General features: G+C 42.9%; 18 protein-coding genes and 1 long non-coding RNA gene across 44 annotated transcripts; 10 read left to right on the forward strand and 9 right to left on the reverse strand.

Annotated features, from left to right (window-relative positions):
- Positions 1-5,484: 5,484 nt before the first annotated feature.
- Positions 5,485-10,853, reverse strand: LOC119034289. Of its 5 annotated transcripts, none has more exons than XR_005079523.1 (4): positions 10,538-10,853; positions 9,283-10,308; positions 7,433-8,865; positions 5,485-6,846 (listed from the first exon to the last, which is right to left on the reverse strand). It is a non-coding gene; the product is annotated as an uncharacterized LOC119034289 (long non-coding RNA). The 5 variants fall into 5 exon arrangements; XR_005079521.1 differs by having other exon boundaries at positions 7,433-8,263; positions 8,680-8,865; positions 9,283-10,853; XR_005079520.1 differs by having other exon boundaries at positions 7,433-7,553; positions 8,128-8,865; positions 9,283-10,853.
- Positions 10,854-16,722: 5,869 nt separating this feature from the next.
- On the forward strand, positions 16,723-21,482 carry LOC119004948. The gene is made up of 3 exons (XM_037072284.1): positions 16,723-18,876; positions 19,066-19,133; positions 19,551-21,482. The coding sequence occupies exons 1-3, from the start codon at positions 18,394-18,396 to the stop codon at positions 19,651-19,653; spliced, it is 654 nt and encodes a 217-aa protein (XP_036928179.1). The 5' UTR covers positions 16,723-18,393; the 3' UTR covers positions 19,654-21,482.
- Positions 21,483-21,900: 418 nt separating this feature from the next.
- LOC119004947 (kelch domain-containing protein 1) lies at positions 21,901-27,172 on the reverse strand. The gene is made up of 14 exons (XM_037072283.1): positions 27,029-27,172; positions 26,565-26,681; positions 25,599-25,669; positions 25,315-25,432; positions 24,818-24,930; positions 24,575-24,662; positions 24,268-24,351; positions 24,039-24,119; positions 23,845-23,903; positions 23,626-23,735; positions 23,459-23,531; positions 23,271-23,355; positions 22,798-22,850; positions 21,901-22,282 (listed from the first exon to the last, which is right to left on the reverse strand). Exons 2-14 carry the CDS (start codon positions 26,670-26,672, stop codon positions 22,141-22,143), a joined length of 1,185 nt encoding a protein of 394 aa, XP_036928178.1. The 5' UTR covers positions 26,673-26,681; positions 27,029-27,172; the 3' UTR covers positions 21,901-22,140.
- Positions 27,173-27,893: 721 nt separating this feature from the next.
- Positions 27,894-31,979, reverse strand: LOC119005203 (kelch domain-containing protein 1-like). Of its 3 annotated transcripts, XM_037072763.1 has the most exons (14): positions 31,825-31,979; positions 31,600-31,716; positions 30,970-31,040; positions 30,636-30,753; positions 30,002-30,114; positions 29,825-29,912; positions 29,663-29,746; positions 29,424-29,504; positions 29,235-29,293; positions 28,935-29,044; positions 28,781-28,853; positions 28,600-28,684; positions 28,465-28,514; positions 27,894-28,377 (listed from the first exon to the last, which is right to left on the reverse strand). In XM_037072763.1, exons 2-14 carry the CDS (start codon positions 31,705-31,707, stop codon positions 28,239-28,241), a joined length of 1,179 nt encoding a protein of 392 aa, XP_036928658.1. In that variant the 5' UTR covers positions 31,708-31,716; positions 31,825-31,979; the 3' UTR covers positions 27,894-28,238. The 3 variants fall into 3 exon arrangements, with proteins under 3 accessions (XP_036928658.1, XP_036928659.1, XP_036928660.1); XM_037072764.1 differs by lacking the exon at positions 31,825-31,979 and having other exon boundaries at positions 31,600-31,734; XM_037072765.1 differs by lacking the exon at positions 28,465-28,514 and having other exon boundaries at positions 28,234-28,377.
- Positions 31,980-32,102: 123 nt separating this feature from the next.
- On the forward strand, positions 32,103-36,899 carry pole2 (polymerase (DNA directed), epsilon 2). The gene is made up of 19 exons (XM_037072762.1): positions 32,103-32,252; positions 33,093-33,193; positions 33,318-33,393; positions 33,771-33,848; positions 33,957-34,050; positions 34,154-34,228; positions 34,382-34,465; positions 34,554-34,610; positions 34,699-34,747; positions 34,837-34,909; positions 35,010-35,182; positions 35,280-35,369; positions 35,458-35,512; positions 35,617-35,676; positions 35,758-35,835; positions 36,013-36,121; positions 36,226-36,402; positions 36,535-36,602; positions 36,704-36,899. The coding sequence occupies exons 1-19, from the start codon at positions 32,182-32,184 to the stop codon at positions 36,720-36,722; spliced, it is 1,587 nt and encodes a 528-aa protein (XP_036928657.1). The 5' UTR covers positions 32,103-32,181; the 3' UTR covers positions 36,723-36,899.
- A 307-nt stretch (positions 36,900-37,206) lies between these two features.
- klhdc2 (kelch domain containing 2) lies at positions 37,207-42,038 on the forward strand. 4 transcript variants are annotated; one of them, XM_037125222.1, is made up of 14 exons: positions 37,207-37,368; positions 38,065-38,356; positions 38,458-38,537; positions 38,643-38,760; positions 38,882-38,994; positions 39,109-39,193; positions 39,301-39,384; positions 39,564-39,644; positions 39,797-39,855; positions 40,077-40,186; positions 40,271-40,343; positions 40,461-40,548; positions 40,632-40,684; positions 40,802-42,038. In XM_037125222.1, exons 1-14 carry the CDS (start codon positions 37,322-37,324, stop codon positions 40,923-40,925), a joined length of 1,407 nt encoding a protein of 468 aa, XP_036981117.1. In that variant the 5' UTR covers positions 37,207-37,321; the 3' UTR covers positions 40,926-42,038. The 4 variants fall into 4 exon arrangements, with proteins under 4 accessions (XP_036981117.1, XP_036981118.1, XP_036981121.1 ...); XM_037125223.1 differs by having other exon boundaries at positions 38,068-38,356; XM_037125226.1 differs by lacking the exon at positions 37,207-37,368 and adding an exon at positions 37,398-37,817 and having other exon boundaries at positions 38,068-38,356.
- Positions 42,032-50,164, reverse strand: LOC119034333 (nuclear export mediator factor NEMF-like). The gene is made up of 33 exons (XM_037125220.1): positions 49,955-50,164; positions 49,315-49,396; positions 49,113-49,181; positions 48,508-48,610; positions 48,050-48,175; positions 47,783-47,931; positions 47,600-47,667; positions 47,405-47,494; positions 47,229-47,302; positions 47,051-47,121; positions 46,875-46,950; positions 46,643-46,783; positions 46,313-46,521; positions 46,063-46,236; positions 45,908-45,971; positions 45,726-45,814; positions 45,527-45,630; positions 45,385-45,447; positions 45,168-45,280; positions 44,982-45,039; positions 44,845-44,903; positions 44,647-44,767; positions 44,305-44,560; positions 44,170-44,212; positions 44,031-44,080; positions 43,780-43,921; positions 43,340-43,417; positions 43,017-43,235; positions 42,874-42,909; positions 42,637-42,743; positions 42,514-42,557; positions 42,339-42,418; positions 42,032-42,205 (listed from the first exon to the last, which is right to left on the reverse strand). Exons 2-33 carry the CDS (start codon positions 49,371-49,373, stop codon positions 42,128-42,130), a joined length of 3,213 nt encoding a protein of 1,070 aa, XP_036981115.1. The 5' UTR covers positions 49,374-49,396; positions 49,955-50,164; the 3' UTR covers positions 42,032-42,127.
- Positions 49,542-54,622, forward strand: LOC119034336 (MAPK/MAK/MRK overlapping kinase-like). Its single transcript, XM_037125227.1, has 11 exons — positions 49,542-49,850; positions 51,043-51,157; positions 51,534-51,623; positions 51,717-51,787; positions 51,906-51,984; positions 52,086-52,134; positions 52,215-52,393; positions 52,621-52,722; positions 52,813-52,986; positions 53,358-53,451; positions 53,694-54,622. The coding sequence occupies exons 1-11, from the start codon at positions 49,568-49,570 to the stop codon at positions 53,769-53,771; spliced, it is 1,314 nt and encodes a 437-aa protein (XP_036981122.1). The 5' UTR covers positions 49,542-49,567; the 3' UTR covers positions 53,772-54,622.
- Positions 54,623-55,717: 1,095 nt separating this feature from the next.
- wdr20a (WD repeat domain 20a) lies at positions 55,718-62,772 on the reverse strand. Its single transcript, XM_037125221.1, has 4 exons — positions 62,409-62,772; positions 60,129-60,311; positions 58,344-59,687; positions 55,718-56,862 (listed from the first exon to the last, which is right to left on the reverse strand). The coding sequence occupies exons 1-4, from the start codon at positions 62,670-62,672 to the stop codon at positions 56,809-56,811; spliced, it is 1,845 nt and encodes a 614-aa protein (XP_036981116.1). The 5' UTR covers positions 62,673-62,772; the 3' UTR covers positions 55,718-56,808.
- A 1,120-nt stretch (positions 62,773-63,892) lies between these two features.
- On the forward strand, positions 63,893-66,405 carry LOC119004664. 7 transcript variants are annotated; one of them, XM_037071788.1, is made up of 5 exons: positions 63,893-64,122; positions 64,289-64,344; positions 64,465-64,583; positions 65,257-65,349; positions 65,451-66,405. In XM_037071788.1, exons 3-5 carry the CDS (start codon positions 64,542-64,544, stop codon positions 66,102-66,104), a joined length of 789 nt encoding a protein of 262 aa, XP_036927683.1. In that variant the 5' UTR covers positions 63,893-64,122; positions 64,289-64,344; positions 64,465-64,541; the 3' UTR covers positions 66,105-66,405. The 7 variants fall into 7 exon arrangements, with proteins under 7 accessions (XP_036927683.1, XP_036927684.1, XP_036927685.1 ...); XM_037071789.1 differs by having other exon boundaries at positions 64,468-64,583; XM_037071784.1 differs by having other exon boundaries at positions 63,894-64,122; positions 64,465-64,539.
- A 1,101-nt stretch (positions 66,406-67,506) lies between these two features.
- On the reverse strand, positions 67,507-94,095 carry dync1h1 (dynein, cytoplasmic 1, heavy chain 1). Of its 2 annotated transcripts, none has more exons than XM_037071776.1 (78): positions 93,846-94,095; positions 92,648-92,735; positions 92,312-92,485; positions 91,936-92,191; positions 91,607-91,793; positions 91,237-91,508; positions 90,881-91,108; positions 90,105-90,758; positions 89,560-89,982; positions 89,227-89,406; positions 88,918-89,067; positions 88,657-88,803; positions 88,328-88,468; positions 88,024-88,200; positions 87,760-87,870; positions 87,555-87,674; positions 87,189-87,428; positions 86,858-87,013; positions 86,605-86,718; positions 86,402-86,512; positions 86,094-86,303; positions 85,830-85,976; positions 85,570-85,736; positions 85,279-85,452; positions 84,815-85,169; positions 84,521-84,715; positions 84,149-84,431; positions 83,964-84,064; positions 83,708-83,867; positions 83,228-83,468; positions 82,955-83,138; positions 82,651-82,863; positions 82,302-82,540; positions 82,026-82,182; positions 81,708-81,932; positions 81,346-81,576; positions 81,089-81,229; positions 80,726-80,959; positions 80,423-80,629; positions 80,187-80,308; positions 79,934-80,099; positions 79,665-79,828; positions 79,328-79,457; positions 79,061-79,194; positions 78,834-78,948; positions 78,586-78,747; positions 78,253-78,467; positions 77,930-78,134; positions 77,668-77,841; positions 77,391-77,510; positions 77,100-77,220; positions 76,632-76,827; positions 75,807-75,924; positions 75,504-75,719; positions 75,195-75,407; positions 74,823-74,950; positions 74,537-74,690; positions 74,270-74,416; positions 73,976-74,126; positions 73,576-73,829; positions 73,302-73,436; positions 73,116-73,210; positions 72,857-73,031; positions 72,610-72,685; positions 72,330-72,490; positions 72,119-72,230; positions 71,959-72,019; positions 71,748-71,871; positions 71,490-71,603; positions 71,202-71,372; positions 70,868-71,085; positions 70,670-70,773; positions 69,449-69,657; positions 69,044-69,197; positions 68,737-68,879; positions 68,463-68,631; positions 68,117-68,241; positions 67,507-67,970 (listed from the first exon to the last, which is right to left on the reverse strand). In XM_037071776.1, exons 1-78 carry the CDS (start codon positions 94,093-94,095, stop codon positions 67,842-67,844), a joined length of 13,923 nt encoding a protein of 4,640 aa, XP_036927671.1. In that variant the 3' UTR covers positions 67,507-67,841. The 2 variants fall into 2 exon arrangements, with proteins under 2 accessions (XP_036927671.1, XP_036927672.1); XM_037071777.1 differs by lacking the exon at positions 76,632-76,827 and adding an exon at positions 76,284-76,479 and having other exon boundaries at positions 67,842-67,970.
- A 620-nt stretch (positions 94,096-94,715) lies between these two features.
- tmem30b (transmembrane protein 30B) lies at positions 94,716-99,149 on the reverse strand. Its single transcript, XM_037071783.1, has 8 exons — positions 98,999-99,149; positions 98,328-98,526; positions 97,929-98,036; positions 97,688-97,795; positions 97,376-97,466; positions 97,152-97,289; positions 96,749-96,955; positions 94,716-95,753 (listed from the first exon to the last, which is right to left on the reverse strand). The coding sequence occupies exons 2-8, from the start codon at positions 98,514-98,516 to the stop codon at positions 95,575-95,577; spliced, it is 1,020 nt and encodes a 339-aa protein (XP_036927678.1). The 5' UTR covers positions 98,517-98,526; positions 98,999-99,149; the 3' UTR covers positions 94,716-95,574.
- Positions 99,150-99,432: 283 nt separating this feature from the next.
- On the forward strand, positions 99,433-112,371 carry kdm1a (lysine (K)-specific demethylase 1a). Of its 4 annotated transcripts, none has more exons than XM_037071781.1 (22): positions 99,512-99,580; positions 100,337-100,373; positions 100,953-101,246; positions 101,564-101,732; positions 102,031-102,158; positions 102,257-102,335; positions 102,449-102,541; positions 102,643-102,749; positions 102,837-102,918; positions 103,184-103,278; positions 104,252-104,269; positions 104,663-104,805; positions 104,917-105,007; positions 105,664-105,798; positions 107,164-107,237; positions 108,125-108,236; positions 108,380-108,512; positions 108,618-108,805; positions 109,645-109,759; positions 110,005-110,132; positions 110,869-111,015; positions 111,313-112,371. In XM_037071781.1, exons 2-22 carry the CDS (start codon positions 100,344-100,346, stop codon positions 111,511-111,513), a joined length of 2,562 nt encoding a protein of 853 aa, XP_036927676.1. In that variant the 5' UTR covers positions 99,512-99,580; positions 100,337-100,343; the 3' UTR covers positions 111,514-112,371. The 4 variants fall into 4 exon arrangements, with proteins under 4 accessions (XP_036927677.1, XP_036927676.1, XP_036927674.1 ...); XM_037071779.1 differs by having other exon boundaries at positions 101,567-101,732; positions 102,025-102,158; positions 111,313-111,513; XM_037071778.1 differs by having other exon boundaries at positions 99,513-99,580; positions 102,025-102,158.
- Positions 112,372-114,885: 2,514 nt separating this feature from the next.
- Positions 114,886-163,993, reverse strand: luzp1 (leucine zipper protein 1). Of its 3 annotated transcripts, XM_037125169.1 has the most exons (9): positions 163,853-163,993; positions 146,508-146,570; positions 141,886-141,938; positions 132,962-133,309; positions 130,536-132,831; positions 129,079-129,671; positions 128,802-128,975; positions 122,343-122,615; positions 114,886-121,304 (listed from the first exon to the last, which is right to left on the reverse strand). In XM_037125169.1, the coding sequence occupies exons 4-8, from the start codon at positions 133,091-133,093 to the stop codon at positions 122,373-122,375; spliced, it is 3,438 nt and encodes a 1,145-aa protein (XP_036981064.1). In that variant the 5' UTR covers positions 133,094-133,309; positions 141,886-141,938; positions 146,508-146,570; positions 163,853-163,993; the 3' UTR covers positions 114,886-121,304; positions 122,343-122,372. The 3 variants fall into 3 exon arrangements, with proteins under 3 accessions (XP_036981064.1, XP_036981063.1, XP_036981065.1); XM_037125168.1 differs by lacking the exon at positions 141,886-141,938; XM_037125170.1 differs by lacking the exons at positions 141,886-141,938; positions 146,508-146,570 and having other exon boundaries at positions 163,853-163,941.
- Positions 163,994-164,064: 71 nt separating this feature from the next.
- On the forward strand, positions 164,065-173,841 carry LOC119034312 (platelet-activating factor receptor-like). 5 transcript variants are annotated; one of them, XM_037125174.1, is made up of 4 exons: positions 165,970-166,227; positions 167,760-167,997; positions 169,436-171,297; positions 172,166-173,841. In XM_037125174.1, exon 4 carries the CDS (start codon positions 172,172-172,174, stop codon positions 173,321-173,323), a length of 1,152 nt encoding a protein of 383 aa, XP_036981069.1. In that variant the 5' UTR covers positions 165,970-166,227; positions 167,760-167,997; positions 169,436-171,297; positions 172,166-172,171; the 3' UTR covers positions 173,324-173,841. The 5 variants fall into 5 exon arrangements, with proteins under 5 accessions (XP_036981072.1, XP_036981073.1, XP_036981069.1 ...); XM_037125177.1 differs by lacking the exon at positions 167,760-167,997 and adding an exon at positions 164,065-164,195 and having other exon boundaries at positions 166,143-166,227; positions 171,080-173,841; XM_037125178.1 differs by lacking the exons at positions 167,760-167,997; positions 169,436-171,297 and adding an exon at positions 164,071-164,195 and having other exon boundaries at positions 166,143-166,227.
- A 3,384-nt stretch (positions 173,842-177,225) lies between these two features.
- Positions 177,226-180,887, forward strand: LOC119034311 (platelet-activating factor receptor-like). Its single transcript, XM_037125173.1, has 2 exons — positions 177,226-178,457; positions 179,209-180,887. The coding sequence occupies exon 2, from the start codon at positions 179,215-179,217 to the stop codon at positions 180,367-180,369; it is 1,155 nt and encodes a 384-aa protein (XP_036981068.1). The 5' UTR covers positions 177,226-178,457; positions 179,209-179,214; the 3' UTR covers positions 180,370-180,887.
- Positions 180,888-184,271: 3,384 nt separating this feature from the next.
- LOC119034310 (platelet-activating factor receptor-like) lies at positions 184,272-188,014 on the forward strand. Its single transcript, XM_037125172.1, has 2 exons — positions 184,272-185,505; positions 186,374-188,014. The coding sequence occupies exon 2, from the start codon at positions 186,380-186,382 to the stop codon at positions 187,532-187,534; it is 1,155 nt and encodes a 384-aa protein (XP_036981067.1). The 5' UTR covers positions 184,272-185,505; positions 186,374-186,379; the 3' UTR covers positions 187,535-188,014.
- A 3,546-nt stretch (positions 188,015-191,560) lies between these two features.
- On the forward strand, positions 191,561-194,387 carry LOC119034309 (platelet-activating factor receptor-like). The gene is made up of 2 exons (XM_037125171.1): positions 191,561-191,632; positions 192,484-194,387. Exon 2 carries the CDS (start codon positions 192,490-192,492, stop codon positions 193,642-193,644), a length of 1,155 nt encoding a protein of 384 aa, XP_036981066.1. The 5' UTR covers positions 191,561-191,632; positions 192,484-192,489; the 3' UTR covers positions 193,645-194,387.
- A 42-nt stretch (positions 194,388-194,429) lies between these two features.
- On the reverse strand, positions 194,430-198,255 carry LOC119034314. Its single transcript, XM_037125179.1, has 6 exons — positions 197,384-198,255; positions 197,213-197,311; positions 196,407-196,694; positions 195,086-195,217; positions 194,961-194,988; positions 194,430-194,865 (listed from the first exon to the last, which is right to left on the reverse strand). Exons 1-6 carry the CDS (start codon positions 197,430-197,432, stop codon positions 194,739-194,741), a joined length of 723 nt encoding a protein of 240 aa, XP_036981074.1. The 5' UTR covers positions 197,433-198,255; the 3' UTR covers positions 194,430-194,738.
- Between the last annotated feature and the right edge of the window lie 63,955 nt (positions 198,256-262,210).

The raw sequence follows: 262,210 nt of genomic DNA on the forward strand, positions 1-262,210 counted from the left end.
TATGCCAGCAGCAACTTTGAGGCTGATTTATGTCGGCTCTATGCAGCGGGCAATCCGCTTGCTAACCGCCAACTGCACCTCCCCTGGTAAACACACCAGCTCCTTGAGCTCAAAGTTGCATCTCTGGGCTTGGTGGAGTGGAGTGTCTGCAGGGAGGGCATCCAGCCCGTCCACTGTCTCTACCCCGAGAGATCCATCCATCCATCCATCATCTGTACACATTATATGTACGCCGCTTAATCCTCTGCAGGGTCGCGGGGGGGCTGGAGCCTATCCCAGCTGACTTAGGGCGAAGGCAGGGGACACCCTGGACAGGTCGCCAGTCTATCGCAGGGCTACACATAGAGACGAACAACCACACTCTCATTCACACCTACGGACAATTTAGAATAAACAATTAACCTCAGTATGTTTTTGGACTGTGGGAGGAAGCCGGAGTACCCGGTGAAAACCCACGCTTGCACAGGGAGAACATACAAACTCCACACAGAAAGAGCCCAGGCGTTCCAACCGGGACGCGAACCGGCGATCTTCTAGCTGTGAGGCAGCAGTGCTAGCCACTGGGCCACTGTGCAGCCCCACCCCGAGAGATGAATGACAAAAAAAAATAAATAAATGTAACGTGTTTTACAATATAAACATGTTTGTATATGAAAGTGAACAAAAACCATCAGTATTCATGAAGTCAAATATCCTCAAAGTCTGGCAAGAGAGTTTTTTCAGTTACACTGAGCCACCTGATTGCTAATTTCTCACTTCTAATCAGTATTCCAAGAAAACATCCTGCAAGTATTTCAGGAAAGAGTTTTTTTGGCAAATGGGGAGATAATTCTTTCCTTTTTGCCCAGAATGGATTAACGGAAACTTGGCAGGAAAGGCCACTCCACTTCTGAGGTGTGATTTGAATATTGACCTGAAGCAGTGATATCCATGTCAGACTGTGATAGCTGTTGCTAATGGGAGGTCAGCCAGGGGTCACAGGAGAGTGCCGCGAACATGAGAGGTGAGAGTAATGAGATTTCCTAAATATCTGTGGAAAGTGAGCTCAGTTTGAGTCCTGAAACTTTTTTTTTTTTTTTATGAAATTAAAGAGCTCTTTCAATGGGACAATTATTAATAATCTACCCAGCTGTCATGTTTTCATGGCAACATTTTTTGTATTAGTGTATTTACCCCTGACAAGTGTCTGCTCGGACTTCTAAAATTGAGACAGACTTGATTTCTCTTTCCTTCATTGTTCCCTACATGTTGAAAAATCTGAGCTGTCTTCTCCACAGCGGTATGAGGACATTAATGAGAAGCACGGTATTGATTTTCAATGAAAACACTGCACAGCTTTGTTGCATTTCCTTAACCTTGGCTTCCCTGAAACCCGAAGCTGCCCAATTCAATTTTTCTTCGCTGGATTTTTCATCTCTCTCTCTCAAGGGGAAATTTCATTAACTCTTTACTCCAGTGCTTGGCATCTGTTGTTCCACCCATAGTTTAGCTGAAAAAAAAAACAACAAGAAAAGGAAAAACAGGGTGAAGTCGACCTATTTTTATCCAAACTGAAGCAAACGGCTCAGTCAGCGCTTTGAGAGCTGGAGATGTAAAACGTGCACTTACAATTCCAAAAAACGTCACGTTCCAAAACATGATTTTGTGTGACGGCTCTGTGCTGTCACCTCTCAACAACTCTTGAATCTGCAGCTTGTGGCGAGCAGACTCCCACTCGCAGATGACTGTCGACAGCCTGTGTTTCATGCTGCGTTTTAAGCTCATTTGGGCTCAGCAGTCTTGGCAGGTCAAAGGAGAGCTATGAGCACCATCAGGCTTGTCACTGAGCGGAGCTTTCGGAGGTTGGTGGTCTGTTTAACAGGCGTAACATTCCTCCTCGTCAGCCTGGCAGGCGGTTGAACCAACGCTGTGCCTCTGGGTGGTGCTTAAAGTTAAGTCCTGCAACCTGTATGGCTACCGGACCCGAGATCAAGTCTGATATCAGAGGACAATATACTGAATAATTTTTATTTAGGGAGCTACAGTGTGACAAATGTAAGACATAGACAAACAAATTTCAATGCTTCCCAGTTGGTCTGCAAATGATAAGATGATGGACAGGGAAAATGTAGAGGTACGTCGGGCCATATTTCAAGGTATGTGATAACAATTAACGTCTGTAAACCAACAGCTAATGTTGGCATTCAACCATTTTTATATATATATATATATATATATATATATATATATATATATATATATATATATATATATATATATAGTATATACTATATACTATATACTATACTATATATATAGTCTGGAAGTGAAATACACTGGATTTAGTGGTTTATGAAGTGGTTGATTGCTAACGTTAGCTAATGGGCTATCAAAACTGTTGTTTTACCTTGAAATATGGCCCGATCACCCTCCAGATTCCACTATCTATCATCTTTTCAGACACTGACCAATCAGGAAGTGGTACAGCAACCTGTAACACAGTGGTGTGATATTTTAGCTCTCCATCCTAAGCGTGATGTCAGAGGAAAATGGCCGCTGTTTGAATATGGTCTCGTTCACTCTAATTTTATTCTCTAAGGCTGTCAAAGGCTGATCTTGTGTGCAGCGCTTGATTTATTTTTTTTCCTGGCCAGGATTGATAGCCAGAGCTACAGGGCTGTAAGTCTCCAGCCCCCTTTGCCCGACCTGTAAACTCCTGATGTAAACTAGGTCGGTGCAAAGAGAGAGGTGCTGCTGGGAGCATTGAATTATTCAGCCCAGTCCGCTGAGCTCTGATAACACAAGCAGAACAACAGCGGCGCCGAGCTCTGTGCAAGACAGCCAGAGAGCCAAAATCAGTTCATATGGGCAATACATCGCGCCCTGTTTGGAGTGAGTTAGCTTCTCTCTCTCTCTCTTTTTTTTTTTTCTTTTTTGCATCGGAGAAATGTGGAGAGAAGAAATGTCACGAACAGCTGAGCATTTTCAGGGGTTCAGGGGCTCAAGAGGGGACTAACGTGCTTCAAAAAAGGGGTATTTTTGTGGGGCAGTTACATAAAAAACCTTATCTTACAACGGATGTCATCGTATTTCATAACACATACAGTTTAATTGGTGTGACATTACAAGCTTTCCTCCAGAGTTTCAGATAGGAAAATGTCATCAAGTGAAGAAATGCTGAAATCTCAATCCCCTCCTGCTTGCCCCTCATCTAAACCCCAGCGTAAACCTTTTGATCAGCATAACCTGCCGTATGTCAGAGTATGTTTACTGCGTTCCTATTATATGCAGAGGTTGTTAACTTTTACAACCTCTTTTGAATGACGGGGGAAGTGCATACGTCTTCACAAAAAACTGTTGAGGAAATCTCCTTTTTTTCCCCACCCATCATCATGGGCTTTCTGCCGTGTCTGCCAGATCCAAGCGAATTAGATGCGAACGCAGACGTGCTCATAAATCTTACAAACACTGAGGTAACGTGTTTCAGACTTGCTTACCAGGTGTAATTTGTCAAGTATGGGTGACTCTATTCCGCACAAAGCGCAGCCTTCTGCTTCGATAGTTCACCACAGCCGTTGGGGTTTGTTGTTCACTGTGGTGTCGCTACATCAGGCCACGCCAGAGTTGTTATCAAGACGGAGACAAGACAAAGCAGGATGTCTAAGTCAGAACCAATATCACACTTACAGTGATGCTTAGGATATTCCCAGTCTTCCAGTTCTAAGCTGTGACCAGAAAACAGTGGTTCCCAACCAGTTCACCCAGTAAACAAAACTTCAGTCATTACCCACTCACCCCATGCCAATGCAAAGCTGGATGAAGTTTCCTGGTCAACGAAACATCTCTGGAGCTTCACAGCAAAGCAGCTTTACTGCACCCTCCAAAACAACTGAAGTGGATGAGGATGTAAAAAAATGCAAAGAGCAGGTGGGGAAAAATAATGGCTCCATACAGTGTGTAAAGGCAGAGGAGTTTCATCCATTTAAGCTACATGATAGAGAAAAAAGCTAACTATTTTAATAAACAGTGGAGTGCGAAGGATGAATTAAGGACTCTCGCAACCCGAGGAAAGAAGCTGCTCCGTAGTCTGGTGGTTTGGCAATGGATAATTCTGTATCTCTTTGCCAGATGGCAGAGGGGTGAGCAGACTGCAGCGGGGATGGGTGTTGTCTGGCATGATTCAAGCACTAATATCATACATTGATTTGAAAAGAAGTTATTTACAGTGTCATTCCGGAGGTAAACCAAAAGCTCATTAGCTCATACAACTCTGTCTTATCATAGTCTACACGCAAAGAACGTGACGCACTAGATAACCGTATAAAACTGTGTCCAATATGAGTGTATAAGAACGCCGGCTTCTCGGTGATGTTGGAAATGCAAAAGAAAATGGAGGCTTATGGAGGCTGCAAATGACAATGAAGTCTTCCCGTTGACTTAAACTGCATGTTAATTAGGGGAAACATTTAGCCAATAATGCTGCTCTAATCACTCTCGAGTAGATTCCCTCCCCAGAGTCTGATCTGTAAGCATGAGACGCCGCAGAGCGAACAGAGGATAACGTCACTCGAGACGAGGAATTACTTCAACGTACCCGCATGCTGCCTCCTGATAGTAAAGGTTTATGTGCGATGTTAACAACGTCACGAAACGGCGTCGAGATCACTTTGTCTTTGTTCCAGAAGGGTGATCAAGACGCAAGATGGTGTTCTGTCACTGAGGTGCTTGTAAATACCTGGATCAACAAGAAAAGGAAAATTTCTCAACTGTTCGAGTTCATGTTGATACCATTAAATATATATAAGTTCATGTTTTATCAACCGACTGCTCGCCAGGCCTGTAGGCTTGTTTCTCAGCCCATCAAAATATCCATTCTGGCACAGTGTAATACAAACAGGCTGCTCATTTCTAGCTGTCAGGCGGAGATTTTGTCAACTTAAATGAAATCTCTCAGGCGGATCATATCATTTGTGGCTAAATATGTGTGTGATGGCCACGTACATGATACAATGCTAAAAAGTATGTATGTGATGTTATTTGGCTTAAAGGAGGACAAACTGGCTTTTAATGGTTGCAGGCTATGATTTGTTTTTTTGTTCCCATGAAGGGGTTTAGGGAACGGTCAGTGAAGAATTTAGCGCTCCAAAACTCGGCTAATCTGCTTCACGAAGACGTGTGTGTGGGTGGCCTATTCAGATGTGATCGACAGTGGACTGGAAACACGAACAAACAAACCCAAAACTGTCAGGTTCTGATTCAAATGTTGCTAATTTCTGACTGTAGAAAGTATGGGACATCACTCTTCATCATCCCGCAAAATGCAAAGGGAAAAGGACAAAGGAACCCAGTTCAAAAATGCATTAATAAATAAGCTTAAAAACAAATAAATGAAAAAAAAACAACAGAAAATTGGAAAATAAATAAATAGGAGTCAGTACAAAGGTAAATAAACGCAATTTAATTAGAAATATTACATTTTCAAAATATGTTTGTGCCTACATTTACTTTAAATATTATTTAATTGCCTATTGATTTATTCATTAATCCATTAAGTTAAATGAACTTCATAAAAAAACAGATGGGTGAGAACGTGTAGCTCTCTACAGAGATATATTTTTTTCTGGACCTCTGAAGACAAAATATTAATGGAAGTGGATGCTGATTTACCATTCTCCTCTGACTAATATTCAGGCCTCTTCTTTTCATTTACTAAACTTTATTTGGAAGCGGAAATTAAATTTAATTCCACTTTCACTTCACTTGAGTGTGCCGTTATAGTTTGCAATATACTTTATTGGGACAACACCTTTAAGGGTTATAAAATTAAAGTGCAGGAGGCTGTTTATGTTGCAGAGAGTTGCATTAGCGGAAGATGAAAAAAATATATATATGCTGCAGATGAGTGAAAGTTTCTTTGCAGAAATATCTAAAATGTGCATGATAATGGAGCTGAGGTGCCTCCACCTCCTCCACACTTCTCTCCGTCTCTCTCTTTCTCTCTTTCAACACTCCCCCCTACTCACTCCTGCTCGCTTTTTCTCTTTTTTACTCGACGCTGGATCTTTCCTCCTCGCCCGCCCTCTCTGTCACATTGGCTCTGGACTGTCATAGAAACAGCTTGTGATCCAAACCCCTCTCCTGTCCTCTGTCGTTACATAAATGCCACATACAGTTGGACTCCTGAATCGTATTTTTAGACTTGCATAGACAGGGCCGATAATGATGTGAGCCATCAACAGTCCCATTATATAACATGGACAGGGGGGTGTGCACATGCATGGCACTTTTTTCAACAGCATACTATACTTTTTTCCCCCCTATATTTGGCAGGCTTGCTTGAAGCCAGGTACAAGCATTCACATACACAGTAAACAGTGAGCTGTGTTCCTCTATGTCATGCAGTGCATCCATACTTGTTTTTTAGAGGAAAAAATACACTGTGACTACTGATCTTTCTACAACCCACCACATGCTCTGCCACGTCTTGCACCTCTGCAACAAAGCCAAATGCGGATGTTACTTTGTTGTTCAGTGACCTGTGAAGGTTTTCTTATTTCACATCAGCTCAAAAGGAAGATTTGCTGCACAGAATCATTGCGAAGTTGCTGCAGAGGGGTTCTCATTTTCTCTGTTACATAATGATACGGTAATCTATTTTAGCAGGTCTTCAGGCACAAAATCCTTGACACATCTGTTGACCCCCTGGTATGTTATCAATTAAACAGCGAGGTTTTTAGTGCAGCTGTCCGTTCAGTGCCATCTGCGGCCAGTCAGCACCGCGGACAGCATCAAGCCGGTGTTGCTTCCCGTTGTGGACCTTCTGTACTTCCTCCTCTGCCGTCTGAAGTGTTTTTGGAACAAAAGCACCTTGGGAAGGAATCAGATCAAGTTTCACATTCTCTGTGTTGTTCAGACAGAGAGTAAAAGAGAAAGAAAAGGAAGTCACTGACAACAACAGTTTGAGGTGCTGTTCAGCAGCTTTCTTGTGATGGTGGACACAGTGTCTATACGGTTCTTACTCGGCCATATACTTTTGGCAAACCATTGCGTGTAAATTGCTTGAACATAAGAAAAAAAAGAACATATAACAGGATCATGTATTGTTTTTAAAAGCTTGCCTTTGATTGCTACTTACCATGTTACCCACTGGGAAAAATCTACTGAAGCCACGAAGGAGGGAATGAAACGGATGAATAAATACTCTATTATTCCAGTGTTACAGAGAGAGTTTGCTAAAAGATGAGTTGCTTTGAGCACCAGCAGATACAGACATCAGCCCAATCACAATTAAAACACTATGAGTCTGCTATACTATCGCTGATCTGTGATGCCACTGCTAAACAATCCTTAGACCAACATTTAAACGCAAGAAGAAGAAGAAGAAGAAGAAGATGAAGAAGAAGAAGAAGAAGAAGAAGAAGGATCTTTAAATATCAAATACAGTCATACATACCACAACGTAGTGAATGTGGCTCTCTGCATGTTAACGTATGGTGCTCCGGGGTCCAACTCCAGATCTAAGCCAGTGCTTTTGGTCAAGGGCACTGACCGGAGAATTAACCTAATGTACGTGTCTAGATGTAGAGGGAAACCCAGAGGAAACCGATGCAAGCACATAAAGAACATGCAAACTCGAAACAGCTTGAATTTGAACCCAGGACCTTCCCTTTCCTGCTAAGGCTAACAGTGCTAACCTCTGCACTGCCATGCTTTTAACAGGTTGATGTTTAACTTAATTTCTGTTGCATGCTAGCCATGCTAGCATTTGCTATGTAGCCTTAAACACAAGGTACTGCTGAGGCTGAGCTCACTGAAATCAGTTTTGCAGCCCTGCCAGCCTGTGTGGTGTGAAGGCAGAAGCGTGTTAGCACTAGCCTGGGAGCAAAGAGGAAGAGTAAAACAGGCATCCAGAATATACATTCAGGTCAGAAGTTTAGAGTGGATTCAATTAGAGGAAGAAAAAGTACCAATACGTGCAAGAAAATATGTATGGATTAAAGGCATATAGGTATAGGAGAAGTTAATCAAACAGAGCTGAGCTGAACGGACCTGACACTTCCAATCTGACACATTAGGATGCTGACGAACAAGCCAAGTATAATGCAAGAATTGATTGCTGTGAGTTCCTTTCCAAATGAAGCTTCTTACCTCGTAGGTAATTAGAAGTGAGCAGATGCTGGTATTGAGTGCTTTGAGCGCCTGAGAGAGGCAGTAATTGTTTCCTGTTGATTACATGGCCTTTTGACAGAAAAATGGGTCACTGCAGTAGTGACCACAGACCTTCCTGCATTAAGTGTTACAACAAACACAGAAGCGGAGGAAAGTAAGGCCGAAGTGAGTGGATATCAGTTTATAATCTATATACTCAGAACCTACGGAGAATTATCACCAAAATCTGCAGCTCCCCTGTAGTAAGGACTTTGTCATGATTTTTCTTTCGTTTATTGTTTAGCTGGTCATCTGAAACTTTACTATCTCACTCTCGCATAGCATCTTTTTTGGCAAAATGGCAGACATAAATGGTTAGCAATGAGCTGGTGAATATTATGGACCATTTACCACTTACAGAAGCAGATATTTCCCTCAGGAGATGGTGGAGACCAAAAACAGAGCAAAAAGAGTGAATATTGGACTTATATTTATCAGGTGACCAAAACACAAGAACATTTTTTTTTTTTTAAAAGTCCAACGTCGACTTACATCATCTCTTTATCGGCTCCAGCTCCCATCGGCTGTGATGGAAACACAACACCCGGGTGGACATGCTAATTTTCTCCCCTTTTCAGGCGCGATGCTATGACGCACGTTGAAGTTAAGGATGCTGGCTTGTTAATACCTTTAAATCCATCTCTGTTGAAGCAGGGCTCAAACACAATCCAGTCTGTGCTGAGTTTGAAGGAGAGACTTAAGTTAAGTCAAAGACATTTTACTTTTTAAATATCCAGAATGCAAGATTTCTTACTTCGTTAGCTACTTATATCATCCACCTCAGAACGAATGAAGGATGTTATTTATTAACATTTTTAACATATTTGAGACATTATTTCCATATTCCCCCCCGTCTTCTCGATAGCCAGTCTTCAATATTTGTTTAGCCACTTTAATATGAATAACAAATTATTCAACATATTGTATAATGTTTGTCAAACATCGCTATTCCAAATACTGACAAGAAAACAACATCCATGCAGTATTATTTTCTTGGGGGTGGGGGTCAAAATATCCCTCGTATGAGGAGCGCTTTGTTTACTTTGATCTCAACAGAACCTTCCACAGAAAATTAAACCAGGAAATCAAAGTTACCAGATGTCCTCCCAATGTCGTGAGTGAGGACCCTTAAGTCTCCTAACTGGCAGGAATCTATGGGGGGATCCACTGTGTAGGTTGCTTTTTCTTGAATGCTGGCTCCATCTGCTGGTTTCACTCTTCACACTCCTCTCACCTTGTGCTGCTATGGCAACGTGAACCAAATCATGAGATCAGAACGAAGGTCGGTGCCTCATCTCTTACTGAAGACCCTCAGTGAGGAATAAACCTGGTGTGTCGTTATTCACGTGTTGACTGGGAGTAGAGGGCTCTGTGGGAAAGTAAAGGTTTCCCACAAACCTCCTCCAGAGGTCAGGAGTTCATCTCTGTGACGTACTTTGAACATCAACACAACGGCAGAAGCCTTAATTTACATTTAGTAATCGAGCGGATTAAGAGGGATAGCTCAAAGATAAACAGGGCTGCCCCTGCTTCTTTGACTACAGTTGAACTCCTCTCGGCTGCGTTGACTGTTCCCCTGACAACCTTATGTCACCGTGTCAGGGTTACAATATCCCTCTGTCTCAGCGCTGCTCATCTGTTCACTTGATTACATCTGAGCAGCGTCACGATGGATCTTCTGTCAGACCGCAAAGGGAGAGGCTTTGGTTTCCTTTGTAGAAAAATGGGGCCTCTATTACGTACGTTGAAAATACTTTTCAGTAGCTGACACCAAGTCCGTAAAGAGAGAGGGAAATTGTATGCTGCCCACACACTTTCACATGCATGTTAAACTCTACCGACCCCCTAGCTGAGAAATCACTGAAATGTCTCAACAATAATCGGGTGGATTGCCATGAAACTTGATCCAGACATTCCTGGCACCCAGAGGATGAATCCTAATGACTTTGACTTTCGTTATCCCCCCACCCGACTTTTCCTTTCAGCGCCACCAGGAAGTTGACATTTGCGGGTTGTGAGTGAAATGTCTCAACAAAGTACTGGATGGCTTGCCATGAAATTTGGCTCGGACATTCATATTCCCCTTAAGACGGTTCCTGGATAGTAACTTCAGCGATCCCCCTGTTTTTCCATTTTGCACCATCATCGGGTCAAAAAAAGTTGGGACACTTTTTTATATGTTCTCAACTTAAAACAGAACAAAGACATGTGTTTTACCTCATAAACCTGTATATATATCATATACATATTTACCAAAAATATTAGTCAAACAGGAGACCCTCCAGATATAGAGTGTGTATTATGTCGGTGTGTATTCCTCCTTGACCCCGTCATGTTCATGTTTGTGTACCTGGCGGGGGGAAGAGGCACGAACCAGACCTGACTTTGAGGACCTCGAGGAACCCGAACCTGTCTTTGAAGACCTGGAGGAATCCGAACCTTTCTTTGAGGACGGGGAGGAATCCGAACCTGTCTTCAAGGACCTGGAGGAATCCGAACCTGTCTTCGAGGACCTGGAGGAATCCGAACCTGTCTTCGAGGACCTTCGAGAACTCTGTGTTTTGGCAAAATTGGGATCAGACTGGATAGTTTGCTTATTACAAGGAGAAATAAAATCTGTGTGTGTGTGTGTGTGTGGGTGTGTGTCATGAATACAAAATGTAAATATTTACACTTTGACATAACAGAGAAAAACCACCATCAGATTATTTCAAACCACAACAAACAGTGTCATAGTTGCTATAGCAACAGAATGAAGAACACCCAAGCATGAGATCAAAGAAGAAATGTCAAAGCCCCGGTGATGTCATGAATTCTAGAATGTTCAAACATTTGAGGTGGTCTGACTTACACATACAAACCATTTCTAATCAGACTGTCACCATGAGAGGAAGGAAGAGCAAGCAGGCTGAAGACTACAACAATAATACCGGAGAGTCACTGGACGAGATGGAGGAATCCACACCTCTCCTCTGGGACTGGGACGAACCAGAACCTGACTTTGAGGACCTCGAGGAACCCGAACCTGTCTTTGAAGACCTGGAGGAATCCGAACCTTTCTTTGAGGACGGGGAGGAATCCGAACCTGTCTTCGAGGACCTGGAGGAATCCGAACCTGTCTTCGAGGACCTGGAGGAACCCGAACCTGTCTTTGAAGACCTGGAGGAATCCGAACCTTTCTTTGAGGACGGGGAGGAATCCGAACCTGTCTTCGAGGACCTGGAGGAACCCGAACCTGTCTTTGAAGACCTGGAGGAATCCGAACCTTTCTTTGAGGACGGGGAGGAATCCGAACCTGTCTTCGAGGACCTGGAGGAACCCGAACCTGTCTTTGAAGACCTGGAGGAATCCAAACCTTTCTTGGAGGACGGGGAGGAATCCGAACCTGTCTTTGAAGACCTGGAGGAACCCGAACCTCTGTTTGAAGAAACCGGGATGATCACATCTGCGCTGAAAAAGTCAGAGGATCTTTTGGAAACTGGGCGCCTCTGCTGGCAGATGGAGAAAATCTCTCTGCTTAAAGCGCACAGACAGGAAACCGAGAAGATCACATCTGCCCTTAAAAAGGCAGAACATCTCCTGCAGACTGAGCGTCTCTGCTGGCAGAGGGAGAAATTCTCACTGCTGGAGGAGATGGAGAAGTCTACAGCGCTCTGTCAGGCTCAGCTGGATGAGCAGAAATGCGAGAATAAAACTCTCGCAGCTGCTCTGAGGAATGTTGAACAGAAGCTGGAGAGTCACCAGGCGGAATGGCAGGAGGAAAAGACATCCCTCATTCAACCCACAGAAGGCTTCAAGTGGACTGTGCATGACATGCTACGGGAAGCAAAGGAGGCTGTGGAAAGATCTCAGGCTTCCCATCAAGCTCAGCTTGAGGAGCACAGAGAGGAAACCAGAAAGATCACATCTGCCTTGAGAAAGGCAGAAGATCTTCTGAAGACTGAGCGTCTCTGCTGGCTGCAGGAGAAACTCTCTCTGCTGGAGGAGACGGAGAAGTCTACAGCTCTCTGTCAGGCTCAGCTGGATGAGCAGAAATGCGAAAATAAAACCCTGGCGGCTGCTCTGAGGAATGTCGAACAGAAGCTGGAGAGTCACCAGGCGGAATGGCAGGAGGAAAAGACATCCCTCATTCAGGCCACAGAGGACTTCAAGCGGACTGTGCATGATATGCAAGAGGAAGCAAAGGAGGCTGTGGAAAGATCTCAGGCTTCCCATCAAGCTCAGCTTGAGGAGCACAGAGAGGAAACCAGAAAGATCACATCTGCCTTGAGAAAGGCAGAAGATCTTCTGGAGACTGAGCGTCTCTGCTGGCTGCAGGAGAAACTCTCTCTGCTGGAGGAGACGGAGAAGTCTACAGCTCTCTGTCAGGCTCAGCTGGATGAGCAGAAATGCGAGAATAAAACCCTGGCGGCTGCTCTGAGGAATATTGAACAGAGGCTGGAGAGTCACCAGGCGGAATGGCAGGAGGAAAAGACATCCCTCATTCGGGCCACAGAGGATCTCCAGAAGACGCTGCAGGATAAGCAGCAGGAGTGGGAAGAGAAAGAAAGCTCCATGAAGTCCCAGCTGGAAGATCTCCTGAGCAAGAAGAGGAGAAAGAGGAATTGGTTCAGGAGGTTATTCTGTTTGCGTTGATTCACTCTCAGGAACTGAACTGGTCTGCAAGGCCCTCCATAACAAAAAGAATTGGGCATAACAAAAACAATAGCATGAAAATTAAATACAATTAGATAACCAGCTCAGACCAGTTCTCCCTGAGCAGCAACTGGTTTTCCCCGGGTGCTCCGGTTCGCCAATTTTAATTTAAGAAGAAGTTCTTGAATTAAAAAAAAAAAAAAAATGTTGCTCAGGTGTGGAAAACAAACATCCCAGAACAAATGCATATAGACACCCATGATCTGGGTCTGGAAGGCCTTCCATAATCACGTTTGGGCATATCAAAAATAATAGCATGACAAATTACAATTAAATAACCAGCTCAGGAACTCAGGTCAGTAACATGCATTTGATCTCCCTGAGCAACAACTGGTTTTCCCCGGGTGCTCCGGTTCGCCAATTTTAATTTAAGAAGAAGTTCTTAAATTAGGAAAAAAAAAAAATGTTGCTCAGGTGTGTAAAACAAACAGATCAAATGCACACAGACACCCAGCCGTCCGTGGAGAGGGGATCTCTCTCTGAACTGCCTTTCTCGAGGTTTCTTCCCATGTCCTTTAAAGGCTTTTTGAGGTTCATGGGGAGTTTTTCCTCGTCTTCTTAGAGAGCTTGGGCTGGGTACCGGTTCCTGATCTGGGTCTGGACGGCCTTCCATAATCACATTTGGGCATATCAAAAAGAATAGCATGAAAAATTAAATACATTTAACCAAACAGCCTTGAAAACTTACATAAATAAATGAATAAAAATAATAATAATGTCATGTTTGTTAGTTGTTCTTGGGAATTTAAAGTATGTTGTAAGACTTGAGCTACTCAGAGGTCATTTGACTGCAGAACCTGTGCTTTTACTTTGGAAACTTCAAGTACCTCCAGCAGATTAATGCTTAAGGTAATTAAAGTTTTGAATGCAGGACTTGTGATAAATGTAGTTGTAAGTATTTGCACATCAATAAAGGATTTGAGTACTTCCTCCATGACTCATATGATACTATTGAAAAGTGACATTTCAGTAGTCAGTATCAAGTAATCAATAGACAAGTAATCACATGGTCAACTGATAGGCTACTTACATGCTCAGTCACTAAGTCACTTCACTGTCAGCGAGGAGCTGTTGGATGTAGCTGCCACGTGTGGGACGACGACAGGCAGTAACATTTTTGATGCGGTGGAGAGGTCTGTGAGGAAAATGAAACTACCCGGGAAAATTTTTACACAGTACAGTTTTATAAATGAGAGTATTTACAGTTAAAAGATACATATGTAGGTTTTTAAATTCATTAATTGTATAAAATATCTGTGATCCGGGAGAAAAGGGAGATGAAGCAGCAGTGTTAAATCGAACATGTTACCTGTCTTATGTCAGTCATTTTACTCCCCACGACTAACTAACTCACATGCCAATCAGAGTAAATTCAGGTTGTGAGGGGCAATAAAAATAAATATACAGTCATATTTTACACTTTTTAGATTCATATTGTCGGCTGCAGGCTGCCCTGTTTTGAGTATGAAGTTGTTGTGTTTTGTTGACACAGGCTTTACTTCTCTTTTTTTCGGTTCTCTCAGTTGGATGAGAAAAATTGCAGTTTATAATTGTGGCATTTCTGTCTTTTCTTTGGAATTCATCATGATCAAATACTTCGAAAAGGGACTATATATATATATATATATATATATATATATATATATATATATATATATATATATATATATATATATATATATATATATATATACATATTACAAATGATCAGCCTGTCAGATCTTCATATAGTGCACCTGTGCCTGAACTTGGGAAAGTGGGTAATATGTGAAAACTGACTTGTGAATATCTTCCTTCATGCTGATGATACTAGATGACTTTACAAACAATGTAAAGATGATCTAATGTAAAAGAAGAAGATGAGAGGAGTCTCCCTGCTGCTCAGGAGACATCGTGAACACAACGGAGACAATTTTCAACTTTTTATCTCCTGTTACCTTTTTTATTCAGCATATTTTCTTGAATGCACCTTTGACTGATTTCTCTGTTACACTTCTATAATCTGTAACTTAAAACCAGTTTGCCTTAATGAAACCACATAATTTAACTTGTCTGTGTTTGATTGTTTCTATGTGAAGGATCGTACAATCAGCTGATCAATAACCAGATGGAAGGAAGAGATCTTTAATGACACAGGAGGAATTATTACTGTAAGAAAGACCTGCTGTAATGTTGTATTTGCACCTGATTGCCTGTTTGAACGCTGATGCATTACTGCACAGGTGGAGGCTGGTGTGCAGGCTGCGCCACCTTGTGGTGGATGTTACCAGCTGCTCTTTAAAGAAACTCTGACACTGTGTTTTAAGTTGAAGTTTTTTCTGCAGGCAGTGATGTGAAGTAAAACCATGTAAACCTGTAAACCTGTAAACCTTTTACTCTGTTGAATTTTTTAAATTGTGGAGGAAGTACACAGATCTTTTACTTCAGTAAAATAGTGAAACAACAGTGTAAAAATATGAGTACAAGTAAAAGTCCTGCATTCAGAATATTACTTCAGTGAAAGCACTTACATCAAAATATATATTTATATTTATATTAACACTTTTACTGGAATGCCTATCAGCAGGCAGCTGGCTTGTTAAATACTCTCTGGACATTTTGTTTCACCAGGCATATGGCAGAAATGTTTCTCTCAAAAACGACAACAACACTTTTTTTTTTAATTTGTTGCCCTTCAAATGGAGCAGTTGAGTCATAATGATTAAAATTTCCCACAAATGCTTTCCTGCTGTTGAGAGGGAAACAAAGTGCATTTGTATTCATGACAGTGCAAAAAGCAGCTCGCAAACAGTCTCATAACAGTCCCGACATCATATCAGTTCACGTGGCCTCGGAAGATACACAAAGCCAGCTTTTTCTTTCAACCTCTTCTCAGTGTTTTGAGTGCCCGTCCATGGGAAGTGGAATATTCTTCAATCTGGGCAAAAGTCAGAAAAACCACAGTTATGCAGCGAGCTGGGCTGTGGCCTCCGTCTTCTGGCAGATCCTCCCCCTCGTCTGGAAGCTGTTGAGTTCTTCTCCAGATGTGGCCGCCTGATCTTTTTAATGATACACTGGTGCAGACAGAGAGTAACAGAATGAGGGTGGAACAAGACAAACAAGACTCCGCGAGAAAGCAGCTCGTTTTGTGTTCTTCTACTTTGGGGCAGAGTCTAAAATTAGGACTTTCAACTTTCACTTGAGTAGATTTTAATGGTGTCTTGGACTTTTGGAGAGGCAGGCACCAAAGTATACAGTTGTAAAACTCTTGCACAATCAGGAGGATGTTCCAGTTTTGCTCGGAAGGCTCTTTTCCCTCTAAGGCAAACCCAGAGATGTTTTTCATAAAGAAAAAATGACTACATCTTTGGGCAGCAGCAGTGAAACAGAGAGGGACTGTTTAGTGAGAGGTACATCATGTAAAATGGTTATAATCGGGATTGTACAGCAGCGCAATGGCTGCCATGTTAGCAGAGACAGATCAGAGTGTGAAGGTTTGTTTTTCTAACAGGATGTTTTTCATGTTATGACAACATGAAGGTCACTCTATTGGATATAACAATGTAGTACAGGGCAAAACTGTTAAGACTGGATTAGACAACTTGCTATATTATAAACTTCCATGGTACCGATTCACTCGATTAGGCACAAGGAGTTTTCAGCCTAAGGATCCAGTTTCAGTAATGTTTAAGTGAAGGAACAACTGTGTCTGTATCTTTCGTCAACATCTTCCACATGTTCTCTAAAATATTAAAAAAGAAAAAGGAACGCAAGAATTTCTTCGACGAGACATCTGGGACTTGCAGGCTGTTTTTTTTTTGTTTTTCTCTCTCTCTCTCTCTCTCTCTCTCTCTCTCTCTCTCTCTCTCTCACATTCACAGCTTGGAGAATGCCAGTTGCTTCAACAGCAGGTGTCTTTGACTTGGTCATCCTCCAGAGAGAACAGGTTGCACAGCTGTCTGGCACACACACACACACACACACACATGTGTGCACACAGACCAGCGAGCAAAGAGAGAGAACGAGGCACTTAATAAAAGATAGCAAACAACACCTTCAGCCGGGTGAACGCTGGGTTTTTCTGGCCGGAGAAGCTCTGGCTGGGGAGATGCTGTCTTTTGTGTGCGCGAGTGGACCGAACAAAAGCTCAGTGAGAAATCTCTGGGAAGCCCGAGCTGTTGGAAAGGAATGCCCCCCTCCTTCTCTCTCTCTCTCTCCCCCTCTCTCTCTCTCTCTCATGGCTCAGTGCTGGAGTCTTAATCAGTCACTGGAGGGGCCGGCTGTGCTGGGGGCCTCCTGGCCCTGACAGGCTGACAGGAACTCACTCACTCCTGACCTCACGCGCCTCAATAAAATCTATTAGCTGAACACAAACAGGTGAAAGTTGGATAAATCAAACTAATTGGACCCTGTTAGGCTTTTCATGGTCTCACTGTCTAAGTCCTTGTGTAACCTCTTGTGTGGGGGGTTGCTGTTTTTTCAGCGCTTTACAAGTGCAAAATTGTCTAGACACCCTCCCCATACATGTATTAAGACATTCAAATTCTCCCATGTGTGTCTCACATGGTTTGTGTGGAAAAAAGAAAACAAAATTTTGAAATTAATATTTCTGTTTGTATTATCACCTCATTAATATTGAGAATTCAACATTCTGAGCAAAATTGCATAGTGCCCCTTTAATTTCCTTTTAAATGCCTCCTTTTTCTTCATTCTCATTTGAAAAATGTAGCACATATGATAATCCCAAAACTGTGTATGTCTCAATTTTAATTCCTACTTTAGGGTACCTGCACTGGATGCTGAATATTGGACCAGGATCGACTTACAAACTACCTGCAATATCACATAACATGCACTCAAAATCAGATTTCAAGTGCGCACAGGGGAACTTGACGCTTTCAGCAATTCATGTGTGTGTGTGTGAGGGGGCTCCTGGTGTCCAGCTGTGCACCATGCTACACGGTGAAGCTAAAACATTTAGGAACAAGAAGAGAAAAAAACACACTTCTGACTGGAGGAGGGGACTGAATTCTGCAGCCAGATACTCTGAAGTAAAACTAGAAGTTATTTTAGTCCAGTAGAAATAATGGAAACATAAAGGGTGTGTGTGTGTGTGTGTGTGTGTGTGTGTGTGTGTGTGTGTGTTCCCCTCAATAAGAAGGCGGAGTTTTCTCCCTGGGGTCCTGAGCCAAACTGGTGTTATGTAACGGATCCTTCTCATCCTGATGTGGAGTCACCCGAAAGTTTACAGGCGGCGACTCAAGCCCGGCCGTGAGCATGGAACATGCGATCATTTCAGCGGCGCGTCTGCAGATCACATCAAGCGGATCGTTTTGGGAGAAAAATGGCCTTCGGAGCTGATTTCCAGCCAAGACACTGCCCCATGACCGTAAAACTAATTGAAAACTGACCTTAAACGCTGCCAAGGATCAAGTCTTTGTTGGTTAATGTTCAACTCTGGCCGCTCTCGGTGCGCCCGGAGAGGAATCTGGAAATGTGAGTTTAGAGTTTGAATAGCAGCCAGACGGAGACATGGGCAGCGGAACAAGCCGAGGGAAGAAGGTTGCACCTGCGTGTGTCAGCGAGGTGAACGCGACCAAAACAGCTGCTGCGGGCACTTCGGCCAAACAGGACGGCAGCAGTCCCTTCAAGCCTCTCAAAATCCACGCGATTTTACGCAACGCGCGCAACCGTGCGCAGCCGGACTGCCACAGCGAGGGGCACGACTCTGACTTCTCCAGGGAGGACGACGACATCGACGGGGAGCTGGACACGGTGCTCGCGGATGAGGAGGAGGAGCGAGGGGGAGCCGAGGTGAAGAAGAGCCCCCCGAAGAAGACTGTCGTCCGATCAAGGACATACGGACTGTGTCACTTCAGGCAGGAGGACGAGGAGGACCTGAGCTCGGAGGAGCCACGTGGCTCACACGGCGGGGGCAGAGTTGTAAACAAGAGGAGCAACGATGCTTTCACACACTTTAAAAAACGCACCCCCGCGTCCCCCAGTCAGCACAGTGTAAGGACTTTTCCCCTACTATTTAAGAATGACTTTTGGGGGGAATACGTGTTTTTAGATGATCTTCTAAAATCAGGATGGCTTTTAAAGTTTCAATAAACCTGGAGAATTGTTCATTTCTGAAATTTGAAAAAAAAAAAAAAAAAAAAGTAAAAGACATGACATCCCTTCTCTCCTCTCTTGTCTCAGTCCTCCTCCCGGGGCTTTCTGACAAGAGGAGCTCTGTTGGAAGCTGTTCCCACACCAGAAAAACAATCGTAAGTAGACAACTGTGATAAATAATTGATTTCAGAGCTCAGCGGTGTAGTAAAAAGCCGAGGGAAGGGGGGCCCAGGTCAAATTCACTTTGAAGAGATCGAAATACCGAGCCATTATTCTCAGGGCAGATCAGATTAGTCAGACGTCTGCAAGCAAGCAGGACAGACAAACAAGTGTCTGTTGTTGCTGCGTCATTGTTGGAGGCGAGTGTGAAAACCAGAAGAACAACTAAGAAAAAAAACATTTCAGTAACTTTGTTCCTTATAAGTCGTGGAAATGAATCATTTGATTGGGGTTTCAGGGGTTGATGTATTTCAAACTGGTGCATCTGGTGTGAAAATAACATCACTTGGAGCCTCACTCATATTTTTCTGTTTTACTGCCATGCTGTTGACGTGCCTCTCTTCCCTCCCTAGGACTTTTGGCAGCTGCCAGGGCTCCTCTCTCACAATGCCAGTAATCCTGTATGATGGATCAGAAGAAGAGCTGATGGACACTATTGAGAGGGAGTTTAGCTGACCCCCGCAGGCTGAGCAGGCCGCTGTCCTTTTCAGCTGGCTTCATGTGAGACAGCAGTTTGCAGAAAAAAAAAATGTAGGTGACGCGTTCATTTTGCAGGTCTGGAAAGTAGGTGGCAATAACAGAGCAACATTGCCTCAAAATTAGCTGAAAATCATCCAATATTCTGCAATTTTCTTTTCCAAGAAGCAGGTAATACATAGCTAACATTTTCTTTTTCAGGCCACTGAATTTAAATGAGTTGTTGCAGCTTAATTCCCAACTAGTTTCTGTCTAACTTTCATTTGGCAGGCAACTAAATTGAAGTAAGATGCTGCAGCTTAATTTCTAAGTAGTTTTTGTCTAACTCCCCCTCAGCAAGCAACCAAACTGAAGTGTGTTGTTGCAGCTTAAGTCCCAACTAGTTTCTGTCTAACTTCCCTTTGACATTTGGCAGGCCACTGAATTGAAGTAAAATGTCACAGCTTAGCTTCAAATGAGTTTCTGTCCAACATCCTCTCAGCAGACCACTAAATTAAAGTGAGTTGTTGCAGCTTAACATCCACCTAATTTCTGCCTGACTTATTCAAGTCAGTAAATTTAGGTACATCTTTTTAACCATGCTTCTTTCCTAGTGGCAAAATCAAGCACTCACAGCTCACTGCTGAGGTTAAGTTAGACAGACCAGTTGGAATTTAAAATGGCATCATCAGCGGGATTTCAGCTGAAACCAGTTGGAATCTGTGAAATGTATTAAGGGAATAAACCAGCAATTTATTACTTGCCTCTTGATAAATAGCAGCGTACTATTATTAAATCATGTTTGGGTTATTTTCAGAAGATTCTGAGGTCATCTTTTGTGGTAATTTCTTTAATTACCACCTACATACCATCCTGACATGTAAAATGAAGTGTTACCAAAAGCTTAAAAAAAGACAAATGGAACCAGGGTGTCTTTTGACAATTTCCTGCTACTAAGGAAGGCTACAGTCACTGTATTTAAGCAAGGGGGTTCCTGGATTCAATCTGCCTGCATTTACCCTAGTCTTATTTAACAACATGCAGCGGTGTAATCTCAGAGTTATAACACCGACTTGAAGAGGTGCCAGGAGGTTTTCCTCGGTCAGGTCTGTGTTATCTGCAGCGGTAAGGTGTCACTGTCACCCCCTCAATGCTGCCAGCCTCCCACTGAGCACACACATACTCACTTGTTACCTATTACTTACTTTACTTTAACTTGTCTGTTAATAGGTACGGGACAGAACAGATATTTCTCTGCTTGCTGAAACATACACACAAAAAAAAGTAGCAGTAAAGGCACATTCTTGCATTTAAGATGCAAACATAACATTTTTTCACTGGCAGTTTTGTACGCACAGCACAGTTCTAGTTTTTCTAATGTGGCAACCCTGCAAAGGTATGAGCTGGGGATGTTTATTTGAGGTTTCCCCTTCCTGACCACAGTTCCTGCACTTCTCCACCCTTATGAAGAAGGAATGTGTGGCAACAGAGACTTTCACTTGGTGAAGGTTTGACTGAAACATTCGGCCGCAGTCAAACATAAAGTCGTGCTGCCACTCAGTGGTGGAACACAGGAGTTGTTGGTAGAGCTGCAACGATTGGGCTTTGGTAAGTTATGATAAGCATAAACAATTAAACTATTTTGCAGATTAATCGATAATGAAAATCATTACCAAGTCCTGCTTGTGTGCTTGAACAGTTGTGAATACTGTCTCGAAAAACTGCACTCGAAACTGTTTTAAGGAAAGGTAAAGTTCAACCTAAAATGTAGAGGAGGGGTTTTGTAATTTTGTTTTATATTTCAAATAAAAAAAAAGCTGAATTCCTGATGCTGTCTGAAGTTGGTGTTGTTGGCTTTTACAGCATAGCTTAGCTGACTAATACTTAAAGGGCTCTGTGGAATTCCTGTGTTGTGCTGAAAGCCTGTCATTAGTTTATGGTTAGCGGAGCACAGAGAGGCAGTGAGACAAGCCGCTCGAGAACGTGCAGGAAGTCACGTGGACTGTCGCAGAAAATCCAACGCAAGTCGTTCTCAAAGAAAATCCACAGTCCTATCCATTAAACAACCCTAACAAATCATGCACAGTCTTGTATAGGAAACAGAGAGAGAGACGGGGAAGGTCTCGTTTTCATGTCACGTTACAACCCGCTCACATACTGCCAATAAAAAAGGGATTAATACAAGTAAACTGCTAGTTTTTACAGAGAGCCCCTTTTAAACTTATCTATTAATCCACAACAGGCAAAAACTGTTTGATGTCCCATTTAATCCTCACAGTCATCACATGAACAGGTTTGTTTCATATTTCAGCAGGCAGACTGTACATAATGAAATGTGCATTTATACACAAATAAAACATGACACCATAAAATATTTTGCACAATATAGTTAAAAAATAAATATGCTACCCAACTGCGTGACTGAGATTTTCACACTGAAGGGAGTACAGTACGTATTGTTTTTTGGCAATAAAGACTTTCCTTTAACTAATAATTCTGTTTCTTTGATGGTCTGTAGAAAGACATCCTCCTCTGAACGGCTGTCAGTAGTTTGGGAGGCAGGAGATGAAGCTGACTTCTGAGCACTTCATAGTTCTTCACATTCTTTGCAATGTAATCCTCACAAATCCTGTCGGGGGGGAGAAAAGCGTCAAGTCTATTTTGGGAATAAGATTACACAAGTAAATACAGTGACCTACAAAGAAATAGACCTTTCTAACAGCAGAGAATTTTACTTGCCATAACAGCTGATATTAATATCCTTAATGATAGCTCTGATCAGTAAGTCGAAGCTCACATTAACAGAGCTCTGGAGCTGACACACATCAACGTCACATAGCAATTAGTACTTAACCATATTTATTTCAGCCATGTTTGACAAGTCTGTTGTGTCTATTTCTGCTGAAAATTATTATTATTATTTTTTTTATTACTTTTTATACACTGATCAAGATCAAGATTTATCTGACGCGTCATAAAACCCAGGTGCCACTAAACTTTCTCTCTGAAGTAAGATAAAAGACGTGTAACTGGGAACACAATGTAGAATCAACATAAACTGAAAAAAGCTAAAAAAAAAAAAACTAAAAAAAAACCAGAAAACAATAAATACGGATTAAAGTATAGAGGAGTCTGTGTTTTTACCGGAACAGAGGATGAGGCTGCATCTGGAAGACAAGTGCATCGTTGCAGTGACCCTGAAAAGAAATAATTGAAGGTCATAAAGCTACATTTGGATTTCTTTAAATGTCACTGCAAATGTCACTATAAATTCAGCACAAAAAATGGCATCCTAAACTTATTTTTGCTCAGTGTTTTGGGGTCAAGTTGGGAACATTGGTACACACAACAAATTTTATATCAGATAAGACTTAATCAAATTAAAGGGGACTGTTGGGCCTTGGCAGAGGTATGCACTTTACCGAATCCCATCCTAGTCTGCCTTGACACTGTGTCATTTTATTCGTATTTTTTGTGTTGAACTGTTAACAAGGACCCAAGCAAGCCTGGCAACCACCCTATGGAAGCTAATGGGGCTCCATTAAAGATTAAAAAACAATTCTTTTCAAGTCTGTAAAATTCGGTCCAGCATTCTATAGAGTCTCTGTAATACTTACAGTGTCGACAAGGAGGATGTAGTCACAACTTCCACCGAACACAATCACATCAGAGTCTTTGCCTGGACAAGCTGTGTGCCACAACCTTAAAAAGAAGGAAGAGATGCCATTTAAAATCTGCTAACAATGTCCAGTAACTCCTGTATGAACTATTAAATGTAGAACCTGTAACTTGTGGTTGTTGCTACCTTGGTTTATTCTTAAAAGGATGCTCAATTTCTCTCCATTTCTTTGTTTCAACATCAAGCAACCACCCATCACCTGATTGAGAAAATGGAAAGGAAATCAATAAAAGTACATGAAATGATCAAAACCACAGGGAAAATAACAGTATAAAGTGGACAAATATTCTTACTCATTGGTTTGCAGTCTACACTGAGGCCTCCAAACAGGAACAAGGACCCGTCCGATACTGCTGTGAGTGTATGCCACGATCTGCCCACAGGAGAGGACGACACCGGGATTCTGGAAAACAGATTTTGCACAGTGCTGTCAAAGACAAACTGGGTTAAAGATTAGGCCAGCTGAAATATCAGTGCTGGTGTTGAAATAGAAGTTATTTCAGCACACGTACATTTCTGACCATGTCCATGAGTTGAGGTCCAGGCAGTGGATGTCACTCGTCCTGGTTTCCTACATTCAAAAGAAAAAAAGAGCAAGACTTACAACAGACAGACTCTGATTTGTGTTGCTTAGCATTTGACTTCTTGTTGTCCACTTTTGAATTCCAATTTACAAGAGGAAGCGAGAAGCACGTGGAGCTCTCACCATGACTCTGCCTCCACAAATGTATCCTCTACATCCAACTGTGGCACTGGCGTGGGCGGCTCTGGGGGCGGGAGGACGACCCTGCACACAAAAGCTGTCAATCATCTGAGGATGTTTGCAAATGTCTTAAACAGATTTCCAATGCTGCTTAAACTTCCCTTTGTTTCCGAAATCACTTATCAGATATATTCACTGTATCAAAGCATGGATCAGTCTCAAGCTGACTCACATGGGTCTTTGGTTCTCTCCAACCTTCATGCACAGGGTCAAAGACATGAACCTCATTGTTCCATCCCCAGAAGACGTCTTCTACCTGAGCACAGATAAAAAGAGGCTAAGAAACATATTTATACTGAGGAATTTAAGAGTATTCCTGGTCAGAACTACTGATTTAGTTGTCACCAGATACTGGAATTCTTATACATTTATTGAACCAACTCTCACTTAAAAATGTCATGAAAATATAACACATAACTGGCTGATAAGCGTTTGCATACAGAGAACTATGACATATTTATAGTGAATAAAAACATTACCCATGATGCTTCATCTACAATGAAGCTTCTGTTCCTGGTGTCAACATCAGTCAGTAGTTTGTGACCATATCCTCCAAAGTAAACGAGCCTGTAGAACAAGACACAACAAACCTGATCACAACTGCTACCATGCAGGTGCAGATTATAGATTATAGAAGTTTTTGTCATTTATTAGATTTTACTTGCAGTCAATTATGCTGGAGACAGTGGTCACTTCAATTTTAACATTTTCATGGGGCTTACCTTCCATTGTAAACCCAACAGGTCAGTTTGTCTCGAGGCGAGGGAGCAGAACCGCTTTCGTGTAAGATCTTCCTCCACATGTATTTGCCGTCTGTCAGGTTGACACAATAGATCTGTTGACACAATAGATCTGTTCTGTATCAGTTCATTCACACATGTTAAGTGTCACCCAATGAGGAATGTCCTTTTTTAAGTACATGGGTGCTGATGCCTAGATCAGAGCAATGTTGAGCTTCTTGTGAAAAAAGTTTCATTACATCAGCATCTGCTTGGCCGGTAGATCTGAGGAGGTATTTCTGTTGCAAGCCATACTCCTACATAACTAAAAACAATCTAAGACAACGACTGAAACTTATGATCAGTGTGCCCACAGCCTTACAGGAGATTTTACACATACTTTGACAAAACAATTATCTAACCACATAGAAATAAATCAATAAACCATGTAGTAGTAAACCATAGTTACAGTGTCACTGGCTGTCAGTTATGAGGCTCACCTGACTGGTCTGTCCGTTGTCATCACAACCTCCAAATATGTACATGTGTCCGTTCAGGGAGCTGCCGCAGGTCCCAGACATAGAAGGAGGGACCTCCCCAGTCATGTGAAACACTTTCCTTCAAACAAACCAAACAAATAAAAAAACAAAGTTAAAACATGCAACACTACTCGACTGTGTCAAAATACCCAGAAAGCTGGAGAGAAATCTAGGTTTTTATCAAACATTATGAGAAAAACATGCATTCTAACTCTTTGTAATTGTAATTTATTTAATATTCTTACCATACACCTCGTTCCAAGTCATATACCCAGATTTCATCATTGGGTAGGAAAACTTCATCGTCAGCAATTGACTGCAGAGAGTACAACATGTCTATTACAATTCTTTCTATTCTCTCCAAGTCACTTTCTACTTCTATTCAAACACATCTCACGATGTTATACTTTACAGTTGCACTCAGTTGTACTTCACAGTGGTTACAAAGAGCTCATAAAATAAATGTATTAATTTTCAAGGAATTGAACGACACAACAGTTTTAAGTAGAGTAAGTGACTACCTCTGCACCACTGGTTGTTTGTCAGTGTAAGACATAGAAACTGGCCTTAAATGGAAAACTGGTTTGGTAACGTGTTCTGTTTTTTTTTGTTTTTTTTCTCACCATGAAACCTCCCACTGTGAAACTTCGAGGTTAGAAGTAAATTTAACTCTTAAAACATATGAGTTATTCAAATAAAGTGCAGAAGTATTACAGTGTTGCAAAATGTTACTCCATATCACACTGGTCCTAGTTTCAAGGCAATAGAGTATCAAACATTAGTGAAATAAACATGTAAGTAATTCAGGAATTAAATGCAGAGACCACTGTTTTTTGAATGTCACTCCTAATACACTTTATATTTTGGATATTGGACATTTGACAGGAAAGCCACTGGTTGTTACTGTTTTTTTTTTTACAATTCCTTTGGGATTAATAAAGTTTTATCTTATATAAAATTAATATATACAGCTATATTCTATAACTAAACTATTTATGATGTACGGTATCTTTAGTAATGCACTAATATGTGAGCAGAATTTTATTACTGTAGCTGGTGGAGGTGTAGTTAATTTTAACCAGTGTACAATATTTACTTGTAGGTAGTTTTTATCTAATATTTCACATGATGATCATATGTTTTCTGCTTGTGTGATGTTTTGTTGGTGATCATGCTGGGTTTTTTTTGTTTTGTTTTGTTTTTTTCCTCACCATGTAACCTCCCCACACATACAGGAGGTTGTCCTCCACCACAGCCGTGTGTCCGCTCCTCTCCCGGGCTACCAGCTCCGAGCAGTGCCTCTCGAAGGCTGGATCCATGTCTGGCTGCTATTAATAGAAAAACACAGGGAGGACGTACGAGCCTGAAATTGTCAGATTTGTCTGAGAAATGTCACCGTCAGTGCACCTCTCAGCTGTAGCTGCACTTAAAATGTTGAGGCGAGTGACACACACACATGCCTGCAGAGCTAACACAAAAAGACACTCGTGTTGTTGCTCTCGCTTTAAGGTAAAAATTAGGAAATTATAAGGTATTTTTACAACATAAGGAGGCTACGTAATGTCACGGTCCGAGTGCTAACGTGAGTAAAGGCAGCTGACACAGAAAGAAACGGGGTGAGAAATACAGAAATATTCAAAACTAATGTCTCACAAACACTTTTGAACATACTCACATGTGGGCCCTTTTTTATGATGTCGTGTGTTTTCTTCTCATGTTGTGAAGCTCAGAGGACAACAACGTCTCGGTCCAAGCTCCATAAACAATCAAGCCATAAAGTGGCATGTAACTTCCGGTGCTGCTCTCTTGTCAAAATAAAACATCCGGTCAACACCATGTGTGATTTTATCATTTACTAACTGTAGAGAATACAACCACATCATCTACTACTATGACATGAATACATGTAATAGCAATACAATCATTGCTGTGGAAATTTGTAATTAATAGGAAACAAAACAACGCAAAAGCACGTTAATACAATTCTGTTTCCAAAGGCCACAGTAACTTTTCCCTTATTTTATGTTTGACTGATTTTGTTTTTTACATCATGCAAATCTATAGAATAGTAGCAAATGACCTAGACCTAGTTTTCACAGCTTCCTTTATTTAATTAAAAATAGACATAACATAATCATATTTTATAGTTTATGTTTTATATATGTGTATGTATGGCTACTGCGTAAATGCTGGTGGAAGAATTAGACAAAAGTAGAGATACCACACTGTAAAAAAAAAAGAAAAAAAAAGTGACAATTAATGTAAAATGTAACATTTTAAACATCAGAAATATTCAAGTGAAGTGCAGTAGTATGCACAATGGCTCATTTCAAAGTGATATGTCACACTGGTCCAACGTACAGTATTTCAGCCCCATAAATGAATTAAAGTACACATCCCGGTCTTTTTGTCTTGTCAAAATTAAACTCCCCCTGATCACTATATTGAGTGCAAAGTGTGTTTTATTTCATGAAATCAATCAATACCCCATCACGAAATAATAACATAAACACAACAAATAAATATATACAGCACAACCATGACATTTGAACTTTTATTTAAACAATGTGTTACAAAGTGGACTCAACAAACAAAACAGTCTGTGGTGAAGGCATTCAGTAAAGAAATCTTTTATTTAACAATGTTATACATTGAACCATTATTCATCAATAGGATAATTTATTTAATTATGTCTTATTTGTGCATTACCTCTGCATCAGAGTATGCTTTTGGCAGATACAACACTTTTAAGTGCCTTCTAGGATGTCCTTCATCAGTATGCAAAAGTGTGCGTAAAAAACAGGACATATAAAACCATAAACCCTTTGGAACATATCACTCCTGTACATATGTAAGAATGTTTATGATGATGCGTCACTGGTGAACTAACGCAGTTTTGTCGAAGGCCCATCAAAACACATCTTCCTCTGCACTGCTGTCAGCAGCTGCTGGGGTAGGAGAGAAACCGCAGTCCTGAGTGCTGTGTTGCTCACCACGTTTTTTACGATGTAATCCTCACAAATCCTGTCAGGGGAGAAAGTTTGTTATTTTTTTAAATTGCTATATTGGGTAAAAATATTGAACAAAGTGTTGTTTTTTTTAAAGATTTACATGTATAAAGGATACGGCTGCATCTGGAAAATGAGCGTATCATTGCGGTGCTAAAGAGAAACAAGCAAGAAAATATGTGTGAAGCTTCTTTGATATGACTGTAAACTTATTTTACTTTATTTTCCTGATACCTACTTTGTGGACATCGAGGAAGTATTCACAACTTCCACCAAACACAATCACATCAGAGTTTGTGCCTATGCATGCTGTGTGCCATAACCTTGAAGAGGACAAAAGATGGACGGTTTAGTGCAAATCATAAAAAAAAATAAAAAATAAAAAAAATCTATGCACAGTCATATTCAGGTTTTGATACCTTGGTTTATCCTTAAACGGATGCTCGACTTCTCTCCATTCCTTCGTTTCAACATCAAACAACCACCCGTCACCTGATGGAAGAAGAAAATGTGTTTTATTAAAAGACACATTTGAAGAGGTACACAAATACATCAGTGAGTATGTTTTCTTACTCATTGGTTTGCAGTCTATACTGAGACCTCCAAACAGGAACAAGGAGCTGTCTGATACTGTGGTGAGTGTGTGCCACGATCTGCTCACTGGAAAGGAGGACACCGGGATTCTGGAAGACATTTTTTGCACCGATGACTCAAAATCTTAGGCCACAGATCTCTGCCAGGCTTACATTCTAGAAGATAACAATCTTGTCGTACCATAACTAACTTGATCTTCAAAGATCAGGGAATGTTTTTAATCAGTTTTTGAGCCCTGACAACGGCCAAAATGTGTCCAGCATGTAATCACATACGTACATTTTTGACCAGGTCCATGATTCAAGGTCGAGGCAGTGAACGTCACTTGTGCTGGTTTCCTGCATTCAAAAGAAGGAGGAGGTCAACTTACACCTGGCAGTTTAACTTTCCATGTTTTTTATCCTGGGTGTCTACTAATGCCTTTATGCAGATATGAGAGAAGAGCTGAAAAGCACATTGAGCTCTCACCATGACTTTGCCACCAACAACGTATCCTCTGTGACCAAGTGTGGCGCTGGCATGGGCAGCCCGGGCGCTCGGAGCCTGCCCCTGCAGACAGAAACTGTCACTACAAAAAATCTTTAAGAGACGTTACAAATATTCTTGACATGTTACATTCTTCCTTCAAAATGTTCAACAACTTATGAAATATAAATATCACTAGCTTGTATCTATGTACAGTATCCAGTGTATAAGGGCTGACTCACATGAGTCTTTGGTTCACTCCAGCTGGAATGCGTGGGGTCAAATATGTGCACCTCGTTATTCCAGCCCCAGATCAAATCCACTAACTACAAAGAAAAGAGAAATGATTTTTTGTATCTCTGGTGTGGACCTGAGGCAAATTAGTGTTATGAAAAAATTATTACCCATGATTCTTCTTCAACAATAAAATAGTCCTTCCTTCTGCGGACATCATCTGTTGTTTTTTCACCATATCCTCCAAAATAGATGATCCTGGGGAATAAAAACATTTTCCATCATGCAAGTGACGTTTATTTTAAAAACAGCCATAAACACATTCATCTGTCAAAGACACAACTCACCTTCCATTGTAAACCCAGCAGGACAGTTTGTCTCGAGGTGAAGGAACAATGCCGCTCTGATGTATGATTTTTCTCGACATGTATTTAGTGTCTGTCAGGTTGACACAATACATCTGTGTGAAGTCAAACAGGTTGTGATCCTTTGCTGTGATCCACAGTGTCATGGGACAGATGTTAATTATTTTCTATTTTTCATTTTGGCAACTGAACACAGTCCCTTCAGGGGTAACTCCACCTTCATTCCACTCACTTGTCCTCCTTTTTCAAAGGCTGCACCTTCATAACCCACAATGCAACACAGCCACCGAGTGACATCACTTAAGGCAATTTATCAGAGTACATGCAGCTTCCTCTGGAGCCACTAAAGGCTTTATACTATTTTTTCACATATACAGTAGCACCTGTAAGACCTGTAAACATACTTTAATGTGTAAAATTGGTGGACTAACCCTTTAAGACAGCAAAATGTTGGTCGATTTATGGCCATCCATGCTTCTCAATACAAATGTTAAAAGCAAAAAGATATAGATCAAATTCCTTGCCATGTGCAAACAAGGTTTAATCATCACCTCAAGTGTATGTAAATGTCATGATCCTCACTGTGCTCATCAGTGCCCTCAGTTATCACCCTCACCTCATTGGTCTGTCCACTGAAATCATAACCTCCAAATATGTACATGTCTCCATTCAGGGAACAGCCACAGGCTCCTGACATTGTGGGTGGAACTCGCCCTGTCATGTTGAACATTTTCCTTTGGGTAAAAAAAAAAAAAAATATGTGGTTTTACTAGTTTAGTAATGACTAGTGACACCACTGATGAAAAAGCCTGCAGCAACACATGTACAGAAAGCACTTCAGAGCCTTCCTCAGTGCTTATAATTACAAAGCACAATACTGTCAGAAAATAGTGGAACAGAGAGAGAGGAGAGAAACAAATGTTTGACTTAAACATATTGAATACTCCCACCATGCACCCCGCTCAAGGTCCAGTACCCAGATTTCATCACTGGGTATACGGGTGGATGGAGTAGCAGACATCTGTAGAGAACACAACCTGTTTGTTACTTTGAACAGAAACATAGAGCTGTTATACAGTGGAGGAAAAAAAAATGCTTTTAATGGTAGGGTTTTTTTTAACAGTGACAGACAGAATATCAAAAAGAAGCCAGACAATCACATTAAAAAAAAGATAAAAATTGATTTTGCATTCACAAAATCAGTGTAGGATCAATTAATTATACCATAACTGGCAGTCTCATTACATGACTACTACTACTACAGTTCAACCAACACCTCTGTAAAAGAGTTTCAACCAGAATTGAACATTACAAAGCTTCTCAAAGGCAGCATTCACTTCAGGGCTGTTGTGTTAAATGTTGTGCCATGTGTACTTAATGAACCTGCAACTTAATATGCCAAAATGACAAGTTTGTCAAGTGCTTCACAACACATAAAAACATCCCAGAGCCATGCCTGATGTTCATTGTGTCATAACTGTTTTACTTTTTTGATAAGGAAAATCCTTATTATTGTATTTGCATTGCAGTTTGTGTTGCAGAAGCAAGCAATAACACATGCAAAAGTTGAATTTCCTTACCCCACATCCTCCCCACACATACAGCAGGTTTTCCTCCACCACAGCCGTGTGTCCGCTCCTCTCCCGGGGTACCAGCGCCGAGGAGCGCTTCTCCAATTCCGAATTCATGATTGGCTCCTGTAATGCAATGGAAACGGTGTGTCTTGATGCCATATGTGATGGACAGACAAACAAATAATAGGTTTTAAATACATGTATTCTTCTCACGAGCAACTGTATTCTTACTTTCTGTCGGTCATGTCGCCTAACCACACTGGCGTGTCAACACAAGTACAACCCCTCACCTGTCACCCCACCCGAGTCATAACAAACACAAAAACTGCAACTTCCGGTCTTCAAAAGTAAACTGACAGCCGCCTCCAGTGGATACGGGTCTGACTATATTAGACTACTACTGCCATTCTCCCCTCTAAAATCAAATCATAAAAATAAAAATAATAGTGATGTAAATGTTAAATAACCAAATTAAAAACAACAACAACAACTTTATTTTGCGCGCTACAGGAGTGCGTCAGCGGATGTGACGACATTCACGCGGAAGTTGACATTTAGCGCCAAGTCTTGAGTTGGACAGTAACGAACATGGATGTCGCTCGCAAAATAAAGACAAAAGTGTCCGCTGGCTTCAAGATGCGGGGACTTATGCTTCGACCGTATGTATTTTGTTGACTGGTACAAGTTGTTATAAATGATTTTGGTTGTTCCGTTATTGCTGTGCGTGCAGAGACAGAGCCAACACAATGTATCTGTCACCTCACAGGACACACAGTGGTCGAAACGTTGTTAGCTGTAATAGTTTGAGGCAGGCTGTGGTTTTGTGTAGGTTTTTATGTTTTCGTAAGTTTTGTTGTAACTTGTAATACCTTTCATCTCTCAGTGTTATATTAAAATGGCTATTAAACAGCTCTCAGCATCAGCTGGTTTTAATGTCGCACAGTTATCTTAAATACTTTTTGCAGTGATTCCACTTAAGCTAAGCTATTTTCAGCACTTGAAAACATTAATGGGATTCAACTGACAATTTGCTCCCCACATTAAAGTCTATTCACAGGTCTTGGGGATTACTAATGCATATGGCTTACAACGCTTCAGCTTCAATCTCTCTCTTTCTAATGTCTCCAAAAAATACATTTGAAAACTTTTTCAGTCCACAAGTTGATAAATAAAGATTTCAAGAGAGTTTCAGATGTCTCCAGTGACAGTGTGACACTGCGTGACAAGTAGCGTTGCACTTCCTTGAGATGTGATCTGAGATGTGTCTGTAATGCTGCAGAGATGTCCTGGCCGACAGATCTTGTCCTCCAGATGTTAGTGTTTTTGACTGGGACACACCACAAGAGATGTCACATTTGGATCTCATAGTTTTGTCAGGGAAAATGTAAACTGGGATGATCACAGTGTGATTATTACACTATTTGACACATTTTACCAGCAGCAGAAAGAAAAAGAAAGAAACGACAGTAACATATGCCTGTTCTTTCATTGTGCTCCAGTGAAGCCAGCAGGTACCTCGTTGAAGTACTTGAGTCCGTCAATCCCTCTGAACTGGAGGATGTCGTTGAAAGGGTCCTGGATGCAGTGGAAAAGCAGCCGTGTAAGTACTGAGGCATTACCAGTCTCTCCAGATCAGTGTGATTCAGTCATAATCTGTGTGTTTCTTTGTTTTCCTGAGGTGTGTTTGACAGATTTTGACCACAGTTTGTTTTCCTTCCAAACAGTGTCCTCTAGTATGATAGAGCTGTCTGTGGTGGAAATTGCTGTGCAGGACTGCACTCAGTCTTGTGATGAAAGCATGTAAGTGTTTTGATCAACTGATCCCTCCATTAGTTTATATCATGTTTAAAATGAGGACGGGTGCACCTCGCGAGCTATCAGAGCTACCAGCACTTTGTTATCATAAACTCAGCAAACGTTTGTAATAGCTTTAATAAATGACTAAATTTATTAATAAACGAATTTCTTTTCAAATCACAACCACATTACTATATTATAAGGTTAATCTTTGGAGTATATATTTTTGTAATAGATGTTTCTGAATTACTTTATCACAATGCAGGAAATATGCAACACTAATATCCATGAGGCCTTTTTTAAAACAAACAAGCTTGCGTTATCAGCTGTATGTTCCTGTGGAAAATCTTACAAATAAGAATTGTTTAATTCAATTCCAGAGATAATGTTTTCAACATTATTGGCGCCTTCGATGTGCCCAGATACATCTACAGTGTGGAGCGGAAGAAATTTGTACCGTGAGTAAAAAAGCCAGTTTTCCTTTTCGTGTCAAAGTGAACCTAAAATGATATCTGTCGCTTGCGGTCGAAGTTTTAAAAGCTTTAACTTTGGCTTTTTTTATTCAGAATTAGTATGACGACCCATCCGGCCCCCAGCCTGTGTGGTTTGGCCAGAGACAAAGCTGAACTCTTCAGGGAGCGCTACACCATCTTACAGCAGGTCAGTAAGCTCTGTTCATCACCCAATTCGACCCGCTCTCTTTGCTGCTACGACTAGTATATGTCGTGTGCACGTTGTGTTTATACGGACATGTTTTTTGTAGCGGATACATCGGCATGAGCTCTTCACCCCACCTGCAATAGGAGCTGCAGTTGAAGAGGGTCAAAACAAATTTCAGGTAACAAATCTTAAACCACAGTATAAAAACTTTTTTTTTTACTTGACACCTTGCACTCATGAATACTGACTTGTTGGTCTTTAAAAGTTGGAGATTGACATTAAACCACATTTGACTGTTTTTGTTTGTTTTTGTATGATTTTGTCTTTTTAGCTCAAGACAATCGAAGCACTGCTCGGTAGCACAGCCAAACTGGGAGAGGTGATTGTGCTCGGGATGGTCACACAGCTGAAAGAGGTGAGTCAGTGAAGAAAGGGTCTTTGTTTCAGTACAATACTGGTTATTTCCATCTAGTTTCTGAAACGTTTGTTAATTTTTTTTTAAGGGTAAATTTTTCCTCGAGGACCCGAGTGGAACAGTACAGCTGGACATGTCCAAAGCAATATCCTTTCATTTGTTTGTTTGAGTGTGTCATCAAAATCCAATTTATGTTATACAATATTTTGTTACTTCCTTAAGTAGGATCTCACCAGTTTCATAATGGCCTGTACACAGAATCCTGCTTTGTACTGGCAGAGGGTAAGCTACAAAAAAACAAAATGCAATATGATTAAAACTTCTAAGTATTGTTGCACAATAACAAGTAAAGTTTGCCCCTTGTCCCGTAGGTTGGTACGAGGACTCGGTTTTCCATGTCAATGGCTTCGGGTTTCCACCAACAGAGCCGTCATCAAGCACAAGGTCAGTGGGTTGAGTTGAAAAGTGTTCAGACAATTACTTTGAATGCTTTAAAATGCCCTGTTTCTTCTTACGCACTATGTGATCCTTACTTTATTGCCAGGGCATACTACGGCAATATGAACTTCTTCGGTGGTCCATCCACCACTTCGGTGAAGGCCTCAGCCAAGCTGAAGCAGCTGGAGGAGGAGAACGAGGACGCCATGTTTGTAATCGTGTCTGATGTGTGGCTGGACAGCGTTGAAGTGATGGAAAAGCTCAACCTCATGTTCTCAGGTGTGTTACAGCATCCTGGGCTCAGGCTTTACATGTCGAGTGTCTGCATGTTATGAGACACTAATAAATTTTAACTTTGCTTTGCTGTTTCCCACAGGTTACGCTTCCATGCCTCCCACCTGTTTCATTTTGTGCGGGAACTTCTCTTCAGCGCCGTACGGAAACACACAGATCAAAGCGCTCAAAGGTGAGAGACTGTTCGGTCCCAATCACTCAAAACATGCTGGAGATATGTAGACAGCATCTCAGAATCTCATTAATGTTTCCGTTTTTAGAATCACTGAAGACTCTTGCTGACGCTATATGTGCACACCCCAACATTCACAGCAGGTAGGATCTTATGAAATTATCTTTTTGTTGTATGCTCTGTTCTGTCGTTCACTGTTTTGAATTTGAATGTGTCTGATGTGAACATGTCCATCCTACACCTGCAGTAGTCGCTTTGTGTTTGTTCCGGGCCCTGAAGACCCTGGTCCTGGCACCATCCTGCCAAGGTAGGCCCTCAGACACATCTGCTTTTTAACAACGTTGTGTTCAGTGGTTTGGACAAAATTGGATACATGTGTTTCCCTCAGGCCTCCCTTGGCAGATCACATCACGGAGGAGTTTAGACAGAGGGTGCCATTTTCTGTGTTCACTACTAACCCGTGCAGGTAAAACAAATGAGGCTTTTTATTTAATGTAAATTTATGTAAATTGTGCTCAGTTGAGTTTAGATATACACAAGGTTGATTTGCACGCCTTTGAAAGATGTGGAACCAGGCTCATGACATTTGGTAGTCTCTCTGTTTTTAGGAACTTTAAATGGCCTGCTATGTTTTCCTCATCAGGATCCAGTACTGCAGCCAGGAGATCATCATTATGAGGGAAGACCTGGTAAACAAGATGTGCAGGAACTGTGTCCGTTTGCCCAATAACAATCTTGACATTCCAAACCATGTGAGTTTTAGCTGCTCTGAGCAAACCTTCAAACACATTTTTTTGCATATACAGAAGTCATCTTGTCTTCATCCTCCTCCTCCTCCTCCTCCTCCTCTCCCCAGTTTGTTAAGACCATCTTATCCCAGGGTCACTTGACTCCCCTGCCGCTGTATGTCAGCCCTGTATTCTGGGCGTATGACTACTCCATGCGTGTCTACCCGATCCCTGATGTTATCGTCTTCGCCGACAAATACGACCCCTTCAGCATCACTAACACAGACTGCCTCTGTGTCAACCCGGTAAGAAACAGAAGAAACCCAAGTGAGGGCTCTAAAAATGACCGTTGATGACAGAAAATAACAGAAAATGACAGGAAATGATAAATGTGGTGTTTGGTACTAATACAATTTGTCAATAATTTATTTCTGCAGGGCTCATTCCCAAAAAGTGGCTTCACATTTAAGGTGTACTACCCATCCAACAGAACTGTCGAGGACAGGTGGGTTTCACTTTTCTCTCCATGCAATTTAATACAGATAACTGCAGTTTCAACCGTCACTGATGTTCATACTAATCAGTTGTCTTCTTATGTGTCCACAGCAAACTTCAAGGACTCTAAAGAAGATTGTGGATTTAGAGCTGGATGTATTTCAGTTGTTTTGTATATTGCCTCTGTATAATAGTTCTGCTTAATATGGATTTGCAATGAAGCGACTGTAGTGTTTTATTTTCTTTTGTATCTGTCTGTATGTTTTGTCATGAATAATAAAGGTTTTATTCTTTGTACTGAACATTCTGACATCTAATTTGTTAATTAATTATGGAAAGTTGGTGGAAAGTTATATTTATGGGGGGAAAATGACTTTTTCACATATAGTTAAAACCTTTTAAATCTTATTATGTATATAGTTTTATCTAAGTTTTGACATCATGATTGCGAATTTTTAATCACATAATAACGATTTTTCTCACAATTTCCTGTTTGTATACATAATTTTGACTATAGATAAAATTAATTTGACTTTATGTGTCATAATTTAGATATCATGGATCATAAAATCCTATATTTTTTAAATGCCATAATGACGACTGACCGTGGGGATGATACACATGTACGCAGGTGTCTAGTGTTTCCTGCCGACCTCACCAAGATGACGGATTTAGGGGGTCGACAATTTCCGGTCGTGCCCCCAGAACGCTTGTGATGACCTCACTTAAATGTCGGACAGCTTTTTGAATTTTGCAGACAACAATCATCTGACAAGGTACGTTAGCGACAGGTGTGGATACATAAAATTCAGATTAGCAATCGCAGGAGGGTTAGCTTCGACGCCAGCGCGGCTGCTAGCATGTTAGCGCCTCTCTTTGTTTGCGTCTTCAAGTTACCAAAACGTGCTGTGGCTGCTGGTTCCGATCTCGGAACTTCCTGCCGCGGTAGCCCAAACATTGCAGCCCTAAAGTCTCCATTAAGTGACGAACAGCTGTTGGGTGCTCGCTAGCTGGGTGACCAGCCAAATAATGTCTGGCATTTTTAACGAGGAGGAAAGCGAACAGCTAATGTTAATTTAACCTAGTAACCTGAAGGGTTCAGTTAGTAAAAGTAGGTCACCAGGAATCGTGCTGCAGAGCTAGCATGATCTGATAAATAGTTCCGCTGGTTAAGCTAGCAAGCTGAATTTTCGCCAACAAATTGACGTGGACTATTAAGTTGAAGGTATGTGTTACATTTACCAGGAAAGCTGCACGTTTGGAGAGGATATACCAGTGTTGTTGTGTCCTATTCTTTTTCCCCAGCTATGTGGAAAATCTATTATCGTTCCCTGACAGCCAGTGTTTTGAATGTGGGTCGTTAGCCCATTTCAGATCATTGAACAAGCATTCCAAAACTAATCAGGTAATCGAGTAACCCAATCAGCCAGTGTTACCCAGGGATTTCTCTTTTCTCGCTCTTTCCCTGACAGCAGACACGGAGAGCCTGACATGGCAGAGAGAATGGCAGAGATGGAGGAAGACATGGGAGATGTGCCCGCCGGAGAGGATGACAATGACTCAGACAGGGATGAAGACGACAGACTGTTTGCATGGATGGTGAATGACGATATGGACGAGGACGAGGAGGATGAGGAGGCAGAGGACGAACAGCCCTTGGACACTGAGGCGTCAGAGTCGTTTGAGTTGGACTCCCCAGCTGAGCGCAGTGGTCATATAGCAGTGATTGACAGAAACATCATGTATGTGTGGGGTGGATACAAGGTGAGGAGTTCATTTAGATGTATTTCCTGAAAACTCTTTTCTTTGTATTTGACTCCCCACAGTTTATTTAAACAACATTTTGTTCTCCCTCTCTGCACAAGAATTCTCAAAACCACGGATTCTTTGACTTGTACCTGCCGAGAAATGAGATCTGGACATACAACATGGAGTCAGGAGTGTGGTAACAGCCTTCGCGTTTAAGTTGCATCTCGATAACATCATCCTTAACTTAAATAAACTGGCATTTGCTCACTAAGAAAACAAATCCCACTTGACTGTTTTACAGGACGAAGCACGTAGCTGGCGGTAACCTGCACACGTCCATGTCGGGCAGCTGTGGGGTGTGTGTCGATGGAGTCCTCTACCTTTTTGGAGGTCATCACGCCAGGGGAAACACAAACAGGGTAGGGTTTGCTCGTTGCATTAAGCACCAGATGATTGCATCATGTGTAAGCCCTTGAGGCGTGTCGGCCTGCTGTTTGCTCACATCTTTCGGAATTCCCGTATTCTGTGTATTGTGTCCAGATCTACCGCCTGCCCCTGAGAGCTCCCAGCCTCGTCTGGGAGGAAATGAGAGATCTTAAAGGACTCCCTCCATCCTGTAAGGACAAGCTAGGGTGCTGGGTTCAGAAGAACAGGTGAGTGATGACTTGGGTGTTAAGCGGACACGTTAAATCCCCAGGGTTTCTCCTAGTGTGCTTGGGAAGTGATGATATTTTTAAAGAATGTTTTGTCTGATGTTCTTTCCACAGACTTATATACTTTGGGGGCTATGGCTACGCTGCACAAGGACCTCATCAAGGGACTTTTGAATATGATGAATCGTCTTCACTCGTGGTCTGTAAACCAAAACAAATCTCCCCATGCAGCACTGACAGTGTGGAAATATTAAGTTAATTTAGAAAGAAGAAAATCGGTCGAAAGTCTTTTTGTTTTGTTTACAGTGGGACAGCCTTGGGAGAGGCTGGAACAACCACATCCACATCCTGGACCTGGAGACATATACGTGGAGCCAGCCCATCACTACAGTAAATACTTGCACAGACGTCACTAAATCCACCTCATACAACCTAATAACTCACACAGGCTTGCATGCACACACATGTTGAGCTAAATACCTGCTCATGTTCAAACAGTATCCTCTCCCCTTTAGGAGATAATACTGTAAAAATCTAAATCTTTTACGTTGTCCGTCTTCTGTCTGTAGGGGAACACTCCGTCCCCCAGAGCAGCTCACGCCTGTGCCACGATCGGTAACAGAGGCTATGTGTTCGGGGGACGATACAAGGTGAAGAAAATTAAACTAACAATTCCGGATGCATTTCTTTAGCCCCTTAATGATGAGCATGGTTGATATTTTCTGCCTTTTCAAATGTGCAGAGACATTTTTGCATCTCTTCTGTTGTCTAATTCCACCTCCCATCCTCTGCTTGCACACAGAACTACAGACTAAATGACCTGTACTACATCAACCTGGACACATGGGAGTGGCATGAAATGTAAGCGCTGTTCTTTTAATCTACAAGAATCTTGGAAGACGTTAGTTAACAGGATACCTTTTGTTAAGGACGGGAGGGGGACTGTGCCCAATATTGACCATTTTATCTCCTAACAAGCACCAACAGCAATCCATCCTCTGTGGTTCCACCCTTGAGCATTCTCCTATTTGTGTTTTATATCGTGCTCACATTTTCCTGTGACCCTCCCTGCCTTGTTGTAGGAGCGTTCCCCAGCACGGTCCTGTGGGCCGGTCTTGGCACTCCTTCACTCCCGTGTCACCAGACCACATCTTCTTGTTTGGAGGATTCACAACAGAGAGGGAGACACTGAGTGAGTCTGATGCTCTTGTTCTGGAGTAGCAAATAACCCTCAAAAACAACCACTGGTCTCAAGAAGGTGTCTTCTGCGTTTCAGGTGATGCTTGGCTGTACTCTGTGAGCAAAAATGAATGGAAGCCTTTCAAACACAGTCACACAGAGCGACCGAGGTAAGTCTTGTAGATCAGGTTTCAGCCTAATGACCGCACACAGATCTCAGTGTGCGTTTGTGAAAGCGGACTCTTACTGTCCGCAGACATTTGTTGACATTTCGCTGTGTGTTTCAGGCTGTGGCACACAGCATGCTCCGGTCCCGATGGGGAGGTGTTTGTGTTCGGAGGGTGTGCCAACAACCTGTTGTCTCACCACAGAGCTGTAAGCAGCAAGTCGTATCTTAATCAACCATATTTTTGTACATACGTTAAAAGAGAATTGAACTTTTTTTTTTTTCCTGACAGGCGCACAGCAACGAGTTACTGGTTTTCAACGTTCAGCCCAAATCTCTAGTCCGGTGAGTGTGTGCAGAAGCAAAGACGACGCCCTACAATGTACACCTGACACTGAAATGATCTGGTTTTTGGTTTTTTTCCCCTTATTTTGTGTTCACTTTTCACACCACCCTCTCCAGTTTCTGCATGGAGACCGTTTTGCAGCACAAGGAGCGTTTGTCCAGTTACTGGGACTGCTTGCCTAAACACCTCCTGCACAGCCTGAAACAGAGAATGTCACGCGTCAACACACTGGGCTCCTAGGCCAAGAGGAAGCCATCAATCCAGACCGGAGCATTACAGGGAAATATGTTTATATGTACAGTATATACGAGATGAGCAGGTAGTCCTTTTAGAGCATTAGTTTAATGTGTGTGGACACTTGCGGGAAAAAAAACCCCCTAAGCAATAGTGGAACAGCTGTGGCACTGTTGGAAATGGTCCTGGCTGTTTATCTTACAGGTTGAGCTCTTGCAAAGCCAGTGGAACCTTTTGTTAGTTGAGTAGCAGTGCTGACAGCAGGGAGCCCAGAACTACCTTCCAGTTGTTTTTGTTCCTGGCTCAATATATTTTTCAAATGGACTTTTACTTTATAACTCATTCAGAAAAAAAGCTAAAATTGAGGAAGAACACCGAAAGAAACCCTGTGCAACAATGTATTGTGTTATTGAGGCTAAAGGGGAAAGAAATATGGTTTGGAGTTGGCAGGACTTAAGCTTTGTGAACTTCCCTCCCTCCACAGGATTATAGTTCCTCTTGTGCCCAAGGGTCGGGGGTAGAGTTCTGGTCCAAACATGCCATTCATTGTGTTTTCATTGTTCTTGCTAAAAAAAAATCAAACCAACTTAAAATGTGTCTAATGTCTTACAACTAAATTCAGCGTTCTGAGGCTGAAACAGGTTCGCTTTAACCGTGCAGATTTTTTAAAAAAATGATTCCTGTAACTAATGTTTGAGATCTTGAATGCAGACATTTCCTAGACCTTGGGTAGTTTAAGTTGTCACAGACCTAAAACTAGTGCTTCTTTACGCAAGACTATCTACTCTGAAGCCACAGAAATGTTCATTTTTATTTATATATATGAATATAAAGTAATTTATATATTTGTGAGGAAATGTGTGGGTTCTGTGTTCTCAAAGTGGCTTTTAAAGCCTTGCGATCGTCATGAGTGGCTCCTGTAGCATTTTAATTTCATCAGTGACTTAAAATACTGCAAGTGTATTGGCTGTTGAGCCACGTTGCACTGAAACGCCTCATGTCAGCAGGGCTCTGTTTGTATTTGCCTGGTTTGCACAATGTTCTGTTGGTGTTTTTTATTGTAGAATATGATGCATATTGTTTCTTTGTACACAGAGAATAAACCCATATCGCAAGATGTATCATGTTTAGCTTTGTTAATTTACATGTGTTCATTTTAGACAAATTGTTCAACAAATACAATACTGAGGGGTCTGGGGTCGCTCGTCTCATTTCTTCTTGGCAGCCAGCAGGTTTGGTGCGGACACTTTAACTTTTCCTGGCATGTTTCTGGATAGATCAGCATCCTGCAGTGTCAGAGGGGACACGGTTTGAATTGCATTATCAAGTAAAACAAACTTCAATGTAATTAGTTTGATCCCTGCCCCAAATCAACTCTGACAACCATTTTTAACATGACTAAATGATAAATTAATTCACCTTGACACTGCGGAACAGGTCTTTCTCTCTGGTCGACGACTCTTTGGCTTTCATAAAGCTGAGAACTGCAGTACGTGCAGCTGGTGGTAAGAAAATAGCATCACTGTTGATTCTGAAAGCAACAAAGCATCACGCAAAGGCTTTTAAAAAATATTAAATGAATCGCTATTCTTACCTTTCCCTTTCTTCTGAGAACCTGGTGTCAGTTTAACCTTGTGTCTGTTGAGGATAAATGGCTCATTTATTCTGTACGCTCCTCACATTTACTCTCTTACATGTAAACATTAATGTCACCTACTTGTAGCTGGTCAGGGAGGTGTATGGAGCACAGACTGGCACAGCGAACAGCAGCACGTCTTCGGCATGAGGCTGGCCCGTCAGAGAGGTAAGCAGGTTCTCTGCTTCCTGAGGCAGCGCAAAGGAAAACTGTAGTTAGGCTAACGTGATTAAAACATAACAAAGAGCAAATACTCATTTATTTTCCTTACAGAACTATTAAGCAGTTAACAGCTAAACGTTAACATTAAAAACTCACCTCTGCTCCGGGGTTGTCTGGGTCCGCCTCATCTTCCTGAGAGAGATTACAGTGTTGATAAAGGCTCAACATACTATACAAGCACATGTAGGTAGATATTAAGAAATCCAGTTCTTAGCGAAAATCTGAATTGTGTCAAGCACCTTTTCCTCCTGGTCAGCAGGAGCTGCCTCCTCTCCAGGCGCTCTCTCCTCAGTATCCTCCGCTCCTTCTGTCTGCTCTGGCTTCTTCGCTGCCGTCTCCACGTTACGAGGTTTCTGAGGTGGTTTCTGTGGGGCCGATTTCCTGACGGGTTCATCTTTCCCCTTCCCCTTCTTTCCTTTCTTCCCCTTATCTTTATCTTCCTTGGTGGTTCCAGCTGACTAAAGAAGCACAGCATTCATAGCGTTAACATTCCTATCAGACTCAGGTGCGACTGAAAACTTTCCAGATGGCTTGATGCAATACACAGTGAGAGCCTCCTCACCCCGAGCAGCTGCATCCTCAGCTCCCTGTCCTCTTCATCCTGGTCCTTGTACTTCTCTTTAATCTTCTTTAACTTGTTCTGGAGTGACAACAGGAAAGAAACACACACAAGAAACAACACGGACAGAGGAAGCTTTGCTCAAGTTCAAGATCAATCCACAATCATTATGACATGTAACTCTTAGTAACAATCTTTCAGTACTATTTCTTCCCATTTTATTCTATTTTCTATTGACTACTTTTATTTGTATTTATTTATAGACTTAACCTTGAATATTCTCGATGTTTAAGCCTTGTTTTTACAACCTGAATTTCCTTTAAAATGTGTGATTTTAAAAAGATTTGTAAACTTAAAAGCACTGTATTGTTAAAGGTGGTATGACTTTGTTTTAGATATGGTCCCCAACAACAGGACACCTTATCTCGACACTCCTCTCTTACCCTTTGGCCTCTCTTCAGCGGCTGCTGGGAGGAGCCTCCTCCACCTTTGGATCCCTGATCGACCGCTGACCTGCCAGCTGAACCCTCAGTCTTCTCCTCTGTGTCGCACTCTTCCTGTTTCTGCTTCTTCTTCTTCTCTTCTCTGGTGGCAAAAACAACACAGGATTCAATCGGTGACTGGTCCGTCAGAAATGTTAATAAATGTTACAATAAATGTTGTAAAGTGCATGGTTTGCTGTGACTTATTGTACCTTCTCTGCTTTGCAGTCATGTGTTTCCTCCCCTGCGAGTCTACCTCCACCTTTGGAAAGATTAACATTATTACAAGTGTTGTGTGATTTATGATTTTACTTCATGTAATATATGTGACCTAGGATTGTAACTTATTACCTGAGTGGTCTCTTCCTTTTTGAAACCAGGGTTCTGAGCGCTCCTAGAAATAAGGGGAGACAATTTCATGAAGCGCAGTTCATCGCCGCACGCAATGACAGTGTTTGTTTGAAGGAGCAGCAGTGGTAGCATTACCTGCTGGGCTGTAAATGAGGGAGGGAGATGGTTGTGTCTGGAAAGCTGAACTCTTCACTTTCTTCATCCTTCATCTCCTCTTCCTCTCCATTTTCTTCGTCTTTCCCCTCCTCCTCCTCCGCCTCCATGTTGTCCTCCTCAGGAACAGCGTCCAGTTCTCGACTCGCACCATCATCCCCCTCAGCTTCATTTTTAATCTTCTTTTCCGTCTCTCCATCTCCTCCCTCACCCTGATCTTCATTACCGCTGTCATCACCTGCAGCAGGCGACAGAGTCGGTTATGACACCTGACTGTTGTTACACACACCCAGTAAATACAGTGTGGCATTTCGTGTCTGCTACCTATCAGCTCCTCTCCCTCCTCCAACAGCTCAGCAGTTTTGGACGCTACATCCTCCATATCTTCCTCTACGGTCTTCACCTTTCTCTCTCCTCGGTGCCGAAACACACTCTGCTCATCGACCTGCGCAGACACAAGAGTAAAACTTAACTGTTTGAAGATGAGAAAGAGTTTAAAACGTGCTCACGATGGTATTTTACCTTGAAGAGGAATCCAAAGCCCATGATCAAGTAAGAAGGTGGCAGAAAGTTTTTCTTTCCTGGAGAGAAATAATTTAAATGTCAAACATCTACTCATATTTTTCTTCAGTGAAATTTTCATGTTCAGCATCCCATACCTCTGACCATGAAACTGCCGGTGGTTAGGTACTCTCCCGTGGGGGCAGTTTTAGACACCTTAATTTAAAAAAAAAAAAAGGAAAACATAAAATCAGTATACAGTGTCTCAGAAATATGAAATACAGACATTTTTCTAAACACGTCCAGCTGGGAAATTTGCTGTCTGCTCAATATCGATGACACACCTGATGATGATGAACCCACCAAGCGCTGGTGATGATCTTGGCATCCCAAGCAGCACTGTAGCACACAGCCATAGTGCCAGCCTCTGTCAGGGTACGTGGAGGGATGGGGTCACCTGGAGCAGGAAGGTAGAGGGAAAAAATGATGGGAAAATTAACGTCACAAACTGATGAAATTGAATCAAACAGCAAAGAGAGACTGAGGGGCCACGTGGTTTACCCGAGGGGTTTTTGATCACACAGCTGGTTGCTCCATGGAGGTCAGCATGAACGTAGACATCACCTGACAAAGTAAAGGAACACGTGAAGAGACTCACTTTTTGAAGGCACTTACTTCTGTAGAGCGTGTACTAATTTGTTACCTGCCCGGAGGTAGCGTTTGACAATCATCTCATTCTGCTGCTGATCTCTTCCTGCGATGACCAGATAATTCTCGGAGCTGATGAACCACAAGAACTTCTCAAACCTGCCAAAAAGGGGAGAAACGGTTGAGAGACTGCAAAAGACTCAACAAAAAGAAGCTGGATCAAAGTCTAAATAGTGTAGATACAAGTGTCTTACCAGTAGACCTTTCTGGCCTTTTGAATGGTGGTCACAGTCTGAACCTCTTTTAGCGTTTTATGTGTTTTTTTCTCTGCAGATTTCATGGCCTTGCAGGACAAAAACAGAAGAGCATGTTTGTTGTTTGCTTACATTTTTTCATGCCTTAAACCAAAGGTGTCAAATGAAAACAGCTTTCTTACCTTATCTGCTGCTTCGATGGTTTTTTGTTCCTTCTTCTCAGCGCTGCGTTTGAAGTCATAGTATCTACCAAAAAGAAGCACAATGACACTGCTGTAAAAACAATTCTCCTGCATAATTCTCAATTCTGTGTCTAAAGGATTACATGCAAACCTACTTTTTGGCATTGGCGTAAGCCGACAGGCCAAGATCCACATCCACTAACATGGGCTTGTTCCTTTGCAACTTCTTGCTCTGTCCTCTGTCTTTATTCTTGTTTTTCTTCCCTTTCTCCTCTACCACATCTTTTTTCTCCTCCTCTTCCTGGTCTTCCTCAGAAATATATGGATTCCTAGGGGAGAAAAGTCAAATGGTGTAAAAAAATAAATAAAAATGAGCTGAGACGTCTTTATCAGTGATGGTCTTACTTTAAAAGCATGGTGATATGGTTGGTCTGCAGCTTCAGATCCTTGATGGCGCAGGCCACAGGGTCACCGGCAGCTTGTGCCTCTTTGACTATAATGCCGATCTCTGTCCAGTCCACCTGATTGGCCAGTGCACTGCGCACCACCTGCAGCGCCCTCTCTACCACAGGAAGGTTAATCTCCACCAGTTCACCCTTTATCCGGTCGATCTCCTGCAACACGAGATGGGATTTCTTTCATATGCAAGGTCGAGATCACTTTTCTAAGTATGGGAATGCAGGTGCCATTAAGGGTTTACGGCACACAAATCCAAAGGTTGCCTATGACGCTGACCTGTGCTTGGTGCAAGGCCTCCAATCTCTGCCCGTGGTCCCTCTTAACATTTTCCAGCTTCTTCAAGGCCTGTTTCTCCTGATGCAAGGCCTTCATGTCAATCTTCTGACTCTCCATCTTAGAAAAAAACTCATCCACTGCCTGAGTGAGAGAATCACACTGGATTCATATCACATTCTTGCACAGAAGGGTGAATTTACTTGAAAAATTAAACAAATAAGCTCATATTTACCTTGTCAAAACTATCAAACTCCAAATAGGGGTTCTTTGCATGCTGGGCAAAAAGAAATGGGTGGAATTCATCATATCTGTAAGTAGACATCATAAATGTATTAATACAGAACCAGCTAAAAAAAACTAGGTTTGGTATTTCCATATGAAACATGCATTACACAAAACAGGACTTACGTGAGGAGTTCTTCACTGGGCTTGCCAGGAGTTAAGCTTGGTTTCTTCTCACTCTTTTGAATGATGTAACCCTTTAATTAAACAAAACAGACTTTGTGGCTTTAATAAATCCAGTAGAGAAAGTACAAAGTACTTTTCTTAAAATTAAAATAAAAAACACTGACAAAACAGATCTTACTTTGCCACTGAAGTTCTCAGTCTTTTCCATATATGTTTCAGCAATCTGCAGAGCTTCCAGGATTTTAGGAGCAACTGCAAGAGAGAATGGATTTACAGAAGAGCAACATTGCAAATAAAAAAAAAACAAACATACAATTTAAAACTGGAACCATACTCCCAACAGCTCTACTGTACCTTGGGCAGCATCAGCTTGGTTGTCAATTTTAACAGAGCCCGACAATCCCGCCTCAATCAAACTGTGCTCAATCAGAGTGGCTCCATAGGCTGGAGAGGTGTGTGGAAATATATTATTAAAACATGTTAAGACATTTAAACTACAGGGAAATGTGTTTCTGTTTTAGATTAATAATCAGTGTCCTTGCTACTTACGGAGGTGAGGGTTTAGGACCCTTTTCACTTGATCCCCATTCTGTGCACCACTGAGGATTTCAGTGAGTCTACATTTAAAAAAAGCATCAAGAGAAAACTACTTTACACTGATATGAGGATAATATATAAATGGAGGTCCATTTGGGCCACAAACTCAACAAGTACACATAAAGATGCGGTTACCTCTCTAAACTGAGGAGAGGTTCGGGGGGTCGGGCGCTCTCCACAGGGTACCGCTCTCTCACAGCAATCTTAACATCCTCTGCCTCTGCTGTGCGAAACCGCAGCAGATTCAGGATGGTGTACTCGTGGTCTGCAAGAATGATGTTGCCCTGATGATGGATACGGACAGACCGACACATACAAATTAGTGTATATCATTGCAGTGGTTTGCTATGATCTGTACAAGACACACAGTTCGAATCATACATCCTCACAACATTTTCTCACCCTGTCGTACAGTTCAATGATCAGGTGATAGGCAGCCTCATCTGAGCCAAACTGGATGTCAATAATCCTGTCAATCCCGAGTTGCTTAACCTGCGTCAACCGACGCGACTTCAGGTGCTTTCGACACTGTGGAGAAAGTTGTTTTCAAACATTCAGTTTCATCATAACTGATCCATAAATAGACAATAACAGAGCTGATAAGGAAATTGTGGAAAAACGAAAATATACTGATATAAATATCAAATTTAGGGATAGACAAAATAGGTATCCTGTCAAACTGTCTGGTTGAAGTTCACCACACCAGACTTGAAAGAAACAGGAGTTTATATGAAAAGTCTCAGTGAAAGCAGAATCACAACGCAAAATATTATCAAAAAAAAATTAGAATACAGTTAAAATCTACTTGTAAAAAATGGCAATGTGTCTGTCTTATTAAATAGGCAACAACATGTTCTTACTTTCATTGCAAAGCCTGAAGGCATCATGTTCTTGGGCCATTCGAAGTCTGTAGAGTGAATTCGTGTCCCAGACTCAACCAGGAGAACAGCTTTGCTGTCAGGCCTGAGAATCAGCACGACATTTGGTTAAACATACTGTTGGAAGGAATAGAAAGTATATTTACAGAAGTGACAAACTTGAACTTCTGTTTCATGCTATTTTATTCCAAGGAAAATACTGCACTTTTCATTTCACATGTACTTGACAGCTATTGGATTCAGATTTTAAAAAAACAAAACATGTGGTGAGCTAACACAACATGATGCACTGTTAAAGACTGTATAAACTGAGCTAAAATGAAGCTTAGATATACATGCACCAACAATAATAATGAATGTAAAGTATAATAATTCAGCACTGATAGACCCCCTCTCTTGCATAATGCATACTTTCACTTTATTTAGTAATTCAGAAACGACAGTGGTAATATTCACTTTCTTACACTGATTATAAACACAGTTATGAATGCATGACTTGTATTCATGACTTTCTTCATGTGCTAACTAACAGCTGTGAACAACACTACAGTGGAAGTTTTGGATGCAAGTTTTCAAACTGTACTTACTTTTGAAGCCGGATGAGATACGTCTTATTGTCGATGTCATACACGTTGTATACTCTCATGCCGATGTAGCTGTGAAGAAATAAAAATAAAGCAAAGCAAATAAATGAATGGCTGACAAACATCTGTACACAAAGTCCACTTTAACGATGCTAGGTTAGCTTAGCAACCCTGCTGGGGGCAACAACACAAAAAAAACACCTACTTGGCATTGACCTCGGCAATAACTGCCCTGATATCCACAGTGGTGAATCTTGTCTTCATGGTGGCAGAGCAGGTGACAACAGCTAGAGAAAGAAACGTAAACACTGAGGCAAATAATTCACATTTCTAGTGCAACATCAGCAAGGGAAACATGCAGGAAACTGGCGAGCATGCGCAGACGGTATATCGTTACGGAAGCCGACGCGGAACAAAAAGGAGCAGGCCAACGCCTTTTAGACACAAGTGCGATAGTAATGCGTGATTTTTTGAATTCTCACCGGTGCCTGGTACCGTTATACGACAACATGAACGAGTGGAGCAGCAACCGTGATTTTGAAGGGACTGTTATGGATAATTTTTTCAATAACTTGCACTACTCAAACTGGCTTATTGGCGTGAAAAACATGGCAAGCCTTCAAAATGCATGCAAACCACCACCTAACAATAGAGGAAACGTTGTGGACGCGGGGAATAACACGCTGCCTAATGGAAATACACCCGAGCAAGTGGTAACCCCCAACCACCTCAGGAAAGAAGGTAAGCAGGTGAATTATGTGGCTGTAAAAGGCGTAAAGTCGTGTAAAATATAAGGCCCCGCGGCGAATAATTCTGCTTGACTGGCATTTTTTTCCCTTTCTTACACGGCAGGGCATATTCTGCGGTGTAAATGCTTTTAATTGAGGCTATTTTCAGCGCAGGAGTTTGTAGTCTCCTCCACAGGTCAGGGTGCAGGGCGAAGGCGTGCTGCGTTACCAAGGCGACGGTCAGCCAACTCGCTAGCAAGCGTGGCTAAGCTAGCACCCGGAAGTCAACTGTCGTGTCCTTTTGACACACCGACACGCAACCCCCCCCCCTTTTGTCTTTTTTTTTTTTTTTTTTTCCAAATTTTATTTTTGTTTTTTATCATCGAAATGCTTTAAAACGCACCGTCCAGATACGTGTGTTATGGATACTCGATTTGAAAGATTTGAATGTGATGACAGGTCTCATATAACAGAGGGTAATGTTAACACCCTCATGATGATGATCTGCTTTTGGAATGCTGGCTTTCACATTTGATCAAATAATTTTGATAGCTGTGTGGAAAATTGTTAAATCTAAAGATGTGCTTCTCTCTTTGATCAATCTATAATATAATTATTGAAATCATTGCTAGTTGCAGCCCTCTTTTAAATTCAATGTGACATATGTATTACTTAAGTCAAACCACTGAAAATTGATTAACATTTTTAATCAAGAATGCCAAAAACACACTGGTTCCTGTCTCGAAAATGTTTAATATTAGCTGCTTTTTTGTCTTCTATGACAGTAAACTGCATTTTGGGTGTCTTGAACTGTTTAATGGACAGAACATTTAAATGTGCCATTTTGGTTCTGGAAAATCAAGTTTTTCCTTTTTTTTCTGACATTCTTTTTTAAACATTTACATTTAAATCCCTGTTCATGCTCCATAGGATGTTTTAATATCAAAGGATTGATCAAGAAAACAACCGGCAGACAAATCCTTAATGTATATACACATTAGTTGCAGCCCTATATGAATCTAGCCCTAGCAGTGAATCAGAGGGGAAAAAAATCCTATTCCATAAGAATTTTGGGCTTGAACATCCAAATAGGATTCACCTGTGCAGATGTTTTAGACCACATGCTGCTGCCAGTAATATTATAGATGTTTCTGTAAAACATTACCTTCTATTATTCTTCTTCTTTGTTTTTAATTGTCATGCAGGTTACAAAGCAATTAAGAAAATCGGGCAGGGGACATTCTCAGAAGTGGTGAAAACTCTGAGCCTTAAAGATTTGAAGTTCTATGCATGTAAAACATTGAAGCAGACAATTAACAGGTATGTATTCTGTGACCGGATGACCTATGCACAGGCAATCAGTGGTGCATTTCTTGAGCCATACGTCTGTGGACCCTTGAAACTTGAGTCAGCAGCTTGTAACCCCCTATGCCTCAAGTGTCCTATCACATGTCATCTTTCTCCAACTTTGACCTTGTTATGATGAGGTGTACCTGTGCAACCATTCATCATGTTGAATTTTACATTTGCATCATGTTCCTGTCATTTTAAGCTGTGACCCATTAGTCCTCGTCCTCACTGCACATGTTTTCATGCAAAGTCAGCAGATATGCAATCTGACTAAACAATTAACTCTATTATATGTAAACACCTGTCAAACGAAATGTGCAAATGTCACCTGTTTTCCGTCATCAAGTCTGGAGCAGGCCAAAAACCTGCGGGAAGTCCAGGTAATGAGGAGACTGAGCCCGCATGCAAATATCATCCAGCTACATGATCTGATTTTGTGAGTACTGGAGTGTCATTTATTGTAAAGTTGTTGTATTGCCTAAAGCAAGTTTCACCTGGCATGTCATACTAATGTAATACGGTGTTTCAGCAACAAAGATACTGGAACTGTGTCTCTGATTTGTGATCTGATGGAGATGAACATCCATGAGTTCATACAAGGTAAGTTTGTGATTATGAAAAGCATTATGACAAAATCATTATAAGGGTAACATGGAAAGATGGAGATGTCGTCTTTCAGTCAAGTTACTGGCTGATGTTAGTTCTTTATTCCTTGCAGGAAGAGAAAGACCACTGCCTGACCATATGGTACAGAACTACATGTACCAGCTTTGCAAGGCACTTAAACACATGCACAGGTAGTTATGAAAGCGCTTCAGTTCACACAAGACGGTAAAATAAACACAACATTACGTATGCTGTCATTGTTTTCCCCAATATCACTCTTTTTTTGCTGCAGCTATGGGATCTTTCACAGAGATGTGAAGCCAGAAAACATCCTCATCAAAGTGAGATGCATCATGACCATAATTTGCTTGACAGAAACACAACAGCGGCACTCTTACATATTTTAACACTTATTTTGCAGCAAAACAGTCTGAAGCTTGGTGACTTCGGCTTGTGTTTGAGCGTGTCCTCCAGGCCCCCGCACACCGAGTACATTTCCACGCGCTGGTACAGAGCCCCAGAGTGCCTGCTCACCAGTGGGTACTACGACTATAAGATGGACCTGTGGAGTGCTGGTTGCGTCTTCTTTGAGATCATGAGGTACCTCTGCAGGGAGAGGGCACAACATTTCACCTGTAGTACCTAAATAGGACAACAGTTTGTGGGCTCATAAGACAAGACTGATTATACTTGATTATATGTTAAGTTTTCATTCTTTGTTGCTCTGAGAAATCTTTTCTGCCACCAGTTTACACATGGTAAACAATTGTTGTGTTAATACCTTTTGTTGTGGCTTAAAGTTTGTTCTATACCCATGTGTGTTTTAGTTTGAACCCTCTCTTCCCTGGAACCAGCGAGTTGGACCAGGTTGATAAGATCCACAACGTGTTGGGGACACCAGATCCAAGCATCCTCCAAAAGTTCAAGCGGTAGGTGTTCCTCGTTTTTATAGGTCAATTGTAATCATCTATTTTTTATGTGTTTATAAGTTATGACATCTCATTGTTTTTGTCTGGCAGATCTAGAGCAGTGGATTTCAACTTCACCCCTAGAAAAGGCACCGGTATCTCACGGTTGATCCCCAGCTGCCCTGCTCCGGCTCTGTCGCTGCTCTATCAGATGCTTGCCTATGACCCCGATGAACGCATCAGTGCAGCAACAGCCCTGCAGCACACATGCTTTAGGGAAATCAGGTAGACCATGCATATCAGAAACAAATCACAACCTTGTAGCATTTGAATGAAATTTGCATGACAATTGCCAGGTTTGTTGACCAGCGATGGTCGGGGCCGGAGGCATTATGTTTTCAGGTTGTTCATATGTCCATCTCGTTCTTGTTGATGCAATATCTTAAGAGCACCTTGAGAGAATTTCTTCAGATTTGGCACAAATATCCACTTGGACTCAAAGATGAAATGATTAAAATTTGATGGCCAAAGGTCAAGGTCATTTAGAAAGCACTTTTTTGGCCAAGAGAACTCACCAACCATAGCTTTAATAAAAAACTAAAATTGAATAATTATACCCTGCCCATTTTAATAAAAGTATTGCCTTTTTCTCCCAGGGTGGCAGAGCAGAATCCAGACTCTCCTCGAAGACTTTACAGTACTGTATCCCCAGACCACATCTGGCGCCCAAGGCACACAACTTTAATGAGTGTAAGTCAAATTTCTAATGGTCAGTGTTGAAGTCAACTGAACTGAAATGTCTAAACTGATTACAACTGGTACCACTGTCATCTTCCCCTTAACTTTTTACACTTATAAATAAAAAAAAAAGTTCTGTGTTATATTCAGGGAAAAAAGAGCAATGTCAAATTAATATAACTGACCAGGGGCCATAAAAGTGCTGTCATTACGGATTTGATTTGGCATTCAGGCTGCATTTCCTCTCTTCACAGCCCCAAGATGAGTCACACTGCACAGCTTTCAAGACCTTCTACTTGCGACATCTGGATAGGAAACGTAGAGACTACTGAAAGCCAAACACACTGTTAAAATGGCCTTTTAAAAACAAGAGAGACTGTATTAAAGAAACGCAATGTGCACTCCACACAAATGATATAAAGTCTGTCATATTACGTTGGATTATGAGTGTGTAGTGTAGTTATGACCCCAGTTTCACTTGACTTAGGCAGGTGTTACATGTTTACAATTGTTGATAATTATTCTTCAGTCTGAGCCTATTGCACAAGCAAAGCAATAAGATATTAAACATGTGAACAGCTGTTTACCGGGTTGATTAAAGGGTGAAACTTATTTATGAGAGAGCAGGGTCAGTGCCTCTAAAAAGTAGTCACTCTTCAAGAAGGAGTAGTACTTTCAGACAAATCTCCAGTGAAAAAATAGGGAACTGTCATTCTGGGATGGGAAACAGTAGGGCAACAGTCTTCCTGTATAAAGTTAAACAGCATTCACATTAAGTACTTTGCAATTATTCAAAGGCACAGCATTGTTTTTGGTGAACTAGTTCACAGGGCGACACTTGCATAACCACCTGCAGGCAACAAAAACCCAGAATGTGAATAGCTGATAAGAAAAAATGACTTGCATTTCAGATTAATGGTGTATGTGAAAACATCTGTGTTTGCAGATGGGGCCTTAAGAAAGTCCTGAATATTTTTTTTTTCTGTAATGCTTTGTTTATAATGTAGCTTGACCACCTCCTCACTTGAAGCGTTGTGGCTTAAAAAAAAAAAAAAAAAGAGGAAGAAGATGAAATATTTCCATTTCATTCAGAGCTGTGAGCTCATTAACACTAACTGTGACTCTGTCTGCACTTTATTTTTGCTGGTTATTGTGGCACATAAAAAGATGAGAAAAAAGTCAAGTATGTGTGATGTTGTGATTAACTTGTCTGCACAACCTCCTGACACAAAAAAATTGAGATCAGAATGATAAGAATTGTGATTTCTTTTTGTTATAGAGTTTGAAATATGAAATGTAATCCACCTTAAAAATATATCTGCCTGACTAACTCTGTCTAGTTCACTGGACTTTTCATGGCACCCACAACAACTGGTAATTATCACACACGAATCAAATATATAATACTGCAGAAATGTCAAATGGGAAAAGACTTGTTAGTTGTATTTCAAGTTTCTCATGACAAATCTTTGCTGTGACTTTTAATGATGGTCAAGTGTGCAGGATTTAGTGGCATGTAGTAGTGGTGTTGCAGATTGTGACCAACTGAGCACCCCTCATCACACCCTCCCACACGTTTGGCTGATGCAAAAAAACACTAATGACTCTGTCTAGACTAGAGTCTGTGTTTGGTTTGCCAGCTCTGAACTCATTCCAAGGTAGCAATTCATAGTTTCTGATGATAATAAACATAATTATGAATGTTTCATTTGTAAACTGCCCCTTAACATCCCCAAATCCTACACACTGGACCTTTATAATAAATAAAAAAAGAGCCATATCAAGTTGAAGGTACAGTATGTAAGAATTGCCCACCTGCTCTTACTCCAAACAAATGGTGGACAGCATTAGTAACTGAGCATCAGGGGAGCATTGGTGTCGTTCCACCACTAGCACTGGAGTTTCATAGTGAGGAGGTTTTGTTTTTTAGGCCCAGGACAGAAGAACCCAACGAGAATTGCCGAGTGTCACAGCCAAGTGAGCGGGAAACTAAACTGGATCCCAGTTTAGTTTCCCCAAGTCTGGCCGTGGTCACTGAGAGGCTGTTGATCCAACAGCCTCTCAGTGACCACGGCCAGACTTGGAATGTTTTTAAACTAAAGGTCTCAAATATTGCAACTTTAAGGAGTATTTTGAGATTCAATAGTTGAATTCCCAAGACTTCAATACTTTGAAGCTCATATCGTGCACTTTTTTGACACCGTTACCCATTTCAACAGCAGAGCCATTACACATTTGTTATGTAAATACAATGTGACACAAAAAAGAGCAGAAAACGGTGTATTCAAGATTATTTTAATATTATTAATATGTATACTTTAGGCTTTAGAAATATAACTATCAATGACAAAACTTCCACTGGAGTAATGGTAGTTTGCTTAGGCCCCCATCAAATCAATTAATTACAATATACACATTATGATACAGAGCAGATTTGAATCTGAAATAATATTAAAATAAATGCTCAATAGATAAAGGTTTTAATAGTTTTTTATCATTTTCTTCCAACCTACTGTATTAGCCATCTGTGAGTTCTGAGCACACCCAAAAATGTAAAGCCATTTTCTTCTAATAAACTAATTTTAAGTGCAAACATTTTTTTTTCTTTAAAAAGACTCTGATTGCAGCATCCAGCTTTATAGATTCAGATTTCAAGACTGAGGATGTTAAAGCCGAGTGCAACAAGGCAGTCCTCAACCCTCCTTTTTTTTGTTCCATTAGAGTAGTTATAAAAACAAACAACAAAATAACTAACAAAATCAGTGCAAAGTCGTAATGGGGAGATTCTACTCAAGAAAAGACAGAAGTGGTGGGTGAATGTGGATGGATGTAAAATTCAGATGCTCACGTACTTGGTCATAAAAAGGATAGTTCACCTAAAAGTCATATTTTAATCACTAACCCTGAGCCGAAATCAGGCCACGCCATTTGATTAAAAAAAAAAAAAAAAAGGGGTTCACACAGATTATGAAAATCAAATGAACTATCCTTTTAATCTCAAGCCACAATTGTCTGGTTTGCATCTAACAAAGCCAAGCTTTTATTTCCAGAGGGGACAACAGTCTGATGATATCTGACAAGAAAGAAAGATTTTTAAAACTCTAAAATGTGTTAAAAAAAAAAAAACTCGAGAACAATTGTACATTAGCGCAATAGTCCACCATTGCACCACACCTTTTTCTTGCTTCATTCCTCCACTAGGTCAAGTGAGTGATAAACGAAAAAGAACAGAAAAGCCATTAACAAAATCGTAGGAGGGGGTAGGGCAGGGAGGGGTATCAAAGAAAAGGAAAACTTGCAATGCTTGCAGGGTGAAGAGCAGCATCAGACTCTGGGTTGCAGGGTTCTTTAGCAGCAGAAATATTGTGGCTATACTACTGTTCCACTGGGAGAGCTGGCTTGGTTTTGGGATGACAATAAACCCTGGAAAAAGGAAAACAAGGAGATTTGCATTGGGAAAGTTCACAAACTGTAGCAAAAAAAACAAGCAACAAATAGGATACTGTTGCAAATAGCACTTGCAGATAGCAACAAATTAGCCTCTGGCCGCTTCTTTCCATGGCACAGTCCCCTGCATTTAATTAAAAGCCTGCGCACAGCAGTCAGAGTGGAGTGTACAGCGTGACACTAATTATGTCTGTGAGAGGTTTGCTTGAATCAAGGCACTTCTAATGTTTTAACATATAAAACTGGGGCTGCAACTATCATTTTCATAATCAATTAAACATTTTGTCTATAGAATTCTCATCACAATTTCCCAGAGCCTCAAGTGACGTCTTCATTTCCTTCTTTAGTGCAACCAACAGTCCAAAACCCAATGACTCTTTATCTACTAACATAAATGAAAAGAAAATCAGCAAATCTTGACATTAAAGAAAGCTGTAAACTGCATTCTTTTTTTTACTTTTGCATTTTTGCTTGAAAAATGATAGACGAATATGAAAACCGTTGCAGCTCTGGTGTGAACTTACTCAAATGTTTAGCCTTATATTTTTATTGCACTTATGCTAATACACACTGAATCTTCCACCATAAAAATAAAAATGAGTTGTGTTTGAACTTCATTCCAATTACTGAGTACTGACCGCACTTCCAAATCAAGCTTTTGCTGTATGTAAGTGGTTTGTACTCATCAGAATTTATACATTTTCTCACCCAGATGAGACTAGGGCACTCCTCAGTATCACAGCATTTGTCCTCATTTTACTGACTAGATTAAGTTTTAGGGTATTTTTGCCTTGAGTGCTTGTTAATGTCTGGTTCCGACAACAGTAGGAATGTGTCTAGACTCACTAGCCTTCAGACTGCCTGTTTGCTCCAGATCCGCCAACTATCATGTGCCTCGTTCTGGCAAAATCTCTCAAAACACACAGACAAAAGGGAAGTATACAAGGGTGTATACACACACATTAAGCTGTAAGCATCTGAGAAACCGCAGACTCTTTGGGCATATACAGAGGCATTTGCATAAAAGCTGAAATGTGAGAGTGTATGCAGATGACTTCTTGGCTATGCTGCTATGCATTGTGGGATGATTGTGATGAACCAATGAACACGCTTCATATGGATTAACGTCTTATTTCCCCTTGCAGGAAATCCTCCTTATCAGAATGTATTATATAACCAGACTGGGATATTTTCATAGCATTGGTTATACTTGAAACTTAGGCATTATTGGTCTTTCATTGGAAAGCTGATGTGCATTAAACAAAGTCTGATATGTTCCTTGTCTGCCTGTAGAGAGAGACAATCCGACTATAAAAAGCTAAAAAATGCTTTTCAAATTGTCCACAGTTTATTCTATGCTTCCAGACTATGTCTTGATTTTTACTTATAGCCCACCAACATAACATAATATATCACGTCAACTTTCCCCCACATTTCCTACATTAAAAAGAACTTACCACTTTGCCTGGCCTCGCCCATGTGCAAATAAATCCCTCCTGACAAGCAGTCACTAAACAGTCCTCTAAAAATATGAGTACAGTCAGTCTCTCGTGTGCTATCTTTTTACAGATGAGGGGCTCAAGGAGGGGCACATCCTCCATGCGCGGGCACAGCAGCGTGCCCAGAGTCTTAGCAGGGTCTGTTTTGGTTTTTGTCAGCAGGTTTAGCTTGTCGCTGCTCTTGCTGCTGATGTGGCCCATGCTGTGGTTGCGTTTGTGGTCCTTCTCATGGTGGCGCTCCTTCCGATCATGGAGTGACAGCGTGGCGAACTTACTCACGCCTGTAGCGATGGCGCTGTCCATAATACCGCTGCCAATGCCACCACCACTGCCAGCCTTGTTGGTGTTGTTTGCTGTTGCTGTGGTGGTGCCGGCTGAATGGGGTAGGCTGTTGGAGCGTGGTAATGTAGTGGAGAGGGAGTTAATGCCAGGAGTATTGGCACCACTGTTGTTTCCGTTAGTAGTGTTACTAGAGGTGTTAGTGATTATTGTAGCACCCGCAGGGGGGCTGGTAGCATTCATCACGTTAGTGTGTGTTCGTGTCCGTGAGAGCGGAAGATGAGGAAAAAGGATGTCCTCAGTGAGATCCCATAGGCAAAGCTGAGTGTCCTGGCCCACTGAGCCAAACCGGTAAGTGACACTAACAGGCCGACTGTCTGTGGAGTTGCGCTTGGAGAGTCGAGACTGCGTGCTGTTGGCCCGGTCCCGTCCAAAGTGGATCATCTGATCCTGGAAGTCCTCATCGCTGCCGCTGAACTCCATTGGGTCGCTCTCTTCCACACTGGTGGTGTAGTGGTCAAACGCCACCACACTCACCCACGACTTGTGCCCATGACCTCGGGCGATAACTCTGCAGTCCAAAAACGACCACACAGTCACTAGATCGTCCTCGCCACCTGCAACAATGTATTTCCCATCGGGGCTCCAGCACACACACAACAAGCCACCAAAGTAGCTCTTCATGGTGCCGTGAAGCTCAACCGCATCAAAGTTGAAGACCCGTAGGAAGCCATCTTGGCTAACACAGGCTAGGAACTTCCCATCTGGAGAGAAGGCAAACTCATTCAAAGCCCCCTCACCGACTGTCCATTTAAGGAGAGGGTTCCGCGTGGATTTACTCTTACAAGTGTGAACTGAGTAGTTCTCTCCCTGTTTTAGCAGCTGGTAGTGTGGTGCCGTGGTGCCACAGGTATGCTCCACGTTGTACAGGTACATGTTCCCACTGGCATGAGACACCAGAAACAGGCTCTCAGAGCCTGGCACCCATTTCACGCATGTTACTCTGGACTTGTCTATAAGTCTCTGGCAGGTGGAAGGTTGGAGTTTGAGAGGCAGACAGAGGAGGAGAGAGCAGAGGAGGAATGGGAGAGTGATAAAAATAATGTTAGTTCAGTATCATCAGAAAATTCATTTTCTGATACTGAAATGTTGGAAGTCTTACACATACAATACTTTAAAAGTATTAAATCTTTGGCAATGTTATGTTTAAAGGCATTTGGGAGAAAAAACACAAAAGCTAATATAAAGTACAGGAAAAGTTCTGGGAAATCCTGTGACCACATTCTTTTTGGCATTCAGATGCTTTACAGAATGGATATAAACAGTGCTACTATGATCAATTTGGTGAACATGACATTTGAAAATTCACTGCCCCTCTTAAAATTGTTCCTCTACTGACCAATACCTGCTATCCAAGGAACACAGAACTCTTAGTGATCTAACTTCTGTCATTCGTGGACCTACCTCTTCATTGAAGAGCTTGCTTGTTTCCTTCTTGATGGGGTCAATGAGCTGTACCTGTCCTGCTGAGAAACCCACCAGCAAGGACACACTCTCCGCCGTGGCTGTGAGGTGGTTGAAGTCATGACAGGTGGGCTGCGTTCCTTTATAGATGCGCTTGTCTATGGGCTTGCTCAGGTCAGCAGCCTCAAGAGAAAAATACATGAATACACATGGAGCACAATAACCTTTTAAAATATAAGAAAATAACTTGATGTACTTATTGTTGTATGACAAAGTGTGAGCACTAAACCATTGCAGCAGAGGGTGCAGTAACATGTTTTTTTTCCTGTACTTCATTGCAAACACACTAAAAAAGGAGCTAAAGGGGTTGAATATTAATTAAAACACATTTAATGGAAAGAAATCACTAATCTGAAACACAAAACAGTTCTGTACAATCTTTATCAACACATCAAATAGCTGACAGTCACCAAGTTTAAATAAGAAGGAAAAGTATGGAGGTACGTCTTTTGCAGATGGGTAGATGCTAGCAGTCTATGATGATGTAGAGCTTCATTCTGAGGTTGGGGAAACAGCTGCCAACAAGACACCCTAGGCATATACTGTAGATAACCAGTACAACTGTTCCCTTTGTTAATGATTTACAGATTACACTACTTGTAGAATGGAAAATTCTCTGAGTGTAAGATGATGACTCAGTGGTTCCTCCTTTACTGTTGGATTTCACATTGAGTGTTTCTGTCTCACCTCAGGAGACACAGTATGTCAAACCAAGTCTTAAAAAGTAGATTAAATCAAGAGTCCAGTTAAAACACAGTGTTTGTGCCACACAACAGCATGCATGGTATTAAGCTAACAGTGTTGCAGAATACTTTTAAGTGCCATTGTGGTGGAGGTTTAATGGATTTACACACAAGAAATAAACAAGTCTTCAAGAGCTACTTTGTTGGCTGCAGTACATAGGACTGCCTATTATTGTTTTGAACCTGTAGCAAAGTATCTGCTCCTGTAACTCATTTCAGATAAGTGAATTTTTTTTTCAGCTGAGTGATGGGTCAAATAATCAATAAGTCGATGTATTAAGTACATTTTCTTATAATACACTATTGACATCACACATATACTTTGTTGTCTTTTTGACGTTAACTTCAAACTCTTGATTTAAAAAAAAAAAAGATAAAACAGTTGCATTCTTTGTCATAAATGTTGTATAAAGTGATTTCAGCTGACTTCTCAACAAAGGTTGACAGGAATCAGCTGACTTCTAAGTTAAAGCAATGTGTCACAGTCTTTTGCCATAACATGTGCATGTCATGTGTCATCACTGCAATACAATACAATACAGCAACAGACTGGCAAAATGCTGAACTACTAGGATTTAGAATAAATATAGCATTAGGTGTCTATCATGACACTCATAAACTATATCAGTAGATTGAGGGCAATGTATAATGAGTTATCATTACTACTTGTACTCCAACCTCTATTTAACTAGAAAAGCATCACATTTTTATCAGAGCCAACTTTCGTCACGGCATTTGTTAGTAACTTAACATAACGCAGAAATATAAATATACTCTGCCTTCAAAGATGATCCCCTTAAACTGCGGATGCTTTACCAGATATGCTCCATCATACATAGTACAAGTTAGCATTTCTCTACAAGCACAGCAGTCAGCCAGTTTGATCAGCTCATCCACTCTGTCCAGACACAACCCCAAGCAAAAAGCCGAGTGCCATGATACGAAAAGATGACGGCAACAGTTAGCTTGTTCTCCAACTGATTGCCCATACACTCGTATCTGCATCATCGCTGTTTGTGGACAGCTGTCAATCAAAAGGCGTCGACAGGTGTTATGGGTGTCAGCGTAGAACTGTCACTGTCATCACAAACTACAACCACTACAGCAGCAATCTCGACCCCAACAACTAAAATAAGACGGAAAAGGTCAACTTTATCCTAGTGATCGTTATCTAAACCCATGAGTGCCTCTATCCAGTAAAACTCACACAGAGTGACGGACTGGGGACGGAATTTAGCCCCTGGCCTCGGGGTAGCTGCTGGCTTGCTAACGCTAGCCAGTTGCGTTGGCTAGCTAACTAGTAGGCTAGCTTCAAGCTAACTAGGTGTCAGCTAATTTCAAAGTCAAGCACCTGTCGGAGTTGTTTAATACAGACAGCACAAGCCCGGAGCTCAGCAACAGCTCAGGCAGCAGTGATGTTTTTCTCAACATGTAGTATCGCGAATTTCCGCGGACATTAGCCGCGTTAGCATGCTACCTTTCTAACGCCTTTGTAGATGTAGAAGTAGAGCTCACGGCCCACATTGAAACAGATCCTGTCGCCGTTGCCCGACTGGTCGTTGACGTTCACGAAGGAGACCTTGACGGGGTTGGAGCCTTGCGAGTTGAAAGGCACCCTGTTGGGACGGCTGTATTCGGAGTGAGTGAGGAGTTTGTAGACGCCTTCCCGAGTGGTGAACTGAGTTTTAATTTCGTTCATCTCCTTCCCTCCTCCCTCCGCCGCCATCTTTGAAATTAACATTCATCCCTTTCCCCCCGGCCGGATCTTACGCACGGAGGGAAACGGGGATTCCGACTCTCTCGTTCCCCCCAACGGTTCACCAGGGAACTGGTGGAGCAGGACACAATAGTAACTATTTTACAATAATAAATGATAATTGAGAATAATTCTAGAATGATTTCTAAACACCGCAGCGAGAGTATGGTGTGTTTAACGTTGGTGGCAAGTTATATACATGTTTAAAGGGGCACTATGTAGCTTTTGAGAAGACACTGTTTGGAGCTAGAAAGGTGGCAGGGTCCGCCACATGTAAAAACAAAAAGTCCAAACTTCATGAATTTGTGTTGTCCTTTAAGGTCGATTTGTTTATTCAGTTGATAAACTCATGAAAACAGAAAGAGTTGGTTTATTATTATTATTATTATTATTATTATTATTATTATTATTATTATTATTATTATTTAGGCTCTTGTTCCCCAAAACTGCTCAGTGCTTTTTTAAAATACTACAATATATCATGAGTTAGGATTCACTGGTGGTTTACAAATTACAAAATATTTATGATAAAATTATTAATACACAAACTGTATAATCTTTACTCAGGACTTAAATATGAACCAAAGAAAAGTAAATAAGACTTTCTTGCATCTTTAATGGCAGCTAGAGCACTAAGACATATATGATGGATGATTGATGATTGATTAGGGCCTTATGGTGAGTCCTGCTTTATGGATATCTTTATTATGATTTTGCACATTAACACAAGCAACTACAACACAGTGAATAACAACACTGGCCACAATATCACAGTCTCCACATACATGAATAAAAACATGCACATACAGATAAGGTGAAGTTCAGTCTCATTACAGGGGACAGTGATGCAACACAGAAGATACAGAAAATTAAATACAAATGCTTTTCCAACTCATACCCCAACAATATCAGTCAACCAAGTTTCTTTGTTGTCATCCATCATGCATTTGAAGATAATATGTCTTAGTCTATTACCAGAGTGTCTAAATTAAAGAAACGTTTGGCACCATTGTGAAATAATTCACGTCTTAATTTGCATGCGCATTTGCACATCTCTTAAAATAATTCCAAAGCTTACAAGATGGTCCTGACGAATTAATAAAACATTTTAAATAGTACAAAACAACATTCGGTTGTCGTGCGGAATCGGTGAGAGTTTTATTTTGAAAAGCAGAAAACTAATTCGCCGGACGTATTATTTTGTAACAATTTCAAAATGAGCGAGCTCAGGTGCTGTGAGCGCGTGTCCACGCTGCTCGCCGCATGTCCATGCTCACCTGTGCTCACACTCAGAGGCAGCTGGCTCTCTGCAGGTCCACATGACTGCACCACCAACACATCCTCCCAGTGTTTCACTTCATCTTTGGTCTGTTCGAAAAGTTAGACGCGCCAGATGTCATGGCATACAGGAGGAGGCGACAGCTCTCACTTCCAGGTATCAATGTTTATCATTTAAACGTGCATTATTTGTTTTCTTGGACGTAGCATTCTCACACTGCATGGCTAAGCATTTGAATTGGCAGCTTCTACCACACATCACTTTTAAAAGAAAACTTGTGTGTGTTTAAATTTTGAAAGTGCACTACACTTTGTCCATTTAGACAACAGTGATGGACACAGACCCAACAACATGGACCAGCTTGCTTTAAAGTACATGGTGAGATCAGATCCATCCCCACGCTGAGAGAGTGCTGTGGCCCTCTTTATCAGAAGCACATGTGTTTGATTTGTGTCACATGAATGTGGACTGGAGTGTTTTGTTTTGTTATTTTGTCAGGAGATGTGTAAAGTGGAGTCCAGCACAGATTCCGACTCTGAGATCAGTCCAAGGTGGTCAGACACCAGCACCATGGTATGTCTGAACGTGAACATCACACACACAATAAGTACATATGGGTAAGTGACAATGTCAACCAATACAGCTTACATTTAGTGGCTTAAGGTAGAGTTCAATTGATTAGTCAATGTAGTTGTTAACACATAAATTAAAGGGGCAATATGTACATTTTGGGGGTTTTTTTTGGAATACAGAAATGATCCGCACTAAAATCATCAAGAAAATGTGAAGAAAAAGCAGTTTTGACGTCGTGAAGTCTTTGTATTGTGCTGCAGAGATAACTACTGAAGTTAGCATGTTAACCAGCTAGCCCCAGTCTGAAGCAGCGAAGTAAAACGAGACATCTGTGGATGTCATCTTGGGCTTTTCACTATTTTCCATAATTTTATAGGCCAAAAAAATTAATTGACAGAATTATCAACAATGACGGTAATCTTAAATTGCATCCCTGTCTTAAAGAGGTCACACCTGATCACAGGACATTTTGCATTGTGTAACAGCTTGAATTTTGTTTTAAAACGGCATAAAAATGAGTTTCTCTCCCAGAAATTGGGATATGTCTGTATGCCCATTACCACCACCGGACACGGTACGCCTTCCCACACCCACAGTCTTTTCAGTCATATCATTTAGGTTTAGCACACTTTGATGGGCTCCAGCTTGTTTTTTTTTATTTATTAAATTGATAAATTGCTGCCTTGCTGATGTAAAACTGAATGTCTTTTTGAGCAGGGGTGTGTGAGCAGTGCGCCAGAGAATGAGACTTTCAGGCGGATATTGCCATTAACACACAAGCCTGCAGGAAGGCATGGATGTTATTCCCTGGTAAGCTTTCTCCATTTTTCTGATCCATCCATTTTCTGCTGCAAAGGCCTCCTTGTGTTTTGTGTGTTCATCAGTGTATGCTCATTTGCTCGTGGTTGTAGTTCCTGGACCCGTACGATGGGAGCTCTGAGGATTCTGACAAGTCGGACGTCGACATGGGGGTCTCCAGCAGGCGAGCAAGGCAGCAGGGAAGAGGTGGGGGAGGAGGCGGTGGCTGTCGGTTCCCGGGCAGGAGCAGAAGACTCATTCTCCATCACCCCGCCTCCCTCAGAGAAGTGGTGAAAAATGGGATGAGAGATGACGAAACGGAGCAGGAATGTCTTTTGGACGTCCAGATGAAATGTGGGAGTGACTCCGAGCTGTGGGTCTGCGAGCTTGACCTTTCACCCTCCCACCGCGACCGGGAGGGTTGTGGATCAGATCAGAAAGAGGAAATGGCCACCGATTCAAAAGCACACGCCCAAACTATGGACGTAGAACTTCACTGCCAATTTGACGATTCAGGATTGCACACTACAAGATCCTCCACGCCTCAAACAGCCAGAGCTTCAACCCCAGTGGACGGTAGTTCATCCCAGATGCTGGGCAGCTCCTCTAAGAGATCGCTGAGCCCCTGTCACCTCAGATCTCTTTACAAGAGAAAGCTGGGCTTCACCGGGGCAGAAGTGGTGGAGCTGGTGCAAAGGAAGAGGCAGTGTGTGGTCAACATGGAGGAGGAGCAGGAGGGAGGGGAGCCTGCATCTGATCCATGTTAGAGTCATTAAAGCACAAAAACATATTAGGTGTGTTATATGACTTAAGGTAAAATGACATACCATATACAAATAGCTACTTGTTAATGCACTTTGTTGTCATGTAAAGAGACTTGAGGATTTATTTTTTCTACCAACAGTTACTTTGAATGTCTCACCGGTGTTGCATTGTGCTGATCGTTTCTTTAAGAAATTATTATTTTTGTTGGGAAAAGTACTCAAAAATACACGATGAAGAAAAACTGTATGTTTTCCCGGAGACTAATAAAAAAGAACCAACTTTCGAAAGGAAATTTAAAACACAGAATTGTTTTGTTTTTTCATCCATATACACTTCAGTGTCTTTTGCTGTACTGGATGATGATGATAATAAACAAAACACCTGCTGTCGTTTGAATGAAAAAGATGCAATTCAGCAACAGTAGCTCAACAGAATATCAGCAACAGGTGCTCTTTTAAGATATTTCAGTTAAAATGACATGCTGTTCACTTTACACAAATTAAGAGATTGCATAAATATTCACCTGATTCATTGTTAAAGCCATTCCTGTGTAGCTTTGGCTTTACGTTTGGAGTAATGTAGGTGGAAAACATTTTTACATTTTTTTTCTTAACTTACTCTGATCTGTGAAGCCTTGAGTATCTTTGTATTAAATGCTGTGTTTCAATTCAGGGTCTGCATCCTTCGAAGGACCCGGCCTTTGTTAACCACGTCAGAAGTTGTTAAATGGGACAGTCTAGTCTTTGGAGCATTGTGGGCTGCACTTGGAGGAGCCTTTGACTTGGGACAGCCTTTCTCATGGTTTTGTGGCGTAATTGACCTTCAAATGTGGCCTCTGAAGGATGCAGACACCGATTTGAAACACAGCAAAGGTTTGAATGATAAGCTGATTAAATGATTTTTAAGACAGCTGCAGAGGGCAGGAACTAATGTTCAGCACTGGGTGGGCTTTGGTTCTCAGGTTCTGTGCCAATGCGTCACCATGTCAGGGGTCAATTTATGATACGGGTTGAAACACGAACCCCTCCACATTAAGCAGATATGAAAAGGCGTTGGGTGTAGGATTCCCCTCAGATGTTTCTTAAACAGTGACAAAATGGGATCAGACACTTCGACAAGGACAATCTGTTTCCTGGTTTATGATGCAAATTTCATTTCACCTAGTTGTTTAATCTTGCCAGTAAATTTGTTATTTTAAAGTTTGTCTCTGGAAATCAGGCAGACTGAGAACAAACTCATTTGAGTGTTTGACAGAGTACATGACAGTAGTGACAATCAAAAATCTTCCATATTGTGTGTGAGGACTCAGGTAATCAGCTTTCAAGAACTAAGCAAGCCTAAATCCTTTCTATTCTATCTGACTTAAAATCAAACATTTACAACACAAACACACTGAAGTCATTATTGCAGTTTTGTTGATTCCAATGGACTTTATTTCATCTAAAAACATAGTTTCTTTCGTAAAATCATCCTTTTGTTACAACTTTCCTTTCCAACATTTCATTTTCTCTTCCTTTACCATCTGACGACATCCTCTTTACCTTTTAAGACACCTTCCACAAACACTACAAATGATAAGATGTTTATTACTGCTCCAGGAATGTTCCTAACTGTTTAATATTGGAATGCAACAGGCTACAAACTACTTTGTAAATGGTGGTTAATAAGCAATACATGGAAGTGAGTATGTGTGGTTTAATAATCAAGACTCTCTGGTCTTCAGGAATGAACTGTTTCCTCTACTCGGTGCACAGGACAGCAACTCCACGCTCGTAGAAGCTGTGAGGATCTTCCTTGGTGGCGATGTCAAAGTCAACAGTGAAGATGAGATCGGACCTGGTGAAGTTCAGGTACACGGGTAGAGTCACCTGCAGCGAGACAAAAAGCCAAATGTGATGAATGGTTCAACATTTACCAATGCAAAATCTGAATTTAACACCCTTCATAGACATTTCTATCTAAATCGTCATATCGTCCACATTATTTGATAGGAAGGAGAATATCTTGTTCATACCATGTGTCTCTTCTCAGCGCTGCTCTGCTTGATCCAGCGGAGCTGAGTGAGAGGCAGCTCAGTGGAGATGGAGGTGGACAGAGAAAGCTTGTTGTTGGCACAAGTAGCTCCCTGCAGTTTCAGACCTGGGAGAAAAAAAATGACCATGTACGCCATCAACTGGACTGCATTTTCAAGAGTAGTGCAAGTATTTGCCAGGATCTCTTCTATCTATGTTTTTAATGATTGTGACTCCCATGGGGGCAGACAAAATTGAGTCAGCACAAGTCTCGTATCTCAATTCACATGCCACAATATAACTTGTTACACAACCTGAGATTACAATAGATGACGTGCTGCTTCTTACCTTTGATGCCGAAGCTGCAGGCATCCAGTGTGGAACCCTGGGCAGTGGTCACATTGACCTCCAGACACAGCTCCTCCAGAGACCAGCTGTTGGCCTGGGCCACATACTGGCGGGTAGCGGTGATGTAAGCCTCTGGCACAAACAGGCTGCCAAGGCACACGTGGATGTTCTGGAGAGGGAGGAGAACAGAAAAATTAAAGCACTGCGAGTGACTCGGGCAATGAAAACTCACAGTTTGACTGAGGCTGTACACAAACAGTTAACAAAACAGCACCTTCAGTTCCTTGGCACCCCCGCTTGCAGCTCCCTGGGAGATCTGCTGCAGCTGTTTGATTCTCTCACTGAAGTCTGCCACCCACTGGATCACAGTCATGGCGGCTGGAACTGTGTAGCGACACCAGCTGCGAGGGAGGATGCCTGGGGAGAAAGAAAAACAGTTGTATACCAGATATTTCCTCAACGTACAAACTGTCCAAAGACACCTACTTGTTCAAGCTCCACAATGGGGAGTTTTAAGAGTGCAGTGATTTACCTGTATTCATTTAAACTTTTAACATTAGAGTGAGAAAGTAAGATTCTACCTTTAACAAGGTCACTGATGAGTGTGCGCAGGTAGTTGGTCTGCTTCTTCTTGCCCTCACACACTGAAACCACATCCGACAGATCCTGACGGACCTCCTGCAGCATCTTGCCACCCATCTTCACCTCACGCTCAAAGAACCGGAACAGTGGGTCCTGGTGTTTGTGTGTTTGGATAAAGAAGACTTTAAATCAAATATGATGTTTGGCAGATGCATCGGTTACACAAAGAAGAGCAAATAATACAACCTTTGCTTTTGTTTCTTTTCATTTTACCTCTCATTACCCTCACAAGTCAAGCAGAAAGATTTACAACAACATTAAATAGTAAAACTTCTTGTAGACCACACAAAACACTCCCCAGAGTTTTGCTTACCAACCACCTCTCCCCTTATTAATGCCATTACCTTGATGTTTTCCACTGTGCGTTTGAGTGGATTGACCATTTGGGGCATGAGCTGCAGCCAGTTGCAGGCAGTGGTGTGGAGGGTCCTCATCCAGGCCGGCTGGGCATCGGCTGTGGACGAAGTGCGCTCCTTCTTCTCCGTCTCATAGGCAAGGTCATCCTCATCCTCCAACATCTGCATTTTCAGCATCTTACCCATCATGTCAGTGCCTGCGCAGCCCGGCAGAGGGAGGGAGTGAGTGGGGGAGGGAGGTGGAAGACAAGGCCGTGGTGGGAGGTAGGAGGGAGAAGAAATTAATAGTGGAACGAAGAAATGAACAGCTTACCTCCAGGGTATGTTAATGTGAGAAGAAAAAAAGGAGTTGTACCAGACAGACAAATAAATGAGGACTACACTGGGTAGAACGAAAGACATTCAAGGCTTCAGGCAACATTTCAATCAAATGTTACATTCAAGTTCCCAAGTGGATAAATTAACTGCATTCTTGACTGGATCTGTAAAAGAAATGAATATAACCATGTAGGGGAACAGGTTTAACAGAGGAAACTAAAGGGTGGGATTCAGGTGATTCAAGGGGTGGATGCTTCAGGAGCTGGGACTGTAGGAGTTTGGAGGAGGTGTGGAACTGAACTGGACGGGGGGGGGAAAAAAAAAGAAAAACAATAAACAGGGAGGGAGGATATGACCGAGGGGGTGGGGATGTTTTGGAATCTTAAACTGAGGGTAGGTTGGGGTAATAATTCAGCAAAGCGACATGATGGCTGTGAAATACAGCTGCTGGAGGGTGAGGACACACACACCCTTCTTTTGGCAGACCACCTTTTGAAGCAGGATGGCTAAAACTACACAGCTAAATTGCATGACTATGAACAACACTGCAACCAAGGAGCTACTTATGATGTCAAGGGTGAAGATGAGTGAAGATGAGAGATTAGCAGAGGGAGCATTTGTTCTTTCCCACCACAAACACGCACAGTATTCTGCCCAGAGCAGAAACAAAAATATAAGATCTTGATCTCCCTCCACCGAGTCACCCTGTCAGGATAAATGTAAATATGCTAGAACAGAGAGAAAGATGGTTAATGATCGGCCCAGTGAAAACATGAAATCTGGAGGGAAGAACTGAGGGAGAAGAACCCCGATGTGTTGCAGTACAGTGACTGTGACAGAACCCCGGAGTAAAGATGATCACGATGATCGAGACGATCGACTTTGCCGTACCCTGAGTGGTGAGCAGGACCTTCTCGGCATTGCTGGGCAACCCAAGCCAAGATGGAGTCTGAGTGTCGGGAAGCATCTCTACCCAGTGCATGAACTCCTCGCGCCTGTAACAAAGCAAAATCACGTTTAATTTTAAACCAGTTTAGGTTCATTCAGTATCAATAACGTGGAAGCTACTAGCGTAAAGCCAGTACTGACCGAATGCCATCGGGCATCTTGATGTCCTTGTGCCCATCAACCTTGAGAGCCAGTTTGAACTCGCTGTCAAAGCTTCCCTTGGTGAAGATTCGGTCCAGGAAGGTGTTGAGCAGACGCTGGTCAAACTCATTGTCAATGCGACCACCATAGATGGACAGGGCCATCAGTGTTTTCAGAGCCGCCCAGGGTATCTTGTCTGGTGCAATATTCTGACGACCCTGTGTGTGTGCAGAAGCAATTTTATTTAAAAATTCTGTCAAAACACTATACAATCATACAGCAAATAATTCTTACATTTAAAGAGCTGTATACAATTTATGAAATAATCTCCAACCTTAGCAGTGTCGTCCAGCCAGGTGTCAACTGTGTCACAGGCAGAGCGCAGATCAGACTCTCCAAACTCGTATTTCTTGGACCAGCCCAGTGGTGCATAGCGCAGACGCTCCTGAATGACTGCATGGAACCAGGCCAGCAGGAAGTACAGACGAGCACGCTCGTTGGGAGCCTGTTAGTGGAAAATCATTAAGATTGAAAATTTGCAAGGAAGTGTGCAGAAAGCTGATGATTAAGGTTTAGGTGGAAAAGTGTGAATATTTGTGTTGGTAAGTGCAGATTAAGTCACCTTGCACATGCGAGCCACAGGGATGCTGCTGAAGGTTCTGAGCATGTTGGCCTTGACACCAGGAGGAGGCTCAAACACAAAGATACGACCGGCACGAAGCAGATTCACTGGAACCTGACAGGAAAACACAGAACAGAAACTTTGAGGAACGAAAGCACAAAAAGAAACCTGTGGCTAGTAGAAGTGTTACTGAAGTCTTCAACTCTATTCAAGATTATGAAATGTTAGAAATATTTTTTTATAAGCGTTGCTGTTTACCTTAGGGTTGATCTCCATGGTCAGGAAAAGCCTGAAGCTGGCATGAGGGTGCATGGAATGGAGCTTCTTTTCCAGCTGCATCAGCCATCCGGGGGCCAGGTGGACGTTCTCCAACATCACCCACCTGCAGGCCCGAAATAGTCAGGATACCACAACAACAAAACAAAGCATACATGCTCAGAAAATACAGAAAAGAAAAAAAAACACCCACCTGCCAGACTTGACAGCAGTGTTAATGTCTTTGTCTGCCTTATTGAAGCCCTCAGCGGAACCTGTGGACAGTGTAAAAACACAAACATTCACTACTATATCCCCACTGAACACAGGGATCATATTTGTGTGACAAGACTATGCGGTTATTCATTCCTTACCGATAGAAATAGAGGTGATTTGTTTGTTCTCCTCAGCAGCTAGATCTCTGACCAGGCCGCTGGCATCATAACCTGGTACAGAGCACATCAGCACTGGAGTGCTAGGCTTCACCTACAGACAAGAAAGGGACAATAGAAACAGGTTTAACAACACTAAAAATGCCAAACACCAAAGGAGTGAATAACTGTCAAAGAAATATTGGTTTACTACCTCACTATCCACGATATTAGCTAGGTCAAGAGGCTGCTCGATGATGTTCATGAAGGACTCTCCCAGCACCTTTGAGACGAAAATATGTGACATGGCCAGCAGGCGATCAGGGCGGAAGGCTTGAATCAGCAGCAGCTGGTGCACTGCCTGGCCAATGGGAGCTGAGCATGGAAGAGCAGAGCAGGTTGTGTAAACACAGGATATAAACCTCATATTTTAAAATCATTAATATGTTTGGTTGATGCATCATTTGCGAAATATGACAAGTCTATACACTCACTGGACTGCTTCTCCTCTGACCACAGATAAGGAACAGCCAGCTCTGGGGTGTTACTCTCAATCCACATGAAGAATTGCTGAAATCACAAAACAAAAACAAAGATATGACTATCGCTGATAGAGTTTGAATTCAAAGAAAGTTGTTTAATCAGATGCATTCTTATAAATGCAAATCGGTTAATATGCATCTTCTGCATTATCATCAAAATATTAGTGATCCCAGATTGACAGTATCCGTTTACACTCACCTCATCAGCCTGAACTTTGTCGATCAAGTCGCTGAATGCTGGCATGCGGCTGAGGCGGACCATGGCTTCACACTGCTCAGTGGTCAGACCTTTCACTTTGGGCAGAGTCGTGCCAGTCAGAACAATCTCTTTACCACGCAGGTAGTGCTGGAACTCTGTATCATATGAGGGCTCGCTGGAAAGATAAGGATTGAAATGATTCAGATTTATGTTGTTTTATCCAACACTACCACTGATTAGTGTTATACTGGCATCTTACCTGGTAATGCCCTTTAGGCTGATCTTAGCCAAAAGCATGGCAAAAGTGATGTGATCCTGGTGCAGCATACCTCTGGCTGCTCTGTTGAACAGCACCTACGTCAAAAAACAGATACAATTAGACTCAGTATATTCAAACCACCAAAGAAAAGAAATGTTCTTATTTTCAAAAATGTCATATTCAAACCTGGAAGAGGTCTTTGGTGAGGACAGCAAGTCTCTGCGTATGATCACTGATGCTCTTCAGGTTGGGGTTCTCATACAGCACAGTGTGGTAGGTATCCAGGAAAAAGTGAAGGGAGTACTGGTACAAGAAGTGCATCTGTAGCAGGATACAAAGTATTTGTTTATTATTAGACACCATAAAAGTATTTGATAGTATGTGTAATTTAAAGGGTTTCTATTAAAAAATAAATTCAAATATGGGGTGAAAGTGAAGTGAAAGTCAGATGGGTCCAGACCTGGTTCAGAGCCTCCATCGTGAAGTAGATGCTGCTGCAGGCAGAAGACAGAGACAAGTACTGCTGTGACACCATCTCAACCTCTGCCATGACGATATCCGTCTCCTCCACCTTCCTGGTCACCTCAGCTGCCTCCTTCTTCAAGTTCTCCAGTGTGGTGATGATGGTGTCATCATCAAGGATACGGCCCTTTACCTCATTGAGGGCCTGCAACAGGGACTTTTCTAGCTGACGCAGACGCAGTTGGAACTCACCTATAAGAGAGAGATGGAACCACAGTTGTTTATATGCTTTTTTTCTCCACTGGGACTCATGTCAGAGTTGTCTTGTAGCCCCTGCCATTATCATTAACAGCTAAGTCCCGTGATTGTGTGAGCACATCTCTATCTTCTAGTCTCACCCTGCAGTTTGAGGAGATCAGAGCGTTTCTCATCCACATCAGGCCTCTCAGCCTTTAGGACCTCGTTGAGACACTGGCTCTGAAGGCTGCTGCGTGTCACAGTGAAGTTGACAAATGTAACACGAGAACACAAGTCTGGTGGGAACTCGACCTGCATACACAAGAGACACCATATAACACAGATGAACTTCTTCGTACAATCATATTAATGAGGTCTATAAGAATGCAAATTTTCTTAGATAGATAGATGTATACTTATTAAAATGTGTTGAATCTAAGTGACTATCAACTCACCGTTGGGTCTCTTGTAGAAAGGAAAATGACGAATGAAGGAGACAAATCAATGTCCTGGTCTCCCAGGGTGATGAGGACACGTCCTCCAGTCCTGCGGACCTCTCTGTTCAGCACCGGGTTTAGGATGGGGTCGTAACTTTCTACATCCTTTAGGACAAAAAAAGAAGAACTGACTATGAATAAACAAATCCTTGATGAAAACAAGTTATTGTGAGTAAGTGGAAAGTGCACAATGAGATGTTGGCTGTGTGAGGAAATTGTTCATACCTGGACCAACAGTGGGTTTCCGAAACGCAAAGCACTCTCCAGGTTCTTCCTGAAGGCATCGTCCAGGAAACTGGTTCTGGTGATCTTGCGATCTTTGTACTCATTCATTATGAACTCTGTGGCCTGGCCTGATGGATCAATGATCAGTGGATACCTGGAAAAGGCAATAGCACAGAATTGATCAGCATGGGATATGAACTCAACCCAAGGCTAATTTATGCTCAGGAATACTTTGTAATGTTTTTAGGGTTTAAAAAATACTATGTCAGAAGAAAAAGATACTGACCTGTTGAACCTCTTGAGCATGATGGCATTCTCAGTGCAGAGATCATCAGCTGGGAGGGAGTTGGCTTGCCAGCGGAGCCTCTCATCAGCATTGGACAGATACTCAGTTCTGGCAATGTCTGTACGGAACTGTGTGGAACAAAAGTGATGCCAATCAGATATTAGAATAAAACATGTGACCTGACAGTATGCAATACATTTTAAGTCTATGTGAAAAGTTAAGTAAAGTGCTTAAGTGCAGATTTGGTGTTTTTAGACCATGAACCAGAGTAACAAAGAAGAAGTTCCTACTATTGGTGATATGACTGTGGTATAAGATGAGTGAGTGATGGTCAATAATCACTTGAGTCTTGACTATCCAGACTTTAACTACCTGAATGTTGGCCTGCTGCAGGTGGTGAGACCATGTAGTGAACAGGTTCTGTCTCATCTGCTGTTCAAAGTAACCAGCATATGTAATGAAAGCAGCAGAGAGCAGACAGTCTCCAGCAATGGTGGACATCTGGTTCTTGAATGTCTCGCTGGTCTTCTCCCAGCGGTCCCTTTCAGCTGACAGACTCTTCAAAAGGGCTGTGCTGCGGTTCACCTTGAAGGGGAGAGTGAGAGTTCAGAAAAATGCTGCCCCACTTTTAATTTGAGATTAATACAGAGTGAACTAAAGATTGGTTTGATGATCAGTTACCTTAGCCTCGACTGCAGCCAGGTCAGCCTTGATTGCCTGGGCCTCTGAAATGAGGACGGCATACTCCTCCTTGTAGCGAGCGATGCTAGCCTCCAGGTCTCTGATCATCTGCTCCACCTCCTCTGCCTTCGTCTTGTTGTCCGTGGCGTCATCCTCAAGCTTCTGCAGTTCATTACGCAGAGGCTCCACGCGCTTCAGCATGTCGGCATAATTAAGCTAGGGAAATGATAGAAAAAGCACATGTTAAATGGAGTACTTTATCCAGTCAACATCCGCTTTCATATTTTTTCTAGGTTTCCTTACCTGAGCGATTGCCCATTTCACCATAGGTCCGCAGGCCAGAGATGCCCTATTGACGCCCTCATAGTTGTAGCTCGGGTTGGAGAGGTAGTTCTTCTTCATCTTGTCACGGATGGAGTCACTGGATTCAGTGGAAAAAGTCCAGTCAGACATAGTTTACACAGTCAAATACTTCAATGTGAAATGTAAAATGTGTTGAAGTCAGGAATCAAGGAAATTAAATATTGCACAAGATCATTTAGATTTTTGAGATGGGGAAGGAAAGCGATTTCTACTACCTTCACTGAAAGAAGTTAAAAATCATGTCAACAACCACTAACAACCATAGTGGTCGCTGTAACCGTCAGCTGGTTTTCTGATTAGGCAAAATAATATACTACAATCAAATTCTGATCATGGGTGTCACTTGATTAATACACTGATTGATTGATATAATTTGTGCTTCCATTAAGGACTAGACAGACATTTTGACACCGGTACCTCATCTCCTCAGAGGAAAAGTTGACTATGCTGCTGATGAAATTGTCCCTGATAATAACTTGTCTGATTTTTTTCCAGTCACTGGTCTCCTCGCCCAGCATGAGGCAGATAGACTCCAGGGCCAGCTTGACTGCAGCTGGGGGATTGGTCATGGCCCGCACTTCTACTAGGTGCTGCCGCTTAATAGAACTCACCGCTAGTTAGGTGGAAGGGGGAATGTGTTTGAAAGAAAGAAGAAGTAGTACGAGGAGAGGGAGAGCATACAGGGCAAGGAGTCAGAGAGAGGAAGAGAGAGAGAGGGAGAGAGCTTTAGTGAACAACTCCAGAATTGTTTTTTTCTTATTTCACCTGATCTCTTCAGCAGAGAAGTTAACAATAGTGGGGATGAAGTTCTCTCTCATGATGATGGATCGGATCTGCTTCCAGTCAGTCGTGCTCTCTCCCAGAAGCAGGCAGATGGACTCAAGGGCCAGCTTCACAGCCGCTGGTGGGTTAGCCATGGAACGCACCTCCACCAAGTGCTGTTTCTTAATGGACTTAACAGCTATCGGCATCAGGTGAACAAGGATGGGGATTATGAAAAGAACGGGGCAGTGATGAAGGGAGGATGAAGGTTAAGTGTAAGTTGTTAACCAGAAGCCCTTCACCATGAATGACTAAGTGATAACATTATAGGATTACATCATAACATTATTTGAAGAATGGCAAGTAAACATTGTAGGACATTTATAAAAGTCATATTCTTATGTAAACTCATTCTGTGACAACAAAGCAAATATAGTATAAGGAAAGTTGTGAGGAAATACAAGACTGTACCATTCTGAGCCTCAATAACAGCAGGCTCCACCTGGTCCAAGTCCTCTTTCACACTCAGCTGTTTGTCCTTGATCACTTCCTGCTGCTTGTACACAGCTTCCTGGATCTCCTGACTCATGACCTGGAATCAGATAATGGTATATAGTATAAAGTATATTTAAATGTATCAGTTAGACCAAAAGTACAATGCACACAGACAAAAGGAGGACTACACTAAACTGCTGAGAGCTCAGGTTTGTCTTTAAGAAGAAGAAGAAAAATCATCTTTCTAAGTGTAAAATTCCTCTGTACCTTCTTCTTTTCAGCCTCCTGCTGGTCTTTGACCATCTTCTTCAGTTTGTCATTGGCAGCAGCGTTCTTTGCCTCCAACTCCTGGCTCTTGATTCTCAGGTCACGACGGAGCTCCTCCACCTGGATGAGGAGGCACAAGTAGAATAAGGGAGAATGAAACAAGCAATGACACCATCTTAGTTGTGGAGAAAAACTCAGGTTTAGAGAAATAGGTGGAATAAAATGACACATAGATACAAGCACATTCAAAGTGAAGTAAAATACAAAATGAATGTACCTGATCGACAGTCTCCTTGATCTTGCGTAGACCAACGTTCAGATGCATCTGTTGCTCCTCCAACTCACTGCGTTTCTCATTGAACAGGTTAGCATACTGGTTAATGAAGTCCAGGTAGTGACGAGGAGTGATGGCCATTGTGTGACCACCTCTCTTAGCCAGACGGTTGTTAGCCTGTATATAGCGAAAAATGAATAATGCATTAGCAAGCTGTTAAATGTAATACTTTTGTTTAAAATGCCCAACCTGGAAACATCCCTACCTGGTGTAGAGTCTGGTGTACAAACACACAGCCGTTGACAATAGCTTCGCGGTGGGATGGTGGCTGGGGCAGTTTGTCATATACAATGGGCATGTAGTCGGGCACCTTGTAGTTTGGTTTCTCCAGATCCATCTTGCTGGTGAACTCCTTACCCACCTGGTACAGGGCCTCTGTGGACCAGTCTCCAAACCAATTCAGCACGCACCTAACAAAAACAAGGGGGTTTCAGTTAACTCAGAAACACAATCTTGTAATTTTAAAGTTGTAGTATCTAGCCTCTGCCTGTGATGTAATCAGTTAATGTCCACCATGTGTATGTGTACCTGTTGAAGAGGGCAGGAGATGTGGCAGCCCTGTCCTTCAGGCCCTCTGAAGATGGGTTCATGGTGAAAACAACATGAAGGTTCCTGATAACCTGGCTGGTGAACCACTTGTACAGCTCCTCATGTGTGTCAAGCATCAGGCCCTCTTTCTGGGCTCCCTCTTTACACTGAGTCATCAGGGTGGCATACTCATCTCCTTCAAACAGGCCAGGAACCTACAAAGAAGAATTAACATCAACATCAGGAGGCAGAACCCAAATACAAGCCTCAGAAAACAAAAAGACACTAATATCATCTTGTTCTCAATAAATTGAAGATCCAGATGACAGTTACCTCTCCGTTGGCCAGCAGTGTGTTCATTCTCTCAAGGAAACCAGAATCCAGCACGTTGGATTCATCCATGATGAAGGCAATCTTCTCATTCTTGCATCCTGAGCGACGGAGCACTGTACGCAGGTCTTCATCAAAGTCCTCTCCAGTGTACTTCCTGTGTACCTGAACACACACATATACAAAAGACGAATAAACACAGCAACAAACGTAGTAATATGACCAAAAATATCTTCACATGTTGAACCAACCTTGATCTGGTACACACTAAGTCCGTTCATCCATGCTACAAAGCGAGACAGAGTCGTCTTTCCTGCTCCGCTCACACCAATCAACAGGAGATGGCCCTGAGGCTGACGGAAGATTCTGGAGGAGGATATACAGTTTTAAAAATGTACTCCAAAACAATTATTTCAGACCTTAAAGTAGACAAAAAGCAACTAGAAGTCAATCAGGAGCTGGAGGGGCGTTTACTCACCGGTCAATTCGGAGGACATGGTCCAGCACTTCATTGAAGAGCACCAGAGGAACATCCAGCTCCTCCTCATAGAACACCTTCAGACGGGCCTTCACATAGTCCCTCAGCTCCTCCTGTTCCACTGGGATGTAGTCCTGCATCCACAAACAATAAACTCAGTGAACATGGCAATAAAAAAATGCTGAAGATTTGAGGTCAATTCTCAATATTTCAAAATATTTAGAAAAGTAGGAATTTCTCATCGTGGTCAGCCTATCTATAGTTTACCTTGGAGAGCCAGTTGCTGTAGAGAATAGGCCTGTTAAGGGCCTTGTCCTTATCAATGTTGGGGAAGTGTTTGAGAGCAACCATGTCGATGTTTTCATCTGTCCACCTTCTCTCTTCATCACCAACCAGCCTGGAAAAAGGTTAAAGACAAGCAACCTTATCATCACATTGGCCATTCTACTCTTTTTACTGCATTTATTACCCACTTTACTATATCAAGACTCATGAACACTTTCACATCTAACAGATTTACTCTAACCATATGAGCCCTCTAAAACAACACCATGGATAATAAAAAAAAACAGTCTCCTCTTGGAGTGTTAAAGCTCAGCCTCACCTGTCCTGGAAGAGACGGAGGGCTTCATGGGCCCAAATACGGATGAGACCCTCCACAGGCAGAGTCTCAAGTGGCCGCAGGGCCTCGAAGATGCCCCTCACCCAGCGGGTCATCTCTCTGGGAGAGTAGATGTAGTGAGGTTGGGTGTCCTGGGTGAACCGCTCCTAAATTAAAACAGGGATTGAAATTAGACATGCAGACAAACTAGTACTAGTACGAACAAAACAAGTTTTCTGTGACGCATGTACAGATCCTTGTTTTCAACGTACCTGAGACATGGTATAGAACTCAACCATAGCAGCAGTAAGAGGCTCTGCATAGGTACGCAGAGATGGGATGAGGCGCAGCATGGCACGATTGAAGGTTCCATAAATCTGGGTTAGAGAGGCTGGGCCAGGATAGTCCACATACACCACAGGAACATGACGCAGGAACCTAGAAACAGCACACCACCAAATGGTCACTGTTGAGCTATTCTAATTAATGACATTGTTTTAAGCATGTATAAAGTCTGAACTGTACCTGTGTGTAAGAGGCTTTCTGCCAGGGTCAGTGGGAGGATTACAGGCTCCAACAAACTGGATCCTCTCCAGTTTGACCCAAGTCTGGTCTGAGGTGCGGTAGAAACCTCCATGTTCAACCATCTGCAAAGAAAACACAATATCTATTGTTAAACTGAATTTAACATAAAAGGAGGGATACCAAATTTTACGCTGCCATGACAGTCACAATTTTGTGTTGTAAACAATATATCATACCTGTCTGATGAAAGAGATGACTCTCTGTGTGCAGTACTTGTCCATGTCTGGCAGATTGATCTCATCACAGAACAACACCAGCCACTTGCCCAGCTGGACGGGGGCGAGGACCACACCGTTGGGGGTACGGCGGTACTCGCAGTAATGGTCAAAGGTCTTCAGCAGCAGCTCTGGGGTAGTGGCACTGGAGAAGTTCAGACCCACAACCTGGTAGAGTGGAAAGAGAATGTGGAAATATTGACGATGTCCAAATCCTTCCTACATTTTATCCCATTTTATTTATACTTTCATCCAGCCTCTCACCTCCATATCAGGCAATGCTCTGAGGGCACTGAACAGAGTCATGGTCTTTCCAGAGCCAGGAGGTCCACATAGCACCAGTGGCTTGTGCTCTGCCAGCCAAGTGTAAAGCAAAGCTTCATGGCGAACAGTGTCCAGGGTGGGAACCACAACATCAGGGGATGCTACCTTGTGGGTCTCTACTTCAATCTGGGGCACCTTGCCCTGCCAGGACTGCCACTCACCCGTGATGCACACCTGCAAATTCAAAGTAAACGGCATAATAGTCACTTGACTGCAGTAGTTTTCTTTGGCCTTTTTTGTTTTTTTTTGTTTTGTTTTTTTTACTCAAGACAATGTTCAATAACTGTAACTAAGAAACTGTACCTCGTAGTCGATGATGGGGACATTAGGTGCAGCAGGGAGGGGCACAGTGGTGATGCGACGGATGTACTCTCCCAGCTCTCCCCTTATCTTCAGCCGCCCGTCACCAGAGAAGGACCACAGCACAGCGTAGATCAGATATTTCTGTAGAGAGATAAAGCCACAAATTGATCAGTTTTAACAAAACGCATGCATGTTTTGCAGTGATTAAGTTACAAGTTTGAATAACAATACAATCATAATAGAAAGCAAAACATTACCTGCATGTATTTCTCTAGCTGATCAATGGGCATAGGGAAGTCAGGGTGGTTGTTATTGTAGAGTGCCACATTACGGCAGGCCTGGTGCAACATTGAGAACAGGGAACCCAAGCAACGCAGGCGGGTAAAGTCCATGATGTGCTCCATCTTGGAGGCATGCTCTAAGGCCTTGATCACCAGGCCTGTGGAAGTGAAGTAAGGCTGCAGGACAGCTGCAGCATCACGCTGGATCTAATGTAAAGGGAGGAAAAAGGACATTGGTTAAATCAAAATAAAATATCCTCATTGAATAAATTGCTGCAAATTTTTCTTGTTTAAGAGGTCTTGTTTTTGTAACTGTGTATTTTATTTGCTTTATTTACCTGCAGCATCGGCGATGCAGTCTCTTCTTCATCATCTGTGCCCTTCCTCTGTCGCTGAGCTTCATCCTCTCCCTCATCCAATGGGATGCTGCGTATGCGAGCCAAGAAGTTGTTGAAGATCATGTCCGTGCTGAGGACGTCCTCACTGAACCAGACCATACCACAACGAGACACAGTGGCCAGGGTAGCATACTTCAGATCCTGTACTTCAAACATTACACGCACCTACACAGAGAGAGTAATTTTAGGTCAATCCAACAATATAGTCTAAAAATTAGATAAAAACAGACATTTGTATTCCAAGTGCCATGCACTTACATTTGGTGGCAAGCTGAGACGCTCTCCATTGGGCAGGGTGAGCAACTTGTTGTCATCCAGGACTGAGTTAAGATTTTCAACCCACTCGGGGTCAACATCACCATCAAAGATAATCCACTGACGTTTCTGCAATTCTCCTCGAACATTGTCAATGATCCTGAAAAAAAAAAAATGGAAAAATATTTTAAACCACAGTTATTTTTCAAAAAGTACTACTGAAGAACATACAGATGACTTAGCTGACCTAAGTAAAAAAAAATGTGTTAGGGAACTCACTTCCTGAGGATGTGCGTGAACAACCCATCGGTCCATTCACGGGTGTTTGGGTCCAGTGTTCCGTATAGATGGTCCTTGCTGATGGCCTTGGGATCGATGATGTGGGCCACACCCTCAACACCCTCCAGCCTCTCCAGGGCCTTGAGCAGCACCCTCCATGCCATGGACTTCCCACTTCCTGAGGGTCCCACCATCATCAGACCGTGGTTGATCTGTGTGATCTGGTATAACTGGAGCACCTGGAATGGGATGAATGGCAATGTTTTAGGACAGTGCAGGCAGAGCTGTACAGCTCACCATTTCTGGTCACACACAGAATGATATACGTTGACAGAATTTAACTACATACCTTCTCCACCCACATGCTGCCCACATCGTCACCGTCTCCATAGGTGAGGTACATCTCTGCACATACTTTCTTCAACTCCTCCCTGAGAGCTGTCATCTCTCCACGTTGATACTGGACACCAGGGAAGACGTCTGACAACAGGCTGAAAAGCAGAGGGATGTCCTCTGCCACCAGCTTGGGAACCATGGTCTCGCAGACACTCTGGATCAGGATCTACAGTAACAAGACACAGACTGGGTGACACAACCGAAAGACAGCACCTCAAATTTTTGCTGAATTTCCAAAACATCTAGAAATTCCATACCTCCTGTTCGGGAAGGTTCTCAGCGATTTCGTTCTCATCAACGACCTCTCCACGCTCAAACTTCTCCTTTTTGATCCTCTGGATGCGCTCACGCTTGACATTACCTGCACTGATCAGCACACTCTTGAGAGCTCGGAGGCCGAAATCGTAGTGACTCTGGGATGACAGCTGCTCATCACACAGCCTGAAATGGAGGCAAGGGATAAATTCAGAGAAGGAAGGACCTTCAAAATTCTCTCAAAGCCAGAACCATTTTTCTTAAACAGTACATACTTGAAGAAGGGCACAATCTTCTTGGCCAGGATCTCGGCTGTGCGGAAACCTTGAGAGTACAGCATGACCTGAGCAATGAGCTGGCGGTCGGGCTTAGTCATGGCCAAACTACGGAAGAGCTTCTTCAGATTGTCTGGCAGGTTAGAGCGGCCAGCGTAGCCAGGATTCATGGTGATGAAGATGGCCATGTCTGGACTGACCTTCACCTGCTTGTTCAGGAGCTCTGTGGTAACTGGCACACCTGAGGAGATGACAGATATATAGTTACTCACAATGTAGTTTTCAGGGAAACATTTTGTACAATTTGTGTTCTCTTTAGTGCATATTTCTCTGAAGAGAGGTGAGCCATTTTGTTGAATCTCCTTGGACACCTCTTATAAAGGCAACTGGTGTTCAAAGATACTGAACTGAATTTGGATATTCTTATAAAAGGACATTCTCTCTACAAATTATGACATTTACTATTTGTATTATACTTACTCCTGTCTCTGTTGGGGTTGCTGTGCTCCCTCAAGGCAACCTGGATGTACTGCACCTGCTGGGAAACGGCAGAGAGCATTCTCTCTTCCAGACGGTTGAACTCGTCGAAGCAGCCCCATGCTCCCACCTGGCACAGACCCACAAAGATACGACCCATGGCCTAAAAGAAAAGAGATTTATTAATCTAAATGACCAATACGAGAAACAGACATGCTCTTTTAAAAAGAAAATGGTAAGGACAATGATAGCTGTGTACCTGGAAATCGAACGTTTCGTCACAGTTGAAGACCAGGACAAAGCGACCCAGCTGGTGGCCGAGAGCTTTCACTGACTCAGTCTTCCCTGTTCCAGCGGGACCTATATGGATGATAAAATACAGATTAGATTAGATTTAAAAAAAAAAGATTTCATTTCTTGTGTGTGTACAAAAAGCTGTCATACCAAATGGTGACCCTCCGAGGCGGGCCTCCAGAGCCTGGGTCATGGTGAGATAGCATCGGTCTGTCAGTGGGGTCTGGACAAGCTTATCCTGAACACCCAAGTACTCGAAGCCATAGTTGAACTTAGCATTGGCCATCTGAATGGAAAGCTGCTGCAAGACATCTGTCTGCTTGGGGTCAAAATAGAAGCGCATCTGGCTGAGCCACTCGAAGGACTTGGGGTTGTCAATCTTGTTCTTGATCAGAGTCCTGGTCACGTCACGCTGGTGCACCAGCTCAGTGATCTACAACAGAGTAGAACAGGGATTAAAGACACATTTTCACATTGGAAAATATTTTGTAAGAATGATTGGGAAAAAAGAATCCCACTAACCAGGTGCTCCAGTTTCCTCCTACGGAGTGGAGGCTGCTCCATCAGCACAGTGTCAGCCAACACGTTGAGGGTGGCCTCCACATTTGTCAGCACTACCTGCATGGGACTCATGTCCCCACCGCCAGAGATGGTGGTCAAGGCAGACTCGATGTTCTCAGACCAGGCAATCTGAGTGGACAGGACCACCAGCTGGGCCTGTGAGGAGCAGAAACAGTGTAAAATTACAAAAATAAAAACACATGACCTGATTTCCATGTATGCTGAATAACTATGCACAGAGTAAATAGTGCCAACCTGGTAACGATCAATCCAGCTGATGTACTGACTCAGGTCAATAGCTGTACCCTTGTTGAAGGATGTGACCTCTGTGACAGACTCAGCTAGCAGCTTGGCCAGCGTCACCCTCATCTCCTTCTCCACCAGCGTCAGCCACTCGTTGATCTTGGGGTGCTCGGTGATGGAGACTGGTGTCTTGTAGAGAATCTCTTCACCCTCGCGGGAGGAGATTCCAAGCACCACAGTATTGTCCTCATTGAGCAGGATGCTAGAAACACCAGCAAACATCTTTTTGAAGTGCTTCTGCAGTTTGGCCACATTTTTGCTGTTGCCGATGATTTCCAGTAAGTCCTCGTCTCCCACGAAGTAGAACCTGGAAAACAAAGAGAGTGTGATGGATCATTAAGGATAGTTAGTGAATGAATGTGTGACAGTGTGCGACACAGATTTTTTTTCTTGCTCTGTGATTTATATCTTCTTACCTTGGGAATGAGGATCTTTCTCTCTCCAGGTATTCTCCAAGGGCTTTCTGGATTTTTCCCAGAAGGTCAGCCAGTCGCTCCAGAGATCTCTGCACTCCCTGTATGTTCAGCACATCCATCACTAAGGGAGACTTTGACACCTTCTTCATCAGTGCCAAGAACTCCGTGCTGATACTGTGGAATAAAAACAGAGAGGCAAAATAAAGTGTGTTCCAGTATAAAATATTGTTCCAGTTAAAAAATGTTCTGCTTTGTTAAAATAAAGTACTAAAATAAGGGTACTTTATTTACCTCTGGAATCTCTGCGTTTCTACAGGCAGCAGATGTTTGATGTCAGCACTGCCGGTAAAGATGCCTTCAAGATAGACCCAGCGACGCTGGACATCAATCCAAACATCAAACAGAGCCATGATGCGATTCAGCTTGTCCTCCCAGCTCAGAGCGTCTTCCTCAAACACCTGGGAGAAAGAAAGGAGATAATCATGGTGTTGAAGCAGTTCTGACAACTTTACTTTAAAATTTTAAAGAACACAACATGTCTTTCGGCTTACCTTGTAGTATGGAGATAACTTCATGGCAGACACACTGTTAATATGTTCTTTGACCTTGTTAAAGAGGTCATCCCAGCCTCTAATCAAACGACACTTGTTCTGATAGTTCACCAGGTCCAGCTCATATGAGTTCCACACCTCACGGATCTGAGGATTGATAACTCAGAATTATTATCAAAAAGGTTTATAAACCAGAGCATCATTTTTAATAATCTGCAGATTATAAAATAACACTGCAAAATATCTTGAGGGTCTTTCTCTCACCTGTTTGAGGAACTCCTCCAAAGCCATTTCTCCCTGGGCTACCAGGAGAACATCCTTCACAACCATCTCATTCTTCTGCAGATCTACATCCCAGATCTGTCCCAGGGTCAGCTCTGATGGGACCCAGTTCACATGCAAACGCTTCATCAGCTGCTTCCAGTGGCGTTCCTTCAGAGCCTCTGATTTCAGCTCAATCACCAACATGTTGACCTGGTCAGAGGAAGGAAGAGGACAGGAATTAAATAATCCATTTTGAGTTTTCTTGTGAGCAAAGATTTGTGCTTAGTAGGAAAAACTAGCTGCCTGACCTTGAGGTATCCTTTAAGCAGCCTCTGGACATACTCGTAGGAGGCATACTGTCTCAGTCTTGCTTGGAAGTTCTTCAGCTGGTTCAGAAGAGCATCCAGACTCTGACGAAGCTACAAAACACAGACACAAAAATAGTTATGTAGAATTTGACAAATAACTTGAAGTTCAAATGTGATCTGCAAGATAATTGTCCATCTGTTACCTTGCGAGGCTGTACAGACACCCATGGCTGCTCTTTCATCTGGTCAATCTGCTCCCAGATCTTTGACAGCTCAGACCAAACCTCCTTCAGGTCATGCAGCTCCTCTAGTGCCACCTAGAAAAAAAAGGAAAAAAAAAATCAAAAGATGCCTTTGTTTTCTTAGGCATCGGTACGGTTTTGAAACATCTATATAACTAAAAGATAAGAGCTGTAACTCTTAGCATTATGGTTTAAATATAACTGCAGGCATTACCTGCACCCTCTCTTCACTGCCGCTGAGCAGACCAGTGTCAGTGAGCTCAAGGGCTTCTTTGGCTCGGGCACACTTCTCCCTTTCATCTTTCAGACGGCCAAAGTTGCCCTCATAGATGGTCAGAGACTGAAGAGCTTCCTCTGGACGCAGGTTACCCTGGTGATACAGAATAAAAGTTTAACATAACGGAAGCCCAAGATTTTAATGTCAAAACATCTCACTTTTTTTTACAAATATTTCAGTCACAAAAGCAATTTATCTTCATCAGTTATGAGTTCACAAAATGTATTCTAGGAGGTTAAATCTAATCAGATGATTTAATTTCTCTTACAGCGACTGGTTTGGTCTTCTCCCAATCATTAAGCAAGTCAGTGGTGCGGTTTTCCACAGCTTTGTCCTCCTGGACGATCTTCATCTGCAGGTTGGCCACCTGCTGCTGGATAGCAGTGTCCTTGCGCTTCATTATGTCACTAAAGGCACCCCATTCACCTTCGATGTTGTCAATGTAGAGCCAAGATGGAGGGAACTGGAATCTCTGCTTCTCCAACAAACGCTGTCCATTACGGAACAACTAGGGGTAAAAGGAAGATGAAGCCGTTTAGAATAGCAAAGGATTTTCTTAAATCCTGCCGTGATGCAAAATAATGAAGGAATGATTGGATATTGAACGTTTTAAAATACATATCTGATCACTTACGTCCACATTTTTCTCAAACTGTTTGATCTTGCGTTTCAGGGTCTGCACATATGTAATGAAGTTGACGGCATCTGATGTGCTGGCTGTGTCCACAGAATGTTGCTCCAGTTCTTGACGAGACTGTTGAGGAAACAAAAAGAAACATGATAAGAAAAAAAAATCTAGTTTGTGGAAATCTTCTGATAAGTGTATTCTCAAATGTTACCTTGGAGATCTGGGCATGGAAGTCCTGCATGTTCTGGCCGAGCATCTGACCAAACTTGCTCAGCACTTCTTTGTGCCAGGAGTCATACTTCAGGTTCACCTTGGACTGGACCTGTGTTCAGGGACAGATACAAATGTTAACGCTTGCCTAAAAATAAAAGTTAAAAGTATCAAAAAACAACCGCTTTATGTAATACACTCTTACAGATGATTGTTTGAGAATTGCTGTTCTTATATAGGACCCTGAACTGTAGGTCATTATTACCTTGCCATAGTCGATGACCACAGGTCCAAACTCTTTCCGTGTCTCTGCATTGTCAAAGGTTCCACGTGCTTTGCGGATCTGGACCAGCAGAGCCTGCCACTTGGTGAGATCTTCACCCAGGCGATTGTAGATGTTCTCAGCTTGCATGTCCCACAAGCACTGGTACTGCAGCCACACCTGGACAGGGGCAACAAAGGGATGAATCCTCAAAAAACAATTTACATGATAGTGTATATTATACCCATCTATGATTAGAAATAAAAGTTATTACACTTTTGTGTTGTCATAACAAGAAGACTCTTACCTTGACATACTGTTCCACCTCATTGACAATGTCTTCTACTGCATTGTAGGCCTCCTCTAAAGCTGCAGGGCCATCTGGCATCCTTGTCAGGGCATTTCTGTAGAACTTCTCCTCCTCTGACAGCTCATAGTGAACCCCCACCTGGTAAGAAAGGACAAGTTAGCTTTGATTAAAGCAAAAATATAACAGAATCCATTCATATAACTTAGTTTGTGTTTAGCAGATACATCATTCCAAGTATCTTGTGCTTTTTTTGCATATCACAAATATGCAGACCTTCTGCAGTGGGAATCACAGCCTTATTATCAAAACCATTCAGAAATCTCTACCTGGTATCTCTGGCTCTGGATCCTAGGAAGGGAAAGGATGACCATCTTCCAGGCAAACATCTCCTGGTAGAGCTTGTAGCGACAGTCTTCAATCGGTGGGTTCAGGTAGATCACCTGGTTGGTAATCCTCAGCTCATGGACAACATTCTGATAAAAGAAAAAAATGACATTAGTCAATCATCTGTGTCAATGAATCCAAGGTTTCACAAGTAATGTATGACTACAACAAAACAACAGAGTCACTATTGTCACAACGGCTACCTTGATCTTGGGTTCCCCTCCAGGTTTGTGGCTCACTTGTGGAGCCTCAGTGTCCATGTCAACATCAGCTTTGTCCTCTATCTGGCCACGGAGCACCTGGGTCCAGGCCTTAAGACCAGCCTGCAGACGCACTCCCAGGATACGTTCAATCTATGAAAACGAAACAAAAAAAAACCATCTAGTTTGAAAATCATTCATGCCCACCATATGTAAAAAGAAAAAATAGAAATGTTTTGAACATTTAAACCTTTCAAACTGAAAATAATAATGAAATGAAAATAAATAATTCTGTTATTTTGTGGTGCCAACCTCAATGTCAAGCTTGTTGACCCAGATGGGCAAGTTGGAATAGGAGTGGAGATTGAGGTCGTCCACAGCCTTCTGGACTCTGCTTAGGATGTCGGTGAAGGTCTTGTGATCAAACATGCATGTATCCAGAGAGCGAACCTCAAGATCAATCTTCTCCTCAATCAGCAAGAGGTCATCCACCTGGAGACAAAACACAGAGCAGAAAAAAAAGTTTACAACTAATGTTTGGAGTATTTAAACAAGAGCACTTGATTCATTCTAAAATGACACTGAGGAGAGTCTTTACTTCTGCAGGATATTACAATTTTACAGCAATAGATCCTTCACACTGACCTTCTCCTGGAAGTTGAAGACAGTCTCAGCCAGCCTCTGAACATACGGATCCAGCTTGTAGGATTCCCAGACCAGAGTGATGCCTTCAGTAATGAGGACCTGAACCTCTTTCTTCAGTCCAGCCACCAGCAGGGAGATGGAGGACCTCTCCTCCACCTTCTCACAAGTGCGCTCATACGTGCGCACACTCTCGATCAAAGAGATGGCAAATGGGTACAGCTGGTTAGCCTGGTGGGCTTTGTTGACAATAGCCAAAGGAACACGGAAGCTTAGCCATTTAAGGTTGCGGACCTCTTTGGACAAGGTGATGATTTCTGGGAGGAAGTTGACTTTAAGCTTGAGCATGTTCCCAGTACGTCCACGGGCACGGGTATTTTCGATGGTGAAGATGCGGCCAGACACACCAAGATTACGCTGCTGTACCTGAATTACAAAAGAAAGGAAGAACACATATTTATATACAGAACAACTACTAAAAATAAAACTTAAAAAAACTTGAACTTAAAAATCTTCTTGCCAAATATATATGACATTTGATTACATACCTTACGAGCCCAGTCATCAAATATCTCTTGGGTGTTCAGTTTAGCCCTGAAGCTGTCTCCATCCTGTTTCAGCTTGAGCCCCTCCACATGGTTCTCCCAGCCTTTTCCCAGGACATCCTCCACTCTCTTCATATACGCAGTCAGCTGACGATCGATCTGCTTGGCCCAGATGATGGAGCCGGACACAGGTGGCAGGTCTCGGACATGGCTCATCTTACAGGCCTGGCTCTGAGGATACTGCACTTTAAACTTGTCGTGCAGTGACTCAATGTCATCTTTTACACGCTGAATGAGCTGCGTCTGGTACTCCCGGATGGCACCGCGGATGTGGGGACGCACAAAGAGAGCGTTAAAGCGGGAGAAGATGCGGAACATTTCGTTAGCATTCTTGGCGGTTCCCAGCTGATCACGCAGGCGGGCGGTGATACGGGTCTCCACACGGTCAATACGTTCATCATAACGCTTCATGGCAGCTTCCCAGGCTTCCATGCCCTCCTTAGACACATCAAGGCCATCGACCTCTTTGACATTCTCATATGCCAGGTTGACCTCCTCGATAGCATTGGCATCAGCAGCATCAAAGAGAACTCCAGCTACCTTCATGTCCTGAGGCTCAACTGTCTCCCCAGGGGCATGTTGTGGCACAGCAGACACCTGGAGATAAAAAAAGAAGATGAATCATTTCTCAGTCAAGTGTGGATAGAGCCAGATATTAACTAACAACATTAAAGTGACCATGAAATAAATAAATACTGGAAAAACTGATGATGATTTACCTGAGGCCTCAGCACACGGACAATCACAGCTCTCAGTTGCTCGTGCTGCCTTCTGAAACGCCTCATGTGATCCAGACGTGACTGAAGCTTCCTGTGGGCAGGGCTCAAACGCCACACCATCTTCAGGTTCTCCTCTCTCTTTCTCTTCACAATGTCCCTCAGAAGCACCTGCAGTTTCTCATACTCATCCTCCCAGGTCTGGAACACCTCAAAGCATGCCACCATCACCTGCACAGGGACATTTGAATTGGCATTTAAGAAGACATCTAAAATTTTGAGTAATTAAGTAAGCGTGTACTTCTAGGGGGTTAAATGCAATAAGCTTTAGTGTCAGCTTTAGACCCAACCACACCAACCTTTTCAAATTCCTCGTAGGCAACGTGCATGAGCTTCCTGGTGCCCAACACCTTGAGGAGCTGGGAGCTCAAGTCCCTGGAGATGGCCTCCACCAAACGCAGTGCTCTCTGGATAGGGTACTTGGTGTTCCTAATCTTTTTCAAATGAGTGAATATGGCCATCAGGGCCTGGCGGATCTTATCAAGCTCTGAAGCAGAGAGCAGGTCATTGAGAGGGAAGTCCTTCATCAGAGGATTGTAGTCATTGACTGTTTCCACAGCTTGTTTGAGACCTATGAGAAATACAGAGAGGACAAACAAATTAATCATTCTGCGGCAGCAAAAGTGAAATGAGCCAAAGGATAATTTTTTTCCACTGGTTGCCACCCACCAGTGTCAGTGTCAAAGCTGACAGTAGCATGGAAACGTTTGCCGTGTTTGAGGATGTCCAGTGTGAGCAGAACCTCAGGGCTCTCTCTCTTCTCCTGGATTCTGTTGAGGGCTCTCTCCAGATTCAGCCAGAAACTTATCTCTTGCAAGGCTGTGCCTGATGCTGGGTCACGGTCAAGCTTCGTCACCTTACAAAAGTACAGGTCCAGACAAATAAACCCAGTTATGAGTTTTGGAGAGAAAGAATATTTTTCCATATACCTGTAACTTCTTACATTAAGTAGAACATCATTGTTTGGTTTGTGATGGGAATATGGGAATGTTTCCTACCTTTTGGATCTCCCTGATCCACCGGTTGACTCCAGATTGCAGCTGGTTGAGGAAGGTTGGGTCCTCCACTTTGTCACCAAAGTCAGTGACCTTCGGCTTCTCCCCACGGTCATACAACTGCTTGGCGATGTTGGCGATGATGGGGTGGATGAGCAGGCTGATCTCAGGAATTTCAATATTCTGCTGCAGGTGGAGAAGACCCATCTCCAGCTCAGCAATCTTTTTCTCCACTGAAGGTGCCATTTTATCCCCATCTCTATAGGATCAGGAGAGATTATAGTGTAAATTAATCATCCATCAATATCATTGCAGGTTTATGCCTAAACTCTTCAGAAGAAAAGTTTTAACAAAATATAAAGACACTTTTTAGGATTACCTGTCTGCCTTGCCAGACTCGCGGATGTAAGACTTGAAGAAAGGAGCAACAGCATTGCTGATGAAAGAGTGGAGCGTCTCGTAGGGAGAATCTTCGCTCAAGGTCAGAACTCGAACTTGGGTTGATATGGGCTTGTCTGCATCGATGACGCCTGTCCTCTTGATCAAAGCCAAGCTGCAGTTAAAAAGGGGGAACATTTCATAGTTTAAGATTAATAACACTGTGGGGATGAGGGCTATGCAGTAAATTCAGAAATAGCTTTCTTGATTACATGTTCTGTGAAAATAGGGGAGCACTTCAGATATAACAGCATGGCTTAAAGTAAGACAAATTTACCTGTTGGACTTGATCCCGTAGTGTATGTCAATGCTGATGTTGTAAGTGATGCACTCCTTCTCCTCCTCTCCTTCATCTCCAACGTCCTCTGTGTAAATAAACAAACGGCTCATAAAGTCATGTTCTACACACTGCCAGTCTTAAACGATGCATGTTTGCAATAACCAGAGATTTTTCACCACACAAGTTACTGTTTTAAGACTCTCCTGAAGCAGTAAGGACTGATAGTTCAAGCCCAACAAAATGACTCTGCTGCTGATAAGTATAAAAAGTCACGTTACAGCAGGATGACAGTGCAATCTGACACTTATCTGCTTCCATCCATTTATGTCCCCACCCTCCCTTCAGAAGTGAGGTCATGGTTTGAAGGAAAAGATAGCCATCTGCAATCACTGCACTGCAGCATTTGTATTCTTAGCGCAAAAGCATGAATAGGTTGGGGAAGTTGCTCTCTGGCTGAGAATCCAAATCCGACAGGCTCAGACTGCAGCTGGTCATGTTCAGTATCAGGGGATCAAGGTTCAGCACTAAAAATATTAGGAAAGGCAAGCGGCTCTGAAGCTTAATTCGCCTGGAGAAAACTGCAGATCATGTGTTCACTGACACAAGTTGGTTCACATGATAAAACCCCAAGAAGGTGAAGATAACATGACTTGCAAGTGGCAACAAAAGATTCATTCTTCTTCAATGAATATGATGTTGTTTGAGTCATTTTTATACCCAGAGCCTTTTTTGTTTAATAAGCACAGTGTGTTTGTTCTGTTCACTTTTACACAACACAACTGTTGTCTACAAGTATTGGCTGAATGTGCTTTATAACTACACTACCTTAGCGAAATGTTTATAAAATACATCTTTAGATTAGATCTCGAACACTGAGCAGCTTCATTGCAGTGTATTGTGATGTCAGCTTTTTTTCTTCTTCTCCTCCCCACCCAGTGTGGCGTAGTTGCCTTACAGCTAACATTGTCATGGCTGGTGATAGCAAGCTAGGTTAGCACTGTTATCGAGCCGGCTGTCAAATAATGCTCATTAGCTCACATGCACTGTAAACTTAGCTAGCTAATATTGGATTTAGATACATTTCGCTTGTGAAGAATGAATGGTCGGGGCACATTGCGTTCATGTTGTTGTAACACTGAACGGTTATTGTTACTGAAATAAAACTAGCCGGCTAGTCGCTTCTGCCTGGATGTACCTTTCAGTGCACTTCTCTCGACAAGGATGGTGTGGAGCTGGGGGTCTGCCAGAAATTTCCTCATCTGCTCCACGGCGCTCTTCTCCTCCAGGGCGGTTTCCAGTGAGGCCGGGGCCTCGCCGCCATCTTCCAGGAGCAGCGGTACCAATTTCCTAATGTGCTTCTGCAGCACAGAGGTGTCAGCGACCGTCTGAACGGCCGACACCTCCATGGTGCCGGAGTTTTCCTCCGTCCCCCCGCCGTCAGACATGCTTTGAAGCGGTCAACGGCGACCGGTCCGGGTGAGAAAGCGAACAAAGAGACTCGGCTGACGTTAACAGGATAACTGCCGCGACTACAGAGCTGGTCAGAGGCTGACTGCCGCTGTCAGAACGCCGCAACTGGTACCGTCAAATTTATCAGCGCGCAATGGATTGTGGTACTTGTAGTTCAAGAGTGCAGAGTACTCAATTAGACTATGCTGGCCGAAAACTACGATACCCACAATGCAGTTGAACGAAACCACATTTTCTGTCTTACTGTGTTGACAGTGTATGGCAGATAGGGGGAGAAAGGGAGTTGTCTCCAATGATGCAGCAAGAAATCTTCCTCAGCTGCAGCACAACGGCGTTGTTAAAAACAGAGTGTTAATAATGGTGTTAGCTAAACATTAAGAATAAGTGCTGTGTACTTGGAGCTTGGACTTGAGTCAGCTGGGAAGGCAGATATAGCCAACCAGGACCCCAGTGAATATGTCCCATTTGAAATAATGGTTTTTGAGAAGAGCATCCTGAATCTGAAAAATACGAGTCATAATAAAGAAGTGTCTGATAGATAAATTGTTTCAAGAATGACAGCAGAAAGCCCACTATCCCAAAAATGTAAACACCCTTTCTTGTGGGATATAAATGTTGTTTTTATTAAATAAATATCAACATGAAGTAAAATCTCAGTAGATAGAAGACAACATGAGTGTGCCTGTATATCAGATCCCTGAGATTGAAGAGAGATGTATTTCCACATTTCATAGCATTAATATGTGGGAATATATAACTAAGTTACGTATCTGACACACATCAGGAGAAACTTTTTGTCCAGCAACAAATAGCTTAGCAAAGTTTTTATGGCTTTAACATTACTACTAATCTCACTGAGTGATTATGAAAGTACACATAAAGGAAATACAGAATCAGAAACCTGAGAGAAACATCCTGCCATTTAAAAATAAACTAGACTAGCATAAAAAATAAAAAAAAAACCACACACACACACACGAGCTGTGGGTCTCCTTTCATCCAGCAGATATCAGCCTGTGCACAGCACACACTGATTCTACCTTCACATTGATCCTTTAAGATTCCAAGTGGAGGCTGATAAGAAAGAAAGTGTAGCTACATTTACAACATCATTAACATAAAAATAATGATTCGGATCAATAACACTTCCCAAATGATCACTGAAATTTGAGATACCAACAAGAGACACTGAAAATGAATGGTTGCTCTTTTGCAGTCAACGAGGACACTGTGTTGTTGAGCTCTGCCTCACAAAGTGACACCAGGCTTCTTCTGCACCTTAGGGAATGTCTTCACATGTGACTTCAGTTAAAGGGTGCATTCCAGCTGTATTTTGTGGTTTACGTAAGCACTGTACTGTGCTTTAATCATCCCATTCAGAGAAAACAGAAGAAAAAAAAAAGTTTGATAGGGTGGATAAGGCACATAGCTGACACCAGTCCATAAACAGGAACTCATTCTTCCTCAGGAAACTTGAATTTGGCATAGACAATAAGCATGACTATGGACATGACGATGCACAATGACCCAATCACGAGGTAGGCGATGCCCAGGAACTCATTCTTGCCACCCATCCAGGACACGTTGCTCAGCACCACCTTCTTTCTCCCGTCAAAGCTCAGAACAGGGTAGTCTGGGAGACACAGTGTTAAGGATACACTGCAAAAGTTGAAGCACATAAACAATGAAAAGTGGAGAATGTACAACATGCAAACCTGTATGAAAATTTTCTATTAAACCACCAGTGTTTCTGCATGATTTCACTCATTTTCTCTAAATCATGGACACTTGACATCACAGCTGGACTATTCGTTCGTGAAATGTGGTTGTATTCTTTTAGCTGTTCAAGCCATCCAAGTTACACTGTGTACTGTAGTGATTTATTGCATTGCCACTGGACTACATACTTGTACCAATTCCATGAATTGATGTGTGTATAGAAAAGAAAAGAAAGTAATGGTTGCCTTCAACCAAACAACAAAAATGGTCTGTGTTGTGTCGAAAATTGTAAGCAAAAGCATTGAGTATTTTGTTTTATTTACGGGATTTGATTAAGGAAACACAGCAGAGGAAAATGTCTTTGTGGTATTTACTTAAGCCTTCATGGGCTTTAAGTAGACGACCATCCATCATGTGAATAGTTATTTGCCTAGCTCATTTTCTTATGTCAGAAAATTTGCTTCTATTTTCTCCCCCGTCATCTCAAGGAACTCCTGAGCCAGTGTGTTCACTCTGCCCCAGTAAAAACTGAACCGCACCCAACTGGCAAAACAAGTTTGACTCAAGCTGCTGTTGCTGTAACATGATACAAAACATGTGGCCAAGTCAATGGCTGACCCATTCAGGTAGATTTGAAGCTTTGTAAATCTCCTCATGTGGATGATTTATTATCCAGATTTATGTACTGATTTAATAAAAGTAATTTTCTCTTTTTTACTCCTATCGAACAAAATGATTGCACTTGTGAAATGCGCAGAAAGCAGAAAAGTGTCTGTATGTTGAAAAATGAATTGCTCTAGCATCCGTAAGCCTATCTAATCTGAGTCGAGGTGAAAAATGGCTAGTGTAATCTTTAAAACACATGACCCATGCTAAACAAGCCACCCTTGAAACTGTGTGTAAGGATACTGTAGGCAATTTCAAGGGAGTAGTTTCCGGCCGGCAGACCCTGGGTGTAATCCCCCTCCGTGATTCGTCGGTACAGCTTTCTGAAATCTGGCAGGGCCGCCCGCCTCATCCAAACCAAGAAATCCTGATTGATGAAGCCGTTGTTGTTAGGGTCTGAGGGGTCCAACTCGTAAGCAGGTCTGGGCCAAAACAGGGGTTTCACCGTACCTGGAAGTCAAACTGTGTATGAGCCATCATGTGTTTCAGAGATTATATTAACTAACTATTATTCAAATATTGTTTTCCTTTATAAAATCCCCGTGGCAGATTGGGAAGCCCTTTGATAAACACAATCAATCTTCATCACAGCACCAGATATGCAGAACAGCCAGCAAGTGACAGTAAATTTGACTTCAGGTGCTACCGTTGAAAGCGTCCCTCAGAGGTGTAACAGAAGGGTTTCTGTATTTCACGTTGTAGTCAGTCCACCAGGCAATCCCTTTTCCATCGAAGGGCACCTGATTCTTTGCCCCACTGATGATCTGATACAGCTTAAAGGTGTCTTTAAAAAAATAAAAAATAAATAAAATCAGAACCTCGACACAGCAAATACACTTCATCACAGGCGCGTTATTTTCCCTTGCGTACCGTTGAACATGCTGTTTGCCACTGACCCACACGGCACAATTGGTTTGTTGTTGCTGTCAAACTCATAGGGGGCACAGGTGTCACTGGGAGACTACGAGAGAGACAGAAAAACAGTGTTTGCGACGCTCAAATAAAATCTTTGCATTACTGATGTGCAACGGTGACAATTTAGCATGTTTGTACTCAGTTTAGAATATCTTTAAAGTCTTTATTTCAATTTAGGAGAGGGGACTTTTGTGTTTTCTTGGAAAAACAAAACAAAGTCTGGAGTGTCTGTGTATTTTCTTTGAATCATATATGTCGGTAACTCACTATGAAGCTATCCAGGTTTCCTGACAGCTGGTCGTCATCTTTGGAGACTCCATACCTTCTGTAGTTCTGGAAGTAGTTGGTCAACCCATAATAAAAGAACACAGGGCCCTGAGGAGGAAAACAGAGTTGCAACCCCACAGACAAGGGTCAGAGGCAGGGTGTAAAGGCAAGAGTAGACTTAGAGGGAGCGTTCAACTGATTTGAATGTATGCATGCGCTTGTACAGAGCTCAACACACAACCTTGAACAGACTGTCAATGGAGAAGTCCAGCAGGCACACACAGTTTTTGACATTGGGGTCAGAGCACCTGAAGCACGGTGAGGTTTGTTCAACCCCAGTGTAGTCCAACTGTGGAGGGAAGAACAAAAAAAGGTTACCATTAATTATTGATGGCTACAACACCTTACCTGCATCGAGTGCTACTGACACCGCACCTCTTTAAACTCCAAGAGTATGATATCGCTTACAAGTGATACATCAATAAACAGATAGCCGTGCTCCTTATTTTGTTTCATCTCAACACTGAGACATTGCTTTAACACAGACACTATATTCGAACAATCCTGTCTGTCTTCCTGTCTTTTGCTGTTGACACTTGACCCCAACTCTCAGCGTGACGCCCGGCGGCCATGGCCTCACCTCCATCACTTGGATGCTCCGCGATGTGACAAAGAGGGCGACGCCGATGCCAATGAAGGCCAGGCCGATGAGGACGAACCCCGGGATGACAATGCCAGCTGAAAGCATCGGCTGCCATGCTGGAAGTCTCTGCTGGGTGAAGGCGGTGTTGTCAGGCCGGTTGGCTATCTCCTGCTCCTTCTTCACCATTTTCACAGTTCTGTTGGACAGATTGTTGATCAGCTCTTCATCTGTAACACATACTGTACCCTGCTCCAAATGTGTTAGATCAAAGCCACGACATTTCATTTAGACGAATGATCCTTTCATTTCCTGTGGTCTGACACTAAATACTTCTCCCTTTCTGTTACTTTAAAGCCTCTTTCACACATGTTTCTGTCAGATCTCATTCTAAGTTACCCTGGGATGATGCAGATAGCTGCATCAGTTGATATAACAAAACAGTTCAGCTAACAACACCTTTAAAAGCCACATTACACACACACAAAACAATCTGGAAACTTCAGCTTCACCCCCCAACACCCAGATTTAGCCGAAAACCAAACAGACAAGAGGTCTGACTTCTCGCAGGTTTTAAACCTTGCTGGTAAACAGAAATGGTTCAAATGAAATCCAAACACATATAAACACACATATACACGGTTTAAATCTGTTTTTTAGGTGTTACTTACGAAGTGAGCTCAAAATGGAGAGACAAAAGAGTCAACAACTCATCGGTATGCTTGCTTCCTTGAGTTGTAGGCGCGATGCAGCAGCACACCTTTACCTGTCTACCCCCACCGGCCCCGCCTTTACTGTTGTTTTACGTGCTGACGTCAGGCGATCAGTTTCGCCGTTTCTCCACAGGCAGTGAAACGAGGAGCCAGGTCTGAAAACCGACCGGCAACACCATGCAACTGACCCAATTATAAAAAACAGTTTTTTTTTTAAACCTGATAATAATATTGCCAATATATATATATATATATATATATATATATATATATATATATATATATATATATATATATATATATATATATATATATACATAAAAGGATCCTGCACCACTAAACCTAAACTGAAAAAATAGACCCACTGCAGTATTTTGAGTAATAAATCCCCGCCTTCTTTCAGATTGACACTTACTTTGACCAATCGTCTCACTGGGTGGTGTTGGATAACACTTTCGAGCAACCAATCAGGAAAGGGTTCATTGAAAGGAGACCTGCTACTGTGCCGTCTTTGTGTTGACATCTTCGGAGGATTGAGAGGTAATATTAACATATTTTTGTAATATTTAATGCTTATTTTTATTTCCCAAAACGTGCGCCCTGATGTTGGAACGTTTGCCTAAACATTTTTATCGTCAGCTGATCAGTAAAGACCCTCTTTCCACCGAAGCCGGCGCTTTCTTTTTCACTCGCACCTGCTGCTGTGCCACTGTTGTTGCTAGCTAGGTCTCATTGTTAGCTGCGTTAGCGAACGTAGCATGGTCTTGTGTGATATTTGAAAGGGAATTCATTTTTAACCTATATTTGCTATACAGCTTGTGTTGCAAACCTATTAACGGAATGTAATTTTACACTGATGAGCGCTAGATGCTAGTTGTTGTCTAGAACAAAGCTACAGTTAGCTAACGCAAGCTAACATTGATGGCCATGCTAGTCTGTTGCTAGCTTTGCAGTGAATTTGCTAGCTGACGGCGATCCATTTGGTCTGGATGGCAATCGAGGATCTACTAAAGGTCTAGGCACAATAAAGGTTTTGGCGTTACGGTTGTTCTTTCCAAATAAATTGATCAAGCACCAGGGGTCTTTCGGGAACACGTTTAGCCTGCTCATATTCAAGTCGATGTTTCCACTTGGCTAACTGTGCTAGCTAAGTCTGTTAATTAGCTTCACTGCATTTGCCAACATGTTTTAAATATGTTTAGCTAAAACACAGTTGATGTAATCTGAAAGGCCAACATTTTTTGCTCAGTTGGTCCTGATCGTAATCATATTTCTGGTTCTGTCTTCATTTCTTAGTGTTTGAATGGATATTACCAGGTGCACGGAGAAATGGGTAAAACAAGACAAGGTTACTCTACCGATGGAGCCCTCATTTCATAAACCATGACATTCATGCACAGTTACTCAAATCATCTAGTGATATAGATGTGATATTTGTGGGTGAAGCATCTCACAAAGCCCGAAAGCACTTGGTGATTGTTAGTCTTTGTTGCAGGTGCATTCACAGCCACCCAACAGCAAAGTGACCAGATGACATGGGGTTTTGTGAATGTTTGAAAAAAACAAACAAACTAGTAATTTGACAGGACCTTGTAAAAATTTGTGGGATATCCTTAATTGAGAATGCTGCTAAGGGCTATAACAAAGGGCACCAGCATTTTATTTCCTTTGATTGGTTTCCTGTTTTTTTTTTTTGTATTTATTGTTGTTGTTTTTTTTCTGCATACACAACTCACACTTCATCATTTTCATTGTTTCTTTCAGGAGTATTTTGTGTCCTTTTTTCATTGGTTATACAATTTTTTAAAATTTCAAGTTTCAACCATTTCACTAAAAAATGTATTGTGTCTTGGGCTGTTGTATGTATTCTTGTGATGGGTTTCATCTAATTTACATACCCCCTTTTGCTCAGGAGAGGCCTCCAACATCCTCCATGATGCTGTCTAGCAAGAAGTCAGATGCTGGCTCCTCTTCATCCTCCTCTTCATCTTCTGCCGGAGCAGCCGGAGGGGATAGGGCCCCGGTCTCTGATGCGCAGACTGGTCCGTCAGCCTCAGCTGCAGGTCCAATGGATGCAAAAAAGAAGGAAAGGTCGTCCCCTAGTGGGGAACCTGGGGGAGCCCCTATGCCCCACCAAGCAGGCCCTGGTGGAGTAGACCAAGACTCTGCAGAAGTTCGCAGAACGAGTCGTCGCAAGCGAGCAAAAGTAAACATTTTAGGGTTCTCCTCCCTCCCTGTATAATCAGGGAGGGGAGGATGCTGCCAAAATGTTGAGTGATGAATATCACTATTTTATGACCATTTGTTTGATTTAAGAATCAATATGTGTCATTTAAACTTTTATTGTAATAATGTTCTGTATCTGTCATTTACAGATGGGTTCTCACTGGCCCACAGGAAATTTCAAAAGAAAATAATTAAACGCAAGAAAGGCTTTGGCAGTTTCAAGTGATGTGGGAGCACACACACAAATCTGAAATTGCAACGCTGGTTTTAATGATGCTTTTATTGTGCCTACTGTTGCAGGTGGAGTACCGCGAGATGGACGAAAGCCTGGCCAATCTGTCGGAAGACGAATATTACTCTGAGGAGGAGAGGAATGCCAAGGCAGAGAAAGAGAGGAAGCAGGTCATCCCACCACCAGCTCCACCAGTAGAGGAAGAGAATGACAGTGAACCAGAGGAACCATCTGGTGAGGCTGAAACTTGATGCATTATATCAAAACAGTCAAATCATATTGATGTTTTTGTGTAGGAAATACAGTTAAATTGCTCAGCCTAATTAAAAACACAAGCTTTACTCACTCAAGATTGCAGAGGTTCCTCTCTAACATGAAGGTTATGTCTTTCACAGTGTGATCGTTTACCCTTTGTTCAGTTTCAATTACTTATTGCACATGACTGCCATTTCATGCAATCTTTAAAAGATCTTGAATGACAGTCAGTTCTGTTAATAGAATAGTGATAGGCATTTTTATTTTCTAGGTGTAGAAGGAGCAGCTTTCCAGAGCCGTCTTCCCCATGACCGTATGACATCCCAGGAGGCTGCCTGCTTCCCTGACATCATCAGCGGTCCCCAGCAGACTCAGAAGGTCTTCCTCTACATCCGAAATCGTACGGTAGGTACCAATGTGAACCCACTGCTTTGTGTTAAAAGCAGACTGTTGTTTCATAGTTTTTAACAGTCTGTATCTTAAATCATGTCAACCTTATCCAGCTCCAACTGTGGCTGGACAACCCGAAGATCCAGCTGACCTTTGAGACCACAGCACAGCAGCTTGAAGCTCCATACAACAGTAAGACAGTAGATCAAAAGATTTAAATAAAAATCCTTTTCAATCCTTTTTTGTGTTTTAAAGAAGATTGCAGTCACAGGTTGAGATTTTTTTTTCTTTTGTTCTCTTTTTAGGTGATGCTGTGCTGGTCCACAGGATACACAGCTACTTAGAAAGGCATGGTCTCATTAACTTTGGCATTTACAAGAGGGTCAAGCCATTGCCTAGTAAGTTCAATTCATTCTTTGCTCTTGTAAATCTACAATGGCTGTTACCTAAATAGGAGAATAATAATACAAAGTCGATGAACCCCTGCTTGTTGTTGCAGCCAAGAAGACCGGGAAGGTTATAGTCATTGGCGGAGGTGTGTCTGGCCTCGCTGCAGCCAGGCAGCTACAAAGCTTTGGGATGGATGTTACAGTATTGGAGGCCAGGGTATGTCATCAATAGAGTCTCTCATTAACTTGTTTTTTCATTTTACCATTGTACCGTGGTAAATCTTAACTTACTTGTTCCATGCAGGACCGGGTTGGAGGCAGAGTGGCCACATTTAGGAAGGGCAACTATGTTGCTGATCTGGGAGCCATGGTGGTGACAGGCCTGGGTAAGATACAGATTGAGTGTTTTTTTAATATGAATAGTGAAGTCGGTCACAATGTCAGTCAACACATCTTGTAAACCTCTAGTGTTTAATCATGTGCAATTGGGCTGCAAGTGGTTACATATTCATTCCATACTAATGTTACATCAGCTGATTTCATAAGCATATGAGATGGATTTTACAGTGACTAATATCTACCTGTAGAGGGTGGTGTTGTCTATGTCAAGCCATGTCCTCAGCAATTCTGTGTGTGTGTACTTGTGTTCAGGAGGGAACCCCATGGCTGTCATCAGTAAGCAGGTCAACATGGAGTTGGCCAAGATCAAACAGAAGTGTCCACTGTATGAAGCCAATGGCCAGGCTGTGAGTATAATGAAATGTCTCAATCAGTAAACTGAGTAGTCTCTTGTCCACAGTCCTGCCATAGCCAACCTTCTTAGGCTACTCTAATATAACAAGTTGAATCCTGAGACATCCTATGACTGAATAAATATTTACCATTTGCTTAATTTCCTGTTGATTATTATTTGCAAAATCCCAGGTTATCTCATTAAACCACTAAATTAATTGAAAGAAGGCTGGAGGCTAATGGCAGCATGGGCATGCGTGTGCAAAAAAATCAGCCTGCTTCAGTCATACTAACATTTGTGGCAATGCATGAGGTTAAATTCTCCTAGAAACGGCAGACCTCAAGAATAACCCTCCATCAGGGCATTAGGTATGTGCATGCCAGTTACATTTTTGAAACCAGGACCTCGTGTTGTTTACTTCCTTTAATAGAAGACGTTTATGGATGCACAAGAGTTCCCTCCTGGCACAGAAGTGCTCCGTGTCTGTGTTTATAGCTGAACTCTAAGCCTGTTGTTGTCCTGAGGCAGGGATCTGGCTCTCTACGAGCCACAAAAACACAATGAACGGCAGATTAATTTAACTGCTTACCCTTGCGTGTCATCAACAACAGCTCCCAAATCTCTTCAGAATAGTGCAGACCAGAAAACAGATCTAGCCTAATGCAATTAGACTCGAAATAAACATTGTTTTTCCCTCTCATTTTTGTTCTGTCGGTCAAGTGGCAGCAACAGTAGTAGGATGTTTAGGTTCATGTTCAGGGCACTTCCACTGAAGTGGAGACCAGCCAGCAGGGCTCCTGAAGCATCCACATCGTGTGTAACTGGTTTCCTCTTCCGCAGGAAAGGGCAAATTAAATGTACATGTTTTACTTTTGTGCAAACCTGTTTGAGGTTAAAGTTGTGTTTACTTAATATGTTCTCTCTCTCTCTCCCCCCTCTCGTCTTCTCAATCCCTTCCATGTTCATCTTTTGGTGAACTTCTAAAGGGTGAAAGATGCACAAGTGTATGTATTGGTTTATTTATTTACTACATTCCTTAACATATTTCTAAACCACATTTTCAGCTTTTTTAATTCTACTTTGTAACTCGCCATTCACCATCCATGTAGGAGATAAAGAGAGAAACAACTGTTCATGTTAAACCTTCATCTTATACAACAGGACACATTATAATCCTGTCATCAACCTTATAAACAAAAGGAGTTTTTTAATTCTTAAAATGAAGGACAGTTGTGCACAAGTTTGTGAATTTTACCATTTCACACTATGTCTTGTGTCTTAAGCTTTAGTTGTGTCTGGCATGCCTTGCCTGTTTTTCTACAGATTCCATCATCACTGTCTGATGTGACTGATGGTCCAGTATGTCTGAATGTCTGAATGTGTGTGTGTGTGTCCAGGTGCCAAAAGAAAAGGATGAGATGGTGGAGCAAGAGTTCAACAGATTGCTGGAGGCTACCTCCTACCTCAGCCACCAGCTGGACTTTAACTTCCTCAACAACAAACCTGTTTCTCTGGGACAGGCCCTGGAGGTGGTCATACAGTGAGTATGGTGTACACTACACAAGCTCACGCATGGGCAGTGGTGACAGATATGGACTTGAAGAAGAGATGCATACAGATACACATTCTAATCATAATCTTGATTGTGCAGGCTGCAGGAAAAGCATGTGAAAGACGAGCAGATAGAGCACTGGAAGAAAATTGTAAAGACTCAAGAGGAGCTGAGAGATCTTCTCAACAAGGTATGTTTTTTTTGGAGGTGCAGCAGTAGGCCCCAAACAATGTCATCATACTGCTGACTTGGTAGTGTCTGAAATCCCCACAGCCCACAAGATTTAACTTGGAAAAATCTAACCCACCTCTTAAGAGTCTCTAATTACCGTCATTAGTTACTGTACAACAGAAACAAGACTCCTTCATATTTTTGCACAGACACTAGCGTGGTATCAACTTCGATGAACAGCATCTAACTTTGTGAAAGAAAACAAATAAGTGCAAATCCTAAAATGATGAACTCCTCAAAATTTCTTAACCTGTCACACAGTGGCTTGAGACAAAAGTGAAAAAAGAATGAATGTTCTTGCTATTATGATACCAGCTAGAAGTCATATAGTCAACATGAAAAAAGTGGAAAAAACACAAGCTGTTTCAATTTCAGGATGATCTACAAAAATTTAAGCTGGAAAGGCAGAGATGCAGTTGACTCTTAGTAAAGCACTAAAACCTGTTTTTTCTTCAGAGGCCAATTAAACAACATAATCACTGTTCAATCTTCAAATTCCACCTTTGAAGAAGCAATTCTAATTGCTTCCTCATTTCTTTCCTTTCATCCACCATCATCTCATGCCCGTCTTACTCTCTCTCTCTCCCCCTCTCCCTCTTGTTGTACCTTTTTTAGATGGTGAGTACTAAGGAACGAGTGAAGGAGCTCCATCAGCAGTATAAAGAAGCCAGTGAGGTCAAACCACCCAGAGATATCACAGCCGAGTTCCTGGTGAAGAGCAAGCACCGTGACCTCACCGCACTGTGCAAAGTGAGCTCAAACACTGTTTCAGAAAAAGCAAAACAACTGTCATCATTAAAAAGCTGAAGAAGAAAGTTGCAGTAGAGCTCTTACATCTCCTTACACTTCCTACAGATATTTACAGGTTGCAAGTGGCTGTTATCTCAACTGGTTGTTTTTATCCAGAAGAGATTCCTATGTGACACTTTGATTACCTCCTAAGATTTCTTGGATCAAACACAAATCAGGCTACTTCAGTCAAAGCAGTTAAAAGCTAACTGTTTCCAACTGTGTTTGTGGAGCTGCATGTGTTAAATAGTGCCTGTGTTTCCAGTGGCTCTTATTTAGACAACTTTGAAGCAATATTATTGTGTACGGTATTATAATGCAGCAGTAGTACCATGTAAAATGCATAGTTTCTGGACTACTGGGTCAGGGTGGATGCCTCACAGAATTTTAATGCCGTGCTATCCAAGTAAACCAGACAGGCCTGTGTTTAAGTGGTTTAATGGCTCAGTAGGATGTATTATTAGAGTGAGTGCTGCTGTTTTATTTTTGGTCCAGATAAATCACCTCCACTACTGCTATGTGTGTACTTTTAGAAGGAGGTTTCAGTTGGTTTAAACACAGCTGGTGTCTGTACTGGATTTGTCTGCTGCCCATCCGCCGTCTGAGAAACCACTTCAAGGCCTTGAATCATGGTCTGACTGTCTTTATGTCTGCAGATGTACACACACAGTTAAGCCAGACAGAATGAGCATTTAAGAGCGCGTGCGTGTGTGTGTATGACATGCATGACTACACCATATAACAAGATTTTAAAGCCTGTGAGGGGATGGCTGTGTCAGGATATTTTCCGGTTTTATTTCCATTTTAGTATTTTCCCAGGTTAGCCTCCTAGCTTCGGGGCGTCATTAGGACGTTTGACTCAGTGGAGCTGTGTCCTGGGGCCTGGCATTGTAGGTGGTATTACCAGACTCTCAGCTGCTGTCAGAGTCGGTTCTATTGTGGTGAACTGATGAACAGGTTGAGTCAGCCCTCTCTGTCAAGACTGCTTGTCCTTTCTACATAACCTGAAAGAAACCCTCTGGGTGTGTACCTTGAACACACATGCACATGAAATGCAACACATGCTCAGCTTAAGACATCACCATCTCCTTAAGTCTGATACCAGTTCAGTTTGATGTGAAATATCGTTTCTAAGACTATTTTAAGACTTTTTAGTGTATTGTGGTAAGATATTAGTACTTTGTTGACTGTTAAAACTAGAGCTGCGCAATATGTAATTTAAGCATCGACATTGCAATGTGCACATTTGCAATAGGCACAGAAATATAATGGGTGGATGAAATTAATGTGTGTATGCATCTCCTTGCTGTCTTTATTCTTGTGTAGGAGTATGATGAGTTGGTGGAGATGCAAGTCAAGCTGGAGGAGAAGCTGCAGGAGCTGGAGGCCAATCCACCAAGGTAATTATCCTTCAGACTTTTCAGTACAATCTCCTCGACTGCTTTACCTTCTTCCTATTTAGTGTCATATTATTTAAACGGCTTGATGTATTTAAACCACTAGAGAAAGTTCAGGATTCTGTGGCCAGCTTGTCTCAGTGTTCACCCATCTCTTTCTTATAATGCAAAAATTCTTACAGTAAATGTTAAATCACACTCTTATTTTTATTACAGGTCATTGTGAAACCATAGTCCATTTACAACATAATTACATTTTTGGTCATACTTCCCAGCTTGTTTCCCCCTATTCTGTTTTTTCACATCATTAAAATTTGTATATTTGAGAAGTCAAAACATCCCAGGGTGTGGAATGCAGCCCTAACAATAACAAAGCAATACAGTTCTTGTGTTTACTTTAAAATGAACAAAATAAAACATTCCTATAGAAATATCTCTAGTTCTCCACAGAGGAACTGTTTTTTTACATCTCTCAGCTCGCAGCACGCATGTCTGCCACGTGGGATGTTGAGGAGAATTCAGTGGCACTCACTTAAATAATGCCAGCCTGTTTACATTCACATTAAGCAATTTCCGAAAAGTCTGCAATATATTTGTGAACCATCATGGCCATTAAGCACTACAGGAGCTTTCAGGGCCAAGAATGTGCTTAATGTCATTGCTTGTTGGAGCGCTGCAGTCCTTAGCAACAACTGTTTACTTGTGTATGTACTGTGACATTCTGGTTATTTTTCAGTTTTCACTTAATGTGTTCAATTATGTGTAATTACTTTGACATCATTTGGAGTTCAGCATTTTCAGCTTGTGCATGAATAAACCTGTCCCCCTGATGTGTGAATGGCTGTCAGTTTACATCACCACATCTCTTTACTTCCCTTTCTTTCCCACAGTGATGTTTACCTGTCATCCAGGGATCGGCAGATCCTCGACTGGCACTTTGCCAACTTGGAGTTTGCCAACGCTACGCCCCTCTCCACCCTCTCTCTCAAGCATTGGGATCAGGTATATACATGTACCCAGTTTAGAAAGGCATAACTGTGCAGTCCTCACAACAATCCCATGTGTGTAATAAGTTAGTTAACTATGAGATACTTCTGCTAAGTCCATTGTGCCTCTGGGATAACAGGTTTTTAATTTCTCAACAGGATGATGACTTTGAGTTCACTGGCAGCCACCTCACAGTAAGGAATGGTTACTCTTGTGTACCTGTGGCCCTGGCTGAAGGCTTGGACATCAAACTAAACACAGCAGTACGGCAGGTCCGATATACAGCCTCGGGTATGTGCACAGGCCGTGTGTATGTGAGGTCACGAGTTTGAAAACAGATTTCATAATCGTGCATTTAAAATGTGCCGATCAGTAACTTGTCTGTTCATTCTCCAGGCTGTGAGGTGATAGCAGTCAACACTCGCTCAACGACCCAGACGTTCATCTACAAGTGTGATGCTGTGTTGTGTACCCTGCCTCTGGGTGTGCTGAAGCAGCAGCCCCCCGCTGTGCAGTTTGTTCCCCCGCTGCCTGAGTGGAAGACATCTGCCATACAGAGGATGGGCTTCGGCAATCTCAACAAGGTCGAACTTCTAATGAAGCACATTCCTTCTGTGTTTGATATAGAAAGATACTAATCTACTTTTTTTTAGTACTTTATTTTAGATTTCTCTTTTGTGTTTCAAGACAAACAAACACATCTCCAAACTAAGGACTTGCCTTTTGTAGGATGTAGGATTTTGTAGCTTAGAGAGAGAAAAACAAGAGTATTCAGAATTTGATTCTGTTCCTTGCAGGTTCATAAATCATTGTCCAAGTCAGCTGCATCCTGCATGAACATTTCCCTTTCCTCCTTCCTGTAGTTTTTCCCCCCAGATAGATCACAATATGTATTTTTAATGAGCTCAGGCGACAAGGGATTCCCTCTCTCATCTAAACTGCCATAGTGATATTGTTTTATCCTGGTTTATATCAGGGATAAGATGTAGGATTGTGAGTGGGATCAAGGGGGTGGCCAGGCTCATGTGTTTGCTACATATAGGACAGCAGAGGTAGTCAGATCCTGGTGGCGTGCGAATGAAAGATGCTTTTTTTCCCCCGTGTGTTAGTAATCCGATCAGAGTACTCATTCTGCGTCACTCCTGACCCACCAGTCACCACTCTCTGTTGCTGAGCATCATCCGCAGCAGAGTAGTTTATCTCCTAATTCTACTGCAGCACAGAGAGGAATACTGCATTATTACGCAACCCGAGCTGCTACTAATGCCAAACCTCCAGCAGAGGGCGCTCTGCCATTCACACGTTCACAGCAGTAAATGTGCCGAGCCTGCCTTGTACTTTACAGGCAATTGAGCTTTGGGTTAAAATAAGCACTTTGATCGTCGTGTGACTGTTTGTATTTTGTGCCCCTCCCTGTCTGAAGGTGGTGTTGTGCTTCGACCGCGTGTTCTGGGATCCCAGCGTCAACCTGTTCGGTCATGTCGGCTCCACCACAGCAAGTCGGGGCGAACTCTTCCTCTTCTGGAACCTCTATAAAGGTGACAAGAGATCCCCGCTTAGTTTTACACGGTTGTTTTAGATCAGTGTTTTCCAAACTGTGGGACACGGACTAAAAAACAGACCTGTACTGTATTATGTTGTTAAAATGCAAAATAGAAATAAGGTCCCAACTGCCGGCACAAAGATTCATTCCGCCTGCTGTGCTCAGATTATGAATAAGTATGTATCCGATTTATTTAAAGAGCATTTTACAAATTAACACCATTCACCTCTCTCTTCCTAGCCCCAATCCTACTCGCTCTGATGGCTGGTGAGGCTGCTGGCATCATGGAGAACATCAGCGATGACGTGATTGTCGGACGCTGCCTGGCCATTCTCAAAGGAATATTTGGAAGCAGCGCTGTTCCACAGGTACACGACCCTCTCACTTTACTGATATTTCCAATACAGCAACGTTCCACTTGACACTTGCTTGTTTATCTTTGGTCGTTGACCTTTAATTTTGAGCACAACCTCAGCTCTAAAAGCTGTGGGATGTTGTGTAAAACATAAATGAATAAAACAATAATGTGGAATGTTTCAAACAGGTGTTTTTTGGATGTTTGAAACACGTTGCTGCCATCAAATTCAGAATAAGCCTATATTTACATTGACAACATGAAACATTAAATGTCTGTACTGTTTTCAATTGAATACACATCTAAAAGAAAGTCCACACACTAGTTTCCATATTCTTTTCAGACATAATGTCCTCGTAATTTAACACAGCTGGAAGTTTTGTTTTGCCTACAACTTCAGTATGTTGCTAACATAAAAGTAGTGGACTGGCGGGTTATATTTTTAAGCTCCATCATTAGAAGTTTCTCTGGTTTTTCCACTACTTTAAGTGGAATGTCCAACGTTCCTGAGTCGACCCCCATAACCAGCACAACTTTACACAGCGCGCACATGTGAAAGGCACTCATAAGCGGAGTCGTATCCAAACCACCCATCGTTATAAATCATTTGCTTATGGTTTCAAATGGGATAAAATCATATGCATGGAGGCCAGCGACGAAGCTGTTTGCCATCCAGCTGTTTACAGGTCCCTCCTATGTCATCATGGAAACTCCTCAAAAGTATGTGTTGTTGTTTGTCGTCATGGCAGCCAAAGGAAACTGTGGTCACACGTTGGCGTGCGGACCCCTGGGCACGGGGCTCCTACTCGTACGTCGCAGCAGGCTCTTCGGGGAACGACTACGACCTCATGGCGCAGCCCATCACACCTGGCCCTGCTATACCGGGAGCCTCACAGGTGAGCCCACAAACACTGAAGAGCCCCGAGCGTTGAGTTGATGTGTGTGTCTGTGTGTAAGTGTGTGTGAGAAAGCAACGGAGAGAAAGGCATCCCAGCCCTGACCACAATATTTAACCAAACCAAAGCAGAGCAGTTTATTCCCTACTCAGATGTTTTTTTGGCTGTTTTGATGTTGGCATGCTGATTGATCTGAACAAGTCATATTTATGCGTTGCCTGATGAGCTCTGGCAGTTTACCACCACACTCCCCCCGGGACAATCCAACATCGAACTCAATGTGGTCTCTCTTTTCAGCCTGTCCCTCGTCTCTTCTTCTCCGGGGAGCACACAATCAGGAATTACCCCGCCACGGTCCACGGTGCCCTGCTCAGCGGGCTCCGCGAGGCCGGACGCATTGCAGATCAGTTCCTGGGTGCCATGTACACGCTGCCCCGACAGGCCACTCCCACAACTGCCAGCAACCCTCAGCAGTCCCAGCCCGCCGCCAGCGTCTGAAATGGCCTCTCCCAGTTCCTGCCAACACTGGACACTCACACCTACCTACAACTACAGCATTTTTTGAGAAAATACAAAAAAGTTTACTCATAAGTTGTTGATATTACTGTATGTGAAAGTTCGTGGAAGTCCCACACACAACTTAGCATCTTTGGATTTACTCAAAAAAAATGATACTTTGAGGATTTATTTTGTGGCTCTACATACAATGTGAAATTCCTTCACTGGAATTGAATTCGGGGATGTTTGTGATAGTAAAACATGGAGACACATGCAGTCTACTACAAAGACTCTGCAAAGAATAAAGAATAAATCCCAGTATTGTTACATTCTAATGTAATAACTCTTCTATGACTTTATAAATATGTGATTTTCCAGTCTTAAAACCAGAAGAATTGCATTACGTTTGGTACTCATCCAGTGTTTTCAGTTCCTCATGGAGCGTGTCTGCAAGACCCACCATGTATTTATGTGCCCCTGTCTAAATACTAAATGTACACACAGCATAACATATAAGACAGATGACCGACACAGTAGCACAGACTTGGTCCACTAAAACTGTTCTGCTTATCCAAGCAGAAGACATCGCTCCGGTGTCGTTCCAGAGGCCTCGTCTTGGTTGTCTTAAAACATTTGCTGTGTACTGTAGCTGTTTGCCTCCTAAATTTACTTTCTACCATTTAGGTTGCAGAGTTTAGTGAAAATAGTTTGTATCAAAAGCTAATATGACAGATGTGTTGAAAGAATTTTGAATGTTTTTTTGTTTCAATAGCAGTTTAAGTATTTTATTATGGTCGCCATCACATGCTTTTTTTATATATATTGTCAATTGTTTCGTTATTAAAAAAAAGAAAGGAATTGTGTCTATCAGTGTGTTTCTTTACAGTTAAACAAGGCTGATTGTGTTTGAGTACACTAGAGCTGCAACTATCATAAGAATTTTTAACGCAGACTGATTTCTAACATGGATCAAAGTGCTTCCTGTCCCACTGCCACCTACAGATGTGAAAGTTTTCTCATAAGACATGCATGTGCAAAGCTAACATGGCTGCTACTGCGCTGACCCTCCGGTGACCCTCCTTCGTTGCAGGTCTGGCTGCTTCCCAGGCCCTGTGGTACTGTGTGTGAGGGAGAGCCGAGGGTCCCTGGCAGCAGCTCCACATAGTGGGGGATCTGATGAATGAGGGAGGAGATTAAAATGGTCAACCATGAGCTATGAGCTTTTCTGCGGAGCTTGTATTTCAGGGCTCTGTGCCCCTCTGTTTCCATGCACTTCTTTTTTTTTTTTTTTTTTTTGAGCGTCGCGGGCCTTGTTTTCCCCCAGAGACGCGGTTATTATTATCGTGACCAGAGGAGATGTTTGATGTAACAACAGTAATTTGAGCTGGGGTTTTTGGACCGCGGCACCCGGGTATTTTCACCTTCCTGGTAAACCATAGAGCTCAGAGCAGTGTGTTACTGTTGACTGGTGAGGTTATTTTTCATAATAGCCCCAAGCCCACATCAACTGATTACTTGATAGAGAGGCACAGAAAAGTCAAATAGCTGGCTATAAAAAAAGTAAAATAAAAATCCTTTGGATGAGGGAATACAGCACATGCCCTGGCACATCTCATGTGATTCGTAGGTGTGGCGTGGAATGTACACTTACTCAGGTACAAACACCTCCCACGTGTCCGTAATGATCAAATGCGAGATGAATCCGGGAAATTACAGTCACCAGAAATTCAGTCTGAGGGTAATCAAAGTCTCCAGAAGCCCTGAGATCACAAACTGATTTGAAAAAACATTTTTGTGTGACATGCGGTCAAGCCTGTGCACCCACTTCAAACTGGGTGGCTGTAATGCGTGCTGCAGCCAAGTTTTCAGCTTCAATAGCTTCTTTTCTAAAAATCAAGTTGGGATCTCGTGTCTTCCAGAGACTTGGATTACTCCAGACGAGCTAATATGACGCCATTTTGTTTCTTTCAGTTATTTTTTTTTACTTTAACCATTTTGTACTTTTACTATGGATGACTTTACTTTTACCAAACTAATAGTTTAACACAATTTCTGTCTTTTTTTTTTTTAGCTTGAAACATCACTGCACCTACAACCTTATGGTTACTGGCATTGCTGTGGACTTTTCTAAATCATAAAAATCCCATAGAACATGTTTGTTACATATCAAGCCAGTATCAATCCTGAATTTTTTCAACGCATCCGGCTCGACCTCGGTGACTCTTTCCTCGCGTTCTCACAATCGATATCTCCCTCAGCTTTCACACCTGTTGTAGGCAGCGAAGCCTCTCTCTCGCCTCCCACTCCTCCATCTTCCCACTCCTCCTACACCCCGCCTGGAGTGCGACTGAGTCATTCCCATGGTTGACTTCACAGCACTTATTCAGGTCAGGCACCAGCGCCGAGGCTCAGGAGTACCAGGGTCCAAACAGGCACCGCTGTGTTAGGGTGGCACCTCCCCGCATCTGAACTTAGGACAGATTACACCACACAGGGCAGGAGACAGCGTTAACCCCTGACTCTCAACCAGTTCGGGTCGTGACATCCCCACAAAGTGCTAAATGACAATCTCTGACAAAGTGTGACAGCTTTTCCTTTTCACTGTGCTGCTTGACTTGACAAATCTGAAAGAAGACTCAAGACCACAAGTATTTGTGATTCACAACAGGCCTGTTTTTTTTTCCAGCAAACATTTGAACTCATCACAGTATCTCAGGATTCTGAAGCAGCGGACTGGGTTCTCTGGAGTGTGCATGAATCTGCTGTGGATGGAAAATAACCAGGCAGATTAGAGGTAGAACGAAAAAAAGTTTCACTAGAAAATCTCTCCTGAGAATCACTGATGGGTAGTTAAATCACAGAGGGATGCCAGTTCGGTTGTTTTCATCAGGTAGGTTATCATTAAAACCTTCAGTTGCAGGAACAGAAGTGCTGGCTTTCACAAACTGAGGCGTAGCTGTTTAAGAGAACGTCGTGCGTGCTGACTTTGCATTCCACAACAGCTTGTGGTTTTTTTCCTCCTCGTCGTACCTGACCAATTTGCCTCATTTGTCTGCCTGCTTATTTTGCATACCGTCAGCTACTGTACTCTCTGCTCTGCTCCAACCAGAGGCTCAGACGGGTACACACACACACACACACACACACACACACACACACTCACGTGCGCAGAGGGTGCACCGCTATGAAATCAAAACTTGCTGAGGTCGTTCGGCAAAGGGGCACTAAAAGAGATTAACATACGTGGTGGAGATTTTACACTCCATCAGCAGCACGCACACACACACACACACACACACACACACACACACACACACACACACACACACACACACACACACACACACACAGAGACACGGGATCCAACATGGAGACGTGTTACAAACAGGTTGGTTTTTTATTTTTATTGGAATACATATGGTTTGCTGTACAGTTGGCAGCTTCAAGAGACCTACATGCAGAGTGCGCCAGCCACAGTAAGGTTAAAACATGCACAATGTATTAAATCTAAAACAGGGGAAAAAAAAAAAAGAAACAGCCTCCCCACTCAGTCCACCTGGCACTGCTGACACACTGAGAAGCAGTAATAAATCATAAAAACACCCTTTTGATCACACACATCCAACTGTGTTTGACACCTCTGTCTGTCAGTCTCCTTCCTCTGCACACAAAATGAACTCAAACACTCTGTATTTAAAACAAAAAAAACCTTGATTGTGCAGGCCTGAAATTCTTATCTGTGAGATGAAATCCAGCTATATGACAATTCTTTAAAAAAAAATCCTATTAGTTTATCTGTGTGTGTGTGTGTGTGTGTGTGTGTGTGTGTGTGTGTGTGTGTGTGTGTATACACATACATACGTACACACATGTTTCTGGGGCCTGCACGCTTCTTTCTTTGGCAGCACTTACAAACATACAGCACAGAAGATGCACAAAACCTGAATCTATGAGCGACGGAGAACAGAGCAGCTGAGAGGCTGGAACACTGAGCGGGAGGACACATGGCAAACCGCTCGGCACCTCGGACCTGCTCAGTACTGATTTAAAAAAAACACCTCAAACGCCCTCATTCTCCAACGACTGTGACACGACCCCCTCTATCTAAAAATGGTCTCGCTCTCTTGATCCATGGTGTGCTATCACGTCTCCAGGTGGTGAGAAAAAAATGTCTTGCATTGACACAACAAACACAAAAAAATACAGGAAGAAGTACTCTCCAGGAGTGTAATAATAACAACGAGGAAGATACATTATCTTGCAAAAAAAAATATCATTCTTAAAATCAAGATGGACAAAATACTTAATATATTTCAATAATAAGGCCCACTTTACAAAATTACAAGATTTTCCTTAAATAAAATCTATCCGATATAGCTTCCAAAATAAGACATCTTTTGTTTAACAAAGAAATAAAAACATACATAAGCAGAGAACAAAACCAAAAAAAAAAAAGAAAGAAAGAAAAAAAACCCTCAAATTGAATATTTCCCCTTAATTTCAGTATTTTAGAGACAGGGTGTCCATCTAGGGGGGGAAACATTGGCACTGTCTCTGTCTGTAAACTGGAAATACTGTGGAATGATTTTGGCACAACGTTACAAGGCTAAGACGCAGGCGTGAACAGGGTGCCATGCCTCAAAACAATATGTTCGAACACGATTCGTCCGCTGAGTGCATGCCAATTTCCTTTTCCTTTAACCGGTGAGGTGACTCTTAAATACTCTAATTTGGCTGGTGCAAAAAAACACATAACATTACCAACTACTGAAACGGAGTTTAAGTACAATTCTGGGACATAAAAGAGGAACCAGGGGGCATTAGTCATTTGAGGTCTTAAAGTTAAGTGCTGGTTAAGTGCAGATTACAGCCTATGCCGCCCAGTGACACCATGACCCGGGCTTCACAATGGAGGCCTTTCAGGGCAAGGGCCCGCTCGCTGCCCAAGAGCCACCACTCCAATCTCCACTAAGCACATTCTAGTCTACTTTATAAAGAGGAAACAACAATGACTTGTAAATAATGGATGTTTATACATACACCAGCAGAGCCTAAGAGGATTTCTGTTAACTCTTTAGTTGGGATTTGAGCAGGAAGGCCTCTTTTTCTCTTTTTTATTTAAAGGGACAGTTCACCCCAAATTAAAAAATACCATAGTCAATAGTGCTAATTATCCAACTAGATTATTTTGGTGTTTTCCAAACTTCTGCGTTCTTTCAAATATAATGGAACTAGATGGCACTTGGCTTGTGGTGCTTCAAGCATAAAATAAACTACATGAGCAAAACTCAACAGCAGTGTCTCTTTCTAGAAATCACGACCTGGTTACTCAAGATAATCGATGGACCTTGTTGTGAGCAGTTTCATGTAGGAACAATTTTATTTCTCCCCATCATTGCCCAGAGCGAAACTGTGCATCCATCAGTGGACGAGAGGTTCGTGTTCCTGACAGCACAGGATGTAAACATCAACAGCATCTTAGTTAGCGAGCCTCTTTCCATGACTAGATGCATGTTTCCCTCTGCACTGTGATGCAGAAAGAAAATTGTTCCCACATGAAACTGCTCACAACAAGGTCTGTGGATTATATTCATTTACATGTTCACGACTTCTAGAAAAAGACATTTCTGTAGAGATTTGCCAAATGTGATTTTTGGGTGTTTTGGGCACCACAAGCCGAGTGCCATCTCGTTCCATTATACTCAAGTAAAGGCAGACGTCTCTACGGCCGATGTGTCCAAAATTAGGCAACTCCCATCAAAACGATATAGATCTACTCTGAACCGACATAAACCATGAAACTGTTCCCTTATAGCGCCGCAAAAACCACAGGAGTCTCGACACCTGTGGCGTCCCAGATAACCAGTCAGTACATTGCACCACGTCAACACCATACAGGCTGTCCCCCACTGGAAGCATCAACGAAGACCTACATGCCATGTGAGTAGTCAGCATGTAGCCCAAAACACATCCAGATTGAAGCGTTAACTGGTCTGTTTCAATGGACGGTGTGGACGTACAGTCGGGTGGAAGTGTACTTTGGGGCCTTGTAAGGAAGGAAGGCAGCATGCACAGCAGAGGAAGCAGTTTCAACTTTGCCCTAAGCCCCGCTTTCTTTGAAGCCGCTCTCCAGGAGGTCAACCCTCCAACGCATCATAAAAACGTACAGTTTCCGACAGCTGGGCTCTTCCTGGGACCCCCCCCCCACTCAAATTCTCTCCTCAGGGCGAGAGAAAGTGAGAGAGACGAGCGATAGAGGTTGAGGAGGGGTGAAACTTTGGGACTGTCTGCGTGGTTGACTAATTTTGTTGGGCGGAGGGAAACAGGTGACACATTCTCCGGGCGGTAAGGCAGGATAAAGGTTAAGGGGGGGCCCTTGCATCATCAGTTGCTATAAACAGTTATCCTGACCCACAGTGATGTCGTCCGCGAACTCTGACGAACACACGTGCACGTTCGTCACTCAGCGCCTTTTCACTCGGGGACCTCTTACAGTGCGCCACAACGACAGCCCCCACTGACATATTAATAACAACACACACACACCGAAGGACAACCACACCGCGTGTATCTCTGGCAGTGTCAGCGCAGCCAGAAATGGACATTCGATACCCGTTGTCTGTTTTAATTATCCCTAAAGTGGACATTGACGCCAAGCTGCCCGTCTTCCTCTCCCCTGTATTTAGAAGCCCTGAGTCAAGACAGGCTTAGATGCAGCCCTGACCTTTGACCTTTCAGCTACCCAGGGAGCTGCTCATCACTGTTTGGTGACAGGCCTCTGGCCTTCGAAAAACAACTCTCCGAACCAACAACACATATCACCGCTGGTTAGCATTCGGCTTCCCTATAGGAAATGAGAATCCAAGGAAGATGCAGAGAAAGAGAGGAAGAAGGAGGGAGAGGAAGGGGGGGGGCATTTGACTTCTGTGAAACGCTCAAAGGAAAGTTGGAATCAGTTGAAAAGATGAGATCGAGGAAGAGATGGCAGCAGAGAAAGCACGGAAAGACTACATGATCATCAAGTCTTGGCGTGTGCGCTGAAAGCTCTAAACAGTTTGTCTGGTCTGTTTTTGCCCACTCACGAAGCCAGCAGCGGCCCCGCAGAGGCCACATGGCAATCCTTTTCTGATGCTGCGCTGCACCCTGTGACTCTGTCGGACAAATCCAAGGGACGTAGCTTTTCGGGCAGTGCGGTCTGTATTCTTAAAAGGGTGCTTTGAAGTCAGACTAGCTTTTTCTCAGGGAACCTTGTTTTGACATCCCTCAGGGAGGAGTTCCCCCGGAGAACCTCTTCTTACGCTCCGACCAAAAAAAACTTTTACGACACAACAATCCTCCAAAACGTAAAAATATACAAAGTTAAAAAAAGAACCTCTTAATTAGCATCACATGTCACTCATCCGCACAGTCTGAATTTGGACAGTCTACCTCTTTTTTTTATCGGATCTCAAGGCACAGATGAACCTACTGTGGATGTGTCTAACAAATGGTGGAACAATCGTAAAACGGTGAACAAACATTCGAGTTTGGACTCAACACCAGTCATCACCTCGGATCTGATCATATTTACAGACATTGCATGGAGGAGGCGGGGGGGCAGTTTATTGATTGCATATAATCTCCTGCTTGCATAAACAGTAAAGTGACAAAGCAGCGACACACGGGGCTCCTGCCTGACATTTGCACATCGAAAGAAACCTGTACATACTACATGGAGACTCATAAATATTACAGCTAGATGGTGGCTGGTAGAATGCAGGAGGACTGAGACGTGTACATTCCCAGCAGGGTCTGACTCAACACAGCACTGAAATCCAGAACAGCAGAAGAACCAAGATGGACACCGGGCTTCAACAGCTTGTCGACAGATCCCGCGTGTCCCAAGTTGTCACAGTTACGACAAAAGAACGCAGTCATGTTGCAATCGAGCCGTCAAGCAGTTGGTCATTCTCAGCCGCATTCAAGAGCAACATTCAGAAGTTTTGCTGCGGGATTAAAAGTTTACGTCGCCTGTTGAGCTGAGGTGAATCTTAAGCGTCAGATTTTACATCCAGCAGGAGCCTGATGAACGACTCAAATGTTACAGAAAAAGGTCTGAGGTTTTTGTCATAGATACGCACCATTCACCTAAAGGAAAAAACAAAAACAAAAACAAAAAAACAAACACCTTATTGTATTACTGGCCACTACTGAGATCGGTTTCCATGGCACCCCCCATTGTCACAGTGGCCACCGCCAATGAGAGATTGCTCCGACATACCAACCACAAATTGATATTTTTCAATGTAACAAAATAATACACCTCTATAGAAATAAGAAACAGAGATAAGCTGGGACGATTCGCACGGCGAACCCAGTCAAGCTGGACTGTCAGTTCCTTGTGGTGAGAAGTCTATGACTGGCTGGCATGTACACAGTATTTACAGCAGCACTGAAAATATGTCTGGTTTGCTGGTAATCCAAAGTCCAACGTCCACGTTAAAACAGAAACTCCATTCCACTATGGCTCTCTCAAAATACATGAATGAGGACAATTGCAACAGCTGTAAAACAAAGCACCATGGAAATTGTAGCATGGTTTGAGGTTATAAACACTGCCCTCCACAGCCCCCCCTTAATTATTCTTTTTTTTTTCCTCTACATGTGCATTGCATTTCATTGCAAACTACGATTTATTTTTCTCTGTCTTGACATGGTTGAGCAGAAAGGGAAAGGGTAATGCAGAACAGGAAGCAAATTACAAAGAATCAAAATAAAGTGGTGAAAATGGCGAAAAAAAGCATCAATACTATCCTGGTCTAGCAGAAGTAATGTGTGTGTGCACGTGTTCTCCTTAAATGCAGCAAACCAGCAATCCTTTATAAGCATGCTGAGTCACAATCGTTCAAGAGCTCTTCAGTTATTACTTAGAAACATGCAAGTGTTTGCACGACATGGAAGAGCCCAAATTATATCCAGTTTGCGGCTGCATGCCAGGAAAGTGGTGACACGGGTTAAAAATAAACCAAGGGTTTAAAATGAACATGTGTTTTCTTGTTGTTTGCGCGTGTTTGCATGGTTTTGCGCTCATGTGTGAGGAAAATCAGAAATTAAAAACTCATATGGCCATCGAAGCAAAAACATGTGTGAATATCATGGTACGGGTCAGCAAAGATGGTAATTCGCTTCCTGTTTTTTGGTCACATTTAAGGTAAAGATCCTTTTTAGTTTGTGAAGAACTCTGCATGACGATCCAGCCCTATGAGATGAAGACGCATCCTAAACATCGCACTGCTGTTGATTGAAGATTGAAGAAACATTGGAGAGCAACATACTCAGCTCCATTGAGGTCACTGTAATAGTCCTCTGAGAACAAGGCAGTCTCAAACGCTTGAGTCTCTTTAAACCCTCTCTGGCACGCAGGAAAATCCAGCCGTCCCCAGCATGCCAGCCTCTCCCTTGTCAAGTTTCGGGGATTACACTATAATACATCCAACACAAGAAGCGGAAGAGGATACACGGGCTGGTGAGGCGACTTCCAAACACACTGTACAGGCACCGTCTTTTTCATTTATGCCCCTTTTGGGACAGAGAAAGTTCCGGATAGGAAGAGCCATTCAGGTCTCAGCGTACACTCAGGGTCAGAGTGAGGATGTCTGCGGTTTGTTGTTCTATATGGCTGCGATGGCTATTTTTCTTTTCTTTGCTTGTTAAAGAAGCTGTAGATGTTGACTTTTGGAGATGGTGTAGCCACTAGTTGATGGGAGACTGATGTTTGGCCCTCCTTGTGCCATTGAGAGATTAATGGAGTGCTGTTAAAGAAAAATGGAGAGAAAGATCTTACTTGTTCCTTCATACTTAAACACAACTATTTGTCTCTTTTAGAAACATGACCATGGTCCATCATTTCCTAATTATTTTCTAGACAGTCTGCCAGAAAGAACAAGGTAATTTCGTTCCAATTATGGGGAAAGTAGATGTCCAATTGATACACTTCCAATTAAAATTATTACCATGCATTTCCAGCAGAACTGAGTCTTTTAGTCGGTTAAAAGTCGGTCTGTCTGAACATGAGAAAATGTGGAATCGGTTTGTATATGAGTCAACAAGTATGTAGAATAAACTTCAAGTATCTCCCTGCAAATGTAGAGACTGCTGAAGAAGCAGCAGAAGCACACTGACTCAGACACCTCATGTACTTGACAGCAAGTGACAAGATGTTATACACTGTGTACCAAAGTTCACATATCTTTAACATCATGTTTTACCAATGCTATTTTTTTGCCCAGAATAATATCTCTTTTTTTTTGGTTTGATGGTTGTTCAGCATATTTTTAATCCTCATGTTTTGTTTTAGCTAAACATTACTTCATCTTGCCATGTGTAACACAGAGCGCTGTCACTTTAATGCATACATTACCTGCTTTAAAAAAACAATGAGCAGAATAAAAAAATATTTTTTAATATTTATTCAGGTTTAAATGGAACCTCTCATTAAAGACATTTCCAATTATTAGTGCCAAATTGCACAGTCCTTTCCAGGATTACTGGTGGAAAATACTCAGAATGACAAAGGACTTTTTCAGTAACAGTACAGTTCACCTGAACCTCTGCCTTGCTCATAGACAACTCAGCAGGGTGAATGCAAATGTGTCATCCACTGTACTAAATCCTGCTCCTGTGCTGTTTAATGTGCTACAGCAGCGTAGGGTCAGTTTAAAACTGCAAATGTGGTTTGAAACCTTCCTAAGAGATGTGACATCGCTGCATCAGGGTTAATTAACATCAGTTCCATTTAATTAATGAGCCTCAGGTGTCGTAGGAATAGAAAAGAGTCTGCCCTCTCCTACCTGTCCTTTTGCTGCTCAGACCCAGCCGATCTAATGGTGTTCAGGCTGACGGTTCCACAGTCTGCTCCCGGCTCCACTCCTCCCCTCGGCTCTGGACCCCGACCCTTGACCCCGACTGGACCACAGGTCCCCTCTGGAGGAGGAGGCCCCTGCCGTCTTGGACGCCCGCTCATAAACGCTCCCCAGGACGTTTGGGTCGCTGCTGGGTGTCTGCCGCCTCCAGGAGGCTGGGCTGTGGCTCGGGTTGGGACTGGGCTCTGCGCTATCAGCAGGCTGGAAGGTTCAAATGTTAGATAAAGAAAGATTAATGTTCACGGTCTGATTTGCCATTGGCTTTGTTAGAAACACAAACATCACAATAGACGTTGGTTCATTCAGTCCCATTCTCTGTTGTATAGGAGCTCTGGGCACTTTGTTTGGACTCTATGTGGGCACTAAATACATGCTGTTTATGTTAACTGGTGTGTGACAAGGAAGTCTGCCATGTGGACTTCTGCCAGAGGAAAAATCCCCAACCAAAAACCCCAAACATACCCCAAGCTGAGAGATTTATAATTTGGTGGGCTGACTAGAAAACAAACCCCAAGTTACTAGTCTGTGGTGGCTACAACGGCACGTCCCCTCTCATAACCTCAGTAACCCTGCTTCAAGAAAGCGAGAGTTAGATGACGGTGCAGTTCCTAAAGCACACAGAAACAGCACCCCGCTCCTGTAATTTCAGCTTTAAAAAAGCACCATAATTAGTGACATTTGGTGGGTTGGAGTTGGCTTCTGATGCAGTTTTAGAATGCATTCTCGCTAATTGGCTTTAATGGAGCCCTGCTGGACTGCCTTTTTCTCGGTCTCCTGGGGTAACAGACAGGAAATCAGTCACCAGAAAACCCTGCCAAGTGGGCGTAACCAGTGTGGTCACTTCCTGCTCCCGTCACCGAGGGGAGGAAACGGCAGAGTGGCATATTCTCCTTCTATGGTAAGCCACTGCTGCAAGACCGGGGGCTTTCACAAGGTTTCCATGTATTGCACTCTCAGTGTTCCTCCCACACTCAACAGGAGGCTAGATTGTTCAGCACATTCATGACAACAAAGATTTGGCAGGTTTCAATTAAACACTTAAAAGAGAAAAAGCTTGAAAATGACGATGGCTGTAATGTTCTACTGCTTCTTAAAAGATGTGTGGCTTCAGTCAAAGGAAAATGAGTAACTTCTATGATTGTGCCAATGGAGAGCCCCCCTCCCATGCGGCTGAAAGTTAATCTATGAAAATATTTGGGCGACAGGAACGTCAGCCTGTAATAGATGGCGTTAAGTTGATGTGCCGCAGCAGAGAAAAGAGATCTTCTGGGAACAGCAAGTGCTGCTGCCATCATAGACCTGCTCCTGCGGATCACATCAGAATGCCTTCAGCTCGGAAAACTAACTTTTATAGGCTGTTATAATCAGAAACGCTAAATCACAGCTGACAGCACAGCATGATGATTTGACACAATGAAAAAAGAAAAAAGGTGGGACAAAGAAAAGCAGTGCTGTTAGGTATGTATCTCACAGCAACTTTTATATGTGAAATGAGCTTGGTAGTCATGTTCTGTGACATTTAAAGGAATGGCCAAACAGAAATGAAAAAAAGGCTATCCATTTTTTACATTCATTCTGATACTTTTAGGTGTTTTAACATGTAAATGAGTCATGAGTCTGGTTATGGTTGGCAATGACGACAATATGCTGCAACATTACCGACTACAATCCTTCATTTGGCTCATACTCTGGAGTTTTATGAGGAAAAAAAGGGGGCTCTCTGTTTAAGAATTATCAATAAAGTTTCCAAGAGTTACTCTGAAACCAAACAGACATTGTGGGAAGACTCCGCTCTCCAATACAGACTGAGGCCCAGCAGATTTAAGAAATAACACAAGTAGCATGTCAGAGCTTCTGCAGAACAAATTATACCCCTGCTTTAAATCTGTCTGCCCTTGGTCTCTCGCCCAATTTTGAGGAACGGCGTTGTCTTGCCAATCCAAACTCTTAAATCACCTCTCAAGCAAGACAATACTCTTAACACTCCAGGTGAAATGTGTGTTTCATTTGCCCAGATGATGATCTGTTTATTGGTCGTGATTTATAGAAGCCCATTTATTTTATTGCCTTTCATGAGTCAATCGTATCGTGACTGTTTTCTGATCTTCTACTACTGAAAACATCCCACAGACTGTTATTCCGCAGGGCTTCTTCTCTGCGGGTCACATCAGGCGAACAGTGAATAGTGCAGCGGCTCTGATCCCACACTTTACCTTGCTGCCGCTGGTTTTTGTCTCAACAAAGGATGTTTTGGTATCTCGCTCATCGGCCATATCGGCCCTGCTGTCCTCAGCCAAACATAAGTTCACGGCTCATTCATGTACCGTCTGAGGTTTCCTACTGCTACAGCAGGGAGGGATTAATACAGAGCTGTTCTGTTCTGGACGCAGAAGTGTGGAGTGAGTCCTACAGAAAGATAGCACTCCCCATGTTCACACTTACCTGATATATTCCTATCAGAGTTCAAGTGTGCTTGGATCAAGTCCTATATGCTCTTTATTTTCTGCTCAACATGTCCATCAAAGTCTACAGCTATGAGGCTGCACAGAGCTTTGAGTTAAATGTCATGTTAGACCTTAAAAAACAAACAAGCCTTCATCAGGGAGTCAAACAGATGTCAAGTAACAAAAGGCTCTTTTAAAGTGGTAATCCATCAAGGTTGACACCATATTTCATGCAATCCATCCAAGAGTATAAATGTGTTTCACTCTAAACCCTTAGAGGGGAAGCCAGGGGATCACTAAAGTCACTAGAACACATCGCTCTGGAAGTGTGCCTGTCTGAGGAAAACTGTGCCAATCCACCCACTGGATGTTGAGATATATCATTAGGTATTATACTCTGAGCACCATGGATAGCAATACCAAATTTAACGGTAATCTAACTATTGTTTGTACAGACATTTGACTATAAATTAAAAAAAGCTGTGATGGCATTTTAGGTAAATCAACAAAGTTAGTATGCTTAAATCTCAGGACACGATTAACGTCAGCACAAAATATCACTGCAATCAGTCGGGGATCTGACAAACCACAGGCAACAGTCAAGGTTAAACAGCCTTTATATTATGGATTTGGACCATGACGATGATACGGCCATGACCTTTGAGTAGATGAAAAGATGTCATTCTCCATCCCGTAGAGGTCTGAATAAATGACAGCCAAATAATTTATACATGAGGTTTCAAAAGGAAAGCAAATCAATACGCTATCAGTTTGTCAGGGTCGCTGCAGGGTACTTAAAGGATCTGGGAGTGTTGTCTCCTCCTTAATGACTATTTTGATCAATAGTGCTTTGCTGGTGCTGCTGACTTTCAGTCTGCTCTACTCTCATTACTGGATGGCCTTTGATGTCATTGGTCTTTGGCCAATTTCTAGCAAAAAAACATTCTAACAGTCCGACTATTGACCGTCAGACTGCGACATTTAGGGATCAAGTTTTAGCCAAAGATAGAGGAGCACGGATACCAAGTTAAAGACAGATCATTAATGACTAGCTGCATTCCTCTTTCATCAACTCATGCACGTCCATCTACAAACGTGTAATAATACAAACCTCTTTTATCAACCTCTGACACTGCAATCACAAACTAATCCCAACCTCCTGCTGTCCTAACTGCAGCTGTATTTATCCAAACCTCTTGGGAACGGCTATAGTCAGACCACTGAAATGTTCTGAAAATCCAAACCAAAGATGATCGGCTCCGCTCCAAGACGTGCTTCAAAGCCCAATTATGAATTGAAGTATGTTGTTTTTGCACTGCAGCAATTTTTCCTTATAATTGCTATCCAAATGGAGTAACCAGTTCATGAATCAAATATCTGGATGAACAAGGCTTTTAACGTGGCTTTTAGGAGCCAACTAAGTGGGTTTGGGTACTTCCCATAGTGAAGAAGTGACAATAAGAGAGGCAGCTCGTCAGGTCACTGCTGGTTTAACACATCACTGACTGGGCAGGGACTCATTTTGCTTATTTCCAGGGCTCTACAGTGACCATGTACCAAGTAATAAGTGGTCGCCGTCAGGGCTTGGATGACAAATGAAATAGAGGGATCGAAGTGAGAAAAAAGGGAGGGGAGGAGCCAGAGACATGATGTAAGTGGCTCACCTCTAATGCTCTTTCTACAAGCCTATATCAGTGCTGAATGGGGGCGTCAAGGGTCGAAGCTCACTTGGCCCATTGGGGTGAATGAGAAGGCAAGGCCTTGATGTCAATTACAGCTCTGAGGCCATGTTTGTTGCTCTGTCTTTATGCAATGGAATATTTGAGGGGGAAGCAGTGTGAAGACAATTTTGACCAACGATCATCTTAACCAGTACGGATGTATAGCTTAGTGTCAGATTGTTCACACTGAACAAAACTCCCATCTTGAACTCACTAACATCTTATTTTGTGTGCAATATGAATGTAAATTATGGGGGTTTGCTTCCAGGTAAATTAACCCTGCAGTAGTCACAGGTATTTATCGCTACAGCTCGGCTCGGCTGTGATCTGATGTGATGTGAAGTTAAAGATATCTAAAAAAGTAACCGTTGTTTGGACATTGTTGGTCGTATTGTAATAAGATGTGACTAAATATAAAAGGTCTAGTTGTGTTTAGTCATTTTACTGCAGAATTTTTACATATAATACCTTTAATATGTTCTTTGCCAATTTAGCATGAAGTTCTGTAAAAAAAAGTGTACATTCTTCATCCAGTACGACTTTGCATAAATTAAATGGCAGAAAAAACAGCACTGCACGACTCCACGGCTGAAAAACAACCGCATTCCTTTAACCTCCTAAAGTCTCGGTCCTGACCTGGCCAAGGACCCCTCAATGCACTGCTTCTCAATGAAGAACCATTAAATCTTCAGCACAACAGTTATAAAAACAACACTGTGGTACACCACAGGATCAACCGGTCAAACAAATATTGGAGAAATCTCTCTGGAACCAACTTCGACAGCAGATCTCTGTGTGCTGGAGACGGAAACAATTTGACTCCAGATAACTTGAACTTTTTGCCCTTGATCCCAAATGTGACCAAAAATGATGTACGAGACAGCAGACACTTTGCGTGTGTGTGTCTGTCTCCTTGGCAACGTCCAGTTTATTTATAGGGGAAAACACATATCTTACCCGAAGGCCTCTAGTCCAACCTAGTTTGTCAAAATGACAGACTGACATGTTATTGTAGCCATGGAGCCCACTCTGTAAGCATTACTACGGCCATTTGACAATATATTATATACCAATAGACAAGTATGTTAATACTGTAGCTCACTGGTAGTTCTCACCTCATTTTTCTGACTTGTTTAAACTTTCACACTCCATTAATAGAGCTAAAGATAATCACACAATCTTACATGTCAATGCACGGGCACGTATGCATTAAAACCAGAGGGCTTAATCTGGCACTGTGTACAGAAACGTGTTGTTTATAAGCTCCAAGGTCTTAAGTGTTGAGGAAGTTATGTGTCAGGTTGTGCCAAAGTTTTGCCATCCTTCATGTGAAAAGCAACAAAAATAAGAGAAACAGATGCACGAACAGTTTGTGCAAGAAGAATCATGTCTGTGCATCACAAACAACTTACGTGGAGGTGAGTATTTGAACAGTTATCTTCAGCCTGGCAGGGGCACAGACTGTAAATGTGGTGGCACATTTAAATACAAGAAAGCTATTTTCTTCTCCTTGAGGTTTCCTAACCTTCTTTTCCCCCTGTTGAGGTTTTTTCATTTCCATCCTCCCTCTCTCTCTCTCTTTTTTTTTTGTCCCACCCTTTTCTCTTTGTGCTTACTGGGGCAGCAGGAGTGGGGCCTACAGAACTGCTGTGCTAAGCTTGAAGTCGCAGAGCCTGGCGTCAGGGAAAAATACAAGCTGGGCTCTCATGCAAAGTGGACACACCAGGAGCTCAGCCCTGCGGTTGTGCTTTCTGGACTTTTATCTTAAAGACAAAATAATGTGCAGACTGGTGCGATAATACCTTCACCTGTGTAACAAGGCAGAGTCATTTAGAAGCCACAGTCTGCAGTGTAAGTTCAGGCTTTGGTTTTGCCAGAAAACTTTAAGAAATGTATGCTGAAAGCAGACACGAGGACCACCTTTCCAAGAAGCTGTAAGCAAAAAAGTTTGAAGCGGTCTCCCATGACCCCCAGGTAATATATCTGATATTAAATGTACACAAAACCCTACAAAAATACACTTCAACCCCAGCTCTAGGAGAAATTTGCCATTTTAACAGAGACAAAAAGTGATAGACAAAAACGGAAGACAATCATTCCATTTAGTAAAAAATGCTAAAAATACTCCAAGCATGTAAAATAACTTTATATTAACATTTTCTACATGCCACCATCATTTAAAAAGAGCACATTTCATAAGAGACACATGTTGGATGTTCTACCTGTGGCGTGTATGATCGCCCCCAAGACTGAGAGGTAACAGGTGCGTGTGGAACGATCCTTCCCACGCTTCCTCCCTCCGTCGTGGGAGACTGTGAGCGCTTTCCCCGGCGAAGCCCTGATTCGTCGACTTCTCTGGTGTTGGGAACTGTGCTGTTGATCCTACGCATGTATACCTGAGACAGGGAGTAACACAAAGAGATAAAGATGACATCTAATGTTGTTCCCCCCTACCCTACTATCTATTATTCCTTCTCATACATTTATTCATTATCTCACCTCTGCAGGGGACGGCTTGGCCCCTTTCTGTGCCTCAGCGTTTCCACCAGCTCCTACTCCCCTGCTTATCGACTCTTCTGTATCGAAGGTGGTTGCCCGGTAGGCCCTCCACGTTGTTGCGGCTTCTACTTCGTCCTCTGACCCGCCATCAGTCAGCGTCTTTGACCCTCTTCTACCCTGGCCTGTCTCATCCACAGTTGGCGGATCCCGGTTCCTCCAGGTGCTCCTCACAGTCACATTCTTCATGTCTGGTAAACTGTCTTCTTGGGAGTACTGGCTTTGTCTTTGGCGTCTCCAGCTGGTGACCGTGGTGGTGCTACTGCTGCTGCTGCTTTCGAAGCCTGACTCAGTGTCATTAAAGTCTGCGGCGCTAGTGTCCGGGGACTGGAGGCTGAAGTTGCTGCGTTGGCAGCAGAGGTGGCTGGTGGTGGTTTCCACTCTGGAGGTGTTGTAGAGTTTGGACCTTGATGAGGAATCATTGTGGTCATCCACCCCACAGTCCTGGTCCTGGCACGACCGCAAGGTGATCTCACTCTTGGGAATGGAGATCTCATACGGGACGGAGATGCTGCCATGGTGTTCACTGCTGGGGCCTGGCGATAAGTAAAATCATATCACACATTTTGTAAGAATTTCATAGAAATATATTTCATTAAAATAGAGATATAGATTTATAGACAAGACTGTAAGGCAGTGTCCTGCATGCTATCATAATGGCTGTATGGATGGTGGTGGCAGATTATGACCAAAAACCTGCAAACCTTCTAACATTTCCATTAGACTGTACTGTACTTTGTGTGAAATGCTCCTAGAGTTAGCAGTTAAATGTTAGCATGAAAAATCTAGAAATTAAGATGGTGGACAAAGTAAATTTTATACAGTAGCTGCTAAATCAAATCGATTTGAAAATATGTTAAGTCCATCCTTTTGTAAGTAGAAATCTCAGTTGATAAGCTTAAGGTATTAGCATGCACCCTGTCTGAAGTGACTGCTAATGTGCATGGAGGCAAGTATATATGACTGACTATATATATGACTAGTTTTTGGGTGAACTTACCCATTAGACACGTGGCTTATCTTTTATTAACTTTTGAAAAAACATGCTTCATTTACAATTAACAGGAGTACAGCTAAAGGAGGTTGGCTTTGAAAATCAAATGCATTATACTTTCCGTTAACAAGCATTTTTACTGCTTAGTAAATATACAACTCCAGTTCTAACATAATATGTGCGAAAGTGTTGAACTATGGACTCGCACACTGACAAGACAGAGCTCCAGCAGGTAGTGTTTGATCGTTCACATGGCATTACGGTCATGTTCATTTTTTGCTTGTGTGAATAATTGAATATGCATTTTTTTTCTTTATCAAACATTTTAACAGAACATTTTATTCAGTTTGTGTAAAATGGCAGTGACCACTGGAGTGAAACTGGTTTGTGAATTGTGAAAACTCACCTATGAGAATGTTACTGGTGGAAGTGTGGCGTTCTTTGACCGGTAAGGGCTCGCTGGACACACTGCTGCTGCGACTGCTGGTTCTGGAGGAGTTTGGGTCGTTGGGGTAGATGGTTATACTACTGGTCATTTTACTAGTGCTGGTTACAACGGGTTTGGTGGAGATTTTGGGCTTGCCATTTGTAGACAAGGGTTCAGAAATCATCATTTCCTTCCTGTCAATCTCGACAATTGCGGGCTTGATGACAGCTTTTGACCTCAGTGCCTCACGTGGGCTGCACACCCGCTGGATCTCAATCCCTGATGCAGTGTGCGTTGGCCCTGGGTGGCCCCCCTCAGCAAACAGTGTTCTGCTGTGGAGCTCCTCATCGAACGAGCTCCGGGTAGAAGAACCCTCTGAATGGGAGTCATGCACATGGGAGTATCTGGGATATCTGGAGGATGCAGTCCTACTGCTTACGGTTGTAGTAGTCGTCTCAGTTACAGGCTCTGGTTCAGAGGGCCTTGAACCAGTAGATTCTGTTTCAGAGGCAGATGAATGACCCTCTGATCCTTGGTCGTTGGGCAGCAGTGGAGTGACAAGGGATCTGTAGGCTGTGTAGGATCCATTGGCTTTGGACAGGGTGGAGGCGACAGATACAGGGGCAGCCTCTTGAACCTGCTCTGCTGATTCCTGATCCGAGGCAGACGCTGTGTCCTTCTCTAAAGCTGAGATACTGTTGATGTTACTGGAACTCTCAGGCACTACATCAGAGTTGTTGGATTCGCTATCACTCCCAACGTACAATTTTGAGAACTTTTCTACTCTTTCTACTCTGCTCTTTTTAGTCTCCCCATCGGCCTGTTTGTGAGCCGTCCTCAGTGGCTTCTGGTCATTGGCTGCTGGAGGGTAGCGACTAAGAACAGACGCTTTTTTAACATCACTAGAAGGAGTCTTTGCAGAGCAGAAAGCGGCTCCCCTGGACTTTTCCTCAGTTCCTCGTCCTGTGTCTCTTACTCCATTATCAGATAGAACTGCAGTAGTTGGGGTTTTGGGTGTCCTCCTCTTGTGAGCGGGACTGAGGGCTCTCCTCACAGACTTTGGGGAGCTCTCCTCTGAGTGGCTCAGCTCTTTGCTCCTCAACTTGGTCTCTCTCCTATGCTGAGGAGAGAGATCCCTGTTCTTGTGTTTGGGGGAACTTGGTTCTGAGACGGCTGCTGCACTCCTATATTTGGGCTTCTCTTGTCTGAAACCTCCCTTCACAATAATCTCTTCATTGTCAGCTTTGCCATTCTCCAACACCTTAACAGAGCTGTTGGGGCAAACGTTAGTGCTCCCATTGCCATGTTTATCCAGATTACTGGTTCCGTTTCTTCCAATTCCACCTTTTCCGCACAGCTGCGTCCTGAGCTGTTCCACCTGCTCACTAAGCTGGCGAGTCCTGTTTCGTTCCATCTGGAACTTCTCATGAAGTTCATCGTTTTTGGACTCCGAGCTCTTTAGATCCTCCTCCACTATCTCCAGCTGTTTAAGGCGATTCTTCAGCCTCTCTACTTCCTGTGTCAGCTCCTTTACTTTGTTGTCCTCCTCCTGCGAGCCCTCCAGACCGCTGTTCTTCTCGTTTTCAGATTTGTTCACAAGACCGATTTTGTCATCGGCCATCTTCAAGTAGTCAAGGCTCTTCTTGCGTCCCGCCAGTTTACTCGTGAGAAGCCCTGTGGATGAAAGCTCATCTTCAATTCGTGACCTAATGAAATCTGTGCGACCGGGGTCGGCGGACATGCCGAGCCGGTTCTTCTGGTGCTCCAATTTTTCTGTCAGCTTCAGGATGATCTTCTCGTCCTCTCTCTGCTTTTCAAGTAGCCTCTTACGCTCACTCACAAAGGTCTGGGTGAATCCTTTGAGTTTCTCAAGCTCCATTGCCAAAGCTTGCTCTGCTCTTTCAAGCTTCGTCTCAGACCCTTCCACCTCCTTCAAACGAGCTTTGAGGGCCTCCAACTCAGACGAGAGCTTCCTTGTCAAGTTCTTCTCCTCATTGAGGCTGAGGCAGAGCTGGCTGCAGTCAGACTTGCTTTTTCCGAAAGCCTCTTCCAGTTTCTCCAGTTCGGCCATCCTCCGTTGTAAACGTTCAATCTCAGTCTTTAGCTCCTTTGTAAGGCTTTCCTCCTCTTCCAGTTTCTCTCTGACTGTGCGGCAGAGGTCCTCAGCTTTGCGTACCTCCTCATCCTTTCCCTGGATCTTTAGGAGATTTTTTCTCAGGACCTCTATGTCACCAAGCAGAGATGAGTTGCTGCCTTCTGCCTGGATGATTTTGTCCTGTGGAGGAGAGAGAGTGTTCAATCAGTTTATACATCTATACATGCAGTAGATATCTGTTTCGTCTCTTTCCACCCATTTACTTCTGGAATACACACACACAAACACACAGAAATCAAGCAGTACTGACCTGCAGGTCCAGCAGCTCATCCTCAGCCTTCTGCAGCTTGGTCGTTGCCTCTTCCAGTTCTTCCAGTCTTCTGCTGAGACTCTGTAGTTTGTGCCGCAGGTGGCGATGTGTCATGTCTTTATGGTCAGACATGGCTTCAAATCCTTGTTTTCTACCTGTTGTGTTTGTCTAGTTTTTCAGATTATTTGATGACTATAGTTTGGGAGGTCCACATTTGTGTGGCAGTGATAATGAGTCCCCGCAGGCTCTAGGGGAAAATCTCTTCTCTCTCAGCAGGCTGTCTTTGGGACCGTCACTTTAAGACTTTGAAGTTTCCTCACAGCAGTGCTTAGCAGACAAATCTGTCATCTGTAGGAGGGAGAGAGGATATAACACTTAGTCATCCACAATTTGCCAATGACAGTCATTTGCATTCTCAAAAGGTCCGTAAGTGAGGAGCAAGACTGCACGCTGAAGCACACAACACAGTATCATTTTACACTACCATCTAATTGTTGTGACCCAAACCACAGGACAGGACTAAATGAAGCCAAACACCAATCCATGTACAAATTAAGTACACTTGCACATGCTCTGGGTGCATTTAAGGCATGGGGCAATATGCAAATTACATGTCACAATTATCTTAGCCAATAAGATTGAGATAAAAGATATTACAAATAGCTTTTTTAATGGAAAACAATGAGTCAAAGAATCTTAAATGAGTAATCACGAATCATAAGGTCTTCCTGCACCAAAAAAGGTCAAATAAATGTTGATACACTCATCTTCCTGTCATTTTTCTTTAGTTTGGAATTGTAGGGGATACAATGTGCAAGTCATGCCTAAATAAATCAGGAAATCAACATAAGACTGTATGTCAATGAGCTAGAAAGCTTATCCGCATGAATATTCGTGAGTATCTCAATTATCGATTATCCCTAAAAAGGAAATTCCCCAAGATAAACTGATTGAGTGTTTTTTTTTTTTTTTTATCGATCTGTGAATAAAACCTTCTATTGTCCCATGCCTAGTGCATTCTATGAGAACAACAAACATGACCAGGACTTTCATTTATGAAAATAAACATTTCTAAACCTGTGGCAAAGGAACCATTTATCATCATGACAAGCTGCACCTTCCTTTTTGCCATTGAACCACCATGTATTTCACCTTGCCTGTCCTTTAAAGGAGATGGGGGTGGCACTTCTCACATGTGTGCAGGAGCAAGAGGGTTTGAACATGCCTACACACACACACACACACACACACACACACACACACACACACACACACACACACACACACACACACACACACACACACACACACCTCCCTGCTGTTGTATCCAACATCGATCTGCTTGCCTGCCTGTTTCTGCTGACAGCAGCGTATCTCAATAACACCGGCCTCCTTCACATACCCCCATCTGCACACATACACAGCTGTCGCTGTGGTAACCGCTACATCACAAGCCCGTCACAACACACTACACCATTCATGGTCACTAGGGAGGAATAAATTGGCTCTAATCAGACATTTAAGAAAACCAAAATCACAAAACTAGGGAAAGTGGAGCTGTGTGAGCCAGTAGAGTTATGTCAGAGGTTGGATCATATAGCCATTACAATGTGCCAGAACCCATCTGTGGACAAAACATGGTTCTGTGTGATGAGAGCAGAGATTAGTAGCACACTGATGTCAGCACAGCCTCAACAAATCGAACAGCTGAAGCTTCCGTCTCATGCATGATTCAGGTAGCAGCGGGTTTTCCCGCTCTTCCTAAATCCTATTAATCCCCTTCCCCCCCCCGACCGCGAGGGGAAGTATCGACCGGGGGGTAGGACATAACATCTGCACACATCATCACTTATCGACCCCGAGACAACCCGCTCCATGCCTCGTCTCTCCCCTCGTCTACAGCACCATGTTCAAAGGTTGCTACAAACCACCACATGTAAAGACTACTGTATTTTTTCTTTACATTACACAACTTACACAGCTGTAAAAACATCAACCAATGTAGTAAATTAGCTTAAGCTTTTTATCTACATGGCTTTATGGTATACTACATGGTATAACTTGCCATTATGGTTAACTCCAGCACAGTTTCATATACTCTCTATCGTTTGATTTGGTGTAAAAAAGCCAAAACCACTCTTCCCACAATTCATTAATTGTCTTGTTGAACGTTAAACCATGGCAACACGCTTTCAAAGTCAATATGGCAACGATTACTTTATGTAAAAGTACAATGTGGACTCAAAGCTTCTAACTGTAGCATTTTAATTATTCTTTACTTTGATGGGGTCTAGTGGTTTGGTAATCTTCTCATCTCGGAGTACAAGACTTAAAGGAAACACTGCAGCTTACAGTGACTAAAGAGGGAGCAGGGATAAAGAGAAACTGTTGGAGGGGAAACTGCTAGCCTAGCTGTCCACTTGAATGCCAAAACACCTTTGTCAGTAAAGTCATATTGTGCTGCATTAGATCTGCCCAGCTGTGGCTTGTTAAGTGAGCTTTAGACCAATTCTTTCTCTGTTGTCTTGAGGTGGCTGCAGTGATTCAAACTTGTCCTGACTGATCCTGTTCCAGGGGAGTAAAAATACTGAAACATTTTTTTTTTCTTTACCACATATCTATTAAAAGCAGAGAGCGCTCACTGGCACAAAACAATTTGAATACCTACAGATCAACTGTTTATGACAGCTCTTCACACGGCACTATGCCGCTCAGGAAATATGTAACCACTGAAAAAGACACCAAGACTAGAGACATCCCTCAAGTTCAGTCCATCTATTTTGTTCTTCAACATATATTTTGGATATCTTAGGGTTAGGCTTGGGGCCTGTACGTGATCTCCGAAATCCAAAAACTCTGGTCAAGCTTCGTTCTGGTTAATAATGGTATTCTGCTGGGTCCGGCTACTCCTGTCTTGGCAGGCTGCCTACCTCTCCTTTCATACTCCCTTTATTTCTTTGCCAGCTCTCTACCTCCCTCCCTCATCTCTCCCCTCCATCTCTCTTAGACACGCACACCAGCGCGGCCAAGTGGGCGCTTTTAAGGGGCGGCGGTGCGTGCAAAGCAGCTCTGGCAAGGGCCCGCCTCTGCCAAACCAATCAACATACCTGATTCACTTATCGCAGGGGCCGTGGGCCTCATTAGCTAGATTCGGGACAAGACAGGAGGGAATTAGAAGGGTGGTGGCGGGTGAGATGGAAAGGTGGAGAGAAGAAAGGGCGGTAGAGGGAAAGGAGATTAGAGGTGAAGAAATGATGGAGGAGTTAATCTTAGACCATGAAATTCTTCCATTTAGGAGCATGACCCACATAGATAAGTGCTTACAAATGCAGATGGTTCCTGTATTCCTTTGATTTTCCACACCTGGATGCTAATGAATCAGGAGGATATTCAAAGTTTATTTGTCTTCAAGACTGTGGTAAGAAAAACAAAAGATGTGGAGCTGTTTGGTCAAGAAAACAGAAAGGCAGAGGAATGGAAGAGGTTCATTCCCCTAATCTGTGCTTCATTTGGCAGTTATGGAAACCTGGAGGGGGGTAGGAGCTCGGGAAACTGACCCCTTTTTACGCAGGCACATTCCTAATCACGGACTAACCAGGGCACTGCCAGTCCCTTGCTCTGCCTCGTCTGCTCTTAACCAGGCCACTGACAGGCTCTCCCCAGCCCATTCCTAACCAGGGCATTGTCTGAGTTTTATGGCCAGGGCCCAGGCAGGATAGAGAATGTTTCTGAGGTTTTGCTTTAGCCTGCCTCAAACATCAGGCAAATCAGGACAAATCAGAGTCGAGATTTGATTTCAGTCAAAGACATTTCATTGATTGCCACGACTTACGTCATCCGGACTGTGAGGCAAACCTCTGTGAATATTCGGACCATCTGACAGCAGTGTATCACCTAAGCTCGATCAATATCTGTACCAAAAACACACAACCCAAGAAAAATCAAAGAGAACACAGAAAACAGCTTAAACAAAGCCCTGGCTGACTCCACCGTATGACTTCCACTTCCTCAAATCTGGATAGGAAGTCCCCCACTTGACCTTTTTGCTAACCTCTGCACACCCACTGCCGCTGTTACAAGAATCAGGGCACAGAGTATGTTGACCAGCAAAAGTGTGTGCTACCAGAGTGCAGTTATCTTAAGATGACCTATACTCTAATAAGTCTATGAGGCTGAAGATGGTGAAGTGACCACGGAGGAGGGTGAAGAAAGAAAGGTAGATGTACAAACTGAAAAAAATAGGGTCCTTAAGGCAATGTCTACATTACAAGCACTTTAATTAAGATCTGGTTTTAAGAGTTGTCAAAGTTGACCTTTGACCTTGTGCATATAAAATGTCATAATATCACAAGTTGAACCTGGTTCTGCTATAAACTGTCCTTTGCTGTAGGTGATGTGGCATCGGAAATGTGGAAATTGTGGAAAATCTAACTCACCAGCTACAGGTGAATTTTTTTAGCTATGTGAGTGACTTATATGTGTAAGTGTTTTTTTTTTATCTTAAAAGAGATAACGAGGATTGACACACATGAGATTCAGTGGGAGAGACAGACAGTGATTCATGCAAGACGAGGGGAGGGAGAAGGGAAGCCAGAGGGGCGTCAGTTTAGCTGAGATCAGGACCACCAAACAGACTTGGAAGTAAAACTTTGTTGAAGAGGTCCGTCAGCTCTGCTTGCTATCAAACAACACACACACACACACACACACACACACACACACACACGCACACACACACACACACTAAGGTTACAATCATACACCATATCATTAGGGCTTTAGCCACTCTCTTCCTGCCTGCCTGTTGCCTTCAGTACATTCTGTTCCCTCCATGAAAGAGAGAAGGAAAGAAAAAGAAAAAAAATCCCCTCTCTATTGCACTTGACGTTAGGTTGGAACTTATGGGTTTGAAGCTCTTCTGCCTCATAAACGGTAGTTAATAAAGGGCCGGCGGCCAATCAAAATCCCCCGACCACATCTTCATGTAGGGAGTTATAGCCAGTTTGCGTGTGTGAATGTGTGACAAATAGTTTGTGTGTGTTTGTGTGTGTGTGTGTGTGTGTGTGCGTGCGTGTGTGTGTGTGTGTGCGTGTGTGTGTGTGTGTGGAGGGACGACGGCTGTGGATGGATGCTGGCGCAGCACTGGAAGCCACAAGATGGTGGAGACCTGATGCTTGGCCTGCATTTTTCCATTTTTCCAAGAAAAAGAAAGCCGGCATCCCATAATGTTCGGTTTGTCGTTTCCTGTGCTGTCATGTTACTTTTCTCTCCATTTTTTTCACCCTCTTAGCTTTGCGTCGCTCCTGGAAAAAACGGTAAAGAAATGGCAGCAGCGTTGCACTTCAGCCGAAAAAATGGCCAAAGAACAAGCATGAAACGGGATGGGGATACCTCTTCTTGGATTTTTCCTTAAGATCCAAGGGGGAATGACCACTTGCAGTATTGGTAATGAAGTGTGTTGACATATTGGCTAAAACAAAATGTTGTCTCTGGTATAAAAGTACATATGTTTATGGGAGAGGACAGTTAACCGCAGTACCACTGTAACGGCAAAGCAGATGCTATCTGCCTGTCACTGCATCAATTACTTAACCTAAAGTTATTCCGTACTGACACTGTTTGTCTGTTTCTTCTTCTTTTCTTCTCTTACAACAGGAAATTCTACCCTGACTGGAAGCAAAATAAAAGAATTGAGTTGTTACTCCATTACTCTTGGCTGCCAGTGACTGGAAATGCTCAGCATGGACACTACCATTCATGAGGTTTTATTTCCTGTCATTTGTTAACGGTTTAAACTAATTTTACAATTTAAGAGGAACAAGTTGCTATTTATGGTTTTGAGCACTCGAAGGGAGTCACAAAACCAAAATAAGAGGGCGGGAAGGAACAAAAGAGAAAAAAAGAAGACGGCGGTGTAGGAACAAGTCAATTGTTGGGCAAGAAAACAGCTGCCTGGCTTGGCAAAACATCAGTATCAGCCAAGAATCAAGAGTGTGTGCAAATTACTGTTTTTAGCATTAATTCAAAAGTCTTAGGACAAATTAACCCAGGGGTTTACCCAATGAGGACAACTCTGACAGTAAGTTAAGGCTCATTTATGCCCACTTTATGTAACAAAACTGCTCCTCAAATGATGAACCCATAACTGCACACATACTTCCAGACATCCTTAACATTAGCATGCATGTTAATTAATACATCCATCCGCTATTCGTCACATCCCATGGTTGTCTCGGATGAACTACTGGCGACACTGCCCCCCCCCCTAAATTTCTGGTGGTAAGGCTCCATGAGGTCTGCATTTGTAAGCAGTCAGAAAAAAAGCATCATATTAAAAACGGAGTATGGATGGAGAGATTTGTCCACCAACCGGTCAGGTCCAGGTGCAAGGTAAAAACTCAATCACAATGCTCTTCTGTAACCCCACAAAGTCGAGTGAGACATGGTCAAACCTGACACACCTTCAAGCCAGCGGGGTCAAAGGTGAAGCTTAGAGTGAAGGTCATGCCCATGGCCAACATTTATTCATTTACAACATGGCTGGATTTAATATGAAAGCTTGGCTGGAAGGTAACAGTCCTCTCTCTGGTCTTATCCCAGTAACCCAGAGCCTTTTCTAGGTCTCTCCTCCTCCTCCTCCACCTCCTCCACCTCCTCCTCCCCTGTCTGTCCACATCAAGAGTCTTGTTGCTGGGGCTTAAAACCAGCACCCTGCTTAAACAAGGGGGCATGATAAGGAGATGAGAGAAAAGTAAATATGGGAAGTGTCTGATCAGTATGATGGCATGGATGCGTATGACCTAATTGCACATGTAACTTTAAAGAATCAAACTCAAAGCCCTCAGAGCTTTTTTCCGGCTCGGCTTTGTGGCATAACAGTAAAGTAGAGCATGTTCTTGTTTAGATAGCAGCACTACACACCGGATTACATGCCACAGTCACGGTTGCAGGGGAAGGATATTAGGTGCTTTATTTAAAACAGCAGCACCCGAAAATACAACCAGTCAGTTGCTAGCTGGTCCTCAGGCAGATCTTCAGCAAAGGAGCCCTAGATCAACGTCAGTGTAATCAGTTCTGAGAGAAACACAGAACATGACAGGGCAGGCAGGGATTCGGCGGATGGATGCTCACTAAAAAAGGTTGGAGGCTGCACTCGGTACATTTCAGTGCTACTCTGAACATCCTCCCACTACTTCTCTAGTTGAATGTTCGGCCAAATTGCACAAAAAAACAGTAATTTGTAATGTAAAGTTCCTGGCATGACAGCTGATGGTAAGGGGTCCTAATGGGTTCCTATCAGTCCTATTGTATTACTGTACTGTGTATTGTCTTAACTGATAAATTAAACAAAGATGTGTACATGCTACCAAACATGATATTAAATATTGCTATATCTTATGGTTATATATGTGTCAAAGTTAACAGTTCCAGTATTGTCCCAGCCCTAATGTGACTAATACACAAGTGGATCCAACTAGATCACTTACAAGAGAAAAGTATGTCTGCGGTCCAAACTTCTTGACCCTGAACGAGCTGTACTGCAGATGTATGAGAGGTGATGTCATTAATCTCTTCCTCGTACTTTCTCGAAACTAATCTACTGATCTCGAGAAGTGTTTCCACAGGATACCATAATCAAGCAAACTGACACAGAAGTGCACAATGCAACATATTTTGATTTTCTATTTAATTTTTTATTATCTTTCTTTCTTTCTTTTTTTTTTTTACATTTTTGGAGAAGGTAAAGTTTCTGCAAGTTGTATTTCCAAAGAAGTAATCACTGCATCGATGACAACATTAAAGGCATGCTGTATTTTTATACACTTTATAAAAACAACACCTAATTAAATGCATGCAATGCTTTCTAAATAAGTGCAGGGGACACTTGCATAAGTGCCTCAAACGAACACTAGTTTTGCTTTTCATTCATGTAAACACACAGAGTTATGTCCTGTGTGACCTGTCTTTGTGTTTCCATGAAATATTGCCCAATTCCTCTCCAGCATGTCCTCCGCTTGCTGCCCCTCTGTGTTAGGGGGTCACAGGTCGCTGACACTGTAAGCATGCAAAACACTCCCTACACGACACAGGGGCAAACAGGAGCGAGGGCCTGATTAGGGGAGCAGATTGCGTTACAGAACTGTGCTGAACTGCATCAGTGCGATGCAATGTGGGAATGAGAATGGAGCTTTATTGCTAAATGTGTGTTTGTTGTGCAGATAACAGAAAACACATGGACACTTCAAATATGGGAGAGACTGTAAAATGTTAATGATCACCACGTAAAAAAATCTAACAAATTAGGTACTGAGAGACTGCACACACAGTGTGCGATAAGACCGGGTGAAATAAATGCAATGAATCTGTCACGCTTTCTGAGTTATGAACAAAAGTCATGTGTTCATAAAAGCCACGTGCAGGCGTGAAATCTTGTTAAAGCAGCTGCAATGAAAATCAAATGTTCACATCTAGAATTAACACTTCTGTACACACACAAAACATAAATAATGAATATGTCAATAAAGCTAGACTGTTAGAATTTCAGACAGGGTCAGTAAACTTTATTGACATATGCACAGTTTATGTGTGAGAGTGATTTGTTATCTTGTGGACTGAAACCACAGAAAGCCCCAGTTGTGGAGTGACAGACAGGAAGACTCCAGGAGGAGAAGTAACTGCACTACCGCACTCTGACATTTATATGAGCTGTGATTAGATTAGACTGGATGATCACAGAAGAGCGAGAACTAGAAAGAAAAATAAAAGGGCACTTTACGACAAACTCGTTGTCTCCAACGGAGAGGAAAGTAACACAAATCCAGATTAGAAGCTAATTTAATGTAAATCAATCTTGTTTCCACCTTTTCAACAAATGTTGCCAAAGTGCAAACAGTTTTAGATGTAGTTCAAATATCATCACTCACTCGCTTGTATTCTGAGTCCAACAGTTCCAGAATATAGGACTAAGCAGCCAAAACTGTAACAAAAAAAGGTTACACATGCAGTTTTAAAACACTGATAAAGTGACTGATATGAGATATGTAGTGTATGAATTGAAAATAAAGAAAAGTAAGTAATTCAGTCACAAAACAGTGAGAGAAATCAAATGTTCACACGCTAGATTTAGCTCCCAAAAACGACATCTGACTGAAAAAGTCCATGCATTGACTCTACCGGGCAAAAAACTGCTACTAGGCTTAAATATATTGTAGGATGGAAAGTATACAAATCTACATTTCTGCTTAATTAACTAACAAAAACACTGTCTGGCTGGTAAATAAATGCAATGGCCCAACACAGAGAGCGATATCAGCCTTCTGCAGAAACATCTGTATCTGCATATGCTGGTTGAGGGTTAAAAAAAAAAGAAACTCCTGCTGAGTTCAAAAACATTTAAAAAACTTAACTGAGGAGAAACGCTTTGACCTCCCATTAACGCAGCATTTTCTGCCAGGGCCAACACTAGCTACCTATTTAAAGCAAAGTCTAACAGCTGTTCCAGCGCTCTCAGGTGTCAGCAGACGTCAGCGAAAACTTTATACGACTGAATGAGTACATGCGGATATTTGCAGTTGTGTGCAATGATGAACTGCCCAGGAAGGAATGCGTGCGTGTCACTATTTCACACTGATAAGAGAGAAAACATCACTACATGATGACACTTGTTCGAGTCAACACAGGGTATCTCACAGTCTGTGTGAATAAGTATGAGTCAGGCAGAACGAGGGCGAGGCAGACAGACAAAGGTTAAGAGACAGTTTTAGATAAGGAGGGAAAATGGCAGATGGATTGCGTCACACTCATTTGTTCGTCTCTTTGACAGTAAGCAGGATATGGCAAAATCCTGAGAAAATTCAATTAAACCTGGTAAAATAGTGATTTGTTTTTGATGGGATATAGTCCCAGTATTTCTTACAGGATTTGGCAAACAGTGACAAAAGTAAATGCTTTTCTTATAAAATAACTTACAAATTACGAGAAGTGTGCAGCTTTAGCAAAGACACAAGCTGAGAGCAGAACTTGAACCTGTAAAACCTGACTTTAGACTCACTCTGTTAAACAAACATTTATAAAAACGTAGCACTTCATTTACAGTCAGTAGATAGCAGAGCTGCGCGACGTGCCTGGAGAATATCACTGGTGGAGAGCTTCTGCAGAAAACGCTGAAAATGTGAGAAATGTATCTACGCACAGAGCGCACGAATGCATTAACAAGGCTTATCAGACGAGTGAGGTGAGATTTATGGTTAAAACGCTACCGCACATCCGTTCTCCACTTACACATCCCAGATGGACTGGGTTAAAGAATGTAAAGGGCCAGAAACAAGCAGAAGTCTGTGTCAAAGCAGTGCTTAGAAATCATGCAGTAAACTAAATGTGGTCAATGCAGGCCTCCAGAATAACTTCTTTCACCACCGTCCTGAAAAACAATTGAGTGTAGCCTTTCAGCGTAATGGTGACGGTGTGTTTGTTTTTGAGACAAAGACACTACTCAGCCATGAAATTGAACTGGATGGTCAGAAATTATGTATTCTGTTATTTTCTCTGATAAAGAACTCTTCACTCTTTTCTTTCCTCACCAACTCTATTTTCTCCCCCATTTATCATCAGTCACTGTCATCCCTCTTTCATGTCAACTCTACCTTTAAATATCACCCCAACCCCCATTCCTGCTGCTACATCCCCCGTTTCCTTCCCTTGCCCCTCATCCCTCATTCTACTGCCTTCCTGCCTGCATTTGCGTGTCCTTCCCACTGTCCCCTAAGAGAGGAAGAGATGACAGCCGATCGTCAACCACTCCGGTGATGATGGTCCGGGCGATTTTACCAGGCTGGACCGCCCTGATAGCTGACGACAACCCTCACAAGCACTGTCGATTCATAGACACATGAATAGCTCTTAACGTACAGCCCTTCAAACTTATGCCTGGCCGCTTGACATCCTGCTCACTCACTGCTTTCCCGTCCTAGCACAGAGCACGCACACACATGCACAGAGCTCGGTTGGCAGAGCTTGGCAGCGCTTCATCAGCCTGAGCCTTGGCATTAGCTGCCTGCTGCGGCTGAATGGAGACCTCAGTGGCTCTCTGATGAGGAAGAAACAGAACAGAGAGAGAGATGGGGAGAGAGAGAGAGAGAGAGAGAGAGAGAGAGAGAGAGAGAGAGAGAGAGAGAGAGAGAGAGAGAGAGAGAGAGAGAGAGAGAGATGGGGGCAGCATACAAAAATTGGATGGGATAAATGTGCAGTGCAAAAAGCATGCAATGATGCGGGATGAGCAAAGGAAGATGGAGAGAGACGAGGAGGAGAGGGAGAGAGGAGGGGAGTGACTCCACAGAATGCAGAGCAGGTAGCTGCCAGAGTGGATTACTGCAGCAGGAATGCAGCACTGGCAACAGGATGGAGGGAGGGAAGAGAGCAGGAGACGTAGCAGGAGGCAAAGTGATGAACGTGTACAGCAGAGGAGAGACAGAGATAGCTGCTGAATCACAGTTTGTACAGACTGTACTGTAAGTCAACGAAGAAGATATCCAATTATGTAACGTCACGGACGAAAAGACGGATATGCTGAGCTGCTTATCACATTTCACGTCAAACATTAAAAGGCACTTTCGTGTACTTTAAGATGTGAACAGAAACAGCAGAGCATTTTGAATTTAAAATGCAGCATAGATTCTGGGATGAATGAATACCCCCTGAAATGACCTTGAGTGAGACATTGTTTTCAGCACAAGTGGTTTCAACACAGCTGAACAGACAATGCCACCCACATTTAAAGAATAATATAGGCCCATGCAAATGTGCACTTTAAACGGAGAAGTGTGACATTTTGGTAAGTGTGCTTATTTGAAAAATTAGATGCCACTCTCATGGGCACATGCTAGAAAGAGCGGCGATGCCACGGCCCTTTCCGGTGCACCACCATGAGATCTTATTTCAGACAGAATAGTCAGTCGCAGCTTGACGTAAACCTGTTGAGGTACAAGACTGTTGAACTAATTTAACACTGAAACCCACGACAGACATTTTGTGAAGCTCTAAAAACTATCTCTGCTGCAGCTGTCAATATGTCCCGGCCTTGACTTGATTATAAAACCTTTCCATGCCAACGTGACCGCCATGTTGATGACATATCTTGAGCCGCACACACAAAAAATGACACTATACCAAACTGTTCTTTTTGATAGGAAGATAAGTCAGTGACATCCCTCTATACAAGAATCAAACTTCTGATCATGAGAAACCTAAATACGAGTGAGACGTGAGACTTCAGTGGCAGGACATGGATGAGAGAAGCTCCTTTTCCTGTGTTACGATAGCATTTCATGGTCTCTGTGAGTTCTGGACTATTTAGGATGAATTCAGCTCAAGCAGGATGTGAGCCAGCATCCGCAATAATAAACGTGTGTAAACGCAGCCCGGCGGAGATGCACAGAACACGCCTTGGCCACATATTGACCTTAAGCTGTTGTATGAGCAGACATCAGAGTAGACAAGCTGATACAGTGACGCATGTACTGTCTCTGCTGACTAACTTGGCCTGATAGCACCAACGCAGACACACAGCAGCTGCTTGTCCCTGAGCGCTGCGTGAATGTTTACACGTACGAACGCACTGACCCATATGTTACAGAATATATACAGTACAGTATATATGTATGTGTACCACTCCTGTGTGACTGCAGGCAACAGGGAAGGAAGTGTGGCGCCGGCATTTGTGCCCAACAGGAAACAGACTCACAAAGAGCAGAGGAGGGGCGGAAGAGAGCGAAGAGATGGAGGAGGAGGAGGAGGAGGGAGAGAGGAAGGGAGGAAAAGGTGGGCAAAGAGGATGATGATGATGAGGAGGAGGGGAAGAAGAGATGGTGGGAACTAATTGAAATTCAGAACATTATCAATACTGTGAATCGATCTTGTCTGACTGGGTGACATGATACAAGTGAGCACACAAACAGCTACACTAGGGTCTCCTTTGGTTCAAGGAAGACACGTTTTTCCTTTAAAAAGGACAGAATGAGATCTTTCAGGGACAGCAATTGTTTTTTTTCCTCTGCAAATTGGATCTTGAGCACAGAGGTGGATGGCCATTAGCGTAGCTTAGCATTATGCTAAGTTGTTGTCACGCTGCTGCTGTAAACGTGAAAACAGCTTTAGAGGAACTTGTAAGTGCATTTTTGGACTTTTTGGCCAGGCTAACCGTTTCCCCTCCTCTTTACAGCCTCTATGCTAAGCTAGGCTAATCACCTCTGGCTTCACCTCCATACTTATGGTATCAGTTTTCTTCAGTTCCTCACTCTCAGAGGGAACATTTTGTTTAATCATTCCTTTAAGTAACATAAAAAACAAATGTCTGGAGTAAAATAAATACATTTCATAATGCATAAAAAACAATATGAGGGTAATATGTAAACATTTTAAAAATGTCTTATTGCTGGATTTAAGGCTTAGGGATACTTTAATTAAGTTTGGTCAACCACAAATATGCGCAGTAACAGGAGAGAGCAGAAATGCATCAACATTATTCAAACTGCGCTGAGGCACAACTTACATTTTAGATGCATCAGTCTGTCTGTCTGTTGCCTGTTAATCTCCTCTTCCCAAAGTCTCCATTCTGTGGTTGAGAAACACACAAGCAAGGCATGAGGTTAGTAAAAAGCCTCACTGGTCATCATAATATCAAGACACACACTAATGCCATCTTTCACCATTGTTATGCTTGGCAATTGGCAAGACCTCGAGCCTGTGGCCGGGCTGACAATGCCCTCACTGTGGGGGAGAATGCTCACAGTCAAGCTAACGGGCTAAGAATGAGCTAACTGCTCAGATATGAGATGCATTCGGAGGCATTGCAATAGACTCATGCATGAGCAGACAAGCAGCGCTTGGCCACGACAACAGAAGGCCCTATTCAGTTCTTCTGGGGAGGCACTGGTACACACACAAACACACACGCACCATTATCATAATCATCATCATCTTAGAGGCTCTCATCTGCTTCAAAACATGTGCGTGGTCAAACGCACACAAACGAACACACACGCACACACACACACACACACACACACAGAAAACAACCCAGACTTGGAGCATTCCACTACAGTAGCATTCCATATGTTTGGTTAAGCACAGAGAATCCAGATTTAAGACTGGTGTCTGGACTGAATTTAAAGGATGGGAGAGGGAAGTAGAGGGGAGGGGGATAAATGAGGAGGAGGAGGAGGATGGGGGGCTGAAGGAGAAAGAGAACATTCCTGTGAACAGTAAGCAGCAACAGGACACCCTTGTACAAAAGGACGTATATTAAAGAATGAACCACTGAGCTCATGTTTTAGCCCAAAAAGTCCAAGATGAGCTCAGAATGAAGAACATTTTAACAATCTGCAGTTTCATAAGAACTAAGCTATCTGCTGATGATGAGGACCAGGAGGATGCTTAAAAGCCAAAGAACAAGCAAGTAAGTAGGCGGTTGAGGTTGAGTTGAAACTGTTTTGACACCTGTGCATGAAGAATTACTGTACGGAGAAGAAAACAGAGAAGACAAACTGGCATACAAACACTTAGTGCTGCAACTAACGATTGTATTCATTATACACTGATCGCCGACTTAATTGCCTCAAAAAATTTAAAATCTAAACTCAGTATCTGAGTCAATAAGCATGCAGCCTGCAAGCTGTCAACATGTAACTATAGATGTCTGTGTCATGTGTTTTCCTCCTCTTCAGCCTTCCAATCAGGTGATGTCTTCAAAGATCTTAAACTCACCACAAAAAGATCAAGACAACATGCATATCATCTTATTTGAGGATGGGATGACTTGATTTGAGGCCTAAAAATTGTGTTAAAGATAGATGATCATCTGATTGTTGACCAATTGTTTCAACTTGAACTGAGCACAAACTAATAAAGTTTACATTTCATAGTCATCTGTAACAGTTTAGGGAGAGCGTTCTTTCATGCCGGTGAGAGAGTGAAGGCAGGTGAAGTGCTCAGAGACACTTTGATTGTGTAAGTAGCAACTGATGGACAGAAAGAATCGGTCTTTCAGTTGCTCCTGCCACTCTCAGCTCCCGTCTGTCACACCTTCCGTTTGATCCTACACATCTTTTCTTCACAGGAAGCAGACATGCCCTGCTCCCCTGCTCTCAGCGCCGTCATGTTAAATTCACGAAGGCAGCGGCGTGACACCAGCACACGGATTTCTGCTGAATCATCTGACGTTCTCACGCTACACAACAGCGCTTCTTCTGCACTGCACTAAACCAAATGTGCGATTCTGGCAGCTGTTTTTCATGCACTGTGTGATCGATAAACCCTCAAGTTTAATTAAAATATAAGACTTTATAAATGAGATTCGACACATTCTTAGCGATCCAGAAGACGCCAATTACCCTGGTGACCAGCGACCACATGTTTGTCTGTGTTTGTATGTTTTTCTGGCGCGCGCGCGTGTGTGTGTGTGTGCGTGCGTGTGTAGGGGGGCTATTCATTCAGACAGTTATCCAACCCGTAACCGAACGAAACAGAAAACAGCTGTCTCCTTCTCATCCCTCGCTCCCACTCACGCACACAGCATGTCAGGTCGGGGAGGATTCATTACGTTACTCAGCAGAATAAACTGGAAAAGTCTGAGGTGGCTTTTCCTTAAAAGGTTTTTATCTGTCTCTGAAAAGACAGTTGTCAGCTTAGTAAAGATATACGATACTGTCATACTCTCCCACCCAAATATCTTTTTAAGGCTGAATTTTAACTCCAATACAAAATGCTTCTGGTATTTGTGATTTGTAAACAGATGCTTATAAGAAGCCATTACCCTTTAATCATTTCAGATGGCAGATATAAATTTAAATCAGGTATCAGTGCATCCCTTTGCTCAAAGTAAAACACATGAACTTTTTTATGCTTTAGCCTGTAGATTCAATAAATTGGTATTCTGTGAAGAGCAACTTAAGACCAAATCCAATCCAAAAATATCCTTTGTGTCCCGTCCCTTTCCACAACAAACACTTCAGTATGCTTTGCATTGTACAGAATGAGGAAGTCTGCTGTTCCTGTACAATCTGCGTTGATATGGAATGCGATTATCTGTCAGAACAAGTCTGCACTGAAATGCCCGTTTGCATATTTATCAATTTGGAATATTTGGCACTTCTTGTTCTCACCCGCAATGCAAGTCCAGTCAGCGTGCTTATATCACATAGCAACAAGATATTCCTTGCCTGAAAGTACAAACTCTGATGTGTCAAACTGAGCAGAAAGTCCTGTCCCCCCTTTGTCAGGCTATATAAGCATTTGATTGTGCAACTTTTACCTCTGAGTATGTATCACGCACATCATAGAAGGCTGTTGATAAGTTATCAGGCTATGCTTTTAGGCTTACACTTTGCAAACACATAGAGCGCATGTGAGGCCATGCATGAGTCCACTTTGGCAAAGATCAGCCTAACATTGATCTGACCGGTACCAACAGCATGGCAAAACTATTTCTAATTGCATGGGAAAGGTAAAGATGCTGGTTTAAATTTCAAAGAACAGTTCAACCCAAACATCTAAATTAGATTATAATCCAGTCATCCCCATGCTGATGCAGTCAGGTGAGGTTTCGTGGTCCACAAAACATTTACGGACCTTCATAGCAAAACAGTGTTTCAGCTTTTGCCACTACTGAAGTGGAAAGGCTTATATTACATAGTATAAAAAAACAACAGGAACAAAATAAATCCCATATGGCTCCAGTCATCTCTTTCAGCATAATCCAAGTCTCCAGAAGCCAATCGCAAATTGATTTGAATAGATGTTATTTACACCCCTTTTAAAGCCAAAATCTTCCCTGTAGCTGCTGAGCGAAACACATTAGCGTGCACACCATCTGGATTGAGGGCAAGAGCTCAACTGCTTGTCAAGTGTGTAAACAACATCTTATCAAATCAATTTGGGATGTGGGGGACTGTAAAGACTTGGATGCTGGTTTTTCTGGTGGTTTTTTTTGGTGTTACTTCAATTGTTTCAGAGAATGCTGCAACATTGCTTTCCTGGGGAACTTGATAGATAATGACTGACTTTTCCTTTTTCGGTTAACTGATCCTTTAATGATTTTAACACACATTTTGAGATGTTGACCATACGAAGCTAAACGGTAAAAATCTCAAAATACAGAATATCACATTTAAATGGCACCTAAAATGATACATTCGTCAACACTTTCAAGGAGGAGAAACTGTGTCTGAATCGCACATTCTGGATGCATTTAAATGCAGCGTGGAAAAGAGGGTGTCAAAAGAAAAAGGGGCAGAGGAACCATGTCGGGTAAAACAAGAGAGGAAACGAGAGAGAATGAAAGAAGGGGGAAGAGAGAGATCATGTTCAATTTCCTCCACTGGAGAATGTTTCAAGGCCCTGAAACTCCATCCTGGGCTCCACCGGCCAGGCGGGCCTCGTTTGCATGGGAGTCCATTTCCTGTGTGTGATTAGCAGAAGGGAGAGTGTGTGTGTGTGTGTGTGTATGGATGTGTGTGTGTGTGCACGCGCACACTGGGGGTTGCAGTTCAGAGAGGTCTGGGGTTGTTTTGTCTGCTCGGGGAGGAAAGGAATGCCCAAATCAAACACAGTGAACAGGATGCCTAGAGAGAGAGAGAGAGAGAGAGAGAGAAGGACAAGGGAAAGAGAGGGGAGCAGATACACAGTGAGGAGAAAGATGGGGCGAGACAGGAAGCAGGGATCCAGACAGAGGGAGCTAACAAAAGCAAGGAGGAGGGAACACCAGAGAAGAATAGAGGAAGAGATCAATTTTTCACTCGCTGCCACCGAAGCCTAAGCGCAGCATTCCTCCTGCTGCTATTTGCATTCCAGCTTAGCGTCAAGGTGGGGTAAGAATTTGTCTACAAGCTGATGAGCTGTCAGATGGAAAACCATCCACCCCTTTGACTTCACTGTGAACCTGCAGAACCTGTCTTAATATCTAATGACTTGAAGCGTTCAGCCCTCCCTGTTCCTTCAAACAACAGCTGAGGAATTCACACACACACACGCACACACACGCTTAGCGCTGACAGCACAGATTAGTGTCGACTATTTTTCATTCACACAACAACAGTAATATGACAACTTGCAATGTCATGGAGCACCTCTGTTGCCTAATCACTCAAGTATAAAAGGAACCTCCTGGGGTGTAAACTAGGCAAAATGTAAGGAGTCTTTAAAAGGTCAAATCCATTCTTTAATGAAACAAGACTCAGCCTGCCTGCAAAAAGGGAACTCTGACAAATGTGATTTCAGAGCATTTTACATTCTCACTCAACTAATAAGGAGTCTGTGATTTCAATTATGATGGTATGACAGAGTTGTAGACAACATTTTCTTGGCGTTATTGATTAATATGACACACCACTTGGTCGGTATAATGTCTACAAGTGGTGAAACGTGCTTATCACAATTCCCCTCAGAATTCTAAGCCCAAGTTGGTGTCTCCAGATTGATGCTTTGTCTAACAGACGTATGTCATAAAAAATCAGTTTCACATTTTAAAATAAATTCTTACATGCTGCACCTTTATTAAAGACAGGATCACGTTTTCTGTAACTTTGGGGGCTTTGTGGAGCTGGGTGTGGAGGTCACACATACAAAGTAGATGCTGGATGGAAAAAAGGGGGGTCATAATTTATAGATCATAAGACCTGAGGACTTTATATCATGATTGAATTTGAAGGTGCCCACAATATACTTTTAGACAAAGGAAACTACAGCATCTATTGTCCTCTTACTTCTGTTTCCAAACTTCACATAACCTCATTGACTAGTGGATCCATGCACTGTGATCAAACCAAGAGAGTCATTTAGCAAACTAGATTGCTGCATTGACTGGACATATCACTTCAAAAGTCTCTTCCTGCCATGCGTCTCTTTCCTGCAATGCAAGTTGCAAATTCATGAGCTTTTCATGGTAGGACAACCATCTCAGAAAATATCATGGTTTCACTATATGACGATATAACATAAATGTTATGATTATTGATGTGATCATTATTATTCTTAGTTAGAATTATCCAACAATTTTTTATGGGGGCTCGATTCCCAACTCTTACCCTTTATGCCTACAAATAAAGGGTGCAGGTTTTAAAATGGCATCTAGACCTTAACAATGAGAATAACATTAAGTTACCTGATCAAAACTTTCTGAGGGGGGTAGAGTTGTGTCAGGGCGAATCACACTCACGACCCTGGTATTTCTAAAAACCTGGTTACGGCCCTGTAAACACAGTACACACCTATTAAAATAACAAGAAACACATAACTTTCTTATTTCCCGGCAGTTTAAAAGTTCAGTTTCCAAATACTTCCTTGTGTTGTGCGCGCAAGCCGGACCCTGCCCATGCAGCAGCAAGCCATTCCTTGACTGGCAGAGCAGAATTGATAGGCCGCTATTGTTTCCTTTTAAGGTCAATTGTGTCTCAAACGCTTGGCATGGCTGGGAGTGCAGATGCAGCTGGCTGGCATGGGAGATAAAGCGCTAATTTAACCGCATTCTTTCTGTGCAGTCCACACCTAGAGAGAGAAAGAGGAAAGGGGGCCGTAATAGAGATGGAATGAGAGAGAGAGAGGCTGAGAGCGTTTAAGACAACAGGAGGTTGAAATAGGAAAGTTTTTTTTGAGGTTTAGACGGAGAGAGGGGGGAAAAATGTATGACTAGAGGGTGAAAACAAGGAGGTAAAAACTACAGCGAGTTTGTCCAAGTGGGTGGGCGGGAGTCAATCTTTACCGCGGGCATCAAGCGCTGCTGTACCCTTGTTTGCCCCGGCAGTCAAAACACATCACCGCATGTGGTGGGCCTGTTTGTCAAGGCCACAAGAGGAGGGTTAACACATATACATGCATATCTACCCACATAGTAACCTGTAGAAAACCGTGTCAATCATCGCCCTCAAGTTTGTTCCTCAGCCAAATTGGCCTGAGCGGCATGCCGCACCGTGAATAAAGGCATCAGCTACATGTCTAAAATGTTTAAATGTTCTGCTGAGGAGGGAAGGAGGGGGGCCCGGATGGCCAAGACTGGCTTAGTTTCACAAATAAACCCAGACGCTGGGAGAAAAAGAGGGAGCCCGGCTGAAGGTTGGATCATAAAATATGCCTGGTATTCCACAATGTTCCACAGTGCACAAATGAGCCACTCAGGAGGGTTATGGGATTCCTGTGAGGCTCCTGTGTCCACATGCACGCACATATAGGCCCACACAAACACACAACTCAACCGTGGGCGAGTTGGACGTTCGATGCTACGACACTTTAAAATGTGCCGTTCGATGATGAGCGCACATCGACCGACAAAGCGATCACAACAGAAAAAGAAAGTGTCGGACGAATAGGTGAATGATGACATTTTGGTTAAATGGCGTCTTTGTTATCCAAATGTTAGTTGACTTTCAGTGACGCACAGAGAGAGGGGGAGAAAAGAAGTGCAGGGCAGATGAAGGGACCACCAGAGGGGAGCCGATGACTCGCTCAGAGTCTGAGTCGCTGTGTGTGTTTCTCTGCTTCAGCCTAGTACAGTAGGCATGCTATCTGCGTAGTGATCCAGTGTATTAAGGTCAACACAGAGATGTTCCAGTGACTCAGACTATTTCAAACTGAGGTGAAGTAGAGAGACGATTAGTCAGTTATTCAATAAATTGAGCAAAACAGGATCTTAAATGTGCTTTTCTTTGGTCTCGCATTGCAATAAACTTCAGGGACTTGGACCGTTAGTGCGACAAAACAAGACGTTGTCGCCTGGGACTTTTGGAAACTGGGTCAAACATTTTCAACATTTTTTCATGCTTAATAAACCAAAATGATTAATTGATTGAGAAAAATAATTAGCAGATTAATGAAAAATGAGTTAGTTGCAGCCAAAATTTGAAGAAATCACCTCAGGTTTTGGGAAGCTGAGGCCATTTTCAAGTCAGTTGACAAGTTAATCAAGTAAAACAGTCACTAGTGGGGCATCCTTGCTGCCTTTGTTGCATGTCACGCTCCCTTCTCTCTTTCCCTGTTTCCTGTATGTTTCTTTACTACAGTTCTATCACGATTGCAAAAAATCTCTGCCATGAAAGGGTTTGTACAAGCTGCACTTTTATGGCCTCGCCATGGCTCGCATTGTGCTGCTTCACTTCCCCTGGTTGGGACAGCTAGCACGACAAGGAGCTCAAAAAGCAATCCTGGCATTTAGGGGAAAACCAGCCAACCCAGCCCTCAGCTGCCCTTTACAAAAGGCAGCAGTGTGGAGATCTCATCCAAAATAAAACCAAAGCAGAAAAGAGGGGGCGAAAAAGGGTACAGAAGAGGGGAAGGAGAGGCTGAAAATAGCCTAGCAGTCGGGGTCTGCATGCATCAGCACCACAATGATGAACACTCCTAAAACCAGACTCGCTAATACATGGATGGATGGGCTAACAGAGGGAAGGATGTATGTGGGGAAGAAGAAAAACATCTTACCACGAGGGTAGGTGAAAAACAAAAGACAAACAGAAAATGAGGCAGTGAGATAAAGTTCACAGACATGAAAAGTGTCTACAGAGTGAATAAGAACTGAAAAATGAAGTTAACATAGGCGCCAAAACAGGCGAGAACGAGAGGAAGAAAAGAGTGGGAAGTGAGCAATCTCCAGGCCGCCACAGCGTCTCGGCATTCCTCTCCCTGAGAACATGTGTATTTTCTGATCACAAGAAAAATAATCTGCAGGAGGAATTTTATTTTGAGAGCCACCCTGTAGATCCAAGGATTAGAGCAGGTCAGACAGGAGTGTGTGAGAGTGTGTGGACGACGTGAGAGCGTGCATAGCCCTCATACAGTTAAGGTGGAGGGACCAGAGCTTCGCTTGATGGATCACTTGCAAAGGAAGAACATGTGAAAATGAAAACCGCCCGACTGTTTGAGTTACATATGATCACTGGCCAACAAACATCTACACCCACACAGCTACACTGTACATCGACAAAGTCAATTCAAGGATGTTGACACAAGCATCACTAATCCAAAGTCCAACTTTCCTTTTCCTCAACGTCTGTCAAGTCTGCTCATGAATTATTTCACCAACACCTCCTGTTGAGGAGAGGATATCATAAAACGTGTACAAATAGGTGACACATTAAAGGAAAAAACAACATAGAGTGTCTAAGTAAGACGTTGGGCCGCCTCAGGCAGCCACGACAAATTCACTGCTGCAAGTCTATGCCACTCTAACTTGGGGGATGAGCAGCACTCTCAAGATTTGCCCTCGTTTGGTGTTTTGATGGAGAATTCTGTTTAAGTCATTGTTCCAAAGCCTCCCGGAGGTTTTCAGCTGGGTTGTCACTATTTTCATCAAACCCTTCATTCTTTGAGCCTCCGCATTATTTGCTCTGCACTCACTTATTTTGGGTTTTTCCTTTCATTCGTCAGATTCGAGGTGGTTCCCTAATCCACATTTTTTTTGCGAGATCAAAACATAGGAGACATCAGACGCATGAAAGCGCAGGAGAAAGAGACAGCAGGAGCATTTGATGTCGTCTCTCCGGCCCTCACCCAGAAACAGAAGCACCAGAGTCGGGACAGTAGGCACCCACCAACGCATTTGATGTTTCTAATTGCTGGCTGTTTCATTAGTTTAGTGTCATTTGGATTTGAGACACAATAAAAGCCAACAATAAATAATAAAACAATGATGTTTCAGAGTTAAAGCTGTACAGTATTTCTCCAACTGGGCCCTCAGCACAGGCTTGAGACCTCACCATGAACCTGAACTCCGCTGAGTACTGGACTGGTACCGCCACCGTGAACTCCTGCCAACCGCTGTCACGTCAGTCAGTAGCCGTCCGACTGCAAATAACAGGCTAAGACATCATAAATTCTAGGGGGAAGAAGCAGTAACTATAATGCTACGGAAGAGAGGTTGAAAGAGACATATTACAGCTCTCAGCATATAAACACACATTACACTGTAACGATGCTACCCAAGACACACAAACCCTGCTGCTGGGTGAAGGACTTTGGTTCAACATTTAGCCTTTTAAGGATATTATTATTGAGGTGATTCTTTTTTTTTTTTTTTAGCTTTAGCTCTGTCGAAGCTTGGTATGTGTAATCTGTGCCATCTTCCACTACCGGCATCACGAGACTGATAGGAAGTAGAGCGTGATGTTCACCTTTCCTCTCCTCCCTTGATCGCTGTCCATCTGGCCGCTCGGCCAGATCTCCAGGAAGAAGAATGCATCTCGAACCAGACTGGAATGGCTCCTGAAATATGCCAAATATGCCCCTGAACCCCCCTCCTTTCCTGAAGACGTAGGTCTGCTCGCTGCTAGCCCACCCTCCTTTCCTTCTGGTCCCCCAACCCACAGCATTCCAGCGCTGTACGCAGCCCCGAACGCACGCATACTTACAATCGCAGATGACCCACTCACACAGAAAAAACAGTTAAGGACATTAATAACACAAGTTTCCACCCAGCTGACCCAGACATGCCTTTTAAGGGTAAGCGGTTCGGATTTCTCTTTTCATTAACTTCCAAAAATACCCCTGGACCAGGCGGGACAAGGGGGAGTGACGGGAATAGGGGGTGTGGAGGGGGGGAGAGGTGGGTCGAAAAAGAGAGGGAGAGAGTGAGTGAGACAAGATAACAATCAGAAGGAGCGAGGGAAAATATCGGCCTGTTGACGAGAACACCTAAAAAAATAAAAGTGTTGCTGAGGAATTTACAAGAAATGTCCTAACTTTAGTTCTCCTCAGTTAAAATGTCTCCGTCCCTTTCACGCCTCCCTCCCTCCCTCCACCTTGCTGAGCCTCCTACATGCTTTTGAAGTCTGTTTCCTTTGCACTTCTTTCCCTTCTTTCCTTCCCGGATCGACGAGGTAGACACACACATTTTTTTTGCGGGAGCCTGTACAGTGTAGGAACAAAACAGGCGCACAGGGAAGCTTCTGTAAAACAACTTATTGGAGGCTGAAAGGTCCAACAGAAACCTAAGCCCCACGCAGGAACCAGTTGGAAAAAAAAATGAAAACCAAAAGGGGAAACTTGTGTTTCAGGTCAACCTGACAGCATGTAAAACACAAACACAGTAGCAGAGTGACCCGCATTATGAGTCAACGTGGTCCAAACTCCAGCCATGTGGGGCAGCCAGCCTGGGCAGGCCGCTGATTAAACATTAGAGGACTTATCACCTGCAGCTATCGGGGTATATCCAACAGCCACCGATACATTCTTGGCATTCTTAGTTTTGCTAAATCAACTCGCGCTCAGCACGGAGAGCAGTGGGTTTGAGAGCAACAGACCACTTGATAGAAGGACAAGAAGTCAGTGTCAACAATGTTTACCCTGTGTTAAGCTGCAATTTGGCTGCACTAACAAAAAATGAGGATACTGTTCGCAACAGCAAGAGGTGATGGGAACCCTTCAAGTTTAAACTACCTGACTCAAAGTGTGCTTAAGATTTGGGGTCGTGACAAAATTGGGAAAATGTCGATTAGTTGTTCTCAATGTCCAAAATGCCATTCTTCTTTTTTCCACAACACAAAGATACTTTACTTTGGTCCTTTTCACGTAGAGGAGTAAATAAACCAGAAAATACTCACATTTCAAAGCTGGAAACAGCAAATTTTGAGGTCTATTGAGTTTCAAGATCACCTTAGGAAGTGACAGCAGGGGCTAAGCTTGAAAAGACAAACCCCAAATAATACAATACATTCTATTACAGCATCTACATCAAACGCTAACCATGTCTGTCTCTGTTCCCGTGTGATAAGGAAATGGTGGAGAGCTGGGGAGCCAAAATGAAGACCAGATGATGAGTTTTTTTCCCCCCTCTTCAGTTACCAAAGCTTAAGAACCATCACATGGTCAACAGCAGGGCAGCTGCCTGGTTCTGAGGGCTGCAGGGGAGCGACGTTCATAAATTCAAATTCCTGAAATATGGCACTAGCAAGCTGTTTGGAAGTCTGGTACAAGTCTGCATTACAGCCGATAGATAACAGTGGTGAAGGAGCATTGAAGACATGTGTTCTGAGCCACACTGTTCAGCATCTGAGCTGGTTTTATCATTTGCTATCACTTCTAAGTTCTCTGCTCACATACAAGGGATGGACAACATACTGGCGTCATATCATTACTGTGATATGAGACTATAGCTCAGTTTAACAATATTGTTACATTGTGATATGGCATTAGTGGTGTCTCCTCCTAGTTTAAAAGCTGCATTATAGTAAACTTACCATACTTGCCATTGTGATCCAAGTCGTGATATCCACATTATAGATGGCTCCAAATCAAAAATCTCATTGTGTTAATATTTTAGAATCAGTATACCAAAAACATTGTCACAATTTTGTCACAGTACTGGTATTGAGGTGATGTGATATTTGATTTTGTCACCATGTCCTAGCATTGAGCTGCATTATGTGCTTTTGAGGAGATTTCAAAATATGTTTACATAAATATATTGTATATCGCAATATAGCCTAAAAATCCTGTGCTGGTGTTGACATGATTCAGGAGTTGGTTAGCGTTTGGTCATTGGTTATTGGTTTCCTTTGACTACTGATCAGCATTTTTGTTTGAAATGCCCATCAAATCAAATCGATTTGCTTTATATAGCCCAAAACCACAATCAGATTGACTCAATGGGCTTTACAATCTGTACAGTAAACCCTATGACATTGCATAATAAGGTAAATTTAGCAGCTGAAAGGTCATATATATGCTGTTATCTTATCCTCTTGACATAGTCGACCTCCGGCTACATATAAAGCAAAGGGATTTACAAAACACGATTAGGAATGTACAATAATAGCTCCCCACTGAGCTGTCAGGATTTGCCCATAATGACGAGGGGAAATGCAACATCCAGCTGCCAAAGTCGCTAAGCTGAATGGCTTGCCGGCTTGACACACATAAAAGAATATAAGGAAATGGAAATGTGTCATTCAGGGTACAGCGCGGCACAAAGGGGGCGGAGGCCAGAGTTAAGTTTCAGTAAATGTTTCACACGTTCTCCTGCGGACTTGATGATTCATTCGTATCAGTATCTAGGAGCCTCAGATTTTGGCTCCGACCAAACATTTGTGCCAAAGTCGATCACTTAACAACAGCCTCATTTGCCAAAAACATTCCAATTTCATAACCAGCTGCTCATGTAACAGTCTCGATAACTCCCCAGTGAGTCAATAAAATCTTTTTACAGGTCAGTGAATACCAGAGATGTCACTTTAGCGGACTGGTGAGCGAAGACTCGCGGTGACAAAGCCTCGCCATGACGCTGAACACTGGACTGGAAAATAATTAATGAGCAAAGAATGATGACTTATGGTCACAATGAATTGTGCAATAATGTGATGAAACACCTTACTTGTCACTTGTCAGGCATCTGATTCATAATACCGCTGTCTGGTTGTCTTCCACCTATCAACAACTTCTGAGCAGATTTGCAAGCAGAAGATGAATTTAATCAATATGAAACAACATACATGTATTTTATCCATATTGCCCAATCCTAATGCCACATCATATGCTATGTTATGGCCTCTCCGAGCAACCACAGCACAGAAAGCCCACCAGAGCGGCTGGTAATGAGGAGTCCGTTTGGCACGCTTTGGAGGGCTAATGAGGAGGGGGATTCATTCACACACACGCAGAAGAAGTTGCGTGAACAGAATCCGTTCTTTCTTTTGCCGGGGAATTCTTGAAGAGTGAGCGCACATATCTGTTGCTCGGTGTGTCAGTGTACGTGTTAATGAGAGCCCAGAGCGAGGCGTGTGAACGCTTAGAGCTGGGATGTACTTCTCTCCACTACTCGCTGAGTGATTGACACCCTCAGTCTCTAGTATCCGATGACAGATCGACATGGCTGGGAACAGCGTCGAGGAAAAGTGCTCTGGCGCAGAGACATACACGATCACACACAGACACACACACATACACACACACACCGACCCCAAGAATACACACAAAGTTCAAGTAGTTTGAACTCCAGCTGAAATCACAGAGCCCTTCCCTGTCACTGGCCCTCCACTGATAAAGAAAGCTGGCAGGGAATAGAGGAATGGGAAGAGAGGGAAGAAGGGAAAATAAATGTGTGTTCAATAGAAGAGAGAGACCAAATAGACCAATTTTGGATCTGGAAGGAGGTGTTTAGAGGTTTTGCTTGAAAAATCTTAATTTTCTCTCGAGTGCAACTGATTTTTCGACCAATCTGTTAAACTCTTACCACCTCCAACAAACAGACCTTTCGGAAAACACACGATCACGGTGGCATTAAGCCATCCTCCTGCAAGTCATCCCATACACAGACAGCAACTCCAGCTGGCCTGCGTACTGTCAACAGCAGCCTCTGTCCTGGATACCGAGCCCATTATTGCATTATCACAAAACACACACACACAGACACACACACTCACAAAAGGATATACAGTCACAGGCTGTGTGTGTGGGCTTTAATACGAGCCTAGAAGAGACCATGAATCATCTGTACTATTTTAAAGAGGCCCGAGTCTGCCACTAATAATAACCAACACCAACACCATCCGGTCCAAAATTCTATCCGAGCTATCCATTACAGTTCATTACGATGTGCAGGCTACGCTGCAGAGGGCACCCGCCACTCACTTTTCCAATTATTACTTTATTGGGTGTTTCAGTCATATTTCAGGCAAAATGTCAAACATTTGCTGCTTGGCTTGACCTGTCTTGTGAAGTTTGATAATAACGCCGCTTGGTGACCGAAATTATACAGGACTTTCCAACTAAGCATCAACAATATCCTTTCTCTTTTGCATCCACTTGCAGCACATGACGTCAGCGTCCGTGTAATTCCACACTGATGTGACGCTCCGACACCAACAGCAGGGGCCCTGTGCATAAACCTTGATGTGCCGAGTGGCAGTAATACTACCACCGACAGGCTGGGCTTGACATTCCCAGCGGTTTGATTCTCCCAGGCAGAAAACCTCAATATTTTAATTTAATCCCCAGAGCAGTCATTTAGCCACTCCGTAATCCCCAGGTCCAGTGCTTAGTCTGATAATTACCCTTATTGGACACCCATAATGATTAGTTTTTGGTTTCACCCAAAGCAGTGCAGGCAGTTTCATAGGGCGGTCGCGGGGTTCTGCGGAGTGGAAAACCAATCATGCGTGGTATAGCCCAGGTCGTAAAAGAGAAGGGAGAGGGGTATGATTATTACTTTGCATGGCAGGCGACAACTCCGGGACAGGACACGGTGCAAACTCTGTGTGACGTTCACTTTTAAAAGATCACCAAACAAGTAAGTGATGGTGATGGCACTCCCACTGTGTCAACATTAACAACCATCATTGCGCTGAGCAGTCGTGTTCACTTACTGGGATGAATGTCGGGAGGAGGGCATCCGTCCTCTGGGAACTCTCCCTCCTGAGAGCCAATCCGACCGACCCCAACTCGGAGCACAGTTTCTCTAAGACTGTAAATGCATGGATCAAGAAGCCGTGAGGGAAAATTTAGACATCTCACTCTTCACTTTGCTGCTACTCTCATTTAATTTTCCCTTTGCATTTCTCCCAACATTTCCAAACTGACAGCACAAAGTGCAGACATTCCCTCCACATGCGGTGCGATAATCCCCCTCAAAATACCGTAGGAAAACCCTTTTTCACACGTCTGCATGATGAGCCGCTATTGCAAGTGTCCGTGCACGAATCCAGGAGGAAAGCGGCTTCCCAGCAGCACGAGCTGGTAGCTCAGCTGGTGTAATCTACAGCTGGCTGGGAGGGCGAGCCTTACTGGAAAGTCATCAGTGATTTTTTTTTTTTGTCTCCTTCATGTCTGAAACAGGTCAAGGCAGGTCCCCTCCATCTCCTTCCCTCCCCACGCTGCTCTTTACGAGCCCCACCTGGCAGATCAGTATTCCACCACTACAACTACCTTTTCTGCTGTTGACACACACACACACACACACACTCCTCTATTACCATTCGGGTGAGGCAGCACAGGGCACATACTGTTCACACTTAGGGTTTCATACATGCATGCGTTGCCAGCGCCGCACAACACATTCCACCTCATGTGAACGAAAACAAACACACTCTCAGACTGAACAAACATGTCTTGACGTACCGTTTGTTGATTTGACAAGCGATCACCGAAGCAGGGCTGTAACTTCTAAATGTCTTAGTCATTGTTTGATTGATCATCAGCTTTGATTGATAAAGTCTAACATAACTGCTAGGAAGTGGTGAAGAATAGCCCTCACAGATTCCTAAAGCTGCAGGTGATATCTTCAAATCGCCTTTTTTTGTCTTAAACACCCAAGATATTCATAAACAAACAAAAGCGTCATATCGATTACCAACTTTCAGCAGTTTGGGCTCCAGGGTGCGACTATTTTGGCCACACATGCACCCAAAAAATCTGCGCCTGCAATGTGGCACTTATCTTTCAGACATTGGGGATATAGTAATTTATTCACCTTCTCTCACCATTATTCCAGTTGACATTTATTCATATCATGTGTTAATAAATCTATGTTTTGGTATAGTGTTGGTGCTTTTAAAAGTTAGCCGCACATCAGGGCAACTAGTGTAAAAAGTTAGTCTGGAGCCCTGCCATTAGTTTTCTAAGGAGCATCCAGCTCTAAGCTCTGAGGCTAATTCAGCTCTGTGTGGTTACACTGTGGTTCTCTGTCTCAAACTGACTCAACACACAACATGTGCACTCAAACTCATATCATTACAGATTCTGAAAACGCAGGTGATTGAAATAGTCCATTTCTGGGTTAATGCAACATCCTTACGGTGACTTTTGTGCCCAGTTGGGATTTTACAGTGCTCAAAGTGTGATTAAACTAAGCCCAGCATTTATTTAAGCCAGATAATGTAACAGCGTGCACTGGAGTCCAACCAGTACCCTGATGCCGATACTGGTATTAGATTAAGTAAAAGATTCTGAGAGATATATCTGCCGATATACACACATTTTATTTACAGTGATCCCTCAAATGCGGTAATCAAAAGCAGGCAGGATATTTTTATGGTTTAACAATCGCACAGACACACAGACGTTATTGCACCTTCACTGGGAATTTACTGATTCCGGAAGTACCCTAAGAATCTTGTCCTGCGTCATAATCTCTTGGAAAAACATTTGAGTGATTGGCCGATACTGGCTGAATAATATCTGTCAGCCGATTGGTGGGTCGGGCTCTGGCACATCTAACATACCTACATGCATCCTAACTACTGGACATCATACTGAACGATGTGTGTGTGGGTTACCACAGTGTTCCTGCTTAAGGAGGAGAGCTCCTGAGGCTGGCACCAGATGTCAACAAAAGAAAGTGAAACATGTTTGGATGCAAAAACACCCACAGATAAATTCAGGGGAATCACAGCACACAAGTTCTTATTCCTCACCGGCTGCCATTCAAACACAGACTAGGCCTCATGCAGGGGAGGAGAACAAGTAAAGGGCACTGACATTGTTTTAATGTGTTTTTTTTCCTTTTCTTTTTTCCACCAATCCCCACAGTCTTGGGCTCCGCTGTAATTACAGCAGCAGCCTGGTGTTATTAAAGTGCGTACATACATGTAACCACTGAAAGTAACTGTTCAACCTGTACGACAGTAAGGGTGTGAATTCTCTCTGCGGCGCCACTGTGACAACCACCTGAGAAGTTTTTTTTTTTCGCCGCAGTCCTGGATGCTACATTTTGTCTACAAAACGAGCAGAACAGGAGGAGGAGGAGGAGGAGGAGGAGGACGGCGAAGAACAAGGAGGAGGAGGGTTGAAAAACTTGCCGCAGTTCAGACTTCTGCAGTCCCCGTCTCGCTGGGTCCAAACTCAGGAAGCCCCCGCTGTCTGAACCCCCCCTCCATGTTCCCCAAAACACACGACCGAAAACATTAAAGACTCCAACTTTACCTCGGCTGGTCCTCCGCCGGGTCGAGACTAAAAACGCCACGGTAAAATCCACAACTTCACACGGTCTGAGCTCATGCGGACGGTGGGACTCTCTGCTGCTGCTGCTGCTGCTGCCGCCGCTTCTGCTGCTGCTGCCGACACGGCGAGGACAAGTTCATCCACATACTCTCAGATAACCACCGGGGAGCTGGAGGCGACAGCGAGGGGAAGATTTTCCTTTTGGCTTTCCCCCCTTCTCTTTTCACCTAAATCACTTTCGTCGGTCCCCTCTCGGATATTCCCCTCACTGGCTCGTACGGGATCAAACCATCACATTCCACCGCGTCCTTAACAATGAAAAAAGGTGGGTTTTCCTTCTCTGCTGCCGGAGGACCCACCCCTCGGGATGACTCTGCCCGGTCTGACCGCAAAGAGAACGCCCTTCCCGGCTGCGAGGTCCCGCCTCTCTCGCCCTCATAACATGCGCAGAGTCTGGCCGGTGGGGAGGAATTGAAGCCGAGCTGAGGTTCAGAGGATAGACTGAGCTAATGCGTCTCTCTCTGCACACACACACACACACACACACACACACACACACACACACACACACACACACACACACACACATATAGATATTTTTCAATTGAACAGCACAAGGTCAGGATATAGCCTGCTTTACTCATGAGCCTCCACTTCAATATTATAATAATACCACTGGGGATATAAAGTACCATTAAGCTTCCCATTGTGTATCACAGTTTAAATATCTTTTACAATATTAAAAAAGAAAAGAAGTAATTATGCAGGATATATCACCAACAGAGTCATAATGTTACGATTAACCCCACGAGTATCAACTGTAGGATTGTTATAAATCTGCAAATGGGACTTGTTGGCCCATATCACTATATTCCCGATAACCATGATATCAACAACATCAGCATCAGCGGGGTGGTAAGATGTAATGACATGCTGCAACCTCCTTGAAAATTCGACAAAAGCTCATCATTATCCCTCTGAATCCTTTTAAAGATGCTCGATGGACCTAGGGCTGCACAACACATCGTTTCAGGATCAACATCGCAATGTGAACCAAAGCTAACTTACACATCGTGCTCCGACTTGCTGCTTTACACTAAGCAAAACTATCAAGGTGCCAGTTTGGAATGACTTATCTATAAGCGACATCTGACTACTTTTGTCTAAATGTGTTGATCGTTGGTGACATGCAAGCTCTGAGTAGGAAACCACCAGTCACAGTCATTCTTCAAACAAATCCAGGCCTACTTTGGTTGTTTGATAAAACTCACTCCCCTACAAAATCACCCAAATATCTCAATCTAGTGATGTTTATTGCAGAAACAACAAACGATTGCAGTGTCAGTTTGTTCAAATATTGTGCAGCCCGATCCTGACCCCACTTCAGCAGCTATCGCTAAAGAAAACCATAAAATTATTGTGGTAAATACATTAGGCTAAAAAATGGCATTACAGTCATTTCACCCGATCCTACATTTTCCTCTCGGTCTCTGGCTCGGTTATGATGGATCACGTTGGAGTTGCTGGGTTGTTCGACAGCGTGAACCAGGCCACTTCACGCTGTCTTCCTCCCCTGAGTTCAAACCCAGTGCAGCTCAGACTGCCTGACCTTCAGGGCAGACACATGGCTCGATCTGTGCTGTCACTCTGCAACCCCTCTGCCATCACTGAACCTGGGTACCAAATACTCAAGTGCACAGCACTCACACTCGCGTAATAGCTGCAACAGAAGCGTATTGTTTACTCTGTATATTGCTGCATGATTATAGTGTGGCAATAAATTCTCCAGCATGGGATTTTTTTTTATTATCTTTCAGTTATGTAGGCTACCAGGAAACTATTTCAGAAGATAATAAAGTACCTCACAACTGTTATTGTGATAAGCCACCAACCAACCAGGTGAAGTCCAGCCCACACACACACACACACACACACACACACTCTTTCATACACTGAAGTGTTTTTCTATCTCTCGTCTTGAACAGATTGGACCAAATCTTATCATTTACAAAATCTTTACTGCCTGGTTGCCATTCTAACGTATAATCAGTGGGACACTGTTACTTTCTGTTAAAGGGAGTGGCTCATAGTACAGTTATTGTGTATCGAAGGCGTCATCCGTGACCTTGACCGCGTCTTGTATCGTGTGATTAAAACAGTCTTTCATGGATATTCCCACAGTCGTCCTCCGTCTTAAAAAGCCACACCGCTTTAATCATATCGTTTGACATTATGTGCTGGGAGAGATATAAAGTCGTTGCTCTCTCTCCAGGTCGGGAAAAGGCCAAATTTACCGACTGGTCAAAGAGAGCCAAAGACATAACCAGGGCAAGACCAGACTCCTGAATGTCAAGCAGGTAAGCCAAGCGCAGGTGTATGAATAATCTATGCATACATCTGTATAAACTATATGCTTGCCTGCTGTATATATTTCTCATGTTAATGTGTCTTAAAAGGTAAAGGCACAGTGGGAGAGAGAAAAATAGTTTCAGGGGCTGAAGACTATGAGGCTTATCCCTCAGTCTGCTCGAGACATTAAAACGACTGTCTCTTGATCTACAAAGACGCAAAGCACACACACACAGACTCAGACACACACACACACACACGCACGCACACAGACACACACACACACACACACATACATACACGCAGACACACACACACACAAATATCAAGGCTTTAGAAACAGTGAGATGACACATAAGTAAAGACAGGCATGGAAAATGCCTCTTTTTTATGAGGACGTGTAGCGGTCATGTTTCACCCGTCTCGAGAGGGGTTGGCTCGTGCACAGACAAGTTCCTGTCATTTTGGGAATCCGCCTTAATATATCAAATGATTTGAACGCAAATGCACAACACAGACTGTAATCTAATGCATAAAGAAGGGGGTTGCTGGGGGAATGTAATCTCCGACAGCAAATGCCGTAGCACACACAGGCAAGCTGATTCAGGAAGAGCCGTGTTCAAGCCGACATCCTTCCTAATCACAAACATCCTTCACCACCCAGCAACATTAACTTGTTTGTTCCAGTAAGAATTTGTTAATGAACAGCGCAAATCACAATTAAATGATGTCGCCTAAATGACTTTATAAAGGAAGCCCCCGTGATTTTCGCTGGATGTATGTCACATTTTGGGTACTTTATCTTATCCTGAGCGACTTGTGGTGGCTGCAGTGGCAGACTAATCTCTAATAATCCTGCGCAGATCACCAAAATTACAAGCAGCCAGCAGGACAGAGTGCAAAGACCAGGTCAATAGTCACCTGATGTGATTCTTTGAATGACAAAATGAGCATGTAAGAAATAAAATTAGACCAGAGAAGGGGGATTTAATGCCACAACGTGGCTCATACTGCATGTTTTCCTGCTTTGTGTCCTTTTTACAGCAGGGATAAGGATTAATGTGCTTAATACGATGTCCTCTCAGAGTGGGTTATGGCCAGTATTTAAACGGATGTCACTCTGATGGATCAAAATGTGGGGCAGCTCGTCATGTAGGGAAACATGCACTTATCCGATGCCATCAAGCACTGACACCATTGTGTAAACTATCAGTGCAGCGTGGCTTGCAGATGCTGCGATTGAAGGGACGTGTTTGCAGCAAAGGTGGACTGGCTTGTACAACACTGTCATGTGAATCAAACCTATAGTATTTTCAACTTCAATCACTAGTGGTTGACTTCCAGCAGCGCTTACTGGGTTTCGAACTTTGAGATTTTATGTCTTGATTTGGAAAATACACTGACTGTCCCATGAGAGCTCCAAAGCCTTTGATAGGAATAAAAACATCTTGTCTTACTATCAGGTCCTATATTATTTCGAGGTACAGATGCCTCAGCCTGTCTCGCTCACCCTCCCATGGCCCTCTCTTTCTCACTGCAGGGGGACATTCCTCAAACCTCAGCCTCTGGCATGCAGTAAATCTGCCAGAGAGAGACCTACACTCTCTTGTCTGCCAAGAACCAGGGAGGGACGTGCAGCTAAACACTACCTATTTATCAGTTCTCAGCCTCATATTTTCTCTCTGCGGCCCAACCGTACAACCACGGCCTACCCGTCTGCTAAATGTCCCGCAAGGGCGTTTTGCGTCTGCCAGAGGCAAAAAGTGCAATGGATCAAGGTGAGGTGAAGGAGCAACTGTAAAAAGGTGTTAATGGGACAAGAGGAGCTCCACACAGGCAGCTCCCGCCCTTCCTGTCTCCCTTAGGAATGCATGACTTTGCCTTCTCGCTATATAGCTCTTCCAGAGCGATAGCTCGCTATCCCATTAAAAAAAAAAAAAAAAAAAAAAAAAATTGAAAGTCCGGGCAGCAGTGCAGAACGTCAGGGATCACCTGCATGCGTCTGTAACTGATTATCTTTTCTTTTTTGAGCCCTTTAGAAGCCGTATATAGGAGTAGATTTGAGAAAGACAATCAAGTGGAATGCAGGCAGGTGTACAGCCTGTGGAAGAAGTGTATCACTACTGCCTGTGCAACATGGGATGTCTATGTTTGAATTCAACTGCTATTTAACATTACACAGTAAAACATTGGGAGCTGGTTCAGCTTAAAAATGTAAGTTTCCCTTCAAATGTAGCCTTAAAAATTTATGAAAGTTATTATGATTACATTAAAATTATGAGTAGACTCATAAATTATGAACTTGTTTACTGATTTAATGAACTTGTTTTCATTAAATTCAGTGAACATTAGGTACTAACAAGCTTTTAACACTTAGCCCAGGACTAAAAGCACTCTGAGAGCCTTCTTATCCCAAAGGTAAGACAGATTCAGACAGATTGTTCACTCTGGCACCTGGCACATTCCAAATCAGGCTAACCCCGACTTTAACCTAGGGCTCCCTAACCCTGCTCAGGAGCAGGCTCAGCATGGAGTTTGTGGGGTTATCCCTTTAAAGTCAACCAGTGTGAAACTGGGCTACAGAGCAGTCAGCAATCATTCAAGAATGTAAACATGTGCCATTTAACCCAGGGCTAGTAGAAACTGCAGTGCCATGGGCTTAGGTTAAACTAAGTCCTAGCTCAGGGCTAATGATAGCACTGCACTTTGGGTCTCGAAGCTAAGACAAGCTAAGCTAACAGGCTAATGGCTTTGGCTCAAAGCTTGCATGATACTTGTATAGTTATGCACAGGGACACATCAAGTTTCCATAAGTTTTACTTAACCATAACAAAGAATGGTGTCTGTGGAGTTAACGCTCAAACAAATCATTCTGGGACATATGTGAAGAGGCCACAGTAGTTGTGTATTGAACATTCAGCATTAGCGGTGGACTTGAATATTTGAGTACAAATACTTGAATATATAATCAAACGTATACACTTACATGAAGTTAATGATAAGAGGTCAGTTGTTCCTACTCAGAAACAATTACACATCCAGGCCTGCGCTTCTTTGAACCAAACCACATCTCACATAAGCTGCCCTCCATTTCATGGCCGAGACAAATCTCACTCACTTGCTGTGGAATCTTTTGAATCCACACCCAAACCGCGAGCGACAAGATGCATCGAGAAAAGATTTTTCTTTCTTTTTTTTTTTTTTTTCCTTTTACAGTGTGAGCCTGTATACCCGAGCAGTGGCACAGCACGTCTGGCAGGCATGCAGGGCACAACCACCAAAAAGCTCTGCTCTCTTGTTCCACCGCCAAGCCATAATAACAGCAGTAAGGTTGGGGAGGCTCGTTAACCTTAATCTAGGAATTACACTGTGGCACCAGGGAGAGGAGGACGTGTTGTGTTGTGTTGTGTGCTTGTACATAGGAGCTGGAATTAAACATTTACCACAGAGGGGGGCGGTGGTGGTGGTGCTGCTGCTGCTTTAAACAGCACAGAGTGTGAGAGTGGTGGTGCATGCAGTTCACAGAGTGAGGTCTGGAGCCTCACCTGGGCTGAAGTCACTCCAACACTGTGTACCCTGTTTGATGCAGGAGAATTTAATCTTTTTATTAGCCTGTCCCTCCCTCTTGTGGTTGAAATGAATTACTGCACAGTTAAGCCTCCACTACTGAGAATATGAACTGGTTCAGTCTGTGCCCAACAGGAAATCATGAATTAAAGCTATCTAGATGTGTTATATGTAGCCTACCTTTTTGAAGCAGGGTTGTGTAGTAATGGATTACATGTGATTGGAATATCATATTACAAAAAATGAACACGGAGGACAAACAGCCCAGATGACATTCGAAAAAAGGATTCAAGGATCAAGGATTACTTGATTACACTTTCAATAACGTCTGTATGAAATTGTCAGTTTTTAATCATGAAACTCTGTTTCTGCCAGTTCGCCAGTTTTGTTAACGGTGACCTAACTAATGTTTGTTTTATCTTTTTTAAGTAATGAAAACTGAGTTTTTATGTCCCTGTTTTTTTTAAATCTACATTGAAAATGGATGAACTTTAAATGCATATGAGTATCTGTGATTTGATTATTTGCTAGATTTTGATATTGATCTGAAAGCAAAAGTGATGTTTTTTCTAAACAAGTGGGTGACGGAGGCAGAGTGGGACACACCTGAGTGAGGCAGCCAAGAAAAACAATCCTCCAGAACTCCTCTGACCTGTTTTCCAGGCAGCCAGGAGATAAGTTGAATCATGACTGAATTATGATAACGTCCATCCCTTAAAGTATGTTGATCGCCATATTGATTGAATTCTCCTCGTTGACAGACAGGAGGCCAGTGTAGATTGCTGAGAAGTGGAGTGATGTGATCTACTATTTCGGTTCTTGTTAGGACTTGACTAGCAGCGTTCTGTATCAGCCACAGCTGTCTGGTGGATTCTTTGCTGTGAAGACACCAAATCTCGCTGAGACATAAGTCCTTTTTGTCCTTGATATATTCTTAAGGTGATAGCAGGCTGACTCTGTAACTGTTTTAGTGTCACTGCTGAAATTCAGGTCTGAGTCCATGATCAAACCAAGATTTCTGTCTCAGTTTGTAGTTTTTTTTTTCAACATTACAGATTGAAGCTGAGCAGAAACTGTTAGTACAGTGTGTAAAGACAGGAAAAGGCCGGGGACTTAACTGTGGCTGCACGGGAGCCCCTCAAAATGACTGTGCATCTCAATATAAAGAACTATTAAGGCATAGTAAGACATTACATCTAACATCAAACAAATCAGTATGTAGACAAGGCAATTCATTGTCATTACAAGATTGCTCCAACGTGGGTGTCTCGTTTGGTTGGGTTCTACTGACAGGACAACTACGGGAAGAAGAAATGGAGGCGGCTCTATGCATTGCTTCAGTGAGATTTCCAAAGAAGACTGTAAGAAGTTCTTCCCTCCTTTGTCATGACCTCTGAAGCACTCCCACAGACGCAGAAACCCGCCCCTTTCAGGGTACTTCACCTTACTGAAACGAACACATTCACGCTGCTCACATCTTGAGACAATATTAGAAGAGAGGAAGCAGTCTGGTAAGTTGGCATCCTGTTATATTTGTTTAGTTTGTGCGACATGTCAAGGCAGGCAGATCAAACCATGCCCTGTTTTGAACTGTGAAGCTGATTTATATGCTCAAACTTGAAATGTTAGGAAGGTTTTCATCAATTAGAAGGTTTAGAATGCAGATAAAATACTACTGTCAATGACAACCATTCAGAATAAATGAAGAGTTAAGTTGGAGTATATCTAGTATATGTTAACCAGGATCTTGATAACTGAGAACCTTCATCAACACGTTGGTGTAGTTTATACAGACTTGGAAGGAGGAGCAAAATAACAGCACATCTGTATACAAAATGAGCTTTCAAGTTAATCCTCCAGAGTCTCATCAATGTTCAGATGATATCTTCAGCTCAGAGAGTGTCCCTCCCATATTTGGTTATCTATTCATCAACAAATTAGCTGGAAATTACCTCAGACCAAGTGAGGAAAAGAAAGAAAATGCGTAGAAGACATTAAGTCTGCTACCATCGATGGTTTGCACAAACCATCAGCTTTGGTTTGTTTGGGATATTGTTCTGCTAAGTTTGCAAAGACCATGAGATATATAAAGTCATAGATCAGATGTCATTATACCCTCATCCTTATCTAACCCTCATACTTATCTGGCCTAATGTTTATACAGGGTACGTACGACACTTTGTCTTGTTAGGCCAGAGTCTTCTGAATCTTGAGATTTTTCTCCCTTAACTACCTTACCTGCTAAGGTCATAATGTTCCTGAAACATTAAAGGACAAAATCATTTCAGCAGGTGTACCTAATATATTGGAAACAGAGAATATTCTTTCGACTCAACATGCTTTCCAAGACATTTCCCTGATGTGTTCTGTCTCCAACAGGCCAAAATGGGCTCAACTACAGGAGAAGTTGACATGTCAGGAACCTCTGGTGTGGACTCTGGAAGTAACTTGACCTTCCTGGATTCTGAATTTCGTTATGTCCTCTTTCCAGTCGCCTACAGTATCATCTTTGTCATTGGACTTGTTGAGAACATCTACGTGCTGTATGTCCTGCGCTGCCTCCGCGAAACCAAGAATATGGGCGAAATCCGCATCTACATGACAAACTTGACCATCGCTGATCTTCTATTTGTGCTCGCTCTTCCCTTGTGGATTGTTTATTACAGTCGCCGAGGTGATTGGGTCTGCATAGACTTCTGCCGGCTTAGTGGTTCGTTGTTCTTCATCAACACCTACTGCTCCGTCCTCTTCCTCGGAGCCATCAGCGTCAACCGGTACTGGGCTGTCACCCAGCCTCTGGATGCTGCCTCTTCGGACCACAGATGTCGTGGGATCATCGTGTGCGTCATCATCTGGGTGTTGACCGTGTCAATGGCTGTTCCATACCTGGTATCTCCAGGGACCAACCCTGACAAGAACTTCACTCGCTGTTTTGAGGGGTACCAGAATCAAACAGATTTAGAAAAGAAAAAATTGGCTGCCCGTCATTTTACAATAATTGGATTATTTTTTGTTGTCTTTTTCCTTGTCGTGGTGTGTAATTTCCTTATTGCTCGGGCATTACTTTCTCAAAGTCCCGGTCAGTCTATGATTATATCTAAAAAGTCCACCAGGACCACGTCTTCGACATCTAGAAGACCCAGAGGCACGAAAAGGAGGGCCCTGCAGATGTTGATAGCTGTGGTGGGGGTGTTTGTTCTGTGTTTCCTGCCCCACCACATCATTCAAGGCCCTTGGACACTGGCAGCGTTGCAGATCGAGGAGGGCTGGGGCCACGTAAAGTGGAGCGAGGAGACTCGTCAGGTGTTGAGCGACGCGCATCAGCTCACTTTAGTTCTCATGGGCCTCAATTGCATTTTGGATCCAATAGTTTATTGTTTCGCCACAAGGAAGTTCAGAAGATTCATCATGGACCACATTAAAAAGTTTGGAAAGGGAGAGGACTTTTCAAAGAAGGCCAACACACAGCTGCCCATGGACAGCAGGAATCAGAGAATGAGACCCCAGAACGAGGACCAACAGCACGAAATGGACTGATTTAAACAAGGTAGATATGTTAGTGTATGTGAAAGAGACAAGAGCACATACAGCATGATGTTGCACCTATAGCTGATTGTCTGTGTGGTATTTGTAGCTACACCCACAGAATCACTTTTTAATGTGGCTTATTGTAGTTTTGCAAGCAGAAGCAATAAAATATGTGTGCATACCGATGACTGTCTCCATCAGATACGTGACACGCTTGGCTTTGCCTAGGCACGTTCTATCTGGTTTTGTAAGACCAGGGAATAAACGTAAGAAAGCTTGAGCTACATTTCCCCTCCGGGGAACATACTGTAAAATTATCCCATGATTCACTGTGACCAAGAAAGCTAATGCTTATCATTATTATTCAGATTTCTGCTGTATTTACATTTGAGCCTACCTGCTGTTGCTGCATTTTTTGTTTTTAATAGTGCAAGTTTTGTGATCTTGTGTTGGTCTTTGATCCAAAAAGTGGTGTTGCTGGTTTGACTCCCTAAGTCTTGAAATAAAAGTTTTATTTCTGTGTTCAATTTGCAGTATCATTTCTGATATTACAGATTTTGTTAACATGCACAAACACAGAAAGAAGCGTTTCTTCCTGTTCAGAGAGAACAGTTTCCCACGGGTGCTACAGATCTGTGGGTTTTACCACAGTCATATATTTTGCAACATTAGATGAAATCAAGCAGCGTTTGAGGTAATCCACATATAGACAAACTGTGAACACAAAAGATCATCCATCAGGTTAAAGGCATTGTTGAGCTCTATATGCAGATATAACCATTGTGCCTTTTTCCTCTTGTTATTGCACATCTCCACCCTCCCTCCCTCCCCCTGTTCATGACAGACTTGAGTACACATTGTCCATAGTCATATTGATGGGGTCCAGATCAGTGTAGGCTTGGTTGGTGCTTGTCTCATTCATGTACACATCTCCGTCACCGTCAGCCGGTGGAACAACTCCCCTGGTGAGCAGAAAAATGTGACCGATGTGCATATGTTCCCTAATAAGTAACAAGAATAATAGCATCGTAAACATGTTTATAATTGGATTATATGATCTTTTTTAAGAACTTAAAAGGCAATAGATGCCGAAGAGCATTAATAAAAGCCTCATGAGTTTCTTATAATCATTATAATAGCATTACAAACACATTTATTGAGTTGAAACTCTATTAAATAACACAAGTTATTATGAGTGGCTGCCACTTTGTCACATTATGTCATTGTTAAACCTCTACTAAGCTTTTCCGTGGCTTTATTAAGAGTTATACATACTCTATTATGCAATTATCAGCAGCTAACTAACACTTAACTCGGAATTTGATATTATTATTATCGACTTTCTTAAGCAATGTATAAACTGTTACCAAGTTTCTTAAAAGTGCTTATTAATGTGTATAATCTTACAATAAACATGTTGATGATGCCATTCTTAATACTTATGTAATTTTATTTACACATCATAATGTTAATAAGCGCCTCATAAGGCCTTATTACCCTTTAACAAACGCTTATTACAAGGACCTTAAAGAGGCTCTGTGCTGGTTTATGTTGGTGGACTCCATTTTCAAAGTAATGGAAGTCAGCCGTCATCCGAGAATGTAAACACTTGCCATTTAACCCAGGGTCAGTAGAAACTGCAGTGTGAATCCTATAGCCATAGGCTTAGGTTAACCCTCTGTTGACAATCTGTGGACAAAAAGGGGCTAAATTATCCCGGGTTAAACTAGTCCTAGCTTTGGGTCTGTCTCTAAGCTAAGACAAGCTAAGCTAACAGGTGGTTGGCTTTGGCTCAGCAATAAGACATATAAGACATTTCATCAGACGTATACACTTACACAAAGTTAATGATAAGAGGTCAGTTGTTCCTACTCAAAAACAATTACACATCCAGGCCTGCGGTACTTCAACAACACCACATCTCACATAAGCTGCCCTCCATTTCATGGCCGAGACAAATCTTAGTCATCTGCTGTGGAATCTTTTGAATCCACACCCAAACCGCCAGCGTCAAGATGTATCATGAAAAGATTTTTTCATTTTTTTTCATCTCAAAGCAAAAGCGACGGTTTCTCTAAACAAGCAGGTGACGGGTGTGGAGTGGGACACACCTGAGTGAGGCAGCCAAGAAAAACAATCCTCATCAACTGTAAAGATACCATCAGGGGTCTGACTGTCTGTAGATTAATTAGAGCCATTCATTAACTGTTGAATATAGAAGTTAAATAAAAAAGAAAAGCTCTGTTCCAATTTAGGGAACTTTTCAGCTGCTGTTGTGATGACTTCATTGTTTAATATCCTTAATGCCCACACATGTGTTGCACTTCTTGCATAATTTCCTTGAAACATTGAGCCGACTCATTTTTGTCAGACTATATTCTCAAGGATAGTGAGGAACTGCTTTTGCCTCAAGATGTTCTCAGAGATGTCATGCCTTTAACTAACTACATCACATTATTGGCTTCATCTCCACGTGCTCAGAGCAATTAAACCATTTTTCTCTGAGCAGGCTACCTGTAAAATTCCAGGATTGCTCCAGTGTGGGCATCTCGTTTTTTTGGTTTCTACAGACAGGACACCCACAGGAAAAGACATGAAGGCAGCTGTATGCATTTTGGATCACTGAGATTTCCAAAGAAGACTGTAGCAAGTTCTTGCCTCATTTGCCATGACCTATGAAGCACTCCCACTGACATAGAAGCCCTCCCCTTTCAGGGAACGCAGATAAAACGCTGCTGTCAATGACTACCATTCAGGTGAGATGAAGAAAACTCAGGGGCACAGATGACTTGAGTCAGAGTATATCTAGTATATGTCAGCCAGGACCTGGATGACTGAGAACCTTCATCAGTATGTTGGAGTAGTTTATACAGACTTGTAAGGATGAGCAAAATAACAGCACATCTGTATACAAAGTGTGTTGTCAAGTTAATCCTCCAGAGTCTCATCAATGTTCAGATGATCTCTTCAGCTCAGAGAGTGTCCCTCCTATATATGGTTATATATTCATCAACAAATTAGCTGGAAGACATTAAGTCTGCAACCCTACATGGTAAACAGAGGGTTTGCACAAACAATCAGCTTTGGTTTGATTGGGATATTGTTCTGTAGACATTTCCAAAGCATCTCCTAAGTTTGGGCCTAACGTTTATACAGGGTACATACGACATCTTGTTTTGTGAGGCCAGAGTCTTCTGGATCTTAGATTTTTCTCCCACAACTACCTTACCTGCTAAGGTCATAATGTTCCTGAAACATTAAAGGACAAAATCATTTCAGCAGGTGTACCTAATATATTGGAAACAGAGAATATTCTTTCGACTCAACATGCTTTCCAAGACATTTCCCCGATGTGTTCTGTCTCCAAAAGTCAAAATGGGCTCAACTACAGGAGAAGTTGACATGTCAGGAACCTCTGGTGTGGACTCTGGAGGTAACTCGACCTTCCTGGATTCAGAATTTCATTATGTCCTCTTTCCGGTTGCATACAGTATCATCTTTGTCCTCGGCCTCATCGAGAACATCTACGTGCTGTATGTCCTACGCTGCCTCAGTGAAACCAAGAATATGGGCGAAATCTGCATCTACATGACGAACTTGACTATTGCTGATCTTCTTTTTGTGCTTATGCAGGATACAGTCTTTTTATTAGCCTGTACCTCCTCCTTGTGGTTGAAATGAATTACTGCACAGTTAAGCCTCAACTGCTGAGAATAAGACCTGGTTCACTCTCGGAGTGGTTTGCAGAAGCTAAGAGGGCCCCACAAGAAATCATGAATTAAAGCTATCTAGATGTGTTATATGAAGCCTACCTTTTTGAAGCAGGGTTGTGTAGTAATGGATTACATGTGATTGGAATATCAGATTACGAAAAATGAACACAGAGGACAAACAGCCCAGACGACATTCGAAAAAAGGATTCAAGGATCAAGGATTACTTGATTACACTTTCAATAACGTCTGTATGAAATTGTCAGTTTTTAATCATGAAACTCTGTTTCTGCCAGTTCGCCAGTTTTGTTAACGGTGACCTAACTAATGTTTGTTTTATCTTTTTTAAGTAATGAAAATTGAGTTTTTATGTCCCTGTTTTTTTTAAATCTACATTGAAAATGGATGAACTTTAAATGCATATGAGTATCTGTGATTTGATTATTTGCTAGATTTTGATATTGATCCGAAAGCAAAAGTGATGTTTTTTCTAAACAAGTGGGTGACGGAGGCAGAGTGGGACACACCTGAGTGAGGCAGCCAAGAAAAACAATCCTCCAGAACTCCTCTGACCTGTTTTCCAGGCAGCCAGGAGATAAGTTGAATCATGACTGAATTATGATAACGTCCATCCCTTAAAGTATGTTGATCGCCATATTGATTGAATTCTCCTCGTTGACAGACAGGAGGCCAGTGTAGATTGCTGAGAAGTGGAGTGATGTGATCTACTATTTCGGTTCTTGTTAGGACTTGACTAGCAGCGTTCTGTATCAGCCACAGCTGTCTGGTGGATTCTTTGCTGTGAAGACACCAAATCTCGCTGAGACATAAGTCCTTTTTGTCCTTGATATATTCTTAAGGTGATAGCAGGCTGACTCTGTAACTGTTTTAGTGTCACTGCTGAAATTCAGGTCTGAGTCCATGATCAAACCAAGATTTCTGTCTCAGTTTGTAGTTTTTTTTGTCAACATTACAGATTGAAGCTGAGCAGAAACTGTTAGTACAGTGTGTAAAGACAGGAAAAGGCCGGGGACTTAACTGTGGCTGCACGGGAGCCCCTCAAAATGACTGTGCATCTCAATATAAAGAACTATTAAGGCATAGTAAGACATTACATCTAACATCAAACAAATCAGTATGTAGACAAGGCAATTCATTGTCATTACAAGATTGCTCCAACGTGGGTGTCTCGTTTGGTTGGGTTCTACTGACAGGACAACTACGGGAAGAAGAAATGGAGGCGGCTCTATGCATTGCTTCAGTGAGATTTCCAAAGAAGACTGTAAGAAGTTCTTCCCTCCTTTGTCATGACCTCTGAAGCACTCCCACAGACGCAGAAACCCGCCCCTTTCAGGGTACTTCACCTTACTGAAACGAACACATTCACGCTGCTCACATCTTGAGACAATATTAGAAGAGAGGAAGCAGTCTGGTAAGTTGGCATCCTGTTATTTTTGTTTAGTTTTTGTGACATGTCAAGGCAGGCAGATCAAACCATGCCCTGTTTTGAACTGTGAAGCTGATTTATGTGCTCAAACTTGAAATGTTAGGAAGGTTTTCATCAATTAGAAGGTTTAGAATGCAGATAAAATACTACTGTCAATGACAACCATTCAGAATAAATGAAGAGTTAAATTGGAGTATATCTACAAAATTAGTTTTCAAGTTAATCCTCCAGAGTCTCATCAATGTTCCCTATGGGAGGGACACTTCCCATATATGTTATCTATTCGTCAACAAATTAGCTGGAAATTACTGCAGACCAAGTGAGGAATAGAAAGAAAATGCATAGAAGACATTAAGTCTGCTACCATAGATGGTTTGCACAAACCATCAGCTTTGGTTTGTTTGGGATATTGTTCTGCTAAGTTTGCAAAGACCATGAGATATATAAAGTCATAGATCAGATGTCATTATACCCTCATCCTTATCTAACCCTCATACTTATCTGGCCTAATGTTTATACAGGGTACGTACGACACTTTGTCTTGTTAGGCCAGAGTCTTCTGAATCTTGAGATTTTTCTCCCTTAACTACCTTACCTGCTAAGGTCATAATGTTCCTGAAACATTAAAGGACAAAATCATTTCAGCAGGTGTACCTAATATATTGGAAACAGAGAATATTCTTTCGACTCAACATGCTTTCCAAGACATTTCCCTGATGTGTTCTGTCTCCAACAGGCCAAAATGGGCTCAACTACAGGAGAAGTTGACATGTCAGGAACCTCTGGTGTGGACTCTGGAAGTAACTCGACCTTCCTGGATTCTGAATTTCGTTATGTCCTCTTTCCAGTCGCCTACAGTATCATCTTTGTCATTGGACTTGTTGAGAACATCTACGTGCTGTATGTCCTGCGCTGCCTCCGCGAAACCAAGAATATGGGCGAAATCCGCATCTACATGACAAACCTGACCATCGCTGATCTTCTATTTGTGCTCGCTCTTCCCTTGTGGATTGGCTATTACAGTCGCCGAGGTGATTGGGTCTACACAGACTTCACCTGCCGGCTTAGTGGTTCGTTGTTCTTCATCAACACCTACTGCTCCGTCCTCTTCCTCGGAGCCATCAGCGTCAACCGGTACTGGGCTGTCACCCAGCCTCTGGATGCTGCCTCTTCAGACCACAGATGTCGTGGGATCATCGTGTGTGTCATCATCTGGGTGTTGACCGTGTCAATGGCTGTTCCATACCTGGTATCTCCAGGGACCAACCCTGACAAGAACTTCACTCGCTGTTTTGAGGGGTACCAGAATCAAACAGATTTAGAAAAGAAAAAAGTGGCTGCCCCTCATTTTACAATAATTGGATTATTTTTTGTTGTCTTTTTCCTTGTCGTGGTGTGTAATTTCCTCATTGCTCGGGCATTACTTTCTCAAAGTCCCGCCCAGTCTATGATTATATCTAAAAAGTCCACCAGGACCACGTCTTCGACATCTAGAAGACCCAGAGGCACGAAAAGGAGGGACCTGCAGATGTTGATAGCTGTGGTGGGGGTGTTTGTTCTGTGTTTCCTGCCCCACCACATCATTCAAGGCCCTTGGACACTGGCAGCGTTGCAGATCGAGGAGGGCTGGGGCCACGTAAAGTGGAGCGAGGAGACTCGTCAGGTGTTGAACGACGCGCATCAGCTCACTTTAGTTCTCATGGGCCTCAATTGCATTTTGGATCCAATAGTTTATTGTTTCGCCACAAGGAAGTTCAGAAGATTCATCATGGACCACATTAAAAAGTTTGGAAAGGGAGAGGACTTTTCAAAGACGGCCACCACACAGCTGTCCATGGACAGCAGGAATCAGAGCCTGAGACCCCAGAACGAGGACCAACAGCACGAAATGGACTGATTTAAACAAGGTAGATATGTTAGTGTATGTGAAAGAGACAAGAGCACATACAGCATGATGTTGCACCTATAGCTGATTGTCTGTGTGGTATTTGTAGCTACACCCACAGAATCACTTTTTAATGTGGCTTATTGTAGTTTTGCAAGCAGAAGCAATAAAATATGTGTGCATACCGATGACTGTCTCCATCAGATACGTGACACGCTTGGCTTTGCCTAGGCACGTTCTATCTGGTTTTGTAAGACCAGGGAATAAACGTAAGAAAGCTTGAGCTACATTTCCCCTCCGGGGAACATACTGTAAAATTATCCCATGATTCACTGTGACCAAGAAAGCTAATGCTTATCATTATTATTCAGATTTCTGCTGTATTTACATTTGAGCCTACCTGCTGTTGCTGCATTTTTTGTTTTTAATAGTGCAAGTTTTGTGATCTTGTGTTGGTCTTTGATCCAAAAAGTGGTGTTGCTGGTTTGACTCCCTAAGTCTTGAAATAAAAGTTTTATTTCTGTGTTCAATTTGCAGTATCATTTCTGATATTACAGATTTTGTTAACATGCACAAACACAGAAAGAAGCGTTTCTTCCTGTTCAGAGAGAACAGTTTCCCACGGGTGCTACAGATCTGTGGGTTTTACCACAGTCATATATTTTGCAACATTAGATGAAATCAAGCAGCGTTTGAGGTAATCCACATATAGACAAACTGTGAACACAAAAGATCATCCATCAGGTTAAAGGCATTGTTGAGCTCTATATGCAGATATAACCATTGTGCCTTTTTCCTCTTGTTATTGCACATCTCCACCCTCCCTCCCTCCCCCTGTTCATGACAGACTTGAGTACACATTGTCCATAGTCATATTGATGGGGTCCAGATCAGTGTAGGCTTGGTTGGTGCTTGTCTCATTCATGTACACATCTCCGTCACCGTCAGCCGGTGGAACAACTCCCCTGGTGAGCAGAAAAATGTGACCGATGTGCATATGTTCCCTAATAAGTAACAAGAATAATAGCATCGTAAACATGTTTATAATTGGATTATATGATCTTTTTTAAGAACTTAAAAGGCAATAGATGCCGAAGAGCATTAATAAAAGCCTCATGAGTTTCTTATAATCATTATAATAGCATTACAAACACATTTATTGAGTTGAAACTCTATTAAATAACACAAGTTATTATGAGTGGCTGCCACTTTGTCACATTATGTCATTGTTAAACCTCTACTAAGCTTTTCCGTGGCTTTATTAAGAGTTATACATACTCTATTATGCAATTATCAGCAGCTAACTAACACTTAACTCGGAATTTGATATTATTATTATCGACTTTCTTAAGCAATGTATAAACTGTTACCAAGTTTCTTAAAAGTGCTTATTAATGTGTATAATCTTACAATAAACATGTTGATGATGCCATTCTTAATACTTATGTAATTTTATTTACACATCATAATGTTAATAAGCGCCTCATAAGGCCTTATTACCCTTTAACAAACGCTTATTACAAGGACCTTAAAGAGGCTCTGTGCTGGTTTATGTTGGTGGACTCCATTTTCAAAGTAATGGAAGTCAGCCGTCATCCGAGAATGTAAACACTTGCCATTTAACCCAGGGTCAGTAGAAACTGCAGTGTGAATCCTATAGCCATAGGCTTAGGTTAACCCTCTGTTGACAATCTGTGGACAAAAAGGGGCTAAATTATCCCGGGTTAAACTAGTCCTAGCTTTGGGTCTGTCTCTAAGCTAAGACAAGCTAAGCTAACAGGTGGTTGGCTTTGGCTCAGCAATAAGACATATAAGACATTTCATCAGACGTATACACTTACACAAAGTTAATGATAAGAGGTCAGTTGTTCCTACTCAAAAACAATTACACATCCAGGCCTGCGGTACTTCAACAACACCACATCTCACATAAGCTGCCCTCCATTTCATGGCCGAGACAAATCTTAGTCATCTGCTGTGGAATCTTTTGAATCCACACCCAAACCGCCAGCGTCAAGATGTATCATGAAAAGATTTTTTCATTTTTTTTCATCTCAAAGCAAAAGCGACGGTTTCTCTAAACAAGCAGGTGACGGGTGTGGAGTGGGACACACCTGAGTGAGGCAGCCAAGAAAAACAATCCTCATCAACTGTAAAGATACCATCAGGGGTCTGACTGTCTGTAGATTAATTAGAGCCATTCATTAACTGTTGAATATAGAAGTTAAATAAAAAAGAAAAGCTCTGTTCCAATTTAGGGAACTTTTCAGCTGCTGTTGTGATGACTTCATTGTTTAATATCCTTAATGCCCACACGTGTGTTGCACTTCTTGCATAATTTCCTTGAAACATTGAGCCAACTCATTTTTGTCAGACTATATTCTCAAGGATAGTGAGGAACTGCTTTTGCCTCAAGATGTTCTCAGAGATGTCATGCCTTTAACTAACTACATCACATTATTGGCTTCATCTCCACGTGCTCAGAGCAATTAAACCATTTTTCTCTGAGCAGGCTACCTGTAAAATTCCAGGATTGCTCCAGTGTGGGCATCTCGTTTTTTTGGTTTCTACAGACAGGACACCCACAGGAAAAGACATGAAGGCAGCTGTATGCATTTTGGATCACTGAGATTTCCAAAGAAGACTGTAGCAAGTTCTTGCCTCATTTGCCATGACCTATGAAGCACTCCCACTGACATAGAAGCCCTCCCCTTTCAGGGAACGCAGATAAAACGCTGCTGTCAATGACTACCATTCAGGTGAGATGAAGAAAACTCAGGGGCACAGATGACTTGAGTCAGAGTATATCTAGTATATGTCAGCCAGGACCTGGATGACTGAGAACCTTCATCAGTATGTTGGAGTAGTTTATACAGACTTGTAAGGATGAGCAAAATAACAGCACATCTGTATACAAAGTGTGTTGTCAAGTTAATCCTCCAGAGTCTCATCAATGTTCAGATGATCTCTTCAGCTCAGAGAGTGTCCCTCCTATATATGGTTATATATTCATCAACAAATTAGCTGGAAGACATTAAGTCTGCAACCCTACATGGTAAACAGAGGGTTTGCACAAACAATCAGCTTTGGTTTGATTGGGATATTGTTCTGTAGACATTTCCAAAGCATCTCCTAAGTTTGGGCCTAACGTTTATACAGGGTACATACGACATCTTGTTTTGTGAGGCCAGAGTCTTCTGGATCTTAGATTTTTCTCCCACAACTACCTTACCTGCTAAGGTCATAATGTTCCTGAAACATTAAAGGACAAAATCATTTCAGCAGGTGTACCTAATATATTGGAAACAGAGAATATTCTTTCGACTCAACATGCTTTCCAAGACATTTCCCCGATGTGTTCTGTCTCCAAAAGTCAAAATGGGCTCAACTACAGGAGAAGTTGACATGTCAGGAACCTCTGGTGTGGACTCTGGAGGTAACTCGACCTTCCTGGATTCAGAATTTCATTATGTCCTCTTTCCGGTTGCATACAGTATCATCTTTGTCCTCGGCCTCATCGAGAACATCTACGTGCTGTATGTCCTACGCTGCCTCAGTGAAACCAAGAATATGGGCGAAATCTGCATCTACATGACGAACTTGACTATTGCTGATCTTCTTTTTGTGCTTATGCAGGATACAGTCTTTTTATTAGCCTGTACCTCCTCCTTGTGGTTGAAATGAATTACTGCACAGTTAAGCCTCAACTGCTGAGAATAAGACCTGGTTCACTCTCGGAGTGGTTTGCAGAAGCTAAGAGGGCCCCACAAGAAATCATGAATTAAAGCTATCTAGATGTGTTATATGAAGCCTACCTTTTTGAAGCAGGGTTGTGTAGTAATGGATTACATGTGATTGGAATATCAGATTACGAAAAATGAACACAGAGGACAAACAGCCCAGACGACATTCGAAAAAAGGATTCAAGGATCAAGGATTACTTGATTACACTTTCAATAACGTCTGTATGAAATTGTCAGTTTTTAATCATGAAACTCTGTTTCTGCCAGTTCGCCAGTTTTGTTAACGGTGACCTAACTAATGTTTGTTTTATCTTTTTTAAGTAATGAAAATTGAGTTTTTATGTCCCTGTTTTTTTTTTAAATCTACATTGAAAATGGATGAACTTTAAATGCATATGAGTATCTGTGATTTGATTATTTGCTAGATTTTGATATTGATCCGAAAGCAAAAGTGATGTTTTTTCTAAACAAGTGGGTGACGGAGGCAGAGTGGGACACACCTGAGTGAGGCAGCCAAGAAAAACAATCCTCCAGAACTCCTCTGACCTGTTTTCCAGGCAGCCAGGAGATAAGTTGAATCATGACTGAATTATGATAACGTCTATCCCTTAAAGTATGTTGATCGCCATATTGATTGAATTCTCCTCGTTGACAGACAGGAGGCCAGTGTAGATTGCTGAGAAGTGGAGTGATGTGATCTACTATTTCGGTTCTTGTTAGGACTTGACTAGCAGCGTTCTGTATCAGCCACAGCTGTCTGGTGGATTCTTTGCTGTAAAGACACCAAATCTCGCTGAGACATAAGTCCTTTTTGTCCTTGATATATTCTTAAGGTGATAGCAGGCTGACTCTGTAACTGTTTTAGTGTCACTGCTGAAATTCAGGTCTGAGTCCATGATCAAACCAAGATTTCTGTCTCAGTTTGTAGTTTTTTTTGTCAACATTACAGATTGAAGCTGAGCAGAAACTGTTAGTACAGTGTGTAAAGACAGGAAAAGGCCGGGGACTTAACTGTGGCTGCACGGGAGCCCCTCAAAATGACTGTGCATCTCAATATAAAGAACTATTAAGGCATAGTAAGACATTACATCTAACATCAAACAAATCAGTATGTAGACAAGGCAATTCATTGTCATTACAAGATTGCTCCAACGTGGGTGTCTCGTTTGGTTGGGTTCTACTGACAGGACAACTACGGGAAGAAGAAATGGAGGCGGCTCTATGCATTGCTTCAGTGAGATTTCCAAAGAAGACTGTAAGAAGTTCTTCCCTCCTTTGTCATGACCTCTGAAGCACTCCCACAGACGCAGAAACCCGCCCCTTTCAGGGTACTTCACCTTACTGAAACGAACACATTCACGCTGCTCACATCTTGAGACAATATTAGAAGAGAGGAAGCAGTCTGGTAAGTTGGCATCCTGTTATATTTGTTTAGTTTGTGCGACATGTCAAGGCAGGCAGATCAAACCATGCCCTGTTTTGAACTGTGAAGCTGATTTATGTGTTCAAACTTGAAATGTTAGGAAGGTTTTCATCAATTAGAAGGTTTAGAATGCAGATAAAATACTACTGTCAATGACAACCATTCAGAATAAATGAAGAGTTAAGTTGGAGTATATCTAGTATATGTTAACCAGGATCTTGATAACTGAGAACCTTCATCAACACGTTGGTGTAGTTTATACAGACTTGGAAGGAGGAGCAAAATAACAGCACATCTGTATACAAAATGAGTTTTCAAGTTAATCCTCCAGAGTCTCATCAATGTTCAGATGATATCTTCAGCCCAGAGAGTGTCCCTCCCATATTTGGTTATCTATTCATCAACAAATTAGCTGGAAATTACCGCAGACCAAGTGAGGAAAAGAAAGAAAATGCGTAGAAGACATTAAGTCTGCTACCATCGATGGTTTGCACAAACCATCAGCTTTGGTTTGTTTGGGATATTGTTCTGCTAAGTTTGCAAAGACCATGAGATATATAAAGTCATAGATCAGATGTCATTATACCCTCATCCTTATCTAACCCTCATACTTATCTGGCCTAATGTTTATACAGGGTACGTACGACACTTTGTCTTGTTAGGCCAGAGTCTTCTGAATCTTGAGATTTTTCTCCCTTAACTACCTTACCTGCTAAGGTCATAATGTTCCTGAAACATTAAAGGACAAAATCATTTCAGCAGGTGTACCTAATATATTGGAAACAGAGAATATTCTTTCGACTCAACATGCTTTCCAAGACATTTCCCTGATGTGTTCTGTCTCCAACAGGCCAAAATGGGCTCAACTACAGGAGAAGTTGACATGTCAGGAACCTCTGGTGTGGACTCTGGAAGTAACTTGACCTTCCTGGATTCTGAATTTCGTTATGTCCTCTTTCCAGTCGCCTACAGTATCATCTTTGTCATTGGACTTGTTGAGAACATCTACGTGCTGTATGTCCTGCGCTGCCTCCGCGAAACCAAGAATATGGGCGAAATCCGCATCTACATGACAAACCTGACCATCGCTGATCTTCTATTTGTGCTCGCTCTTCCCTTGTGGATTGGCTATTACAGTCGCCGAGGTGATTGGGTCTACATAGACTTCACCTGCCGGCTTAGTGGTTCGTTGTTCTTCATCAACACCTACTGCTCCGTCCTCTTCCTCGGAGCCATCAGCGTCAACCGGTACTGGGCTGTCACCCAGCCTCTGGATGCTGCCTCTTCGGACCACAGATGTCGTGGGATCATCGTGTGTGTCATCATCTGGGTGTTGACCGTGTCAATGGCTGTTCCACAACTGGTATCTCCAGGGACCAACCCTGACAAGAACTTCACTCGCTGTTTTGAGGGGTACCAGAATCAAACAGATTTAGAAAAGAAAAAAGTGGCTGCCCCTCATTTTACAATAATTGGATTATTTTTTGTTGTCTTTTTCCTTGTCGTGGTGTGTAATTTTCTCATTGCTCGGGCATTACTTTCTCAAAGTCCCGCCCAGTCTATGATTATATCTAAAAAGTCCACCAGGACCACGTCTTCGACATCTAGAAGACCCAGAGGCACGAAAAGGAGGGACCTGCAGATGTTGATAGCTGTGGTGGGGGTGTTTGTTCTGTGTTTCCTGCCCCACCACATCATTCAAGGCCCTTGGACACTGGCAGTGTTGCAGATCGAGGAGGGCTGGGGCCACGTAAAGTGGAGCGAGGAGACTCGTCAGGTGTTGAACGACGCGCATCAGCTCACTTTAGTTCTCATGGGCCTCAATTGCATTTTGGATCCAATAGTTTATTGTTTCGCCACAAGGAAGTTCAGAAGATTCATCATGGACCACATTAAAAAGTTTGGAAAGGGAGAGGACTTTTCAAAGACGGCCACCACACAGCTGTCCATGGACAGCAGGAATCAGAGCCTGAGACCCCAGAACGAGGACCAACAGCACGAAATGGACTGATTTAAACAAGGTAGATATGTTAGTGTATGTGAAAGAGACAAGAGCACATACAGCATGATGTTGCACCTATAGCTGATTGTCTGTGTGGTATTTGTAGCTACACCCACAGAATCACTTTTTAATGTGGCTTATTGTAGTTTTGCAAGCAGAAGCAATAAAATATGTGTGCATACCGATGACTGTCTCCATCAGATACGTGACACGCTTGGCTTTGCCTAGGCACGTTCTATCTGGTTTTGTAAGACCAGGGAATAAACGTAAGAAAGCTTGAGCTACATTTCCCCTCCGGGGAACATACTGTAAAATTATCCCATGATTCACTGTGACCAAGAAAGCTAATGCTTATCATTATTATTCAGATTTCTGCTGTATTTACATTTGAGCCTACCTGCTGTTGCTGCATTTTTTGTTTTTAATAGTGCAATTTTTGTGATCTTGTGTTGTTCTTTGATCCAAAAAGTGGTGTTGCTGGTTTGACTCCCTAAGTCTTGAAATAAAAGTTTTATTTCTGTGTTCAATTTGCAGTATCATTTCTGACAAATCTACCCATCAACTGTGGATGTTCATGACAGACTTGAGTACACATTGTCCATAGTCATATTGATGGGGTCCAGATCAGTGTAGGCTTGGTTGGTGCTTGTCTCATTCATGTACACATCTCCGTCACCGTCAGCCGGTGGAACAACTCCCCTGGTGAGCAGAAAAATGTGACCGATGTGCATATGTTCCCTAATAAGTAACAAGAATAATAGCATCGTAAACATGTTTATAATTGGATTATATGATCTTTTTTAAGAACTTAAAAGGCAATAAATGCCAAAGAGCATTAATAAAAGCCTCATGAGTTTCTTATAATCATTATAATAGCATTACAAACACATTTATTGAGTTGAAACTCTATTAAATAACACAAGTTATTATGAGTGGCTGCCACTTTGTCACATTATGTCATTGTTAAACCTCTACTAAGCTTTTCCGTGGCTTTATTAAGAGTTATACATACTCTATTATGCAATTATCAGCAGCTAACGAACACTTAACTCAGAATTTGATATTATTATTATCGTCTTTCTTAAGCAATGTATAAACTGTTACCAAGTTTCTTAAAAGTGCTTATTAATGTGTATAATCTTACAATAAACATGTTGATGATGCCATTCTTAATACTTATGTAATTTTATTTACACATCATAATGTTAATAAGCGCCTCATAAGGCCTTATTACCCTTTAACCAACGCTTATTACAAGGACCTTAAAGGGGCTCTGTGCTGGTTTATGTTGGTGGACTCCATTTTCAAAGTAATGGAAGTCAGCCGTCATCCAAGAATGTAAACACTTGCCATTTAACCCAGGGTCAGTAGAAACTGCAGTGTGAATCCTATAGCCATAGGCTTAGGTTAACCCTCTGTTGACAATCTGTGGACAAAAAGGGGCTAAATTATCCCGGGTTAAACTAGTCCTAGCTTTGGGTCTGTCTCTAAGCTAAGACAAGCTAAGCTAACAGGTGGCTGGCTTTGGTGGTGCATGCAGTTCACAGAGTGAGGTCTGGAGCCTCACCTGGGCTGAAGTCACTCCAACACTGTGTACCCTGTTTGATGCAGGAGAATTTAATCTTTTTATTAGCCTGTCCCTCCCTCTTGTGGTTGAAATGAATTACTGCACAGTTAAGCCTCCACTGCTGAGAATATGAACTAGTTCAGTCTGAGAGTGGTTTGTAAAGAGTGCCCAACAGGAAATCATGAATTAAAGCTATCTAGATGTGTTATATGTAGCCTACCTTTTTGAAGCAGTGTTGTGTAGTAATGGATTACATGTCATTTGAATATCAGTTTACAAAATTACAGGTGTGCCGTCTGTATGATGTTGTGGGACACAGACAGAACACCTGTTGCTTGTGCCAGTACTGTATTTGTAAGGATTGTGTTTGTAAGAATATCTGTATGAGTATCTGGAATTTTGAGTGTTTGCTAGATTTTGATGTTAATCTGAAAGTCAAGGTGACAGTTTTTCTAAATAAGCAGGTGACGGAGACGGAGTGTGACACAGCTGAGCGAGGCAGCCAAGAAAAAACAATCCTCCTGACCTGTTTTTTGATCGCCATACTGATTGATTGGAAGTAGTAGTGCTTTTATTGACTGAGGTGCATTTTTATTCAACAGTTAAACACACACAGGCATACTTTGTGTATGTGTGTGTGTTCGATTTTATAGGCAAGGCAGGTTTATTTGTAAAGCACAATTCAGACACAAGGCAACTCAAAGTGCCTCACAGGGGCATAAAATTACATGAAAGGACATTAAAAATTGCATTTAAAATACATTAAAAAACAGTTGGAAGACATTAATGCACAAAACATCAACACAAGTAAGACAAATAGGAAAATAGAATAGGTTAAAAAGAGACAAGATGAAAGAATAAAGGTCACAGTGCAGTTCAAAGTCTGAAAATCGCTTCAGTGAAAGGCTGCGGCGAACAGAAAGGTCCTCAGCCTTGATGTTGAACAGGTGAGAATTGTAGCAGACCAGCAGTTTCTGGGAGCTTGTTCCAGATTTGTGGCGCGTATTAACTGAACGCTCCTCCTCCTCCTTAATTCTGACTCTAGGGATGGTTCATGACGTAGCAAAAATGTATTTAGGCCCTAAACCATTCAGTGCCTCATAAAATCTGCTGAAGAAGTTTTTCCAAATCCTGCCGAGACATAACTCCTTATATCCTTGATATATTCTTAAGGTGACAGCAGGTGAGCAGCTGACTCTGTAATTGTTTTAGTGTGGCTGCTGAAATTCAGGTCTGAATCCATGATCACATCAAAATTTCTGTCTTGGTTAGTAGTTTTTTCAACATTACAGAAACTGCAGAAACTGTTAGTACAGTGTGTAAAGACAGAAAGAGGCTGGGGACTTAACTGTGGCTGCCCAGGAGCCCCTCAAAATGACTGTGCATGTCAATATAAAGAACAATTAAAGCATACCAATGACATTACATTTAACATCAAACAAACCTCTATGTAGAAGAGGCAATTCATTTTCATCACTCGGGCTAAAAGCCCCAATCGTGACTCACTGAAGACACAGACACTTGTTTAATCAGGGGTCTGACTGTCTGTAGATTAATTAGAGCTGTTAATTAATTGTTTAATGTAGAAGTTAAAAAGAAAAGAAAAAAGTTTTGGTTCCAATTTAGGGAACTTTTCAGCTGCTGTTGTGACGACTTCAGTATTTAATGTCATTAATGCTTACATGTGTGTTGCACTTCTTGAATAATTTCCTTGAAACACTGAAACGGAGAGAGGACCAGCATGCGGGAGAACATTCAGTAGTTGTGCATTTTACCAAACATGATGCTTATTTTCGCTGTGTAGTGCAGCATGGAGCTGATGGCCTGTCGCCACATAATGTGCACCTGAATCAGCACAGAGATAAAGTGTAATAAGTATGTTGATGTATTTTATCATTTACTTTCATATTAATGTACCAATTTTTCATATTCTGTTGAAATAACCGCATGTAGATTTAGTTTATTTTCTTTTACTCTGTTTAACAGAAGAGCTACCACTACAGTTGATCATGTATTGTCATTAATGCACTTTCAGTCAAATAGTTTGGTTTCATGTATTCTTTAAGCTGAATTACTGCATTTGATACAGCTTTAGTCAGCTGAAGATTTTGGTTACTTTATGTGACTGGTTAATGCATTTCAGCGAGGGATATTAACCAAGATAGGTGGAATCAATTGAGTTTTGACGAATAAGATATGAATTGATGTGAGACTCTTTGTGTTTTGTTTGTCTAGAAAAGTCTTTGTTAAATGTAAACCAATTGAACACTCTAAAACCATTTAATATGACTCTCCCTTTTGAAGAGTATTCAGAGAAATAAAGATCCCGTAAAATAGTTTGTGTCCTGTGCTATACTAATTTCACCAGGCTACACCAAGGATAGTGAGAAACTGATTTTGCCTCAAGATGTTCGTCATGACCTCTGCAGCACTCCCACTGACACAGAAACCCGCCCCTTTCAGGGAACTTCACTTTACTGACACTGACACATTCACACTGATCACATCTTGAGACATATTAGAAGGGAGGAAGCAGTCTGGTGAGTTGACATTCTGTTATATTTGCTCTTTTTGTGCGACATGTCGGGAGGGAGGCAGATCAAACCATGCCCTGTTTTGAACTGTGAAGCTGATTAATGTGCTCAAACTTGAAATGTTTGGAAGGTTTTGATTAATTAGAAGGTTTAGGACACAGATAAAACGCTAGAGTCAATAACAACCGTTGTGGAATTTTGGCTCACTTGACCATTCAGGTCATTCATGTTGACTGAGAACCTTCATCAACACGTTGGTGTAGTTTATACAGACTTGGAAGGAGGAGCAAAATAACAGCACATCTGTGTACAAAATGAGTTTTCAAGTTAATCCTCCAGAGTCTCATCAATGTTCAGATGATATCTTCAGCCCAGAGAGTGTCCCTCCCATATTTGGTTATCTATTCGTCAACAAATTAGCTGGAAATTACCTCAGACCAAGTGAGGAATAGAAAGAAAATGTGTAGAAGACATTAAGTCTGCTACCATAGATGGTTTGCACAAACAATCAGCTTTGGTTTGTTTGGGATATTGTTCTGCTAAGTTTGCAAAGACCATGAGATATATAAAGTCATAGATCAGATGTCATTATACCCTCATCCTTATCTAACCCTCATACTTATCTGGCCTAATTTTTATACCGGGTACGTACGACATTTTGTCTTGAGAGGCCAGAGTCTTCTGAATCTTATAGTTTTTTCCCTTAACTACCTTACCCGCTAAGGTCATAATGTTCCTGAAATATTAAAGGACAAAATCATTTCAGCAGGTGTACCTAATATATTGGAAACAGAGAATATTCTTTCGACTCAACATGCTTTCCAAGACATTTCCCTGATGTGTTCTGTCTCCAACAGGCCAAAATGGGCTCAACTACAGGAGAAGCTGACATGTCAGGAACCTCTGGTGTGGACTCTGGAAGTAACTCGACCTTCCTGGATTCTGAATTTCGTTATGCCCTCTTTCCCGTCGCCTACAGTATCATCTTTGTCATTGGACTTGTTGAGAACATCTACATGCTGTATGTCCTGCGCTGCCTCCGCGAAACCAAGAATATGGGCGAAATCCGCATCTACATGAAAAACTTGACCATCGCTGATCTTCTATTTGTGCTCGCTCTTCCCTTGTGGATTGGCTATTACAGTCGCCGAGGTGATTGGGTCTACACAGACTTCATCTGCCGACTTAGTGGTTCGTTGTTCTTCATCAACACCTACTGCTCCGTCCTCTTCCTCGGAGCCATCAGCGTCAACCGGTACTGGGCTGTCACCCAGCCTCTGGATGCTGCCTCTTCGGACCACAGACGTCGTGGGATCATCGTGTGCGTCATCATCTGGGTGTTGACCGTGTCAATGGCTGTTCCATCCCTGATATCTCCAGGGACCAACCCTGACAAGAACTTCACTCGCTGTTTTGAGGGGTACCAGAATCAAACAGATTTAGAAAAGAAAAAAGTGGCTGCCCCTCATTTTGCAATAATTGGATTATTTTTTGTTGTCTTTTTCCTTGTCGTGGTGTGTAATTTCCTCATTGCTCGGGCATTACTTTCTCAAAGTCCCGGTCAGTCTATGATTATATCTAAAAAGTCCACCAGGACCACGTCTTCGACATCTAGAAGACCCAGAGGCGTGAAACGGAGGGCCCTGCAGATGTTGATAGCTGTGGTGGGGGTGTTTGTTCTGTGTTTCCTGCCCCACCACATCATTCAAGGCCCTTGGACACTGGCAGTGTTGCAGATCGAGGAGGGCTGGGGCCACGTAAAGTGGAGCGAGGAGACTCGTCAGGTGTTGAACGACGCGCATCAGCTCACTTTAGTTCTCATGGGCCTCAATTGCATTTTGGATCCAATAGTTTATTGTTTTGCCACAAGGAAGTTCAGAAGATTCATCATAGCCCACATTAAAAAGTTTGGAAAGGGAGAGGGCTGTTCACAGACGGCCAACACACAGCTGTCCATGGACAGCAGGAATCAGAGCCTGAGACCCCAGAACGAGGACCAACAGCACAAAATGGACTGATTTAAACAAGGTAGATATGTTAGTGTATGTGAAAGAGACAAGAGCACATACAGCATGATGTTGCACCTATAGCTGATTGTCTGTGTGGTGTTTGTAGCTACACCCTCAGAATCACTTTTTAATGTGGGCTTACACAAATATCTTGACATTCTATCTTGTGGTCTGAACCGCATCAGTCCTTTTGCACTTCCTGTGTGAGCCTGAGCTGAAAGGAGAAGTTTTGCAAGCAGAAGCACATTAACGAAACACATCTGGCTGAGAAATCAACTTGCGAGAGAACGAACACACTGTTTAGATAATCCACCAGACGCTGTTGTGCTCTACGCAAGGCACTAAAAACAGAAAACATATATTTAGAGTATTTACAGACCAGTTGTCGATGACTGTCTCCATCAGATACGTGACACGTTTGGCTTTGCCTAGGCATGTTTTATCTGGTTTTGTAAGACCAGGGAATATACATAATAAAGCTTGAGCTACATTTCCCCTCTGGCGTCCAATATTGTGACATACTGTAAAATTATCCCATGATTCACTGTGACAAGGAAAGCTAACGCTTATCATTATTATTCAGATTTCTGCTGTATTTACTGTGAGCCTACCTGCTGTTGCTGCATTTTTTGTTTTCTTATTATCAATGGCACAGTTTTTGTCATCTTGGGTTGTTCTTTGATCCGAAAGTGTGCTGTGTTGCTGGTTTGACTCCATACGTATTGAAATAAAAGTTTTATTTCTGTGTTCAATTTACAATATCGTTTCTGACAAATCAACACGTCAACAGTGGATGAAGTACTGAAAATTGTACAGATTTAATTAACATGCACAAACACAGAGAGAAGCGTTTCTTCCTGTTTAGCGAGAATAGTTTAACATGAGTACCACAGATCTGTGGGTTTTACCACAATCAGATATTTTGTCAAATTCGATGAAATCAAGCAGCTTTTGAGGTAATCCACACATAGACAAACTGTGAACACAAAAGATCATCCATCAGGTTAAAGGCATTGTTGAGCTCAATATGCAGATATAACCACCGTGTCTTCTTCCTCTTGTTATTGCACTTCTCCACCCTTCCTTCCTTCCTTGCCCCCTGTTCATGACAGACTTGAGTACACATTGTCCGTAGTCATATTGGTGAGGTCCAGATCAGTGTAGGCTTGGTTGGTGCTTGTGTAATTCATGTACACATCTCCGTCACCATCAGCCGGTGGAACAACTCCCCTGGTGAGCAGAAAAATGTGACTGAACCGTTAATATACACTTCCTTTGGATTCACATCATCATAAATCTAATTTATTTTCTGTAGAAATATTTACTTTGGTGACTTTTCAGGTCCGGGCAAACCTATAACAAAAAAAAAAAAATCAAAAACAAGAATTTTAAAATCACCTACAGAACATGTGCTTAAAATTAAAACAGGAAATGCATTGTGTTTTTTTACCTTTAGCCACAGTGGTGGACGTGGGCTGTGGGTCGGCAAGTCTTTTCCAGCCCAGCCAAAAGAGAATTAGAAAGTCGATGATCAAGGCCAGGAAAGAGAGAACGAAGGCAGCGATTCCTAAATTTTCACCGACTATTATAAGTCGGGGGAAACAATACAGAGTTGCAAGAAAAAGGCTTTAACTAACAAAATGTAAAAAAAAAATAAAAAAATGATATTCTATCTGTGTGCATGGCGAACAGAAACTACAGACTACATAAGCATACTAACGATTCATTAAAATATGTGCATATGTTCACTAACAAGTAACAAGAAATCTGCATAGGTGTGAATAATGGCACCATAAATATGTTTATAATAGGATGATATGATATTTCTAAGAACTTTATATATGTCACTGTTAAACCTTTACCAAGCTTTTCTGTGGAATTATTATGAGTTATACATATTCTATTATGCATTTATCAGCAGCTAACTTTGCCCCTTTGAACAATTAAATCATCATTTCATATTATTATTATTAATTTTCTGAAACAGAGTATAAACTCTTAGCAAGTTTCTTCAAAGTGCTTATAAATGTGTATAATCTCACAGTAAGCATGTTGATGATGCTATTATTAATACTTATGTAGTTTTATTAACACATCATAAAGTTAATATGGCCTTATTACCCTTTAAGCAACGGTTATTACAAGGACCATAAAGGGGCTCTGTGCTAGTTTATGTTAGCAGACTCCAGTTTTAAACTAATGGTAGCCACTGTTGCTTTCTGTCAGCGGAGCAGTGTGACGAGGAGCTTGAGAAAGATAATGCAGATAATGTAGCAGCATCCTTCGGACTGTCACGAAAAATCTTTCCTTAAAGAAATCTAACAGGGTTGTACAGAGAGACGGGTAAAGTCTCATTTTTCAATTACGTTAAAATCCACTCACATAAGGCCCCCCAAAAAGTCCTTTTTATTATAAATTGTTTGTTAAATTTGCAAACAATATGTTAAAGTGATTTAGAATCAACCAGGGGTTCACTGACAAGTTTAATTTTCAACTGTTAGATTCTCCAACCAGTATTGGAGTCGGGCCCAGTCAAATTTAAAGCAACAATCTGCATCTTTCCGGAGGAAAAAAGTCAATTGTAGAGTCTCCCCCCCTGAAGTTGTCAAATCCTAACACTCTGAGGTTGGCAATTGACCCAAACCATCAATCCAAAGCATCCTCGGAATTAATATCAATTAAAAATCAAGACTTTAAGATTCTCACTCTTACTCTCACTGTACAGACCTGCTAGGATTTCACTGTGCAGCAGTTTACATCGGACCACCAACCTGTTGCATGAATGGAGACGATGTAGACCTTGTGGTGCGGGCACTTGCTAATCTGAAATAATGGGCTCTCGGGGCAGCATTGGTAAATCCCGCTCTGCTGAGGCTCGGTGAGGGTCAGTTCACTACTGCTACCCTTTTGTACTTCTGTCCAGTTCATATTTTCTGAGCGTCGCCAGGTCCAAACCACATTGTCTGGCATGGTGAGCGCGCTGCAGGAAAGGATGACTTTTTGACCTGCTGCAACCGGGTAGTCTGGTGTGGCTGTCAGCTGCAGATGCGATAGTGGTACTGGGAACGAATGGAGGATGATGGGTAGAGAAGAGACAGTAGATATGAAACAGTTACAGAAGCAAGATATTGCTATCGCACTTCAGCCATGCTAGCGGCGATTATCTAGGGATGATTGTGGGTTAGCCCGCCACCACATTGGTCCGGACTGAAATATCTCAGCAGCTTTCAGATAGATAGCCATGATATCAAGCACAGACATTCATGGTGCTGAGAGAATGGATCTCAAAGACTTTTCAAAGGTTATCCTGCAACATTTCATCAAAATGTTCACTCTCCAGTGAAATATCAATGTTATTGGACTGATTTAGAACTGACCACCATTAAAGCATGATTTCCTGAAAAAACAATGTTGAAATTATTAAAAACTGGTAGCCATTTTGTAAACCTATATAGTGTTCCTGTTACATACAAACTCAAAAGACTGCTCTGCAGGTTGCAGTGTACATCCTTACAGGGTTACCAGTGTCTGTAACTTTTCGTTTCATTTGATTAGAACTAATCACATTCTGTATTACCTTCTGTAGTTGGAGCGGTAGTAGTCTCCCTGGTAGTGGTAGCAGTAGCACTGTAGGTTACAGGTGACAGTGTAGTCCATGGCTCCGTTGCTTGTGCAACTAGAGGCAGAAAAAAAAAAGTATCTGAAAGCTATATTCTGTTATCACATTCACTAATATAAAGGTCCTTACCTGTGCTCTTGCACAAAAAGAGCAGGACATAAAAGCCAGTGAGCAGCATGTTGTTTTCTTTAGAGGAGCAAAAGAAAAAATCGCCACTCTCACTCCAGGCAAACAGGTGCAACTATGAATGGTGGGCTATAACAAAAAGCACAGGTGAGAATGGAGGAACTGAGAGGAAGGGAAGTTTTAAGTTCCTTTTTCCAAAATAGCCAACAACAAACACTGTGCAGCAGTGTTTAATTAAATTCCCCATTTTTTTTTTTATACAAGGCACACAGCAGAATGCAATGTGTCTGTATATTTGAAATCTTGGTTATTGTCGGGAAAAAAGGAGTACATGAAAGCAAAGAGCCCCAGCTAACCAAAGGATAATTAATGACAGTAATAGAAAAACACATTAGCACAAAGAGATTCGTAATTAAACCTAATCTCACCCATGAAAGCCTTCAGTCTGTAACATTTAAAACCCGTCAATCAATTTATGACCCGTGGGGGGGGGGCAGTTAACCAGACTCCACAGAACTTTTAATGGTTTTTCAAATTTCAGAGCTGGCGGGCGAGTCTATCAGACTCTCAGCACACTTGGTTTGGAACATTTCATATCTCCGTCAGTGGTCACCTTCAGGCTCCGGCTGTGATGACAGCTAAGATTGTCGCTGTCGGACAGTTTGACACCAGACCTCTCACCTGAGGCAAACACTCACCGGCAGCCAGAGCAGGTCAGGAGGAAGCATGTGGGTTTTATACAGGCCTGCAAAAATAGCGCACAGAAATCAAAAGGCCGACAAAGCAGCGTGTTTTAAGTCCTTGGCTGAATACATTTGCATTATTTTGTTCGGTGCTCCTGTAACGTCTGCACCTTTACATTCTTTATCATCAGCAGTCTCTCTAAAGATGACTTTTTTTGTTTTCTACTAAAGAAAGCCAACAAAAGACAGCCGTCAGATGGCCTAATTTGCTGTAGATGTGGACTCAGCGACACTACCTCATGCTCACAGTGTTTGACTCCATGCGTATGTTACAGTGCGCATCGCTTCTGCAACACAAGTTCCTGAAATGCAGGCCGAAGTTTCTCTTGCTTCATAAAACTGTTGTACAAACAAAGCTGCACTAAGGAAGCAGGGAGCAGCTTCCTGATATGAAGAACTGAAAGTACCGCATTTGTAATACCTCCATGTAAATATAACAAAAATTTCTTGATTTCAAGACAAATAGTGTGTTCGACCTCTTAAGTCTCCCTTAGAAAAAAAAGTGAAGTGTAAAATGGAAAGGCTCGAGTGAACTTCCTCTGAATTTAAACTCAGCACAGTACTTTTCCACAGAGATGTATCCTCGTGTCAGGAGTTGCCTCACAGCCTTCTTATAGTTTAACCATCTATATTATGTTTTACAAAAAAATCTGCATCCACTCATACGTTAACTCACCATGAGTCATGCGGTAGTTATGCAAGCGTTTTGTGCGTCACTGCCCAAAAGAAGGAATCCTCTTTGTGTTGCTTTGGAATTTTTTGTGAGTTTGTGTCCAATCAATTCAGCTTTAGTGCAAACGTGCCGATACTGCCATTATTATTGTTATTGCGGAGTTTTACACAGTGTTTTTAAAAGTACTTGAAAGATGTACTTGACGATAAACTGAAGCAAAGAATAATAGTAAAGATATCCTGGTAAAATATTACTTACACTAAAGTGACAGGCACCCTTACGTATAGGACTTGAGTTAAAGTATCTGACATGAAATGAACTTTAGTATGAGAAGCACAAGCAGAAGTAAATGAAACATACGTGTGTAAACTGTGTACTTTACGCGGGCGTTATTTGCGTCGATGTTATCGACAGGGCCACTTCTCACATCCGTACTGTATGATCAGCATGTCTCTGATTATCAGATAAGTCAGATGTTTTTTTTTTTTTTTTTTTTTTATCTGATTGTGGAAATAAATCTGCTGCTTTTTTTTTCTCATGTAGCATACAATCTGCACAGTAACTATGAACTGCAGTTAAAGTACACATACCTCTAAGTTGTTCTGAAATGCGTCACTTGACTAAATGTACTCACATCACTGGTTTAAGACCATGGCCGTTCTTTGTTTCGCCCCTACTTAAACGGCACATATCATGGGTAATGTCTTTAGTTCCCATGCAGGAAATACTAAAAAAGAAGAAAAGGCAGACAGATGAGCAACTTGGTTTCATTTCCACACATTCATTTTGAAACTTTGATGTTGTTGGTCGTTCTGGGTGACATGTTCACCACTTGCTGTTTCACCCTTACGTTATAACCCTAACCCACCCTACTTCCTGGAAGTGTGTTTTTCTTCTATGTAAAAGAGAGACAGTGTTGGTGTTTTTCCACTCACACTGAGCCCAGTGACTCTTCTCTATTTTGCTCCAAATGTTGCTGGCATAATAAATAAATAAATATCTGCAAAAAAAAGCAAGGGTTCATCTTCATTTTTCTGTGTTTTCTCTGAGATCTGTGTCAACTCAGCTTTATTTAACACAGACGTGCCGTTATTGGCAGTTTAAAACAATGATTCTTTATTTTTTGGCGCTGAATGAACACCAACATTCTGAATTTGCACTGCAATCACGCCTTTAGTTAACACATGAAGTTAAAAGACTGAACACGTCCACAACCTGGTTTCATTTCCACATGGTCACTGTGAAAGCTTGAAAAAGACACGATGAAGAAATGATGGAAGATTCGACGACATTTCTGAACGGCTAAAGACTGAATGCTCTACAGTGGCACCAACTGTGGATGCCAATTGTGCTGAGCAATTGCGATTTCTCACGGTGAGTATACTGTGAGCCGCACTTGCTGATATTATCTGCAGCCCTACTTCCTCTGATGTGTTTGTCTTCTATAGTAGAACAGAGATACTGTTAGAGAGTGTGTCGCCACATGCCCTGCACCCGTTGGTGACTTCCTCTTAATGAAGTTGTGTACACCAGGGGGGACAGAGGAACCATCGTCTCCCCGAGAGAGGAAGATAGATGGTGATACCGCATAATTATCTATGTCGGTGCTAGTGAGTGTATGCACATGTGTGTGTGTGTGTGTGTCTTTTCCCCAAGTCATTATTCTTCATTATTCTTCTATTATTCATTACTCATTCATTACTCCGTCTGTACCGCTGGCTACAGTCATGCCTGTTGGTTTGCACTGCAGACACCACTGTGGCCCTCCTGCCAGTAGACGACAGGAGAATAATGAGATGAACCATGTGTGATGCGTGCATGTGAATACACACACGTGTTATGTTGTCCCACATGCTTGTGCAAATAACACATCTTATGTTGTACTTTGACTACCTCGACGGATATTGACCGCATCGATCTCCAGGGGGGAGCGTGCGCTTAAGTGACTGACGAGGCTGATTTGGTACCAGCGGACAGCGTGGAACAGAAACAGACAATTATCCTTTGGTAGATAATGTCAAACAAAAACACATGAATCTATATACGCCTCCACCCACCTTGAATATCATTAGGGAGGAAAATAGCTGGGAGAGCCAACTGTGTACAAACTGAAGAAATACATTACAAATAAATAAATAAATAAACAGATGTGATTGGATTATGGATCAATGCAGTCCCTGCGAAAAGCAGATGTCTGACAGGGTTTTTTATTTATCTATTTTTATATTTCTTTAAATTTTACAGAGAGCCAAGGTTTGTATTATCTCTACATCAGTGTTCGTTTGGAGGTCTGATGGAGGATTTATTGTTTTTTTTTTGGGGGGGGGGGGACTCTTGGTGAACAGCAGGCACTGATGTCACACATGACAATAAAAGGCTATTGATCAATGCTAAAATGTAACAGGAGCAAAAGTCAGACACATTCTGTCAATTGCACAACAGTATCAGTTGCTTATTAGTCACCCAGCAATTATTGAGCAACATTAGTGTTTACGGGGGGTTGTGTCTCTGTCCATCTGATTAATGCAAGTCATATGTTTCACTCTGATTTAGCTCAGTTATCTGTCATACACTAACAAACAAGAGAAGTACATGTGAGGTTATAGTTAAACATAATCTGCTGATAAATGTATACTTAGTTAACTCAACACAATAACCAGGACGCCATTCAATAAATCAAAGCGACGTGGTGGACTGGCAGCACAGGATGGGTTCCAAAGCTTCCAGCTGCCTCTAAATTCCTTGATGATGTCTCAGTTCAGCAATCAAGGGGCCGACAACACTGAAACAAATAGACAGCACAACAACAACAACAACAGAGGCGGGGGGCGTCACACTACCAACCCCCGAGGGAAATATCCGGCTCTTTAGTTGCTCCGCGTTCACCGGCCTCGCCCCCAACTGTGTCTGTCTGCTGTTTGGCGCTGAGCAGAGAGCATACAGTGCATGAGTGGTGGGAGTGAAACACAAAAAAGGCGAGTCAGCTATAGAACAAACTGAAACGCAATATAAAACTGTAAAGTCAGAGGGAATTGCATGTTATAATTTTCTGGATTTGGTGGCTGGAGCTGGAGTTGGGGGGGCGCTGCACAGGACAGGTTTGAGAAGTAGCACTGAGTGAAATTGTTTATGTGACAGTAAAATGATGTGAGGAAAAAAAAAAGGTTGGGACCCTGAATGTTTATTTCACACATCTGAAAAACAGGTGTGAACAAGTGTGAAATGTACCGTCTTCCTGCTAGTTGTTCCATTTTCCCACACAGCTACAGGCCCCAAAGTCTGTTCTCTCCTTCTCGGTGTTGAGTTTGAACCCAACACATACAGTTGTCGACCACCGGGTGGCGCTCAGTACTCACACTTTCCAGCCCCTTTTATTTTGTTCATGCATCAAAGCCTCAGACTGTACAGTAGCCTTCATTTCAGGCTTTTTTTCTTTTTTTTTTTCCCGGCTGTGAACCCCGGTCGACAGTCTGAAATCCGAGCTGCTTGATATGAGTTGCTCAAAGGTCATGTTCCTATTAACTGTATAACGAAGAGAAAAAAAAAAAGAAAAAAAAAAAAAGAAAAAATCCATCAGGCAGGTTTTTCAGCGCAGTGGAAGATTGGAAATTGTCACTTAAAAAGCAGACATTTGTGGTTTGGTTTTAAGGGTGGTGACATCGTTCAGATTACGTTAGTGTCGGTTTGGTTTGACGTTACGTAACAGATCTCGGTGTAACAGCGGGCTGCTTTCTGGAGTATAGGTTAATTTCCTTCAAATTAATTTGTGCTTTTGTCAACAGCACAACCAGGCAGTCCCTAGCTCAGGGGTGTTCTTTTCTTTTTTTTTTTTTTACACTTGAATTGCTGCTTGCCTCCTCTTGTGCACTCTGAACATTAGCCCTGTGGGGGGTTTACAGTCACTTTGTTGGGAGGAAGATACATGATTGTGTTGTTGAGTGGAGAAAGCTCGAGATTCAGTCAGAGATTTCCTCTTGGAGACAGTTTTTCTTGATGACCCAAATGAAATATGAAGGCATTGTGTTTGTGTGTGTGTGCATGTGTGTGTGCGGGCAAGGAAGACGAAGGAGTGCGCTCATCCCTGCATCATTTTTTGATGGATAAGTTTCCTCCCTCCTCTCGTCACGCGTTGGTTGTCACGGGGATGACGAGTGGCTTCCTTCTGCTTTTCTGGCGGGCGGTGGGATGTGACAGTCGTACGGGCAGCTGCCAGCGTGCGTCTCACTGCTCTCCCTCCTACAGACTCTCCCCCCACTGCCTTGATTACCCCCCTTCCGGTTCAAATGATAAACTCCTCACTCATTGTATGTTTTTACCAGTCGTCTCCTCTCCGATCCACAACAAGGCTTTTTAGTCTATGAATATCATCCACCCCCCCACCCCCCCCCATCTCCCTCGGCTGACCCGCGCGCTGCTTCAGAAATAATAACAGCTCAGAGAACAGCAACAGCAGTGACAAGTGCTATTACAACGCCATGCAACACAACAACAGAGGACAGACAGCACTCAACTCCAGATGGGCGCTTCCTGTGCCAGGCAGGAAATGGCGCTGAGCTCCCTCGCCATCATATTTCATTTTAGCAGAGAACAGAGATGATCATCACTTCATCTCCGGCACATCCATCCCCCAACGGATGAGCTGTAAATTCATTTCAGTCCTTTTTCGTTCTCATTCTCCGTGCGGGTCCCACTCGGGCTGTTGTCATCATTGGCCGAGAAACACTGGGCATTCAGACCCCAGTATTCTGCCTCGGAGCCTCCTGTCATGCTGCTGTAGCGTCTCTCGGGCCGGAACAGAGATCATTCTATAGTGGCTGACCACACACAGATGCGCGCATCTGCGTGGCATGCGTCCTAATTGGCAAACAAACACACTTAAACGTACATGTATAGAGCACAAACGCTCGGTTATCATCCCGACATGTAAACCAACATTAAAGTTGAGTTGAGTTAAAAACGTGCCAAGCGTGGGTCAATACAGCACCAACAATGTACTGAGTTAACTTTAGTTGTTGCAATCAGTGTGTGAGCTCACGATTACTCATTTACTTCCCTTTCCTACAGGATGTTTAATAGTCCACACCAACAGAAGCTCCTCCATCCCGCCGGAAACACTGCTCCTGAAACGCCTCGTAGGTAGTATCGCCTTTAATTCAGTGACTTTGGGGCATCACACTACCTCACCATGTCACACATTTGCAAAATCCATTCCTTCAGCATCTAGTTTGGCATCTAAGAATTGAATTAGCACAGCTGCTCCATTGTTGTTAGCGGTTCTGGCTCAGGCATGTGTGAGCAGACCAATCATGGGCGACAGGAGGGGGGCCTTAAAGAGACAGGAGCTGAACCAGAGCGTTTCAGAGAGAGAGAGGGAATACAGTGATACAGCACTGGACAGCATGAGATCAGTGATGTTGTTTTTAATCGTTAAGTATGTACACCTATTCTAGCAGTAACCCAAAATAAAATTATGAACCTGAAAATGAGCATAACACGTCTCCTTTAAAATGACCACAAATGTATTGTATTGTGATACAGAGTGTGTTTTAACTGGTTGCAAGATGGATGGTTACTAGATGGCTGCAAGCTGAAACTAACCAATGATTGAGTTGGTCCTGACCAAAACTGTTCAAGTTTTAACTCACGAATTTTTAGTGGAAACTTTCAAGTAATATTGGCATTTTTGTGCCATTTCCCCTTTCTTAGGTAGGCTGAAGTATGATGCAAACAAGAAAATGGTGTGGCAAGACCAGAGAGAGAGACGGGGTTTTCACATGCAGCATGGCCTCAAATGAAATAAGGAAAATTCCATCAAATTATGTGATGCAAAACCTGAGAGCATTTCTTAACAGTTGTCATGCTGGTGGTGGAAATATGTCATATCAACCAAAAACAGAGCCAAAATTCAAGCAGAGTCTGTACGATTTGATCCAGATAGACCAATACTACAAACCACAAACTCTCCTCAAAGAGCTTCGGCCTCTGCACAAACCTGTCATCATTTCAGATAAGTTTAAACTCCTCCGATAAAATGAATGAACTCAGGAGGACAAACAGAGAGATCCATCTTCCTGGACAGACAGACAGACAATATATGTCATATTTATGGAATAGACAGAAGTAACATCAAGCAAAAGAAGAACAGTTTGTAAAAGAGTAAAAACACACACATTTAATTGGTTAAACATGTTTGTTTGCGTGTGTGAGTGCATGCAGTGTGTGTATGTTTGACTGCACTACCCCTGTGCTGCACGGTGCATATGATGTGCTCAGTTCTGCTGTGTAGGCCCTGTGTTGAACAGATGTCGCGGACGCTGATACTGTCCCTGCGCTGAGCGGGAACAAATTACAGGCCGATACACACACACACACACACACACACACACACACGCTAGAACACATGCACACACATAGACACACAAACACACACGCATGCTGCAAATATAACCTTCAGATTACAGATGGCCCCTATCAGAGGCTGCCGGCTGGATTTGTAAGATGTAAATACTGAGGGGGTAATCCAGCGTGGGGCAGAAAGGGGTTATAGCATGAGGCAGGATGGGCACCAGATGGCAGATGTGTGTGTGTGTGTGTGTGTGTGTGTATGTGCGTGTGTTCGAGGGGATGTTAAGCATGCTGAGGCACTGACATTGGGATTACGGTAGTCTGTTTCTGATGTGCCACAGATGGACCTGAAGTGTTTTGTTCTCGTCACTAAATGCAGGTGGATAATGGCCCTCGACATGAAACATCCCCGATCCTCATTTCACCTCCTCTTCGCCCACGCTGCACAGACGCAGAGGGTTGCGAACTTCCATTTTTTGGTTAGTGGGGGCATGAAGCGACCTTGAGTAGTGTGCTAACGGTAAGCTAACTAAGAGAGCGCGCGCTTTGACTTTCCAACCTTGATTTCCCCGTGGTGTGTGGTGAGTGATATCAGACAGACATGGAGGGAGCGACAAAGAGAGAAACAAAAAAATGGGAAACGGCGTTGTCATACGAATGAGGCCTCGATTCATTCTTTGACTCGCAGAGGTCACAAGCCAATCGAGCCGGCGCGCCGTGATACGGGGCGCCATCCAGGGGAACGTTTTCTCCCATGCACATCCTTTTCCCCCCCATTTCACCTCCTCCCCTCCTTCCTCCCCTTCTTCCGTCTCTTACATCCTTTTTGTCCTTGCCATAATTTCATCTCTTTGCACGTCATTAGCAAGCTGGCGCCTAATGAATTTCTTATCTCTCCGAATTCAGTGGCTGTTGTGATAACGTTTATTGTGTTCAGTTTTGCCATTCCCCACATCGGAGGCAGAGCGTGTGTGTGTGTGTGTGTGTGTGTATGTGAAAGAGATGGGGAAAGAAACAGAAACAGTGAGATAGGCAAATATTTCTAAAGAAAGACAGAAACGGACACAAAGGCGGCTCCTGCCAGCGGTGGCATTTCAGTTTTGTGTCGCAATATTTAAGTCTAAAATGTGAGCGTAAAATGAACGAATGAGGAGCTGGCTCTCTGTGAAAAGAGACCTCGGCTGCAAAAAAAGAAAGCCATGGATTAGAAACTGATACAGCGAGGGGATTTGAGAGGAGGAAGAAGAAGAAGAAGAAGCTGAGAGACGATTAAGACAAGAGGAGAAATAAGTATGGGGAGGCAGATCGAAGGACAGAGCAGTGGCAGATGGAAGAGTTCTGGTCTGTTACTAATGTTCCTCGGAAGAATTAAAGTCCAGGAAGAGGTGAGCTCACACACACACACGCGTGCACGCTGTCAGCCCGGTATAGGTGTTAGCGAGGGCCCCTGTAAACATCCGCGACCCCGCGCTGACTCTCCCTCGGCAGCAGTTAGTGACTTAGTGACCCGCGCAACCCCTCGCACGCCGGCGACGGCCTCGCAGCGGCGCACGGTCGATCCCAAGTGTCACCTCGCTAAATGTGGCCGCGCACACAGCCACTGGATGCCGAGCGCCGCTAAGCACATTCTTCTGACACCTTTTTACTGATAGCAGGGCACATGTGGGGTGTGATGTGCAGAGCAGAGTGGTAGAGGAGCAGAGGGAGAGCTAATAGCCGCCGTGTCACACTGTCAGCATTAGTGTAATGCGGTGTCAAAACAGGGCCTCATTGAGCACTTGAGCTGTATTTTAATGCACACTGGGACAGTGGCGCTGTTCCTGCCCCAGGAATGCGATTTCCCGCGCTGGAATGTTACGCTTCATGTAACGTTTTGAATGCGGCCAGTCATCCGCGGATGTAAATAAAGGTAATCGCACATTTTTTTTTACCCGCAGAGCACGGTCGTTACACATTTAACGGCTGGAAAAAGAAATCTCATCGAGAGTGGAATAATTCAAGTAACTAGCAGCCTCGGCTTTGCCCCTTCACGTCATAAGGAAAGTCGGCTCCCTTTGAAAATAGCATCGTTAGCATTTTCTTGTGTAGCGGCCTGGCGTGGACGTGGTGCATCAGAGTGAAGAGACAGCGGAACACCCTTAATCTGATTCCTTCTGTTCCTCACAGTTTCTGCCACAACTACTCGCAACAATACAAGATACTTTTTCCTCTCCAGCATGCATGCCACCATTTCTTTCGCAGTTTACCCATACTGTGTCGGCAGCTTCTGCTGTCTGAAACTACCAGCCCTACAACAATGGCAGATTAGCCTCTGAAAATACCTCGAAAGCACACTAAATCATTCCCTAATACTTCAAGGCTCAAGAGTTATATCACCAGTTCTTTAGCGTGTGAGTGTCAAACAAATTGGGCTGTTCTGCTCCGGCCTCCTCGGATGAGGGACAGAAGGAATGCGCAACTCCTCGATCGATACGCTGAGGGCGAAATGGCAACGAGTGTGGAGGTAAGTGACACTTAACCACATGTGCATAAATCTCTCCTGGGGTGAAGGTCAGAGAGAGAGGCTGTGCTTGAAAATTATTCAACCAAAGTTCAGACTGCGAGGAAAGAAACCGGGACTTTTTTTTGAAGCCAATATCCATCTAGCTGCGGGGATTCATTTGCAGACGCTGAAACAAACAAGTTACGGCGAGTCATCGGCTTGAAATGAGCACTTTTCTGTGTCTTCTCCTGTGTGCATATAAACACGGGCCTGTCAGTCATCCTGTTTGCAATCCTCAGTTTCTCAGTACAGATTCTGAACTCCTCCTCGTTGTCATATGTCGTTCATTTCTGCTCCAGCAGCTCAGGCAGCCATTGTACAAGGGGTAGCTGGTCTACACAAGGACCCAGAAGCTACATTACACTCCCAGTCTCATCACAGCGCACGCCGCCAGGAAGCAGCCACCGTGTTGTTCGGCGCTGCAGCGCTTGCCAACTGTCCACATGTCCTGCGCAGGGCTGGAGTGGGCGCGGCCTGCGGAGAGACGCTTAACCGCCTCAGCAGGAACATCAGGAGCGCTACTTTGCTGGCTGTCCCCACACATATGGCCCTGTTTTTCATTTTTGGGTGTGCACGGTGGAGAGGAGAGGAGAATGGATGTGGGGAACGTGACGGGGAGACGGAGGCGCGACAGAAGGATAGGTGGAAACAGAGAGATGGCCAGTTGATGACAGAGAGAGAAGAGGGGTGACAGAGACGGAAAACCAGACGGGCACAAAATGAGTAATTGAGGGAGATAGAGAGAAAAGGGTTGAGAGGGTGTGAAATGCAAGAAGAGAGTTTAATTTGTTTTTTCGGCAGTGTCGTGCCGTCACAGAAATGTGTTTACCAGCCCCTACTTTGCCATTAGTGACACTCGGGCGCTCCTGTAGAAGAAACCAAATAGGTTCATAACTGCCTCATGTATCCTCCAAATGTCCCCATAGCTCTCCGTCTGTTGGACTGTGTCCGTCCGTATGTCTCCTCTCCTCACTTCATCCATCCCCCTCTCTGTCTCGCTCCGTCTCCCGTATCTTTTTTTTTCCTCCTCTTGTTCGTGTCTGTTCCCTCCTTGTGCTCAGTCTTTTCTCCAAGTTTTGAACCGCTGCCTGTTGTCGTGATAGAAGGCTGACCCAGAAGTGCCACTGTGCAACGAGGGGTGGAGGGACGGAGAGCATGCAAATGAGAGAGGGCAGGGTGGATATGGACACTGCGGTCCCATTGTAGGGCCTGTCGGTCTACCGAAGACTCATGGTAGCGTAGCCAGTTTTCTTCCCCTTGCCTCTCAGAAAACAAAACTAATCGAAATTTGAACGTTTCTACCAGCAGGTTGCACTTGAAATGCCGTCTTAGTGACAGCAGGAGCCTCTGCTTGCAGTTTTTTTGACACTGTACTTGCCAAAATGCTTACGACAGCGTGCTATTATACTCGAAATAATCTAACCCTAACCCTCATGTTCCCCGTCTCAGTTTAGCATGCTAACATTTGCTAATTAGCAGTAAACAACAAGTGCGGCTGATGGGGATGTCATTAGCTTTGCAGGTGTTCGGTCATAAACAAAGTCATTAGAATTCATCCTGAGGGGAACATGAATGTCTGTACCAAATTTCATGACAATCAATCCAGTAATATTTCACGAGAAAAGATATACCCGGCTGTGTTGCGCGAGGACAAGTCAAGGGATCGCCAAGGTCATTAGGACTGATCCTCCGTGGACTGTAAATGTCTGGCGTGACAATCTACCCGATAACTGCTGAGATATTTCAGTCCGGACCAAGGTGGTAGACCCACTGTCTAACATTGTCATAGCTTCGCTTAACTGGCATCTTAAGTTTTGGTCAAGTTTGGGCAATAAAACTACTTGGTTAAGTTAGATTTTTTTTTTCATCAGTCCCAGCACTTCAAATGTCGACACTTCGGGATTGTAGGTCGGGTCCGTTGTCATACCAGAGCATCAGAATTTGAGAACTGGGAGCTGAGTTGGGAAATGAAACTCAAAAATCAACTTTCTTACAAAGCGGACCAGTAGTCCACATAACAAAAGGGAGGAAACAAAAGTCCTGGTGACAAAAAGCAAAAGCAACTAAACAAAGTACAAATCTGAATATGAGAAACACAGGCAGCAGGGTACATAAAACACCAGGAGAAAACTGGACTGGGGAACAGATGTGATGAACAAACTATGACTGAAGGATAAACAGACTTAAATACACAGGGGCGAGTTTACAAAATTAAGCAAAAGTTAACTTGAAAAAGGCAGGAAAAAGACAAAGACAGGAAGCTTGAAACAAAACATGAGACACAAGGATAAATCCTACAAAATAAAACCGTAAACAAGACAAATGGATGAGAGGGTTACTCCTGAATCTCCACCTTGACTCATCATGCGGTCATCAGAGCAAATGGAAATACAAAGCTACTGCATGCTGAACAATCACATGATCCTTTGCATTGAAATAGGTACAGTTAACATGCTGTGGTCCTGAATCATGACCACAACCATGGCGCCATTGTTGGACGGACAAACAGCAGTATGCATTAGAGATACTGGTACATTATACAGCTTTTATCCTTAATTCCTGCTTCTGTTTCTATAGTGAACATTGGTAAATGATTGTAAAAGTCTACAAACGATCCAACAATCCAAGTTGCTCACAAGAACAAACATGAGCATTTATGCAGCACCGACATGGTGAACAGCGATATATATATACACACTTTGCTCTAAGTGATTAAACAACGTTAAACTTCTTTTCTCACCTCACTGAACATCTTTCTTGACACTCAGCCCTGTCACTGTGACAAATCAAATCACAGCGGCGGGTGGTGAGAAGCATAACAACAAATGTACATTAATTTTACCGCTGTGAGCGCAACACCTTTTGTCTTGTTTTCTCTAAGGCAATGCAGTGCCGTCTATCCTCTGACACCGCCAGTCACCTTCATAAAGTAGCAGCTCTGACTTCATAGCACTTTTGTCTTTCAACCTGGCAGCTTTTATCTCTTTTGCCTGCATAATAGCCCTTGGATCTCTCTTGCTGCCATCCTCTGCAGGTCCTGTATTATGCCCTTTAGCAGCCTGCAAGGGACGCTCTGTGTCTCCGCCAACCCATCAGCTTGCTCTTCCTCCAACTCAAATCCAGCACTATCATACTGCCTTTCAGTATCAGAACCCCCCCAACATTTGGATAAAATTCAAAACGAGACAGCAAAAATGAGTGACACGAAGTGCAAAATGGCAAAGATTGACTGACAAAAGACTCGCTCGTTTTGCAGAAGGAATCTTTAGTATATTGGTGAGCAATGAAGTTCAGTCTCAACATCTGTTTTCCTTCTTGCTCGCATCCTCATAGGAGTAAAACTCCCGGGTTCTCCTCCGCTCGAGGTGAACCGTCCTGTCATAGACGAGGTGAGAGGTGTCAGTACAATGGCTCTCGCTGCGGCTGCTGCTAAACTCTTTAAAAGGTGTTAACATCTTTTCAGATCCCGGTGTCAGGCCTGTCACAGGGCGCCGTTTAAAGAGCGAGTCAGAAAAAATACCCGTTGTTAATATTTTAACAGCTCAAACAGCTGGAGCCCGGGCAGAGTGACAGGTACAGAATATTGCAGATTGAATCCGAGGGTCAATACGTGGAGGAGCGTCGGACCACAGTGTGATACTCGGAGGTCTTTTTCTTTGAGCGAACGCTCAGGCATCGCCGTGTTGACTTAAAGCTGTTGACTTAAGGGGATGAGGGAGATGGGGAGAGGAAGGGAGACAAAGAGAGAGTATGAAATATGGTGGAAATCTGTTCCGTGGGTGTTTGTCGCCATCTGTATCTCTGTGCGCATGCAAGTTTGTCTGCACAAGTCCGCGGAGTTGAGTGCTTGCACTCGCGTGTGCGCTTGTGTATGTGTGTATGCGTTTGTATGCGCGTCTTGGGAGCAGCCTGTGAAAGGAGGGATTTAGGAGGGAAAAGTTGGAGCAGAAAGCTGCTGGAGGTAATCTTGTGGCCTACAGCTGATAACGGCTTTCCACCTGGAGCCTCTTAACAAACGGCTGGACCGCCATCAATCAACCAAATGTCCTTCACTGAGAGAGAGAGGGAGAATGAGAGTGAGAGAGAAAGTGGTTAAACTAGAGAAAAGTAATGACGTAATGCAGGGTTGACGCTATACAGTGCTGTGTAACTACAATCATTGCATGAGCAAGAACATTTTGCTGACTAAAAGGAGCATGCCACTGATTTTGCACGGCAAAATCACATGACAACTCACAGGAAGTATAACAGCCTGCGAAAAAATAGCTTCATAAGGTCTCCTGTGGTCCTCCAGGGAGCTTTATCAAGTCTGAGAAAATTACTTAAATGACATCCCCTGAGTGTCTCAGCTTGAGCTTGAAAATTACAAATTTCTGACTCAAAGCCTTTGTCACAAATTGGCTGTCTGGAGCAAAAAAAAAAAAAAAACAGGGGTTATCTCGCTGCTTTTTTTTTTTTTTTTTTTTTTCGGTTTTAAAATCTGCTGGTCATGAAGGCATAACTATGCTTCAAATGAAGGGCCTTCTGGATCACTGAACAGTGCCTGAATGCCCCATCCACACCAAACCTCTCTGATGTCGGATTCAGCTACTTTCCAAAAACCAAAAATCTGACAATTACGCCATCTTTATTTGCCGTCTGGTGTGGAAGTCTGTGTGGTTTGGATTCTTAAATAGCTGTAAAACTATGACTGTGAATGCCTTCGAGGTAAGTGTCCAAAGCTATATCCTGTTATTTTGCTCAATTTTCTGCCTCACACTTTTGCCTTTAGACACTAGCGGTACATTTTTATACAGATAACTTGATTGTTTTTTGGTCCTTCTAATACATAATTTTCTTGCTACAGCAATGAACATGTGTACTGATACTGTTACACACAGTGTATCAGTACACTGTGACATCACTAGTGTGGTAACAGGTGCAACAAAATACACTTGCAACCCACTACATCAAATATAGATGGTCAGAGAAGTGAACCAATGCCTCAGACCTGCATTCCTTCAAATGGCCAGCAGGGGGTGACTGCACCGGTTTCAAAAAGAAGTATGATTTTATGTGAGCTCATGATAAAATGAATTTGATTTTCTCAAATTTAGCTAATGTCATACTTCCAGGTCAATGTGGGAGAAAACCTTATTATTTGGTCTAACAACAACCAATACTGTGTGGCAAACCAAGTGTGGAAACATGAAACAGAATGCGGCACTGCAGATCATTTGCTCCGGACCTGGGGTGCATCGTCGCACTGGTGTTACTTCCAAAGGTTGCAGTGCAACAGTGGGAAACGACCTTTAGAGCGAAATAGGTAACATAGCGGGACACGCTTTAGGGTGCGGCTGCCTTGCGATCTACAAGTCGCTACCACTGCGAGTCCTCGGGTTCTCAGTCAGGTCCAATCAGTGTCCTCCACCGCTCCACCCTGTCGTCCAAGATGGCGACGGCCGTATCCAAACTTGAGGCCTCAAAATGGTAGCCCACAAACGGGTAACACACTGGGTGTCACCGTGCGAGGCAAACATACTTCCAACTAGAGATGATAAGCAAGACAAGACTCAAGAATCAACTATCTTTCATTTACATTGTGCTACTTGAAGTGGGACACTAAACTGCTGGGGCTCTCTTAACTCTGCCTGGTCTAATGCAACACTGGGAAAACCGCCAGAGGTGATTTGGATGCATGTGGTCAATGGCCTAACTTTGTGCGTGTGTGAGCTTGCGTGTACGTATGCGCACACATCTGTCCGTCTGTCTGGTCCCGGCCTAATGGGCCTTCAGCCCTCGACAGAAAATCAATGACCCACTCGGTAGGCCCAATACTGCTACCTCCATGCATAGAGAGGGAGAGAGAGAAGGATAAAGGCGGGTGGATGGTTGACCTGGTTGTAAACATGTCTGCGGCTTATGACAGAGTTGTCACACGTCTCCTTTCCACTGAATCTCGATTCTCACTGCGAGCTCTAATCTTCCCCCGACTTCTCAGTGCTCGCACACAACCTTGTGGACCGAGACACAACGCGCAGATTAGTGCACCAGATGCACAATACCATTTGTGTTTCTGAAAGGCTTTAGCTCAGAGACTTCCAGCATAATGTTCCACAACGGGGTCAGGTTAAACCAGATTACTCACAACTCCAGCGGGTCATCAGAGGAGGATGCGAGAGAACGGCAGAGACCGACGGCAGCGAGGGAAAACGGGAAAGAGGAGATCGACCAAATGAATCAGCGCGAGCTCTGATTGTGCACAGCCTCTCGGTGCGTTCTGGCAGTCAAGTGTGGCTCTTTTTACGCGTTTCCAAGACGAGGAACATGGGGGCTGTGCGAAAAAATCTGCAGCGAAGGTGTGAGGACTCAAAGTTAGATCAGAATTTTAAGATACGAGAGGATGAAACTTTAATGATCCCTGTGGGGGAATTAGTTTGGTGCAGTTGGATAAGCAATATGATTCAACAGCAAAAAGAAAAAAAAATGGCTCAATATAACGTATTACATAAGCAGTTCTATGGAAGAGAAAATAGAAAATGAGTTTAAGTATAGAACAAGAGTTGACTGAGCTTCTGTTATTGCAATTACTTTTAGTTTTCAAACGGTCAGCTCAGCTCAAACTGGTTATGGCAAACAACACATGCAACACTAAACTGTTCCAGGACAAAAGAACCCAAGGGGAGCTATATGGAATAGGAAATATAATTTTCAGTGAATGTATAGGTATTGTGCATTGATTATATTGTCATCGATGTGAAAAATGAAGTGTGGGGCGCACCAGAATAGAAGATGCAAACCAGCGGGATAAGACTGAACTGGATTTGGTTCCTGGCTAACGGAACAAACTGTAATAGAACAGTAGAGAATTGAACTGAACCAAGCTTAATGCAATGGAACAGACTGGAGTGGATGGAGGCAGGAGAACCGAACCAAAACTGGGGGGTGGGGACAGAGCGGACATGAACAAAATGGAACAGGACAGATCGGAGTAAAGTGAATTAAAAACAGAACACAGTGGGAATTAAACAAAAGTAAACACATCCCGAGATCCCAGAACTCAGTGGAGGCAAAAGCCAGTCGAGTCAGGCGACAGCGCGGCAGGTCAGCGGACTCCCTCTGCGAGCTCTGCCTCTCACTGCTGTGTGGGATTTCCCAGCGAAAATGCTGGATCACATGGTAATCTCAGTTTAATACACAAATCCCCAACGCCAATCCAATCAAACCTAATACCCCCACTGGGCCAGGCAGGCCAGGGCCCACCTACTCCCCGTCCCTCCCATCATCTCATCCGACGCCGCCATCGCTCCACATTTCTCAGAGTTAAGATATCCTTGTCAGACCGATGTGCGAAAGGATTTAGGTGTTTGGCACGAGAGAGAGAGAGAGAGAGAGCTGTGAGCACGCTTTTGTGGAAGAGATTCACTCTGAAACATAACCAGGGTTTTTGCCGAGATGGGTGTGAGCATTCAACACGACGACGCACAGATTAAAAGATAAATGTGGAGCCAGAGTTTATTCACGCAACTGCACACACCACAGAAGAAATACAGAGTGAGAGGCAGTGTGTGTGTGTGTGTGTGTGTGTGTGTACGTGTGTGTGTATGTGCATGTAATGCCCAGCCGGCGGTGTTTAATGCTGTCCCAGAGGGTTTTAATCCAGATTATCAGGAGTATAAAGTCACTGAGTCTCCCTCTCAGATGGGCCTAGCCTACCGCTTATTGCTCTCACACACGTCTGCGCAGACACACACACACACACACACACACACACACACACACACTTTCGTTCTTACCCTCTTTCTATCCTTTTTCACACACACACACACACACACACACACACACACACACACACAGACAGATGAGGGGAGTCCCTGGTTTGGATTATCCTCTAGGAGGTGCTGTGTATCCAGACAGGAAGCGTCGTCCGGCTGGTGTGTTGGTGTGTTTCTCCGAGCAGGCACGGTCGCCCTGCGGATGCATGCTCGCCCCGCAGCGTGCAGACCTCAGATCAACTGCACTCAGCCTGACCTATTTCAAAATATTCACAACGTCATTGTTGCCTCGTGTGACATTTATACGACGCCTCCGCCCGAGAGATCCTCCTTTGTTTTTACACAGCGTGAAGGCTTCATCCTGTCATTTAACCATCAGCGCCTGCGTCTGCAGTCAAATCGGTACCGTTAGTGGCTGCGGACAAAACCGGCGCAGCTGGGTATCCATCCACCTTTGAGACAGCTGCTCCATCAATTTGCATACGGGCGGTGTGATCTGCATATCGCCCAGTCGGCCTGGATTAATTTCAGCATGTTTAATCTGATGGGGGAGATTGATGCTTGCGGCGGCGGGGGGGAGGCTGGCCTCTGTGTGCGTTTCCTCATATTGGCTCGCTCACTCACACGTCCCAGTGACAGGCAGTCTGATTGGATCACAACCAGTCATTTTCCACTCAAATAGACGACAAATGAAATGTCTCTGCTACACGGTCAGAATCCAGGAGGAGCTGCGGCCTGTCCCCGCTATTCCTCCTCCTCTCTATAAATAAGCACTATCTCTTTGTATTTCATTCGCTCTCCGTCCCTCGTCGTCTCTCGAGCGCCGAGCTCACTTTTCTCCTTCCCCGGTCGCGACACTCTCTGGCTTTTCTTTTCCTCCCCTCTTTTCGCATTCTCCCTGCATGTTTCCCGGCGCTCTGTAAATTAGGCTGAAAATGGAAGATTAACCTCCGGAGATGAGAGGCTTCCTTAATGCGCTCTGTTCCCCGCACTCCCGTTCTCCTTTTTAGTAAACCACTGCATTACGATATTATTTAATGGGAGCATCTAATTGGAATCAGCTGGAAAGCAGAGGCACTGGGTGGCCAAACCCTTTTACGAGCCTCTGAGATTCAAACATGGAGGATTATGCTCATTAAGAGACTGTGGCGCCGAAGTTATTTTTCTCTGTGTCTTTTCTGTGTGTGTGTGTGTGTGTTAACTTTGTGCTGCCAGTGGAGGAGGCATCTAAAAGAGGTGTCCCCTTGCAAGCGTGTGTTTTAAGGTGTTTGCACCATTCATAGATTCCCATGCAAAAATTGGTTTCTTATTCACACCTTATATTTTAACTCATTTTGGACCCGCGGCACAGTAGTCTGGCCCCTGAACGTTTGGCATCCACTCCTCCTTGGCATCATGCGTGCGAATAGTCATTTCATTGTCCTCCGTTGCCTTTTTTTAGGACCTCTTTCGGAAACACGTTTTCCGCCCACCTCGGTGAATCTGTCGAAGGCTTAAACAAAAGCCCGTGCCAGCTGATTTTCCTGTGCGGTTCTGCTGGCATCAGTGAGCTTCGCTGTGTTTCCCACTGACGCCGGGATGAGCAAATACACTATGTCCGTGTGTGCTGTTCCTTCAAACAATTACAGAAGAGGTGTTTTTAGCAGCTGTGGGCGGCCTCTTCTGGTTATTTCCAGTGCGAGTGTTGCGCTGCATTGTTGCTGTGTTGCACTGCTTACATCTCGGAGCGCGGGGCCCTAATTTGTCGCTGGATGTTTTTGCTTGCACTGAAAAGAGAGTGATTCACAGACACTTGGAGGAAACTTGTGACTACAGTTTCACACAGCTTCGAACTGTGATTATTGTATAACTAAAGCAATACTGCGTAGTAATCACTGCCACCTCATAACGGTAAAAACGGTAGGTTAAAGCTGGATACACAAATGAATGTCTTTTACATTCAAGGCCTTTGCCAAACATCTTCACACACTGGTGATTAAGCGTATGCCCTCCAGGAAAATCCCTCCGTGTTTTGCATCATGGCAACGTTCCCGCACGGTCTTCTCTTGTCTACTGCCAGTGTGAGTTAAAAAAAATGGAAATACCAAGTTCTAAAAATAGTCTTTTATTGGTAAAAGTCCCGATTAAACAAAATACAAAATGTACGCAAACTATCAAAAGTAAAAGTACTTTTCATGCATAATGGGACCTCTCACAGTGACTATTATTAGATAATAATGTGTGAGTCTGTTTGTATAACTAACAGATTCATGTAAGAGCGTATTAGTGTTGCGGAGCGAACTTTGGATAAACACCTGGCTGGATTAGTAGTACAGCACTGCATCATTTCATGTTTTTCAGGTGATGTTTGATGGTCCACACAGCATTCTCAGCATTCTCCAGATCAGCTGGAGTAGATGGGGACTTGTTTAAAAATGTAGGGGGGTTGAATTTCTTTGCACGAGTCCTCCTGACTTTTTTATTTCTGAATCGGCACCGTATTGCGTGACGTATTTGTTTGGAGCTCAGGGTGCGCAGGTTCAATGCATACCGCTATTTTTGCTCGGGCTGTTATTATCAGTTAAACCCTTACAATAGCAGGTCAGGTATTCCTCACTGTCTTTACACAAGTGCGGAAGCAAAACCTTTGAGTGTCAACACGCAAACACCCACACACACACACACACACTTTCTCTCTCTCTCTCAGGTTATTACGGGCTGTCATTGTTTAATTCTTGCTCATTAAATGCTCCAGACAATGACAAAGCGCCTCAGTCTCTGACAGCCTCTTTGTTAACCCTCTCCCTCTTATCTCTTTCCGCCTCCCATTCTCGCCCCTCTCTACTCCGCTTTGTGTCTATTGTATGACACTCAAGGACGATTTGACGGCGTCCCGAGCCACCACTTAAACATCCCTATTCATCTCAAACGAAAACCTGCGAGAGAGAGAGAGAGAAATACCAACTAGGGGAAAAAAAAAAAAAAAAAAAAACGTTGAGAGAACAATTTGCAAAAGCCTTGGAATGTCAGATACCACTCGCCTCTTACTGGTAATATAAAACTTGCGCTGATGGAGACAACGCTGATGGCACTGGCGGCAGCGGCAGCGGTGATATAAGATGTCATAACCTTGCGTCCTTGCGCCGAGCGCCTCGGAACCATCAATCTATTTGACCTTTCTCCAGGACTCGGGGGCCCATCATACTCTCGGATCCTTTCTCCCGCAATTTCTTTCGCTCTCATCAGACCTGCCCTGACAATGATTGTTACAAAGAGTTTTGTGAGTCTACGAGTATATGTGTGTGTGTGTGTGTGTGTGTGTCAAAGAGAGAGTAAGAGTTACCGAGGAAGATGGAGAGACAGAGAGAGAGGCTGCCCCTGAGTGCATTCACGTAAGAACCAGGGCCACCTGAGAGCAACGGAGCACAGAATAGTGAAGATGAGAGAAAATGAAGAGACAAAAGCACTTCCCTGGTGTAATTATGCTTTCATTTCATGGCCAAGTATCCACATGATGTGCCCCGCATGCAGAGACGCTCATTAGAGTTATTGCACACCAGAAATGTTACTGGCATCTGTCTGCAGAGAGCACTGGGTGCACGTAAAGTGAGGGTAAAATAGTGAAAGTAAGTTTGGTAAGCGCAGGGTGCTTTGCTTTTTTGTTTGAAGCGAAAGGAAAGAGACAGAGTGCATCTGTACCTCTGAACAAATACAGGTATTCTTATGTTAATAATAATGATCTCAGCAGCTGTGCGCCTCACGTTTACTGTCAGCAGTCGCTTCGTTCTGAAAAAGAGCCGTCTTTTTCTGTCCTGTCAGGAGTGTTTATGTCTCATTTTTGGATCAGAAAAAAGCCTCCCCTGTGATCTCGTGTGAAGAAAACACACACCGCGGCGTGCAGCCCACCTTCTCAAAGCATTACCACAAATACAAACAGAGCTCAAAAGCGAATCCGCAGATCTTACTGTACTTCAGTGCTAAATCCCCCCCCCCCCAGTATCCCCCTCTTCTAGTAAAGCAGCAGCATCCTGATGCTCGGATCAATGTTGCAACAAATAACTGTAATGTGTCTGACTGCGAGCGCTGTCATGCCCTACCTGACGCACTGTCGAGGCAGGAAAGGGATGCTAATGTAGTTAAATCTGCGCACTCATTACTGCAGCGGGGACTCACTTCATTAACAGCCCCCCCGCCAATGTGCCACTCTACTTTTTGGGCGTTTGCGCCTGTTTGCCAGTGTGTCACGCCGTAGTGATACACAGAGAGACGGAGGCTGAGACAGAGTTTGACTCTGTCGTACAGCTACGCAGATGAAAAGGAGGAAAAACAAGCGCCGCTGTTTTTTTTTTTTTTTCCGGCGGGGGGGAAGACCAGTTTTGACTGAACATACCGAACATAAAAACTCTCTGAAATAGATCACTCCACGTCTGAACTGCGGTAGAACCACAGGATCAGTGTGACACTGTTTAGGTACTTGAATTACATTAAAAACGAGGCGTGATCGATGTGCTTCACGTGTTGCGACATCAGATTCGCTCGGTGCTTAATTGCCATCAGGTGTCTCATTAAAGCAGCGTTACGCAAGTTTTTACATAAAAAAAATTACAGCGCAGCATTGCAGTGCCTAATGCTTTTAGGCAGTACATCACACACAGCACCAACTATCAGTGATTTTGGTGAAACTAGGTCAGATTGCATGTAGAGATTGACATTTACTGAGTTTCCTGAAAGCAGCCTGTAACTGCAAGTTAGCTCTGCTAGCCTAGCCGACCGTGCTCGTAGCAAAGCTGGAGAGTATCGGTGTTGGTGTGTATAACGGCAGGAGGAGGAGGTTTTCAGGTACAGGGCCGGAGAGACCGCACCACTTCAGACACGTTGATTTTTACTTTTTCCAACTGTCGCGTTGCCCACTGAAACAGATACAACAGAGCACAAAATCTGGATGATCCATCTACAATACGAGCAGCCGGGCAGACAAAGAATATCTAAAATTCTATAGTGTACCATAAATATATATGAGCACAAAGTATATAAGCTTCCTCACAGGACGCATGTCAAACTTGGCAAAAAGAAGCCAGACAAAATATACATCAGGAGAGGCTGATATGTTCAACTATATTGCAAAAGTCACCTGAACTGTCAAACTTTTAACAAAATCTTTGCCTAAGTCTTTGCCCCCTCTTCATCTCCATCCGCTCCTTCGTCACTAATCTAGATTTAATAGGGGAGATCAGTGAGGAATAATGGCTTTTACAAAGATTAATCCCATCAATATTTATATCTATATCAAGAATAAGGGCCACGCTGTATCGCTGCATATGTGGAGCTCTTCATCTTCGGCAAGGAGGAGGTTTACTGTCAGTAACACATAGTGGGTTGCTTCCTTGCATCACCTTTCTCCCCCCCAGTATGCTGCTGCTGCTGCCGCTGCTTGCAGACTTCACACACACACACACACACACACACCTCTCTCACCAGTGTCTAGGATTCCAGCAATTAATGGGGCGGTAAATGAGATTGTTACTGATGTGTGGTAGTGAGGTGAGCGAAGGTGTGGAGGTGATGGAGGGAGACAGGAGGAAGACAGAGGAGAGCGCGGGAGGGGTGGGGTGGTGGGGGTGGAGAGGCAAGCGCCGCGGAGAGATGTTGTGATGCAAATTAGAAAACTTTTGCATGATTTGAATTTAGGTTAAAGTCCCGAAAATAGACTTTTTTCATCCCTGCAAAACAGGTGTGAAGCAGAGAGCGGCAGCAATCAGAGGGAGGAAACTTCACGACTCGCGCACGAATCCGCTCGACGCAATTTTTAATAAAAAAACTAAACAAAAATGTAGCGATATGTTCCGCAATGATGAACAGTACATATTCTTTATGCATTGCTGGGGTAATTCTCTCCAACAATTTTAAATATTAAAGCAGAACTTCACAGATACTCAGATATGTATAAACCACCTCTGATGTTATAAGAAATACCATGAATAATTTGGTGATGAAGTCCTGGTCATCTACTCTCGTGCTCCGTTGCTGGATTCTGATATTCCTACATGTCCTGAGAAACCTTTTGACGGACCCTGGAGAGCAGGCTGCGGAAGTTGATGGCTCCACATGTAGCTGTGTGTGATATCGGTTGGTAAGAGTGGAGGCGTGAGTTTCTCCACTGAAGAAACATTAAGCCGCAATTTTCTTCTACGTGTCATGGCTCCAGTTCATTATTGTCTTACTCTGCTGTAATGGATTTCTTCATGTTCGAGAAATGTAAAACAGTAAGTGCCGAGAGAAGCTCTTTGAGAAAACTAACATTTGGCAGCGATGTTTCGAATAGCTGAGCATTTTTCTCCTGCTGTAGCCATGATGCCATTAGTGCTCGCCTTAAAATCTGCCAGAAACGTACACTAATTAACGGGACACTGTTTGGTTTTGGCAAAGAAATTCAAACTCAACTTTTGATGTTTACAATATTAATGAGACAATAATGCAAACTCAAAAATAATATTTTTAAAAACAAGCTGTTCTCGAATATGCTCCACAGAACACAGTTTGTGGCTACAGAGGTGGCAGGGTCCGCCACATACTGTATATGCAGAGTGAAACAGGATGAAATATTTTTTTGCCCTTTGTTCGAATTATTCCGTCATGAACACACTTATTTATTTAGATAGATTAGGCATTAAAAAAATCAGTCAATGGAGATCTTTCTCTTCTGATTACAATTTCGAACCCCAAAACTACGTAGTGCACCTTTAATGAAGAATGAAACTGGTTTTCCCCCACGATAAACATCTTCGGTACTAAGTCCTGCCTCTGCTCCCTGCTGGCGGAACATCCTATAGTCCTTTCACACAGAATACATTTAGTGACCCACATCCTCTGACAGCGGGACTGATCTGAATTGCTGATTTCCTCTGCTTCCCTAATTTGTCTCCTCTCCCTCATTGCTGATCCTTGGCGACTGCAGCGGTGGCCCTGGAATACCACGTTCCAGAAGGGAAGAGAGACAATGCACGACAACGCCCCCCCCCTTTTCCTCGGGGGCCTGTTTTTTTTTTCTTCCTGCAGGTGGATAGTGCATCAGGAGGAAAAGCTATCCATTTATATCACTTAATCCAGAGGACACACTATTAGAGCGCCGGACAGGGGGAGGAAAACACACACAGACGTGCCCTGGCACAGACAGTAAAACACACTCGCAGGCACGGACGCACACAGAGCACACGTATGAAGACTTACATGCATATGTATACATACATTAGCTCACGTAGCCGTCACGGACAGCACATTAGTACACGTCCAGGTCTTGTTAATGCATGTGCGAGCGTCAACTGCCGCGTATGCCAATGCAGTATGAGCGTGTCGTTAGTCAAGGTATGGATTTGCATAATGTGGCGCGGCTACATCCTGTAACGGACCTTTATTTGACTTGTTTTATCATATTCCACGATTGGCTGTTTCAGCCGCGAAGCAAAGCGTCTCCTATTATAGGAGATCTGAGCAACGTTCTCTTAGAGTAGATATGTTTACATGTTGTTTAATGTACGATCGCAGGCGTGTTCAAGCACGTTAACTTGTGTAATAATGTGCATGATGATGAGTAGTAGAGCGTGTAATTTCCACTGACTGTAAACTGTATGATGGGACTGAAACGTGGCACTTTTCATTTTTCTATCATCATGACCATGCAGCAGTATCCCCCCCCCCCCACCCCTCCACACTCACACTGTCCTTGGATGTATGGCTGGCAGCGCTGGTTGTTTTTGTGTCAGCGTGTCTGTCAGTAATCCGCGGGCCTGCGCACGACAAATGTCTTCAATCTGCTGTCTAATCAGGGCTCAAACCAGGAGAACAATAACATGCTGACATCATACAGGAGATTATGGTGAGTCTGCTCTGCTCTCACAGGGCTCCGCCGATCTGTTCCAGCGCGGCTCCACACTGCAGGGCATGGAGTAGAATAGCAAACAACAGAATGTAATAGCAACAGTCCCCATATAATTGCCAGAATAATGTTTTCGCAGAAGCGTACAGGTTGACACTTTACATTTCTTTCACATTATGTTCAAATCTTGAGTTTGTTTTGGTTTAGTTTAGTCATGCTACGGTCTGGTTAGATCAGGCATGGAAACGCCTTTGTCACCTGGAGGAAAAGATTGTGGTTTAGCTTAAGATACCTGTTTTAATCGCCACACACATATCAGGTTTTTTGTCACCAAGGGAAATTTGTCCTGGAGTTCAGTGGTTTCATGCTTACAAATGCAGTCACTGGCTTACCAGCCCTCTTGCTGCAGAGTGGTTTGCAGATGTGTTAAGTGCCGACGTTGTATCCTGTAGACTGGGCTGAGAATATAATAGAACAAAAATCAGTGTTTTGGTTCAGTTATTTCCTGTTTTATTTTGTAAATTATATCATTGTGTGTCAGGGTTACTTTCCATTTCCCATCTTTGTCTGTTTTCCCACCCCTTTTTTCTTGCTCACCTGTGTTCCATTAGTTAATCCGGCCTGTGTCTCTAAGCCTTTGTTTTTCCACTTAAGCTTCTTATCAAAAGTCGCTTTTAGTTCCTCATCCTACCTGCATAGGTTGCGTCTTGCATTTGGGTCCTTTTGTAAAACCATAGCAGTCAGCTGTAAAACTTAACAACAAAACATGAAGAAACCCACTTAGTTTGAAAAGCTAGAGCTCCATATTTTATAAATAGCAATTATAAGAATCTGAATTTCAAGCTATGTAATTTAGGATGAAAAACAGCCATAAAACAGAGGCTCAGAATAATTTCACCCACTGGTTTTGTCATTATTTCCAGAAAGACGGCAGCATTCATTTAACGTTCCATTTACATTGGATTCATGCTGCGGCTGAAAATCCAGCTCATTTACATGCACTTATCAAACTCGAAAATGCACAGAATGAATGAGTGCCATCCATGCATAATACATTTAATATTTAAACTGACTGGAACCATATTTTATCTATATGGCCACGCCTTCGGCGTATTACAGACCTCTCCAATCTCACCCTCGCAGAATCCTGCTGTCACTCAAATGATATTATGGCAGCAATCGTGCAAAAACATCAAGCCGGGTGTAGAATCAATTGGATATGGTGCAAATGGTAATGATATAATCAATATGCATCATGTCCTGTGTTGTAGATATGGCATTAAATCATACTAATGACTATTCTTTAAAGTGAGTTAGTGAAGCATGATGACACATTTCTAATGCTACACTTGTCGCCTCATTCCAGTTTGGCTTGTGCTGAGAATTGAATCTCTTCAACTGAACAAATTGACTGTATGCAGTGAGCGAGGCAGCACTGTGACCTTTTCCCAAACACTTCTACAGTACGGCGGAGCTCCAGTTTGATATCTACTGTGTACAATTGAAAAAGATACCGGTTGAATAGGCAGCCCATTTCTCTGACTGTACCCTAAATAAATCTATACTTCCTCCCTCCTGCCCCTCTCATAGCTCCCCCGAATCCACTTGTAGGCGACCCTGACCAATAAAACCTGATCTTCATAAGTCTTGAAGGGGGAAGCGGGCTAAGTTTGGGGGAAATTGCTGAATGGAAAAGGCAATATATGGCAGAAAGATAAGAGAGAGAGCAGAGGGACTTTCTGCTCGAGGCTCTGATTTACGCTCGGGATACAGAGACAGGAGTGAGTTGAGGAGAGGCCCTGAGCCAGCCGGCTGGTGGCTGCAAACATGAGGTTGGTGATTTCCATTCTTTAATGACGTATTCTTAAGATTAGGGGTGGCTGGCAGGGGGATTGCGCCTGAAATTGTTTTTAAAACGAAATGACGGCTCACTCAAGAGTGAGATTGTTACCAGCAGACAAGCCTTAAAGGTATCATTTCTTCATCCTTTGGCTCCTTCTTTTCCCTCGCCGTCTGCGTAGATGGGAGCTCCTGTCCCCCGTCTGTCCTCAGTGATGGAGCAGGATTCAATCTGACACCCTACAAACATCCAGTGAGGACCAAATGAACAGAAACTAGGAGAAAAATGGTTCGGGGCTGAGCCTAAACGCCATCTGACTTCAAGACAGGTTTGGTGAGGTGTCATGTTCACTTCTTCCGCTCTCAGCCTGCTCCACACCATCCCGCTCTCCCTTCTTTCTGCTTTATATTGGATAATAAATGACATGACATTCTTTCAGCATATTTCTACATTCGCATGACGTGTGAATTCGTGTGTGTGTGTCTGTGTGTGTGTGTGTTAGCTGTGTTGCCAATTTGATTGATGGATGAAAGATGACAGGGCTGCCATGCAAGAGCTGTCATGCATTTTCATATTTGCCTGCCTGGAAAATGACGCATGCCTCAAAGTCCTCCCTGCTCACACACACACACACACACACACACACACACACACTGCTCACACACACTGGCAACTGCACACGGATCCATACTTGCGCATGTACACATTCCTGCCCACACATGCGGGACACAGAGTACACACAGTTTTGTGGCAGTTGTGTCACGCTGGGTGGTGTGTTAGTGCTGCGCTAGCTCCCACCGGCAGACAGGACTCCTCCATAAGTCAGGGGACTCGGCCCCAAGCAGGAGGGAACACATAAATGAGCAAGGGAGGGAACAGAGGCAAGCAACAGGTAGAGAAAAACAGATGCATCGGCCACAGAGCAACAGGTAGAAAAAAAAAATAAAAATCCCGACGTAAACATAATAAGAATAGCTCTTGCACAATTACCACATTGTGGGCTCTCCCAAACACTCTGAGACTAGAGCTGGAGATCAGTCTGAGGTTGGAGATGAACAATATCCAAATATATCGTAACAGTAAAGAGGACACAGACACACACACACAGTGAGTTCTCATGCAATTCTGGGGAATTAAATGATCATTCATCGCAGTCAAAGATCTTCGCAGTTAGAACCAGCACACCTCACTTTCATCTCGGTGCACCTGAGATCAGCTGTGTCATTTGTGCAGCATCATGTCAAAAAGAGTCTTGTTAAAAGCGCCGTTCTGAGTTCAAAATGAGCTCTATACCCCTTCCACGCTGGATTAAAGAACAACTAAGTCAGGAGCTTGGTTGGTCCCAAAGGGTGGCCAAGGTTATCTGATCATGTGAGGGGTGAAAAGATCCAGTCCTAAACCTCCCAAAACTACTTGCAGACTCATCGGGGCCACCTCTGAGAATATCAGACCTGTTTACGATTGTAATTACGTCAGAGGGCTAAACATTCCGGCCCTTGAGCCAACGTGAGCAAGCATAATCCTGTTGACAGATATTAAAACTGACATTTAAAATCGAACCTCAAGCTTTTGCTGAGGAATAGACAATCCATGCTGACCTTGTCTCCCATCTCGTCCAGAAGCATTCTACTTTTGTTTTGCTTCCTTAACGGCTTAAGGTTTCTTACCACTGCCTTAGACAAGTGCGTATTAGTTTAAGACACACCTTAAAGCAGGTAGCACTGTTGTAATGGAAATGCAAATGCCTGCTGCACTGGGCTAACGTGCTGCACCAAACCAAGCCAGAAAAAGGGTCCCTGATACAAATATGGAGTCCCAAGCTCAGTCTACAGTTAACATGTCATAGGCCAAGTGGCGCTCCTTGTGAAGGGACTCCTAACTTTCATGTGTAAAATGGGTGGAATGTTCCTTAAACAAAAGGAAGAGGGAGAGACAGACAGACGGACATAAAGAAAGAAAAACAAAGAAACTCATCTCTCTAAACTGTATTACAGCAGCCAATCAGAGCCCTGCTTGCCACAATCACGCCACTGAGACGCTATCTGGATCAGACTTGGTCAGGAGGCGTATATGTTAAAGCTCGCTGCTCAGAGAACTGTTAGCTTAACGCTGCGTATCACCGAAAACACTTCAGCATCCTCGACACCTCATTACAGTGATCTGCCTCTCTCTCTCTCCTTCCCCCTCTCTTCTTTGGCATCTCGCTCTACCATTCGCCTCCTCTCGATCTTCCTCCTGATTCCCCCCTTGAACGTACACACACGCACACGTACACACACACACACACACACGTTCGTGCACACACCAATACTCATTACAGCCATCCTCATTGTGCAGGAAGTGGAAGCGATAGCTTTTTTTCTAGTTATTTCCATCACCCCTCCGCTTTGCCAGCTCTCGGCCTCCTCTAAGATAATACCCATTTATCCCACAGGGTGTTTACACAAGCGATTCAGGTTAAGTGACTTGCTGAGAGGAATGACAGACAGCAGCATTCCTTTTATTCAAAGAAAATTGGATTCATCAACCACTGCTTAATGGCTGCATTCAAGCTTCTGACTACACTCCGTCTCACATATTAGTAGGTGTCTATGTTGTATTTAAGCGTGTGTTTGCTGACACGTATGCCTGAATAATGCCCAGGCCCTGTGATCCAAATAAGGTGAACCGGCTTTAGAGAAAAAAAAAAAAAAAATGCTATTGGTTTTTGCTGTCAGTGCTCAACAACCATAAAGCCTGAAGCCTTTACATCCCTGCGCCTTATAAAGCTCACGCTCTGGGTTCCCCATCATAAACTACAGCAATAAACAGCCCTATATGCACTATGCTAATATGGGGACTTTTTGCATGAATTGTATTCTAATGTTTTACTGGAGAAGTCGAGGAGAGGCGGCAGATCCCGAGGTCATTTTAATGGGTCGCTTCAATTTAGCTGCTCCGTATGTTTCCGCAGCAGCACGAGCATTGACAACACCTCTCAGCGCTCGTCTCCTTGGTTCACTTGTTTTCTTTTTTTGTGTTATTCCCTTCAATTAATTTTTTTACGCATTCCTCTTTTCTGCTTCCTTTGTCTTTCAAGGAAATCTATCCTATCCACTGCTGCACTTGTGGTGCTGTTCAGTTATGTATTAAATGGTTTACAGCTGCTGTAGAATAACCCTGTATGGTCATGGTAAAGTGTATTCATGCAGAGTTTTCACAGAGTCACAGAGACCAGTATCAGTCTCTTGGTTCACATATGGTTTAAAATAGGGCAGACATTTATAACCAGTGGCTATAAAATCAATATTTCAATTATGTACTGGACTCCTATGTTATTGGTATTTGGTAACACCCCAGATCATTTTTTCAAATACATGTTTAAAGATTTTGGGGGTGACAGTGGTGACACTCAACCGTATGACTAGTAATGCAGTATGCATAGGCTGGAAAACCAAAACAAACAGCTAAAAGTGGCCAAAAACGACAATGATTTTGGAGTTGGGTGTTGATTCACAATGGGCTCAGCAGGACTAAACAGCCTTTCACATTACAAAGAGTGAGAAGTATTAATATCAGAAATGTCGTACCATGTACCAATGCTTTAATTTGATTATAAAGCAACATTCTGCCCACTTTTGCCTTAAAGTAACAGCTTAAAAATCATGGGGTGAATGTAACATCAGGGAGAAGTTTACGGGTTATCCTAGAATTGGAGGACATTTGGGCTGTGGAATTTTCAAAAAATGAACCTTCTACTTGACAATTTTCTGTTACATATTCATCAATAATAGGTATTACAAAAAGCTTTATTGGCTCATCTCAGGCATAGAAGGATTTTTTTGGATTACATGTTTCATTTGATATTCGCTAAATCTGGCACAACCCTGTTACCAGCACTCAGTAACAGGGTTGCAAATACGTGCTAATTTTAGCTTTTTCTCACAAATCTATGCTAGCTGTTTAGCTAGCTGTTAGCGACAAATTTACATGTGACAGTGCTGTTAGGGGCTGCCAAATTGAAAAACTGCCAGTTACAAACTGCCTGCATACAGTTGCTATAAGTGGGACACTACGATACATGCATATGATAATTTTTCAAGAATCGTTTTACATTATAGGCAACTCACCGGCTTCAAGAGGAAAACATCAACTCATCATTTCAGTACTGTGTGTTCGGAGGTCACTGCTAATGAAAATCTTGAATATTTTAGTGGCGGTTGGGACTCGAATGATGAAGGTAATCTATCATTAACGGACTCAATTATGGCAAAAAGTAGGCTCATTCCCATTTATTCCAATTTCTACCCCTCAATTCAGGCTCTGATTTACGCCCGGGGTACAGAGACAGCAGTGAGTTGAGGACAGGCCCTGAGCTAACCGGCTGGTGGGCTGCAAACATGTGGTTGGTGATTTCCACACTATATATAAAATGAAATGACGGGTACTCAATTTGAGCGCCCCCCTGCCCCACGAGACAGTGGTTGAAATCTCTCCCAGGCAGCCTAAAGGAGCAGATCAACACAGAATGACTTTACCTTCCTCTGAACAGTGAGTTGAAGCTGCTATGGACTGTCATCACTTGGAGAATGTGGAAATAAACTCTGAGCCTTTAGATGATACTGTTTCTGATTTGGTAAAAAAAAACAACTTGATTTCCCTGATAACTCCTCTGTACAGTATTACTATAAATACTCCTCCACATAATCTCATATACTGTCTCAAAATGAAGAAATGTGATTCAAGGGAAGAATGTTTCTAAATAAGGAAATGATATGAAAGGCACGTTGCAGTTTCATCTTGAGTCATTTTCCAATCTTCCTCCCTCATGCTCTCTAACCCTGCACACCTTTTCTAATTGGTGTTAGACAGTGAATCATTTCTTTCCTGGTCCGTTCCACTGGTGGAAAGGCTCTCTCATTGTAATTAGTTTCCTTGGGACAACAAACCATCACAATCGTGTGCATTGTTTCTGATTTATGAAGCATTTAAAAGGTTGCGGGGGGGGGAGACAAAAGGTTCCCCGACCAAATAAAGCAGGCCTCAGCCGAGCTCTCAAAGCCAATGTCAGAGAGAGAGGAGGAGGGAGTGGGGGAGGGGGGCAGCGAGAGAGGATTCGTGATTAACTTTCATTTCCTATGCCTTATTATTCCTTCCCCAAATGAAATTTCAGAGGAGGAGATAAATCTTCCGGCAGTGGCCGTGCACCTAACGTCCAGGAATAGCTACTGCTCGCCACTGCTCAGCTTATCGCTCTAAATTCACAGCAAACTAGCTGTCTAGCTTGCCCTGGCAATATGAAAGCCCGCGTTAGTTCAGCGTGTGTGTGTGTGTGTGTGTGTGTGTGTGTGTGTGTGTAAGACAGAGTGCGAGAGCGAGAGGAAATAAGGTCGTCAGTCAGTCTACCTCAGCTTGATATTTATAGATATGAACAGTGGATCTATGTGTGTGTGTGTGTGTGCGCCTGTGTGTTCATATGTGATATGCATGTGAGCGGCTCCAGTAATGGTTTGTATAAGGAGATCAATAGAATTGAAAGCATGAATCACGCTGCCTTTTAATCACATCCCTCTCAGGCGATTTTCGAGATGGACACATGGATAAGTAGATATTGATGTCACGGCTCAACCATCCATCCCGCTCATAATTCTATTGTAGTGGAAGGAGCGACTGTCCATCGACTCCCTGTAGCTGTCGGCTCTCCCACGCGCTCCGGAGCCAACAGGTAACGACCACTCTCCCTTCTCTCATTTGCTCCGACCAGGCAATTGAACTTATTCAAACACTCGAACGCCAGCTCTGAGACTTGCAAGTCATTAATGCTTTTCCATTAGATCTGCTGGATGAGCACGTTCAATTTATGATATTAAATAGCTTTTAGGCATTCAACTTCAACACCAACTATTATCCCCCCCGAGGGGTGAATTTGTCTTGCGGCGAAGCTTTTGATAAAAGTATGTATATTTGATTAGAATCACAGCGCAGAAAAAAAACAAAAACAAAAACAAAAAAAAAAACAATGTATATCAATAACGGCGTGAATGAAAAACAGACAACTCATCTTTCACATTAGGTTCAGGAGATCTTGGCTTTCACCAGACAGCGAGGAGCCAAAGATGGATGCATAATGAGAACTGGAAGGCAAACTAGACACAGTAAATTTAATCCAGGGAAAGTTGCTTACCTCACGCGTGTGCTGGTCCGCCACGGCATTCTATGGATGCAAATTGGTTTGTCTTTCCCTGGCCCCCGATCAGAGCCACCCACTGGAGGCACAGACCTGGACGCTGAAATCGCATTAAACTAGCTTTTCGAGGTTCGGTGAAAGTTTAACAAAATTGAAACCCTCGTAATTGAAAAAAAAATTTGAATATGACAATTAAAGGACAGATATTAGACATTCCAGAAAATTATGATTATAAAGCAGGCGTAGGTGCTTTATAAATCTTGTGAAATAATCAAAATGCTCGGCCCGGGGGAGAAACACACAGTCTGTATTCAGAAACTGAGCCTTCAAATGAGCCGCCGGCATGAACATGGTTGCAGAAACAAAGGCAGAGCTGAGAAAAATGATGTTTTTTTTTTAATATTAAAGGCTGTAAGCATCTTTGTGTAGACAGTGTAAAAAGTGTGAACCTGAAAATAAGAATCGCCCTTCAAAAAACTTTCAAGGATTTCAAGCGTTTGCAGTGTATTTATGTGGCTGCTTCAAAACGCCAACGAGGCCATCCATGCCATATCCACCTATCTGAATCAGATGACACTACCGAGTTGCATTATGGGACATTTAGAATTGTGCTTTTTTTTTAACTTGACCCATTCTTTTTATCAAGTGCTATGGGTGTGGCATACATTTTAATGGATTGAGTTGCACCAATTTTGATGTTTCCATTTTAAATCTTGGCTTGCATGTCCCCTAATCTACCCCTCCAAAATACAGTAAGCTTGGATGATATCCAAAATTGCATATCATGACACTGTACCACCCAGATTGTTGTCACTCATTCGCTCGGGGAGTCCGGCAGAGCCAACTGTGCTGCCTGATGGCCCGAAAATTCGCCTGTTTCTCCTGCTATACACCCAAAATGTTGCCAAATTTGTGCGCTGGCAACATCAGGACAGCAAGTCGTCCACGTCTGTATGTTAATGCACTGTGTCATCATCATCATCATGCTAAATTATCCTGTAGTAACCTCCCAAGGGTCGACGCAGGTAGCAAAAACTATTGCAAAAACAAGATTGTGGAAAAGATCATTGATAGTCTTCATTTGGTGCTAAAAATTACATCCGCCAAAATAGTTCTCGTCTCTCATGGCGAGGTTTTCTCTGTCTGAAGGGGGGATAAACATTCCCGAGCACGGATGTGAGCTTTTCACTTATTCCACCATCTGCTGTCTTGAGAAGCTCTCAGATCTGTAGTTCCGCGGCAACCTGCTTTCCGTTCCGCGCTGCGAAACAAACCTGCACACTTCCAGCACATATAGGGACAAACACCCAAACTGGCGCTGAGCGCGCCACTAATCTTCTTAGCGGTGGCCGAGATTGTTTACAGTGATTACATTAGCACAATCATTAACCCAAATAGTGTTCTAATGATTTGTTTATATTAATGGGCTAATGTGATAAAACATAATCAGGCTGCAATCAGCTGATTTCCTATTGTCAGTGAGCGACTTTGGGATGCATTTTTTTGAAGCATTTATGCCGTCAAATCATACCATATTTCATATGAGACACTTCATTCAGAGAGTCAGCATGGTGCTGATTAGGCCTCAATAGTTGTACCTGAAACTGACGTTTGATTAGGACTCTATCAGGGCACATTGCAGAATTTAACAGGACAATCATCATGAGCCTTGGGAAATTCTGCGGCCGTGTTTAGGGTTTCGGAAGTGCTGGGAAGCTGTTTCGCCCAGTCCCCGCTTCATCAGGATGGTCATATTCCCCATCTATCATTGATATTCATGATGCCTGAGACTGAGCCATTTGCTCACTTTCCCTGCCAACCACGTCCCACCCACCAGTCATGAAAATTTATGGCCATGTTTGGAGACCGGGGGGGGAGACCAGCGGACCGAGCGCGTTGTCCTCTCACGGTACCTTTGAGTTATCTGTCTCGCTTTTTTGTATCCGTTGGCCCGGACGGCACATACTGTACATAGTTTGCGTGCTTGCTCATGCTGTACTGTACCTCCGCAGTGGGTGGACAGCTCGCAGCTCACACCGACAGGCGCCTCAATCGAATGTGTGCTAATACGTTCTGCCAAGCATTATTCCAGTGTAATTACGGGAACGGAGCTGAGCTGGTGGTAATTATTCATCACATACATAAGTGGAAATGACTGACAGGCGACGATGGACAAGTAAAAAAAAAAAATGAAATCTCCCTCACAATCATTGTTAATTTGCATTAGGTGGCTATATCTAATGGGGAAGTGTGATGGTAGACTGATTGCGCTTGTTAATTATCTCATGTCCTCCCAACACCTCTCCTTTCGCTGTTTATTACTCTGTCTTGTCTGTGTTTTAGCGTAAATTGTAGTGAAAAAGGCTATCGACTCTGTAAAAAGTGGCCACATGAATCACGTTTGGGATGTCGCACTGTTGAAAGTGAACTTTAAACTTCGTCCGATGCGTATTTGTCGGGTGGTTCAGTCCATAGGGCCCAGACCCTGCGTGCTGCAGTGCGTAAGTGGCAGGCTGTTTGTTTCTCTCCCTGTGTGCATATATAATTTGTGTGTGGGTGTGTTTTGCATATGGGCCCCTGTCAGACTGTGGGCAGTGGAAGCAGGGTCCCTGTGGCTTGTGTGTGTGTTTGTGTGTGTGCGCGCGCTAGTGCCCCTCTACTATGATGCTAATTACCGCCAGCAGTAAAGCCATTGCAAATTCTGCCACATTCATTTTCAGCTCTCCTCTTCTTGACTCGCTGTGTCTCGGCTGCCAATCCAATCATGCAGGTACACAGACACACACAAACACACACACTGAAGCCATACATGAGCACAAACAGACATACGTCTTTGTGTGCGAGATGCTTTTATGTCTGTGTTGGCAGCGTCTGCGTGAGTGTGTAATTGTTGTCAGGCTTGGATCAGACAAATTCTGGGAAGACGGAACTTGTGTGTGTGTGCGTGCATGTGTGTGCAGCAGGCTCACCCGAGTGTGGATTTGAAACGCTGCCTAAACTGGGAGAAGCGCTGAGTAGAGCAGAGGGAAGTCCTTTAAGGGATGTATCACGTTCTCAGGGCCATTAGCCTTTAGTCTAGGTTTTTTGTCTAGTGCTTCTTGGTTCCTGTTGGTGGCGCGGTCAATAGTTAATTAAAGGCTGACACAGGAGAAGGGCCTTCATACTGCTGGAGAGTGTCTTCTCTGATTTACCTCACCTTCTCTCCTCTGTTAAATGGAAGCATTTTTTTTCTTTTAACCCTGACTATCCCTGACAAACTAGTTTAAGCCATAACTCCCACGTAATCACATGCGTATCTGCACCTCTCATTTTAAGCGCCAACGTTCAGTATGTATGCAGGAAGTAACGTGCTGTGTAAGTAGCATGTAGCATGTCTGACTTACATGCAAGTTTGCGTTTTGTCACAGACAGGCACTCCTAATCCTCCCCACCTCATCTTAAACATGATGGCTGCAATGTGCAAATATCGTAAACAGTAAGAACTTTTTTTTAAATGTTGGCACTAAATAATAACCAGTGTAAACAATTTAAAATTCATGTATTCTGGGGGTTTGCAGAGTTGTTGGTGTCTGGATGAGCCAACTACTAAGCTCTTGCAATATATCTACATTGCAAATAAACAAAGGGACGACAAGGCAGAAAACATGAATTTTCAAAGGTTAGCCAAACTTATCTTGGGGAGTAAATAGAGGCAAGGAGAAAAAAAAGTACCCAAAATGTCCGTTGTTGAAGGGGAAGTATGAAAGATGTGGCCAGAATTTTAATTTAAAATGAAGAACTAATATTTTCACCATAATTTGAAGAACCAGCATCGTTGAAGTTAAGTAAATGTATTCTGTATTCTGTAGCAGAGAGGTCTGCTGAAATTAACATGCTAACCAACTAGCCTCGGTCTGTCAAGTCTCATAATTTTACTTTGTACTTTGTGAGATGGCAATTTATTAACTAAACAAAATACACTCACAAACTGTCAAGAAAGGAAATATTTTTGCACCTAATCTCCCTATTGGACAGAGAATACAACTGGAATTATCATGAAAAAACAAAACAATAAATCAAATGAAGCCAACTTAAATCCTCAATTCACTGAGTAAGATGGCTTCACGCCTCTCCTGTCCCGCCCTCCATGTCATCACTTCCTCCAAGTCATATCCCTGAACGGAGCCGCTGTAAATCGCCTCCATATTGTATGCTCTGTCTTAAATCCTGCCTCTGACAGCTACAGCGAGGAAGTCAATGGGAAGCACTTAGCGGTTATTCTGCCTTCTGTCTTTTGGAGCTACCTTCAACAGGTAGTTATATCTTAGATGCTACACTTCCTGAAAGAACATCACTCATGGCTTTGAAACCGTTTCTCTGGTCCTGCTTTGAAACATCATCCGACTTCACAGACTTCAGCTGTGCATGATCATAGTTTTCCTGTGCAGTGAGGGATTATTACGGACAATTTGAGTGAGCTCATTTTTACATTTTACAGTTTTTGGCTCTGAATATAAGGGCAGATAATCAGAAGAATCTGCTGGCTTGTTTATAATTGTCTAACCACTTGAGTTTCGTGCCTGGTTTGACACAGTATAAGTCATTTCAGCACTTGACTTGTTGAATACAGTGTCATGACCAATAGGAGCATTGGCCAAAAGCTAAACCCCACTATCAATAAACTCACTTACATAGCGACATGTAAATACATTTAGCCAAATAGAATCATTAAAGCACCCAACAGACCGCAGCACAGATTTTGAAATTTTGACTAATGATGGCGCCGTTGCATTTAAGTATCCCAGTAAACCGTGCCAATGAGCAGGCTAAATAGCATGAAACTGGTACACCTAAATGAAACTGAGCCATCATTAGTCATGTTTTTAATTACGTCTCTGCTTTCCCCGCCGGGGCATACCCAAAATGTCTGCCTTTAAAATGTCCTGTTGAATGTATTTCTGTTCCTACATGCTTGTGAGCGCTCTGTGTGTTTTCTCTGCAACACACACCGCCTCTCTTTTGTGCTCTGGTTTATTTATCTACAGAACAGGGGAGGACCTCATGGAAAATAACAGCAATTAGACCTCTTTCTGTCAGAGCCTTTGATATTTACTTTTGATGATCTGCCCTCTATATGTGCTTTGTTTGATCAGAGCAAAGTCTGCCCGTCGCCGTGTCCTCCCTGGAAATTGAACCCGTTGTTTGCCTTTTTGATAGGGCCAGGAAAACAGTGATGGCGTTTTTTTCACGCCGGCTCCATCCTCCGCCGGCCTCGCTCCTGGTGAATATCGTAGCGGTCGATGACTGGAGAGCAATCTGAGGTCCCGTTTTCTCTGCGCACCCACACCAGCAGCTCTCCTGCAATGGAGAGCAAACATCTTTCAACTAATGATCTGCTTTACATTTGTTTTAATTAGGTGTATTTAAATAGCTCCGAGCAATAATTAACTAGCCGGAGCATCGAAGTGGGAGTAAGTGAGTGAGTAAGGCTTTTCTCTTTTTTTTTTTTTTTTTTTCTGTTGTGGGGTGTTGTTGTTTTTCCTTCTGCAGCGAGCTCCATCAGCCGGGGCGCCGTGCCAAAGCTGCATTAGACAGGAGCTTGTTCTTTCTTCCCTACTCCCTCTCCTGCGAACGTTTCCACGGAGAAGGAGGGTCTGGTCGCCGCACATCGCCCGCGCGACAACAAACAACCCGCCGTGGGACGGTGGGGGAATGAAAGCGCGCGGGGAGTGCAAATCGACAGTCGTGATTGAGGAACCGGGGGAGGGAGTGGGAGACAGGAGTGGAGGCGGAGAGGAAAAATGTGACGAGGGAGGGGAGAGGGAGGGGGGGAAGGCGGGTGAAGGTGGGCGGATGCTTCCAGGGCACAGCTCAAGATGGTGTTTGAAGTGCTCCGGGGGTCTCTTCCCTTTATTGTCTCTCTTAATGAGCTTTTTATGTTCTTGTGTATTTTACACGGCGTGTGATGGCCGCCGAACGCCTCCTTCTTGGCCTCCTGATGGATCTGTTCTTTTTTCATCCGGCTATTCACCGCTGCATGCAAATTTAATTATAAGCATCTGGTTAGTGAAAAGGACTAATTAGCAGATAGGGGCTAGAACATCAGGTCAGAGGCTCTCCTCTCCCCGTCCGCCCCCGTGTCCTCATGCTCTCCCCTCTTTCCCTCAGGCAGAGATTATTCCGCTTTTTGGACCGGAGTCTTGGCTGCATTCACGCTTCTGGTTTGCAGTTTTTCTTTTTTTTTTCTTTGTAGGACAGGGTGGTTACGGCAGAGCAATACCAATCTGACGGGAAGCGAAATAAGGTTGTGACGGTTGCAAAGTGCAAACAAACTGTCAGGAAAACACGACCAACATTATTCAGAATTTCAAAGGCGCAGCTGCGTTCACAGACAAACAGGCAGTCTATAATTGGAGGAGAGGGGCAAATTTCCGATTGAGGTGAGCGCGTCAGGCGTTAAAAGGGTTATGTAGAAGAAGAGAGGCTTCGGAAAACTCCAAAGAATCACTGAAGTTTGCTTTCAAAGATTCTGTGTGATATCAAACACTGTACTCTCAGAGCCAGGAGCTTCTCCCAGGGCATGTTTTCCACCAAAATATCGCCTATAATGATGCAGCCTGCGGGGTGGAGAGGTATCCCCGCAGACTTTAAAATGAAGGCCTTTTTTCCCCGCACTCTCAGTTCTCCAAAACTTAAAAAGAAGCCCATCAGCGAGAGACTTCCGTTAATTTAGCCTGAGAATAGCAGGTCCGGCAACGTTTCCTTAGCCGAGGTTGTTTGTCTTCCCCTAAATTAGCAGAGACTGCTTGAGTGTGAAAGCGAAAAAGATTGATTCGTTCATTTGTTCCGTGGTATTTAAAAGCACACAGGAAGAACAAATGTGCTCTCCGTTTCTCTGGTCCATGAAATGATCTGACAGCTGATGTTTAAATGCTGATGCGCTCGCCGGCTCTTTGTCGTGTGATGGAAAGCCTCTACTTGCCCCATTTCCACAATCACCGCGGCGTGCAGAAGTGGGTTATAACTTATTATCTATTGATGTTTCTTTTTGCTACCAGCCAGGATGTCTGAGAGTCTTTGGATTTTTGATGAACCTCTGACCTCGTTTTTTTATCAGCATAAAACCGGCAATTAGCGGCTAACGCGGACATTAGCCTCCGCCTGGCCTCCGGGAGGCCCTGGAAGTAATAGCCTTGGTTACAGAATAACAGCGTGCGGCGCAATATGTCAGGGTACACTTGACTAAACGGAGGTGATGTTTTAATGAGGAGCGAAGGGGGCGGCGCTGAAGAAAAAAGTGAGGTGAGGGTGGAAGGAAAAGACGGGAGAGGAGTCAGGCACATTTACCTCGGAGGAGGACACGAGTCATTTGATTGTGCTGTAATGGAGGTCAGTGCTTACATGGTCTCTCGGCAGTCAGCAAAAACCTCTGCCCCCCCCCGCTAGTCTACATGTCTCATGTCTGTTAAGGAGATGAAGAGTGATGGTGGAAGAGGATGAAACAGAAGACAACATGGAGGACCTCTAAGGCCTTGTTGCATTTAGTCCTCCGGTCACAGGGGGGAGTGGTGACTGACAGTAGAGGTGACTTGCTTGTCTGCTCAGCTGATTGCCGCGCTGACTGACTCTCCCTCTCGACCCCTCCGTCTTTCTCTTTCTATCTGCCTCTTCTTGTGCCCACACACTTTCCCCCGTCTCTCGCTTTATCGCCCACTTCACCTCTTTCTCTCCCTCTCTCTCCAGTGGGTATCTGTCATCTAAAAAAGAAAGGTTTAGTTTTAGAGTAAACATGATAATGGTCTGGGATGAAAAAAAAAAACAAACAAACAAGAAAAATGTCAGGCAAGTTACGCGAGGAGATATTGTTTCTTGTCTTTTCTCTGACAGCGGTAGGTCAGAGCACTCCCAATCTTTTTTCTCTGCACGAACGCTGCAAGCGGTTCAGGTCAGCTGTATTTTGGCAGGGGCAGCTCTACAGAGGTATATATATATTTCTGGGGCACCCGTTGTGTACTTTTTGACTTGAAGAGACGTTTTGAATTTTTTAAGCCGAAGCTGCTGTGAGAATGCAGCGGGTGTACAAGCAGGGTGCTTTCAGAGTAGACGGGAGATCGGCTTCCAAAAGTAAAATTTAAAGAATCCACGTGTGGAAGAAGCCAATCAAGTACAAACGGAGGCGATTTACGTGTGAGAATGAAAAGTTTACTTCTGTAGGAATGATAGCTCACATCTGGAAAAAAAAGGCAATCACGTAGGAAAATGTGTGATAATTGGCAACGTGTCGAAAGTGTGAAATGTTGAATAATGTGGGAATCGCGTGTGAAAATGTATAATGATGTGGAAATGACATGTGGGAATGTAAAATAATGTGACAGTTGAAAAATGTGTGGGAATTGCATATGAAAATGTCCCGTTCACAATTTCAACTTTTTCCCACACTTGAAAGTTTGAGTTTGCCCGTCTCCAGTTTGTGTTTGGCTTTTTGACCAGGTGGTCCAGCAACCAACAGCTGCATACATGTACTAAACTATACTGTTTATAGTTGGCACCTTTTTCTAAACGCTACTACACATTGTGGACCTTGTCTTGTCTTGTCACATGTTAAGGGGGCTCTGTGAAACTTTGCATTGTTCTTGAAGCCAGGTGTTAATTTATCCAAGCAGACTCCATTTCTAAACTAATACTAGATCCAGCTGGTCTCTGTTAGCAGAGCAGAGAGAGGCACTGAGACGAGGCACACGAGAACGTGCATAAAGTCGATAATAATAATAGCTATAGAGCTAATTTGGAACACTTAAATACCTCTAATTGAGTATAAATCAAATATTAGCCAGTTTAGACACAAATGCACTGTTTCTACTGTCTACCTTGCAACTGTTGTAAAGGACGATGCATTCACTTCCACCTTGAAAACTTTCATAGCCTTGTAAAATCTGCTGCGCTGTGTTCTGTCGTCTGATCAGCCTTCAGACTCGTGGATCCGCTCCTCAAACAGGACTTCCTGGTTTTCACTTCATTGTTTCGCAGCTACCTGAAACAACACGACCCCAAACATAGCGTGCGTTTCCCCTCTAACGCGACGCGGCCTTATCCACTCTGATGTTGTCACAGGGTCGCAGCTGTGGTCTGAAGGGGGAAAGGCTCGACGCAACACCTCAAATTGGAGCGGAAGAGAGTTGAAGAAAAGAGTTTAACAGGAAAAGGTCTCAAAGCGAGTTGCTTCAAAGTTCTCTCCTCATAAAAGAGATGATTAAGATGTTTTCTTTTTAGCGCAATGAGTCGTAACATAGGCGCGGCTGGGAAAACTTTCCGTTTTTGATATAGTCAAAACAACACACCGTAGCTGGCAGCCTATCTCCTAAATGGCTAATAAAAGAAGTGCTTGTAGGCTTAATGTTTTATTTGGTTTATCCAGAAGTAATTGTGTGACATTAAGTTGTTTTTTTTTTTTTCCTCCCACACTTGTAAACACCACACAAGCAGAGGCCTGAAAAAAAGTTGGCAAAGAGAGGCAGAATGAGAAAAAGGGAAGAAGGAGGGAGGAGGGAGTCGGGACGGGTGGATGGTTGGGTGGTTGGGTGGGTGGTGGTGGTGGGGGGGGCATAAACAAGTCAGGTCTGGCTGAGTGAGCAAGCTAATTAACTCGAAAAACTATAAAAATGTAAATTGCAATTTGCTACCGTGGGCATCTAATTAAAGCCACTGGAATGTTAAGGACCAAATTGAATTTGAGGAAGAAAAAAAAGGACAAATATATGATTTCGCCACATTTGTCAGGTATCGATCGCCTACAGTGGCCCGTGCTCCCCGCAGCCGAGCTGAGACGGAGGGAGGGGAGGGCGGAGGAGGGACGTGGAGAGGGGAAGTGCCAACGGATTTCGAGAAAAGCTGGAGAGACAGCCGTGGCGAAACGGAGGGATCCTGCAAAAATCCAAAAAAAAAAAAAAAAAAAAAAACAGTTTGGCAGAGACAACAAAACACAACGCCCGCCAGAGAGGGAAGAACGCGGCTGGAGCCAAACGGGGCCCCCCTAATACGCCACAGGTGCAAAACGCAGACGGTTACATGATACTTGGAAGAAATATATGAAATCAGGACTGACTGGGACTCGCGAAACAAATCCTCATAAGGTTCCGCAAGCTCCTAAGATCCCTCCACGGCCCTGGAGTTAATTGTGTTAGCTTAATTGGTGCAGTGTATGTATGATACTTTGGTGTAATTATTGTGCATGCAAAATTGTGGCGGTTTATCTCGTTATGTCATCCCCTCCGGGCGTGTGATTAGTGTGCAGTTGCTGCGCGCGTGCATGCGCAGGTAAATAAAAAAAAAATAATAAAACAAAAATCATCCCTTGTGCGTTATTGTCAGAGAGCCGAGCCGCTGCTTTTTAAATGCCAGTCCATTTCTCAATCCAAAACTGGAGGTGTGTGAAGGAAAAAAAAATAAAAAATTACAACCCCTGGGGGAGGAGTGGGGGAAGCTAGCCAGCGACTACGCACACTTTATTTTTTACTCGTTCTGTTTTTATTTTACTGCTGCACAGCTCTGAATATTTAAGTTGTCATTATACCAGATGGGCGCGGGAAGGCCGAGGATTGTATTGCTTTTTATTGACGCAGTAAACAATAATCACTGGTTACCCCCCCTCCCTTAACAAAAGGATCAGGACGACTCTTTGGCTTTCCCCATCGTGATGTTTAAATTCATAAAGCTAATGAGTGGGATTCTGATGTCGGGGAAAGGTGAGGGTTTTTTGTGTGGCTTTGCATAAATTCACAATCTCGGAAAAAAAAAAAAAAAAAGCCTCCGTCTGTGTTACCTCTCATTTATCCCCCTTCGTTCTCGGGTGTGTGTGAAACAGGATTCATCCACTAATGAAATGTGTTCAGCAGCTTGAAGAGCAAAAAAATCACTCATTTGATTTTTTTAGTTCATTCCTTGAATTTCTCTTTTCATTTCAGATTTAACGTGTTGTGTGTGGAGGGTCTAATTGTTTTAGACGTCTGGACGTGAATGTGGCTGATACAAACAAATGCTCTGATGGACGAATTTACGAGCCACCATAAAGCTTTTCCTTTTCTTCTCTCCCTCTGCTCCCTCCCTCCCCGGCCTACCTGCGTCCCTGCCGACGGTTGCAGTTTGTTAGCCCAGTAAAAGTTTTATATCTTCAGAAGAGAGGAATGGTCTGTCTGTTGCCGCTGGCATGAGTTACGGGCCGCAGTAAACAAACTTGAAAAAGGCGATAAATAGACTGAATCAGGGTGGCAGCTGCAATAATGCATTAACAGGAAGCGCTGGGCTGCGCCGGACATGTGACCGTGGGCGTGCCTGTAGGAGTGCGGTGCTGTGTGCGGGTTCGGCGTCATCTTGTTTCCTTGAACGATCAGCAAATGTGTGAGTTTTCCTTCAAGAAATCACCCCTTCCATAAGTTTTAAATAACCTCCTTATGGCAATGGCCCTCTTTGATTGAACATTTGCACCTTTGAGCACGACTGTGTGCAGGAGGGAGGAAATGGCAGGGAAATCTGCCAGTACAGTGCTACACGAAGCAACAACACGAGCCACAGCAGCCTCAGAAAATGCTTCACAGCTAAATTAGCTCCTGTCAGATGTAGCATTTATCAAGGTGCAATTGCAACAGCGTGCGATACGTTGTCAAATGTTCTTGTTATTTTGTCCACCCCTTGTATGCATGGGCTTTTAGACAGCTGCCAGAGAATGTGAGTCCACTGCCTATATGCTTTGTGTCATCCTGTGCTGCGCTGAGGGAAACTTCATCGATTGCAGACTTCAATGGTCTGCTCGCAGGTCATTTTGAATGCATATGTGAAAAAAAAGTTGTACGTGCAAAAGTTGTGTAAAGCTTTTTGTCACTCTGGAGGGTGCTCGGATTATGATAAGGTGCCCGGAGTGATGTCACTCAAGCCAGCGTAGTTGTGGCTGAAGAGCACAAGTTTAAAAAGTGAACTCACCAGACCTCTGCGGCTCATTCCTCATCTGCGCTTGACGCCACAGGTTACAGTAGACGCCACGGGCACAACATACCCCGCGCCCCTGAGGAAACTGACCTCGGTGGAGCTGCAGTGATCTGATCGCGCGGCGGCCGGTGTCCTCTGACGTCACGCTCAGGGCGCAAATCCAATGGACAACATCTTTTCATCGACCAGCCATCAAGTGAACAAGTGCCTGTTGAAAATCTAGAGAGTGATTGGGCAGGATTTCAAGGTCAAACAAAGCACCAGCTAATGTTAGCATTCAACCATTTCCCAGCTAACATTACCGTTCCATACTGATACACAGTGCGACAGGAAACCCTGGTGGATCATCGGGCCATATTTCAGGGCACATACACAACATATTTGATAACCGACAAGCTGAGGTTAGCATTTAGCTACTTCCTTGCTAACATTACCGTTTGATTCACTTTCATATAAATGTTTCCAAGCTTTGACATTTCAGAATAGATTTGAGTATTGCCTGTTATATTGTGTAATTCTATCAAATGCTACCGTTAGCAAAGAAGTGGTTGAGGGCTAATATTGGTTGTCATCTAACACTGGCATATGGCCCAACCTCCCACTGGACTTTCACAATCCATTGTCTTTCCAGTCGCTGATCAAGAAAGACAATCAGGAATTGGTGGAATGATAATAGGTAGATTTTACCTACATCTACAGGACTTGCAAACTGTAACAGAGTTTGAGGCACGAGGAAAATTGGGTGCAAGCGTGAATGTGGTCTATACTGTGGTTAATGTGGGTGTTTTGACAGGGAAGAGGAATACATGTAGTGGTGGGTGGGGGGGGTGGAGAAAGAGACGTCTCTGATTGTGCTGCATCGACTTTACCTTCTTTAAACTGTCCGTCATGAGTCAGACAATGTGGTGGGAGTGGAGTGCTAAATCTGTGCAGTTCACTTTCAAAGAATCGTGCTGTAGTAGTGTCTCCCGTCCCACGTCTCTCTGCTTAAACTCGCAAACACAAACACGACGCATACGCCCGAAAACACACAGCTTTACTGACTGTATGACACCATCACTAAGCACCGAGTTATTTACATTACATACGAGGTGTTCTGTGTCAGTGGTATGCTGTTCATTTATTACACGGTGCACACAGGAGTTAAAGTGAGCGAGCCCACCCTTCTTCATTTATAAGCACAAAATGACAGTTAACGATTACCTCAGCGTGTTTTTTTTGTTTTTTATTGAATGAATAAAGACATTTGCATTTTTTCTCCTCTCCGCTGGTTGTGGCACCTGGAGCAATTTTTTTTTTGTTGTTGTTTTTATTTATTTTTTTTCCCGCTTCTCTCCACCAACTGCATTTTCAACTTTACATATTCATCGCCTAAAGAACAAAATAATTTATTACGACAAACAACCTATTAATAAGAAATCAATATGCGGCTCCCAGAAGTACTTTGCGCAAAATGTTAATGAATTTTTAAAAAACCTCTTAGGTGAAACAAATTGAAAAACTGAAGAAAAGTAAAGTAAGAGGGTGCCGGGTGCCAGATACACTGAAGTAAATGATATGAAACAGGAAAGAAAAAAAAAAAAGAAAAAAAGAGAGGGAAAATTAGTTTTTTTTATATGCATACTGAGTTAATGATGGAACTGCTGTGTGTGTGGGTGAGAAGAGAGGGCCCTTCTGGAGGGGCGAAATCATTAAACAGCGTATTTATTGCTCCCTGCATATCATTTTAATGTACATTTATGGGGTCGTTGATATGTGTTGAACATGTATCGATGCGTCGGGACTTTGTGTTTCATATTGCCAGGCTCGTTTCCTTTTATTTGACCTCCAAAGTGCCTTTTTCCGCTGCTTCGTGTGTGCCTTTGCATTCGTGTATTTTTTTTTCCCCGTCCTTCATTCTTTCTAAAGCAACATCTCAGGTGGTCACATATTTACAGCAATGAATAGGGAACGACTCTTTGGATGAGATGGACGGAAATTGTATGTCATGCTGTTGCAAACCAGCACATCTTTCATTACATCAGGCACATTGTACTCCAAGATCAAGGTACCTTTCTACAGACTCACGCGTCACACACATCTCGATGTTGTGCTTTCTCTTGCTACTGAGAATTCTGCGGTCATTTGTATTTTTATTTCTTTCCTCCAGAGCAGCTGGTATTTAATGCTCAACAATGCCACATTTCAGCGACTTTTATAGTCGAACCGCTAACTCGAATGAAAACAGGCAGCCACTCGCAGGTGTGACGCACGCACGCACGCACACACGCACACACACACACACACACACACAGGGGGCACATGCAGCAGACTGCGAATTAGATGCTGCTGCTTCTGTAAAACTTCTTTGTTTGTACTGCAGGGCATCAGGCTCCATGCCGCCCCGTGTGTCATGTGTGTCTTGGAGACTGAATTGCCCTCTTCCATCTCTCTCTCTCTCTCTCTCTCTGCTTGCAGGAAGACGATACAGAGGCTCGGTACAGAAGGACACGACGAGGTGGCAGCTCCGCTTGGCTGGCCAGGCATAGCCGGAACAGGAAGAGAGATTACCTCCCAGAGGGTCGCCGTTTGTGGGAGTATATGTGTGTGTGTGTGTGTGTGTGTGTGTGCACGTGTGACATCCTTTTCCAATTAGGGACACATTCACCTCTTTGCCACCAGGGTCACCAGTGCATCATCCTCCTTTTGGAAAAAACAAAGTCATATCTCTGTATAGTTTATAATCATTGGACCCAGTCACATGACAGGATGCTGTTGAAGTAGATTAAATACTGCAATATGTACAGAGGGAGAGAACATTCACAGAGGTGTACCTTTCACTGACGCGAAATTCACAGAAATGTGTGAGAAACAATCCAAAAAATATAAATGGGTTGAATTTCAGCGTGCCATCCATTCATCCATTAACTATACAAGCTTGTCATGCAGGAGTCTGAAGGATATTGCTTTGTGCAAGAGGGGGTACATATTTAAAATAGTCAGTATATCACAGTAGAGAATAAATGAATAATATTATTAGGTGGGGATGTAACGTTACTAAAAACCTATGGTGCAGGATCGTATCTCACACATTCAAAGTCAACCATCTCCAATCTCTGTCATTTTATGAATAGACACCTGTTGATTATGTGATTCAAGGCAATCTGCTAAATACATTTCCACATTCAACAGTCTTACATGTCAAAAAAATCAACCAGTACAAGCCTGAGAGATTTTTCAAATCCTTTGGAATACTTGTATTGCGAAGCAGGGGAACTTCACAAGGTTGCTTAAAGTTCTAGTTTTAAACTGGTGGCTCAGGGGTAGAGCCAGCGTCTTGTTATCAGAGGGTCACTGGTTCGATTTCCCTGGTCTGCATGTCGAAGTGTCCTTGGGCAAGATAATGAACCCCAAACTGCTCCCGACGTGCTGGTCGGCACCTGACTTGGCAGCCACAGGCATCAGTGTATGAATGTATGTATGTATGAATTACTCCAAGTCGCTTTGGACAAAAGTGTCTGCTGAATGCCCTAAATGTAAATTTAAATATAAACTGCACTGACTCCCTACCTGTTGGTGACCGTTTAAACAAACAGGTAAACTACATTAACTTATCAGCTCTGAGTCGTGATTTAGTTGCTCACGACATTTGCTAGATCCGTCGGTTCAGTTCAGTTCAGTTCAGTTCAGTTCAGTTCAACCCTCAATATATGGGCAATATAATCCTGAGCATCAAGTCAAGTGAAATAAAAAAAGGCAGGACATCGACAAGTAAGCACAGCGTGAGTGTAGGAGTTACGCTTTCATAGGGGATAATAGCTACTCTTTAGGCTACTGTCTCTTTCTATGAAACACCCCTGAGGGTTAGATAGCACGCAACCCATTTCCGACTAACTAGATTTTCATGATCCCGAATATACATCTATGAGCAGTGTGTAGACAAACAGACAGATAGACAGAGAGAGAGAACGAGAGAGAGGCAGACAGACGGGACATGTATCCGGAGGGGAGAGTGGTATTCTGTGAGGATTGATAGACTCCATATTGTGAGCTAATGATCTCCCTAGGGCGCTGGGGAGAAACGATGAAACCAGCCTGCATGACACTGTCACACTCCCTGTGTCGCGCTGCCACCTTCATCTCTCAGTCTTTTCTCTCCCCTCTCTCCTCCTCACTCTCTGTCTTCCTCTCAACCTCTCTTTGTCTCTTCCTCGGGGAAATGCATCGATTCACCTTTGTTTGTACTGTCACCCACACATATTCAACTGTCACAGCGAGGCGCGGAGTTCACCGACTGATGGGGCTGATTTAGAGTAAGAGGCATGCGCTGTCCCCATTTCCCCAAAAATGAAGCTCCGCAACATCTATTCTCATTTAGTTCACTCTGGATGAAAAATGCCAGAGATGTCTGGGGGAGGTGTACAAAAGTTAGTGGAGGGATGGTTGAGCATAGGTGGGGGAGATAGCATCGTTTGCAGGCATAGGAGGAAAAAAGGTCTTTTTAAACCAATTGTCAGCGCCTGTACAAACGCAGGCACAATGAACGCATTCAGTGGCTGTGTTGATGGGAAAGTACAATCATCTCCCGCAATCTGATTCGCATTTCTGCGCCACGCTATCGCCCGCTTCAAGAAAAGACAAGGGAGGAGAGCAGGTGAAGACACAAAAGTATAGGTTTGATGTTGAGTGTAGGTAGGAAGGTTACCACTGAGGCATTGTGTCTGCTGGTAAATGGAGCTGTCATTTTGCTGCTCAAACAATATTTTGCAACCAAAGACCAGAGAGAGTGTTTGTGCGCGTGCCATGCCTATACACAGATTATAAGACAACAGGTCCCGTGGCACAGACATAAAGAAGACCGCCCACCCCTCCGGCTTAACAGCAAGACACTCAGACTGAAAGAGGCACAATTATAATACTTTGCATCTCTTTGTAGTTTATTTCCAATTCATTTTGTGTCTGAATTAGTTCCTACTTGTTCATGCGTCCCTTTGTGTTTGTTTTTGTGTCTCAGTTTAGTTGTTTTGCTTGGTTACGTGGTAGTTTGTGTTTCTCTTTGTAGACAGTTCATCTTTGTAGTTGTACTGCATCTCTTCATAATCGTTTTGACTCACCTAAAACATAGACTCTCGCTGACTGGTTCCCTTTCCCTGTCATTTTTGTGTTTTTGTGTTTCTCTGTGTGGATGTGTTGCATATCTTTTTTGAATAAGTAGTGGTTTTGTGTCTTCATGTGGTCCTTCTCAGTCATTTTGTGTCCCTGTGTTGCTCTTTGCAGTTGATTTGTGTCTCTCTGTAGTTGTACCGGTTCTCTTTGAAGTCATTGTGTTTCTAAGGTAGCTCCCTATCGTTATTTATATCGTTGTGGTTGTTTTGTGTCTCTATGTAGTTGTTTTGTGTCTTTGTGTCTGTTTGTTTCTCTTTGTAGTTGATCTGTGTCTCTCTGTAGTTGTACAGATTCTCTTTGAAGTTGTGTTGTCTGTCTTTGTATTCATTTAGCATCTCTTTGAAGTTGTTAAGAATCCCTTTGTAGTTGTTTTGCATCCCTTTGAAGTAATTTTGAAATCACTGCGTGTCTCTGAAGTAGTTCCTTGTCGCTTTGCATCATATCATGTTTTATTTTTGTTTCTCTTTGTAGTCGTTACGTGATCAGTTCAGGTCCGACTAAGATGTATGCATGAAAGCGTTAATCGACTTACAAACGCATCATCTGGGTGTGTTAGTCAGACTTTTAGAAATTCGATTTAATCCAGTTTATGTTGTACTAACACAATAGTCCGACCATTTCTAGCGTCATGTAAACTTAGTGTCTGTGTGTTTTTTTGGGCTCCTCTATTTACCCATTTAGTGTCTTAGTGGTCATTTAGCACAATTTTGCGCCTAGTGGAAGTTGTTTTGTGTTACTCTGCAGTCATATTGTGCTTCTTTGTAGTGATTTTCATCTTGGGCCCCTGGTTGGGCACTTCAATAATCCTTTCTATGGCTGTGTCTGTGGTTGAAAGGGTTGTAAAAAAAAAAAAGAGCTTTTTTTGCCATTACATCTCATCTTCGCAGTTCTTAACATGTGACTTGCGCTTCTGCCCTCCTCCGGAGCTGAAAACAAATAATCTCCTTTTGATGCTGACACCTTGCCATTTTTGGTTCATTTCCACATTTCCCCTGAGAGGAAGTCTTTGTAGTCTAGAATTACAGTTTTCTCAGCCTCACCTCTCTTCACCTCCCCTCAGTTCTCAATCAAATGTACACAGTGAGGTCTTTGTTTTGATTGCTTTGCCGCCTTAGCGTTGTTGACTTGTTTCATATCGAGATAGATGCTGAGGGAGAGGGAGATGGAGTAGGTGAGCCACAGCTGGTGAACGGACTGAGATGGGGTTAGATGCGGGCCGAACTATGTGTTAGTTGGCTTTGAAATTGCGAAGACTCATCTGTCTGAATTCCACTGATACTCCAACCTTGCCTGTGCTTTACTGGAGTACGGACGTGATTGACAAAGACAGTGCATCATTCCCAGCTATTTATGCATCTGGGCTACTTCCCCTGTCCCTCTGACTCACAGTGCCATTTTCTGATAATGGATTGATTGCCTGCGTCATTCCCCTTTGTTTTTACCTTCGTCGTGAAAGGGAATCAAGTCACAAGTGCCATTACAAAATCTCAGAGGCAAAATAACATTGATTGAAGGCCCAGGGGACTGTGAATCACTTACTGAGGCAGATTCATCCCAGCAGCTTCGTCTTGACGCACGCAGACGCCAGCATGCTGTCCTGTTTGTGCCAAGAAAATAATGGCATTTCTGAGTATCTGGGAAACATATTTTGTTTCGCTTGAACATTGGGTTATTCTGCACTGCAAAGGAAAATGGAAATACTTCTAGTAAAAGCAACAACGACAACAAAAAAATGTTTAGGATTGCTGTATCAACTATTACATTTTAGCTATAAATACTATTGAGCGGACAATAAGATTTTTATATGGTTTTTACAGTCACACAATCATCACAGCGTAACCCCTCTGCTGGGATTTGACAGGATTATTGATCAAAACCCAACTCAGTCATTATTTGGCTTGGCTTTCAAACATGACTTCTCAGATTGTGCTCAGGCTTGTAATAAAACCACAACCGTTAAATCTCCAACCCACTCATGCTGTCATCTTCCAAAAGATGTAGCCTCTAAGGCCAATAAATCGCTAAAGCAAATGAAAAAGCAATGCTATTATTACAGTATTTAGCATTTTGATACAATCTTTCTTCCCCCAAATCAAAGGAGGGTTTCTATTAAAACCTCCACTAATAAGAAATCCCTGGGTTTAGAGCTCACCTTGGTAAATGGGTAGGGAAAGTAATCAATACATAGGATATTCTACATGGGACATATCCTGTGTGTTAATGCCTCTCTAATTTGCTAGCTTTGTCATCTCTGGGTTCTCTGTCAGAAGAAAAAGCTTTCTGCGATGATGGATGGCGCAGATTCTTCTCGCTAGCAAATCACTGGTGGAAAAATTGATGAGCAATTAGCATTACCAGTTTTTTTTTTTTTTAGGATGCATAAAAAGAAAACTGCACTTCATCCATCTTGCTTCTTCCTTATCTCAGTTGTGAGTTGCACATGTGCAGTACCGACCAGGCAGCTGGCAGGTATCTGGTGCTGACATGGAAGTCAGTGACAATGGTTCTTTTTCAAATATGTTTTTACTTCAGTCTCTCTTTCAAATTCAACACTGGTTGAGCAATGTTCTTCTGAAGAGCTTCTGAACATAAACGGATGGTAAACTATTAACGCACCAGCATCCTTCTCCAACTCTCGTCTCAGGGGTGCAATTTAGTGTGTCCACCCCATGTGTCATGTTTCTATCACAGCCAATCGGAGCGGGAGCCGATCATTTGGTCTGGGAATGAATGGCAATTCTACTCTCTCCAACTGAAGCCAAAAGTCAGCTGTAAAAAGGTTTTTTGTCGAGTGTTCAAGGAGTTTGATTAAAGTAGATTTCTTTGCAGCGTTAAACCCTGAACTCCTTCAAATCTTACACACTGATAAAAACACCTGTTTTGTGTTCAGGTCACGGTTCATTCTTGATTTTTAATTCCAAATGGAGACGGGACAGTAGTTTGTATTACAGGTGTTGGTTTAACCGATAAATCTATGTTTTTGTGGTGCCTGCGGTGATGCCCTGCCATGTTAGTCATGCTGCCAGAGGAAGAATATGGTACACGGACATAGCAGGGCTTGCAAGCGGTGGCTTTTTTGTCGACAACGCGAACGTTGTCTACATAACTTACTGGAAATCCAAAATACTTCCACCCTGGCAAATTCAGTGAAAGAGGAGGGGGTTCAAGTTCTGTCGATGGGTCTCCTGCATCTGCAGTTGCCATTGTTGTAAGAGTGGCGTAGCCCTGCCAGGAATATGGCGGTGTATGAAATGTGTGTGCGTAAGGTGTGAGTGGTCGAGCGAGAGCGAGGGAGCGTGCATACATGTGGACAGTGAGTGAATGTGTTTTTTTTTGTGTTTTTTTTTTCCACTTGGCAAGCCGACGGGACGTGACGCGGGGCGTGGCAGCATCGACGATTCCATTTTTTAATTTGACATTCAAGATTGTGACTTAATTTCAGTCGACATCCTGACCATACCTGTTAGATTTCAGTCCATACAATTCAAATCCATCACCGCCTCCGTCTGTTTTCGCTATCACACACGTAAACCCATTCAGTCGGCTGAAACAATTGCAGGTAGGTTCCCCTCAGTGTTAAGGCAGCTCGTGCGGTGCGCTCGTTCTATAATTACTGCTCTCATTGTGTGCATATCCCACCACAGTGGCCCAGGCCGCCATATCTGCCTCAGCCACTTTGTTCAATGGATGTCAGATCACGGCGTGTGCTCTATATTGAGAGAGACCATTATATTTGAAACTCTGCAGGAACTTCTGAAACAACAGGGACACTCTCTTATAATTTCCTCTCTTCTTCCATTTTTTGAAACTCTCCTTCTTGTGATTTTTTTTTGGTCTTTTGTGCATGGCGACACCTGCTCCTTTTGTTCTCTCTTTATTCCCCCCCCCCCACAACTCCTCCCCTGGTCTTTTTATATCTCCCCCACCAATCTTTATGCCTTGATTGCTTTCACACTCCATTTTCCATGCTGGCTCTGGGTATCCCCACTGTGGAGAACTCTTGCCTTTTTCATCTGAGTGTGGAAACAGTGTGCTAATATCGCCTGCTTATACCCATTGGGTGGGATAATGGCAGCCATCACTCACTGATGCAGCACAAAAAACTGACATTTCGCTCTCCTTGTGCTGACAAACAGCGTATACCTCCCGCTGCTCTGTCACTCTCTCCTTTGTTTCTCGCAGGCGCTCCTTTTCTGTCTCTTCATTAGTCTGTCTCGTTTCTGTCATTTGTCTCTCCGTCTCCCCTCTGTTGTCACCCTCGTTTCACTCTTTCAAAATGGCATCACACAATAAAGGCAAAGGTCTTGACCCCTGAAGGATGTCGCTGCAGAAATGGAAATAGCACTTGATTCTAAGAGCCTTACAACTGATCATTTTACTCATGCATAAATTATTCAGTCAGGTCCTAAACAGAGGGACACATTAAGAGTCATGGCTACGATTACAACTCAATCATCCTGCGGGGACTTTGTACTGCAGCTCAGTGAAGGAATTATTGGCAGGACGAGCAGCCAATATATACGTCTTCATATCCAGCAGTCGTATCACTTTTCTTTCTTTCTCTCCCTTCTTTCTTTTCTCTGTCACAATAACCCAGGATTAACGTACCGACCTGCAAACATTCACAGTGTATTTCATCAGGAAGTGAAACACAATGTTTCCGTTTGAAATTCAAATTCAAAGTCACCTTCACGTTGTCTTTTTTTTTTGGGGGGGGGGGGAGTTATGTCCTCTGGAAATGCTGGAAAAAACAAGCCGTTAACACAACACCGACGTCTCATCTTGTAAAGCTGACATGGTAGACAAATCGAACGGGGTTACTGTAGTTTTTGCCTGTTGAAAACACACCTGCATCGGCCAAAAAGGTGTGGGTGAATCTGCGGGCTGCTAAAAACCCGAACGAAATGAGATGAATCAGGCTGAAACGTCACTGCAGCTGACCTATCGTGTTTTTGAAATGTCATGGTTTAACAACGTGGAAGGGACAAAGACTTTGAAAATACGCACATGAGAGAAGTTATTCTTTGTCACGTGTGTTTGACGATGCAAAAGGGTGTATTTAAACCCAAACCATGTCATCCTGAAGCCACGTGTTTTTTGTAACCTAAACTTAAGCGAACAGCAGCAGAAACCTGAGAGGAAATCAAAAACAATAAGTCACTGGTATAATAATGATATTTTCCAGCAGGAAACAAACCCCAACTTGCTTAATCCTAGCTAGAGATGAGCATTATTAATTATGATGTTCCAGGAACAACCCCAACCCAGTGATATCAGATAGACTGTTTATTTCACCAGACATATTCATATAACCTGTGCTGAATGTGTAATTCATGATTATCTTCATAAATAAGTACATATATTTTAGAGGATGCAAGGAAAACTCTCACATACACATTGCTTTGGCATGTAAGGTGTCTCTTATTGTGCTTATTACTAGACAGCAACAGCAGATCAGAGATTTCTATCTCCATGACAGCACAACACATGAACAGCTTTTGACCTCCTTGCCTGTGATTAGAGCGCCTTTTCATGAATAGCTAATTAATTAAAGAAGCGATGTAAACACTTGACATGAAGGACCGAGCAGCCGCAGCAAACAAACAGCAAAAACAGCATCCTCTTTTCCTGCGACGGGGGCCCCCCTCGAGTGGGAGGCATTGTTCAGATGTGCGAGTCTGCGAAAAAGACTACTTTCTCTCACTTATAATTGGGAAGGTATCAGGCACGTCTGTTCGTCTCACACAGGAATGAACTGCGGAGGCTTATTTGTGTAATTGCTCCGGCTGTGGTTGGAGCCCAGAGGTGAGCCCAGCTAAACACCAGAATGACCAGTCTGTTTACGCGCCTGGTCTCGGAGCAGAGACCAGAAATGAGTTCTTTATTTGATAATGTGTTTTGTGTGTGTGTGTGTGTGTGTGTGTGTGTGTGCCCTAACTGCACAGTGAGGCATACAAAGCACCTATTGTTACTTTTTAAGGAGACCTATTATGCTTTTTCAGAATTTCATCAATTTCCTTCAGTGTTTTGTACAAGTTCTTGTGCATGTAAAACAACTTAAAAAAGTTAAAGTTAAAGTTAAAAAAAGCTCAGAGAGGTCATCTCTCCCACAGAAATCACTGCTCCGGAAATGCCTCTTCAATAGCCCCGCCCTTAAAGCTGTGACTTCATGACATCACAGAGTCACACATTTGTTTAATTATGCCTGGGGGCTAGTTTGGCACGTAAGAACTGACTTAGCACAACTGCTCTGTTGTTAGTGCTGCTGTCTCAGGCATGTGTGAGCTGACCAATCAGAAGAGGTATTCGGGGGGGTGGGCTTTAAGAGACAGGAGCTAAAACAGAGTGTTGCCGATGGAGGGGGAATACTGTGCTGCAACACTGGACAGTATGACACAACCAATGTGTTTTTTGAGCATTAAAGCACATAAACCTTTTCTAGAGGTTACCCAAAATAACAAATAACCCGAATATGTCTCCTTTGAATTTCATCTCCTTAAATGCTCAACAACCCAAGGATTTTGTTCATTTTAAGCACTTTGCAACAATACAATAAAAATGTATTCCCTTCAAAATATAAGGCAGAATTCCTCGTTCACTTTCCCCACTCGCCTCACCTCCTTTCTTGTTAATTTATAGGCGACACAGGGACCTGGCAGGGTGCACTGTTGTGGTGGAGAAGCGATTAGAAGACAAAGGTTTGATTCCCACAACAGTTTAATAACGGCCATCCCTTCTGTCGAAGCATTCTGTCGCCGAAATCTGGATCCCTAAACACTTTACACGTTGTGATTGCCGCAAATTAGCACTTTAGACAAACGTGTCGGAGAGGAGCATTGAAACACACAAGCCTGCTTCTCCTCTGCCAGAAGTTCAGGTTTAGCATAAAATATAGACATGTCTTTAATTTGTCACAGTGCACTTTTTTTGCATAATGCCTGCGGTTGAGTCACTGCTAAAACACAGCTATTGTGGCGGAGGCTGCGACGAGCAGCACCGCTGTTTTCGCAAAGGGTGACACAAAGAGGTACTCACTTGTTTGTCTCACAGGAAGCTCAAGTCTGTCACAAAATGTCATCCTCTACAGTGGCAGCATGCACTTTACATTAAAGCATTGCCTTTTCCCATTAACCCGACCGATCCAGGTGCGGTTTCGTCTGCCCTTTCAAATCGCTGTCTCCAGGGTAACTGAAGCAGTAGCTCTTGCACCTGTTAAGTACCGAGCAGAGAAAGCACATGATTCATCTGAAGCCAGACTGCAATCACCTCTTTTCATAGATTAATAACCTCCTGCGGTTCTCAACCTGCAGCATTTCAGTGGGTGTCGGTTGAGAATCTTCGCCAAACCGCATTGCACTCGCTGAGCAATCAGCTTAAAATGATCGCTGATTTTAATGGCAGAGGTTCTAGTTTGCTTGTTTCTGTGCACTCATACGATGCAATATCTTGTCTCCCCATGGTGCAGGCAAGAGTTCAATATATATGGGATGAGCAGAAGGCGGCTGCCAGGCTCCAGAGGTTGCCAGCAGGGTTGCAGAGGGTCAGCGAGCTGCAGCTCCCGCAATCCCGGAGACGGCGGCTGTTGTGTGGCTACAGCAAAACAGCACCACCCGGCTGCAGGGTCAGGGCACCAGAGACTACGGGTGCCCTCCCCTCAAATGTGACAAATACGATGTGACATGTCGCTGCATGCTCGAGAACATCGCCCCCCACTCCCCTTCACTCATACTGCTGCACAGTTTTTCCTTTTTTCTCCCTCTCTTTCTCTGACACACAAACACCCACGCAGACAGGAACAGACATAAATACAAAAAAACCCCCAAAAAACAGTAGCATAAAAAAAAACAAAAAAACAATGGTTCTCTATTTCGCTCCCACAAATCCAGACACTGACACACAAAGACATTCAAACAGAGGGGACGGAGTTACTCACTCTTGCATGAACACACACACACACACACACACACACACACACAAACACACACACGCGCATCACTGTACTCCCCCCGTGGCTGTCATCAAAAGCAGCCACTCTGGCCTACACTATGTAAAAGTAACAGCTTGCTCTTATTCTCACTGGCCCCAGTCTTCTCCATTCCTCCCGCTTGCTCATCCTCCCCTCTGCGCTGCCCCACAGTCACTCCGCGCCATCCCACCTCTCCGACACCTCTCCAACCACCTAACAGCTAAGTGCATCTGCAGACCCTCTCAGATTGTATGCATATTTCAAAGGCATTTCGGAGCACATTCAGATGGACTGAAGGCACATTTACCGAGGGGACAGGCAGGGCGCACTCTCCTGCTGTGGCTTTTTGGACTCATTCTTTGCACTTGAATAAGACATTATTTTTTTTTTAAATGCAATGCTCTCATACTCACTTTAGCATTAATGTGTACTTAAGATGGTCACGGAGGGTCAATAAAATGTTTCACATGTCTTTTAAAGGCTTTAAGGAGATGTCTTACATGACCTGTAAACTGTCAGTCATGCTCATCACATCCCGTTTAGACAACCGTAACTCACTCTACTCACACTGAAGCAAACACAGGCTTTACAGACTTCAGTTAATTCGAAAGGCAGCTGCCAAACTCTTCAGCAATCCAAGAAGAGAGTACACATAAACTCAATTTTAGCGTTATTTTGCCAGCTACCTCTACATTTAAGAACAGATTTATCAGATAATTGTTTGGAGTGTGTGAATGATTTCTCAATCCCACCTGAGACTTAAGTGTAGCCTGAGATCAGTGTTGTGCACATTCACACGGGTTCAGTTCAGTAAAAACAGATTCAAATGAAAGCCCCTCAAATTAACTAGTTCATGTTCATTTATTCACTTTTCTTGTAAAACAACAACAAAGATACACGTTTTTGAAGTAAGAACAGCATTTAGTTACTTTGAACAGAAAAAAAAGCAATATTAAAAACATGACTGAAATTTACATGTACTCTGAAAAGAGAGAAAGAAAAAGAAAGCATTATCAATGTCCTTTTACTTGATGAATTCCGTTATAGTCTTATTATGTCTCAATGTGAAGTGATGTGTCAGTGCAGATTCCAAAGGATACTAAATAACACCATCCGCCCCAACCACAGTCTGTTCACCCTGCTGCCATCTGGAAACAGATACAGAAGTATCTGCTGCTGTATAACAGTTCCCTCAGGCTGTGAGATTCCTCAATACATCCTCCTCTCTATAGAATAGTTTGTTTTGTTTTGGTCTTTCTGTGATGTGGCATAAAAGGACTTCAGCTTGTAAACTTATACTCATCTGCTTTATTTTTGATTATCCTTACTATATGTTAATGCTTTTATGTATTGCCAAATTGTTGGATTCCCTTTTTACTACTGCGTACCACTTTGTTAAGCAGTTGAATCCTTCTTTGGAAATACTAATGCAACATACAGTATACACGCATATGCACATGTGGATATAGCATGATATGAATAGCGATGCAAAGATGAAATGAAAACATAAACAGGGTGGTTCTGAAGGAAACAGGAATCAAACACACAGACACAGTTTGTGTTTCCTCCTTTGATGCTGTAATGGAAACTACGGTAATTCCACCTGCACGTCTGCCAGTCCTCATGCCCCCCACCCAGGATCTTAGGATGCTGGGAAGTGTTAATAATATTTAAAGTTAAACGCCATCTGTTCAGGGGCCCTAACGTGAATACCAATATGGCCGGCAAGCGTTGCAATTAAGGGAGCCAAGATGTCAGGAACGCCAGAGAGGAAGGCCTCGAGGCCTCCTGGTCCAAGGAAAGAAGAGGCAGATGTGATGTGAGCAGAGATGACTTTCCTCTTCTTGGAGGGAAAAAAATAAAAAAAAATTCCTCTTGTCCCCTCCTTTTCCCTGCCTCCATCTGCCCATATGTGATAGGATCCCCAGTATCATCTTTACTTAGGGGAATCTGCTTTGAAATATATCGGCCTTATAAATGCCTGTCTCTCTCTATTTGAATGTTTTATACACAGCAGAGAAGCATCAGTCAGGAGAATGAGAGGCATGCTGTTTTTTTTGCTGGAACGAAATCAAATTGCATTTGCCCTGCCACACATAGTTTGTCACCGCGGGGATGTTCTGTTTGTGTTTGTGTGTCTTTGCGTGTGTGAGCAAGACGCTAATGCATTTAAATAGCTCGATAAAAAAATAAATAAATAAAAAAAAGGAAAAAGAAGGTGTGCGTAAAACGGAGAGACGTTCAAACACTGCAAATGACACTCAGTCTGAAACCAATGTGGATCATTTTCGAAAATGCAATTTATGAGCGGAAAGTTTTTAAATGCACAGCAGGGTTTTCAGATCCGTATCTAGAAGTTTTCTGTCAACACTGAAATCTTATCGTCTCCATCTCCTTGTTTTTCTTCTTCCTCTTCTTCTTTGTCTTTTAATTTAATGGCAGTTGAGTGAACACAAAATGGTGCACTAAAGTCATGATCTAAAGAATATTCATCTGTCTCCTCTGAGTGTTCTTTTTTCAATGTCCCCCTGTATCTCATCAGATTCATCTCTTTTCTGTAGAGTTTTGAAAGTCATCGTTAAGACACAAGTGGTCATACTCCATCGTTTTCGATCAAAACTGTCAGATTATTTTTCCCTTTAAAATTAGGTTTGTTGTCATCGTCCCCTTCCAAACAGCCTAATGGCATGCGCATGCCTCATCGCATTTCAAGAGACATTACCTTGGCTTCTACTCGTTTACATAAAGTCGAGGGTTAGGTTACTTTATCAGAGACATCCAGCATGAGTCCAAACCTCCGGAAACTCACTTAAGCTAGTAAATTAATCATCATCACTCTAAAATAAAGACAGTGTCATGGTTTGGGTTTGTAGGTTCTCTCCTCTCCTGTCAGCTTTTACTTTCCACTTCCTGTCTTTGTCCATTTCCCCACCATTTCTCTGCCTGCCTGTTGTCTCTGCCGTAGACAGACCACCGTCTCCTCTGTGTGTCAGACAGATTCAGCAACTGCATCTCAAATGTCTTCAGAAACACTTTTCTGTTGAACAGTTTTGCGATGAAAGAGAAATTTTCCAAACAAGCCGCAGTGCTGGTCCTTACTGACATCTGAAGCAGACAGCCCATGAATGAAAATGTTGTCCAATCAGGTGTAGCCAGGAAGTGTTTGCTTTTGTGGGTATAACAGGGGCTGACCTGATCAGACAAATCATTATGGTTTTGACACTTCCACCCACAGATAATTACATCTGGGCAAGCAGTGTTGAGCAGCATGTGCACAAGAACAGGGAATCGAACCCCCCCAACGTTACAGCTGAGGGTCGACTTGCTCTCCTGCCTGATCTACAGAACTGGCAGGCATCTGACAACACACATTAAAATCTTTCAATAATAACAAACTCTAATCTCCTACAAAAACATGCTATATATACTATAAACTAAACAAAATGCCTGCATGGATTACATTAAATTGCATCTCCTTAAACTACTGCTGATGCAAATTATTTGTAAGTGTACTTAATGTAATGCAATGTAACCAAGAGCTGTTCACATCAACATTTTTTTTTTTTTTTTAAGCCAGCCAAAACTGAGCTTTTCAATTGGACTCGCCACCTCCGAAGCAGATACTACACATTTTCAAAACACCGTTATCCCTTCACCCTAACCTTCTCTCTCCTCACTATATCTAACACCGTGTCCACAGTGGCCAGCTTTTGTGCGCCCCAGTGGGATCACTGGTGTCACTGTTCACACATTCAGGTTCATGTGACATTGACCTGTGGGTGATGGGAAGGCTCAGTTCTTTGGAGAGTTAGGTGTTGCCAAGGCTGCTGAAAGCACCACCGGTGAGGTCATACAGTGAGGCACGCAGCAGTCAATAGATTTACTTTGATGATTCAGACCGAAAAAGGCTGACAGCCCCGCAGTGACACAATGGGCTGTAATCTATTTAAGATTAAAGTCTGCGAGCCAGACGGTTTCAAAGAGACATACAATACCCGTGAACCGACGGGGGGATAAATAAAAAGTGTGTCATGTGTAACAAACACGATCATGCAAAACAATTATCAACCGGAGCGCGGTGACGTTTGATATCTCATCCATATGTTCATCCCCTGGACCTGTGTCTGATTATTGCCGCCATGGTCCAGTGGGCATGTTAGAGTGTACGCTCCGAGGAAGAGCCAGCTATGCTTTCCAATATCAGCTGGCCTCAAAGCTGCTTCTATAATGCATGAAGATCAATACGCTGTGGCTTTGTGAGTGAGGCCTTGCAACTCCGCGCCCATATCAAGTATTCCCGCCAACTGCCCGGCCGTTTGAAGAGATCTATGCCCTGGATTTATCAGGGCTCGGGGGGGAGGCACACTACATTCTGGATACCCAAACTGTTTTTGTTTGAAAAAAAAAAAAAAAGAAAAAAAAAAAAGGAAACAAAGCTAGTAGCACTGTGCTCCTGACATTTGCAGTTTTAAGGCAGGGTTTGATGACAACTTTCAGAGAGATATTCTCACAGAGATCAGTACTGAAAAGGCTATTTTCTCCAAGCTTACCTATAACTGATTGCCCATTAAGGGATTTTGCTGCAATGTTTATTGTATTATGAGAGTATTTGTCTGGGTGTTGTGCTGTATGCTCTCGCTCTGTGCAATACCAACAAATTATGATCATTACATCATCATAAGTGTCAGCCAAAGAAGTGCACGAAAAAAAAAAAATCACCAGTACATTCACACCCACACCCACACACACACACACACACACACACACACACACACACACACACACACACACCTGAAGCAGTCATCTTACACCCCCTGCCCTGGTGCAGTGACAGTTTTTTTTTTTTTTTCCTTGCACGTAGACAGTCCAGGTTGGAGTGTAGATTACTGAGAGGTACCCTGTGGATTTTTCTATTTGGAAGAAACATGGCTTTATTTACATTCAAGATTTCTCACCAAAATGCGTATTGCGTATCCCCCACCAGCCAACAAACAAATCCAATGCATAACATGTTTAATGCATAAATGTGTTTGTTGTGAAGACTTCTGTCGGACATAAAAAAAAAAAAAAAATGTGCCTCTTCTTTTTCTACCATCACTGGAAAAAGAAGGCTACTTTGAAAATAAGTTGAAAAAACAATGATTTTTTTTTTCTTGCTTCAAAAAGATAAAGTGAAAATGGACTAAAAACAAGCAATTCATCTGACTGAAATGCTTTTTAAATAAGAAATTGGTGTTGAGTACACTGCATCCAAACATTTCTGTGCATCTCCACAGGGGTCTTGGAGTTTCCACCCCAAAACGAAAAGCATTATCTAGAGGGTGTAAATTACGTTCCTTTCAAAATTAATTTGGGATCTGAGGACTTCAAAGTCTTGCACTATGCCAAACAAGCTGTATGGAGCCATTATATGTTTATTTTCAGCAGTTTTTTAATTTATTTTATTTGATTAATTTTATGTTTTTATGTTAATGCTACAACCCTATTTTGCAGTGAGGCTCCAGATATTTGTGTGACCTATGAAACCATACCTGATTTCGATTAGCATAGGGTTAACTAGATAATGAAGGAATTTATCAGAACATTGATTCAGTGTGTGTCTTATTTATGTATCTGTTTATTTATGTATTTATTTATTGATTCATCCATTTATGTATTCAGTCATATCAATACTTTTCCTGGTTCATGGTCAGGAGCTATTGCCTGTTCCAGTATGCGCGGGAAAGAAGGTCAGACCTGCGTGTTGTTGGACTCTGGGGAAAAAACACCCTGAGGAAACTCACCTGCACACCTGAAGAACATGCAAACTTCACTTAACGGCCCTTGCAAGTGGAACACAAAACCAT

This window comes from Acanthopagrus latus, chromosome 16, assembly GCF_904848185.1.
Source record: "Acanthopagrus latus isolate v.2019 chromosome 16, fAcaLat1.1, whole genome shotgun sequence".
NCBI classification, from domain to species: Eukaryota; Metazoa; Chordata; class Actinopteri; order Spariformes; family Sparidae; genus Acanthopagrus; species Acanthopagrus latus.

Bases quoted from the DNA above. Each gene is read 5' to 3' on its own strand.
- LOC119004948 (XM_037072284.1), top strand. From the start codon at position 18,394: ATGGGCAGCGGAACAAGCCGAGGGAAGAAGGTTGCACCTGCGTGTGTC. The intron at 18,877-19,065 runs GTAAGGACTTTT...CTCTTGTCTCAG, and splicing joins CGTCCCCCAGTCAGCACAGT to TCCTCCTCCCGGGGCTTTCT. The intron at 19,134-19,550 runs GTAAGTAGACAA...TTCCCTCCCTAG, and splicing joins CCCACACCAGAAAAACAATC to GACTTTTGGCAGCTGCCAGG.
- LOC119004947 (XM_037072283.1), bottom strand. From the start codon at position 26,672: ATGGATCCAGCCTTCGAGAGGCACTGCTCGGAGCTGGTAGCCCGGGAG. The intron at 24,120-24,267 runs GTGAGTCAGCTT...TTTTGTGTGCAG, and splicing joins GGAGAGAACCAAAGACCCAT to GGTCGTCCTCCCGCCCCCAG. The intron at 23,904-24,038 runs GTGAGAGCTCCA...TTTTGAATGTAG, and splicing joins TTTGTGGAGGCAGAGTCATG to GAAACCAGGACGAGTGACAT.
- LOC119005203 (XM_037072763.1), bottom strand. From the start codon at position 31,707: ATGAATTCGGAATTGGAGAAGCGCTCCTCGGCGCTGGTACCCCGGGAG. The intron at 30,754-30,969 runs GTGGGAGTATTC...TTTTACCCAAAG, and splicing joins GACCTTGAGCGGGGTGCATG to GAAAATGTTCAACATGACAG. The intron at 28,378-28,464 runs GTAAATCTTTAA...CTCCCCTGACAG, and splicing joins CAGCCGTATCCTTTATACAT to GATTTGTGAGGATTACATCG.
- pole2 (XM_037072762.1), top strand. From the start codon at position 32,182: ATGGATGTCGCTCGCAAAATAAAGACAAAAGTGTCCGCTGGCTTCAAG. The intron at 34,229-34,381 runs GTAACAAATCTT...TTGTCTTTTTAG, and splicing joins AGGGTCAAAACAAATTTCAG to CTCAAGACAATCGAAGCACT. The intron at 35,513-35,616 runs GTAGGATCTTAT...CTACACCTGCAG, and splicing joins CACCCCAACATTCACAGCAG to TAGTCGCTTTGTGTTTGTTC.
- klhdc2 (XM_037125222.1), top strand. From the start codon at position 37,322: ATGTCGGACAGCTTTTTGAATTTTGCAGACAACAATCATCTGACAAG. The intron at 39,194-39,300 runs GTCTGTAAACCA...TTTTGTTTACAG, and splicing joins ATGAATCGTCTTCACTCGTG to TGGGACAGCCTTGGGAGAGG. The intron at 39,385-39,563 runs GTAAATACTTGC...TTCTGTCTGTAG, and splicing joins GGAGCCAGCCCATCACTACA to GGGAACACTCCGTCCCCCAG.
- LOC119034333 (XM_037125220.1), bottom strand. From the start codon at position 49,373: ATGAAGACAAGATTCACCACTGTGGATATCAGGGCAGTTATTGCCGAG. The intron at 44,561-44,646 runs GTAGCAGACACG...CGCCTGCTGCAG, and splicing joins GGAGGGAGAGGAGCTGATAG to GTGATGACAGCGGTAATGAA. The intron at 43,418-43,779 runs GTAAGAGAGGAG...TTGTCACTCCAG, and splicing joins CGCTGAAGAGAGGCCAAAGG to AACAAGTTAAAGAAGATTAA.
- LOC119034336 (XM_037125227.1), top strand. From the start codon at position 49,568: ATGCGTGATTTTTTGAATTCTCACCGGTGCCTGGTACCGTTATACGAC. The intron at 51,158-51,533 runs GTATGTATTCTG...TCCGTCATCAAG, and splicing joins TTGAAGCAGACAATTAACAG to TCTGGAGCAGGCCAAAAACC. The intron at 52,135-52,214 runs GTGAGATGCATC...CTTATTTTGCAG, and splicing joins CAGAAAACATCCTCATCAAA to CAAAACAGTCTGAAGCTTGG.
- wdr20a (XM_037125221.1), bottom strand. From the start codon at position 62,672: ATGTTAATTTCAAAGATGGCGGCGGAGGGAGGAGGGAAGGAGATGAAC. The intron at 59,688-60,128 runs GTAGGTCCACGA...TCCACCTGCCAG, and splicing joins GCAAGCTCTTCAATGAAGAG to AGACTTATAGACAAGTCCAG. The intron at 56,863-58,343 runs GTAAGTTCTTTT...TCCTTTTTCCAG, and splicing joins GGGCGAGGCCAGGCAAAGTG to GGTTTATTGTCATCCCAAAA.
- LOC119004664 (XM_037071784.1), top strand. From the start codon at position 64,086: ATGGCATACAGGAGGAGGCGACAGCTCTCACTTCCAG. The intron at 64,123-64,288 runs GTATCAATGTTT...TTGTCCATTTAG, and splicing joins GCGACAGCTCTCACTTCCAG to ACAACAGTGATGGACACAGA. The intron at 64,345-64,464 runs GTGAGATCAGAT...TTATTTTGTCAG, and splicing joins AGCTTGCTTTAAAGTACATG to GAGATGTGTAAAGTGGAGTC.
- dync1h1 (XM_037071776.1), bottom strand. From the start codon at position 94,095: ATGTCTGACGGCGGGGGGACGGAGGAAAACTCCGGCACCATGGAGGTG. The intron at 84,065-84,148 runs GTATGACAGCTT...TCATCCATATAG, and splicing joins CCTCGGAGGGTCACCATTTG to GTCCCGCTGGAACAGGGAAG. The intron at 71,604-71,747 runs GTAAACAGCAAC...TTTTCCTGTCAG, and splicing joins CCATGGAGATCAACCCTAAG to GTTCCAGTGAATCTGCTTCG.
- tmem30b (XM_037071783.1), bottom strand. From the start codon at position 98,516: ATGGTGAAGAAGGAGCAGGAGATAGCCAACCGGCCTGACAACACCGCC. The intron at 98,037-98,327 runs GTGAGGCCATGG...TTCCCTCCACAG, and splicing joins GGAGCATCCAAGTGATGGAG to TTGGACTACACTGGGGTTGA. The intron at 96,956-97,151 runs GTAGCACCTGAA...TTTGACTTCCAG, and splicing joins TCTGAGGGACGCTTTCAACG to GTACGGTGAAACCCCTGTTT.
- kdm1a (XM_037071778.1), top strand. From the start codon at position 100,344: ATGGATATTACCAGGTGCACGGAGAAATGG. The intron at 105,799-107,163 runs GTGAGCTCAAAC...ATTCTTGTGTAG, and splicing joins ACCTCACCGCACTGTGCAAA to GAGTATGATGAGTTGGTGGA. The intron at 107,238-108,124 runs GTAATTATCCTT...TCTTTCCCACAG, and splicing joins CTGGAGGCCAATCCACCAAG to TGATGTTTACCTGTCATCCA.
- luzp1 (XM_037125168.1), bottom strand. From the start codon at position 133,093: ATGTCTGACCATAAAGACATGACACATCGCCACCTGCGGCACAAACTA. The intron at 132,832-132,961 runs GTCAGTACTGCT...TCTCCTCCACAG, and splicing joins ATGAGCTGCTGGACCTGCAG to GACAAAATCATCCAGGCAGA. The intron at 128,976-129,078 runs GTGAGATAATGA...TCCCTGTCTCAG, and splicing joins CCAAGCCGTCCCCTGCAGAG to GTATACATGCGTAGGATCAA.
- LOC119034312 (XM_037125177.1), top strand. From the start codon at position 172,172: ATGGGCTCAACTACAGGAGAAGTTGACATGTCAGGAACCTCTGGTGTG.
- LOC119034311 (XM_037125173.1), top strand. From the start codon at position 179,215: ATGGGCTCAACTACAGGAGAAGTTGACATGTCAGGAACCTCTGGTGTG.
- LOC119034310 (XM_037125172.1), top strand. From the start codon at position 186,380: ATGGGCTCAACTACAGGAGAAGTTGACATGTCAGGAACCTCTGGTGTG.
- LOC119034309 (XM_037125171.1), top strand. From the start codon at position 192,490: ATGGGCTCAACTACAGGAGAAGCTGACATGTCAGGAACCTCTGGTGTG.
- LOC119034314 (XM_037125179.1), bottom strand. From the start codon at position 197,432: ATGCTGCTCACTGGCTTTTATGTCCTGCTCTTTTTGTGCAAGAGCACA. The intron at 197,312-197,383 runs GTAAGGACCTTT...TTCTGCCTCTAG, and splicing joins CTTTTTGTGCAAGAGCACAG to TTGCACAAGCAACGGAGCCA. The intron at 196,695-197,212 runs GTAATACAGAAT...ATTCGTTCCCAG, and splicing joins TACCGCTCCAACTACAGAAG to TACCACTATCGCATCTGCAG.